At 47.0% G+C, this 240,666-nt stretch overlaps 19 protein-coding genes across 34 annotated transcripts in view; 7 read left to right on the top strand and 12 right to left on the bottom strand.

Moving 5' to 3' along the window:
- CLSTN3 (calsyntenin 3) overlaps positions 1-12,406 on the bottom strand; it is a 26,737-nt gene extending 14,331 nt beyond the window's left edge. Inside the window, 10 exon segments of the mRNA XM_081061216.1 lie at positions 507-563; positions 1,492-1,654; positions 4,823-4,935; positions 5,744-6,025; positions 6,477-6,662; positions 6,901-7,050; positions 7,317-7,525; positions 8,856-9,051; positions 9,501-9,623; positions 12,058-12,406. Coding sequence (XP_080917342.1) covers positions 507-563; positions 1,492-1,654; positions 4,823-4,935; positions 5,744-6,025; positions 6,477-6,662; positions 6,901-7,050; positions 7,317-7,525; positions 8,856-9,051; positions 9,501-9,623; positions 12,058-12,121 — 1,543 coding nt within the window. The 5' untranslated portion in view covers positions 12,122-12,406.
- A 1,488-nt stretch (positions 12,407-13,894) lies between these two features.
- RBP5 (retinol binding protein 5) lies at positions 13,895-18,268 on the top strand. Its single transcript, XM_081059259.1, has 4 exons — positions 13,895-14,193; positions 14,483-14,661; positions 16,782-16,883; positions 17,332-18,268. Exons 1-4 carry the CDS (start codon positions 14,121-14,123, stop codon positions 17,383-17,385), a joined length of 408 nt encoding a protein of 135 aa, XP_080915385.1. The 5' UTR covers positions 13,895-14,120; the 3' UTR covers positions 17,386-18,268.
- Positions 18,269-28,553: 10,285 nt separating this feature from the next.
- On the top strand, positions 28,554-39,140 carry C1RL (complement C1r subcomponent like; the record flags this gene model as incomplete). The annotated part of the gene is given in 7 exon segments (XM_081058092.1): positions 28,554-28,581; positions 28,584-28,635; positions 29,160-29,388; positions 34,218-34,407; positions 35,490-35,615; positions 35,758-35,832; positions 37,213-39,140. Coding segments are annotated over 7 exon segments (1,473 nt in total). The 3' UTR covers positions 37,986-39,140.
- Positions 39,141-42,450: 3,310 nt separating this feature from the next.
- Positions 42,451-57,527, top strand: C1R (complement C1r). Its single transcript, XM_081061077.1, has 11 exons — positions 42,451-42,613; positions 43,313-43,541; positions 44,767-44,959; positions 45,282-45,428; positions 45,529-45,725; positions 46,019-46,166; positions 46,277-46,398; positions 48,077-48,155; positions 48,513-48,668; positions 55,930-56,004; positions 56,449-57,527. Coding segments are annotated over exons 1-11 (2,118 nt in total). The 5' UTR covers positions 42,451-42,611; the 3' UTR covers positions 57,219-57,527.
- An 8,524-nt stretch (positions 57,528-66,051) lies between these two features.
- C1S (complement C1s) lies at positions 66,052-82,366 on the bottom strand. 4 transcript variants are annotated; one of them, XM_081061078.1, is made up of 12 exons: positions 82,170-82,366; positions 81,161-81,289; positions 80,725-80,932; positions 80,355-80,532; positions 79,369-79,494; positions 78,737-78,936; positions 78,380-78,533; positions 77,898-78,013; positions 77,419-77,497; positions 76,811-76,939; positions 68,691-68,765; positions 66,052-67,652 (listed from the first exon to the last, which is right to left on the bottom strand). In XM_081061078.1, exons 2-12 carry the CDS (start codon positions 81,181-81,183, stop codon positions 66,859-66,861), a joined length of 2,082 nt encoding a protein of 693 aa, XP_080917204.1. In that variant the 5' UTR covers positions 81,184-81,289; positions 82,170-82,366; the 3' UTR covers positions 66,052-66,858. The 4 variants fall into 4 exon arrangements, with proteins under 4 accessions (XP_080917204.1, XP_080917207.1, XP_080917205.1 ...); XM_081061081.1 differs by having other exon boundaries at positions 81,161-81,286; positions 82,170-82,347; XM_081061079.1 differs by having other exon boundaries at positions 81,161-81,329; positions 82,170-82,338.
- An 11,395-nt stretch (positions 82,367-93,761) lies between these two features.
- LPCAT3 (lysophosphatidylcholine acyltransferase 3) lies at positions 93,762-127,460 on the top strand. The gene is made up of 13 exons (XM_081061074.1): positions 93,762-94,172; positions 121,415-121,522; positions 122,042-122,148; positions 122,690-122,783; positions 122,947-122,984; positions 123,397-123,575; positions 124,398-124,506; positions 125,254-125,340; positions 125,433-125,599; positions 126,173-126,320; positions 126,399-126,557; positions 126,671-126,799; positions 127,043-127,460. The coding sequence occupies exons 1-12, from the start codon at positions 93,851-93,853 to the stop codon at positions 126,785-126,787; spliced, it is 1,635 nt and encodes a 544-aa protein (XP_080917200.1). The 5' UTR covers positions 93,762-93,850; the 3' UTR covers positions 126,788-126,799; positions 127,043-127,460.
- A 52-nt stretch (positions 127,461-127,512) lies between these two features.
- Positions 127,513-133,270, bottom strand: EMG1 (EMG1 N1-specific pseudouridine methyltransferase). The gene is made up of 6 exons (XM_081061076.1): positions 132,976-133,270; positions 129,319-129,420; positions 129,073-129,214; positions 128,680-128,738; positions 128,449-128,598; positions 127,513-127,931 (listed from the first exon to the last, which is right to left on the bottom strand). The coding sequence occupies exons 1-6, from the start codon at positions 133,141-133,143 to the stop codon at positions 127,818-127,820; spliced, it is 735 nt and encodes a 244-aa protein (XP_080917202.1). The 5' UTR covers positions 133,144-133,270; the 3' UTR covers positions 127,513-127,817.
- PHB2 (prohibitin 2) lies at positions 133,228-138,201 on the top strand. Its single transcript, XM_081061075.1, has 9 exons — positions 133,228-133,657; positions 133,824-133,908; positions 134,215-134,294; positions 135,215-135,399; positions 135,846-135,975; positions 136,073-136,176; positions 136,604-136,681; positions 137,049-137,134; positions 137,870-138,201. Exons 1-8 carry the CDS (start codon positions 133,531-133,533, stop codon positions 137,127-137,129), a joined length of 870 nt encoding a protein of 289 aa, XP_080917201.1. The 5' UTR covers positions 133,228-133,530; the 3' UTR covers positions 137,130-137,134; positions 137,870-138,201.
- Positions 138,202-142,402: 4,201 nt separating this feature from the next.
- PTPN6 (protein tyrosine phosphatase non-receptor type 6) lies at positions 142,403-157,120 on the bottom strand. 4 transcript variants are annotated; one of them, XM_081059024.1, is made up of 16 exons: positions 156,789-157,004; positions 151,971-152,093; positions 151,563-151,757; positions 148,846-149,035; positions 148,569-148,685; positions 148,371-148,484; positions 148,123-148,219; positions 147,657-147,736; positions 147,337-147,486; positions 146,127-146,258; positions 145,853-146,007; positions 143,798-143,865; positions 143,547-143,698; positions 143,359-143,450; positions 142,846-142,959; positions 142,403-142,593 (listed from the first exon to the last, which is right to left on the bottom strand). In XM_081059024.1, the coding sequence occupies exons 1-16, from the start codon at positions 156,800-156,802 to the stop codon at positions 142,560-142,562; spliced, it is 1,827 nt and encodes a 608-aa protein (XP_080915150.1). In that variant the 5' UTR covers positions 156,803-157,004; the 3' UTR covers positions 142,403-142,559. The 4 variants fall into 4 exon arrangements, with proteins under 4 accessions (XP_080915150.1, XP_080915151.1, XP_080915152.1 ...); XM_081059025.1 differs by lacking the exon at positions 156,789-157,004 and adding an exon at positions 152,181-152,357; XM_081059026.1 differs by having other exon boundaries at positions 142,404-142,593; positions 142,815-142,959; positions 156,789-157,120.
- A 373-nt stretch (positions 157,121-157,493) lies between these two features.
- On the bottom strand, positions 157,494-159,286 carry LOC308502434 (protein C10). 2 transcript variants are annotated; one of them, XM_081060261.1, is made up of 3 exons: positions 158,920-159,286; positions 158,467-158,787; positions 157,494-157,717 (listed from the first exon to the last, which is right to left on the bottom strand). In XM_081060261.1, exons 1-3 carry the CDS (start codon positions 158,969-158,971, stop codon positions 157,566-157,568), a joined length of 525 nt encoding a protein of 174 aa, XP_080916387.1. In that variant the 5' UTR covers positions 158,972-159,286; the 3' UTR covers positions 157,494-157,565. The 2 variants fall into 2 exon arrangements, with proteins under 2 accessions (XP_080916387.1, XP_080916388.1); XM_081060262.1 differs by having other exon boundaries at positions 158,467-158,643.
- An 804-nt stretch (positions 159,287-160,090) lies between these two features.
- On the bottom strand, positions 160,091-171,709 carry ATN1 (atrophin 1). Of its 2 annotated transcripts, none has more exons than XM_081060454.1 (10): positions 171,563-171,709; positions 167,177-167,370; positions 166,882-167,019; positions 166,622-166,735; positions 163,910-165,909; positions 163,463-163,685; positions 162,397-163,093; positions 161,362-161,505; positions 160,840-161,020; positions 160,091-160,647 (listed from the first exon to the last, which is right to left on the bottom strand). In XM_081060454.1, the coding sequence occupies exons 2-10, from the start codon at positions 167,201-167,203 to the stop codon at positions 160,614-160,616; spliced, it is 3,558 nt and encodes a 1,185-aa protein (XP_080916580.1). In that variant the 5' UTR covers positions 167,204-167,370; positions 171,563-171,709; the 3' UTR covers positions 160,091-160,613. The 2 variants fall into 2 exon arrangements, with proteins under 2 accessions (XP_080916580.1, XP_080916581.1); XM_081060455.1 differs by having other exon boundaries at positions 163,910-165,906.
- Positions 171,710-175,849: 4,140 nt separating this feature from the next.
- On the bottom strand, positions 175,850-183,759 carry ENO2 (enolase 2). 2 transcript variants are annotated; one of them, XM_081061125.1, is made up of 12 exons: positions 183,347-183,759; positions 182,147-182,245; positions 181,390-181,485; positions 181,177-181,235; positions 180,811-180,880; positions 180,196-180,329; positions 179,753-179,975; positions 178,642-178,839; positions 177,647-177,848; positions 177,267-177,375; positions 177,046-177,104; positions 175,850-176,749 (listed from the first exon to the last, which is right to left on the bottom strand). In XM_081061125.1, exons 2-12 carry the CDS (start codon positions 182,229-182,231, stop codon positions 176,680-176,682), a joined length of 1,305 nt encoding a protein of 434 aa, XP_080917251.1. In that variant the 5' UTR covers positions 182,232-182,245; positions 183,347-183,759; the 3' UTR covers positions 175,850-176,679. The 2 variants fall into 2 exon arrangements, with proteins under 2 accessions (XP_080917251.1, XP_080917252.1); XM_081061126.1 differs by lacking the exon at positions 183,347-183,759 and adding an exon at positions 182,606-182,850.
- Positions 183,751-189,671, bottom strand: LRRC23 (leucine rich repeat containing 23). Of its 2 annotated transcripts, XM_081061128.1 has the most exons (8): positions 189,576-189,671; positions 188,949-189,124; positions 188,754-188,863; positions 188,053-188,306; positions 187,297-187,427; positions 186,495-186,631; positions 184,626-184,923; positions 183,751-184,058 (listed from the first exon to the last, which is right to left on the bottom strand). In XM_081061128.1, exons 2-7 carry the CDS (start codon positions 189,072-189,074, stop codon positions 184,638-184,640), a joined length of 1,044 nt encoding a protein of 347 aa, XP_080917254.1. In that variant the 5' UTR covers positions 189,075-189,124; positions 189,576-189,671; the 3' UTR covers positions 183,751-184,058; positions 184,626-184,637. The 2 variants fall into 2 exon arrangements, with proteins under 2 accessions (XP_080917254.1, XP_080917255.1); XM_081061129.1 differs by lacking the exon at positions 189,576-189,671 and having other exon boundaries at positions 188,949-189,201.
- Positions 189,672-199,228: 9,557 nt separating this feature from the next.
- On the top strand, positions 199,229-201,777 carry SPSB2 (splA/ryanodine receptor domain and SOCS box containing 2). Its single transcript, XM_081061156.1, has 3 exons — positions 199,229-199,361; positions 199,623-200,375; positions 201,333-201,777. Exons 2-3 carry the CDS (start codon positions 199,712-199,714, stop codon positions 201,458-201,460), a joined length of 792 nt encoding a protein of 263 aa, XP_080917282.1. The 5' UTR covers positions 199,229-199,361; positions 199,623-199,711; the 3' UTR covers positions 201,461-201,777.
- On the bottom strand, positions 201,763-205,534 carry TPI1 (triosephosphate isomerase 1). Its single transcript, XM_081061144.1, has 7 exons — positions 204,925-205,534; positions 203,685-203,808; positions 203,489-203,573; positions 203,282-203,414; positions 202,895-202,980; positions 202,503-202,590; positions 201,763-202,374 (listed from the first exon to the last, which is right to left on the bottom strand). The coding sequence occupies exons 1-7, from the start codon at positions 205,148-205,150 to the stop codon at positions 202,259-202,261; spliced, it is 858 nt and encodes a 285-aa protein (XP_080917270.1). The 5' UTR covers positions 205,151-205,534; the 3' UTR covers positions 201,763-202,258.
- A 664-nt stretch (positions 205,535-206,198) lies between these two features.
- USP5 (ubiquitin specific peptidase 5) lies at positions 206,199-219,747 on the bottom strand (the record flags this gene model as incomplete). 2 transcript variants are annotated; one of them, XM_081061104.1, is made up of 20 exons in its annotated part: positions 206,199-206,844; positions 207,443-207,527; positions 207,823-207,976; positions 208,180-208,325; positions 208,402-208,545; positions 209,038-209,229; positions 210,410-210,498; positions 211,178-211,352; positions 211,681-211,834; positions 212,321-212,446; positions 212,574-212,661; positions 212,972-213,043; positions 213,795-213,988; positions 214,704-214,798; positions 215,252-215,436; positions 215,693-215,838; positions 215,992-216,125; positions 216,301-216,367; positions 216,633-216,758; positions 219,538-219,747. In XM_081061104.1, the coding sequence occupies 20 exons, from the start codon at positions 219,745-219,747 to the stop codon at positions 206,751-206,753; spliced, it is 2,676 nt and encodes an 891-aa protein (XP_080917230.1). In that variant the 3' UTR covers positions 206,199-206,750. The 2 variants fall into 2 exon arrangements, with proteins under 2 accessions (XP_080917230.1, XP_080917231.1); XM_081061105.1 differs by having other exon boundaries at positions 206,200-206,844; positions 209,107-209,229.
- Positions 219,748-220,242: 495 nt separating this feature from the next.
- CDCA3 (cell division cycle associated 3) lies at positions 220,243-222,629 on the top strand. Its single transcript, XM_081061155.1, has 5 exons — positions 220,243-220,957; positions 221,220-221,349; positions 221,614-221,910; positions 222,045-222,148; positions 222,274-222,629. Exons 1-5 carry the CDS (start codon positions 220,838-220,840, stop codon positions 222,427-222,429), a joined length of 807 nt encoding a protein of 268 aa, XP_080917281.1. The 5' UTR covers positions 220,243-220,837; the 3' UTR covers positions 222,430-222,629.
- A 1,015-nt stretch (positions 222,630-223,644) lies between these two features.
- Positions 223,645-229,790, bottom strand: GNB3 (G protein subunit beta 3). 2 transcript variants are annotated; one of them, XM_081061130.1, is made up of 10 exons: positions 229,663-229,790; positions 229,326-229,412; positions 229,026-229,064; positions 227,747-227,853; positions 227,605-227,668; positions 227,316-227,478; positions 227,146-227,212; positions 226,868-227,069; positions 225,112-225,328; positions 223,645-224,251 (listed from the first exon to the last, which is right to left on the bottom strand). In XM_081061130.1, exons 2-10 carry the CDS (start codon positions 229,380-229,382, stop codon positions 224,145-224,147), a joined length of 1,023 nt encoding a protein of 340 aa, XP_080917256.1. In that variant the 5' UTR covers positions 229,383-229,412; positions 229,663-229,790; the 3' UTR covers positions 223,645-224,144. The 2 variants fall into 2 exon arrangements, with proteins under 2 accessions (XP_080917256.1, XP_080917257.1); XM_081061131.1 differs by lacking the exons at positions 229,326-229,412; positions 229,663-229,790 and having other exon boundaries at positions 223,649-224,251; positions 226,868-227,087; positions 229,026-229,116.
- A 991-nt stretch (positions 229,791-230,781) lies between these two features.
- Positions 230,782-240,540, bottom strand: LOC308502800 (prolyl 3-hydroxylase 3). 4 transcript variants are annotated; one of them, XM_081061108.1, is made up of 15 exons: positions 239,953-240,538; positions 238,875-239,027; positions 238,316-238,517; positions 238,101-238,232; positions 237,466-237,602; positions 236,666-236,755; positions 236,360-236,412; positions 236,165-236,232; positions 235,936-236,060; positions 233,376-233,477; positions 232,948-233,098; positions 232,591-232,708; positions 232,441-232,516; positions 231,496-231,636; positions 230,782-231,340 (listed from the first exon to the last, which is right to left on the bottom strand). In XM_081061108.1, exons 1-15 carry the CDS (start codon positions 240,448-240,450, stop codon positions 231,173-231,175), a joined length of 2,214 nt encoding a protein of 737 aa, XP_080917234.1. In that variant the 5' UTR covers positions 240,451-240,538; the 3' UTR covers positions 230,782-231,172. The 4 variants fall into 4 exon arrangements, with proteins under 4 accessions (XP_080917234.1, XP_080917236.1, XP_080917233.1 ...); XM_081061110.1 differs by having other exon boundaries at positions 240,217-240,536; XM_081061107.1 differs by having other exon boundaries at positions 230,997-231,384; positions 239,953-240,540.
- Between the last annotated feature and the right edge of the window lie 126 nt (positions 240,541-240,666).

The following is a 240,666-nucleotide window of genomic DNA, read 5'->3' as shown; positions in this document are numbered from 1 at the left end:
GAAAAGAGAGAAGATAGAGATAGAAGAATAAAACCAGGGGGAGAAGAAGGGTGGAAAATGGAAGCAACAGAAATGAGACAAGCTTCCAGGAGAGGTAGAAAGGGAAGAAGGAAAGCAAGACCAAATGTAGGTAAGAGGAGACACAACGAGGAAAAGGGGTCTGCAAGAGAGGGTATCTTCAGTGGCATGCAAGGAGACCAGGATGAATGTGTGTGAGCTTCACAGATGCCCAGATCCTCCCCTGCTGTGTGACTGACTCCTGCCTTCCAGCAAGAGAACACCTTCACTTCATTCTGTAGGCAGGAAGGGACACCCCAAATCCAGCAAGCTCCATCTGGCCTTACCATGCCAAGGAAACCCTGCCTTTCTGTAGTTCTCTCTCTGACCCCTGGCGGTATGGGAAGCAATAAATAACAAAGCTGGATAGGAATTGGTGTGGAAAAGGGAGCACAGAACTGAAAGTTAAGGTGAGAACTCTCTAGTACTCCAGTTCTTACACAGAGTACCTTGTGTGGTGTCCGTACTGTTGTCTCCTGCCTTGTCCTTCTCCTTGTTCTTCTCCTCTGGAGAGAGAAAAACAGTGGCAGTGAGCTTGATGTTGTGGGGATAGACTGACAGAGAGAAAGAGGAGATCTTCCCTGCTCTGACACTGCCCATGGACTTGCAGCCTCTCAGCTGAGTCTCAACCCTCCTTTTATCATGTCTCAATCTCTCAGGCCTCTTGTATAGACATACCCCCAAATATGTTGCTGAGGCAACACAAGGGCACTGGTAACACACACACACACACACACACACACACACACACACACTGAAAGAAATAGCTTAAAAGTTGGAATATTGGTGACTCTCTGAATGGTTACTAGCCTCCAGCAGGGAATGGGCTGTAGAAATCATCATCACTGTAATGGGACAAAGTGGAAAGTGGCTGAAGTTACAGAAAGATTCTGGTGATGCCTGAGAAGGAAATTCCTCCAAGTCAGAGGCAATGACCAACTGAATAAGTGGGAGATACCATGTATCCCCAAAAATAAGATCTAGCTGGACAATCAGCTCTAACGTGTCTTTCTGGAGCAAAAATTAATATAAGACCCGGTCTTATTTTACTATAAGACCGGGTCTTATAATGTAATAACATAATATAATATAATATAATATAATATAATAATATAATATAATATAATATAATATAATATAATATAATACAATATAATACAATATAATACAATATAATGCAATATAATATAAATACAATACCGGGTCTTATATTAATTTTTGCTCCAAAAGACGCATTAGAGCTGATTGTCTGGCTAGGTCTTACTTTCCGGGAAACATGATGAGGGGCTGCAGTCTCCACTGGAGATCTTTCTGACTCACCCTGCCCAACTTCAAGGCGATGCATAAAGTTAGACTGCCCTTGCTCCTTCACCAATCCTAAGCAACTGGAGGTTCCAACTTTTAGTGTCTTCTCTGAGAAGCTCAGGGACTTACCAGTCCAGCAGGCCCCAATCATGAGAGCAGGTTCCCTTCTGGGTGGGTGGATGAGACCATTGTCATGGATGAGGGCAGGGTCAAAGGAGATACCATCAGCATAGAGTGTGACTGTGGGGAACTCGAGGTTCAAAGCATAGTGGTGCCACTCATCATCACAGACCTGAAGGAGTAGGGTAGGGCCAAGACCCCCTCAGTTATTTCATCTTCAGAGAACTGGCACAAGGCACTGCCCCTTCTCCTAGGAGGCAGGGGACAGTTCCTCATATCCCAGTTCTATTAACAGAGCTTATTAGTGAATTGCTGCCTACCCAGTTCAAGAAATAACACCCTTGCTCAAAATCTATCAGGCAACCAACCTAGTACCTAAAATTCCACTCTTCAGGTAAACCATTAAAATGATAAACATTTCTAAGAGGAATAACACACTATTTTGTGAATTAATTTTCCCAAAAAAATTATGTATATATGTATATATGGCACTGGAACCTCTAGAGTAATTTGTGACCAAACAGGAACCACTAAAACAAACCCTTTGCAGTTTCTCCAGGGATCAGTCAAGATGGGGATCAGAGGAATGAGGGATAGAGAGTTCTCTGCCTTATCAACTGCCAAATGTTGGAATTCCTTAAAGCTCAACCTAGATCATCTCCCTTTATTTCTCTTCCTAGGGTTTACCTCATGTGTTCCCATGAGCTCAGATACTGTATTTATGCTGGTAACTCCAGTACCTGCATCTCTAGCCCAGAACTCTCCTTTTTATGCTGGGCCCTCCATTTGGATGTCTCACAAGTATCTCAAGGTTAAAATGTGTAAGATGGAAGTTCACACCCCTTCCCAATCCCCTCCATTTTCCCCGAGCAGTATAAATGCTCCACCATCCATCCAGTTGTTCCAATGTATGGCCTAGGTGACATCCTGGATCCTTCTCTTTCCCTCACCCTACCCACCCAATCCATCAGTAAAAGTGCTGTCGATCCCAGGTCCAAACAGAACTAAAACCTGTGAGTTCCTGTGTAGTTCTCTCCATCTGTATTGCCACACATCAGTCAAGTCCTCAACCATTTTTATGTATACTGTTGTAACAGCCTTGTCTGTGTACTTACACTCTTATGTCTCTTCAATACATTCCTCTCTAGTTGCCATAGAGATTTTCTTAAAATGTAAATCTAATCAAGTTACATCCCGGCTTAAACCCTTCAAAAGGCTTCCCATTTCTCATAGGACAAAAATCTAAACAAACCCCAGCTGACAGTCTATTGTACAACCTGGTCACTGCCTATCTCTCCAATCTCATATGCATTCTTTCCTCCTTGTTCACTGTACTTCAACCTCACTGGCCCTCTTTCCCTGCTTGGAACATGCTGAGCTCTTTCCTACCTCAGGGCCTTTGCATCTGCTCTCTCCTCTATCTGGAACATCCTCTCCTCACAGTTATTTCCCATCCTTTAGGACTAAGCTTACATTTCACCTCAGTCAGGCCTTCCCTAAACATCCAATATAAGGTGAGTTCCCCAACCCTTGCCTTCCTCCATTCTCTACCTCAGTCCCTTACTTGTTTTTCACAGTATTTATCACAATTTATCCTTTTTATGTGTCTACTTTTCAAAAAATCTATCCCCAACTAAAATGTAAGCTTAATGAAGACAAAGATTTTGTTCCATCTTTACTCCATTGCATCCCCAGAACTTAGCAGAAAGATAGAGATTTAACTGATATTTAATAAATATGTGTTGAAAAAATAAGGGTAAATAAAAGAAAATAGAAGGAGTAATGTTACCAATATTAGCAATGTGGGGGAAAGATCAAGAAGTAGCAAATGGCAGATTATCTCTCTAAAAGAGTGCCACAAAAACCAGCAGTTTTTGTAGACAGCCCTCAATTATCCAGTTTGTAGGTTTTCTAGGCCCTTCATTTCCCTTTCTCTGTTTTCCACTTCTTGCCTTTTTTCCTGTCATTTGCTCACTCAGCCACTCCACCAGAGCTTGCAAGAAAAACAGGAGATGGAAACTCAAATTAGTCCCCACTGGTCCTTGTGGTCAGCTTGGAGAATGCAACTGTTGGCTCAAGAAAGGAGTATACTTTTTTTGTCCATTTTTATTTATCCCTCATAATCATGGATATTAATAATGAGAATTAACATATATAGAGTGCTTTTCAGTCTACAGTCATGTACCATATAATGACATTTAGGTCAACAACCTACCATATATACAATGGTGGTCCCATAAGATTATAACGGAGTTGAAAAATACCTATCACCTAGTGACATCATAGCTGCCATAACATCATAGTACAACACATAACTCACATGTTCGTCGTGATTCTGGTATAAACAAACCTACTATACTGCCAGTCCTATAAGAATATAGGACATACAATTACATACAGTACATAATACTTGACAATAAATGACTGTGTTACTGCTTTATGTATTTACTATACAATACCTTTTATTGTTATTTTAGAGTGTACTCTTTCTACTTAAAACAGTCTGCTGTAAAACAAACTAATCACTGCCTGTGTTACACTGGCAGCAGCTTCATACATCTTGTGGTTACCGCATGTCTTGATTGTATCATTTTCTCTTGTGCTTGATTTACTCTAGTGTTGTTTTGCACAGTAACATGTTGTATAGGCTTGAAGCCTGAGAGCAATAGGCTACACCATATAGGTGATACCATCTAGGTTTCTATAAATGCATTCTGTGATGTTTGCATGACAAAATTGCCTTAATGACACATTTTTCAGAACGTATACCTATCGTTAAGTAGGGGTGAATGTATAAAGAGCTGTTATTATGAATGTATAAAGATCTGTTATTATATCAATTATCCTACAACAACCCTGGAATATAGAATTCTTATTATCCCCATTTAATAGGTAAATAAACTGAAGTTTAGGCATATTAACCAAGATCTCATGGCTAGTTAATTCCCCTGGCAGGACTCCGACCAAATCTGTATATGTCAGAATCACTTATTTTCTCGATTACAATATGCTAAGTGCTTCAGAGTCAAGAATATGTATTGTTAAGGTTCTAGATCATAAGAAGATGAAAAAAAACAAGGAAGGAAAAGATTGTTGGTTGGGTTGATGTTAGTGGTAATTTGTTCCCTATTTTCTTTTAATCCAAGAGTGCTTTCTGCAGTATACGAGCCTTGGAAAAAGAAAACAAGAGAACCTGGGCGTATAATGGTCAAGAGCTGAAAGTGGCGAAAGAGGGGGCACAGGACAATTAAGAAAATACCAATCCTTGCCCTAGGACCCTCCTTCCCTGAAAGTAAGTTACATCCACCCATCTTTCCTGGGAGCCTGGCATTGGCCTCACCTGCTCCAGCTTCCAGAGGAACTTGACTGGGCGGGCACTTTCAAGCAGAGGCCAGTAGAGGAAAGCAATTCTGCAGCCATGGACAGTCAGTGAGTAGTGAGAAAAGCCATCCTCTGAGGGAAGAGAATGGGGATGGGGGTCAAACACAGGGCCTGGGGCAAGAACAGGTTCAAAAACCAGGAGGGAGAGGATGCTGGATTCTCTTTATCCTCTCACATGCTCTCTCACTCCTACATTCTCTGGAGTCTTCTCTCCCCCCACCCCTACCACATACACACAGTCCAGTCCAGCTGATAACTAGGAATTCTTGGGGACTCTGAGTGGCTGAGAGGGGACACCAGCCAGCCTGCTCCCACCTAGATCTGTAATGGTCCTTTGGTTAATACAAACTTCATTAATCCTTTTCAGGTCAAGAGAAATGAGCTCAGAGAAGTAGAAGAAATGAAACAGCATATCAAGGCTGAGGACCTCCCTTCATCCCCAGAGGAATGTGTCACTGCGATCGAGGGAGGAGGCATACTTAGGGATAGAGCCAGCTGGCCCTTATGGGGGAAGTGCGGTAGAGGTGAAGAAAGAATGGGGCACACCACTACCCAGGTTCTTCCACCACAATGAAAGGGTTTTCAAGAGAGTAAATTCAGGGGGCAGTCCACTGGTGGGATGCAAGGGGAACTAGGCAACTGCAAGTGAAAATGAAAGTGAGCAGTCCCACTGCACTCTGAGAGCAGTAGGAACCTCAATTTGTCAGACTGGGAGTAAATCACAGACTCTCAGGGAGTATCAAACCTAGCACTGCCATCTTACAAATGAAGAGAGAGGAAGTGACCCATTCAGAGTCACAGACTGAACAATAAGAGAAGCAGTACAGGAAGCCAGTTTCCCAGTTTCCCCACTCAGACCAATGCCCTGAGGAAGGCTCACCATTCTGGACAGTGTTACACACGATGGTTTCCTCTTCCTTCTTGCCCTTGTTGGGAGTCACACCATGCTTCATCCAGAAGGACAGGGTAAAGTGGTCACTGAGGCTGTCCTGGGGTCCAGAGCCCAGACCAGCTGTGCCACCCAGGGGCACCTGCACAGCTTGGGTGCCATTGAACCAGTAGATAAGGCTACTGTCTTGGCTGTAGTGCACTGAGAGTCCTGCCGTCCAGTTGGCATTGGGGCCAGGCATGGGCAACAGATCTACCTCCCCAGTGGCAGCACCTGCAGGAGCCCCAGAAGGCACAAGTGTCAGAGCTGAGTGGCAACAGATAGGGACATGAGAAGCAGGCAGGGAAATAGTGACTGATGGGAAAAGATTTCCTACACCTACTTTCACTGCTTCTTCCAGCCTTTCAAAGACCAGAGAGAAATGGACCTCTCTTTTAGGAATAGCTCGCCAATTAACTTATTCTCCAACTCTTCAACTCTCCCTATCATCGTTCCACAGTGTATCTAGTGACTATCTTGTGCTACAATTATGCGTCGTGGCCAATAACATTTTTATTTGCTCTTTAGGCCACTGCATGCTAACTGCATGCCACAACCCCTGTGGACATATATACCTGTGAATGGGCAGAAGAAGGTATAAGGCAGATTCTTAAGAAAGAGGCAGAGAAGGGTCAGGTAGAGGCTGGGTGGGAAGGGACAGGCCTAGGGGTAAGGGGGCACACACCACAGAGTTTACGCAGCGCCCGCTCTGAGTAGTTGTCTCGGTCGCAGCCCTTGGCCACATGGCTCGTCTGCAACTCTATGGTGGCCTGAATGTTCCATAGAGGTTCATCACAGGTTTCCAGGCGGATACTAGGAAACAAAGCCAAGCTTCCGGCGCCTGGTGCATATTCAATTCTTTTGTTCCAGCCTACATGAGTGAGAGGAAGAGGGCAGTGGAGAGAGAGAAAGATAAAGCAGCCTCTTTATTCTGCTCTTGCCACTTCACTGACAGTCTCAGGCTCCTACAAAAATGGCCATGTGGAGTCCACAGCTATAAGCCAGTCCCCAAGTATCCCACCCGACTCCTAGCCTAGACTCCATGACTGTCAGAAGGAACCAAGGTGAAACATAATTCACAAGATGGGTCACAGAGCAGAGTGCCTCACCTTGCCAGCTGGGTTTACAGGTGGGCTTCACCTGGATCTCCACCTGGGCGTCATCTGCCGCCCTCTTCTTCCCGCAGTCGTAAGCCGTCACCGTAAATTTGTAGAGCCTCTCACCACTGTACTGCAGCTTTTCTGTGTTCTCAATGTTCCCTGGAGTGGGGGTGGGGGAGGACAAAAAAGGTCAGGAGCACTAGAGAAAGCCTAGGGAGATAAGGGGAGGACTTGCAAGCTAACTGGGTACCGGGTGAATTGGGCAGCAAGAAGCTAGGAAGAAGGTATGTGGGAAAAAGCACCAGATCTGGGAAGGAGGGTGCAGAATGAAGATGTGAAGGGCCGGGGAAGTGGAGCGCTCAGTTCTGGGGTGTCCTGAGGGACACGAGGGTTGGGAAGCTGGGGTGGGCAGGGGCTGGACTCACCGTCATTGTCAATGAGGAAGGGAGTGTTGGGCGTGAGGATCTCATAGTAGCAGATCTGGCTGTACTGGGGGGAGCAGTCGCCATCAACGGCTTCCACCCGCAGGATGCGGTCATACAGCTTGCCCTCAGTCACTGCAGCATGGTACAGCCGCTCCACAAACACAGGGGCAAACTCATTGACATCGTTGACCCGCACATGCACGGTCGCCCTGCACGTGCCAGAGCGAGAGGAGGGGAGAGGACAAGTCAGCCAGCCTCATACTTGATATTCAAGAGAGGCACATGTAGGAATCCAGACAGGGAATCAGAGCAGGAGGAAAGCAGTCTGTCCCTCAGCCTGGGGCAGTAAGCATGCCCATCCCTGCTCCTCAGGGCACCAGGCACTGCCAGGAGAGGGCCTGTAAGGAAGCTCACTAAGGACAGGGTATCTGCTATGAGGGGTAAGAACAAGCCCAGGAAACACAACACTGATTTTGATGGCTTCTGTACAGAATGCTATAGGTTGGGGCGCCAAGACGGGGGTTAGACAGGGTTTTGTATCCAGCAGGTCATTTCTTCACGACAGTCAGGTCCAATGGGATAATCAAGGAAGATGCAGAGTAAAAGCCAAGTTAAAACCAACCATGGGAAGGGAAGTGGCATTAGTACAAAAGTCAGAAGTCATCTGACATGAGCATACACAGGAGATGAGTGTCACCTTCTGTGCACGCATGTGCCATGTGCATGTAAGCTGTGACACCTCCTTGCTCAGGTCCCCACAGGGCAAGCAGAGCTGGGGCTAAGCCCTTCATGCTGAGCCCTGCCTCTAGCCAAGATCCAGTTGTCCAGGGTCCAGAGGCTAGGGTCCTATCTCCAAATAGGAAACTGAGTCACAAAGAGCGATTTATCTTTAGTGCCTCTTAGGGGCCCAAGAATCCTGACTGCCAATTTTTCTCCCATTCTCAAATGATAGGTTAGCTGGGAACAGACAAAGGAGTCTCTTTCATGCTGTAGCCCCCTCCTGCCCACCCTCACCCAGAGCTCTGTGTGTGTATGCTATAATCGTGTGACTGTGGCGTACCCTACAGATAGACTGGGGGGCAGTAGGAAGGAATCTGGATGTGTGCTAAATGTGCTCCTCCCCTGCCCCCTTATTCTCCTCATCATTGGAATTCCTATGTATTGAACCCTTTACCATCTGTCAGGCACCGGGGTGCATGCTTTTTACACAAACCATCTCCTTTCATCTTCACAGCAACCTAACAAAGTATGTGTCACCAATATCCCCGTTATACAGATAAGGGAAAGGAGATCCAGAAAGGCTGCGTAAGTACGTTGCCCAAGACCATTAGAGGCAGAGCCGAGATTACATCCCACTGATTTCTACCCTATGTTTCTGTCTCCTTGACTGAAAGCTCCACGAGGACAAGGACCCCGTCCCTATAAACAGAGAGAGGAAAGGGTACATATTCAATCACTGCACTGATAAAAGATGGTTAGGGTCTTGGGAGGAAGAAGGAGGACCCTGAAGCAGGGAGCAGGAAACAAGGGCTTCCTCACTTGTGGGACTTCTTGGTGTTGGCCCCATCAGGGCCCTCTCCGCAGTCATAGGCCTGAATGGTGAAGGTGTGCTCCTTCTGGGCCTCGCAGTCCACTGGCTCCTTGGCCCGGATCAGCCCTTCTCCCGTTGCCTTATCCAGGATCACAGCTTCAAAGGGCACCCCAGACCCATGGAGCCGGAAGCCACAGATCTCTCCTGGCCAAGGAGGGAGGGAAGGGTGAGGCTCCTGCACCACCTCCAGCATCTCCTTCTGGCCTCAGCTCCCCTGCCTCACGTTCCCATTTCACCTCTCCTCCCAAACCTCTGTCCCTTCTTTGTGCATGTGAAAGCAATAATTATCGAACATATAGCTTCAATGCCAGCTTCATGAACAGCAGCCTCTCAGAGCCACCAGGTCTGAGACCTGGCAAAATTTTACCCCTGTCTGTCTGCCCATGTCTTTCTCTCTGGCTCCCCTTTACTCAACCACCAGCTTCAATGTAGCCCATTCCGCTCCTTGAGCCTACTTCTTCCACTTTCCAAGGCCTCTTCCCCACTTCCTCATTGCTCTCCCTCCCAGGACCTCTCCTCTCCTCCACTGCCCTCTGCCCTCCCAACCACTTATCTCCATCTTACTAGCCGTGCCATCCACCAACCCCATTTACCTGCGTAGCGCAGGGGGGCGTCCTTGTCCAAGGCAAAGAGTGGAGGGTTCAGCAGGACTGTGTTGTCATTCTCCATGACGATGCCCTGGTATTCCGCCTCGATCCATGGCTTGTGCTTGTTGGCTGACCCCCAGGAAGAGAATAAGCACCTATGAGCTGGGTCTCCACTCTCACACAACCCTTGTTGACCCAAACAAACACACACTCCAATATCACCACCCTTTCCACACTCTGGAGAAGCCCCTGCAGGAGGAAGCACTGAGGATAAGAAATCAGCTATTAAAGGAATCAGAGGATCTGAGGGAGGTCACAGCCCTCTCCTATGGCAGGGTAGAAAGTTTCCATGGCAACAGCGTGCCCTGGAGGGGGGTGTGCCCAATGTCCCCTGGGAAGCATGGTCAGAGTGTGGAGAATTTTCTTTACAGAAATCGAGTGCTGGAGAATGAAGACTGGGCATTCCGGAAGCAGTGGAGGGCCATCAGAAGGCCCTGGGAAAGGGAAGGGAGAGATTAAGACCAGAGTTGAGATTAAGATAAGAAGATCTAGACGTTTCCTGAATCCTCATTGTTATCCTCTCCAGCACCACTCCATTTCAATCCTGATCCCTTCACTCTGCACTTCTCCCAGCCAAGCCCCAACCTAAGGCCATTCTCCTAGAGTAGAGAGAAGAGGAGAAATGAGAGACAAGAAAATATTTAGGACAGAGGGAGGGGGGCATAGAGGGGCAGGGGTGGAACAGAGGAATCGATGCCAAATAACTGGACCCAGCAGGGCCGACATCCTAAGGGATTATCGAGCTGGCCTAGAAACACGACAAATCCCCTCCCTACTTCTCACTCTGACAGCCAAGAGAACACACTCATAACCAGCACATTTGTATGTCCCCTCATCAAGGCCACCAAGCCCCACACTTTCTGAACCCCACTTTTTATACAGATTCATGACTTAGTTCCGATTCTTGCCTACCCTACCGTACTTCCCTTCAACCACCAGGCAATTCTGGATGGATGTGGGACTCACTCAGCCTCCAGATCTCCTCATCTCTTACCAGACTCAGCTCCACTGCTTCTCCTCCGAGGACCAATCTCTCCCCATCTCTTACCAGATTCAGCTCCACTGTGTCTCCTCCCAGAACTAATGTCCCACCAGCCTGGTAAAAGGCTATGGGGGACGACACAGCATGTTCCCTTCCTCTTCCACATCACCCCTCAGCGCCAACCTCCACTGCCTGCTCTATCTAATCCCATCATGCCAACTCCCAGGTTCCCAAAGCACGTTCACGATGGCCTGTCAGTGGGACATGGGCAGAGGAAGACATCATCTAAAAGAATGTCACAAAAGGCAGTTTGTCCCCAGTATGTCATAGTGAGCAATAAATCCTGATTTCCGTTTTTCCCTCCAACCCCACCCCAAAAAGCCTTCTGGTATCTGAAAGCCTGACTCTTTCTTGCTGATGACCACCACCACCCCCTTCTCTAGTGACAGAGGAGAAAACCACAAGATGGTGCTCAGAAGGCAGCACAGGAAGTGGCAGGAGGCTGAGAAGCCAGGCTGAGGTCAGAGATTGACGATGGAGGGGAGGCGCACATCAAGGCCAACGCTGGCCACCCTCTCCATAGCTTACCCCTGACTCTGCTCCTCTCCTCTTGGCCACTGACCCTCTCCTTATGTCCATCTCCTTTCACTCATTCCTAGACTCCCTGTCTCTTCCTTCCTTGACTCTTCCCCTCCTATTCTTCTCATCTGTTTTTCCTGATTTCCCTTTCATTTCTCTTTTTTGCTGCCTCCACCGTTACCCTTTTCCAACCCCTTCTTATCCCCCACCCTGGCCTCATCTCCCTTCTCTTTCTCAGTTTTCCTCTCACCACTCATTCAGCTCTCCCACACACACCCACTTCTGCCCTTTCCTGTCTTTCTCCACCTACCTGAGTCCTCTTCCCCTACCCCTCCCACACTCCCTCCCTCTTAGTCCCTCTGATGGCCTCACCCAGAGGAATTTATCTGCTGTCTGCCAGAGAGGGCAGCTCTGGTAACCCACAGCCCAGCTGCCTCCAGGCATAAGGGTATGGATGCAGAGGAACACACCAAAACACACGTGCTCTGAATTGCTGAGCTTCAAGGAACAGTTCCTCCCCAGGATGGGATGGAGATGAACCAGATGGATCTGCCGCACGCCCTTAGTGCAGGCACACCCCAGTAAAAATGGAGAACCACCCAGAGATGTATATCACCCCTCAGGGCAAGTCCTTCTGAGACCTAAGATATCTCCAGCAGGGAGAAATTGGGGGAGAAGGAGACAGAGACCCCAGCATGGGAATGAGGACCAAATGGGAGCAAAAGAAGCACATGGGTAGCGATGGACCAGACAGGAGGATGTAGCAAGGGGGATGCGAAGGAGAGAAGGGGCAGATCTGAGAAAACAAATAGGAAGGGGGATGGTGGGAAGAACCAACACCTGTCCTGTGCTAGAGCGCCTCAATGGCTCCTGCCCACTCCTACCCCACATCCCTCTGCCTGGTACCCCTTTTTCAGTGCCCCCACCCCCCACCTCACTCACCTTTGTTACAGGAGCTGGAGGGGAATAAGGAGGCCAGCAAGAGGGGCAACAGCAGGAAGGTCATGGTATGGTGTGGTGCGGGGCAGAGCAGGGCAAGGCCAGGCGATTGCTCTGCCCTGGGAGCCGGCTATCCCACCTTGGGGGAGGGATGCAGAGGCTCTCCAAGGAGGGGAGAGAAGATAGCGGGCAGCAGAGACAGAAAGGAGCCTGCCGCTCACACTAGTCCATAGAGCAGACCTGGGCAGACCCCAACCTGGGTGATTGAGGTGGGGGGCTTGCACTGGCTTTTCGTTCGCTCTCCAGCCCGGCGTCCTCGCTCTCGCTCTCTCATTCCCACCCCATCCCCTCTACTGCAGGATGACGTCAGCACAGCCAAGCGAGGATTGATGGGGCCTCAGGCCAATCAGGTGACTGGGGGGGCCAGGTGCTGCAGGGGGGCAGGGAGCCAATAGGACTGGGGAGCTGGGGCGGGAGTACTGATTAGGGCTTTTTCCCCGGAATGCAATTTGTGGGAGCTAGGGAACTGCGGGGTCTGGGGAGGAAGCTGGAAAGCTGTAGAGGGGGTGGGGACTAAGATCGACATTGGGAGAATCGAGAAGCTAGAAGCCCGGGGGTAAGGAAGGAAGACGTCAACGGAGACCTGAAGGAGGCGAGGAGGGACAGTATGCACGTCACCTCCACCCCCAACTCTGCATTAACCTCTTTACACAGCCCATTCCATCAGCAAATCCCTGCTGCGTGCCTCCTGGGAGCTGTGAAGTAAAACCCACAGCCTGAACCCCGAGAGAATCTAGCATTTCAGTTCCCAGATCTCTCTGAGGAAACCATAGGATGGTCGTAAGACCGGTGGAAAGGGCTCTGGGACTGGAGGAAAAGTGAGAGGTGTGTGTCTGTGTATGTACGCGCGCGGGTGCACACACACAGACACAGACACACACACACACACACACACACACACACACGTCGGGACAGTTCACCAGGTGGAATTTTTCCCACTGTCTAACCTCCCTCCCTCCCTCTCCCGAAATTTCCCACTTTAAGCCATGATTAACCAACCCTGTTGATTCCGAAGCCAGCGAAGTTGATATGTTTGGGAGACCGGGCAGGGGGCGGCGCGGGCGGTAGTTGGGAGATGGACACATGGGAATACTAGTAAACAAGGGCAGTCCAAGGGCTAGGGACTGGGGGTGATGGCATCATCAATGACTCCAGAGAGAGAAGGAAATTCCTGGATCCCAAGCCAAAGAGTGTAAAATTCTCCATAATAGCCAACCACACTCCTCCCTGCCTTCTGCTCTGGACTTTGAACTCAACACCTCATCAGGCTGTGGACAACCCCTTCAGTCCTTGGGAAGAGCAGTTTCTCCACCTCCTTCCTAATGGCTTTATAAGACAAAGAGTGAAATGCCAGCAAAGCTCTTTCCAGGAGCTGCGGGGGACCAGCCCTATAGGATTTTCTTTACTTTGGCTCCTGGCCACCTGACTGTCCCCCTTCTTTCTCCACCTTCTCACCCTCATACCTTTCAGGATCCCTAACTCAGCCCCAGGATTTCACGATATTGTCAGAACTCATCCCTGGGTGAGCATGGGACAGCCCCACTCCACACAGCAGGGCCATCTCCCTCCCAGGACAGACTGCCCCTCAGGGGCTCTGGGATGGTTCCCAAGCTTGCCAGAAATTGGCTGGAAACCAAAACTGACCTTTGGAAAGGCTCAAGTCTTGGATGACGGACAGCCCCAGATCCTGCTCCAGGTTCCTTCCTCAGGAAAAGCCTAGGTCAGGCACAACCTTGCCAAGTCCCTGCCCCTCTCAGGCTGCAAACACCACCCCAAACTCATCATTGGGGGAGGGAGGAAGTCTGGTAGGAGCTCTTATTGCAACAGGGCCCCAGCTCTCTCTATAAAAACCCTTGTGAGCATAGACCTTTACACAAGCCTGTCTCTGTGTGTGTGGAGGCCTGCCTGAGTCTCTCAGCCCCACCTGCTGGACAACACCCCTCCCACCTCACCCGGTCTCCTATATTCTCCTGAAATCTTGATCTCCGTCTTTGCCAGCCTGGACAATGCCTCCCAACCTCACCGGCTACTACCGCTTTGTCTCACAGAAGAACATGGAGGACTACCTGCAAGCCCTAAGTAACGGCCTTACCCCTCCCAGAGCCCTTTTATACCCCTTTTTCTTTCTCCCTTCCTGCCTTTCCATCCCATTGAGAAGGGGGAGTGCTGGGGTTGGAGCATGTGAAAATGCTGAGGAGCTGGTACCTGACTCGGGATCCATCTCAGGCCAGGGGCATTGCTAGGAGGGAGTAAATCCACAGTCTAGACCCAGCTGAGGGCAAGTTCACAGCCCCAAGGTGATGCTTCAGGTGGGGGAGCTCCTGGCTGGCTGGCTAAGAGGACCCATGCTAAGAGTTAACCCCCACAGACATCAGCATGGCTCTACGGAAGATAGCACTGCTGCTCAAACCAGACAAGGAGATTGACCATCAGGACAATCACATGACAGTGAAGACCCTCAGCACCTTCCGCAACTACGTTCTGGAATTCGAAGTGGGAGTTGAGTTTGAGGAGGATCTGCGCATGGTGGATGGACGAAAATGTCAGGTACCTTTCCTCAGGTTTGGGGGAGGAGAGGTGGATGAGCAGGTAGGTGCCTCTTAACAATTTGGGGCAAAACAAAGTGACCTCACCCTGCCAGAACCAGGAGAAATGACCACCACAGCAGGCTGTGGAATCCCAAGGATAACAGCCTCTTGGTGCTATCCCCTTCCCCCTACTCTCTTTCTGCCCCCTCTTATCACCAGACAAAAAGGCAAAAAGAGCAGATCACCCTCAAGCCAACGAGCAAACATTTGCTTACCTCTTGCCTTTGACCCTGTTAGGCACCAGAGTCTCTTCCCTTAGCCTCTGTAACTCCACTGTCCTGCATTTCTTTCTGCTTCTTACATGTTCCTTTTGGTCTCCTTTGCAGGCAGGTCTCCTTTAATCTTTTAAACTGAGGTTTTCCCTAGTATTTTGTTCTTGACTGTCTCTCTTGTCTGTACATCATCCATCGGCCCAATCATATACACCCATGCTTTCCACTACCATCTTTTGGCTGCCCTTGACATGTCTTCTCCAGCCAGAGCTACCTCCTGAGCTCCAGGGTCAAGTTTTCAACTGCCTGCAAACTGTTTATATCTGCATTCCCCAAGGTCAAACCCAAAGTCATCGTTTTTCTATCCTGTCCTGCTTTTGTATTTACTGTCTCCAGTAATGTGAATAACCAGCAGGACTGGAGACCTGGGAGTCGTGGTCATTATCTCATGTCCCCTTATTTCTATACTCCCAACAACAAAGCGCACACACAAGCATGAATATGTACACCACATCTAATTGGTCAAGAGGTCTTAATAACTTTTATGCACTGTCCAATATAGTAGCTACTAACCATATATAGTTATTGAACACTTGAAATGTAACTAGTCCAATATGCGATGTACTATAAGTATAAAACACACACTAGATTTTTAAGACAATACAAAAACAGGATGTAAAACGGCTCGGAAATTTTTATATTGGTTACATGCTGAAATTATATTCTGGATAATTTAGGTTGAATAAAATATATTATTAAAATTAATTTTACTTGTTGCTTTTTACTTTTTTAATGTGGCTACTAGATGTCTTTCAATTATATATGTGGCTTGCATTTAAGACCCATTATATTTTTACTGCACATTGCTGTTCCACATGGCTCTCATCTGTTCCTTCCTAGCCTTTCTCACTATCACCATCTTAACTCAGGCCCTAGTTTCTCACCAGGTGCCAGAAATTAGCTCTCAGTCTTAACCCTTCCCTAATCCACTCTGCGTACCGTAGGTAGCCTAATGATCTACCTAACATGTAAAAGTGACCGTGTCACTTTCTGACTTAAACCCTTTCAGTGACAATCTACTACATTCAGATAAGGTCCACATGCTTCACATGGCACACCAGGGTCTTTCCCACATACACACTAGGTTAGGGCACCTCAGAACTATTTGCTCTTCTCTCTTACCTTTATGTTGTTACTTTCCTTGCTAGAAATTTCCCATTCTCTACAATTTAATTAACTCCTCACTTCCTTGAAGACTGGGCTCTTCCCTTCTCAGTCCCATCCCTCACAATCTTGCCTGGTATCCTAAATATCTATTTACTGCTCTCTATCTGATCAAGATTCCGAGCTCCTTGGTAGCAGGGCCTAGCCTCTGAGAGTCCTCAATAATTGTTGACTGGAATGCCCAGGTCCACCCAGCTCTGATTCAGGGAGCTTTGTCCTTCATTCTCAGGGACACTTCCGCTGTTCTTGAAACTGAGAAACAAGAGGAAAGAGATTGCCTGTTGGGACTCCCAATCAATCTCTCCTTTCCCAAAGGCCCCTGCAGGTCAACCAAAAGTACCCAGAGGATAAACTCTCCATTCTGCATCATCCGCTGCTCAATTTCACCCCATTATCCTGCCCCATCCCTGCTCTGCCCTTGTAGAAAAACCGTGGGCCCCCTCAGTGGCCTTAGGAGTGAGGAAGGGGAGTCCTGCTAAATCAGAGCAGCCCTTCTCACTCAGAATGAAGGGGCTGGAGCAAGACAGTATATCCTGTGGTGTGAACGTGGGCAGCCCAGCCAGAGTGAGTTGAATGTATTTTTGGTGTCCTCCCCATCCCCCCTCACCCCCACAGTCTTCCTTTACTCCTGCCTTCCCTTTAGACCATAGTAACCTGGGAGGAGGAGCAGCTGGTATGCGTGCAGAAAGGGGAGGTGCCCAACCGAGGATGGAGGCACTGGCTGCAGGGAGAGGAGTTATACCTGGTAAGCTGGGTGAGGGCTGTAAATGAGTGTGTCTGGAAGAGGGATCTCCAGCTAGGATTCATCCTTTTGCCCAGATCAGAGCAGTCTACCACTCCACCTCCGCCCCCTCTCCAAGGAAGGAAAACAAGGAAGGAAAACAAAAGCACTGGGGGGAGTGGAGAGAGGAAGAAATAGAGTGGCCAAGGTGAGCCCTGGCTACAAGTCAAATGAATGTCCATAAATCATAGCTGGAGAGATGGAGACTTTGCCATTTCACATTCCCTGACCTGGCTACTTTCCTTCCTCTGGGGTGAAAAGTTGAGGGTCTGGAACAATGATACAATTCCTCATACATCAAATGCCCTAGTTGATGTATCCTGAAGGATTAAATGGAGGTCAAGGACCTTCACAAAGGAGCTCCAGCTGGCAAGAACCTTCTTTTCCCTCATCATTCCTACTCTGTTCCCAGGAACTGACTGCGAGGGATGCAGTGTGTGAGCAGGTCTTCAGGAAGGTCAAGTAGCCGGAGAGGTGCTGAGGGTCCCGCCAGACAGCTCTTGCTTGTATCCCTTCAAATCCAGATTGTCCCAGGTCAGCAGTCCCTTTCTCAGGCCACTTTACCCTCCCTCTGGCTGCCTCCTCACCCCTCCCTATGTTAATCTATAATTGCAGCCCCCAAGGGCAAAGTCCCTTCTTTTTTAGGGACTTTTTTGGGCAGAGGTCACTCCACTGCCCAATAGTGACCTCATATCCAGTTCAAGGACTGGCCTTCAGGATGAAAAAAACAGGCAAAGGGGTAAGGGCTCTTGAGAATAACTGATGTCAACTCTCTTTTGTTCATTTGGCCTCTTATTTTCCATCTAAGAAAGAACTAAGCTCTGAGTATTTGGAGGTTAATAAAAATTCTATCCTGGTGGACCTTTTGGAAAACTGTGACTGGGGTTCAAGAATTTAAACAGGAGGGGCGGACCGGTGGCTCAGATGGTTAGAGCACAAGCTCTGGGCAACAGGGCTGCCGGTTTGTTCCCACATGGGCCAGCAAGCTGCACCCTCCGCAACTAGAATGAAGACAGTGAGCTGCAGCTGAGCTCCTGCTAAGCTCCCCGGCGGATGTCTCAGTTGGTTAGAGCGGGTGCTCTCCGCCACAAGGTTGCCCGTTCGACTCCCTCAAGGGATGGTAGGCTGCGCCCCCTGCAACTAAGATTGGACAACAGCCACTGGACCTGGAGCTGAGCTGCGCCCTTCACAACTAAGATTGAAAGGACAACAACTTGACTTGGAACTGATGGGTCCTAGGAAAAACACACTGTTCCCCAATAAAGTCCTGGAAATATACACTGTTCCCCTATAAAGTCCTGTTTCCCTTCCCCAATAAAAATCTTTTTTTAAAAAAAATTTTAAACAGGAGCTATTGGTACAGTATTTTTGTCCATTTCCTTGTCTTTTTTTTCCTTTCTTCCGCCTCCCCTCCCCACTCCAGTTCAAGCCGTTGTTTCTCAGTCTAGTTGTGTAGGACACAGCTCCCTGGCCCATGCTGGTATTATAAGCCTTGTGCTGCCAGCCAGTGGCCGCTCACTCACGCTGGCTGCGTGAGTAGCCCAGAGTAGCCCAGCGCCAGGGAGAGTTGTTATTCACAATCTTAGCTGTAGAGGGCACAGCTCACTGGCCCATGTGGGAATCGAACCAGCACCCTCGGCATTAGGAACTTAGCTTTCCAACTACCTGAGCCACTGGGCTGGCCCCTACTTGTTCTTTTCTTGGAGAAAGTCTCATATGCTCAACAGAACCAGGCTCAAGGCACGCCTCCCTTCCCCCAGAGCTCAGTTTACCAATATCTGAATGCATCCTGGCTATCTTATACTTTCATTCTGCATGTTGGAGAAGAAGGAATGGACTGGGTGAGACCTTTGTCCAGTGCTGGGGAAGCTAGGAAGCTTCTAAATAGTGACCTGGCCTCCATGTCTGCTGTCTGCTTTGAAAAGGACAGCAAGAAAGCCAAAAAGACTGAAAAGGGAAGCAGATGGAGGATACAATGCCAAGGGCTAGAAAGATGCAGGGCAGGGGGTATGAAGACAACAATAGGAAGAAGACCTGTAGGCCTGGCTATAGCGACCCTCTGCTTAAAGGCCAGCAAGGCTAGGGACAGCGGATAAAGGAGAGAACTGAGGAGAGCAAGGCCCCTCCCTTAGCGTCCTCCAAATTACTGCCCTGGAAAACAAACCAGAAGGATAGGGCCTGTTCAGGGTCAGAGCCAGTTCCAGCCTCTGGCACCTCCCTACCTCCAGCTGCCTTGGTTCTTTCAGAATAAAAGTCCTGTGGGGCAAGTGTCAGAGAAAAGAGGAATCAGAGTAGGGGGAGGACAGAGCCTGGCTAGGATGGGAAGTGAGGATTGCTGGAAAGTCCTTGGCCTGTGCTCATTAGATGAACACTCCTGTCCCTCTTCCTGCAAAGTCTAGGCCCTCTACACATTCAGGACAGTCACTGGAGCTCTGGCCAAGAAGAACTAGGCTGTAACATTGACTCTGCCACGCACCCCGAAATGCATTTGGAAAAGAACAAGAAGAGAACTCAGAGTGGAACTGAATAGCTTATTCCCTGCTCAGCCTCTCTGCAGATGACCCCAGCAGATTGGGGAGTGGAGAGCCCTCCTCTCAGCAAAGCTGCCCAGCAGAAGCTCCGAGGGCTACTGGGTCCTACCTTGTCCCTTTCCAAGGTACAGAGAAGCTGAAGGACAATGCTCTATGTGTATTCACCCATTGCCTAAGTCACCAGGACAACACACTGTCCAGCCACTCTGATGTCCAAGCCTTCCCCCTCTGTGCTCTTCATGTCAGTTCAGCGTCCCTCACTGGAGTCTGCCAGAGGACCTGACTCAGAAGCTTGGAGGCCGCCATGGTGATTGTCAGGCTCAAGTGAAAATGGCCTCAACTCGCCAAAACTCCTGTGACATGAGCATCCAAACCATCCGCAGGTCCACTGCAAGTCCACTTTCTCCACTCGATCCCACCCATCCAGGAACCAGAGTCCAACAAGAGGCCTGAAGACTCCCAAAGGAACACAAGCAACCAGAGGACTGAGCAGCCTCAGAGGCTTCTGCATGGGGCAGGGAATGCGGGCGGGGGGGGGGGGGTGGGGGGTGGGGGGGGTGGGGGGGGGGAAAGCCTGGATCTGCTGAGACTGTGGAGAGCTTAGGAGGCTGTTTGCCCTGTGGGCAGCAGGGGGCGCTGCTCACTGAAGCGGAAGCCAGAGATCTTCAAAGTTCAGTCCTCCCCACTCTGCCACCTTCTAGGATATGCCACTCCCCACTAGACACACACACACACACACACACACACGCACGCACGTACACACTTTCCCACCTGCATACTCACCCTAACAAGACCCCTATCTTCATTTAAATCAGGGTGCTCCATTCATCCTCAGATGAAAAAGATGGTCACCAGGGACACCCATGAAGAAGAGGGGAGGAGACAACAGCCGTAGGAAGATGCGTGGGTCCCACCCCAGCCGTTCCAGGGGGCACACAGAGCTGTGGATCTCAAGAATGACTGATTTTTTTAAACCAGAGTCTTAGACCTTAGAGAGTTGATCAGGAATCCAAGATGTTTTTGGCCTCAGCCTTGCCCTTTTTGTCTTATATTACTCTGGGGAAGGCCAGCTGCCATGTCATGAGGACACTCAAGTATCCTATGAAGAGGGTCATATGTCAAGAAACTGAGGCCTCCTGCCCACAGCCGGGTGAGCGAGCCATCTTGGATGCAGACCCTCCAACCCTAGTCAAACCTTCAGACGATTGAAGCTCTGACCAACACCTTGATTGAAGCCTTGTGAGAGACTCTGAGCCAAAACCATCCCTCTCAGTTGCTTCTAGATTCCCAACACTATGTGAAATAATTCTTTTGTTGTTTTAACCTGCTAAGTGTACAAATGATTTAGTACGTAACAACAGGTAACACGTTCTCAACCTTGAATTTCATCACAGATGACCCTCATCCTAGCACTATAGCCTCAATTTTTGCCACACTGGCAAAGGATGAGAGGTGGGTGACTTCGAGCAGTAAAAACCTGACCAGGGGCGGGAGGTTGGCTCAGTTGGTTAGAGCGCAGTGCTCATAATACCCAGGTTGCCAGCTCGATTCCCACATGGGCCAGTGAGCTGCACCCTCTACAACTAGATTGAAAACAAGGACTTGAGTTGGGGCTGAGCTGCGCCCTCCACAACTAGATTGGGGGGGGAAACAAAACAAACAAACAAACAAACAAAAAACGACTTGACTTGGAGCTGATGGGTACTGGAAAAACACACTGTTCCCCAATAAAAATTTAAATAAATAAAAATACTGTATTAAATAAATAATACAGATGTCACTGTATTAAGCTTAAAAGTGAGGATTACAAAAAAAAAACCTGACCAGCCACAAAATGGTATGGCTCCCAGCCCTAAGCTCAGATACCATCTTGAGCACCCAGCAGCGGGGATCCACATCTCATCATCTACCCCTCTAGAAGTCTAAAGAAAGTGAAGTTCAAAAATAGGCAGGTGTCCCCTTTACTTCCTCCTGTCCTGAGAAAGCTGCAACCAAACTTTCCTGATCTGGACCGACACACCATACCCCACCCCACCCCTGCTATGGGGGATTTTCCCCATGCAAGACAGCAGATGGCAGCACCAACAGGAATTTTCAAAATAAAAGTAAAATAAAAAGCCAAACTCTGAAAATGTGTTTATGGACTTCCTGCACTCACACCCATGTACTTCCTCTACTTTCTCTCCATCCCCACATCAGAACTTTGAAGATTGCCCCCTCTTCCAGCTTCTGCCCTTTGTCCTTTCTCAGTTAATGAGAAATAAAATTCAATGGCCGTAAAAGCAGGCTCAGAAGGTGTAAGTAAGAACTGTAGATGAAGGGGAAAGTTGAGACAGCAGGGCATGAATTTGTCTTCGGACATAAGTTCCCCAAGGTTGAAAGGATCCTGCCTGGCCTAAGCTCACATCCAAGGACAAAAAGTTCTTCCCCATTAATCACACGAGTTAAAGATGCCACTGGAGCCAGGTCCTAGTATCATCTTCAGGATCCACAGCTTCATAATCTTGTCTGGCTTAGAAGGGGCCATCTAGTCACAATTATCATTTTAAATACATTTATTTTATAATTATTAAAATGATTTCATAACATTACAGAAATTTCACTAATCAGAGATATTTTATAAATTTCACATAGCCCTATACTCTAATACAGTCACAGCTATTTTAGTTTGTTCTTGTGTTTTCTATTTTTGCGAACACATTGTGCTTACAATTTTGTAGCTTGTTTCCTTCATTTGCTCCTTTTACCTATATTTGGGGACCCACACATAGAGCAGGTGTAGCCTTGGCTTTTTCGGGGCTCACATTTAGCTAAGGAAAAGGGGAACAAAATAGATGATTGAAGGGCTAGAAATAACTAGCCCTGGGTTTGCCTGGAACTGAACCAGTTTTAGAATTGAAAGCCCCATGTCCCAAGAAACGCCTCAGTCCCAGACAAACCAGGATGATTGCTAATAGGTCAGCCTTTTAGAAACAAGTTCCCCTCTCATACACTGTTGGTGGGAATGCAGATTGGTGCAGCCGCTATGGAAGGCAGTGTGGAGGTTCCTCAAGAAATTATGAATAGAATTACCATACGACCCAGCAATCGCTCTCCTGGGTATCTACCCAAAAAATCTGAAAGCATTTCTCTATAGAGACACGTGTAGTCCAATGTTCATTGCAGCTTTGTTTACGGTGGCCAAGACATGGAAACAACCAAAATGTCCTTCGATAGATGAATGGATAAAGAAGTTGTGGTACATATACACAATGGAATACTATTCGGCGTTAAGGAAAGATGATATAGGAGCATTTGTGACAACATGGATGGATCTTGAGAGTATAATGCTAAGTGAAATAAGTCAGACAGAAAAAGCAGAGAACCCTATGATTTCACTGATATGTGGTATATAAACCAAAAACAACAATAGAAACAAGTTCCCTCAAATTAAACCATTTAGCCTTTAGAATTCCATTTTGATTTACATATTGGCCTTTAGCTATACCTCTTTGTCTTTTAAAAAAACATTTTTTTCAGTGGTCACTCTGGGGCAGCTGTTCTCAAACTTTATACCCTTAAAAATTATTGAGAACCCCAAAGAGCTTTTGTTTATGTATAACTATTCATATTCACTGTATCAAAAATTAAAACTGAGAAAATTTTAAAACACAAGGATTCTGAAGCACACAATTCTGTTAGTTGTCAAGGGATGATGTCACACCTCACATAGCCTTTGGTCACTCCCTGGTACACTCATGAGAGAAACGAAAAGAGCAAATGATATCTTGGTATTGTTATGAAAATAGTTTTTGCCTCATAATCCCCTTGGAAGGATCTCAGGGGCCCCCAGGGCTCCCAAGACCACAAGTAGAAAACCACTGCTCTGGAGAGAACTGTGTCTTTCATTTTTGAGTCTTACATTTACTATTGTAAGAAACCTGGTAACAGTATGAGTCCCCCTCACCCTTCATGTTACAGTTTTCATGTATATTACATCTACATGTCATAAACCCTGTAATACAACGTTATAATTTTTGCTTTAAACAGACATATGTATCTTAAAGACATTAAGATGTAATATATATATTTTTAAAGATTTTATTGGGGAAGGGGAACAGGACTTTATTGGGGGAACAGTGTGTACTTCCAGGACTTTTTTCCAAGTTCTTGTCCTTTCAATCTTAGTTGTGGAGAGTGCCGTTCAGCTTCAAGTTGCTGTCCTTTCAGTCTTAGTTGTGGAGGGCGCAGCTCAGCTCCAGGTCCAGTTGCTGTTGCTAGTTGCAGGGTGCTCAGCCCACCGTCCCTTGCGGGAATCAAACCAGCAACCTTATGGTTGAGAGGATGCACTCCAACCAACTGAGCCATCTAGGAGCTCAGTGGCAGCTCAGCTCAAGGTACCATGTTCAATCTTAGTTGCAGGGGGCGCTGCCCACCACCCCTTGCGGGACTCGAGGAATTGAACTGGCAACCTTGTGGTTCAAAGCCCACTGGCCCATGTGGGAATCAAACTGGTAGCCTTCGGAGTTAGGAGCAAGGAGCTCTAACCGCCTGAGCCACCGGGCCGGCCCCAAGATGTAATATATTTTACATTTACCTTCAAATTGACCATTTCTCTTTATCCATCCTTGGTTCTGTTGTTCCATCTGGATTCCTTTCCCTCAGCCTCAAGAACTTTAGCATCTCTCATAGTGCAGGTCTGCTGACTACAAATTATCTAAGTTTTCTTTTTATCTGAAGATGGTTTTATTTCATGCTCATTCTTGAAGAATATTTTCACTGGAAAAGCAACTCTGAGTTGACAACTTTTCTTTTCTTTCAGGGTTTTAACGATGTTGTTCCATTGCCTTCTGATGTCTATTATTTTTGAGGACAAAGCAGTGATATTGAAAATGTTATTCTGTGTTTGTAGTTTGTTCTTTTTCTCTGGATGCTTTCAACATTTTCTTTTTATCTTTGGTTTTTAGCAGTGTGACTATGGTGTGCCTCGGTGTGCTATTTTGTTTATTTTCAATTCTATTTTGAGTTTACTAAGTTTCTTGAACCTGAAGATAGATGCCTTTCTCAAAAGCTGGGAAACTACCAGCCATTATTTCTTTGAATATTTTTTTTTTTGCCTCATTCTCTCCTTTCTTTCTGGGACTCTGAAAACACGTATATTAGAGTTTTTTATATTGTCCCACAGGTCCCTGAGTTTCTGCTCATTTTTTAAAAAAATTTCCTCTGTATTTCAGATTGGATAATTTTTATGTATCTATCTTCAAGATCATGGACTATTTCCTCTGCCATCTCCATTCTTTTATTAAGCCCCTCCAGTGATTTTTTTTTTAATTTCATATATTACAGCTTTCAGTTCTAGAATTTATTTTTGGTTCTTTTTTTTAAGTTTCTATTTCTCTGCTTATGTTCCCATCTGTTTTCTTTAATATGAGCATTTTTTTCTTTGCATCTTTGTGCTAAAATCCTTGGGTACTGAATCCAACATCTGTGTCATCTTGGGGGATGGGCTCTGTTGTCTTTTCTCTTGAGCATGGTTTGTGTTTTCCCATTTCTTTATATTCAGAGTAATTCTGGATTGTATCCTGGATGTAATGATTGATACATTAGAAAGACGATGGATTCAGTGATATTTCTTCAAAGAGTATTGCCTGTTTTTGTTTTTTTTCAAGTAGGCAGTTAACTTGGCTTACCTCAAACTGCAAACTGTCTTGAAATGAACAATAGCTCAAATTTAGTTTGGCTTCTTTTAGTGTTAGCTATGCTGCCTGGAGTCTGCCCCATGCACTCATTGCTCAGGGGAACAAGGGTAGAAATACCTGAAACACTCAATAGCTTATAACCTAGTTATGATCCAGTCATCACACATTGACAGAACAGCTCACTTGGAGAGGTTGGAGCTCAGGGAGGTGGTGCAGGCTCAATGCTATACCCCTCAAAACCTATCCCAGCATCTACCTGTGCCCCCAGACAGATCAAGCTGAGCAAAAGCCTCTTGTGAAGATAAAATTAAGAAAAGAGTGCTAGCTGTCCCTCAGACCTGCTCCCCTCCCATAGCCCAAGTCATCAACTCATTCTTCCCTCTCCCCACTCCCAGAGACAGTGTGCCATGCCATGCATTTCCAGCCCTGAAGTGCCTGCATCTCTGCCATAATTGCTATGATAGCTACTTCTGCTTTACCTGCCCAGGCTACAAACTGCAAAACAACAGCCACTTCTGTTTTCCTGCCAACCGGGAGAAGATCCCAGTGCGGTGGAGGTGCTCCTGAAAGCAGGACAGGGGCACAGCTGCCCAGCGCCTGCCCCTCATTGGCTGTACACAAACCATCACGCTCTTTCTCCAGTCCCAAGTCCCTGGAGGCCTTCTCCTCTGACCCTAACACTCATTGCAGCTACACCACAGACGCGGGGCCAGGACAGTTCCTCATATCAAAGTGTTAGATTTCCCAAAGCAGAGCCCACATCCAGGCCCTGTACTGTTCCAGGTATCAGCTGCTGGTATGGTCACTGCCTCTTCACCCTCTTGGCTCCTTGCCCTCTTCATACCAGACCACCCCCTGGCACTTTAACCCCTGGCATTTTCGGGGGACCAACTGTCTTGGTTCACCTAGAACTTTCTAGGTTTTAATACAGAGAGCCTCACATCCCAGGAAAGCCCTCAGTCTCATGCAAATCAGAACAGTTGTCACCCTACCTGCCCTGAGTTTTCTTTTAAGGCCTTTTTCCTTTTCTCCACAACATCTCCAAGAAAGATGGTACAGAAAACAAATTGATGGTTGCCAAAAGCTGGGAGAGGGATTGAAGGGATGGGCAAAAAGGTGAAAAAAGTTAAAAAGTATAAATTGCCAGTTATAAAAATAGTTAGGGGGATGTAAAGTACATCATAATGAATATAGTCAATAATATTGTAATCACTACGTCTGGTGTCAGATGGGTACTAGACTTTATTGGGTGATCACGTTGTAAGGTATACAAATATATATAAAGGTCTAATCACTATGTTGTACTCCTGAAACTAATATAATATTGTATGTCAACTACAATTGAAGAAAACTTTTTTTAAAAAACGAAAAAGGAAAGCAAAAAGAGGGAAGCAGTAAAACCCTGAATTCAGTTAATTTGAGAGGATTTGGAATTTGTCTTGGCCTATAGAGCCCCTTTCCTGGGGTGATCATAAGGAAAACAAAGGTTCTGACAATGATATTTGAGGTCCTCACCTCCATTGGGCCCCTGTTACTTGGGAGACAATAAAAATTCCCAAGTCCAATATGAAGCTGCCTTCTCAAGTCAGAGGCTCCCCAAGAAGATGGAGAAATAAGACACTCAGAGAAGTGGAAGCTGTCTGGGCTAAAGGTTGGATCAAGGAGGAAGATAAAAGCAAGGACACAAAGGCCTAGAGAAAGGGAGGAAAATGACGAAGGTGAGGGACAAACAAAGGCAGAGTAATGTGAAGGAGGAGAACGTACTACTAGGGACCTGAGCAGCATGTGTGCACCCTGAGTAGAGATTATTTCATGGAATGAGGGTGAGAGGGATTGCCCCCCAAGCTCACCCTTGGGCTAAAGATGGAAGGAGGAAGCTCTAAGATGGAGAGCAGCCCTGAGAAATGGTGCTTGGGAAGGAGCCTGGTCATTTGGGATGAGGCACAGAGAGCCTGGATTAGCTGCTTATTGCTATTACAGGATTACAAAATATTACAGAAGTATGCCATTTTTAAGTGTATTTTGTATCTTTAGATTTTTTTTACTCTGTTATCAGATATCTGTGTTACAACCATATGTGTTTTATTCCCCTATGTGAGGTTGAAGATGGGGACGGGGAGTATTGTGCAGAAGAAGGGAGAAAGGAAAAAGTCAGGTCTCAAAGAATGGTAGCAGAAAAGTACTTAGCAAAGTGACAGTGGGGCTGGATGAAGGAGGATCAGAGGGTTAGCATAGAGGAGAAGAAGGGAAGAAGCCAGCTAAGAGACTTTCTACCCATATATTCAAGATTCAACCACACGAATTTCATGATCCTATATATGGGTTAGGTGCCACATTAGCCATCAGTGGTGGTGAACCCAGTAGCCATAGTCCCTGCCTTAATGGAGCCTACGAGCTGGCCTAGTGGATTATTTGGGAGTGCCCTTAAGGGTTCCCAGAGAGTCTCTTGAAAGAATTGTGGACCAAGAGCACTGGAGGGTTAAGGAGCCATTCTCAGCATATGACAGACTTTGTGGACCATAGAATGGGGAGAGAAAGGGTAAGTAAAACTATCTGACAAAGTACCATGAGTTATGGCTCTGAGCCCCAGAGTTGTGCAGAACTTCTAGACGGGGCTGGAGTCCACACCCAGGACGTGACCCTGTGACCACCAGTGGTGTAGATTTACCCCACACCTGCCAGCTCTGAGCTGGTTCTATGGGCAGCAGCGCTCCCCACTGAGCAGCCTCCTGGTCAGATGGAGTTTGTGTTCTGGGGAGCAGAGGCCTCCACTTCCTGGTCCCCTACCAAGCCATGGGTGTGTCTCTCCTGGGGGTTCAAGAAAGGTGGCTTCTGCCCCAGCCATGGTATCTACCTAAAGAAGCTTGAGTCAGGGCCTGACCCCAACCCTGTACCAACCTGACACCCCTGGATGAGCAGCTTCCAGGGGTTGTGGGCAGGATTCAAAAAATCCCTAAGTGAGGGCCCCAGCCATGCTTGATGAAGAGGGAGAGGGGTAAGAGAAACTCAAGTTCATGGGTCACAAACTTCAATTTCTACAAGAGATAGGCTGGTAACATAAATGAGTGGAAAGGTCAGGGAGGGTGAGGCATGGCCAATTAAAGGTGGCAGCCATAACTCACAAGGACCCATCCTATTATTTGCTATTTTGTAAATACTACAAAAGAGTCAAGAATCAGTGCCCTCCCACCCCTGCTCTCTGAGGGCCAGACTGGTATTGGAAGATGTTTTTCCTCTTTAGTTATGGTAGGTGGTCTATCCCCGAATTAGACAGCAGGTGGCGCTCAACCCATATAATTAGAAAAAGGGAACATAAGAGAGTTACTTAACTCATTTCCAGTAACTGCTCCCTCCTCCCCCACAGGGCCTTCACCAGCCCCACCTACTGTTCCTCGGCCTCAGCCAAGTCCTCTCCAAGGTCCCAGATGTCCAGTTCCAGATCCCTGGTCTCAGAGCGGGGAACTATCTCTTGGAAAGCCCCCTTTCCTCAAGCTGCCCAGGCAAGATGTGAGTGTGCCCTTGGAGAGGCGTGGAGGAGAGGAAAAGGGTGGGAAGAAGGGAAGGTGGGACCCAGGGGCATATGTACACACACACACACACACACACACACACACACACACACACACTTAAGCAGAGAGGAACTGGAATTTGCGTAGCCTCTAACAGCCTTTCCTGCAGGTGGTCAGGCTCAATGCTCCTCATTTAACTGCCCCTCATTTGTACCACCATTGCTCCCTCAGATCCCAGGATGGGGTTGGGATTTGCTGAAGCAGATAGCAGCCCCCCTTCTTTGGATGAGACCCTCCAGGGAGACAAACAATGGCGGAAAACTCACCATGAAGCTCAGGCTGACTATGAGGCTGAAGGAACTGGGGTGGGAAAGGTCAGTGAAGGAGCAAACAGAGGTGCCAGGCTTCTAATGCCTTTGCCAAGCCTCTCAATCCTTTAGCATTTCCTGCCCCCACTCCTCAAGACCCTACAGGACTCAGGCCACAGCTGTGTGTCCTTATCTTGCCCTCACCCACTCACAGGTGGTGGTTGCTTCTCTGGGGAGTCCTTCAGGCTTGCCCCACGCAGGGCTCTGTGCTCTTGGCCCAGCAGCTACCCCAGCAGCTGACATCACCCCGGTATCCAGAACCGTACCTCAAAGGCCAAGAGACCACCACTGTCATTGAGGCTCCAGAGGGCTTTGCTGTGAAGCTCATCTTCCAGGACTTCGACCTGGAGCCATCCCAGGACTGTGAGCGGGACTCTGTCACAGTGAGCTGGGGTGGGGGTCCTGGAGGGACTCGGGGAGGGAGTCTCCAGGCCTGCAGCCCAGAGGCAGTGGGAGGTGGCCAAGCCCTGAATCTCAGAGAATGGATGAGAAGCCCAAGTCAGGGGAACAGGCCAGCTTACCAGGGAGGAGAAGGTCTGTCCCAGTGCCTCCACCAATGGCCCTGTCCCTGTCCATGCTACCATATTGGCCCCAAAGGGACACACAAATACTGCCAAACCCTAACATAAAGAACAAGGACTTATACATCAGTCATTAAAAAATACATTATCAAACATTTGCTGAGTGCCTGCTCTGTCAGGGCAGGAAACTGGGCATGTATAATAATAACAAGATTCAGTGACTATTCAAGTTTACTTTACAGGAGCTATCACAAAACTTCTTATGACAAGGGCATTATTCAGAATAAGGACACTTTTGATTTAAGTTTTATTTGTATGAAAATAATACATGCATACAGCTTTTTTAAAAAATCAGAGTATTTAAGGCTTATATTAAAAAACAGCACTCTGCAGCCTACTCCTCACCCTCACCCTACTCTCCTGGGGCAATTATTTACAATTCATGTACATTTTATTTTCATATGTATCAATAACATGTTTATTCTGGATTATTTTACATATTATCTATTAACTCCCAACTATAAAAGATAAAGACTAGCTTTATCTCTCTTAGACCTACATCACCAACGTTTCCCCTCCCCCATCTTCCCAGTTTCCTTATACTATGATTTTGAATTAAATCTATAGTCATTATGTACATTATTATGACTTCAAAATAGTCACATCTGAGCACCTGGTGTACAATAATTATAGTTTCTTTCTTCTCCAACTTTTGGATTTCCCAGGAGTCAATAATTACATGGAGTTCTTTGGAGTTTTGTGTTTGTTTTTGTTCTGATCTTTGGTTTGCTTAGTTCTCTCTGTAATTAATCTTCCCAAACTCTTAACCAAGAGAGCAAATCTCTAGACATATTCAAGTACAAATCTCAATCTGTGAGTCCTCCTTTTTATTGGTGACATCCCACCTGAAGGTCTCTTGATGATTTATTTCTTCAATCTGAATTCGGTGCTTTCTAAGCCTCCACACTTCCTAGGAATTCCCTTCTCCCCCATTCTGGGGATTTCCTTTACTTGTCCTGTGTTGGAACTGAATCCCATCATTCTCTTTCCTGGTTTACTCCCTCATTTTGGAGGAAGGAGCAGTTTCTCTTCCAGAAAGGGTGGTGGGAGTAAATTTTAGAGGATCTCAGATAACCCTAAGTGTCTTGGTTCTACCCTCACAGTTAATGGCTGGTTTATCTAGGTTGCATTGTAGGTTGCACGTCATTTTCTCCCAGAATTTTGATGACGTTGATTTCTAGCTCTAGTTGTTAAATCTGACAACATTATGATTCCTGACCCCTAGCTTTTTCTCTCTAGAGCTTCTGGAATATTTTCCTTATTACCAGTATTCTGAATTTTTATCATGATGTGCCTTGAAATGTGTCGTTTTTTACTCATTACACAGGGTTCTTTTAATCTAGGCCTTCATTTCTGGGAATGTTTTTCTACTATTTTTTAAAATAATTTTGAGATGTCTACTCTATTTTCGCTTTCTGGAACTCCGATAATTTAGCTGTTGTGTGTTCTGGACTGATTCTCTAGTTGTGTTACTCATTCTGTTGTGTTTTTCATCTCTTTGTCTTTTAGTTCCACTTTCTGGGAGATTTCCTCATTTTAACTACCAACTTTAATATGTTTTCTGTTAATATATTTTTTTAATGTCTAAAGTCTCATTCTTATTTTCTAAATGTGTCTTTTTATAGAATATTGTTCTTGTTTCATAGAGTATAGCTACTCTTTTCCCTCTAATGGGATTATTTTTAATGTTTCTTCTGTTCCCTATATTTACTTCATCCAAGTTCCTTTTTACTCTTCGTTTGTTTTGGTGTCTGCTTTTCATGTTAGAGACTCTCTTACAGTGTCTGATAGTTCTTGGCTGTCCATTCATATTTAAGAGTGAAGTACCAGAATGGTATTGGACGCTCTGTGTGGATAGCTTAAATTTGTGAAAGGACAGGTTTGAAAATAGGGTTATCAACAAGGTGCCCCAGATGTGCTGTCGGGCGTCCCCCACCCCAAATGTCAGCATGCAGGAGTATATTTTGGGGGACAGCCAACCTCAAAGAGGAATCCTCTGGGTCTCCTGCTCAGAGTTGCCAACATCCTGGTAAACGCACCGCACCGGAATAAAGTATCTCACTGTTTGATATGTAGATTTTCACCTAATCCCTCCGTTTTTAGTTCTGGCCTTCACCTCCTCTGTCAAATGTGCCAGAGGGTCCCAAGTCCAGTGTCACTGGTTCATGCTCAGTTCTCCTGCCATGTTGAGTCCAAGAGAGTTACCGGGATGCACATTGTGGGCAAAGAGACCCATGATGCTGAGGTCTCCCCACATAGGCTTTCTGTCATCCCCATCCTCAGAGGTTCCTGGTTACCCCAATTTCTGAAAGTTTCCAGGATTCTGTGATAAGAACCTGCTAGCTTTATGTTGGCTTCCACCTTTGCAGACTCAGGTTCCCCCTTGTCCATCTCCATTCCACCTTCCAAAATGCTGTTGACATCTCTCATCTACTGTCATCTTCTCTCCCTGATTTGTCCTTGATAGTGTGTACCATTTTATCCCTTTGCTGTCGTATTAGTGGGATTTGAGGCGGGAGAGGAGATAAATGCATGTATTCATTGCTTCAGGTATAACCAGAAGTCAAGACTATACTTTATTCAATTCAGCCTGTGTCTGTTGACCACCTAACGTGAGCCCTGTTCTTAGTCATTGACAATTTTAATCCCAGCCTGACTCTTCCCTTGTCATTGAGGAAGTTCAGGCTCAGGAATAGGATTCTTTCTTCCTCTCTGCAGCCAGAGCAAGTCACAGACACACACACACACACACACACACACACACACACACACACACCTGAATGCAGAATGCAACACGCTGTAGTCTAGTTTATGTTTTACTTGTCAGTATCCTCAGCCAGACTGTGGGCTGCTCAGTAGCAGAAGCATGTCTTGTTCGTGTCTGTCACCAGCACCTAGCATAGTGTCTTACAAATAGAACGTAATAACTGTTGAAGAAACAAATGAGAAAAATGAACAAAATCCAAGCTTGCCATGTGTAGGACACACAACAGAATGAATTTTGAATGCGCAGAAATTTAGCATCATCTTTACCCCTGTTCTTCTATGCACAAACTGTCCTTCATGCTGCCATAGGACGTGATATCCTGACTGCAAGAGGCCTCACAGAGCATTTTACAAGAGAGGAAACTAAGATCCGGGCCGATTAAGCAACTTCTCATGTCACACAGGGAATTAGGAGCAACGTCAGGAATTTAACAGAGGCGTTAGGATACTCGGTCATGTGTTCATTCTACTTTGCTAGTTAGTCTCCTAAATGATTCTATTTAGCCAAAAATTCATGAGAACGGGTAAAAAGAAAACTGGACGGTTTGACAACCACATAGTTCAGTAAAGGACAGTTTCTGAGAGCAAAATGCTTCCATCTCAAGAGGTAGGCCTCTTAAATGTGGGGCTTACATTTGTTGATGTTCTGAGGAAAAGAACATATTGGGACGTGCTCAAGCAAGGCATTTGGGGTGATTGAGAAATTTTCTTCATGCCAGCTTTTACTCAGTTAATGTGATCACCGTGAGATGGGCTGGATGGAGTTTTAAGGGAATTTGAGACTTAGAGAAAATGAGGGAATGAAGAGCTAGCAAGAACCCAGGATGGGGATTAATATGAAAATCAGAAATAAAATGAGCTGAGCAGGGAGCTGTGTACCCAGAATAGAGATTAAGCATGAATTGTGGGCCAGGGGAATTCTTTCCCAGATGTCATTCCTTAGGTCCAGGAACCCACAGGAAGGAATTTGAGCAGGGTGAGACAGTCAGAACGAGCTTGAAACAGAAACAACCTCCTAAAGAACATATAACTTAAGTAACAATAGCCAGCGTATTGAGACTGTGTACATTTGTGTCCTTAGATTCCCACACCTTGTAGGGGCTTCATTTACAGTTCATGGGGAAAGAGGAGGGACATTCCAAAAGGAGGAGAACAGGAAAGGCCCTGAATACCAGGGGTTCCGTCTTTGCAAAGGGTCATTGCTTCACAGATGTTGACCCACAGGAAGTTACTCAAAGAAGTGAAAGGTGATGGGGGTGGAGGAAGACGGATGGAAGGGACTTATGTCTGTATTTTCATTGATTCAAAGCTGTTGTGCTATAGGCACCATGTTGAACATCAGGAGCTCAGTGGTCAGCAAAATAGATGTATTTCCTGCCTTCTCAGAACTTACAATCCAGTGGACTATTGGGGGGAACCCTGGGATTCCCAAGAAACTTCTTTTTTATTACTTTATTTTTAATTACAATTGACATATAGTATTATATTAGTTTCAGGTATACAATATATTGATTCAACATTTTTAGACCTTACAAAGTGATCATCACAATAAGTCTAGTAAGTATCTAGTTATTATGATGTTATTGACTATTTACAAGGAGCTTCTTGAAAAAAGGTAAATATGGTGGGCTTTATGAGATAATTATAGTAGGCTAAAGAAATAAGCTAGGTATTTGGCCACATCTGGAAGAAACTTGGGAGTCAACAATGGAACGGGAAGCTACTTGAGCAACGCTCTACAGGATACGATTTCTTAGCCCCAGACCTACTAGAGGGGCTGGAGTCCATGCCCATGACATGACCCTGTGGCCATCTGTGATGCAGATTCATCCTACACCTGCTTGCCCCTTCCCCTCTCCTTTCAGATCACAGCCAATGGGATGGCTCCACAACGGTTTTGTGGCCAGCAGGGCTCCCCTCTGGGCAGACCCCCAGGTCAAAGGGAATTTGTGTCCTCAGGGAGCAATTTGCAGCTGACCTTCTGTGCAGCCGCCTCCTCTGAGGACAGGACCACCCACCTACACAAGGGCTTCCTGGCCCTCTACCAAGCCGTGAGTAAGTATCCATCCTGGGGGTGCACCCTTTGCCCATAGCCAGGGCCCCAGTATCTTGAAGCGACAAGCAGAAGCTTGAGTGACTGCTGAGGCTGGAGGCTCAGACACCTGGGCCTACCCCATCCCTGCCCCTCCTGGCCCCTGCTGGTGAGCAGCCCGGTTAAAGGGCAACCATTGCCCAGCTCCAGCAGTTGTTTCCATGCCAATTTGCTGGCCCAGTGCTAGCAGATCATCTCATTTTTCAAGAGAAACCAAATATCAAGATTTTAAGTAAAATTCTAGATTTTCAAATGGTTACTCAGAATTTTTGAAAGATAATACATGCACATGATAAAAATTTCCCAAAAAATATATGGTAAAAAGTACGTCTTCCTCTGATCTCTGGCCCTTAGTTCCTGGCTACTTTGTCCAGAAACAATCCTGTTCTCCATTTCCTGTGTATCCTTCCAAAGACATTCTATGCCATTCAAATATAAATTGTATGTGTGTGAGTGTGTGTGTGTGTGTGTGTGTGTGTGTGTATGTTGTGTTGCATAATATTTACAATGTTTTAACCTTGGCATTTTTCACTCAATGATAGATCTTAAACATATATACATATGTTTGGCACTGCCTAATTCTTTTTAATGACCATATAATATTCCTTTGATTGATACATCATAATGTACATATTTAATCAATCCTGGACTGATTGATATTTTGCTGCTTCAAATGGTACTGTTATGTATATCCTTGTATATATATCTTGGAGCATGCATATAAGGGTAAATTCTTAGAAATGGAAATGCCAGGTGAAAAAAACTTTTACAGATTTAATTTGACATTGCTAAATCTCCCTCCGAAGAGGTTTTGCTAATTTACACTCCCACCAATCTACGAAAATACCTGTTTCCCCATACCCTCCTTATCACTATTATTTTCAAACTGTTTTAGCATTGACAATCTGATTAGTGGAAAATAATTCAAATTTTTTTAAAAAAGACTGTGTAGGTCAAACTAGATATGGCCATGGGACAGAATCAGTGCCAGGGTTGCCAGTTTGCAATTCTGTTCTAGGTCCAAGTGACCACTCTTTTCCTATAGGTATGAACCATAGTCAACCCATCAGCCAGGTTAGTGGGGGCTCTGAGACCACACACACACCTGGAGACAACCCCTACAAGATCCAGAACCACTGCCAAGAGCCCTATTATCAGGCAATGCCAGCAGGTGAGTCCCCACGTGCTGGAGAACCACCTTCTACCTACCTTACTCTTACCAAGAGACCTGCGGCCCTTTGGGCTCCTACTCTTTTAACCCCATCTCCCAATTCTGAGCCTATTTCTTTGCCTCCCCTCATTTCACTCCTCAGACACTCTCACCTGCACAGCCCAGGGCCTCTGGAAAGAGACACAGGACAGGAAAGAGGTTCCTCACTGTGCGCCTGGTGAGTAGTGACCTGTCAGTGCTGTGACTATGGCCACTTCCCCAACAAGCCTCAGCTGTACATGGGTCCTGTGGAGCAGGACACAGGGGGTAAAGGAAAGCCTCAGAATAGAAACGGGGAGATAAAGGCAGGAGAGAGGCAGAGGAGGGGAACAAAGAAGCCCAGAAAAGGAGCTGCAGGAAGCTTGTTCCTTATTCTTCCAGGATCAAAGGATAACTGAGAAAGCAAAAGCATGAAGAAAGTTAATCAGATGGGAAAGTGAAGGAAGAAAAGGAGCAGAGTTGAAATAAGAGAAAATTCTCTCTTGGTATGGTATGCCTTAAGGATACACAGACAGGCTCTCTGGCCCTAAAATATCTCCCTACCTAGATGCCACAGAGCCAGAAAGTCCACCAATTTTAAAAAATGTTTTCACTGAGATAAAATTCACATAACATGAAGTTCACCATTTTATGAGTACACTTCAGTAATTTTTAATGTATTCACAATTCTGTGCAACCATTACCACTAATTTCAGAACGTTTCCATTACCCCAAAAAGAAACCCAGTACCTTCAACTCTCCCCCCTCCCCCATCCCCTGGCAATCACTAATGTGCTTTCTGTCGCTATGGATTTGCCTGTTCTGGACATTTCATTACCAATATGTGGCTTTTTGTGTCTGGCTTCTTTCATTTAGGATGTCTTCAAGGTTCATCCACTGTAACACGTATCAGTACTTAATTCATTTCATAGCTGAATTCTATTCAGCTATGAATTCTGGATATACCACATTTTGTTTATTTATTCATCCATTGATGGACATTTTTGTTGTTTCCATTTTTTGCCTTTTATGGATAATGCTGCTGTGAACATTTGTGTACAAGTTTCTGTTTGAACACATTTTGAGTTCTCTTGGGAGTGGAATCACTGGGTCATATCATATGTTTAAATTTTTGAGAAATTGCCAAACTGTTTTCCACAATGGTTGCACCATTTTAAATTCCCATCAGCAGCCTATGAGGGTTCAAGTCTGCCATTTTTAAACACCCCCCCTTTTTTTAGTGAAAACATTGCCTTTAACCCAATCTGAATAAATTTCTCAGGCTTTATTCCTGATCCACAGAATGCTCTAGCGGCAGCCCGACGTAGGCTTTGGAGTGAGTTGGAGGGCATTTTATAATGGGAGATGTTAAAAATGAAGAAATGACACAGAAAACAGAGGCAAGAGGCACTGAAGGCAAATTCTGCTTGCTGCATGATTTTGGATAGGGGTGGTCCCACTAAGAGTCTAAAAAAGTGGCTTAGAATGGCCGAGGTAGGAGGGAGAGCATTTCACAGAAGTAGGTCTTTAATAAACGTGTCTTGATGCCTGCTGATTTCTCACGCTTGCCTTTCCTTAGTCTGTGGACGGCCAGTCACCCCCATCACCCCGAACCAGGAGGCTCAAGGTTCTTCCAAAGCTAAGTTGGGCAACTTCCCCTGGCAAGCCTTCACCAATATTCACGGCCGTGCGGGAGGTGCCTTGCTAGGTGACAGATGGATTCTCACTGCCGCCCACACCATCTATCCCAAGGACAGCATCTTTCTTGGGAAGAACCCAAGTGTGGATGTGTTCCTAGGCCACACAAACATAGATGAGATAATAAAACTGGGAAACCACCCTGTGCGCCGTGTGGTTGTGCACGCCGACTACCATCAGAACGAGTCCCGCAACTTCGACGGGGACATTGCCCTCCTGGAGCTCCAGCACAGTGTCCATCTCGGCCCCAACCTCCTCCCCATCTGTCTGCCTGACAATGAGACTCTCTACCGCAGCGGACTGATGGGCTATGTCAGTGGGTTTGGCATGGAGATGGGCTGGTTAACTACTGAGTTGAAATACTCAAGGCTGCCCGTCGCCCCAAGGGAGGCCTGCGAGGCCTGGCTTCAAGAGAAACAGAGGACTGACGTGTTTTCTGACAACATGTTCTGTGTTGGGAATAAGACATGGCATCAGAGTGTCTGCCAGGGGGACAGTGGTGGCGTCTATGTGGTATGGGATGATGGTGCCCATCACTGGGTGGCCGCGGGCATCGTATCCTGGGGCATCGGGTGTGGCAAAGGGTACGGTTTCTACACCAAAGTGTTCAACTACGTGGACTGGATCAAGGGAGTGATGGATGGGAAGGACTGACCCTGCGGGTGCTGAGCAGTGACACCAGCACTGTGGAGGCCCCAGAGGGGAGAGGGTTGAGAATGAGGACTCAGCCCTGTGAGGAGGGTTGTTGGGCTGGAGAGAACTCCTCCTCTGCTCTAAGCTGACCCCACCCCCAGATGGGAGGAGCATTCCCCAACCTCCTCCTCCTCACCCTTTACCTTCCCTTGAGTTTGAGCAATGTTGGGGGAAGCCCTGTACATCTCAGCAAGTTTCGCTTTGAACTTCATCTCCCGCTGACACAGCTTCTTCTGTCTCTCCTGGGAGACAGCCACCCTCTCATCCCCCTGTTCAAGTGGTATATGGGGCAAGTGGTCTTAATTGCATTTCATTTCTGAAACATTCCAAAGCCCCTTTAGTTGATCTTCAAATATTCAAACTATTGGCTTCACAGCCTACCACAACGTCTAGCTGCAATTACAGTCATAGCTTGATTTTTGTGTTACATCTTTTGTATACCAGGCGCTTCACATACGTTATTTCATTGACTCTTCACACCAAGTTTGCAAAGGATGCATTATAATCCACGTTTTTAAATGAGGAAACTGAAGCTCAGGGACTTAAAGTGACTTGCCTAATCTCACAACTGATGAGGAACTGCAAAGGCTATGTGCTTTCCAGTGCACCTTGATACTTCTCAGGTGTATCGCCCTGCTGTATCGCCCACTTCCGCTTCCCAATTCCCACATCCTTCCAGATCCTTGCTCCCTTTGGTGAGGATGAGGACACCTGGCTCACACTTTCCTGGGCCCCGTCTCCTACAGATCCCCCATCTCCTGAGCCCATCCCAGGGCTGGAAGTATCTGCAGACACCCCCAGTGCTGATAGACACGCTGCGCTGTGCTCCACCTGAGAAGACCAACTCTTTAATTTTTAGTAAGGACCTGGGGTGATTTATAGTAAAAAGCACAAATAAAATGCAGTTGTTCAGCTAGAACTAGAAAATGAATACTATAAGACAGAGAAGAGACTAGTTTTGCTAGTATTGAAATTCAAGTTAGTTGTATGGTTAAAGGTTAAATTTATCTTTGAAAAAATAACAGGATTCAAAGGTGTATGTAAATGTGGTTACTTCTATTTTTTAAACATATACATAGTACAGAAGACTATTAAAAATATTCTAAAATATTCATCAGAGGTTGTTTTAAGTGGTATAATTCTGGCTGTTTTGTTTTCCCCTATTCCTCTCTATTTCCTAAATTGTGTTTAATGAACATGTATTAATTTTATTTTTTTTATTTTTATTGAAAAGATGATATGAATTTCTCCCTGCCAAGGCAAAAAAATATATACCTATTTATATATCTAGATATATATATGGATATATATATATATATATCCATATATATATATATATATATATATATATATATATCCTGAGGTGCCAAAAAAATTGTGCACAAGTGGACAATTTGGTCAATGTTGCTCAAGCAGCAGTTCACCATATCTGAATGCTGATAGTAACCACTTTGAGCCCCTCTTGTAATTGGGCTTGTAAACGTGACTTGTATTCATGTTTTGTTATCAGTACATATTGAGTACTACAATTTTAATAGTTTTCCTTTCTTAAAATGTGTATACATTTTTTGACACCATACACACACACACACACACACACACACACACAAAATAAACACACACACACATGAGGTCGGATAATTAAGTTCTTGAACTCACCCTAGAAAAAGTGCTACATACCTCATTGCTGAATATCACTATGGTCACCTTCGAAGTACTCCCCTTGGGAAGCTATGCACCGATGCCAGCACCTAGTCCAACGCAAAGCAATTTTGGAACTCTTTATCTGGAATGGACATAAAAGCTGTCGTCGTATTACCCTTGATGTCCTGAATGTCATCAAAATGTCTTCCTTTCAATATTTCCTTTATCTTTGGGTAAAAAAAGAAGTCATTGGGGGCCAGATCAGGTGAATAGGGAGGGTGTTCCAATACAGTTATTAGTTTACTGGCTAAAAACTCCCTCACAGAAGGAGTTGTAAAAACCTCACATGTGAGCTTGTGCATTGTAATGATGCAAGAGCCATGAATTGTTGGCGAAAAGTTCAAGTCATTTTTGTCTTTTTCACACAGCCTTTTAGCACTTCCAAATAGTAAACCTGGTTAACTGTTTGTCCAGTTGGTACAAATTCATAAGGAATAATCCCTCTGATATCAAAAAAAGTTTAGCAGCATCATGGCAACAAGGTCGCAAATTTAGTTGTCTGACCTTGTGTGTATGTGTGTATATATATATATATATATATATATATATATATATATATATATATGTATGTGTGTATATATATATATATATATATATATATATATATATATATATCCAGTATTGGAGACATTGTCTGTCACATTGTTCACTCCTCTTAGGATTTGATTCTGGGGGGAAAAGTTTCTCCCTTAAAGTAATGGTAGGTTCCCCTCTGTTAGGTATGTATATTGAACAATATCACAGACAATGTCTCCAATACTGTTTTTAAAACAAGTGTCTGAACAATATTTATATGGCTGTTTCTTCTTTCTATTCTTAGTGTAAGACAAAGGTATAAATAAAGGTTATTTTGAGTGGTTGGGCAGAGTGGAGGTCGGGCTGGGACTGAGCTAATAAGATTCAGATTGTCACTTTCCAGTCATGTTGCATGATACCAGGACAGAACTCAGAATGACAGATGGGAGAACTTCAGCTAAGACTTACTTTCTTGGACCACCTCCTCGTTGCCTGTTACCTGTGCAATCCTTTCCCTGCCATAAACACACACACACACACACACACACACACACACACACACACACACACTGTAGTCAGGATACTAATGTGCAATCTGCTAGACAGGTGTCCCTTCTTTCTTGTATCCTAATCTGGTCCTTATCCTTCTCCACTATCTTTTGACTTTCTTGACCTGACAAGGCCATGGGTCAGGTCATGGGTCATGTCATGGATCAGCCCTGTCATCAGATTCATTCCTCAACTCTGTCATATAAGCCTGCTGGAGAAACCCTCCAGACCTTAGTTGATTTTGCATCTTCTGTGTGCCTCCATTCTAACTATATTCAGTGATGACTTGGTCACTGCCTAATGGGGAACTGCCCCATCCTCATGAGTCCTCACAATCCATGGCCTAGGAAAGTGCCTGGCACATTAAATAGGTCTCCCATTAACGATAAATGAGTAGATGGGTGGGTGCAGGGATGGAGGAATGAATCTAATACGGGAAACAAGCAGGATACACTACAGAGGCCTAAAAACTCAGACGCCTACTCTGCAGCCTTGGCCTCCCTGTGGAACACAGTGCCATAGGGCATTTGAGCCATGGAGAGTTGACAAATACAGGCTCCCACAAAGAGCAAACCTTTAAAACAGGATACTATGACCTGGTGGACAGCAGACACAAGAACTCTCCTCCTCCCAAGGTTCTGGTCTCTTGGTCCATAACCACATTGTTTGCCTAGCCCTAGGCAATTGTGACCCTCAGGGGCTCAAACTCTTTAGCAGATGCTGAGGAAAAGAGAATGTCTCTATCCCCTCCCCAGCTGTCCTTACTTCTCTAAAAGCCAAATTCATTGGCAGGCCTGAGTTCATTGAGGTGAAGAAGAAGGGTCTTAAAAATGACTCACTGCAGCTTTGGGATCACCCTAAATGTCATTCATGAGTGACGTAGGACAGGGCCCCAATGCGACCAAACTTCTCTTTCCACAGCTGCCCTGCCTTCCTCTACCCCGTTATTTATTTATTTTTTTAAGATTTAGGACTTTATTGGGGAACAGTGTGTACTTCCAGGCCTTTTCTCCAAGTCAAGTTGTTGTCCTTTCAGTCTTAGTTGGAGGGCGCAGCTCAGCTCCAGGTCCAGTTGCGGTTTTCTAGTTGCAGGGGGCACAGCCCACCATCCTTTGCGGGACTCGAGGAGTTGAACCGGCAACCTTGTGGTTGAGAGCCCACTGGTCCATGTGGGAATCGAACCAGCAGCCTTCGGAGTTAGGAACATGGAGCTCTAACTGCCTGAGCCACTGGGCCGGCCCTACCCCCTGTTGTTAATACATTATCCTGGACATTGAAACCCTAGTCATTCCTAGATCAGGGCTGCTGGGTGATTAAGGACATAAGGACAAGATGAATCAGGTTAATAATGAAAAGGGCAATCAGAAAAGAGAATCCCCTCAGCTGTGATTTCTGCTGCCCTTTGGGTGGGAATCCTGTAAACATAGCAACAGTCCCTAGGAAGATCCCTGAAGAAATGGAGAATTCAGATCAGATTTAGAAAACGGGAAATCTGGACACCCAACTAAAGGCTTTCCTGTTCCTAAAAACTGACCCATCTTATTAGCCCTTCCCGTGTAAGCCAGAAGGTGGCACCACTATTAGGGAATTCAAAACCAAAACTAAATTAAACTGGAAACAGATTTTTTTTTTTTTTTGGTTTTGTTTATGCAAATAGTTCATTCCCCACAACATTCCTCCGGGAATGGTCCCCTCTTCCTGCTCCACAGTCATTCTTCCCTCCCCCTTGCCTCCTCTGCATGACTGCTCTCTCCCTCCATACAGAGTGGATGAGAGCTATCGGGAGAGTCCAGAATCTGAAAAAGCAGGACTTGAGAAATGTGAGTAAGGCTGATGGGGATCAAGGAGGGAGGGAGAAATCAGAGAAGAGAACCCTTGGCACGGGAGGCAGCCTGCTCCCAAATTTATTCGGGGAGACAGGAACAGCCTTTCCCTCCCCATATCCCTTATCTATTCCAGTGTGTACACGCGTGCACACGCATGCACACACACAAACACATAATCCCCATCCTTTCTCCTAGGACTAAAGGAGACCTCAAACATATGAGGTTATGGACATATCCCCTTCTTCCTCCCAGCTCATAGCAGGGGAGCAGCAAGATGGGGGGCTGTCCTCCGTGCATCTCCCCATAATCCATAGGCGATTTCTCCCAGAGGCCTTTGCTAAGTCTTTGGGAACCCTTTCAGAGAACCGTGACTGAAAACCCTCACCCTCAATTAACTGGTCCCAAGCCAACCTTATTCCGGGAAGGGGAGGGGAATGATGGGACAGGGCAGGGGAGGAGGATGGGGAGAAAGGTGAAGGCAGTGTGATGACCTCTGGACTGGACACTGCCCTGGGGAGGAACACCCAATACAGCAGCTGCAGAGACAGGCCTCCCCACTCTACCCACCCCTATCTAGAGCATCTGTGAGGTCTAGAATGGACAGAGAGGAAAATGCCCATCAGTATAACCATCCCATCCCCCGCCCCAGCCACTGTCCAAACAGCCCTCCAGATCCCTCTTTCTTTTTGGCAGGTGGCTTTTATACATCCTGGTGCCAGTCCTGTTCTGCAGGGTGGGAGGCTCCATCCACATCCCACAGGAGCTCTTTGGGGAGGTGACTTCCCCTCTGTACCCCAAACCTTACCCCAACAACTTTGAGACAACCACTGTGATCACGGTCCCCACAGGATACAGGGTGAAGCTCGTCTTCTGGCATTTTGACCTGGAGCCTTCTGAAGGCTGTTTCTATGACTATGTCAAGGTAGGAGGTCAGGTCGGGAGGGGAAGGGAGAGCTAGGTGTCTCTGGAACCTGAAGACTTGTGCTCTAATCACCCTGGATAGCACTTTCCACCCATGGACACAGCCTCAGCCCTGTAAAAGCTGATGGCTCAGTTGAGTTCTGGGAGTCAGGTGATACCATGGATGGTGTCCACTGGTTTTAGAAGCCCTCACTGAGCACTGGGAAAGAAACACAGAAGAGGGAAGGTACAGTCCCACTCTCAGGAAACGTACTGTCCACAGGAGTCAGAAAAGCCTTTCCCATCTGTTTCCTTGCTGGGAGTCTTTGAGAAACCACTTCCCTGTTTCCATTGAAAATATCACCATGATTGCCGCCTCATCAAAAACACAGCAACATGGGGAAGAGAAATGTGTGCAGTGGTAGCTCAGGCATAGCCTTCAGCAGGGACAATGGGATCAGTCTCTTCACCTCTGTAAAAACCAAGGGTACTATCCCAGTCCCATTTTTCTACATCCAATAAAAATGAAATTCTAGATTCAGGATTCAGGTAGAGCCTACACATGTCTAATAAATACTATTCCTAGAAGACCTCCTGGAGGTTGTGAGAGGATAACATGAAAATGATACATCTCTAGCCCAGAGGACTTGAGAAGTTTGCAGTGTTGAGAGGAAGGGTCTTGGTGGCAAGGATAGTGAGGAATGGGATGGAGGGAAAGAACATCTTCTGCTTGGCAATGCTTGCTGATGCTAAGGCCAGTACCCGTCCCCAGAGGCTCACATTCAGCTGTACATATCAGGAGGCATGGCTGAATGTGAATAGTTTGAATAAGGTGAGGTGGAATAAGAAGATAGAAATTAAAGCAGACCAGTCCAGGCTCTAGGAATGAAGGAATGATAAAGCCTGGGTAGAGACAACCAGGATTCCAATGGAAGACAGGCATGGTGGGGGGGGGGAGGGGAATGAAGAAAGCTCTGAAACATGCTGGGGGAACATAAATAGGGAAGGGGCGATGTAGCAGGCACAAGAGAATGTGCAAAGAGTTAGCCAATGAGAGACTCAGGTGGGCAGGAGAAAGTCACCCGGAGAAGTTTGCAACAGCCAGAGCCCAGCAGGTAGAGTCCAGGCAGAGGCCATTCCAGCGATGGGGCATGATTCACTCGGGCCGAGAAAGAGGACAGTCACTGACCTGCTACATGGGATGTCTCAACAGCCCTTCTTCCTAACCCTTCTCCTTCTTCCACCAGATTTCTGCTGATAAGAAAACCCTGGGGAGGTTCTGTGGGCAACTGGGTTCTCCACTGGGCAACCCCCCAGGAAAGAAGGAATTTATGTCCCAAGGGAACAAGATGCTACTGACCTTCCACACAGACTTCTCCAATGAGGAAAATGGCACCGTCATGTTCTACAAGGGCTTCCTGGCCTACTACCAAGCTGTGGGTGAGTGGTCCCCGGGTGCCCTTTTTACAGGCCTCAGTCATACAGAATGGGGACCAGAGGAAGGGAATCTTGAATCCAAACAAGCAGGAAACCTGGCCTTCCTTGTTTTTTCCTTCAAGAGAGCTTTTTCCAGAAGAGGACTATCAACCTGGGCCCTGTCCCCATTGGGCAGTACCCAGAAAGCATTAGAGAAGCCTGCAGGTCCAGGTGGCCAGGAGCTGACTTGGTCTTTAGGCCTCTGACGAGTGACCTCTCTAAGACCAGGACTACTGCAGAAGTCCCCTGGTAAGAATATAATCTTTCCTTCCGGAATCTCTTCCAGACCTCGATGAATGTGCTTCCCAGCTTAACTCAGTTGAGGAGAATATCCAGCCCAAGTGCCAGCACCTGTGTCACAACTATGTTGGTGGCTACTTCTGTTCCTGCCGTACAGGCTATGAGCTTCAGAAGAATAGGCATTCTTGCCAGGGTGAGGACGGGTGGTGTGGGAGGGAGGCAGAGGCTAAGCAAAGCTTGCTGAGCCAGCCAGAGAGACTCCTGATGACCTTCTCCCTGCTCTGCTCTCACAGTCAAGTGCAGCAATGAGCTGTACACAGAGCCATCAGGCTACGTGTCCAGCCTGGAGTACCCCCAGCCCTACCCACCTGACCTGCGCTGCAACTACAGCATCAGGGTGGAGCGGGGCCATACCATCCACCTCAAGTTTCTGGAGCCTTTTGAAATCGATGACCACCAGCAAGTACACTGCCCCTATGACCAGCTGCAGGTACAGCCATCCTACCCTACCCCCAGAGAGACCCTTCCCTCTCCTTCCTATCCCCACTTGGCTCTTCTCATCCCTACTACCTGCTGGCTCGTCTGGCCAATTGGGACAAGAATGACCAACATCACACATGGGCTGGACAAGCTCCCACACAACTGGAAGTGGGTCCTGTGAACCCCTTTACCCTTTCCGCTAAAAACATACACAAAGCAAGATTCCCACCACCACCACCACCACCTCGGCCCTGTGGGAAAATATCTGCAATGGGGAGATGACCCTCACTCCTCCCTCACCAGATCTATGCCAGTGGGAGGAACATCGGTGAATTCTGTGGGAAGCAAAGGCCTGCTGCCCTTGATTCCAGCAGCAATGCCGTGGATCTGCTGTTCTTCACAGACGACTCAGGGGACAGCCGGGGCTGGAAGCTACACTACACCACTGAAAGTAAGGTTACCTGAGGGCCTCCCTCACTGGCCAGCAATGGGGCAGGATCAGGTGGGGAGAAAGAAGGCAAGTGACTCTGAAACAAATGTACCCTCTGGTCTCCCCCACAGTCATAAAGTGCCCCCAGCCCAAGACTCTAGACGAGTTCACCATCATCCAGGACCTGCAGCCTCAGTACCAGTTCCGTGACTACTTTATTGTCACCTGCAAACAAGGCTACCAGCTCTTGGAGGTAAGAGCCCAGGGCTGAGGGAGAGAGCTGGCCCAGCATTCCAGGAGTAATTCAGATGGATAGGCCCACAGCAGATTTAGGTTCAGCCCCAGGTGGAATCACAGATGTTAGAGTTGGAAGGGCCACCTGGTCTCCCAACTCTCAAACTTGACTGTACATTGGAAACTCTTGGAGTCTAAAAAATACTGATATCTGGGTCCCCTGCTAGAGACTGATTGCACTAGTATGGAGTGCAACCTGGGCATCGGGACTGTTTAAAGCTACCAAGGTGATTCTAATTATAGCCAAGTTCAAGAACTAATGACACAATCTAACAACTCATTGTAGAATTAGGAACTGAAAAGACAGGGGCGGAAGTGGAGCGCCAGGAGTGATTCACTTGATATCACAGTGATTTTGTACAGCGGGAACCTGCACCAAGTCTTCTGCCTCTTGTTTCGGGCTCTTTTATGTACGTTGGTGGTCTGACCATGGACCCACCTGAGTTCTTTGCAAACTCAGGAAAGAATGTGGTTTTATTCATTGGCCCATCTCACAAAAGCTGGTAAATTTAAATGCTATTTTGAAAAACATACAATTGGAATTACCCCTGGCCAAGGACACATGACTGGACAACCTATCTTTGTTAAATAGATCCACTTGGAAGACCTAATCAGAATGAGAGAAGAGACCTTTGGTACGTCCTTAAGTAGTAATCAATTCATTTAACAAACATTTTTAGTGTTTACTGTCAGGCAGTATGTTAGATGCTGGAGGTACAGTAAAAAGAAACGCACATCACACAGCCTTCATGGAATTTATTTACATTTGATGGTTGAGAACTGGGTGTCCTGGGCTCAGAAGACTGCAGACTCACATACTCTTTGCTTGTGTTACAACCCTCCCGTTCTGTGCCACCCCGACCCTTACCTTGGCAGTGGCCATTCACATCATAGAATTTAAAGCAAGTCATACAATGTATCTCACATTATTTATATTTTGCTCAGACATCCTAATTCTCACACACATTCTTTTGCAATCTTTTCCAGGGCTAACTCTTTGGAGTGATTGTTGATCTTAATAAAATTCATATTGTCCAATGACTTTTCGTTTCATAGGGTGCCATTTTCTTGCCTTGTCCCCACTATCTCCTCAGTTACAGCAGCACTTCACACATCAGCATCTCAAGCACCCTAGAGAGTGGCTGGCCTGCACCAGTATTTTGGGAAAGACCCTTTCCCTTAAGAAAACTGCAAATCAGGAGAGATGAAATGATGCAGGCATAGACTGGCAGGGCACTCCACAGGGAGAGCAACATGGCTCTACTTCAGGGAAGAGTCTTTTGTTTCAATGTAGAGAAAACACACAAACAGACTTGTTATTTTTTCAGTTTAAAATTGTGGGGTTCAACTGGACCTCAATGGAAATAGACAAGAGTCTACCTAGAGAGAGGATTATTGGGTCTGACAGTTTTAGCCCTTTCTCTGACTTTCTGCTGTATGACTCAGTGCTCCCATTTGTAACTCTGGTCTGAGAGGAAGGACTGTCTAGGGAGAAGGACAAAAGAGCCACATCCACAGGGGTGCTGAGGTCTGAGAGCTTGAGAACTGTCTTTGCACTTCCTACTGTGTGGGAAAGGGCAGGAAGCGAGCTGTAATGCCACCTTGTACTAATGGCACGTCTACCTCTGCTCAAACAGGGGAACCAGGTACTGCTCTCCTTCACAGCTGTCTGCCAGGATGATGGCACATGGCATCGTGCCATGCCCAGGTGCAAGAGTAAGTCACAACTCAGGATGTGTCTGCCCCTGGGGACTTTCCACCCCCTAGTCTTGGGGACCTAGGCTGAGAAGTGAAGAGTGGGTCTGTATTAAGCCTTTCTCCAAAAGATCCTTGACTTGTCCTTTGAAACCTATGGCCCATCTCAGGAGGCAGCCCTCATCTCAGCTGGATTGATGGTCTCTACCAAGAACTGAATTTCACTCTATCCATTTCCCATCCATCGCAAGTGCCCCTCACTGACCATATTTCCCTGACGTTCTCAGCCTGTTCTGTGGGCAGAGAATTCATATTCCTCCCACTGAAGTTCCAGTACAATCATTGTCAGCTTTCACATGGCCTTCTGTTCTCTCCCAGTCAAGGACTGTGGACAGCCTCGAAACCTGCCTAATGGGGCCTTCAATTATACCACCACAAAGGGGGTAAACACCTACCAGGCTCGTATCCAGTACTATTGCCAGGAACCATATTACAAGATGAAGACCAGAGATGGTAGCAGCGAGTCTGAGAGAGGTAAGGACCCATGCAAATGGCAGTTTTCTCCCTTCCATCTGCTAGAGACATCTGAGATTTCTTCTGATAGAATCCCTAAGGACTGTATATCAAGATCTGCCCAAGACACTGGTTTCAGGGGCCTAAAGTACAGTGCCAAGAGGCATCTAATAAGGTTGAAGAAGGAGGCACCTGAGTGATACAAAGAAAGACTCGAATCTCATAGTCAGCTCCCTCTTACCACCACCACCACGATTGGCACCCCCACCACCATCACCATTATCACAGCCATCATCACCACCACCCCCACTTCCAACATCACCACCACCACCACCACCGCAATCACCATCACCACCACTACAAACGCCATCATACTACCACTACTACCATCACCACCAGCACCACCACTACCAATAACAAAAAGACATCATCACTACCAACAACACCAACACCAGCACAATTACCATCATTACTACCATCACCAACACCCGCACAACAATCCTCACCATTACAGCTATATCAGTGGGACTTCCCCCCACATTCTCCCCACATACCTCTTCAGGCTGCAATGTTGTGGTTTTTTTGCATTTATTTTTACTACATGACTCTCAAATGCATCTATGGGTATCTTTAAGACTTTTTTTAAATAAAAGAAGTCACATGCTTTCTAGATTTAAAACATGCAAGAAAAAATATCTTATTATAGGTTGTGTATATCTTTTTTTTTTTCCCCATTGGTTTCACCTTCTTTTTTTTTTTTCTTTTTTTTTAATTAATTTTATTGGGGTGACAATTGTTAGTAAATTTACATAGATTTCAGGTGTACAATTCTGTATTACATCGTCTATAAATCCCATTGTGTGTTCACCACCCAGAGTCAGTTCTCCTTCCATCACCATATATTTGATCCCCTTTACCCTCATCACCCACCCCCCACCCCCTTACCCTCTGGTAACCACTAAATTATTGTCTGTGTCTATGAGTTTTTGTTTCTCATTTGTTTGTCTTGTTCTTTTTGGTTTATATACCACATATCAGTGAAATCATAGGGTTCTCTGCTTTTTCTGTCTGACTTGTTTCACTTAGCATTATTCTCTCGAGATCCATCCATGTTGTCACAAATGTTCCTATATCATCTTTCCTTAACGCCGAATAGTATTCCATTGTGTATATGTACCACAACTTCTTTATCCATTCATCTATCGAAGGACATTTTGGTTGTTTCCATGTCTTGGCCACCGTAAACAAAGCTGCAATGAACATTGGCGTACACGTGTCTCTATAGAGAAATGCTTTTATATTTTTGGGGTAGATACCCAGGAGAGCGATTGCTGGGTCATATGGTAATTCTATTCGTAATTTCTTGAGGAACCTCCACACTGCCTTCCATAGCGGCTGCACCAGTCTGCATTCCCACCAACAGTGTATGAGAGTTCCTTTTTCTCCACAGCCTCTCCAACACTTGTTACTATTTGTTTTGTTGATGAAAGCCATTCTGACTGGGGTGAGGTGATATCTCATTGTGGTTTTCATTTGCATTTCTCTGATGATTAGCGATGTTGAGCATTTTTTCATATGTCTATTTGCCATTTGTATATCCTCTTTGGAGAAATGTCTCTTCAGGTCCTCTGTCCATTTTTCAATTGGGTTGTTTGTTTTTTTGTTGTTGAGTTTCATGAGTTCCTTGTATATTTTGGATATTAGCCCCTTATCAGAGGAACTGTTTGCGAAAATCTTCTCCCATTCAGTTGGTTGCCTCATTATTTTGTCAATAGTTTCTTTTGCTGTGCAGAAGCTTTTCAATTTCATATAATCCCATTTGTTTATTTTAGTTTTTACTTCCATTGCCTTTGGAGTCAAATTCATAAAATGCTCTTTGAACCCAAGATCCATAAGTTTAGTACCTATGTTTTCTTCAATGCAGTTTATTGTGTCAGGTCTTATGCTTAAGTCTTTGATCCATTTTGAATTAATTTTGGTACATGGTGACAGATAGCAGTCCAGTTTTATTCTTTTGCACGTAGCTATCCAATTCTGCCAGCACCATTTATTGAAGAGGCTGTCTTTTTTCCATTGTATGTTTTTTGTATGTTCTTTGTCAAAAATTATCTGTCCATATTTATATGGTTTTATTTCTGGGTTCTCAATTCTATTCCATTGGTCTATGTGTCTGTTTTTCCGCCAATACCAAGCTGTTTTGATTATTGTAGCCCTGTAGTACAAGGAAAAATCAGGGAGTGTAATACCTCCAGTATTGTTCTTTTTTTTTAATATTGCTTTGGCTATTCGGGGTCTTTTGTGGTTCCAAACAAATCTGATGATTTTTTGTTCTATTTCTTTAAAAAATGCCATTGGGATTTTAATGGGGATTGCATTAAATCTGTATATGGCTTTGGGTAATATGGCCATTTTAACTATGTTGATTCTTCCAATCCATGAGCACGGAATGTCTTTCCATTTCTTTGTGTCTTCTTCAATTTCTTTCAAAAATGTCTTATAGTTTTCAGCATATAAATCCTTCACATCCTTGGTTAAGTTTATTCCTAGGTATTTTATTCTTTTTGCTGCAATTGCAAAAGGAATTGTTTTTTCTATCTCTTTTTCTGAGATTTCATTGTTGGTATATAGGAAAGCAATGGACTTTTGTACGTTGATTTTGTAGCCAGCAACTTTACTATATTCATTGATTGTTTCTAATAGCTTTTTGGTGGAGTCTTTAGGGTTTTCTATGTATAGCATCATGTCATCTGCAAAGAGTGACAATTTAACTTCTTCATTCCCAATTTGGATGCCTTTTATTTCTTTCTCTTGCCTGATAGCTCTGGCGAGGACTTCCAACACTATGTTGAAAAGCAGAGGTGATAGGGGACAACCTTGTCGTGTTCCTGAACGTAGAGCAAAGGGCTTCAGCTTTTCACCATTAATTATGAGGTTAGCTGAGGGCTTGTCGTATATGGCCTTTATTATGTTGAGGTATTTTCCTTCTATACCAATTTTAGTAAGTGTTTTAATCATAAATGGATGTTGTATCTTATCAAATGCTTTTTCTGCATCAATTGATAGAATCATATGATTTTTGTCCTTTATTTTGTTTATGTGATGTATCACATTGATGGATTTGCGAATGTTGAACCATCCTTGTGCCCCGGGGATGAACCCCACTTGGTCGTGATGAATAATCTTTTTAATGCATTGTTGTATTCGATTTGCTAGAATTTTGTTTAGGATTTTAGCATCTGTATTCATCAGAGATATAGGTCTGTAGTTTTCTTTTTTTGTGTTGTCCTTACCAGGTTTTGGTATCAGGGTAATGTTGGCCTCATAAAATGAGTTAGGGAGTACTGACTCTTCTTCAATTTTTTGGAAGAGTTTGAGCAGGATTGATATTAGATCCTCTTTGAAGGTTTGGTAGAATTCACTGGTGAAGCCATCTGGTCCAGGAGTTTTGCTTTTGGGAAGGTTTTTGATGACTGATTCAATTTCGTTACTGGTGATCGGCCTGTTTAGATTTTCCACTTCTTCTTGGTTCAGCCTTGGAAGGCTATATGTTTCTAAGAACTTGTCCATTTCTTCTAAGTTATTAAATTTGGTGGCATATAGTCCTTCATAGTATTCTTGGATAATCCTTTGTATTTCTGTGGTGTCCGTGATAACTTCCCCTTTTTCATTTCTGATTTTGTTAATTAGTGTCTTCTCTCTTTTTATCTTAGTGAGTCTAGCCAAGGGTTTGTCGATTTTGTTAATCTTTTCAAAGAACCAGCTTTTTGTCACATTAATTTTTTCTATTGTCTTTTTGTTCTCTATTTCATTTAGTTCTGCTCTGATTTTTGTTATTTCCTTTCTTCTGCTGACCTTGGGTTTCGCTTGTTCTTCTTTTTCTAGTTTTTTAAGGTGTAACATGAGGTTATTTATTTGGGATTTTTCTTGTTTCTTGAGATAGGCCTGTAATGATATAAATTTCCCTCTTAAAACTGCTTTCGCGGCATCCCAAAAATTTTGGTAGGATGTATTTTCATTGTCATTTGTTTCTATGTATCTTTTGAGCTCTCCTCTAATTTCTTCTTTGACCCAGTCGTTCTTTAAAAGTATGTTGTTTAATCTCCATGTATTTGTGCTTTTTCCTGCTTTCTTTTTGCAGTTGATATCCAATTTCAAAGCTTTGTGATCAGAGAATATGCTTGGTATGATTTCAATCTTCTTAAATTTGCTGAGGCTGATTTTGTGTCCCAATATATGGTCTATCCTTGAGAATGTTCCATGTACACTAGAAAAGAATGTATAGTCTGATGTTTTAGGATGAAGTGCTCTATATATGTCAATTATGTCCAATTCATCTAATGTGTCATTTAGGGCTGCGATTTCGTTATTTATCTTCTGTTTGGATGATCTATCCATAGCTGTCAATGATGTATTTAAGTCCCCTAGTATAATTGTGTTTTGGTCAATTTCTCCCTTTAGTTCTGTTAGTAGTTGCTTGGTATATTTCGGTGCTCCCTGATTGGGGGCATAAATATTGATGACTGTTATGTCTTCTTGTTGTATAGTCCCCTTTACCATTATGAAATGTCCATCTTTGTCTCTTGTTATCTTTTTCACCCTGAAGTCTGTTTCATCGGAAATCATTATGGCTACACCTGATTTTTTCTGGGTACCATTTGCTTGAAGTGTCAATTTCCACCCTTTCACTTTGAGTCTATGCTTGTCCTTGTAGCTGAGATGTGTCTCTTGTAGGCAGCATATGGTTGGGTTTAGTTTTTTGATCCAATCTGCTACTCTGTGTCTCTTTATTGGTGAGTTCAGTCCATTTACATTTAGGGTGATTATTGATATGTGAGGATTTCCTGTCATTCTGTCTTTAGTTTTCTGGTAAGGTTGTGTCTCCATTGTTTCTTTGCCTTTTTGTTGTTGTCTGTTATTTCTGTGTGGTAGTATTCTATGATGTTTCCCTCTGTTTCTTCTTTTACTACAGTATATATTTCAGTTCTGGATTTTTTTTGAGTGGTTACCCTTGAGTTTATGTAAAAGAAAGTTTGATATTTAGAGTATTCCAGTTTCTTCAGTACGCTTACTTTCTCTATTCCCATATTCCAGTTCAGGCCTTTACGCTCCCCCTTTTTATGTTTTGGTTGCCACAAGTTGTCCCTGTTGATGGTGGTCTAATAGCCTCCTTTAGTATTTCTTGTAGTGCAGGTCGTGTATTAGAAAATTCCCTCAGCTTCTGGATGTCTGGAAAGGTCTTTATTCCTCCTTCATATCTAAAGGAGATCTTTGCTGGATATATTATTCTTGGCTCATGATTTCTCTCTTTCAATAGTTTGAATATTTGGTTCCATTCCCTCCTAGCTTGTAGAGTTTCTGCTGAAAAATCTGATGATAATCTAATGGGCTTTCCTTTGTAAGTTACCGTCTTCTTTTCCCTGGCTGCCTTGAGGATTCTTTCTTTATCATTGATTTTAGACAGCTTCAATACAATGTGCCTTGGTGAAGGCCTGTTGGGATTGAGGTAATTAGGTGTTCTATTTGCTTCTTGGATTCGAGGATCCAGTTCTGTCCACAAGTTTGGGAAGTTCTCATCGACGATTTGTTTGAATATATTCTCTGTTCCCTTCCCTCTTTCTTCTCCTTCTGGTATGCCCATTATTCTTATATTGCTCTTTCTGATGGAGTCAGAAAGTTCTTGTAGAGTTCTTTCATTTCTTTTAAGTCTCAAGTCTCTTTCTTCTTCCCTCTGTGTAAATTCCAGGTTCCTATCTTCGATGTCACTGATTCTTTCCTCCATCTGGTCAACTCTACTACCTAAGCTGGATATTTTATTGTTAATTTCTTCTATTGAGTTCTTAATCTCCAGAAATTCTATTTGGTTCTTTTTCAAGATTTCAATCTCTTTTGTAAAATGCTCATGGTGTTCTTTGATTGTGTTTCTGAGTTCATTAAACTGCCTTTCTGTGTTTTCTTGCATCTCGTTCAGTTTTTTCAGAATTGCGATCTTGAATTCTCTGTCATTTAAATCACAAAGGTCCATATCTCTAAGTTCCTTTTCTGGAGACTTTTCACTTTCTTTCTGAGCTATCTTGTTGCCTTGGTTATTCATGGCAATCACTGATTTACTATTTCTCTTCCTAGACATCTACAGGAGTGTCTTCTGCAACAGGTTGATAGGTATGCGAAGAGCTTTTGGAGTTCCAAAGCTCTTTCTGCACCAGATTCAGAGCCCGTTTGTTTCAGCAGTTCTGTTTACTCCTGCAGGGATCCGCCCAGATAGGTGGGGCCAGGGGCGGGGTGAGTTGTGAGAGGTGGCCCAGAGCAATGGCGGCGACCACCACCACAGCCAGTCCTGCTTCCACAGCTCCCTCCCCTTTGCCGGAACTAGTTGAGCTGCGAATCTGTGTCTGCGGTCCACAGTTCTCAGAGCAGCAAATATTCTGTCCTTTGATCCGACACTGCTACTTTATCGCTTCTAGCACCGGGCAGGTGGGGGCGGGGCGAGCTCTGGGAGGGTAGGGAGGGGGCGGCTAGTCTCCGTGCCTAGGGCTTCCGTTCTCCGCTCGGCAGTGAGGGCTTAAACCACCGATTTCAGCCCTCTTCCCTCAGTCTTTGCTCCGAGGTCTGCCGTGAGCGAGTGTTGGGTTCAGCGGTTTTGTATGCTGCCCCCTCAGCCCTGCGGGCCGTGAGCGGAGCCCTAGCAAGGTTGTGTATATCTTATAGGCATTATTTAAGAGCTGGGCTTTGAAGTCAGGCAAACCTCACTTCGCATCTTGGTTCTAGAACTTAGAAGTTATATGACCTTGTATAAATTATTTAAGCTCAGTTTCCTTGCCTATGAAATTAGGGTAATAATGCATACCTGCAGGCATCACTGTGACACTTAAATGAGATAATGCAAATAAAATGCTTAGCAACAAGCATGGCACATTGTCAGCAATCAGAAAATGTAGTCACCATTTTTATCTACAATCCCATTACCAAGATACAGTCATTGATAAGATTTTAATATGTTCGTTCTAGGTTTTTGTGTCTATTTTCACAAATAGGGATCACATCAAACATATACAGCTAAGTATTCTGATATTTTCACATAACATTAAAACAAAAAAATATGAATGGAGCCTCTTAACACTTTTGATACTCCATCCTGATATAGTTGAACCTTTCGTTTGATGCTTGTCCATGCTGGTTCCAATTCTCCCCAGCCCTGTCCAACATACACAGTGATCACTGACCTCTGCAACCTGGTTTTCCTGCCATCCACCTCCCAATCTGATCATAGCTCCCTTTCCTTCAGGAATGTATACATGCACAGCACAGGGCATTTGGAAGAATGAACAGGAAGGAGAGAAGATTCCTCGGTGTTTGCCAGGTGAGTGGAAACCCTTTGGGTCCATCTTCAGTGACTTTCCACTTTGCAGGGCCTCAGAAAAAGCATTCACAGAGAATGGAGACAAAGTAAGTGGAGAGACACTCCAGCTTGAAGTCAAAAATAGACTCAAGGAGTAATGGAAAAGGAGGGGAGATGTTCCAGGAGAAAGGGAAAGAGAGACCAAGAGAACTGGGGGCTGTCCTGACATTCCAGCATTTTCACTGAGCAGATGAGAAATTAGGGAATAAAAACAGCAAGAAAAACCCCAGGAAGAAATAAACGAGAACAAGGAGAAGAAGCTGACAATAGGCCAGAGATGGGCTTATGGAATGGGAGGAGAAAGAGCCAGTAAGAGGGGATGAAAGAGGAACTAACTGACTAAAGGAGGGAAAAGGGGGTGACTGGAGCTGACTTGTCCTTGCTTTCGCTGTCTCTCTTCTCCAGTGTGTGGGAAACCGGTCCACCCTGTGGAAGAGAAGCAGCGCATCATTGGAGGGCAACAAGCAAAGATGGGCAACTTCCCCTGGCAGGCATTCACCAACATCCATGGGCGAGGGGGCGGAGCCTTGCTGGGCGATCGCTGGATCCTCACAGCTGCCCACACCCTCTACCCCAAGGAACACAACACCCAAACCAATGCCTCGGTGGATGTGTTCCTGGGCCACGTAAGCGTGGAAGAGATCACAAAACTAGGAAACCACCCTGTCCGCCGAGTCAGCATCCACCCAGACTACCGCCAGGATGAGTCCCACAATTTTGAGGGGGACATCGCCCTTCTGGAACTGGAAAATAGTGTCACCCTAGGCCCCAACCTCCTCCCCATCTGCCTCCCTGACAACGAGACCTTCTATGACAGGGGTCTCATGGGCTATGTCAGTGGTTTTGGGATAATGGAGGAGAGGATTGCAAACGACCTCAGATTTGTCCGTCTGCCGGTAGCTAAGCGAGAGGCATGTGAGAGGTGGCTCCGGGGTAAAAATAGGAACGACGTGTTTTCTCAAAGCATGTTCTGTGCTGGGGACCCGACTCTAAAGCAGGATGCGTGTCAGGGGGATAGTGGGGGGGTCTTTGCAGTGAGGGATAGGAACAATGACCGCTGGGTGGCCACGGGCATTGTATCCTGGGGCATCGGGTGTAGCAAGGGGTATGGTTTCTACACCAAATTACTCAACTACGTGGACTGGATCAAGAAAGAGATGGAGGAGGAAGGCTGAGCCCAGAATTTACTTGGTCAGGATCCAGAGAGCAGTGTTATATAAAAAAATTATCTGACATTGTTTATAACCACTAAGAATCCACATTAAAATCACTGATGCAGAAAGACACTGTGTGAAATAAATTCTCTTTTCTGTAATCCCATCCACATTCTTCACCTGAAACAATCCAAAGATCACCTTTCTTTCCTCCAAGGATTGCAGAAGATGTGTTCTACAATCTCTAGTTATCACTGTCCTATTCTATTTTTATACCATTGGGTAATTGAATAAAATTCTTTCCAAATAAAAGTTTATGAGAAATTCCAGTGTGTAAAATGAGTTAAAAGCAGCATTTGATCAGTATAAAAATATTTAATGTGGCCATATTTAAAATATCTACTTAAGAGGGCAATGAGCACAATTAACTTTATGCAAAAAATACACATTTACAATTAGGGTTGTAGATTATTTATTTCTGTATTTTGTTTTGATCATATAATATGAAGAAAACTCTGATTTTCCCATATACATAGTTGCAAATATAACAGATTTTTTAATAGCTCCAATTTCAAAATATTCCTTAAGATAGGAATGGTGTGAAATTTCTGTTTCCAAAGTGAATCATTAACAATATTCCTAAATAACTTATATTCCTTAAGATACATGTAAAGGTCAGAGAAAGACCCAAAACTGGGATAAGCATAGTAAATATTTATAATAGAACATTATCATGATGTTATTGCACAACTGACTCTTCTTGACTTGTTTGAATAAATTTACGTAAGCCAACACACCCAGGCCTAAATTTAAGAAGACCAGTGCAGCATTAAAACCTCACCAAGTAAAGACGAGTTTTTAAATTCAAATGCAGGTCCACAATCCCTAACCTGGTCCTCAGGGCCAAGTGCCTTTCAATATCCAAGATTTTACAAATTTCAGAAATGTAATATACTATTGGGTAATGTCCCCAACAGGCTAAAGCAGCATCCTGTAAAAGCAAATAATTCTTCTGAAAAACATTTGAAATGTGAGATAAATACTCTAAATTGCAACCCATCAACTCAGGTCAGATTTTTGCCACTAAATAAATTTAGGTGCCAAACTTATTAAAACACTTTCAGTTTTTAAGAGCACTTGAGATGTCAGGATTGTGTATTGCAGGAGTGTGGACTTGTATAGGTAGAAATGACAGGAAGACTTTTCATATAGTCAACACAAAAGCATACACAGTGGTGTACAGTACATTTGAGGGGCATATGTTGATTGTAATTTTCTTAGTGGTTAGAAATGTTTTCAGAAGTGAAGCACCCCCAGGATTCTAATGGAGGTGAGAGTGGAGTGGATGAAGGAGATGGAGGTGGTGAACACAAAAGCTAAAACTGAAAAATTGAATTATATTATGTCTAAGGTTCCAGGCAAATTTAAGATTCTAAGTCATTTGTCTTTATTGTGATCATCAAAGGTGACCCAGGACAGTCCAGTGACTGTTCTGATGTTCCTGGTTTCCATTCCCCTCCCCCATAGTTATGTGTATTTTATCCTTCAAGTGCACTAGAGTAGAAAAATAAGGACAAAACCAATGCCTTAAGAATAGACAATTGACAGAAAAGAAAATACAAATGCTTTTGGGCTTTGAGGCTTAACTTAACTCATTAAGAAAATATTTAAATTAAGACACAACCTCTACCTATAAGACTGGCAAACATAATATACTGTGTAGGTGACAACACAGAGAAAATAGTCACTCATGTGTTGCTTTTTGGAATATAAATTGGTACAAATTTTAAAAAGCAATTTGGCAACATATAATCAAAATTACAAATGCATGTGCCTTTGAGACAGCAATTCCACTTCCAGGAACTTTTCCCACAGATACTCTCACATATGAGATAAATGACATGTAAGAATACATGTCAGAATAGTCACTGCAGCATTGTTTTCAATAGCAAAGTATTCAAATCCTGAATTCTGCAAGGTCTGGTACCAAAGTTTCAAGTAAATTATGAAACATCCAAATAATGGAATACAACGTAGCCAGTCAATTTCCAAGATAAATAAACGAAAAAAGTAAGAAGCAGAACAGTGTATATAAAATACTACCATACCACTTGCATAAAAAATAAGAGTGGATATACAAGGTCTGACAATTAAGTTCGCGAGCTCATCCTAGCAAAATTGCTACATACCTCTTTTCTGAATATCACTATGGTCACCTTTGAAGTATTCCCTTTGGGAAGCTGTGCACCAATACCAGCACCTACTCCACCCTTCAAAGCAATTTTGGAACTCTTTTTCTTGAATGGCCATAAGAGCTTTCATCCTATTACCCTTAAAGTCCTGAATGTCATCAAAATGTCTTCCTTTCAATATTTATCTTTGGGTAAAAAAAGAAGTCTTTGGGGGCCAGATCAGGTGAGTAGGGAAGGTGTTCCAAAACATTTACTTGTTTACTAGCTAAAAACTCCCTCACAAACATTGCTGTGTATTATTGTGATGCAAGAGCCATTAATTGTTGGCAAAAATTTCAGATCATCTACCTTTTTCACACAGCCTTTCAGCACTTCCAAATAGTAAACTTGGTTAACTGTTTGTCCAGTTGGTACAAATTCATAATGAATAATCCCTCTGATATCAAAAAAGGTCAGCAAAGACGCTGCCAGTTAGCTCAGTTGGTTACAGGATGAGCTCTTAACAACAAGGTTGCCGGTTCAATTCCTGCAGGGGATGTGGGCTGTGTCACCACAACTGAAAATTGAAAACAGCATCTGGACTTAGAGTTGAGCTGTGCCCTCCACAACTAGATTGAAGGACAATGACTTGGAGATGATGGGCCCTGGAAAAACACACTGTTCCCCAATATTCCCCAATAAAAATTTTAAAAAAAAGAATATCAATAAGGAAACTTTGGCCTTCAATGACGCATTAGATCAGATGGTCTTAGCAGATGCATACAGAACATTCCATCCAAATGCAAAAGAATGCACATTCTTCCCAAACATATGTGGAACATTCTCCAGAATGGATCATACGTAAGGTCATGAAACAAGTCTTAATAAATGTAAGAAGCTTGAAGTCATATCAAGTATCTTTTCCAACCACAGTGGTATAAAACAAGAAATCAGTTACAAGAAGAAAACTTGAAAATTCACATGTATGAGGAGATTAAACGACATCCTCCTGAAGAACCAATGGTCAAAGAAGAAATTATAAGAGAAATCAAAACATATCTTGAGACAAATGAAAATGGAAATACAACATACCAAAACTTATGGGATGCAGCAAAAGCAGTTCTTCTAAGAGGGAAATTTATAGTGATAAATGCTTACATTAAGAAGCAAGAAAAATCTCAAATAAACAACCTAACTTTACACCTCAGGGAACTAGAATAGGAAGAATAAACTAAGCCCAAAGTTAGTAGAAGGAAGAAAATAAAGATTAGAGTAGAAATATATGAAATAGAGACTAAAAAGATAACAGAAAAGATCACTGAAACTAAGAGCTGATTTTTTTGAAAAAAATAAAATAAACAAAACCTTTAGCTAGATTTACCAATAAAAAAAGAGAGACATGGGCCAGCCGGGTGGCTCAGGTGGTTGGAGCACCGTGCTCCTAACGCCGAGGTCGCTCATGGGCCAGTGAGCTGCGCCCTCTACAGCTAAGATTATGAACAATAGCTCTCCCTGGAGCTGGGCGGCGGGGACCAGCCAGAGGTTGGTGTGGGCTGCTGTGTGTTGCGGCTGGCTGCTGTGTGCTGCCATGGGTTACTGTGTGCCTCTGTGAGTGGCCGGCAGCCATCGTGAGCGGCTGGCAGCCGCCAACTAGCGGCTGACTGCCTCAGCTGCGGGGAGTGTAAGGCTCATAATACCAGCATGGGCCAGGGAGCTGTGTCCTACACAGAACTAGACTGGAAACAACAGCTTCAGCCAGAGTGGGTAGGGGAAAAAAAGAGAGAGGACTCAAATACATAAAATTATAAATGAAAGAGGAGACATTACAATGAATACCACACAAATACAACAGATTATAAAAGACTAGTATGAACAATTATATGCCAATGAACTGGACAACCTAAAAAGAAACAGATAAATTTCTATAAACATACAACATACTAAGACTGAATCATGAAGAAATACACAGTCTAAACAGGACAATTACTAGCAAAGAGATTGAATCAGTAGTCAAAAACCTCCCAACAAACAAAAGCCCAGAAGCAGATGTCTTCACTGCTGAATTCTACCAAACATTTAAAGAAGATTAATGCCAATCCTTTTCAAACTCTTCCAAAAATAGAAGAGGAGGGAATACTTCCAAACTCATTTTACAAGGCCAGAATTATCCTGATATGAAAGCCAGACAAGGACACTACAAGAAAAGAAAATTACAGGTCAATATCCCTGATGGATATAGATGCAAAAACATCCTCAATAAAATATTAGCAAACCAAACTCAACAGTATATTAAAAGGATCATACCCTATGATCAAGTGTGATTTATTCCAGGGCTGCAAGGATGGTTCGATATCCACAAATCAATGTGTACACCACATTAACATAATAAAGGATAAAAGTCATGTGATCATCTCAATAGATGCAGCAAAAGCATTTGACAAAATTCAACATTCTTTCATGATAAAAACTCTCAACAAACTGGATATAGAGGTCACATAACTCAACATAACAAAGGCCATATATGACAAGTCCACAGCTAACATACTAAACAGTGAAAAACTGAAAGCTTTTCCTGTAAGAACAGGAACAAGGCAAATATGCCCACTCTCACCAGTTTTATTCAATATAGTACTAGAGGTCCTAGCCAAAGCAATTAGCTAAGAAAAAGAAATAAAAGGCATCCATATCAAAAAGAAAGAAGTAAAATTGACTCTATTTGTGGATGAAATTGTAATATATATAGAAAACCGTAAAGATGCCACCAAAACAGATTGTTAGAACTAATAAATGAATTCAGTGAAGTTTCAGGATACAAAATCAGCATGCAAATATCAGTTGTGTTTCTATACATTAACAACAAACTATCAGAAAGAAAAATTAAGAAAACAATTCCATTTACAATAGAATCGAAAAGAATAATATGCCTAAGAATAAATTTAACCAAGGAAGTGAAAGATCTATACACTGAAAACTATAAAACATTGATGAAAGAAAATGAAGAATTCACAAATAAATGGAAAGCTATTTCATGCTCATGAATTGGAAGAGTTAATATTGTTAAAATGTCCATGCTGCCTAAAGCTATCTATAGATTCAATGCAGTCCCTATAGAAATTCCAATGGCATTTTTCACAGAAATAGAAAAAACAATCCTAAAATTTGTGTAGAATCACAAAAAACCCTGAATAGCCGAAGCAATCTTGAAAAAGAACAAAGCTAGAGGCATCACACTTCCTGATTTCAAACTATATTACAAAGCTATGGTAATCAAAACAGTATGGTATTGGACTAAAAACAGGCACATAGATCAGTGAAACAGAATAGAGAGCCCAAAAATAAACCTACACATATATGGTAAATGAATTTTTCAGAAAGGAGCCAAAAATATATAATTGGGAAAGGATAATCTATTCAATCGATGTTGCTGGAAAAACTAGATTTGCCACATGTAAAAGAATTAAACTAGATCCCTATCTTAGACCATACAGAAAAATTAACTTTAAAAAAGTTGGTTAATCCTAAAGACTTGAATGTAAGACCTGAAATCATAAAACTAGAATAAAATATAGGGGGTAAGCTCCTTGACATTGGTCTTGGCGGTGACTTAATTTTTATTTGATACCAAAAGCAAAGACAACAAAAACAAGTGAGACTACACCAAACTAAAAAGATTCTGCTCAGCAAAGGAAACCATCAACAAAATTAAAAGACAACCTACCAGATAGGAGAAAATATTTGCAAACCACAAATCTGGTAAGGGATTGATATCCAAAATATACAAGGAATTCACAAAGCTCAATAGCGAAAAAGGAAATAACCGAATTTAAAAATGGGCAAAGTGACATTTTCCCATAGAAGACATACAAATGGCCAACAGGTACATAAAAAGGTGCTCAGCATCACTAATCATCAAAAAGATGCAAATCAAAACGCAATGAAATATTACCTAACATGTGTTAGGATGGCTATTATCAAAAAGACAAGAAATAACAAATGCTGGCAAGGATGTGGAAAAAAGGGAACACTTGTATGGTGTCATTGGGAATGTAAAGTGGCACAGCCACTGTGGAAAGCAGTATGGAGTTTTCTCAAGAAATTGAAAACAGAATTTAACCCATGATCCAGCAATCCCACTTCTGGGTATATATCCAAAGGAAACGAAACTATTATCTCAAAGAGATATCTATACTCCCATGTTCATTGCAGCATTATTCACAATAGCCAAGGTACGGAAACAACCTAAATGTCCGTCAACAGATGAATGGGTCAAGAAAATGCCATATATATATGTATATATATGTGGTGCCCAAAAAATGTATACACATTTTAAGAAAGGAAAATCGTATTAAATTGCAAAACTCAATATATACCGATAACAAAAGATGAATACAAATCACATTTGACTTCTGCAATTACAAGAGGTGCTCAAAGTGGTTACCATCAGAGTCCAGACACTTCTGATTACAGAAAACTACTGCTTGAGCAATGTTGACCAAAGTATCCACTTGTATACATTTTTTTGGCACTTCCAGTATATATATATATGTGTGTGTGTGTGTGTATATATATATATATATATATATATATATATATATATATATATATATATATATTCTCATGTGTGTGTATGTCTGTATAGGTATAGGTATATATATCATATGTTATGATATATGATACAGATACACACAATGAGATATTGTTCAGTCTTTAAAAAGAAGGAAATCCTGTCATTACTAAGAACATAGATGAATCTGGAGGGCATTATGCTAAGTAAAATAAGCCAAACAAGGAAAGGCAAATACTGCATGGTATCACTCATGTGGAGTTTTTTTTTTAAGTCAAATTCATAGAAACAGATAATAGATAAGTGGTTGCCAGGGGTGGAGTGTGGGGGAAATAGCTGGTAAGATCTGAGGATCTAATGTATAATATGATGTCTATAGTTGATAACAATGTACAAGTATTGTATAATTGAAATTTGCTAAGAGAGGACAGCTTAAATATTCTTACCCCCCCCCCAAAAAATTTAAGGGTAAATATGTCAGGTGATGGAGTATTAACTAACTTGATGAAAAGAATCCTTTTACAATATATATGTATACCAAATCATCATATTGTACACTTTAAATATTTTAAAATTTTGTCAATTATACCTCAATAAAGCTGAAAAATAGTTTTGTCATATTTTTAATTTTAAGAAAGAACAGATATGCAGAAAATATAAAGTCCCATTTCTACAGAATATATTTCTGATCCTAGGAATCACAATAAAGGCAGCTTTAGAGAGTCCCAAAATTTCTCTAGCCCCTTCTGGACTAATTCAGTTTCAACTAGGCTCCTTCCCACTAAGTCCTCCTGGCCTCTGGGCACCTTCTTTTCTCCCTGGCATGAGTTACTGATCTACCAGTTCACTTTCTTCTGACCGAAGAAATGTGACATTCAGCTGCTTCAAAAAGTTAAGTCCTCTCCTGAGTTTCAGGTAAAGCAGACATACGTTGTTCCCAAGTGACTTGCAAAGCAGTATGATTGATACCCTTTAATTAAAGCCACAATGAATGAATGAATATCTAGGCCTTGGTGATGAGCCCTTCCCGCTCTGAAGCCTCTGATGATTCATTTAGAACCCCTCCCTGCCATTCATCCAAGGAAATGTTACTGTGGTATAGTTAGTTAACCATGCAAAACCACACCCACGCCACCGTACAAAGCAGCAGTACTGAGGGGGTTTTCTCATCAATATCTCAGCCTATCAACAAGAGCAAAACCCAAATAGACTGAAGATTCTCTCTGGCAGGGCTGAAATTCCTTCTTCTGTTACTTATCAAATTCCAGGTTAATTTTTTTTCTATTACTCCAATTATTATAAATAAGAAGGAACATTTCTACATCACAAGTATGGTTTTCAAAATTTTTCCAACTCTTTTTTCTCTAGAGGAATCTCCCTTCTCCTACCCAAAAGTACTGTGGTTGAGGGTACACTGTCAATTCCGTTGCACATGTAATGACAGGCAGGTGGGGAAATGTGGTTACAAGGTATACAGTTAAGAAATAATGTAAATGGCTTTATGCTACTTGGCTGATTTGACTCAATTCTTCCAGATGTTCCCTATTGTAATACCCTTTGGTTCTTCAGATTTTTCAATTCGAGTTCTGGTTACTTCATCATGTGTTAAGCTCCAGTCTAAGGTCAACTGTTGAATTTAGCCCTTTTGGTCTATGGAAGATCAAAGTCCTTTTTTGATAGGCCCCAAATACATCTCTTTTGGCTTCTGGTAAAAGTGGTGTCCTGAAAGCCACATGTCACATCAAACAAACCAAAGTCCTCCAGAACTTTTATTCTTAATCTACAGCTTTCATTGGACACCCTGTTAGAGCAACTGACACCCTAAAATAGCTATCCTATCCTCTGTTTTAAAAATACTAGTCTCTGTTGTGTGGTTATTTTTTATCACTAGTCATTTTGGGGAGAAGAGAAGCTTTCTGGGGCAGTTTCCATTCCCTTAACAACAAAAAAAAATAGAAGGGAGAGGCTTTGGGTCCATCCTCACTGGGACTTACAGCTATGACATCTTGGTGCAGAGTTCAATCCAGAAAAGACATTGTTACTTAACTGACTGATTAACCAAAACCACCGGGAAAACAGACGAAAGCATGCTGAATTTCTTTTCTTGTTCTTTTTTATTAAGTCATAATTATATTATACAAATGAGTACTAAAGGAAAATTAATTTTCAGGAGACATATTGAAGCAATTTACATCTCAAATTTTTATACTTAAAAAAGATCTTAAACAGCCAATTCTAACTGTTGTGTATGGATTTCTCAGTGAGGTTCAGTCAGGTATGTTTGATGAGTTTCAAAAGCAGAACACAGCACCTTGTGTTACTAATGTTCCTGTTAATCCACAATATGCAGTAAATTTCAATTGGAAGAGAGGAAAAAAGCTGAATTCCCTGTTTTCATGATACTTAAATATTAGCTGCTAGACACATGAATTTCCATGACTCAACAGCCCTCTCCTCACACTCTCATTCCATGGTGCAGAGGTCTTGATGTGGAATAAGGCAAATCAGGCAGAACTGGGTTATAAACATGCTTTATTACAAGTAGATAGTAGACATTGAGAATGATAAAGTAAATGGAACTCTGAATGGGTAAAGGGGAAACAAAAAGTCAAGGATATGCCCAACAGTAAATTTCAGAGTCAGAACTGTAACACCAGGCAGTCATTAGAAAAAGGGATTCCCTGTGGAATACTACAAGATAGCAGTGCCCTTCCCATGTTGTTATCCATAATATATATTCAGGAGAGAGGAACCCACAGATTCAGACCACACTGAATAACCAACACAATGTTATGATAAAACACTACCTCCAGTCATATATCCCATATCTTCACTCAGTCATGGTGAAGTGATGGGAATATTGTGAAGAATGGAAAGCAACAAATTGATTCTACCACCTTGGAAGGGCTGGTGATATATGGATACATTAGTCCATACTGAGGGTACTATTTTCTTGCATAGTCTTCATTATCCAGTCAATGTAGTTCTTCACTCGTGTGTAGATCCCATAGGTCCCACATTCGGGGCCCCAGGACACCAGGCCAGCTACATAGAATTTGGATTCACCAGGAACCTGTATAGCAAGGGCCCCACCACTGTCCCCATCACAGCTATCAACACCCTTCTCTCCTCCAGCACAGATCATGTTATCAGTGAAAACGTAGGCATTTGTAGCAACTTTTGGATTTTTCCCCTTCACTTCCTTGCACTTTGATAAGGGAGCTATGGGTATCTTTGCTCCTCTGAGCACTCTAACGTGATCTACTTTTTCCGTTTTGCCCCAGCCTGAGATCAGTCCCAGGTCTCTCACTGCGGGGTCGTATTTTGAAGAGGAGCCTGGCAGGCAGATAGGGGAGACAGTGGGTCCCATCTTCACTGGGTTTTTCAGCCGCACCAGCGCAATGTCATTGTCAAAATTCTTCCGTGTTTCCCGGTCATCCAGGAATTCCCAACCAGGATGAATAAACACACGCTCAGCAGTGAGCATCTGGGCCTTACTCAGCTCTGAGGTGACCACTGAGGTAGATCCAACATACATGACTGGGTTTTGGTTTGCCTCCACAACATGGGCAGCTGTCAGCACCCAGTACTCATCAATGAGAGCCCCACCAGCCCATGGGTTCAAAAAGAAGATTTGCCAGGGAAAATTTTTAATATCTGCTTTGACTCCTCCAAATATCCTCCCTTTTCCTTTAAAGGTCTCAGTGGGGGTGCCACAGACTAGAAAGGAACAAGAACAAGGTAATAAGCGAGCAAGAAATAATATATCACTGGCCTCCTACAAATCCAAAACCATTCAAAAACCTGCTGAGCTTCAGAGTTCTCTAGCATAATATAGTCAACCCTGTATTTGGTCAACCATTTCAATACCTGACTAATTCTGAACTTACATAAGGAGCAAACATCCCATGTTATCAATGCTACATCAGGCTTGTGAGAGAAACTGAATAAATCAAGGCAATGTGTGAAGTACTAGTGCCTCACACTGTGGACAGCTTGACTCGTGGCCCCTGTAGAGTCACACTTCACCCCAGGCTCAGCACATGGAGCCCAACTGGGGGCCACACTGGGAAACTCTTCATACAGATGGTGGGGGAGACAAGCATCTACCTTCTTCTGAGGCCCAGATCAAACACTTATCATCTTCTTTACTGAAGTCCTAATTATCACTGAGTCCCTCCTAATGATCTATGGAAATAGGGCAGAGAGAGGGTTCTCTTCTTTCATCTTTCATCTCACTCCCCATTGATGGCTCCAGGTTCAATCACATTGCTACCACCAGTATAACTAAAACTGAATTTTATTTCAGATGAAGTTGGCTTACCTAAATCCCTCACTAGTCAGGCTGAATGGACTCTGAGTTGAACAGACCTGGGTTCAAAGCCTTTCCCTGCCCCTTACCAACTCTGTGAACTTGCACTCAATTCACTAATCTGTAAAGTGGGGCTTATAATACCTAACTTGTAAGGTTGTTGCAAGGACTTGAATGAGATAATAAATGCAATTAATTAGCTCTCAGTAACACTGTTGTTACTATCAGGATTATTATCCTTGCTTTGCCTGAGAGCCTTCTTCTACTCAACTCTGAACTGCCTGCAACCCTTCATTTCTTTTATTGTCTCCATCTCACTAAGCTAGACTCTGATAGCCCCAGATTTTTAAGTCCTTCCCCAAGATAATTACAGCTACTTTCAGAAGGTGACCCCACTCACCAGCAACTGTGGCTATGGTCTCTACCCAAAACTGAGCCCTGATTACCTGGAACACATTTTGGAAGCTCTGTTCCCAGCAACTCATTCACCCAGCTCCCATTTCCAGCGCAGTGATACTCCCCTGGAATAACACAAGGGATACAGGACACACTCATCACCACATCTTTTCTCTTCCATTTACCCCTTTCATTCAGAGCCTCTGCTCCTCTGGGACTTGAGGAGGAGATCAGATCAAATCAATTAGAAAAGAATCTTGAAAACATCTTCTAAACCATCTCTCTGACCTCTATCCTTCCTGGGGAGGGAAAGGAACAGTCTTCAAAGCAGAAGGAAGATGGTTATGGTAAACATAGGGAAAGTGCTTCAAGAGGGAAAATAAAATTAATTAATGAAAATAAAATTTTAAAAGTAATGAAGTGGAACCTATTGTGTCTCATCCAATCCTTCATCTAGCACTACCAATGCCTCTCCATTGAGAAAGCCAGTTATACTGAAGAAAGAAATGAAAGAAGATACAAATAGATGGAAACAAATACCATGTTCATGGACAGGAAGAATTAATACAGTTAAAATGTCCATACTGCCTAAGGCAATATACATATTCAACACAATTCCTATCAAACTACCAACGACGTTTTTCACAGAAATAGAACATATAATCCTAAAATTTACATGGGACCATAAAAGACACTGGATAGCCTCAGCAATCTTGAGAAATAATAACAAAGTGGGAGGTATAACAATACCTGACATCAAATTATACTACAAGACTACAGTAATCAAAACAGCATGGTACTGGCATAAAAACAGACACATAGATCAATGGAACAGAATAGAGAGCCCAGAAATAAATCCATGCCTATATGGCCATTTAATCTACAACAATGGTAGCAAGAATGTACGGTGGGGTAAAGACAGTCTATTCAATAAATGGTGCTGGGAAACCTGAACAGACACATGCAAAAAAATGAAGCTGGACCACCTCTTTACACCACATACAGAAATAAATTCAAAATGGCTTAAAGACTTAAATGTAAGATCTGAAACCATAAAATACCTAGAAGAAAATATAGGAAGACACTTCACAGACATTACCCCGAGTAAGATTTTTACTGATATATCCCCTCGCGCGAGGGAAGTAAGAGAAAAAATAAACATGTGGGATTACATCAAACTAAAAAGTTTTTTCACAGCAAAGGAAACCATCAATAAAACAAAAAGGGATCCTACTGAATGGGAAAAAATATTTGCCAAAGATATATCTGATAAGGGGTTAATATCATAAATTTATAAAAAACTCACTCAACTCAACTCCAAAAAAACAACCAACCCAATTAAAAAATAGGCAGAGGATATGAAGAGACATTTTTCTAAAAAGGACATACAGATGGCAAACAGACATATGAAGAAATGCTCAACCTCATTAACCATCAGAGAAATGCAAATAAAAACCACAATGAGATACCACCTCACCCCAGTCAAAATGGCTATCATCAATAAATCAACAAACAACAAGTGCTGGCACGGATGTGGAGAAAAGGGAACCCTTGTGCACTGTTGGTGGATTGTAGATTAGTGCAGCCACTATGGAAAACAGTATGGAGGTATCTCAAAAATCTGAAAATGGAACTATCTTATGATCCAGCAATTCCACTCCTAGGTATCTATCCGGAGAAATCCAAAACTCCAATTCAAAAATCTTTATGCACTCCTATGTTTATTGCAGCACTATACACAATAGCCAAGACATGGAAACAACCGAAATGCCCATCAGTAGATGACTGGATTAAGAAACTGTGGTACATTTATACAATGGAATATTACACAGCCATAAAGAAGAAAGAAATCTTACCATTTGCAACAACATGGATGGACCTAGAGAACATTATGTTAAGTGAAATAAGCCAGACAGAGAAAGATAAATACCATATGATCTCACTTATATGTGGAATATAAAGAAAAGAATAAGTGAATGAACTAATCAGAAACAGTTTTAGAGACAAAGAGGAAAAACTAAGGGTTCCTAGATGGGCGGGGGGATGGGGATAAGGGGGAAGGTGAGGGGATTAGAAAACAGTCGGTAACCACCAGACGGCCACAGGGTTTTGAAAATTAATTTGGGGAACGTAATCAATAATGTAAAGATTTTGTAGGGTATCCGATGGACACGTGTCCCATTTGGGAGACCACCTCAAGGATGATGTAGATGCCTGATCACTGCACTGTACACCTGAAGCTGAACAATAATGAATGCCAACTATAATTTTACATATATATATATATATATATATATATATACATATATATGTATATGTATATACTTACAAGAAGCAGAGTACAGCATTAGGAACAGAAACAGTGGAAATGTAATGGCTCTGTGTGATGTCAGAGGGATAGTGGATGGGGGAGGGGGGTTCACACAGTGTGAGGGATACAAATGATAAACGTCTAAGTGTTACTTTGTCTTGTGCACCTGAGACTAATTAAAAAAAAAAAAAAGAAACCCAGTCATGAGAGAGATCCAAGATGGTGGAGTAGATAAACACTGTGGTGTTTCCTCCTGTAAACAAATTAAAATTGTAACTAAATTATAGAACAATCAACCACGAGAACCATTTGAAGTCTGGCTAAACAGAAGTTTTATAACTAAGGCTATAAAGAAGAAGCCATGTCAAGACTGGTAGGAGGAACAGAGATATGAAATGGGCTGGCCCCAAACCTCCGTGTGAAGGTTTCCCCCAGAGAAGCAAGGGACTCCAACCCCATACCAGGCTCCCCAGCCCAGAGTACTGGTGCCAGGCAGAGGAGCCCCACAACATCTGGCTGTGAAAAACAGTGGGGATTCCAACAATCCCGGTGGGACAGAAGGCTTCAGGAAACCCAGACGTCCTCTTAAATGGCCCACACACAGACTCTCTGCCCAGGCATTCACCCTGGGCTCCGGTGGAGGGACGGTGACTTGGGGGATGTCAGAGGCATACGAGGGGCAGAGTAAGGTGTGTGGTTTCATAGCAAGGGCTGGAGGACAGTCGCCATTTTCCCTGTGTGGGATCATTCCTCCCATGCAACCACCATCTTTCCTGTGTTGAGCCATCTCCCCATGCCCATGACCAAACCTAAATCTGAATTGGTCTGGTGAGCTCCACTAGGACCCTGTGCCACCCAACTCCCCCAATGCTGGAGATACTTTCTTGAGAGCAGCCAGCCCTGCCCACATTGCACTTTTTCTTGGGAAACTATCAGAGTCTGTGGGTCCCAGGCGGGCAGTGGCTGGCCTCAATGTGCTCTGAGACTTTTGCTAAGTAGCTCCAGGCTCAGCACTGGCACCAAACTAGAGTCTACATTAACCTGGTGATCACAACTATTCCATCTCTAGTGACTCCCTGAGACCCTGCCTCACCCAATTCACATACCACACGAGGCTTTATCAGTGGCTAAACCTTAAGGGAACCATCAGGTGGAAGCAGGACTTGGGGTGCCTTGGATTTTTGCAAAGCTACCCCAGGCCTAATACTGGTGGCAATTGTCCTCAGTTCTCAGCATGGACTCTCCCACATGCCTCCAACTTTTAGTTCAGGTAGCGAACAACTGCAGATCACTTTGTATCTCCTACCAGGTAGTCCCTAGCGGGTCACAGACAGTGGGTGACCTGGGCCTGCACCAGAGCCTCTCCCAAGAGGCCCCAGAACCAACATACTTGGAGGTTGGCTTCAGACTACAGCAGAATACCACCTAATTAGCCCCACCAGTGGCACACACAAAGGGCAGTCTCAACAGGCACCAGAGCCTCCTGGAGCAAATCGTACTAAGAGGGGGAAGCCCTCCTGACCGCAGCCCATAAGTTGTGGATGTGGCCACACTCCACAACCAATCAGCCTGAGGCCCAATGCCACCCACTGATGTGCCAATAGCAAGCCAGCCTCAACTATAACAGAAGAGTACATATAACCCAAACAAGGGACACTCCTGGAGCACCTGGAGCAGGTGACAAGGGAGATTGTGCCAGGGCCCCACAGGGCACCTACTACATAAGGCCACCCAGCCAACACTGGGAGACATAGCAGATCTACCTAATACATAGAGACAAATACAGAGAGGTCACCAAAATGAGAAAACAAAGAAATATGTCCCAAATGAAAGAACAGGAGAAAACTCTAAAATGAAAAAAACTCTAAATGAAATGGAGGCAAGCAACCTACCAGAAACAGAGTTCAAAACAATGGTTATAAGGATGCTCAAAAAACTTAGTGAAAACTTCAACAGAAAGATAGAAAGCATAAAAAATAACATGGAAACCATAAAAAGGAACCAGTCAGAAGTGAAGAATACAAAACTGAAATGAAGAATGCATGAGAAGGAATCACCAGCAACTAGATGAAGCAGAGGATAGAATCAACAATTTGGAAGACAAGGTAACAAAGACAATCAGAACAGCAAAAAGAATCCAAAAAAATTAGGATAGCTTAAGAGACTCTGGGACAACATCAAGCATAACAACATACGCATTATAGGGGTACCAGAAGTAGAAGAGAGAAAGGAAGAGATTGGAGAACCTATTTGAAGAAATAATGACTGAAAACTTTCCTAACCTGGTGAAGGAAATAGACATACAAGTCCAGGAAGTGCAGAGACTCTCAAGCAAGATGAACCCAAATAGGTCCACAAGAAGACACATTATAATTAAAATGTCAAAGGTTAAAGGCAAAGAGAGAATCCTAAAAGCAGTATGAGAAAGGCAACTAGTAATTTATAAGGTAGTCTCCCTAAGATTGTCAGCTGATTTCTCAGAAAATTTGCAGGCTAGAAGGGACTGCCACAAAATATTCAATGTGATGAAAAGCAAAGGCCTACAACCAAAGGTACTCTACCCAGCAAGGCTATCATTTAAAATTGAAGAACAGATAAAGAACTTACCAGACAAGAAAAAGATAATGGAATGTTAGAGAGAGCTCTTTAAGATGAAAAAATATCAAAATTATGACTAATAAAATGGCAATAGCTACATACGAGGTTGGACAATTAAGTTCGTGAACGCATCCTAGAAAAAGCGCTACATACCTCATTGCTGAATATCACTATGGTCACCTTTGAAGTACTTCCCTTGGGAAGCTATGCACCCATGCCAGCGCCTAGTCCACCCTGCAAAGCAATTTTGGAACTCTTTTTTTGGAATGGCCATCAGAGCTGTCATCATATTACTCTTGATGTCCTGAATGTCATCAAAATATTTTCCTTTCAATAGTTCCTTTATCTTCAGGTAAAGAAAGACGTCATGGGCTGGCCCAGTGGCTCAGGTAGTTGGAGCACCTGTGCTCCTAATGCCAAGGTCGCCAGTTCAATTGCCACATGGGCCAGTGAGCTTCGCCCTCTCCAGCTAAGATTGTGAACAACGGCTCTCCCTGGAGCTGGGATTCCGTGAGCAGCTGGAGGTCCGTGTGAGCAGCAGTGGGCTGCCCTGGGCTACCGTGTGCTGCCATGAGAGACTGGTGGCCAGTGTGAGTGGCCAGCAGCCAGTGTGTGTGTCCAGTAGCCGGCAAGAGCTGCCATGAGCTGCTGTGAGCGGCCGACCACTAACCAGCAACTGAATGCTTCAGCCAGGGAAGCACAAGGCTCATAATACCAGCATGGGTCAGGGAGCTGTGTACTACACAACTAGACTGAGAAACAATGGCTTGAACCAGAGTAAGGGGGGGGAGCGGAAGAAAGGGGAAAAAGAGAAAAAAAAAGAAAGAAGTCATTAGGGGCTAGATCAGGTGAGTAGGGAGGGTGTTCCAATACAGTTATTTGTTTACTGACTAAAAACTCCCTCACAGACAGTGCCATCTGAGCTGGTGCATTGTCGTGATGCAAGAACCATGAATTGTTGGCAAAATGTTCAGGTCATTTTCATCTAACTATTTCACATAGCCTTTTCAGCACTTCCAAACAATAAATTTGGTTAACTGTTTGTCGAGTTGGTACAAATTCATAATGAATAATCCCTCTGATATCAAAAAAAGGTTAGCAACATCGTTGCAGCAAGTTCACAAACTTAATTGTCAGACCTCGTATCTATCAACAATTACTTTCAATGTAAATAGATTAAATGTTCCAATCAAAAGACATAGGAGATGAGGCAGCCGGTTGGTTCAGTTGGTTAGAGTGCAGAACTCATAACACCAATGTCGCCAGTTCGATTCCCACATGGGCCAGTGAGCTGCACCCTCCACAAGGTGAGTGAAAACAATGGCTTGACTTGGAGCTGAGCTGCACCCTACGCAACTAGATTGAAAAAAAACAATAACTTGGAGCAGATGGGTCCTGGAAAAACACACTGTTTCCCAGTATTCCCCAATAAAAAATTTAAAAAAAGAAAGACATAGGAGGGGTGAGTGGATAAGAAAACAGAACCCTTACTTATGCTGCTTAAGAGACTCACTTCGGATTGAAAGTCACACGCTGATGGAAAGTAAAGGGACGGAATTTCATGAAAATGGAAACAAACAAACATACAAAAATCTGGGATAGCAATACTTATACCAGACAAAATAGCTGTAAAACAAAGGCTGTAACAAGAGACAAGGAAGGACCCAGTCACCCCACTTCTGGGTATTTATCTGAAGAAACTCAAACGCTACTTTGAGGGGACCTGTGCATCCACATGTTCACTGCAGCATTGTTTACAATTGTACACCTGAAACCTATGTAGCTGTACTAATCATTGTCACCCCAATAAATTTTAATTTAAAAAAAAGCAGAAAACAATTTCCAAGATGTGGAGGCAGCTTGGCGATGATGAAAGAATGGATAAAGACAAGGTGGTACATATATACAATGGAATATTGCTCAGCCATGGAAGGGAATGGGTTCTTGCCATCTGTGGAGGCATTGATGGACCTGGAAGGTACTGTGCTGAATGGAGTGTCAGACAGAGAAAGACAGATGCAATGTGATTTTACTTACATGTGGAATCTAAAGAACAAAATAGACAAACAAAAAAAGAACCAAACTCATAGATATAGAAAACATTCTGATGGTTGACAAATGGGAGGGGGGGGTTGATGGTGTGAGTGAAAAAAGGGGAAGAGATTAAGAAATATAAATTGGTTGTTAAAAAGTAGTTATAGAGATGTAGGGTATAGCATAAGGAATATAGTCAATATGATTATTGTAACAATTACGTATGGTATCGGATGGGTACTAGATTTGCTCGGGTGATAGATGGGAGTGGGTTCGGGGACAGGGTAAAAAAGAAGTATAAATTGGTAGTGACAAAATAGTCATCAGGATGTAAAGTAAAGCATAGAGAATATAATCAATGATATGGTAATAACTATGTATAGTTCCAGGTGGGTACTAGACTAGTCAGGGGGATCATGTCTTAAATTATATAAATGTCTAACTACTATACTGTGCACCTGAAATTAATGTAAAATAATATTGAATTTCAATTGTAATTAAAAATTTTAAAAAGCAGGGAAAAGGTGAAGGGAAATAACAGGTCCAAATTTGAGGTATGAACAAGCAACTCATGGGAACATATATACAGCATCAGGAATATAGTCAATAATATTGCGTTAGCATAGTACGGTGTCAGATGGTTGCTGGACTTATGGTGATCACTTCTTTAGGTATATACATGTTGAATAATTATTATGTACCCCTGAAACTAATATAAAATTGTATGTTAGCTAGATTTTTAATAAAAATTTTTAAAAGAAAGGAAGGAAGAAAGGAGAAGAGAAGAGAGTGGAGGGGAGGGGAGGGGAGGGGGAGGACAGGAGAGGAGAGGAGAGGAGAGGAGAGGAGAGGAGAGGAGAGGAGAAGAGAGGAGAGGAGGGAAAGTCATCGTAGTATGGTGACTTGAAGCTGGAAGCATTGCTCTTGTGGATTCTACATTAAATGATTGGTCAAACACTGGATAACCACATTTAAATGGATATTGTTGGGGGAATTCCATAATTGTAAAACTGAGCTAGGTGACCGCTATGATTCACTATCGATGATCCTATAGAACCCACCCTGCCCCCATATGAAAACGATATCTTTAGACTAAGCCAAAAGGATGAACAAAGTCCACCTCATCTCCTTCATTTCTCTCCAAACTCTCTCCAACCCAGAAAGATTGTGCTATTCACCCTTCTAACACTTTCACCCTTTCTTTTTTCTCTAGTCAAAGAAACCTACCACTTTCTTCATCTTGCATGTAGTAATATGGCTCCTCACATGTGTATCGAGTGACAGAACCAAATGAAGTATGTTCTGGTTCTTCGAATTTACCATTCTGAATGGATTCAGGAAAGCCACAGTCCACAGCTATAATAAAAAGGCAGGAGAGAGATGGTCAGGATAACCACTTTCTCCCAGGAAGTCATTAGTCATTAGGCCAGTTACATCTTCCCAGCCATGTCTCTCATTCCTTCCCCATCCCCACATCAATATTCTCCCTGTATCAGCTTCTCTGTGGCCATGCCCCCAACTGATATCACTCAACTTACCAGCCCACCGAGTCTTGCCAATTTAGATATCCCCTTGAAAGCCCTTGCGGAAGCTAGGAATGGACCAATATGGTGCTATTGACTCTACCAATCCCACAGCCCCCTTCTTTGGAAGAAACCTGCTAGGCTGGCCTGGGACCAGATCAAGGCTGGGACTCCATAACTGGCTTCCCTGCAAAAACCCAACCCATTCTCACAAGCCTAAGAGGAAACCATGCATTTGAATCTTGATGCACTGATCTTTCAGTCTCCTTTGGGAGAGAGAAAAAAAGAGTCCCATTTCAAAGAAATACATACGTTGACATTTTAGTTTGGAATTACTCCACTTTCCATTGCTTTGACAAGTTGAATAGAAAGATGTTGAGCCAACACTTCCCTGCAGAAAATAGACATCACCATTAATTTATATGAAGGGATATGGGGAATCAAAATCAAAAAATGGAATCAATCTCTCACCTTGGATCAAGGAAGAATTCTCACCACAAAAAGCTTGACAGCATCTTAACAGAATTACCCACAGCCCCCAGGAGTTGGGGCTAAAAGACAACTTTGCCCCGGCATATCAGCTCCCCTTCCCTAGGGAGACTGTAGGCAGAAACAGAATGCCAAGCTGGCCAAGGAGCCCCATGACTCACAAGGGAGGACTAAAGACCATGAGCTGTTCTGTTAATAGAGAAGGTGTTATATCTTGCTCAAACAAGGACATTTAGTAAACAAGTTTTCAGTATGCTCATCCTGACCTAAGGACTAGGGAGAAGTCCTTAATGGTACTTTACCTGTACAACTTCAAACCCATCCAAACAGTTTATCTTCACCACATCTTTGAACACATATTTTGCCTTCTCAGGCTCCCAAACAGAATTGACACTGTCTTCTTTAGGACAGGGGATTGCTTGGAAAGGATAGGAAAACATTTTTTTACCAACTAGGTAGATAATCTCTGTTCTATGCATATCATTCTCATACTTTGTAAAATCATTCAGTCATCCTCAATCTTGATTCCAAATATTACAATGTGGGGATGTCTAAAATAATATGGCATTGTCAACTAGCCATCTCCAAGTTGCCTGCACTCACAAGTCCAATTGAAGCATTCCTAGACGTTGATGCATTTCTAGTAACTATTGACAGACTTAGATCTTGCTTTAAAGGGGAGTATCTCAAGATGCCTTTCCATAAAGCAATCCACTTGTTTTGATTTTACATTGTCCAGGGACTTTGGTACCACCAACCAAAGAACAATTTTTAGATTACTCACGATCTCCATGATAACGAAGTTTCCAGCCCTTTCTTTGCATTGTTTGGTCAGTTTGGAAGATGATATTAAGAACATTACTCTTGGTTTCAATATTTAGTGGCCCAGGGAATCCATTACCACAATAAGGACCAAATTGCTCATCTTTTGCAACAAACTGAAAGGACACAAAATGATGAAATCAGAAGAAAGAAAGAACTACAAGAGGCAAAATGGAAAGGATAAAAGTAAGCGAGTTAAATAAAAATAATATAAAATAAGACAAGGGCAGGGGAGAAGGGACAGAAGGAGAGAGAATTTGTCTTCAAGGAGAACTCTCTCTGTGTGACTTGGGAGGAAAATTAATCATTCATCACGCACAACTAAACTGTCAGCACAGTTGCCCTCTGAGTCAGCTGGTTCCACATCAAAATCTTCTCTCCGAACAGTCAACACCACCTGGAACCCTTCCTCTAACAGGATCTGATATTCACACCTTGAGTTCTCTGGGTATTCGTTGGGATAATTGGGACTTGTGATCTCCCCAATCAGTGCAGTGAATACATCCCCACTGCAGTTGACTAAGAGAGAAAAAGAGAAAGGGGAATCAAATATTGGCTCAAGCAAAGAAGTTCCTATCCTAGTCTATGACTCCTCTTATGAACTGACTGGAGCCCATACGCAGCAATTACACACTCAATATATATTAGTAGACATACCCTATGTCTATTAGGTTTCCATCACATTGCTTATGGCAGAGCCTTTCATAGTCATGAACAGCCCCAGGTAGACCCCTCACAGGCATCTATCTCTTTTTCCAATTAATTAACTTGACCCTATAACTTTGTCTTCCTCCACTCTTATGGCTCCCTCTCAGTTTAGGGGTAACTAAGAATAGATGACAAATCAAAACTGAGGCTAATCAAAATTGGAAAGGTAGATAAATCCCTTACTGAAACCTTAAGCCATTCCAAATCCCAGGAATTATGCACCCCTCTTGGTGCCAAGCTCACCTCCACAGTTTTTCATATCATCGTGGAGGAAGTATTCTGGGGGGCAGGAGCAGAAGTAACCACCAATGAAGTTGTTGCAGAAGTGGCTACAAGGGACATCGGCAAAGTCTGTGCACTCATTTACATCTACAAAAAGTAAACAAAGATTGAGGTCAAGGACAAAGACCTAGAAGGAAGAATGAGGTTAAACCCAAAACTACAAGGGCAAGAAAAAGTAAGAAAGGCCTCCTGCTTAGACCTTCGATGAATCACATTTCAGGGTGATATTATTCCCTATTACTCTCCTGAAATGTGATGCCAGAGTTGTGCCCTGCCATTGAAAAACTATAAGGGAGCTCTCAATGCCAGAGACCCTTGACATTGCTAACAAACACAGCATTTCAGCTCCAAAGAAAACACTCTGCAAGCTAAACATAATGATATATCTTCTACAGGGAGGCACAATTAGTACATTTATTACTTTATATGACATTGGCACTTCTGTCAAATCTAAATCGTAGTTTGGCTTTATGAGATGTTCTTTATTTTAAGCTGCAGACAGGTATAGAAGCATGCAGAATTAGAAGGTTTCTTTGCTGTATATTGAATGGGTCTGAATACCATACATTCCTTGTGTGAGTCTTGGCAAGTTGTTTAACTTTCCAATCCTCACTTTGCTTATCTTTAAATGGAGATAATAATACCTACCTTGAAGAGTTGAGGAGAAGATTAAGTTAATATAGATAAAATTTCTAATAGAGTGTCCACTTCATACTGGTTTTCAATAAATTACTGTTTATTATCTGTTGTTACCATTATTATCATCACCACTAAGAGATGATCATACGTTTGAATTTCACAAAGACTATTCACGGAGGGAAGCAAGCCAAGTCAACACTTCATAAGAGTTGTAAACAAAATCCTCATTCACTGAATTCCTCAATGTTTGTCCTGCTTCTAATCTTTTAGCTGGACTGATAAATCACATAGAGAAGGGTGAGCCTTACCTATGGCAACATAGTATGCAGCAAACCCAGTGAAACGCTCTTCATTGGAGAAGTCTGACCTAAAGACCACCTGGAGTTTATTGTATGGGACTTGGAACTCTTCCACAATTGGGGAGTTGGGATTCTTACTGGTCCTCTGTCCACAGATTTTCCCTTCTTCAAGGTCTCCTGACATTATCTAAGAGAAGAGTCAAAAAGAAGCTAGGAAAAAGTAATCTTTTGATATGAAGAGCAGAGAAAAAGGGACAGAGAGAATAGAACACATACCACCTTAGGACTATTTTGCTCTAGTTCACTGAATGCCTGTGGCACTATATCCTTCTCATTTGACCACCCCAGCCCTGTCCTGTATGTGTTTATTGAACTATACCTGCACTGAGTCATATGAGCAGTTCTCTGACAGCTCCACGTCCAGGTGGGTGAAGTAGAGGTGGATCCCGTATCCTTCAGGAACTTCTATATCCCAAGATTTCTCTATCTCATTGGGATATGCCTGAGGATAGTTAGGGGACAGGATCTCCCCATACATAGTAGGCTCCGCATAAACCCATGTCAAAAGGGAAAACAGGACAATGCACCTGGGGGAAAAAATGCAAATGGAGAGGTGGGTAACACAAGTACCAGCAAACTAGTGCAGAGCTCCAGCATTTGTCACAGGGAGGAGGGCAACAGCACATAGAAGAGACTCTTAGGTTGGAATAAAGCAAAAAAGGCTGAGATCAAACCAAAACCCAGCCTTCAAAACTGAGCTGTTTTCTTAAGAAGATGAAGAGAATGGAGTCCTCTGTAGACTCATGGTCACTTACCACATCACTGGCAATTTGTCCATCCCTCGTGAGCAGCACGTCTCTTGGTCCTGGCTCTCTGCACCTCTGGACTTTGAAGCTAAAGGGGTGCCAGGCCTGGCTTATTTGTCTAACAAACACAGGCACCTGCTTTGGTGGTAGAGGGCCACCTGAGGGTCAGTGTCACCTTCTTAATAATAATAACACACAGTTTAAACAGTCATATTAATAACCATCTCCATATGACACCTATCCTCTCACACCCTCCCTGGTTCTACTTCAATTAATTTTCTATATTAAAACTAAATCTTATCCCTCTCCCATTGCTTCTCTAGACCTTATCCCCCTTTTTCTCCAAAAAAAATGAGTACTTTCTCCCAGTTTTCTTCCTCCTTCTGTCCTCCCCTCTCACTCTCACCCCCTACCTCCACCTCTACTCTATCAGTCTCTCTCTTGCCCTCACAGAACAATATCCCCATTTCCACTCACGTTTTTCAGGAGTCTTTCTCCATCGTGACCAACCACCTGACATTTCCCCCTCCTCTTTTACTATGTTTCCTATTGCACATATTTTTGTTGATACTCTCAGTGACCACTAATAGAGCAAAGAGCTTCTTTCACTAGGGTAAGGCAAGTTACCTTGGGAGAAGTGGTCTGAGACAGGGTTGGGTGGGGAAGGACAAAAGGGACAGACAGCTGAATGACAAGAACAATAAAAGGAAAGAAAAGGTATTCCCTCAATTTTCTATATTAATTTTCCAGGTTTTCCCCCCCTTTACTAGAAAGACATCTTCCCACAGTTCCTAGAAAAGTCTCACCAAGTGTTTCTACGTCTGAAAACAGTGGTAGGTAGTGGGATGATATGAGGGTGGATGGGGTCAACCTAAGAGAAATAGGTTGTCTATGTTTTGCCTTCTCTTTATTCTACTCTTTCCAGCCCTCCATCTTTGCCTGAAACCTTCACATGTGAAGTTTTATGCCTTTCTTTTTCTCTTCATCAAAGCTCTGCTCTTCATTTTTAAGGTTTTACCTTCAGAAGCTGATGGGAGCAAGTGTGTCAGTCCCCTCTCTCTTGCCAGTGGGCATGTTAGGCGAGCCGGCCGGCTCCCAGGGAGAGAAGTACAGGGCCTGGACGCTCCCTCTTCAGGAACCTCCGCTGGCCTCCCTGTCCTGGTTCTGTTCATATGATTCTCTACCCCAGTGTGCATGTCTGAAATTCCCTGATCTAAACAAGAGGGGGCTGGGAGACCACGACATAGGGAAAAGATAACTCAGCCTTGGAGCTCCCTCTGCTTTTGAAACAAGAACTGCACGCTTCTCTCTGGCCCTGAAATTCCTCTATCTAGGGCTCCAGGGGAGAAAGGAGGAATGGGGAATTTCACCGATTGCCTAATGCTCTTTTTCAGCCAAAGGGTGTGTTACAGAGTTTTCTGGGAAGTCAGGTGATTTGTGGGAAAAGGAGGGGATGAATACTTGGGGAGAGGGGGGAGCCAAACCCAGAAAGTCCAACCCTCCAGTCATGTACGAATTATGAATTAAGGGAGGATAGATAACAGAAACGTAGGTCTTCTCTGTCTTTAAAGCAAATGTAATAGTTGGATAATGACTTATATCTAGACCCAAGCTGGTATGAGATGACGCTTTCCCCTCTTCTTTTCTTTTTTAAGATTTTATTGGGGAAGGGGAACAGGACTTTATTGGGAAACAGTGTGTACTTCCAGGCCTTTTTTTCCAAGTCAAGTTGTTGTCCTTTCAATCTTAGTTGTGGAGGGTGCTGTTCAGCTTCAAGTTGTTGTCCTTTCAGTCTTAGTTGTGGAGGGCGCAGCTCAGCGACAGGTCCAGTTGCCTTTGTTAGTTGGCAGCCTTCGGAGTTAGGAGCACGGAGCTCCAACCGCCTGAGCCACTGAGCCAGCCCCTCCCCTCTTCTTAAAATCCCCTCATATCTCAAAAAATCTAAATTCTATCTATCAATCAAGCCCCAGTTCAGCTACAATCCAGAGTCCCTTATCCATAATCCTTAGGTCCAGATATGTTTCAAAATTCAGAATTTTACAGATCTTAGAAAGACAGTACAGTATATGGACCCAATATTACATAACACCTCCTCCTCTCCCTCCCCTCAAAAGGCTGGGATAACACACCATTATCAAACATTAATATTTCTCAGCTAAACAGATTGACCTTCATAGTAACTGGAATAACTAAAATTGTAATTTAGTTTTAATTATATATTTATAAATTACCTATAATTATAAATTATTTCACATCAGGTCAGGTTTTGGTACCAAATCAATTTTGGTGCCAAATTTGAAAATAAATAAATAAATAAAAGCTTTGTTTCCAGAGCTTTTTGGAATTTAGAGTTGCAGATACGGGACCAAGGAATGGTGGGCCTGTACATTCCTCCACAAAGCCTTCCATGATCTCTCAGCTCTCCTTTATGTCCCTTATCACTTTCTAGCTCTATCTCAGTGACTGCACTCCAATGAATCTACAACTTCATCAATTGAAGATGCTCCCTTATATTACAAACCGCTAGAAATAAAAAAGCTGCCAATTAAACTATAGTACACCATTGATTATAAGATGTATTCTGATTTCAGAAGTGTTAAATGGTGGGGGGAACCAAGAGCCTCAGAATCCATGAAGCACGGTATTTGTGCACATGCATTACTTCTGGTAGACTCAGCAGTAGGCCTGGAGTCAGAGGACAGGTCCAAGTCCTATCCGTGACACCGACCAGCGGAGAGACTCTGGGCTCATTACCTAACTTCTTAGCTTCTTCAACTATAAAAATGAGATAATATCAGTTCTGCCTGCCTCACATGGCAGTGGGAAGGATCTGATGAAACAATGGAAGTGAAAGAGCTTTGCAAACTATGGTACCAAATAAATGTAAACACTAAAAGGAAGAGAATTATAAGTCTATCAGGTCTCTAACGGCACTTTCTGGGCCTGATTCACCTTTGTATTCCCACCATGTCTAGCAGTGTCATTCGCACAGTAGATGGGCAGACGATCATTTGTTGTCCTTTTGGCTGCCCAGTATTTAAATGTCTTTACCACATTTGGAGACTTTCTCATTATATGAGTCTTGGGAATAGAGTTCACCTTCCAGGAGAAACAATGCAAGTGCAGAAAGTGTGTCTATTTATTAGAGGCAACTACATAAGCTTTGAATCCAGAGGTAGTGATGCCAAGAAGCAGAGACTATGGAACCTCTGGAGACAGTGGTGGTTGCAGCCCTGAGGATGGAGGAGGAGTGGTATTTGCAAGCAGCGTCTAGCGTCCAGCCCCAGTGGATGAGAATCGCAAGCTGAAGTGTCTAGGGTACAGCAAAGGCAGTGGCAACAGAGGCACCCATGTTATGACCATTGTTCCTGCTGTGAAGCTTCCACACTGGGCTCTCCAGCTTTCCTGGCATTTCTGAGAGAAATCCAGAATCCTTCAATAAATTCCTCTTCTGTTAAAATCTACCAGAGTTGGTTTCTGTTGCTTACAACTAAGAACAATGGCTGATACAACATGCTCAGTGAGTATCTGAGAAATGATTGATTGATTGAATGAGCCAAGGTGAATTCAAACCATTTACTAGCTGCTTTTAGCTGTATGGCCTAGGAAAAGTTACTTAACCTCTCTAAACTCCAGCTGTATCATGTGTAATGTGGGAATACTATCACCTACCTCAGACACAGCTAGCATTGTCAGGGCCTGTTGTGGCCATGATTAAATGAGATAATGTATGCTAAGCATTTAGCATACTTAGTAAGCCCTTAATAAATAACCAATAACTTCATCTCCTAATACCAACAGCAGCAGTTGCAGCATCATTCTCCTTAAGAATTTCAGATGCTTCAGTATGCAACGAGAAAAAAGAAAGCATCTCACCAAATAGTCCAGGGTTCCTTCTTCTTTTGCTTCTGAATTCAACACTTGCAAGAAAAGTTAGCGATTCTGTTACCCTCGCTTGTGTTTTGTCTTCTCTCCTTCAGATTTGCTATCCATGTTAAATATTTTACTTTTCCCTCTAAATCTTAAGGAGAATATTAATCACATATGTAATGGAATCTCTGGGCCCCACCTCCTTTCCCAGTTCAGCAAGAACTCAAACCAAGAGTGTGTATAGAAAAAAAAAAAAAAAGAAGAAGAAGAAAAAAAAGGGCCGGCCCAGTGGTGGCTCAGGTGGTTAGAGCTCCATGCTCCTAACTCCGAAGGCTGCCGGTTCAACTCCCACCTGGACCAGTGAGCTTTTAACCACAAGGTTGCCAGTTCAATTCCTCGAGTCCCACAAGGGATGGTGGGCAGCGCCCCCTGCAACTAAGATTGAACACGGCACCTTGAGCTGAGCTGCGGCTGAGCTCCCGGATGGTTCAGTTGGTTGGAGCATGTCCTCTCAACCACAAGGTTGCCGGTTTGACTCCCTCAAGGGATGGTGGGCTGCGCCCCCTGCAACTAGCAATGGCAACTGGACCTGGAGCTAAGCTGCACCCTCCACAAGTAAGATTGAAAGGACAACAACTTGACTTGGAAAAAAGTCCTGGAAGTACACACTGTTCCCCAATAAAGTTCTGTTCCCCTTCCCCAATAAAATCTTTTTGAAAAAAAATAATATGGAAGGCCTGTAGTGCAAGCTCTCACGCCTTACAGGAACAACTCTGTTTATAACAACCCTCCTAACTTTCTCTTCCCTTCTATAAAAGAATTTCTTTCCTCTTCTTTGCTATGGCTATATGTTCCTGATTGCAATTCTCTCTTTTTCCTGAATAAACCCTTTTTGTTGAAGGAATAGCTAGCTGACTTTTTGTTTAAGTTCAACAAATAACAGCCTTGAAAGAGCAGGAGCTGCATTACATAATCTGCTCAGTATTGTGGGAATTCATAAAAATGACGGTGCTTATTGTCACCCTCAGGGTTACCTGAACCCACGATAATAGGATAATGCTGATATACAAAGCAGAAATTAGAACCTCACATGCTAATATTAAATGTAACTAACACACATTTACTTAAGCATGAATAGGATATTTTAGAAAATAATCACTAGGGTTCCTCAGAGTCATAACTATCACATTCACAGTGTTAGGGTCTCTGAGGGGGCTGAATAACAGCATCCCTCTTTCCTGTCCAACTTCTAGAGAAACTGAGAAATAAAACAAAAGGAAGTCGAAATATTCTTTTCCTCCTCCCCCTCCCACTCCAGTTCAAGACATTGTTTCTCCATCTAGTTGTGTAGGACACAGTTCCCTGGCCCATTCTGGTATTATGAACCTTGCGCTCCCCCAGGCTGAGGCAGATGGTCGGTAGGCGGCTCACAGCAGCTCACAGCAGCTCTCGCTGGCTGCCGGCCGCTCATGATGGCTGCCGGCCACTCACACTGGACACCAGCGCTTATGGTGCACATGTGCTGCACAAGGCAGCACATAGCAGCCCAGCTCCAGGAAGATCCATTGTTCATAGTCTTAGCTGTAGAGGGCGCAGCTCACTGGCCCATATGGGAAACAAACTGGCACTCCAACCACCTGAGCCACCAGCCAGCCTGAAACCTCCAATATTGCTATGCTAATTTATTCATTCATCCAACAAACATCTTTTGATGTTTGTGCTGGATACCCATATTTCTAGCTTCTTTTGAAGATAACAGAATACCTAGCCTGCAGTTTCACATGAGGCATTCTGTAAGTTTTCCATAGTCTCTACCACTCCCTATTGTCCCTCACTCTGAGGTCAATAACAATTGTAATTTGTCACTGTACTTTTCTTAGAGAAAGAGTTAAGAGAACTATGTTTATAGCCCTGTATCTATCAAAAGTGGGAATCCAAAAACAAAACAAGTTTACAAGATTAAGAAAACTGGGAGAGAACTTATTTCTTTATGGAAATAAAGAATATTCCTGCCAGATTATTACGAAAAAAGTTTCTGTTGAAGACACCATTATGAAAAGAAAAATGAATCCACTTCCCTTTTTCACATTATCTGCCTGGCCTCTGTAGCCTTGAAGTAGAGTGGAGGTCGGACATAAAATGGGGGTTTAGGAGTGTGGGATAATAAGAAACATAAATAGTCTTTGTCCTTAGTTCCAGGTACAAAGCTCCTGAAACCCTTAAAAATAGGCGTGTCTTTTGTCATTCATGAGAAACCTCTTTTGATCTTGGGCTGATGGGTAGAATTCCTAGATAGCCTCAGGATGGGGCGGATCACCAGAAAGATCAATTGATTAGAGAGCTGAAACTTTTAGCTCCTCCCACTGACTTCTGGGAAAGGGGGTGGACCTTGAAATTAAAGTCCTATAAAAAAAATTCTTGAACAGGAGCTTCCAGGTAGGTGAACCTGTGGAGGTGCTGTTAGAGTGTCTTCAGCGAGGGCATGGAAGCTCCACCCCCCTTCCCACATGCCTATGCATCTCTTTCATCTGGCTGTACCTGAGTTATATCTTTTTATAATAAACCAGTAATCTAGTAGGATAAAAAAAACTCTTGAACAATGAGATTTGATGAGCTTTTGGGTTGGTAAACACATCCACATTTGGGGAGGATGGTGCAACCCGGTTCCATGGGGACAGACGCTCCTGTGCTCAGGATTCTTCCAGACCTCCTTCTATATACCTCTTCATCTAGATGTTCATCTATATCTTTTGTAACATCCTTCATAATAAACTGGTAAATGTAAGTAAATGTTTCTCTGCATTCTGTGAGTCTCTCTAGCAAATTAATCGAATCCAAGATAGGGTTGTGGGAGCCTCTGGTTTATAGCCAGTTGGTCAGAAGCACAGATAACAATCTGGACTTACAGTTAGCATCTGTTAAAGAACAAAAATTCAATGAAGTAAAATAAAAAGTGGCTTTTAAATTTAAAAATTAGCTTTACTGAATGAGTCAGGAATTGGGCAGCATCCCACCTATTAAATAGAAAGGTACTCTGAGAAGCTGTACCAAATGGAAGGCTTTTATAGGCAAAAACAGGGAAGAACAAGAAAAAGAGTTGGTTATTTCAGGCAAAGTCCTTCTCCTCTTAGGAAAAGGCAAGTGGTTTTATCAGGCAGATTACCTGACCTGCCTTGGTTTGGTGTAGAAGGGATTCAAAGGATTAGGGAGATGCTATGTAATGCTGTAGGGGATTTGTCCTTTAAGACCTATTCACCCACACTGGGAGGGGCCAGAAGACATCTTTCACCGCTACTGTTAGAAATACATTTGTGCGGGAAACCCAACATCTTTAAAGTGCTCTGTGATGGCTCCTCTCTGTAAGGCCAGGCCTTACAGTGGGAACTGCAGTCACTAAATTGGGAAACCTAAATGCAATGGGAATAATTGGATCCTGAGGTGGCACGGACAAGTGGCAGATTTCAAACACCAAAGGTGAGGTGGGTATGGTTGCCATAATGGACAGCACAGTCAAAGCAGCAATCAGAATATCTAATTCTCGCAGATCTATGGCATTGACTAATTGATCAGGGAATTTCTAGAAGCGAAATAGACAGAAAGCCTACTAAATTCTCATTTGATTTTCATAAGCAGAAAAGTTTTAGGCCAAATGAACAAATGTCTAACCTGAATCATAAAAACAGAATCACAGCCTCTCAGTCAATTCCCAGACTTGAGCCAGTAGCCTTGCATGAAAAAAAAAGCCAGGTCCCCTTGAAGAAGACCCTGGTACACCGTCAAAAACTTACACTATTAATCTTTCTCCCGGCCATCCCCAAAGGGACCTACAGCCCTTTCCCAGGGTAACTCTGTATTGGGGAAAAAACAAATAATCAGATCTGCAGGGACTACTTGACACTGGCTCTGAACTCAAAGCTTCACTGTGGTCCACCAGTCAGAGTAGGGACTTACAGAGGTCAAGTGATCAGTGGAGTTTTAGCTCAGATCGCTCGCACAGTGGGCCCAGCAGGGTCCCCAAACCCATTCTGTGGTTATTTCCTTAGTTCCAAATACATACTTGGAATAAATACATTAAGCAGCTGGTAGAATACCCACATTGGCTCCCTACCCTATGGAATGAGCGCTATTATGATGGGAAGGGCCAGTGGGAGCCACCAAAATTGCCTTTACCTGGCAAAACAGAAAACCAAAAGCAGTCCCAATTCCTGGAGGGATTTCAGAGATTAAGGCCACCCACTATCAAGGACTTGAAAGGTGCAGGAGTGATGATTTCCAGCACATCTGCATTCAACTCACATATTTGGCCTATGCAAAAGACAGATGGATCTTGGAGAATGACAGTGAAATTGTCAGTTATTGTAAGCATAGCCAGGTAGTAACCCCAGTTGCAGCTGCTATACAAGATGTTCTTTCATTGCTTGAGAAAATTAACATATCCACTGTCTGGTGGGAAAACTCAGCTTTTTTAGTTCCATGTAGGGAAAAATCCAGTTCTTCCTTATTGTGTCTTTCTTTCCTGTGAGTCTCCTTTACTACTCACACAAAACACTTCACTTCTGGTCACCAAATGTGTGGAAGTTTTTCCCCACACAAAGCAGTTTTCTGAGACACCAGCTGGGTGTCTTATAATTCAACTCAATTCTGATACTACCTACTCAGAGATAGTGTCACATTCCACAGGTTAATGGTTCAGTTCTACAAGACTGCCCTCACCCCACTTCAGATGCCAGTCACAAGCCCAGGCTGTCACCTATGTAACTTCATCATATAGGCATGATCAATCATTAACTCCATTTTCAGTCCTCTCCCATCTCAAAAGATGAGGAACAGAGCTGAAAATTCCAAGTTTCTAATCATGGTTTGGTCTTTCTGGAGACCAGTCCTCATCCAGGAGCCCACCCAGAGTCACTTCATTAGAATAAAAGACACTCCTAGCCTATAGAATAGAAATTATCAGAGAACACATATATAGTATGGCAGTGTGTAATGTGTGTATGTCTGTGTGAGTAGTATATGTGTTTGTTGTCTAGTGTATGAATACATATGTATACTGGATAGCAATGTACTTCTCACAGTGGATCGTAGTTAATTTTTTTTTTTAAGTTTGGAATCACAATCCTAGAAAAACTCTCGCTGTTGCTTAAAGGAGAATGTCCATTGCGTCAATGTTGTAATAAAATAAATACAAGGCGTGATCAAAAACTATGCTGAATGTTTAAATTTTTTTCTTTTTTTTTTTCACATCAGATGGGTAATGTGCCGATGTCATAACAAGGCTTGTGGGAGGCACAACTCATGCAAGAGCGTGAACACCTAATCATCACACTTAAGAACTACAAAAGGATCGAACGCTTAAATTTTTTAAAAATATTTTTATTGGGGGAGGGGAATAGGACTTTATTGGGGAACAGTGTATATTTCCAGGACTTTTTTTTTTTTCCAAGTCAAGTTGTTGTCCTTTCAATCTTAGTTGTGGAGGGTGCCATTCAGCTTCAAGTTGCTGTCCTTTCAGTCTTAGTTGTGGAGGGTGCAGCTCAGCTTCAGTTGCCGTTGCTAGTTGCAGGGGGCGCAGCCCACCATCCCTTGTGGACGTCGACCGGCAACCTTGTGGTTGAGAGAACGCGCTCCAACCAACTGAGCCATCGGGGCACTCTGTGGCAGCTCAGCTCAAAGTGCCGTGTTCAATCTTAGTTGCAGGGGGCGGACTTGAGGGACTTGAGGAATTGAACTGGCAACCCTGTGGTTGAGAGCCCACTGGGCCATGTGGGAATCGAACCGGCAGCCTTCGGAGTTAGGATCATGGAGCTCTAACGGCCTGAGCCACCGGGCCAGCCCCTAAATTTTTAAAAATTACAATAAAAGACACATTGCCATTAATCCCCCTCAAAATACTCTCCCTCACTTCAAACACACTTATCCCATCGTTCTTGCAGTTTTCTGAAGCAGTTCTGGAAGTCTTCTTTCATGAGTATCTTTAGTTATGCTGTCATGGCTGCCTTTATGTCCTGAATCATTTTGACTTTGGGGAAAAGCTAGAAGTTGCATAGTGCCAGATCCAGTTAATAAGGTGGATGAGGACACACTGTAATATTATTGTTTTTGTTTTTTCCAACTGTGCAACCCACTTCAGTGCCTGCAGCCTATGGGCAGAGGCCAGGCAATGGTTCAGGGCCACAGTTTGCTCTGGTGTGGGGCACTATGAGTGGCCCACGGGGACGGATCTGCCATAAATCCAAACCCATGCATTGTAGGGCCTGTTTTTAAGACTTGATCTAATGTGCCGAAATGTTTTTTTGAGTGTGTGTGACAAATTGCCGTACCAGAAGCAATGTGTGACACTGAGCCTTTGTTGTGATAAAAAATTACAGTGAATACTGCTGCAGAGTGCCATCCAACTAAAAGGCAATACGGGAAGTGGTGCATTGAACCTTAGTAACAGTGTGTGACAAGTTTCAACTTGTTCAGTGCAGTCAGTTGGGTGTGAGCTACAGTTGAGAGAAGGTGTGTTTCAAAGTGTGCCATAAATCATCCTCCATCGTGACAACGTTCCGTGTCACATATCACTTCTGATATACAGCAATTTCTGTCAAATAAAATCATTATGGTGTGTCCTCATTCACCTTATTCACCAGATCTGGCACCATGCAATTTCTGGCTTTTCCCCAAAGTCAAAATGATTCAGGACATTGAGGCAGCCATGATAGTGCAACTAAAGACACCCACAAAAGAGGACTTCCAGAACTGCTTCAGAAAGTGGCAAGAACGATGGGATAAGTGTATTTGAAGCGAGGGGGTGTTTTTTGAGGGGGATTCATGGCAGTGTCTTTTACTGTAATAATTTTTTTAATTTAAATATTCACCGTATTGTTTAATCACACCTCATACGTAAGTGAATAGGAAATGATCCAAGTATCCCTCAACATGATCATGAAAAACTAATTGTGGTATAATCATACAATGGAATGTTACATCACCATGTTAAAATAAATGGATTAGAGCTACATGTAAAAACATGAATACAGTACATCTCAATAAAAACAAGTTGCAAAATGATACACTAATGATACATTAGTGTATCATTATAATAAATGATTATAATAAATGATACATTAATACCATTAATATAAAGTTTAAAAGCATGCAAAACTACACTATATGTTGCTTCTGGATATACACAGTATATAAAGTATAAAAATGGGCAAGGGACTGACAAATACAAAGTCAACAGAGTGGTGATCTTTGAGAAGGGAAGGAGGGAAATGCCATGAAGAAGGATGATACCAGGCTTCTCAATTGTATATGTGATGCTTGTTTCTTAACCTAGGGGAAGTTATTTTATTCTCTACTTTTCTGAATATTTCATATTTTTAAAATTTGTCTGCAAAAGGGGAAGGGAGGTGAACTTTTACGGACTTAGGCTTAAATTCTGTCTCTGCCACTTACTGGGAAAGGAACTTAGGGAGTTCCTTAGTTTCTCCAGGCCTCTGTGTCTGTGAGAGGACATCACAATAGTAAATATCCTGTTTCACAGCCAAGTTAAGTGAAATAATATGGATAAATGCTTTATAAAGTACAAAGTGCTATAGAAGTATAAACTGTAATTATACAAGAATGTCCACAAATTCCAGTTATTACAAAAAATTCTTAGTGTTACATATTCTCAGAGAACCTTGCTCCTTTCCGTCAGAGCACTCACCTTCGCTTACAATTACATACACATGATGCTATTGTATGACTGTGCATCCTCCTCACTTTGTAGCTTTGGACTCATCGTTATATTCCCCAGAGCCCAGGACAGTCCCTGGAATGCACTAAGTGCTTAACACATTTTCCATAGTGTAATCCCAACAGTGGTTACCTGTAGGAAATAAGGATGATGGGGAAGCAGAGTGGGAAGAAAGGACTTTTATTTTCTGTTTTATGTAAGTTTCTCGACTATTTGTACTTTTATCATAAACCTGTTTTACTAAAATAGTGACAAAAGTAGTTTAATTTTAAATGACAATAACAAATCGGCATATCTTAATTTCATAGCCTCTTAGAGGAAGATAACTTTATATATATATATATATATATATATATATATATATATATATATATATATATATATATATATATATATAGTCAGATCTTTATTTAACATTTTCATCTGCCAACTTAGCGTTTTCCACCAACTCGGGTAGCAGTGTCACAGGTTTCACGATCTTTTGCTTAGGTGCTGCCTTTGTGGGAGCCTTAGCAGCAGCCATTGCTGTCTTTTTAGATGCTTGCTTAGCTTTTTGGGGGAGGATAACATTTTAATATAGGAAACTCATGAAAAGGGGAGTGCATGAAATAAAAAGAGCAGGCAAATAGTGCTCTGGGGCGCTGAGCTCTCCCCAGACCCTTTGCGAGTGGAGGCAGCGCGTCTAACGATCTAAGAACCGCCGGAAGATACCGTTAGGAGTCGCTCGCGAAGCCGCAGCAGGATTTCCCGCCCTCTCCGTTACATGCCCCAGTAACCCCGGCGCGCCAGCGTCCGAGAGTAACCTCGAGGTGGGAGGACGGCCCCCCCGCCCCGACTCTCGCCTGCTCCGTCTCAGCCAATGGGAAGGCAGCGCACGAGCTGGCCGGACACTGGCCCTCACTGACTCCTCCCCTAAGCAGTTAGAACCGAGTTGTACAATCACCTTGCCGCGGGCTTTAGACTTTTCCAATCATAACTCTAGTTCCCTATTCCAAGCCCCGCCCCCCCGGGCAGCCCCGCGTTCATTCTCGGCAGGAGTCACCTTTGCCTTACTAACGTTGCGCCCCGCCCTCTGCCTACCTTGCTGCTTTAGGCCACTCCCCATGATCGGACCGACCAATAATCGGGAGCGTCTGGAGCCACTGGGCGGGCCTGCAGCCAATGCGCACAGCGTGGGCGGGCCCGGGGCCGGAATTCGGGGTGAAGCTACAGCGTTGTGCCCACATTCGGGGTTCGCGGAGCTGAGGGGTCCCCGGGGGGCTCCCGGAGCTAAGATGGCGTCCGCAGCTGAGGGGGACTTGGGAACAGTGGCGGAACTGGCGAGGGTGCTGCGCTGGGGTTTCGAGGAGCTGAGCCTTAACAAGTTGGCGGCGTCCCTGGGCGCGTCAGAACAGGCGCTGCGGCTCATCATCTCCATCTTCCTGGGTAAGGACCCTGGTTCCTCCCTCTGCCCCCTTGCAGAATCCCCGGGGAGTGGGGACGTGACCTACCCCTTTTCCTGGAGCCAGCCACAAGGGCTTTGTGGGGTGTAGATGTGAATCCTAAAACACCCTAACCAGCAATGGAGAAAAAGACGAGTCTTGTCTGGAGTCTGGGGGTGCTGTGCCCTCTGAACCTCTTCGCCTTTCTTTTGGACTCCTGCTGTACCCTTCTGACCTCTCATTTGGCGCCACCATCCTCTCACCGTGCCATGATCTACCCCCTGTCCCCACGACCTGTCCGTATTTGTCTCTTTCTTGAGTTCTACTCTCTGTCCATGTGCACTGCTGTCTGTTATTAATATCAGTCCTCACACGCGCGCTTATCGGTAGGAGAGGCCCCCTGACTTGTATTTTAGCCCTGTGGGCCTCCTCAGCCCCATATTCTGAGTCTCTGTTTTGTGCATTACCAGCTTATAGTACACTTTCATTTGTTTTCTGTCCCATTTCTAATATTTTCTTTTTATACCGTATTGCTTTTTCCCCCCTTAACCACCCACCTGTCATTTACCCTAGAATGTTCTTTTAATACTGGGCTTGGGAAACAGGACTGACAACCCCGGTAAAAACTATCCATGCTACCCCAAGCATTCATCATCACCTTTGTGGTTCAAAGGATGTGGTGTATCTGACGGTAATGTCACAACAAGCTGTGTGTTAACTATTATAACTGGTTTATAGGCTTTTTTTTAAGTTTCAGGTGTACAAAACAATGCAATAGACATTTCACCCCTCACAAAGTGATAACCCCTTTCCCCCAATCTGTTGCTCCTCTGCTATTGTATATATTTATTACAATTACATTGACTCTATTCCCTATGCTGTACTTCATATCCTGTGACTATATATGTATGTATATATATATATATATAATTATAATTGACATACAGTATTATTCAGCCTCAGGTGTACAGTGCAGTGGTCAGGCATATAGGTTTTTTTACTACATTCTTCCTCCATGCCTTGTTTTAATATGGAAGCAGCATGCTGCTTACAAACTGTGGGACCCTGGGCAAGCCACTTAACCTCTTTGAACTCCAATTTTCTTACCTATGAGATGAAAACAATAAAAGCCTACCTGATAAGATTGCTGTAAAGTCCTGTAGGAATTCAAAGGTCAGGATTTGATATACAAATATTTGAGTAGTTAGAAGGTTTTATGAAGGTTATGGGACTTTAGCTAGGAGAGTAGAGTTGGGGAAGAATTAAGCAAACAGGACTGGGACAAGAGCAGAGGGTTAGAGATCTGAACAATACAACGAATGAGATACAAATGAGATAAAGTTGGGCAGATGTAGAACACCTTAAATGCCAGAAAGAAGTTTGGAATTTATCCAGTAGTCAGTAGAGACACTGACATATAATATCCCTTAAGAGTGTTAACCCTATCTAGATAATGGGAGAGACATTAATTCATATTTAAACAACCTTGGCTAATATCATTGGCTGTTTGCCTATTAAATATCAAACCAAGATGATCTTCCTTTCTTCCAAATAAAAGTCACCTTTTCTCTCCCTTGTAGAACTGTAAGATGTTAGAAGTGGAAGGGACCTTAGGTTGTGTGTCTTCCTCAGTATCGCCCAAATCTAATCCAAATTTATCAGCACCCCCATCTAGGGTTATTTGCACCACACTAGCTTTGAACTTCCTACTCCTTCAACCTGTTTCTGACCCAGTTATTTGTTGGGATTGTAATTGGCAATTAATAGTGTTTACATTCTTTAGTTAGCAAATTCACTGTTGATTTCTCAACTTTAAATTGAGAATGAAACACAAGTAGCAACAAGGGGCAGCCTGTTAACTGGAGCCAGGGCGAAATTAGGACTTGGAATGTATCCTTTCTATGCTGACAGTCAAATACTGCCTGTGGACTCCTGGTGGGCTACTGCTACAGTATGTTCTCTCAGGGGGCATACAACTGACTAAGAAAGTGTTTTCTCCATATCCTACCCTTCTACGCTCATCCTCTCATTACCACCAATCATCAAAGTAGTAAACACTTGGTATATTTACCACACTCCTGAGCTACCTTGCCCATTCTACCATTTCCCATATCCCGTTCCTATCTCACATGTACCACTGCCTCAGTAACTCATAGTATTTCTCATTTTTAGATCAACTTGGGGCTTCATGTTTCCTCATATCAGGCATAGCTCTTCCACGTAGATATAGAGGATTGTATTTTTTAGGTATAGGTTAAATATATACATGCAAACATAAATTGATAAGCCCGACATATGCATGGAAGAAAGAGTGCATTTTAGATGTAAATATGTTTCCCTTACAAAAGTATTATCACTTCTGTGTGTTGTAACCTAGAAACAAAAAGCCCTTCAAAGCAATGGAGTTCCTGGTTCCTGAACCCAGCTCTCTTGGGGAACTGGGATACTGGAGGAAATCCTTGCTAAAGGTACCAAGAAGGCCTGTAGTCCAAAATGATTTCTGGCTCACTTTTTACTAATTTTGAGGTTAATTTGGGTTAAAAACACCTAAATGCAGATACCCTGAGGGACGAGTTAGGTTCATCAGATATTTCACATTTTAAAGTATGAATAACTTTGAATTAGTCTCATTATTATTTTTTTAGTATCTTACTTTCCCTGTTTGAATTCTGTGTGCTTATCTTGGGGTGAGCTGCAGAGCATTAAAGTACCAACTTTCAAACCTTTCTGACTGGGACCCATGGTGAGAAATATGTTTTACATCCTGACCCAGTATACACATATGTGTAGACATGTATTTTAAAAAAAAGTTTCAGAGAACATTACTTATCCGTTCTATAGGCAGTGTGTTTAGCTATTTTCTATTTTATTTTTTAGTATTGTTTAAGACCCACTAAATTGATTTCATGACCCATTCATTAATGGGTTCCAACAAATATTTTTAAAAATCCTGAGTAAGAGGCTGTAACTTTTAATATTCTGTTCTTCAAGGAAAGGGTAAGCTTATGGGGACTGCTCCATTGGAGGATTGTGAACAGCAATAAGACTCTATTAAAGGGGTATGTGTGTGTTTGTCTTGTGTATGATTGCAGGGGATTTGGTAGAAGATGAATTTTGCTATGAGCCCTAGTGCTGGCAAATGCTACTGGAAAACATCTTCCTTTCAACAACTTGGGTCTCATCACTCCTTAGCATAATAACATGAATTGTTCCAAATAAATACAATAAAATATACAGTGGGTGAAGCACTATGCTTGACCCTGCAAGTGCAAGGGCAATGATGCAGTATGAGTAATAGAGCTATGCACTCAAAGGTATTGCATACAGTCTTAGGGGCTAGGGAATGGGCATGAGATAAGTACTCTAATGACCACAATAAAAGGCAGAAACCTGAGGGCCATAAGAGAATTACAAAGCTTTATGAGATTTAAAAATTGGACCTTTAATGAACTTTGAAAGTTGAATAAGGTTTCAGCAAATTGAGATGATAAGACAAAAGGAATAGCATGAACAAAATGCACTGAGGTAGTAATATGTGGTGACACATTCAAGGAACCGTAAAAAGTCCAGTTTGACTCCAGCAGGACTTAAGTAGAGAAGGGGTAGAAAATAAAACTGGAAAGGTAGGTTGTGGACCCTTGAAAGCCAAGGTAAGGAGTTTGTACTTAATGAAGTAGGTGATGGGGAGCCATTGGAGATATTTGAAAGGGGAATAATGTGACTGGAGCTATATTAGGAAGATAGTAGAGTGTAGAATGATTTGAAGTGGACGTATACAAGAGATAGGGAAATACAAGAGATAGGGAAACTAATGAGAAGGATCAAGATCTAAATAGTTATGATGATTTGGCAAAGTGGCTGAACTAAGAGAAAAGGAGGGGATCTCATGTGAAGTATTTTCGGAATACAAAATCTTTTGAGAGGTAGATTCTGTAAACACTTCTATCTACACAGCTACTCATGACAGAAACCTAAGAGTCAGCCTTGTCACTTCCCTTTCACTCTCTCCCCACATTCCAGTCACCAAGTCCTACCAGTATTACCTCCAAATTGTCTCAAATGCATCCACTTTTCTCCATCACCAAAGCCACTGACCATCTGTCAGCAGAACCACCCACGTAACCTCCTGACGGGTCTCTAATTCTGTTCTTGCCCCCTCCAGTCCATTCTCCAAAAGCAGCCAGAGTGGTCCGATCCTGTGCCTCTCCTGTTCAGAACCCTTCAGGGGCTTCCATACATGGCTGGTAAGCCCCTGTCTGTGTTTCCAGCCTCATCTCAAGCAAGTTCACAACCTATTAGCCACATGGCCTTCTTTCAGTTCCTCAGAAAAGACATTAAGCCCTCTCCTACCTCGGAGCCTTTGTACCTGCTCATCTGGCTGCCAGGAATACTCTTCATTTGTAATTCAGTTGACAGACTCCTTTCATCTTTCAGGTCTCGTTCAAATTTTCACTTCCTCTGGGAGTTCTTTCCTGACTCTTATTTTAAATTATGTCCTTTGTTGTACTTTCTCATACTGACTGAAATTTCCTTCCAAGTATACATTCCAATTTGTAATTATATATTTGTAGATGACAAGAGAAACCATGTAAGTTTTGTTCACCACAGTATACCCAGAGTTTAACACAGTACCTGGCCTATAGAAAAGGCACAATAAATATTTGTTGAATAAGTCAATGTATAAATGAATGACTGGGCAACTGATTAAATGGAGGGTAAACAAGTAGTTTAAAAAAAAAAACTCAGCACTTCTGCCTGGATAGCTGGAAAGATGACAGTATCTTTCACAAATTCAGAAGTCAAGAGGAAGGTTAAAGAGTGCTCTATGCCAGGTAATGATCTAGTTTTGGATTTTCTTTAGGTTCCATGGGCACCTCTAGGTTTCTTGAGAGTTGTGAAGCATGATCTTGAGCTCAGGAAAGAAGTTGCATTAAAGATACAGTTTTAGGAGTCTATGGTGGTATCACAGTTGAATTAGGGAGGGAATAAAATGCCATGGAAAAGCTTATACTGAGAAGAGGGGATCTGATTCATGTTGATTGAATATGTTGTTGATAATAACAATAACTGATATTTCTTAAGGATTTGCTACGTACCAGACATTGTTTAAACTGCTCCACGATACCCCACCTAAAGCTGCTAATTACCCATGAGACATTTACAGTAATGTTATCATCTCCCTTGTGCAGATAGAAAAGTAGCCTACAAAGGTTAAGTAACTTGTCTAAGGTCACAACCATTTCTACCCAACTCTAGAGTACTTGCTCTTTACCTCCCTGAGGATTGGGAGGAGCATGTGGGGCTGAGAAAAATAAATGCCCTTAATATCCTTTTTTCTTTTCACTCTTTTTGGTTAAACCAAGATATAATCAGCATATGCGATACCTCTCTACATCCAAAGCTAGAGCTGGCCAAGTGGAGCAGATGGCCACCCCACTTAGTATAAGTGTTCTCTAGTGTTGGCCATGACTATGGGTTGGCTGTTAGATTGATTAAAAATTGCTCTTGGTGGTCAGGATTCATTCCTCAGAGGTTCAGAATTAGCATCACTAGGGTTTGCAACCTTTAAAATCAAAGGAGGTCCTGCAGTTTTGTTCCCTTTGGACCAAAGTTAGGTCTCATCCTTTAGAACTAAATCCATTATTCAATGCAAAAAGCTTTCTTCAGGTAGCGCTGAAATTACCATATAGAAATCAAAGCTAAGCTAGATAGAAATTAAACACATTAACTAAACAAATTGGACTTCTGACCATTATACAAAGCAGGGTCCAAGAATTCTGTAAACTAAAGGGGTGATCTTAAATGACTTTCAAGGCCTCTTCTAATTCTAAAAGTCTAGGTATACTCTACGTTTTTAGACATTATCTTTATACTAATCCGCAGCCACAAATTACATCATAAGATAAAGATTCCTGTTTGGGGATTTCTTTTAAATACATTTTTCCAACCACTTATCTGCACTCCAGTATCTTACATTGCACAAAACTTCATGTTTTGAATGCCAGTATAACTTGAATGTCAAATAGATTCATTTCTTTGCAGAGGCATGTGTAAATTAGGGCCCATGAGATTATATGCACAAGCTAATCTAACAAAAATAATTACATACTTACTGACATTAAATCTGTCTGGGCAGCCATGGGAAGTCACTGGAGGTGTTGAGTCCAACAGCATTTTAAACATGGGATTTTGTCTTTAAAAAGGAAATAGCATTTCAGCTGGACCTTAAAGGGTATGGAAGATTCTAGTCAGGTAGAGATAAAAGGAGGAGCTTTCCAGCTGCAGAGAATAATGAGCACATATGTGGAGACCAGGAAAAGTAAGACAAGTCTGAGGAATATCAAGTAGGTCAGTTTGGCTAGAACAATAGAAGACTCATAAAGGAATAGTAGAGAAAAACCCAATAGACCTTTTAGGTTTGTGTGGCGGGGGTGGGGGGGGAGCAGAGTAAGGTGGTAGGATGTGCATTGTCTTTAGATACCTGCAGGCCTAGATGCAAATTCTGGATTAAATATCTACTACCTGTTTCACCATAGAGGAATTACTACTAAAACTATAGCGGTCCATTTCCTCATGTTCCCAAAGACCAGTCTTACTAAAGGATTGAGGTTAAGAGGCAGTTTATCTGATAAATAAGTTTTTAATTATATTTAATTCATAACCAGCAATATTTTGAAACCATGCAAAATGTACATGGCTTTTTAAAAATAATATAGTCATCAAAGAAATTTCTTGTTTCTAGAGAACTGCATCCTGTGTGCAGATGTGTTGATTCTCTGCTCTGGAAAAGTTTGAGAAGCGTTTCGTTGGTCATTTAGGATGCTGTGAGCACTAAATGAGACAAACTGTGTAAATAGTTGACCAAGCTTGACCCAAGGTAGTTTTAAATAATTATTCTCTGCCTTTCCTCAATAAATATTCATCTCCTTCCTTTACAAGGAGACTCAAATTGTGGTCTTGGGACCAGCAGCATCAGCATCTTCTAGGAACTTATTAGAAATGCAGATTCTCAGGTCTGCCCCAGACCTACTGAATGAGAAATTCTGAAGATGGGGCCCAGTGATGTATGTTTTAACAAGCCCTTCAGGTTATAGTGACTACCCTGAAGTTTGAGGATCACTGGGTTAGTGTACAGTCATGCACCACGTAACAATGTCTCGGTCGAGATTATCCACTGTCTAATTCCTACTGTCTAATGATGTCATAGCCATCATCAGGTTACTCACATGTTTGTGGTGACAGTTATCAACCTACTGCACTGCCACTTGTACACAAGTATAGCTCATACTGTTCGGTACAGTACATAATACTTGATAATGGTCATAAATGACTGTTACGGGTTTCTGTATTTACTTTACTATTTTTATTATTTTAAAGTGTACACTTCCTACTTACTAAAAAAAAATAAAAGTTTTCTGTAGAACAATGTCGTGTAACGCTGACAGCAGCCTCGTATACCCCATGTTTACCATGTCTGTTGATTGTATCATTTTCTCTTGTGTTTTGATTTAATCATGCGTTTTGTACAGTGACATGCTGGACAGGCTTGTAGCCTAGGAGCAATAGGCTATCTCATATAGCACAGGTGCACGGTAGGTGTGTGCACCATCTAGGTGCACCATCTAGGCTTGTGTAAATGCACTCTGTGATGTCTACATAATGATGAAATCACCTAACAATGCATTTCTCAGAACATAACCCCATTATTAAGCAATACATGACTGTATTCTTCAAGCATCTGTTTTGTAATACTTGATGTCCTGATAGTACCTTAAACTTTTTGAAATGTCATTATACCTGTGATCTTTAGAATAAATAAAATGCTCTTGGATTCTTTACAGTTTAGTTCTTCCTATTTGCTAACATCTCGTTATTCTTCAAATATTATTATTATTATTATTACTACTGTATTATCAATATTATAATAATGTATTATGTCATTATCATTTTTATTATCATAACTATTATCATTACCCACACTGTTTGTTTCACATTTTTGATGAGAAGGTTAAATATAGAGGTATTTTTTTCATAAAGTTGTTGGACTAAAAGTTCCATCTTTCCTTTTCTGTCTTGCATCAACTACCTTCAGCAATATAAAATTCTCGTGATTGCTTCACATTTTAAGGTATGGCTGTGTGTGTGTGTGTGTGTGTGTGTGTGTGTGTGTGTGTGTGTGTGTGTTGATGTTTTCCCAGCACTTGGCTGGGGCCAGGAGATTTAGGGCCCGCTTGGAGTTCTCTTGGTAAAGCAATCATTGCTTCAAAGTCTATCTAACTTGTGTAGCCCAAAAGATACTGTATGCATCTTTATTTCTCCCTATTTTCAAAATGAGAAACGGGCAAGTAAGACACTGAAAAATAAGGATAAATAATTTGAGTGAGAATTTCCTTTTGGCCTAATAAAACAGACTGTTTCTAAGTTCCTCCCTATTCAAGCAGTGGCTGTTAAGGTAAATGAGATTCGTGAAATTCTGGATACTTTGAATGAAGGAGTCTAAGAACTATGTACCATAATTGTTAGCAACAGAGGCTTCTGATAGAAATGTCGCTGCATTGTAACTGTCGGGACAGTCTATCAGAAAGTAAGTAGAAGATTAGGCCGAAAATGAGACCCAGGTTTTATACTTAATTCACATGAGGTCATCAAATAGACTATTTAAATGACCCTCTCTAACCAAAGGCTAAGTTTAATTAAAAATAAAAAGCTTTTGTCAATTAAAGATGCTTTTTAGTATAAGTATTCATGTTGCTATGGCATTTTCATAAGAAAAGCATATATGGTCATATCTTCCTATATAAAATTATTAATATAAAATAGTAATTTTGTAAGCAATTAAGAATCAATGTACACCTGAAACTAATAAAAAATAAAAATAAAATAAATAAAATAAATAAAAATAAAAAAGAATCAATGTGAAAAGAATTGAGGATTCATGTGCATATATTGCATACAGATCTGAGGAGGATATGAGGTCCCAGAAGGTTAAAGTTTTAAACACTGTGTATTTGTATATGTCCTAATGAGAAGTGGCATCCGTATAGACATGGTAAATGGCTCATAGCTCTTGAGGTTTTCAGTTTCTGCTGTGATAGCAATTCTAAACTCAGATGGACTTGGACACCACTCTGGATTATTGTCCATAAATACACAACTTCTGTTTACAAGCCAGCAGGAAGAGGCCAACTGGAATAGTATGCCTTAAGGCTCTTATGGGATATACCTTAGACAAAAGTGGAAAAGATTGATTACAGTTGGAGTACAAATATACTGGGGCCCTAACTAAAAATATTGAATCATAAAGGCTACTAGAAATCCTCATTCTTTAGCTAAAGGGTAATCTGACTCCACTTCTTAATTCTTCATTGGTTCTTCTGAAAGAGTAGGAAACAAAAGCAAAACATAGGAACTCCTAGATAGCATGTGTTTATATTATTTACACTAAGAGCCTAACGGAGCAATTATGGGCACCCAAGTAATCATCTCACCAGTAGCTCCAAATTTTTCCAAGTCTTGCCCTCTTGTTTTATATTTTTAAAGTATATTTTTTACCATATTCTAAAATATCTAATTTTTTAATATTTTTGAAAATTCTTCCCAAATCTTCAAGTAATATGAGATGCTGATACAGAAAGTAGATTGTTTCCAGCTTGGATGGTCAAGGATAAATTGGACTTCATCAAAATTAAAAGCTTTTGATAGAATCAAAAGATACTATTAAGAAAGTGAAAAGAAAACCCACGGAATGAAAAAATATTTGCAAATCACGTATCTGATAAGGGTCTAGTATCCAAAATATGTCAAGAATTCTTATAACTCAACAATAAAAAACACAAATAGCCCAATTAAGAAATGGGCAGAGGATATGAATAGACATTTGTCTACAGAAGACGGACACATGGCCAATAAGCACACGAAAAGATGCTCAAATCACTAGTCATTAGGGAAATGCACATCAAAACCACAATGTCTTGCTACTTCACACCCACTACGATGGCTATAATCAAAAAAACTATGGAATAGACTTGGCGACTGCCACTGAGCAGATCAGACTCCTCTGGTTCACGCACCTCTCCGCTTCCTCTGCAACCATGTCTGACAAACTTGATATAACTGAGATTGAGAATTCACTAAGTCAAAATTGAAGAAGACAGAAACACAGAAGAAAAGTCCACTGCCATTAAAAAAAATGATTGAATAGAAGAAGCAAGCAGGCGAATCGTAATGAGGCAGGCACCGCCATTATGCACTGTACATTCCACAAGCACTGTCTTTTATTTTACTTCTTTTAGTTGTTTAACTTTGTACGATGCAAAGAGGTTGGATCAAGTTTAAATGACTGTGCTGCCCTTTTTCACATCAAAGAACTGACAACGAAGCCTGAACCTGCCTCTCCCATCTGCCTGCCTGTCTGGCAGGGAAGGAAAAGAACTTCCATGTTGGTGAAGGCAGAAGCTGGGTAATAATGGTAAAATCTAGAGTAAAAACCAAGCTGGTCCAAGGTAAAATGCAGTTTAATCAGAGTGCCATTTTTTTGTTGTTTTCCAAATGATTTTAATTATTGGAATGCACAAGTTTTTTAATATGCACACAAAATGTTTTAATAATACCTGGGGGGGAAAGGAATAAACAAGTGTTGGTGAGGATGTAGAGAAACTGGAACCCTCGTGCATTACCAGTAGTAATGTAAAATAGTGCAGCCACTGTGGAAAACAGGTTAGCAGTTTCTCAAAGTTAAACAGTTACAGTATGACCCAGCAATTCCACTCCTAGTTGTATAGTATATGCAAAAGAATTGACAGCATATGCTCACCACAAAAACTTGTACATAAATGTTCATAGCATTATATTAGCTGAAAAGTGGAAATAACTCAGTTGTACCCCAACTAATGAATGATTAAATAAAATGTTATATTCATACAATGGAATATTATTTGACCATAAAAATGAATGAAGTACCTTACAAGATACCTGCTACACATGGATGAACTTTGAAAATGTGAAAGAAAAAAAAAACACAAATGGCCGTATTATATGGTTCCATTTATATGAAATGCCCAGAATAAGCAAATCCATAAAGACTGAAAGTAGATTGCCAGGGGACGAGAAGAGGGTTGAATTGGGAGTGACAGCTAAGAGGTATGGGGTTTCTTATTAGGGTAGCGGAAATGTCCTGGCATTAGACAGTGGGGATGGTTGCACAGCATTGTGAATATACTAAAATTCACTGAATTGTACATGTTAAAAAGAATAAAGAGGAACTATGTATGATCACAGAGGTAGAGAACCCAACAATTACAACCTATTAAAATTCATAAAGACAGAGGGTGTGATGTTATCTTTTCTCCTGTTAGAATCTTAGCTAAGTAAAAGTTTATTATTTCATTTGCTGAAATACCTGATGAGAAAAAGAAGTCTCACCTAACCTGTTTGTATTTACAAAGATTAGATTTGGCAACTCTAACCATGAGAGAAATTATCTGAACGAGTACTCTGGAGGGTTGGAGAAAGAGCAGCTAATTAGCCACTTGGCAGTGTAACAGGGCAACCCTCGGGCAACCCTAGGCCAGATCAAGTCACAATAGGAATAGAAGAACCTTTTCTCCACTGGGAATTCTGGGAGTAGCAGAATTTTCTGGCATTTACCTAATTTTGTTGTGGTGTTGATTATTTTTTTTTAAATAATCCAAGATTTGCAGGACCTGAAGTACATATAGTTTTGGATACCTTAAGAAAAAAAAAATACCTTACAAGTTTTATAGAAATATGTTGCTAGCTCCCGCCTCCACTCCCACCTTACCCTCTAGGGCCTTAAAAGGGGTCTATGTAAATGAAAGGCCTGGAAACTGAAGCTTCAGTAGCTTCTTGGCAAATCAGCTCCCTAGAAGTGCTGGTTGCAACTCGGACCTTTACTTTTGAAAGTTGCCATAGGCTTGATTTAGTTCCATTAGATCGAGGTGGGCAAAGGTCAAAATTTTCCACTGCTAGATTATAGGCTTGAGCCTGACATTTTGTATTTTAAAATCAGTTGAAAGAATACTTATATTTTAAGAAATCAGGTATGCTTGTATAAAATATGCTTGTATAAAATACCTGCCCATACATAGAATAAATATTTTTAGAGTGGCCTAAAGGAAGTACATGCATGATGCTTTTATAAATATTGTCTCTTTTAATCTGCAAAACAGCCAGTGAGATGGCTAGTATTTCCCATGTTTCACAGATGACGAAATTGAGGTACAAAGAATCTAAGTAATTGGTCCAAGCCGCAGAACTGAATTTCTAAACTAGGTTAGTCTTGATGCCTAAGTCCAGGGATATTCTGCAGACATACTCTGGAGATATTGCAGGTTCAGTTCCAGACCACCACAATAATGTGAGTATTGGAATAAAGCAAGTCATAATCTTTTTGCTGGTAGAGGGTCTTCCCTTCAGTTTGTAAAAAAACGCAACACCTGTGAAGTGCAATAAAGCAAAGTGCAATAAAATGAGGTATGCCTGTACTTGACAATCTGGCTAGAAGTTGCCACTTTGTGGTTTACTAATTTAAAAATTAAAATGTGATGAAATGCACTGATTACAGGCATTAGGGGTGTCATTTTATGCCTAGTAAAGGCATTTAAGTGTCCTAAAGCGCATCGAAAGTCAGTCTGGACATCTGTTTTTGTTCCATTGAAATGAAGAAATGTCAGTAGCCTCATTTGGCTTTAACATTATTTCAGTATATAAACTTTTGTAGAATTGTTTAGGAAAAACATTTACCTAACGTAACAAAATAACTATGACCATTTGAACAAACTCTAGTAATTTAGAAAAATACTGTAACATGAGGGTAATGTTCTTGACATCCCTGTTGCCATCTCATCAGATATGAAATACTCTTGAGGGCTTGCCTCTGATGGGTGACTAAGTTTTTCCTGGGCTAAGAAGCTAGAAAGAACCTGTGAGTGTTTAATTCCTGTGGCATGACAAAAAAAGGGATTGGTGGCATCAAAGTCAGTCTTTTGTTGTATCTTAACTTTTCAGTTTTTGTAGCAGGTTTCACCAGTCAGTCAATGTGTGTGTATATCAGTCATTACCGTAGCACTAAGTTTAAGGCCTTGCTTGCTAAGAGCATTTGGCTTAAATGGAGCAATTAAAGAATTACTTTTGGTAGGACTTTGGGGCAGTTCAGGTTTAGGTTATTTGATTGGGTTAAATGACTAATATTTTTTACCCTTCATAACAACCCTTTTCTTTCTCACAAGTAACAGCCATCCACTAGTTTACCTTTAAAATGTCCCTTCTGTTCTTTCATTCTCAGGTGATTTTGATCACTTGTCCCAGTTTCCCTGAATCTTGTACCACATTTGCCAAAATATTTAAGATACTCAGTTGGAGGTAACCTTCAGAAATGAACCACTGTATTCTTACTGTGCTATAGGAGGATCGGGAGAGGGAGTCCCCAATAATTAGATTAACAAAGAAAGTATGGGAGAGCACATATATTTAGCATTCAAATGAAGTTTTTACATACTTTCAGATAGGAAAATAAGCAAACATAAACGTGGGTGTGTATGTGTCTATAAACAGGTGCTGGAATACAGATGGTTATTGAGAAATCAAAGAAGAATACAGCTGTAGTTTTTGAAGCACACAGCTAGTTATTAGTGATACACTCACAGGTCACTGCCAAGTGCGAAGATATGTGGCAAGAGTATCAGAATGGAAATCAAGTGATGGGGATTTTGAGCTATGCTCTATTAATCTTGGATATACCAGTTATTCCCTTTGGGCCTTAGCTTTTTATCTATCTAATGAAGGGTTTGAAGTCAGTGATTTCTAAGGTTTCTTTAGTTCTAAGAATCTATATCCAATGAATAACCATTCAGCTCTAGCTATAGAGGATTGTCAGAATGTGGAAGGTGTATTGGCCTGCCCTGAACTATCAACAAGCCTTAATCTGCTAAACAGAAACAAAGAACTAGTTCTGAACAAATTCCAAAGGTGAGCTTCATCGCTACCTAGATGTCCATAATCTACAAGTGTCAGCTCCAGCTGACAGCAATCAGTAACTAAGTTCTGAGCATTAAATGCCTAACCAGTTACCTATCATTTAAATACAGTGTCAAGCAGGGCTTACCTCTCTATTTCGATTTGTCTTCCTTTTCTCTGTACAGTTCTTTAGCACAAGGACTTTCCACTTTGGTGAAAGAATAGGGAAAACGTTGAATGGCAGATCTTCGGAGCAGAAATAATAAGGTTAAAATTATCATGTGGAAATATTTGATTTAAAAAAAACTACAAATAAGCCATGTCCAAAAGCAGTTCTGTTTTATATTCTAGTCTGTGATTCTTAGGGAAATTTAACTGAAATTTGATCAAAGGAGCAGATAGATCCTGAATGTGGCCTTCCAATATTGCCCAAAGCAAAATACCCATTATCTATGGTAACATTCCATAGTCTAGAAAAATTACAACATCCACATTATATAAGGACAAACAGTTTTTTCTAACCATCTCTTTTAACTAGAAATTCCATAGAGTGGCCATAATCTTTTCAGTAAACAATCCCTAAGAGCAGTGACAGACATAGCCTTTTTTTTTTTTCCCAGATTCTCTATCCCCCATCCTTTATCTCCAACTATAAGCGTGAATTTTGAATTTGATGAGTTTCAGTGACTTTAAGGAGCCCATTCACCATCTAAACCAGATGTTCTTATAAGAAGGGATGGTGACGTTTAGGAAGGTGGCCTGCACCACATTGCTGAAGGCTAAGAAAGAAATGGGTAGACAAGAAACAGGTGATGAAGTAGGCTAGGATTCTAGGAGATTGACTGCAAAAGCAATAAGTAAAATTGAACAGTAGCTAGAAGCAGTAGCAAAGGGACAAGAATCGAGGGGCAGAGGCTAGAAGGTTAACACTGAGGGCCTGTGCAGGACTGAAGGTAGAGGAGATAATGTGCTAAGTGGCTAAATCGTGGACTTAGAGGTCAGACAATGCATTAGAATCAATTACTTCATCAATTACTAGCTAAGGAGCACAGGTTAGATAACTGTTTTGATTTGGTTACTTATTCATAAAATGAAGACAATATTATTTATTATTTATTGTATATAGTTATGAGGATTAAGAGAATGTGTGTAAAGTGTTTAATGCATGACACTTAGTAAGTGTTCAGTAAAGGTTAGTTGCTGATATTGATGATAATAATTGTTGTTATTGAGAAGAAAAGAATAAGGACACTAGCAAAAAAAAGCATACAGGAAGTTCCCAAATAAGACTGGTACAGGTAAGAGGATTGGGACCAAAGGGAAGTAGGAGATGTTTTAAAAAAAGGGAGGGACATCTTCCTCTGAATCTGGAAGAGAGGATAAAAATACGGATTTCAAGCAGAGCATCCTAAGGGCCACGCTGGAGACAAAATAAATGTGTGCTCTCAGGGCTCCGGGCATTTAGCATAAAGTGGCTGTTAAAAGACAGAAAGTCTTGAAGTCTCATTTTGTATCTTTAAAACAGGGCAACTTTGCATTCCATTTTGTGTAATTTATTTCTTTTAATATAATTAAGTTACCAGTTAAATTACTTAAATTTTCTTTTCTGCAAAACCTCTAGTAAAGTGAATATGCCACATTTGTCTTACAGCTTCTGTCAGTTGCCTCAGTTTGAGCAGCTCATATTTAGACAATGATATACATAAATTGACGGTGATGTTTCAAATTAAAAGTCAGAGCTCTCTGCTGTGTTCCTATATAACACCAAATTCTAAAGAAAGAAGAATGAATCCATAGCTGAGGAATTGCCCACTTCTGTTTTGGATAACCTTTGCAAAGAGAGAGCATCTCCTCTGGTTGATTCTCTGGGGATGGACTGTGTGTTCCCTCCCCCACCCATCCCATGTCACTCTGCTTCTTCCACACTGCCGTTCTTCCAAGAGATGACCTACATCAACCATTTCACTGAGGAGACTGAGGGTCTTCCCATCAACTTCCTCATCTGTCTTCCATGTTTCTAGGCCAGCCTCTTTTTGCCTTGCTCAAAGTCTCAGAGGAAGAGCCAGGATTTTTTCCCCTTTTCTAAGGTAAATCCTTCTTCCTGTGGCACAGATACTGTCCTTTTCCACTCTACTGCTTTTCTTCTTCCATAAAACTTGCATATATGGATAGAACTTCTCTGTCTTAAGAGATTTTTCACTCGCTCAGTGGTCACGCTCTCTGGCCAATAGTTGCTTACTGCCAAACTTCTTGAAGGAATAGTCTTCATATCCAGCCTACAGCTCTTTATTCACTCACTTCTTTCTTAGCTGTCCTTCATCTCCTGGTCTCCATATCCATCGTGCTCCATCGTTTCAGAGTTACTGATAACTTCATTGTGAAATTCAATGATATCATCCCCTTCCTCACCCTCCTTGAGCTCTGTGACATTTGATATAATTGATAAACTTTCCTACTGAAATAGTCTTCTTCCATTCTCACATGTATACTACCCTGATTTAGCTCCTTGTTTTTGTGTTTTATCTGTTTCTTTTGGTTGTACTCCCTTAAATACAGGCATTTTCCAAGACTGAGCCTTGACCTGCCATTCTTTTATGGTCTGTCCCTGTGCGAGCTTATCTCTTCTCCTGGCTTCCGCTATCACCAGCAACACCACCACTAGAGCCATCTCTCTCCTCCAACCTTTGTGTCTCTGTCAGTGGCACCACCTTCTTTCTAATCTTTGAGACATGGAATCTTGAGGTCAGTGGGGTACATGTACCCTAGGGATACACAGAGACTTTCCAGGGCATCATGAGCGTGGATAAGGGAATCCATTTCCAGGTTTTCAATTTCCACTTGTATTCCTTTCTAAAATTGCTATGCTTGAGACTGTCGGATCTGAAGGTTCTTAACAAAATCTCTTACAGTCACCCTTCACCAGCCTTAAAAAAGAAAAAAGGGCACAGTGGGTTGTCCCAGGCAGGGTGTAACAATTCCACAGGACACCACAAAAGTAAAGCAAAGAGAAGCAGCCCCTTATTTTATCCAGCGACAAACTGATGGCTACTCTCTGCCTTGTCTATTCATCTTAAAAGTAGAATTCAGAAATAAGATGGTTGTCATTAGGGAGAAGTATTAACATATTTATTTGAATTTTTAAAATGAAGTCAGACCTCTTTTGATAGAAAGCACATCTGATCAAGCTAATTGGTTTGCCATTTGGATTACACGGCAGACATTTTCCATATGTACTTAAAGCACATCTTCAGTATGCCTTTTTAAAAAAAACACATCACTTACTGTTTAACTTCATAAATGTTAGATGTCAACTTAAAAATGTGAGAGGGCATATATGGTTTTTCAGAATTCTTTCAGGGGCTATTCCAGCAGAAAAGTTTGAAAACCATTGCAGCAGCTTACCCATTTTAATTTGACCTTTTCCATCATCCCTCACTAATTTTTCCCCTGTTACATCAATTTCAGACTCTGCTGTTTTTTAACACCTCCCAGTCCATGTTTGTTACTGTTTTTTCCCTGGGGGGAAATAGTCTTGAAGTGACTATTCCATGCTCTTTCCTACCCCTGTGTCTTTGACTACATTATTTCCCTCCCTTGGAATGCCCTTTCCTTCTCTCTTCTCTGTTTGTCCTGACTGCTCTGCGTTATTGATTTCTGTCTCTCTAACCTCTACAACCTTGGCTATTCCATGCAGTTGGCACTTTTAGAACGTCATTGTTTGATACTTCTTTTATATCTAAAAAGCTCCTCAAGAGTTAAAAGCATCTCTTACAATTTCTACCATATCCCCCTTTTTGCCTAATGCAATGCTGACCACATAATTGTCACCATTAAATAATTCATTGACTGCCTGGAGTACAGAGTATTTGTTTATTCATGCTTTCATTCTTTCATCCATTCAACAAATATTTTTGAGATCTTTTTTTGTAACAAGAATTGTAGTAGACACTAGGGTGTAGCAGGGGGGAAAATAGACAAAAACCCCTGCTTTCAAAGACTAATAAATAAGTAAAATACATAGTATGTGAAAGAGTAATAAGTGCTGAGAGGAAAGGACAGCGGGGGGAGGCTTGGAGGGGGAAAGAGTGTGGTTGGTGCGGGGAGAGGAATGGGTGCAGTTTTAGATAGGATACTCAGGGACGGTCTCTCTGATAGGGTGACTCTTTTAGTAAAGACCTGAAGTGCAGGAGGGACTTGAGCTTATCTTCGGAAAGAGCATTCCAGGTGAAGAACCTATTATGTGAAGGCTACGATGCTGGATCTGCCTGGTGTTCCAGGAAGGAAGAGCTTTGTGGCTGGGGCAGAACGGTGGAGGCAGAGAGTAAGAGATGAGTATGAGAAAAGTGGGGTGAAGGAGGGGTGAACAGATCTCTAAGTTCCGGTTGGACTTTGGCTTTTGCTGAGTGAGAGTGGAGGCCTTCCAAGAGTTTTTGAGTATAGGAAGGAGAGGGTCTGGCTTATGTTGTAATAGAATCCCTCTAGGTGCTGTGTTAAGGATAGACTGAAGGGAGGCGAGAGCAGAGGCAGGGAGATCAGTCAGGAGGCAACTATAACAGCCAGAGATGGGGTCGTCTTGGACCAGGTGAAGAAGTGGTCAGATTCTGGGTTTATTTTGAAGGTAGACTATACAGGATTTGCTTAGTGATTGGGTTGAGAGTGGAGGAAAAGGAGATCAGAATGATTGTGCAAGGTTTCAGTCCTGAGTGAACAGGAGGGTAAGTTGCTGTTTGCTGAAATGGGGAAGGCTATGGGAGGAGCAGGTTTAGTGAGGGCATATGTCAGCGCTTCGTTTTGGGACCTGTTAAATTTGAGATATTCGTTAGGCATTCAAGTTGGTGTCGAGTAGGCAATACAAGTGTGGAGTTCAGGGAAGAAGTCTAAGCCAGAGATAAAAATTTAGGAGACATCAGCAAATAGATGGTATGTATTTAAAGCCATGAGACTGGATGAGATCACTGGGTACTTCACTGTTAAAGCAGAGGTGAAGCAATCTCACATTTATTGAGCATCTAATATGTACCAGTCTTAATATATGAACCCTAAGCTAGATACTCATTTCACTGATGATTTGAGGTCCAAAAATGTTAACTAATGAACCAACCTAATGTGACAGCTAGTAAGTACCATGTTTCCTCGAAAATAAGACCTAGCTGGACAATCAGCTCTAATGCATCTTTTGGAGCAAAAATTAATATAAGACCCTATCTTATTTTACTGTAAGACCATGTCTAATATTATAATATATAATATAAATAATATAATAAATATAATATAATATATAAATATAATAACCAGGTCTTAAAACATTAATTTTTGCTCCAAAATACACATTAGAGCTGATTGTCCAGATAGGTCTTACTTTCACGGAAACACGGTAGCAGAACCGAAGATTCAAACTGAGATCTGTCTTAACTCCAAAGTCCATGTTCTTCTAACATCTAGTGCCTTAATTTAATAGTACATTGCATTTTAGAAAAAGTGCTCTTGGCAAACCATAATCAGTACCCTTGTAAGAAAAAAATGTGCTATGAATCTTCTTTTGAAATGCAGATAAAAGGGAAATCTGTTAGTCAGTTGATTGTCACACAAAATGAAGATTAGATTCAGAAGCTTTGATATCTACTTGCCCCAAAATTTCTCAGATAAGGCCTACTTTATCTCCCTCTAACTTCATGTCAATGTGTGTTTGTATGATTTTTTGACACTTAGACTATTTTAAGAACTATGCTAATTACTTTATATGCATTATCTCCTGTAGTCCTTACAACTCACTGAGGCAGGTACTAGTAATATCCCCACTTCACAGATGAAGAAAACTGACACTCAAGATCAAACAGCTATTAAGTGTCAATTACTGTTGGTCAATCTATCAAAAAAAGGTATACAGCATATCATGTGATGGGAGATCCAAAGACATAGGAGGCCTATAGGAAAACAGATTGTGAACATATGAAAATTTTAATACAACAATGTAAGGAATGACATATTGTAGTTTATAATGATTTGCCAAATGGCACTTAATGAAGTGCCATTCATTTAAGGCATGAGTGAGTCCATGATACACAAGACCATGAGTTCATTGTGGTCTGAGGTAACCTTAGAGAAAGAAAGACATTTGAACTGGGTTTTGAAGAATGGGTAGGATTTCCCTTGGTCGAGGGGTGGTTGGAGAAGTTATTCTATGCAAAGGGATTGGTATAAGCTAAAGTCTAGAGACAAAACACAAGACATGTTTGGGCAAAAACAAGATCAGTTTTAGCTGAAGCAGAGAAATGGAAGCTTTAACTAGAAATGTGGTTTAGAAGATAGACCTTGAATCATAGACTTAGGAATTGGTACTCTGTTGAGTAGTCAGTTGGGAGTCATTGATGGTTTCTGAGCAGAAGTTGAAGGAAGAGTACTCTGGTGTAGGATTGCTGAGAGTAAGACTTCAGGCAGAGATCAAATAGGAGGCCACTGCAAGAGTTTAACGGTCACAGGCTTGAGGGCCTTATACAAATATAGCACAGAAAGAAAGGGGATATGGTGATGGTGGTGGTGAGAGAGACTGGCAAGAAGGAATCAACAGGGTTTGATGACTAGGTAGAGGGAAATAAGAAAAGGAAAGATACAAAGACAACTTCAAGCTTTTGAAGATGGTTGTGTGACCTGGAGAAAGGTAACACTATTAATTTAATAAAAATTAAAAAAAAAAAAAGCAGCAGCAGCCAAGAGAAGGCTGATTTAGCAGGAAAGGCATGTTTTAGTTTTACAGAGTATAAAATAGTATGAGATAGCAAACTGAAAATGTCCAGATAGGAAGTAGGAAATGTGGAACTAAAACTTGAGAAATTAGGATTATAAGATGTAGATTTGTTTTTTGCCTAAATATCGTATTAAGTTACATGAGAGTAGATTCAAGTTTCCAAAGCAGCAGTATAGGGAGAATGATAAAAGACCAAGATTGAATCCTAGAAATCATTCATATTTAGGAGCCAGAAAAAAGTCTTCAGTGAAAGAGACAAAGAAAGGTTGATTGGTGCAATCTATACAAATTGTAGTTGGCCACCATTTATCAGTGAAAGGGCACTCAGAAAGTGAGAGTAAACACTTAGGAATATTCATAGAAGTTTAAGTCTCATCATCCAAGCCCATGACTTTGTATTTTACAAAAGTATTGGTCCACAGCAGTTAAAAACTGTCTGCACTACTGACTAAGAAGTGTTGGGTTAGAGGATAAAAGAACCAAGGACCCACTCCTAGGTATATGGCCAAGGGAACTCAACATATATATATATATATATATATATATATATATATATATATATATATATATATTCATACAAAAACTTGTGCACAAATGTTCATAGCAGCTTTATTCATAATACCCAAAAAGTAGAAACAACCCAAATGTCCATCAACTGATGAGTGACTAAACAAAATGTGGTATGTCCATTTTGGAATATTATTCAGCCATAAAAAAGAACGAAGTAGTGATATATGCTATACATGAATGAACCTTGAAAACATTATGCTAAGTGAAAGACCCAAATACAAAAGGTCCACATATTGTATGACTCCATATATATGAAATACCCAGAACAGGCAAATCTATAGAGACAGAAACTAGATTGATGGTTGCCAGGTTCTAGGAGAGAATGGAGAGTGATTGCTAACAGGTATAGTTTCTTTTGGGGAGATGAAAACATTCTGGAATTAGATAATAGGGATGGTTGCACAACTTTGTGAATATACTAAAAACCACTGAATTCTATACTTTGAAGTGGTGGATTTTATGGTCTGTGAATTGTATCTCAATAGAAAAAGCAAAAGAATAGGGAGACTGTGTGTCTCAAAACCAATGAAAGAAAAGCTTTCAAAAAAAAAGAAAATACAGCATGGCAGTTGAAACTAGGGAGGAAGAAAAGACTTGGATTTCGGCATTATAAGACTGTAGATTAAGATAAAACATCATTCCATAAGTCAGCAATTCTCAAAGTATAGTCCATGCACTCCTAGGGGTCCCTGAGAAGCCCTCAGGGATTTGTAGGATAAAAATTATTTTTATAGTAATACGAAGATGTTATTTGCCTTTTTCAATGTGTTGGCATTTGCACTGATGAAGCAATGGTGTGTAAAACTGCTGGTGCCTTAGCACAAATGAAGGCAAGGATACCAAAGTGCACTAGCAGTCACTGCATTCTTCACTGCAATGTACTCACAGCCAAAAAGCAAGCCAGTTTCACTTAAGAATGTCCTTGATGAAGCAGTAAATATTATGAATTTTACTAAATTTCAACCCTTGAATACACGTCTTTTAATATTCTGTTTGAAGAAAAGAGAAATATGCACAAAGCACTTCTGCATACTGAAGTACAATGGCTGTCCCAATGCAAAGCACTTGTACTGTTGCTTGCCCTGCATGTTGAAATAACAGCTTCTTTTTTCATGGAACACCATTTTTACTTGAAAAAATGACCGGGGGCGGCCAGATGGCTCAGTTGGTTAGAGTGCAAACTCTTAACAACAAGGTTGCCTGTTCAATTCCTGCATGGGATGGTAGACTGCGCTCCCCCACACACACACACAACTAAAGATTGAAAATGGCGAATGGACTTGGAGGTGAGCTGTGTCCTCCACAACTGGATGAAAGGACAACTGCTTGGAGCTGTTGGGCCCTAGAGAAACACACTGTTCCCCAATAAAATTTATTTAAAAAAAAAAAAAAAAGAAAAGAAAAAATGACCAATAAACTGGTTATTTAGACATGAGCATTTGGCAGTTTCTTGAAAATGTACAAAATGAGCCTGTCACTTCAAGGAAAATAACTGACAGTATTTGTAGTCAATGATGAAATTCAAGCTTTCAAGTGAAAATTCGAATTTTGGAAATCTTGTATCCACTACTATGAGCTTGACAATTTCCCAATACATAAAGACTTTTCTGCTGAAAATCAATGGTGGTATTAAGAGATATGGATTTTTTTGGTATTGTATTCTAATGACATGTCAGTATTTGGAAGATCTGCCTGACTCATTGAACCAATATTTTCTGAATGACCAGTGCATGTTACAAAAACCATGTCTGGGTAACAGATCCGTTTAAAGCCCAGGAGAGACCACTGGATTGTAATGTAACAGAGTATGAAAAGTTCATTGACATGGTTGCTGCAGATTCCACATTGCAACTAACCTTTAAGAAACTACCTACCTGTCAAGTTTTGGAATAGTACCAAAGAAGGCAATCCAAACTTACAATCTTACCTGAAAAGGCTATTGATTCTCTTTCCAATAACATATCTCTGTAAAGCCAGATTTTTTATTTTTTTATATATATTTTAACCAAAACAACATATTACAACAGATTAAATGCAGAAGCAAATTTGAGAACCCAGCTATCTTCTATTTAGCTAAAGAAAGGCCAGAAATTTGTAAAAATGTAGAAAAATGCCATTCTTTTAATTAGTTTTATATGTTTTGGAAAATAAAATTGTTTTCATTAAAAGTATGTTATTTATATTAACATATAATAGGTTTTTTAAATGAATTAGTAATTAAATATGTTTTCATTTTCTTAGTTTATTTTCTAATACAGTAGACATTGATAGTATTCATACTAACAAAAGTTGTTTGAGGTCCTTAGTAATTTTTAAGAGTGAAGTGGTCCTGAGACCACAAAGTTTAAAAACCGCTACGATATGCTATGGATAATTATATCAACTCTTTGTATGGTGTTTGAGGTGGTTTTCTTTTTTGTAAAACTGGTACCAATATCTGGCTAAGCCAGCATTCAAGTGTAGCAGTTCTAATTCCATCATCTCCCTTACACTTGCCAAAACATGCTCTATTTTCTTCTTACCAGAGTCTTATGAACCACTGACTGATCAGATGGGGTCATATTCTATTCCTACAGAGCCCCAAAATTGCTTTAAAGGATGAAAGGCAAAGAAATTTACCAGACTTGAATGAAAACAGCCCATTTCTATTTCTTCAAATGAAACCTCAGAACCTCACAACTGTTGTACCTCAGAAACCTCAGAAACCTCAGAACCTCACAACTGTTGTACAGAAAATAAGGAGTTCTTCTAGCAACTAGGTTGTAGTAGATCCGAGACCCTGACTTCAGTAGCAGCCGGACCTGAGTAGATGTCCAGTGACTGACTAGCTAACACGCACAGCTGGACACTCTCCATGTGCTTGACGACCTGAACCCTCGAAAAGGACCAGATTCCATGTATCCCAGCAGTCTGCTTTAAGATCACAGCATTTTGAATGCCCTAGATGTTGCTCTTGGAATGCTCCCATTCTAATAGAAGATCCTTGGGTTTAGAGGGCAGGTTAGGTCATCATCCTTCATCTGCTAAGAAGTTTCTAAAGGCTCTCCTTTAAACAGACAGAAGAAACAGTTACAGTACTGTTCTTAAAAACTTCCAGGACAGGTTTATAAAACAAACCTCTGCTTGTTTGGTGCCATTAAAGGAAGGACAGCAACTCTCAGTAATCAAACTCAGAATTTTATTCTCAGGACCTACTAAGTACTGCTGCCTTGCACGAGGATTTTAGAAAGCAGTGCTTCTTAACCCTGCTGTGCATCAGAGCACTCTGACCTGCTGACTCAGACTGGCAGGTGGGGAGAATGGTCAGGAGGTGCTTTCATTGTTTTTTAAAGATTCTTCAGTTGACTGTAGCCACTATATTAAGCATTGGCTCCCACAAAAAAAAAAAAAGCATTAAGACTCTGAAACTGGGGTAGGACAACCCCTCCCAAAAAACAGCACATCCCTGAAGGGGTGACTGGGCAGCCAGTCTCCAAAACCTTGCTGAGCTGAGCAGCAGCCAAGAACAAGGCTTGGTGTTTACACACTCAAAACCAGCTCTGGGTTGTCACAGCAACTCACCCCAGCACCATTTCTTGTTCCTCTTTGCTGCTTCAATCCAGGCCTTGCTGCTCTCTGTTATGATCTTAATGTTCCTGGTAACCGTAATGGCCTGCTGCATTCCTGTTATTTCTCTGCCAACTGCTCCGTCTTCTTACCATGTGTTTACTAGTGTGCAGTGATACTTCACCTACCCGTGTGGAACTCAACAACCTCCACTCCCCCAAATACAGCAGTAAACAGGAGACAGCACAAAGGGCCTTGAGTGGCCAGAACAGATGTTACCAGGCTGCACACCACCGTCTATCAGGAAAGCACCCAAGACCCTTGCTCTTGTCTTAAATCTTTTTTTTTTAAATGCCTTTAAAACGAAGTTATGGTTTCTACGGTAGGGAAAATAACTGAAAGCTCAAGAAGTGACTACTGATCCCTGCACGGGAAGGAAAAGGGCAAAAATCCCTAAGAAATGGATACAGGCACATAGAATGCAGGACAGTGTAGGCCCTCTAGAGTCAAATAGTTACACACCTCAATAGGTCATAAAGCCATTGTGACGTGACTCTAGAATAATTATGACCCAGATCACCAAGAAACTGTTAAATTATATTCAATTTAAGGAGGCAGAATAAAGTGTGTTGTGTTTTTTAAATTTCAGGCATTCCAAATGGTTCAGGGTTTTGGTGATTCCAATTGGTTAAGGGGCAAAGTGCTTAAAGAGGGGAACTCTATCCAGAACCTATTTATGAGTACTCTAGATAATTAAGCTCTACCCTACTTATTGTTTCTATTCATTTATACCCCTATTCCTAAAACATTAAAAAAGCAAAAGATTTAAGGCAGTCAGATCTTACTCTATATACTTTCTAGTACCTGGCTCTGGTTCTTAGCAATACTTGCTGATAACCTGGTGTTCTGTCCCTGCCAAATTTGGTATGTGATATGTATGAGACTTGATCCTATTTCTTTGTTTATTCATCTGACTGTAAAAGGGTCACAGGTGTCTCCCTCTCCCTTGAGCTAGTAATCCTATATCACTTCATCTCTGCTAGCTAGAAAATAAACCATTACCCATGATAAAAATCCAACTTTTTCTTTAATTAATAAATAAACCATTACATGCCACCCTGTCCCTCCTTATATGTTCTATAAACAATACCTGGCATATAATAGGCATTTAATAAACATTTGTTGGATGAATAGATGAGCCAGTAATCCACAGAATATCTATAAAATTAACACTTGCATGAAGCTGTAAATTTGATAAAGAGCCTCGTCCATTGTAAGACAGCAATCAAAGAACACCAACTAATCCTGGCACCAAGAAGATCAAATAGTGAAAAACTAGGTTACCTAAGTACACAAGCTGTGATCATAAGTTTAAAAAAGTATGGGGAAAAAAGACTAAGACATAAGCCAATTATACAACATGATTATCTGAGGGCTTTGTTTATGGCTCTCAAATTTACAACTATATTGCCAACGATAAGTTGCAGTGATATTGCAACTTAAAATTTAAAAGCAAGAATTGCAGCAACTGTAAACCATGACCAACTCAAGAACACTGTACAATGGTAGGATAGGTAAGTGTCCTTCCAAAATGCAGTAGGGATTCCAGTTCTTCGCACGTGGGCTACTGCAGTGGGAATGTTGTCAAGCACATCAGCCAGACTTCCTCATAGAACACTGATAGCAAGTGTGTAGTAACGCCATGGAACACACCAATTTTAGTTTAGCAATACCAAATCTTACTGACCCTTTTTAATTCACAGGCCATGCATAATCAGTTCATGGCCCGTCAGGAGACCTGCTGTAGTTCAGTCATGGCCCTGGCTCCATACTCGGAATCACAGCTGTAGGAGACATTTCTCCAATATACCTAATGGATTTGTAACTTGGTGGATGTCCAGACCTCAGGCTGTGAGGAGTATCCACATGCATCCTCTAACTGCTAGGTGACGCTATATGCAGTCAGCAATCCTACTTTGTAGCCTGGTGTTCACTTAAATTTATGCTCTTAATAGTCTTAATAATTTGGTCATACTCTGCTAGCAGGATGGAGTAAAATTATAATAGATCATAAAAGTATAAAATAGTGTTTCTGGGCACAGTTGGGTACCCTCAGTTCCTCATATTGTTCAAGAAAAACAAGAGAAAATTCCTAGCAGTATTTAAGAGGCTGTAAATGAAACCTAGCCTTAGGACCCAGTCTTGTATTGCCTCGATATAAAATTACTATCTTCAATTTTAAACGTGTATTTACAAAGAGACTTCTTTGGGATACTGTTAACCATCTTTCTGTTGATATCCACATAATGTATGTTTTTTCCTCTCTGGGCTGAGTTTCATGCCAGATAAATTTCCAAAACAAAATTGGGAGAGCACCAGACACAAGTAACCCTCTTCTGATTTCCCCTCAGGTTACCCCTTGGCTTTGTTTTACCGGCATTACCTTTTCTACAAGGACAGCTACCTCATCCATCTCTTCCACGCCTTTACAGGCCTCTCAATTGCTTATTTTAACTTTGGTGAGTAAACTGAGTTAGCAGTGGTACTGCAGTTGAGGGAACCTAAGAAGGAACAGACTTGAGCAAAATTTCCTGAAGAGAATTTGATGGATAGGGAAGTTATAATGCTCTGCTTGCAAAGAAAGGGTTTGTATGGATAGGAACACAGCTTAAATTCTCCTTTTATGTACAATCCCATCCCAGATAAAACATTTTGAGAGTGGTTATCCTTGCCAGACCCCATCAACAGAGAAGCATCAGTTTCTGTCTGCCGTGGCTGTAACTGGATGACAGATCCAAGCAAGCTCCTCAGGAGCGACCTTGAGCTCAGACATTGAGAAATACAGTAACTGCCTCACAATCCCTTCTATTTATACAATTTCCTTCCTCCCTCCAAAATATGAGGCTATTTTGGAAAAAAAATCCTAATACCAAAGTTTTTTTTTTATATATCCTCGTTGCATTTAGAAGTCTCAGGAAAGGTGATAATGCTCCCCCCCCCAAAAAAAAAGGCTAAAATGTGCTTTATTCTGCTCCCAGGAAACCAGCTCTACCACTCCCTGCTATGTATTGTCCTGCAGTTCCTCATCCTGCGACTCATGGGCCGCACCATCACTGCCGTCATCACTACCTTTATCTTCCAGATGGTAAATGTCTTTCCCTTGATAGCTCAGGTCACAGCTGACAGCAGTTCAGGGGTGGATGGAGGTCGGGGCTGTGGTGTACAAGAAAACAGTGAACTAGGGGATCTCATTTCTAATCCTTCCTCCCAAGGACACTTGGCAGTATGGCTTTGAGTAGGTCACTCTACATGGGCCCAGGTGTTTCATCTGCCTCAAGGAAGGGGTGCCAGCTAACCCTTTGTATAGGACTGTGTGTTAAGGTTCTCTGATTCTGACCAGGATTCGCCCAGCTGTCCAGGAGGGGAGTCAACTGAAGGCAAGGCAGAAAATCAACTTAGAATGAGCTACAGAATCTAAGCATCTAAATTCTCAGTTTAGCCCGCATTTTGCTGAGAAACCTTGAGCAATTCTCTTCCCTTTACAAGTTCAGTTTCTCCATTTATAAGGAATTTCTTAAAGCCTTTAATGATGAGACCAGGAGAAAGGAAAAATGAAAGAATATATGGGATTTCAGAGCAGGAAGAAAATAAATCATAGTAATAATAAATACTTCCCCTTCTCCTAGGCTTACCTTCTTGCTGGATATTATTACACGGCCACTGGCAACTACGATATCAAGTGGACAATGCCACACTGTGTTCTGACCTTGAAGCTGATTGGTGAGTGATGGGTCACTACCTTCCCCCTTTCCACCTAAGGCTCTTCCCCCATCTGACCATAGACTTACTCCGTTCTCTCCCCGGAGACTTCTGGCTACCCCAGTTCACATGCCACATCCCCAGTGTCCTCTCTAGTCTACCCACACCTTCTCTCTCTGCTCAGGTTTGGCTGTTGACTACTTTGACGGAGGGAAAAATCAGGTAAGTAGGATTCCTCCACAGAGGTTAAGGAAGGAGAAAGGCTGTTGTTACCAAAAGACTGAACCCAAATGCCAGGGGCAGAGCATCTCCCTTACCCGCAGCCTGTGATCTCTATATCAGATAGCACTGAGCAAGGAGCAGCAAACCTAAGTTGCCCAGATCCAGCTCTTGCACAAAGTCCAGAGATCAGTGCCAACAAGGCGTTTGGAAAGGCGGCAGCAGCCGACTGTTGCTAAGCTACCCCTACACACACTCGTTTCCACGTGAAGCAACGACTTTTCTCCATATCATCCCCTCAGAGATGACTATTTGAAGAACCAGTTCAGTGGGCCACAGGGTGGGGAACACGCAAGCTGGCTCTTACGGGGAGATTCAAGGCTATCCTGAACCATTCATTCTCTTCCCGGCATAGAATTCCTTGTCCTCTGAGCAACAGAAATATGCCATACGGGGTGTCCCTTCCCTGCTGGAAGTTGCTGGTTTCTCCTACTTCTATGGGGCCTTCTTGGTAGGGCCCCAGTTCTCAATGAACCACTACATGAAGCTGGTGCAGGGACAGCTGACTGACATACCAGGGAAGATACCAAACAGGTAATTGCCCCTTCTGGTCAAGACTTCTGTGTAGGTGTCTAACCCACTATAAAGCCACTTCCGAAGTGACTTTCTTGAAGGCCAGCCCCGGCTGCATTCTCCAGGTTGGCCCTGGCTCCCAGGCCCATGCCACACAGGCCCTGGACTGCTTAACAGGCACTCTGTACCTGCTCACTGCAGGCAGTGGGTGCTTTTCATCTTAGGTCGCTTCCAGACATCCATTCTGACCTGGTAGTACAAACATAAAAATTCACTTTTCTGCCACAGGATTCTGCTTGAACCAATTATGTACCTGCCTTTAAAATCCATTTTCTCAGTTGAAAAAATAGATTGTTAAATAGAAGTTTACATAAATACGTATCACAGTAGAAAATTTAAAAGTTACCTTCATTGAGAACATGTCCAGCCTGTTTGAGCATCAACTCAAACAAGAGAGGAAGAAGGGGATTCAAAATTGGTCATTATTATCTGTTAGGCATTGGGTTTTCAAGTCCCAGTGTAGACTGAGAACACTTGGGATCAGTAGTATTCCTGAGGGGAAGCACCACAGACTCAGACATACGGCTCCCTGCTGCTGCCCTTCATTCCCTGTAACTCACAGGGGTTTGCACTCACCATTCCTCATATCCAACCATAGAGGTCTTTCCCTGAGAATGAGTATAGACTTTGGGCAGCAGAGCTCCTCGTCCCATCCCAGATGGGTCCCATCCCAGATGGATAGCCGCGCCCCGAAACACTCCCCTCCGTGACATAAGGTCAAAGAGTGAAGGGAGTGGCCTCTGCATGTTGTGACACCACCCCCCACCCCTTGTTCCTTTCCAGCACCGTACCTGCTCTCAAGCGCCTGAGTCTGGGCCTTGTCTACCTGGTGGGCTACGTTCTGCTCAGCCCTCACATCACAGAAAACTATCTCCTCTCTGAAGACTATGAAGTGAGTGGCTACTAAAGCAGCAGCAGTGTGACTGCATCCAAGATAGAAAATGGCCAGGCAAGGATCCCTGTAGATAGCCAGGAAGTGGGTAATGCCATCTACAAATGCATGTTGGTTTTGCTCTAGATCTGTGAGTTGATGTCAATGCCAGCCGAGCCAGGACATGTTCATCAGCCAACATTGAACGACCTTCGCGGGCACAGGGCTGTGCCAGGTGCACTTTCAGCACCCCTTACCTTTCCCAGGAGCAGCTCTTAGCTTGCTGTGTTACAGCCCAGTAACTCCTTGGAGCATAGCAGCTTCTGGTCCTCTCCAGCCTGTTTCTTTTCTTGACAGATTGGGGGCTCCTAGGGAATTCCAAATCCAAGGGAGGGGGAAGTGCTGGCTTTTGCTCTTGCCCAGCTGAGAAAGGCTTGCAACAGTTCCATACCCACTCTGGGTAGGTTGTCTCCTTAAATTAACATTGATCATGGAGACGTAAAAGTCCCAGTACTTAAGCGTCCCAGATGCTCAGTGCTTTAGGAGAAGAGTTAAGGACAATGCTGTTTCTGGGACTCCCCAAGGAAAAGGAGGTGAATGGTGTTCACTGGGCTCCCTGCTTATTCCTCTTAGCCTATTATAGAGGCAACTAAGCAGACTGTCAGGCACCCACGAAGTAGTCAGCCACAAGTGTGGGAAGGAGGAGCATTAGGGAGATTGGCCTGGCCTGGGTGGCTTTCTAATACTTGTGTTCTTTCTGCTCTCAAGAACCACTTTTTCTGGTTCCGCTGCATGTACATGCTGGTCTGGGGCAAGTTTGTACTGTACAAATACGTCACCTGTTGGCTGGTCACAGTAAGTAGAAAAGATGAAACAGGATCATATTTAAAGCTGCGGGGGACGTGGGGAGGAGAGTGGCAAGAACCCTGAGTCGGTCCTTCCCGCAGGAAGGAGTGTGCATTTTGACGGGGCTGGGCTTCAATGACTTTGATGAAAATGGAAATGCAAAGTGGGATGCCTGCGCTAACATGAAGGTGTGGCTCTTTGAAACAACCCCCCGCTTCACTGGCACCATCGCCTCTTTCAACATCAACACCAATGCCTGGGTGGCCCGGTAAGCAGCAGGAGGGGAGGTTTGGACCCTACTGGCTTCTGCCTTCCACTTCACTAAATATGAGGGCAGGGGAAGTATTATATCACTTCTGTCCATCTTTTCCCACTTTGGGTACACCCGCCAGTCATTCTTACACACTTGTTTGTGTCTCCACTCCCCAACCCCCCCAAAAAAAATCATTCCCAAAAGCAAGATATACAAGTGCCTTGAGTCCTGGGTTTTAATCCCAGTTCTGCCACTGGTTTATGTTCTCCATTGCCCTATTTATAAACATCTTTATTTGTCCCATGACGAGAACGTAAGCAGCACAAATAGAGATCTGGTCTGTCCTTTTTAGTGCAACTTAGTGTGCACTCGTCATTATCTGTTGTACTAAGTAGCTTGCACAAGTTCACCCAACTAAGCCTCAGGTCTATTTCGTCTCTGAGTCGTCAATATCACTGCCCCCCAGGGGGCCCCAAGTGGGAGCCCGCCACCACTACAGCACTCCACAGGGCACTGAGAACCCAGAGGCAGGATGGGGGATGTACAAGAACTGGTCTGAGACTCATCCTTACCCACCCTTTTCTCTAGTTACTTCTTCAAACGACTCAAGTTCCTTGGAAATAAAGAACTATCCCAGGGCCTCTCATTGCTATTCTTGGCCCTCTGGCACGGCCTACACTCAGGATACCTGGTCTGCTTCCAGATGGAATTCCTCATTGTTGTCGTGGAAAGAAAGGTAGGCCTTAAGGGTGGTGGGTGAAAGGGGAATATGAGAAGGGGCAAGACACTGACTGCCTCTCCCCTTCCTCCCCAGGCTGCCAGCCTAATTCGAGATAGCCCAACCCTGAGCAGCATGGCTTCCATTACTATACTACAACCCTTCTACTATTTGGTGCAGCAGACCATCCATTGGCTCTTCATGGGTTACTCAATGACTGCTTTCTGCCTCTTCACATGGGACAAATGGCTTAAGGTAAGTGAAGGCCTGCTTGCAAGGATAGGAGGGAATCACTGATAACCTCAGGCAGTCAGGGATATTATATCCCATGCCCTCTGTCTACCGTGGTGGCCTGTATCTCTCCACAGGTGTATAAATCCATCTATTTTCTTGGCCACGTCGTCTTCTTGAGCCTACTATTCATATTGCCTTATCTTCACAAAGCAATGGTGCCAAGGAAAGAGAAGTTAAAGAAAATGGAATAATCTATTTCCCTGGTAAGTAAACATTCCTAAAGCTAACCCGAAACCTACAGAATACAGAATAGAGCAATAGATTAAGGGGGAAAAAGATAGCGTTGGAAATTTGGGGTGAATCTCAAGGTACCCTGGCTTATAGAAAACACAGTATGTGGCACTGACCTCTCTAACTTAGCATGCCAGGAAGCAGCTTAGACGGGCTAAGACCAGAGACTAGGAGTAACTCTGACCTGCCTTCCAATCCAATTTCTTCTCTTGCAGGTGGCCTAGAGCAAGACTGGTGCAGAAACAACTTGTCTCCCTTTTTACAGCACTCCTTTGCCCCAGAGCACAGAGAACATAGAAGCCAGGGAGTGGGAAGACATGGCACTGCCAGCTGTGCCTCTGTGGCCAGCCAAGTCTTCATTTGGGCCAAAGGGGAAACTCTTGTGGGAGGAGTAGAGGGACCCATGTCTCCCCTCTGGGCTCCCCCATGCACGTTGCCTTATCTCTCCCCCTCTAGCCAGGAATCTGTTTTTCTTCTGCCAATTTACTATGATTGTATATGTGCCGCTACTATCCCCACTCCCCACGGGAGGGGAGGGGAGAGGAAGGGTACAAGACCTCGCCTGCTCCACTTTTTCTACCTTGAAACTGTACCAGATAAAATCACTTGTTTGTTTGGTTTTTCACTGCTAGCATTCCCGGCTGCTTTCTTTCACAGATTTCCATGCTTGCCGTGGCTCCAGTTATCTGAACTATCTCCTTTAGAGCACAGTAATTGCAGCAGTTTGGAGCTAAAGCCCAGAACCAAACACCTCTTCCTGAAGTCTGAGAACAAACGGTATAAACCATTAAATACTAAGTTTAGGAATCCCAAAGAACAACCAGGTTTACAAGAACACTATTTATAGGATAAACAAATAGCAAATATACAGCCTCAGCATCCGCAAACCCCACAGTCTTGGTGCAGGAAGGTCATCTTCCAACAGTGAGTTGAAAACAAGGTCAAGGGTTACAACATCAACAGTCTCTGTTTCCGAGCAAGGTCCAACTGTCAAATGACCCTCCATACTTCTTCAAAGGCTGTGGTAAGTTTTGCGCAGGTGAGGGCAGCAGAAAGGGGATAGTTACTGATGGACACCATCTTCTCTGTATACTCCACACTGACCTGAAGAGAGAACAGTTCTGTCAGCTGACTGTCACTCTATAACAGGCTCAATCCCTTCTTTGGGGCAGGGAAATTGGGCTGAGCTAGTATTTCTCAGTGCTGTCTAGTATCAAATTTGTACAAGGGATGAAAAAGGTCCTAGCTTTGACTATTACAAATATGCCAGCAGCAATCCCCATCAAAATCCCAATGGCATTTTTTTAAAGAAACAGACCCAAAAAATCATCAGATTTGTATGGAACCATGAAAGACCCCGAATAGCCAAAGCAATCCTAAGAAAAAAGAACAATGCTGGAGATACCACACTCCCTTGACTTCAGCTTGTACTACAGGGAAGCAATAATCAAAACAGCATGGTATTGACAAATATGCCAGCAGTCCTTAAAGGATGTGTCCTGAGACAGGTTAGGGAACCCCCATTTGTCTTCCAGCTGTGTTCTTAGTCTCTATTTTCCAAATTATAAGGACAAGGATCAAAATACTAACTGCTCTCGGACTTGAAGAGCCCAGACCTTACCTTGCCATGGGCAAAGGCCCCCACCACAAAAACAATAGGCTCATTGCTGGGCACCAACTCTCGTACATCACTGACGGCTGGGATGGAAAAAGAAGTGCCAATTTTCATACACCCAACTGGGAAATGATCTGACACTGGATTCTTAATTACCTAAAGAAAAAGAGAAAAATGAGCCCCAGAAACATTCTCAGAACCCTACTTCCAAACAGTAGGTAGTACTTATTACCTCACCTTCAAGAGCTTCTGGGGGCCATCAGCTGCTCGAACACTGAGCTTGTGTAAAAGCTGAACTAGGGCGGGGGGGGAAAAAAAGAGTTCAGAACTAGGTGGAGACCCCACTTCTGCCCAGAATCTAACCAGAAAAACTCGTAGGTAAGGTGGGCTCCATGTGTCGTTTTACATCCACTGTACTCCTAAAATGTTAGAACAAGCAGTTGTCAGCATAAGACTAGTTGTGTACTGATGGGCTCACTCTCTCTCACTCAGCCAGGAACCCATGCAGGCTTTACCCTGCACATGGAAAGTAATGAAGAATCCTTGTTCTGGGATCAATCACGTTCCCTCTTCCTCCTTTCTTCACCTCTGCCAAGTTCACTCTGAACTTTTAAATCCTAAAGATCTCACCCATGAGGCCACAAAAGCGGTCAAAGGTTCTGGGAATCCGAGTCTGGGGGTTCACTTCAATCAGCACGTTCTTCTGTGTGTGGATATAAACCTGCAGCAAGCCAGCTCGGTTCAGGGGACTGTCCATGAGCATCAGTAAACTCTGAGGGAGGTAGACACCAAGGTACAGTCATGAGAAGTAGCATGCAGCTGCTTTACCTTCCATGGAAAGTCTAGCAGGGTGATGAGCTCTGTCCCTGGAGTTACCTGGTGAGCTATGTCTGGTCTCACTTCCCCAGGGTCCCGTCCATTCTTCAACAACATAGACTTGTGCTTGTCACAGTTTAGTAGCTCATATGTCTTCCCTACCTAAAGAAGAGGGAACATGACAGAGAGCAACATAAGTTGCTTTTACCTAGTAGCCCAGCGGTTCTCAAAGTGTGGTCCCAAAACCACCAGCAGTAGCAACATCTGAAAATGTTTTAGTCAAATTCTCAGGCTCACTCTAGATCTACTGAGTCTGAAGCTATGGGGGTGCTTCCCAGCAAGCCCTTCCGGGGATCACTGTGTTGACCCTCCCTCCCAATCCCCACTCACCCCCACCATAACTGATCTGATCTTAAAAGGCAAAGGGGAAATGGCACGGCCTGTGATTGTACGTTTTAAACTGGATTTAATTTTAAAATCTGTGGCTATTAGACAAAGTCAGTGAGGGATTCTGGAATCCGGTAGGAGTAAGGTTAATAAGCAACGCTGAATGCTTGTTTAACACAGGAGCACTGTATATACCGGACAAAATATACATGATGACTTCTCCAGTTTGCTTGTAACAAATTGAAAAGCTGCAAATCTGGGGAAAAGTGAAAATTCTAATGATGCCGGAGGTAGTTTCATCAAGGAATACTCTCAGGAGTAAAACGAAGAGGGGTTGTTCTTAAGGAATGTCAGCAAAGGTACAAATGGAATAAAGAAAAGGCAGAAATGTGAAGAAAATGATGCTGAAAAAGTGGGAACTGATACTGACAGGCAGTGATTATACCGAGGGTGGCAAAAAAATGTATATATATGACTTGTATTCATCTTTTGTTATCTGTATACATTGAGTATTACAATTTTAATAGTTTTTCCCTTTCTTAAAATGTATATACTTTTTTTGGCACCCTCTGTATGTGAAACTGCTTTGTAAACTGCAGAATCCTCAAGTATCCAGCACAAAGCCAGAATAATTCTGGAGTAACAGAGGCATGAGAATGACTGAGGGATATTATCCTGGCAACTCTGTATACTGGAAAATATACCAGGTAAAAACTTGATACTAAATATCTGGCTGGATCCATCTGTAGCAGCTAAAAGAAATTGCAAATTGCAATCTGGAGTCCTAAGAAGCATTAAGGTGGCCAGTAAAAGTCTAGAAACATACCATTAAGTACAAACACAGGTTTTGAAAGGCTAAGTTTTTATGTTTCAATAGAACATTTCTAGATCTGACATTTTAAGGTATATGATTCCAAAAGATTTCGGAGAAGAGGCATGTAGACTTTGAAATTAATTGGATAACTGAAATACTAAGAATGTCACAGAGAGTAAGCACAGAAAAAGAACAAAGGACCAAGAACTAAGTCCATGGGACACTCTTAATTATAGAAGAAAAAGAATCTCTTGAATAAAAGACTCCAGTCTCAACAACCCATTAGTGACTTAATAACCGGGGTTTTAATAAAACTAGAAAACATCTGAGTACTTCACATGTAGTATAATGGTAAGTGATGGTTTCTAAAACTTGGTTTGTGTGTGTATGTGTGTCTGTGTGTGTGTGTGTGTACACACTTGTTCACTGGTGGGTTGTGGTTACTACCGTGTTTCCCCAAAAATAAGATCTAACCAGAAAATAAGACCTAGCATGAATTTCAGGATGACATCTCCCGAACATAAGCCCTAATGCGTCTTTTGGAGCAAAAATTAATATAAGACCCGGTCTTATTTTCAGGGAAACACGGTAAGCTTGAAAACCACTAATTGGAATAATCAGAATGAATACCATGTGTATTCATTTTCTATAATAGGTCTTAGAGACATAAGAATTTTTAAAACCTCATTCTCTGCCCTCATAGAGCCTTCTAGTGGAAGTGACAAACTTCTAGTGGAAACAACCACATGAATACTTAACTCAAATTGTGATAAACATTACGTAGGAAAAGTAAATGGTTCATTTATAACAGAAGGACCTGATTTATAGCAGGAAAGGAATCATTTCTATGAGGAAGTAACATTTAACCTATTAATTGAAGAATGAGCAACATAATAGATTCAATAATTGTTAAATGAACATAATAGACTCAATAATTGTTAAATGAACATTAAGTAGGAATTGATGCAAAGAGCTGAGCAAAGGGAGCTTCCAGTTAGAGAACGTTATTTGCAATGGCCTTAAGGTGTAAGAGAACTCTGCTTTCAAAGAGCTTAAAAAAAGGCCAATGAAGCCAAAACATACATAAAGAGTAAACGGAGAGAGCAGGCCCAGATGAGGCTGGCAGAAGCAAGAGGTAGCAACACAAGGAAGACACAAGGCAACAGAAGATTTCAACCAGCTATGAATTCTATCACCTTGGAGTACCATTAATTACAACTTGGCTTAAATTCTTAAATTCTTCCTGACCACGTTCTAGGAATTTTAATATGGCCATGACCTTTTCAACTTTTTAATAGGTAACATGGAAACAGCAACAATAATAATATCTAATACCTAATTCCGAGTGACAGACATTATTCTAAACCCTTCACACATATTAACTTTTTTAATACTTCCAACAACCGAGTAAGGTAGGTACTACCATCAGCCCCAGGAAACATAGGAAGAAATGAAGTTAAGTGACATTCAGAGTTAATAGGCTGGAAAGACAGCAGGCAATTAAATAAGGGATGGCTATGAGAACCTACAGTAAGGTTAGAAATAATCAATTACAGAAGGAAACCAAAGAGGAAACCTCATTAGCTGGTCTTTTTTTTTTTTTTAAGTTTTCTAGATTGCAAACTTAATAAAATGCTGTAGTGGTTAAAGAAGTAAAGATAGAAAATCACACCGTAGATTACAATGGAAATGTACTATTTTTGAAGCACTTTCATTACAGTCCCCTATAAAGTATTAACCTCCACTTTACAAACTGAGGACAAACTTGTTTTATCAAGATCACACACTTAAAATAAGTATAAGAACGTAGATTAAGATCCAGATCTAACTTCTAAACAGCCCAGTGCTATTTCTTCTGGGCTTACTCATTGAACAAATTTAGTTCTAAACGGTAAGAGAAACAAAAGTCAGAGAATGAGACAGCAAAGTCTTAAGACAGGGAATTGCTGGATTATTCAGGGAAAGAGCCGAATGATAGGTAAAAATAAAGATGTAAAATTATTAAATGATAATCTGATCCAGACAGTGTTTCAAATTGGATAGTAATATGGAGGAAGGAGACAGTAAACACCTTTTAATGAATTAAAACACAAAGTCCTTATGACTTAATGAATTAAATGAATTAAATGAATTCATAAGGACACAAAGTCCTTATGAATAAAAGGATGGGGCAGACTAAGCTACTTTCTCCTTTCCCTGTAAATTATCATGGGATGATGTGGGACACCGCGGTGCACAAAACTCCCTTCCCCTTAGTTTACTCCGTATCACAAAATCCTGGTAAATCAACTGTAACCAAGGACATGAAGGCTGCTATGGGATTCAAAAAGGGTAGTAGAAAATGAGTACTGCCAACCCAGACGTTAAACCAAGAGACAGTCATCTAGGCCACTGTTCCTCCAAAAGCACGTTACACCTCTCTGCTTTCTCCATCCACTGAGGCCCTCACCCTCACTCACTCCACAGGGTCCCATTCTATCAATATACACATTCTTCACTTTCTTGTCCCACATTACCTTGACTGTCTCCAGACTGGCCCCTTCCAGCACCACAATGAGCCTATGGCCTCCCATCTTGCTTCCCGCCCCAAGTCGGGGCCGCTTGGGCGCCACAGCATCCCAGTCCTGTTCCTGGTCCTCACCGCGACGCTCACGAGGCTGGAATCCACCACTGGGCGCAGCCATCTTGCAACCGAACCGGAAATTGTGCTAATATCCTTAAATTAAGACCTAGCGCTCGCCCTAATTGCGAACTTCCTTCCGGCTACCATTCTGAAAATGGGCGCTTGGAAATGGCGATAGCTTCCAGTCTGGCACTACCGAAGCCTCTCCGGGAGGACAGGGTTTCAGAAAGGGGCGGGACTTCCGAATGCGTAATTCCTGTGCGCGAAGTCTGGGTCCGCCGCGGGCTGGGGGAGGGTTTAGAAGGGAGCGCACTTCCGGTGCCCTTTCTCCTGAGAGCACCTGGGGCCCGGACCCTCGTGAGCAGGTTGCGATTTCTAAACTGGAGTGGGGTAGAGGCGGGCCGGCACCCCCTCCTGACCTTCGGTGCCGCCGGCCTCGGGATCAGACATGGCCCAGAACTTGAAGGACTTGGCGGGACGGCTGCCCTCCGGGCCCCGGGGCATGGGCACGGCGCTGAAGCTGTTGCTGGGGGCCGGCGCCGTGGCCTATGGGGTCCGCGAGTCCGTGTTCACCGGTGAGCAGCCTCCGTCCGCACTCTGGACTCCTAGTCCCTCCCCAGACGCCCTACTTTGTCCCGCCGGGTCCCCGCGCTAAGGGATTCGCCCCTCGCCCCGCCCCACCAGGGGCTAGCACGTCCTCTGAGCTGAGACCCGGCCTGATTACCACCCCTGTCCCCACAGTGGAAGGCGGACAAAGAGCCATCTTCTTTAATCGGATTGGTGGCGTGCAGCAGGACACCGTTCTCGCCGAGGGCCTTCACTTCAGGTAATGGCGGGCAAAGCGGACTGACCCTGACCCTTCACCCTTGAACGCCAACCCACCAATGGCTGTCGTAGGACTTTCAACAGGATTCTACTGTTTCCCTTCCTCACCCCATCTCCCAGGACAGTAGGTGCTGCCCGTAACTCCAGCAACGCGTCAACTGTTGTTCTCTAAAGGAAGAATAGAATTCCTCCTTGTCTGTGGTCATTAAGAGGCGGGGCAGGCGAAGAAACACGTGGTGAGGGAAAACTGGGCAAAACTAGCGCAGCTGCAGTCTCCTAATACCTGTCCCTGTTCCCTCCCCTCCAGGATACCCTGGTTCCAGTATCCCATCATCTATGACATTCGGGCCAGACCCAGAAAAATTTCCTCCCCCACAGGCTCCAAAGGTAGGTCTGGACACGTGGAAGCTACCAGCAGATGGGCTACCTGAAGTCAACAGGGAACCTGGCCAGAGCTCCGAGGGGCAGGTGGTCGTGTCAGAGCGCTTGGGCCTTGCTTTCCACATCTGCAAAAGAGCTGGAATAAAAGTACCTGCTGCTGGAGTTAAAGTAGTGCCTCTGGACACACTTTTGTTGGTCCATTTTTGTATATGTTTGCACATTCACATTTTTTATGTGCTTGTACATTCTTATTAACTGCCCCTCTCCTCTAATGTAAACTCGCTGAGAGCAGTGTTTTTCCTTTGTCTTATTCACTGCCGAGATCAAAGCCATTTTGACTTATTAATTATATCCACTAGTACACCCTGTTCTGGGAAACTTCACTGGTGCATCTGTTCCCTCTTAGACCATACCTAGAAGCTGTGCCTTTGAGATTCCCCAGATTCCTTACACACACACACAGGCGTGTACACACTGAGGCAAGTAGCTCACCTATAGTGTACTTTTTTTGTACTATTTTTAGTGCGGGTCACTTAACATTCCCTAAACCATAGGCCCTGGGAATAAAGGATTCATAAAACAAATCCTTGTCTTCAAGCCCTTAAAGTCTAGTAAAGAAAACATGATTGTGATAGAACCTACAGTAGAGGTTGCACACAATAGTGGCCAAAACACAGATCGGCTTTACTGGTGGAGGGATTGTGGGCAGAGATGACGTCACAGGGGACCAGGATGCATTTGGCCTGTGCCAAGTCACATGTTGCTGGCCTGATTTCCCTGCCTCCATGCCCCAGGGGAGTTCCAGCTGCACGACATTGCATGGAGGGAAACACAAAGAGCAGATGGTGCTTGGGGAAGGGTGCTTGGCTAAGAGACCAGATGAGGCCCCGATGGCCTTGACCAGCCACTGCTGACCTCACTCTTAGATCTGCAGATGGTGAACATCTCCCTGCGAGTGCTGTCTCGACCTAATGCCATGGAGCTTCCCAGCATGTACCAGCGCCTAGGGCTAGACTACGAGGAGCGAGTTCTGCCGTCCATTGTCAACGAGGTGCTCAAGAGTGTGGTGGCCAAGTTCAATGCCTCACAACTGATCACACAGCGGGCCCAGGTTGGACTCCAGCTCCGATTACCATCTGCATAGTGGCAGCATTTCCCTCCTAGGCCCAGAGCACTGGGTATTAGGAAAGGCAGCTTATTAGAAAAAGGTTGTGACCCTGGTTCCATTTCTATCTAAAAGCTATACTAATGGCCACTGTGGGCGACAAGGAGAGCCAAGATTGGAACTTGATAGCTAGCAGTCAGTGTTAGAAAGCATGGGAGAAAACAAAGTTTAGAGGTGCTGGAGAGAGTAGATTAGAAGTCAATGTGACCTGCTGAAAAGATTGGACCAAATATGTTCCAACTCAGATGTTTTAGTGAGGAATTAAAAATGGGTTAGTGAATTTTCTGCCATTTTCAGAAGATCTGGTATTCAGATGGTCACAGCAACACTTTTCCTTTCAGTTCAGTCCCCTCAAACCACCTCTCCCTTCCCCTCCTCACCCCAACCCTCAGGTGTCCCTGTTAATCCGACGAGAGCTGACAGAGCGGGCCAAGGACTTCAGCCTCATCCTGGATGACGTAGCCATCACAGAGCTGAGCTTTAGCCGAGAATACACAGCTGCTGTAGAAGCCAAACAAGTGGGTGAGTTACCAGACGAGTAGGACAAGGGTTTCTGAGAATGCAGAAAGGGAGATGGGGTCCCTAACACCTCACATCTGTGACCTGGCTCCCACCACAGCCCAGCAGGAGGCCCAGCGGGCCCAATTCTTGGTGGAAAAAGCAAAGCAGGAACAGCGGCAGAAGATCGTGCAGGCCGAGGGTGAGGCCGAGGCTGCCAAGATGATATCCTTCTGCTGGAGAGATCTCAGCCTGCCTCTGAGGCACCTTGCTTTCTCCGTCCTCCCTCGTGGGCTGGCTGATGAGACTAAGGCGAATGCGACTCTGTGCTCTCTGATCCTTGGCTCCCCCGGGGTCAGAGGTTTCAAATGGGATCTGAAATCTTAGTGGGGTATTTGAGCTTGGCTCCTCACTGTAAGGCAGATCAATAGCACTACTGGCCTTGCCTACGTTCCTGCTGCTGCCTCCAGTTCCTGGCAGCTGCATGCAGGGGGGCCCACAGGTGAGGACCAAAATAAGACTAGGCACGAGCCACCTGAGCGCAACCTTGGATCTGACAACCCAGAGGAGGGCTGGAGCCAGGGGAGTGGTAAAGATGGGGCCAGTGATTGACACCTGGCCATGTGTGAACCCTTAACCCTACTCTGCTCACCTTGGAGAAGCACTGAGCAAGAACCCAGGCTACATCAAGCTGCGCAAGATCCGGGCAGCCCAGAACATCTCCAAGACGGTGAGTATGAGTCCAGTATCCCTCCAGGGCTGCCTGGAGAGTTAGAGTGTTTTTAATTAAAGCACATTGAAGCAAGGGAATTAGAATCGTGCTCATTCAGGTTGCTACTCAAACTGGCTTCTCTGACACTCCTCCGCCCATACGAAAACAATTCCTCTGGGTTCCCTTGACCTTTTGTTCACACCTGTTACAATTCTAACACATCACAGTTGCTCACTGTTCTGGATCCTTGTGTGAGGGCAGGGACTCATCGTTGGATCCCTGTTCCTAACCCACATGTGCCCCATCAGTGGTGATTTAATGCAAGGATAGGAATCCAGGCCTTTTTTGCTTAATACAAGCATCTGTCTCGTTTCCTGCCCTGTAGATTGCCACATCACAGAATCGTGTCTATCTCACTGCTGACAACCTTGGGCTGAACCTACAGGATGCAAGTTTCACACGGTGAGAGATGTGACCTGCGTAGTGGGTGTCAGAACATGGGAGCTGAGTCTAGTCGCTTGGGCTCTAGAGCCTATTACTAGCTTACTCTTGTCACTATTGAAAGACACCACGTGTCTGAACCAAAGATGGAAAAGTGTGGGTGGTTGATGTGCCTAACTTGAATCCCATAGGATTGATTTTATGAGAACAAATAGGATTATTCATGTAAGAAGCACTTTAATTGTAAGGTTTTGTCTAACTGAAAAGTGGTGAAAGATGAAACTCAATATCCTTACTCGGGAACCCTAAAATTGCTGCTGTGGGGGCGTGGAAAGATGCTACGAAAGGAGAAGTGAGAAACGGCAGTGGCAGAGAGAACCAGTCTCTTCCCTTCCAGAACCAGAGAGTCCTAGCTCCCAACCCGATTTGTCTTTCTCTTGGGAGCAAAGGAGAGTTTAGAGCTGGGTGGGGCCTGAACTGTCAAATCACCTCTGCATTTTTCTTCTCTTCCTGTGTTTCCTGTTCATTTGGTGACCTGGTATCTGCAGCGGAAGGTAAGTTGTTGATGCATCGTTTCTTTGGGGTCTTGTAGCTCATCTCCCAGTACCTGCCTCCTCCCCCACCACCTAACCTTTCCCACCTCCCCTCACTAACCTTTTATCTGGAAGGAGGGTAGCTGAGGAGGGAGTGGCCAAGGTGCTGTGCCTCTTACATTTGTCTCCTAATGTTATCAGTCTGTCTCCCTTATCTGTTGCCTTTCCGCAGTGACAGCCTCATCACGACTAAGAAATGAACTTGGTGACCAAGAATTTAACCACCAGAGAAGTGAATCTGTTTCTCCCCTGATGTTTGAGGAGCACACCCCCACCCGGCCCCTGGTATCATGTGATGGTCCCCTCTGGATCTGTCCTACCAACCCTTTTCAGATGAAGACTGACCCGTTTTCAGGGGAATGATTTCCTCCCAGTGTTGACAAGGGTTGTTGGGACAGTGTGTGATTTCTCAGTGATTTCCTACAGAGTTGGTTCCTCCCTCTCGGTTGGGAGGCGATAATCACCATCCCAGGAATTCTCAATAAATTTTTATTACTTAAGCTGAAGTCAAGGTCTCACATGTCTGAGCTGGGTTATGGGAGGCACGCATGCGTTTGCTCACCTAACACTCCTGGGTCTGTCTTCATCTCTGCCAGCAGGAGGAGCACAGACTCTGGCCAGGGCAGTTAAGGAAGTAGGGCCTGGGCTCTGCTGCTCTCACCCTGGAAGCCCAGCAGTAATCCAAAACGAGCCAAGCTAGAAACAGGGCCCTTGGATCCTGAGGCCCAGCTGCACTTTCCACTCCACCCTCTATTTCTACCACATCACACTTGTGTTTACCAACATCTCCTTTTTTAAGGCTGTAGCAGCTGTGGCTTTGCTGAGCTAGACCAAAAATGTGATGACCCCAACATGAGTTGCTTCCTTGGTAACAGGGTTCCATGTAGCTGTGGGGAGACGATTTGTGCCTATTGAGGGACTTACATGTCCAAAGCCCAGTGGGTCATGTTGCCTGCTATGGGTTACCCACACTCCCAATTTTGCAGTCACCAGGTGTGAGGAGCCTGTTTCACAGGTGAAACGGCTCTACTTGTGTGGAGATGGGCTCTTCACTTCCACAGCTTGAGCCCCTAAAAGGTGCCTGTTTTTAGTCCCTATGTAAGCCACCTCATCTCCTTCCCAAGACAGCACTCTGAATCTCAAGTACCAGGGAAATGAAGCCACTGCTCTACTTGACGCCACTACAACCCGTGTCCCATCCCTTGTCCTTAAAGGGAGAGAAAAGACATTTGAAACCATAAACACTGGGTGCAGAAGCATGTACAGGAATTACAAAGTGCTTAGGGGAGGTGAGTCTTATAGGGTGAGAGACTGAGTTCGTCTTCAGCTTCTTAGATTTTTGAAGAAAGATTAATTTTCCCCTTCTCGACAGGTAGATGAAGTAGATGTGGCTGCCCCACTCCTCAGGAGCTGGGAGCCTAAGATGAGATCGACACAGACAATTGGGTCAAGTAACCTTAATCAGTCTACCACAAGTTTCATTCCATTTTATTTCGTTCACATTCCCAAGGTGGGAAGAGAGTAGAGGTGCCTGGAGAGCCAAGTATGTTTCAAATCATACTGCTGCGGCTCTAGAGGCAGCCATTTTGTCTCCTCCCATTGTTCCCCTTTTCCTAGTGACTTACACCCCCATCCAGAGGGATAAAGGTCAGAGATTGTTGGTCAGGAGGCCTCCATGGTCTTCAGGGCTCCCTGAAGGTCACTGCCGAGGAAACCGGCCCGGGGGCCATCTTTACCAGACAGTGTTAGGAGCTTCACAATTAGACCATCCAACACTGTACTGGAAGATGGACCCAGAGCCGGCTGACATGCAACTCTGGGCTAGAGCTGACCAGTTGCTACAGGGACCCTGGCTGCGGGCCAGGTGAAGTCTTTTGAGAGTACATCCCAAGCTCAAGGTCGGCTGTGGGTTCTGGATCCACCAGATGACAAATCACTCTGGGTTGGGGGAGGGGACCGGAACCATTGTGTCCCTTCAGTGGGCAGCCTGCCAACCAAGAGCCACCTCTTTTGCAGCCCCCTCCACACAAGATGAAGGGGATTCCAGGTTGTGTGGAGAGGTTCGGGTGGGGGGCTGCAGTTGGCTGGGGGTTGGGGGCTTGAGGTAAAGGATGTCGGTGACACGGACAGGGGCCTCCATCATTACCCGGCAGTATTAGAGACTCCCAACCAGCACCCAAACACTGCTGGGTAAGACGGGGGCCCCCACCCAGCCTGCCCACCTCCGGGTCAGGCAGTCCTCAACCCAGGCTCCCGGTGGAGAGGCTGCAGAACGCTGGCTCCCATCCCCCCAGAACCCGCGTCCCTGGGGACACTTCCGGGTGAGGCCTGCAACCCGCCACCAGCCCCACCCTGAGCTGCTGAACTACTGAGGCCCAGGCAGGGCTTCAGAAGCCCCCTGCCCACCTGTTCTCTGTCTCTGAACCCCTTCCCCCACCACCTACACAGCCTGTCTCTGCCCCCACATACCAATTCACCGGTCCTCATCTCCCTTCTATAGTCCCCAGCTGAGCCCCAAGACCCCTCTCCGAGTGGCCTTTACCTGTCACCGGGCCGCCTGCCCCCCCAGAGAGTAAGTGCTGAGGAGAGGAAGGGGAGTCAGGCCAGGATTCCACAGCCTGCTGCCTGAGGCCTGTCCTGGCCTCCACTCTTCCTCCTTCCTTCTCCGCAGGCAGGCAGCGCAGGCTCCTCACCTGGGCCCCGCCCGCCGCCCCTGCGTACAGGTGTGTCCTCCTTCCATAGGCTACCCCCCACCACTCCCTTAACCCCTTGCCTCCCAGCACCAGCCGCGGGCACCTATTCTGAGTCCTGGCCACCCCATCAGGCCTTCCACCCTTCCTGGTGGTGTTTTCTGTCCTATCGGCCACCTCCATCCTCCAGGCCTAGACTAGGGAACCTGGTCTCCAGACGGACAAAGCCAAGGGCTATCTTTACGCTGATTTGCCTTCCTCCTTGGTGTCTCCCCACAGCCACTCCTGCACCCAGCTACTTTCTTCCTCTGAGGCCTCTGACCCTACCCATGGCCAGAGATGGAAGACCATAGATCCCTGAAGGCAGCAACAGAGTTAGCTTGGTAGTGTTAGGTTGTGCCCAGGCCAAGTGACCTACCTGTGTTTGAGCATCCCTGCCTGTGGAGGGCAGGCAGGTCCCAGCATGGTGCCTATCTGTCCTGTACCCTAGTGTTGGGGTACCCACCCCTGCCAAAAGGCCCAGGCTGGCCAGGAGCATCAGCACGGACCCAGACAGTTAAACTACTGAGCTGTTCTCCTTCAGCCCTCACAGCCTCAGCCCTCACAGTTGTCCTGCAGGGAGGAGCAGCCAGGGGCTATGCTCTGTTCTCCAGAGGGACCAAAGTTGAGCACAGTTGCTCCTGGACCCTGGGTCCAATGCCCGGTGCTGCCCTGGGTTCAGCCCACAGGCAGTTAGCCCAAGGGCAGTTAGAGGCTGTGGAGCCTGCCTTTCTTTTGTGCAGCTCTAGCTGGGGTGGAAGGGGTCCTGAGACACAGATTATGGCCCCACCCCTTCCAGGGCACTTTTGTTATGGGCAGCTATTGTGTTACCCAATCTGATCTCTCTCTCTCTCTCTCTCTCTCTCTCTCTCTCTCTCTCTCTCTCTCTCTCTCTCTCTCTCTCTGTCCTTTGTCTCTTTCTCCCTTTCTCACCCCCCGCCCCTTTGTTTGCATTCTTCTTAATACCTGTTTGTACTTATTTTATGCTTGTGGACTGTTTCTGCGTCTGTCTGCCCTACTACTCTCCTAAAGTTCCACAAGGACAGGAACTGTCTTGTTCACCATCGCGCCCCCAGCACAACTCCAGTACCTGTGACACAGTGGACACTCACTATAGAAGTATCTGCTGAATGTATGACTGGAGTCAATGTTGTAATGTGAGTGTGTTCTTAGCCTGCCCAGCAGTGGGGAGCCAGTCTGTCCCCATCAGGACTCTCATCGGCTTAACTCCCCAGGAGTTAAGATAAAGCCTTAACACGAAGAAAGAATCCCTGATCCCTGATTGTCCACTCTGGACACAGGTAAGGAAGAGGGGACAAACATAAAATTGACCAGAAACACAAGGGCAGAAACAGCTTCAGCAAAGGGAAGAGCAGGGTGCTCCTGTGAGCAGCAGGAGCCCAGAGAGGGGAGGGAGCACTGGAAGGTCCTTTATACATCTTCTTAGCTCTTAGACCTAGAAGTCAGCACCACCAATGTGTGGTTCTGTCCCCCTCAGGTGACCCCAGCTGCATTTCCAGGCGTGAGGGTTCTGGGGCCTGAGTTAAAATCTTAGCTTCACTGTTCAATAGTCCTGTGATCTTCAGCAAATCATTCAATCTATCTGTGTCTCAGTTTCCCCTACTGTAAAATGGGAATGATACAGGCACCGAGATTGAATAAAAAGGTGTAGTGTTGTAAACAGTGCCTGACACATGGCATGTAATCAATTATTGTTGCCCTTGACATCATCATCCCTTATCTCAATGACCTTCACAACCACCCTGTTAGCATGATCCTCCACTTGAAAGAGACAAGGAACCTGGCCCACGATCACAGACCTGGCGTGTTAAGCAGAGCCCAGAACCAGTCTGTCTGACAGTGAAGACAGAGCTTTCGAGCGCCCCCACATACCACTCCCTGCCCACCGCGCCCTCCATCCCCTTTGGCCCCACCCTCCGGGACCACACAGAGTTAGAGACCCACACACACACACACGCCGTGATCCTAGGGGCTTTATTTACAAGAATGGAAGGGTCTGGCCCCTCCTGGAGTCTTGCTGGGCTATATACAGTAGGGTGAGGGAGGTGGGGACACACATTTAAATTACAATAGAGTTGGGCGGGCAGCTTCCTAGGTTCAGGCTGTTGGCATTCACTGGAGACCTCTACAGAGATCAGCGCTGAGGCTGCAGAGAGAAGGGAGGAAGGGAATAAGGGGTTGGCTGGAACATGAGGAGTGCAGGATAAGAGCAAGTCTGGGGCAGCTGGGAAGGGCAGGGTGAAGCTGCAGCCACCCATCCATCAGAAGAAGCACTGGAGCCAGGGGGTACTGGGGACAGCCCTGAGCAGAGGGGACAGGGGACAGTAGGGACAGGGCAGGGAAGAGCCCTGAGCAGAGGGACCGTACCATGGCCACCTCCAGACGGTGCCCAGCTCACTTCTTTTTGAGGGAGCCCTTGCTCTTGTTGTCCTTGTCCGCTGATCGCTGCTTCTTCACCTTCTCCTCCCTCCTGTTCTTACTCTGCAGGTTCTCGTACACGTCCTCCTTGTGTCTGCAGCGGGGGGGCATGTGTGGGCAGTTGACACAGGTCAGGAGACAGTGCAGAGTTAACCAGCAGCCCCTTCCGGGCCACCCCACATCACAGGTGAGCAAACTGAGGCCAGCAAAGCAAGGAGACCTGGTCACTGTCCTTACACTAGACCAGAAGCTCCTTGGGAGCAGAGGCTCCATCTCAAACGTCAGTCTACTACCAGTTCCTAGCACAGGCCCCACACGGAGCGCACTCAGGAAATACTTGTGAACACAGATAGTAAGAACCGAGCTGGAACTTGAACTCAGCACTCCCACCCCACCCCAAAGGCAACACTGGTCCTCTCTGGAAAGGAAGGGTCGGACTGGGAAGGAAAAAGCGTGGATGATGGGAGGTGGCAGGCAGGGAGGGGTCACTCACTTCGAGGAGGTGCGGGAGGCCTGGGCATGGGCATTCTTCATGGCTGGGGGGTAGGTGATATTCCCGTACTCCGACTCCTGGCCCTTGTGGGACTGTGGGTAGAGGTATGTTGGGAAGGCAGCAGACCCAGCAGGACCAGGTGATGCCCACTGCCTCCCATAGCCCCAGCAGCCCTGCTTAGCACGCACCTGCATGACCTCCAGCTTCTTCTTGGTGGTTTCAATGAACTGAGCGATGGCCACGTAGATGAACTTGTACTGCGCCTCCGTCTGCACCATGCCTGAGCGTTGTGCGCGTACCATCTGGATCGTCTTCTGGATGTCAATGTCACAGTCCAGCCCTGAGCAGGGATGGCAGTTGGACCTCCAGCCCAGGCAGAGGTAGACACCAAGGGGCTGCTCACACCCTCCCTCCTATGTCCCCCACAGGGAACCCTCACCCTTGGTTGAGATGTTTTCCATGAGCATGTCGATGACAATGATGGTGCCTGTGCGGCCAATGCCCGCGCTGCGGAGAGAAAGGGGAGCCATCAGAGGCCAGGTCTACACCTCCCCAGGAAGGAGGTCCCCAGCACCGAGCTCCAGCATGGTCATGGCATAAAGAAACTGAGGCTCCCCCGAGATGAGCAAATGTGCCCAGGTCACCAGGCAAGCAGGCTGGCAAGGGGCAGAAATCTGCCCAACTCTGTACCTGCATTCATCATGTTAGCCAAGGGATTTGCGGGGAAGGGCCTGGCTCTCAAGCGCTATGGCACTGGCTCTCCCCCACACCACCATGGCTCTCCTTTCAGCACAACACTCCTCCACTTCCTGTCTCGACTCCTCATCTCTGGCCCGTGGCTGCTGCCCACCCCAAAGGATCCAGAACCCTCAGAGCCACCACTGTCTTGCCAGCCTCCCCAGCCCTCTCCCACATTGTTGGCCTGAGCAAGACCTTCCCCACCTCCATTCAATCAAAAGTTATATTTGGAGCTTCTTTCTTCAGGGCTTCATTTCCCTTTTTCTTCAGACTATGATGACAGGGAAAGGACAGCCCTGAGACAGTAGGGTGCAGGGGACACTGGGGTCAGGAGACACGGAGGAGCAATGCAGCAGGAAGTCTCCCTTCTTCCCCCACCCTCTGCCACCACCTTTGGGCGAACAGACCCCAGGAACCTCAGGAACCCACATGGACCCTGTCCCGCCCTCTCGCTGGACCTCTCAGGCTGGTACCCTGAGTCGCACTAATTTCAAACCCAGATTGTCAAAAATACTACCCCCCCTCACCCACTTCCTTCCTGTAACGTCTAAATAAAGGCCATGGGGATTTCAAGAAGTGGATGAGAGGGTGGGGGTGGGGGACAGCAGGAGGGTCGTTTCTGGCGATGGCTTGCCTGCCCCTGGAAGCAAAACAGCCCCTCAGGCAGCATATTGGGGTACCTCCAGATTCAAGCCACCCAGCCCTGCCCCAGGAAAAGCAGTTGCTGGTGGGAAGAAGGAAGTCAAGGCCCTCACAGTCTGGGTCACATGGAGGGAGCTGGAAGGGAAGAGCACACAGCAGGTTTCTATTTCCCCCTTCCCTACCAGCTCCCATTTCTTGAGGGTTTACTGTATTCCGGACACAGTGATATGGTCTCATTTAATCCTCACAAGAGCTCTGTGAGATCCTGATTTTACAGATCTGAGGGTCAGAGAAGTGAAGTCATTTGTACAAGGTCGCCCAGCCAGTGAGTGGAGGAGCTAGAACTTAAACCAGCAGCCTCTGTCCTGGACACTGTACTCACTGCCTCTCATCCACTCAGGCCAAGCCAGCCGGGTCAGCTCATCTGCAGGACTCTGCTGTTTCCCTGCTGATTCCCCACCTCCCTGCCTTAGCAGGAATTGGGTACCCTGATCATGAACATGAGGGTCTCCACTGGAGCTAGTGACGCATGTGCCCCTGCTGAATACATTACCCATCCCTACACACCCTGGGGCCAACTGGGGGACCCTGGCTAGGAAGGGGAGACTGGGAGCAGCAATGAAGAAGCACCCCCCAACCAGGGCTACAGATGGAAAAAGATAAGGGATAGGGAGCCACACAGACCCACATGGAGGGTGTTGGGGCTGAGAATTAACAGGCTGAGTGGGCCTGTGCAAGAAAACAGGGGTGACCAGGACAGGACCTAGGGCTATTGTGAGCACCAGTCCAGGCTTTCCCCTGACCAGGTGGTGACCTGGTAAGTGGCTCGGCCTGTTTCTTCATCTGTATTTGGCAGGGTTGGACAAGATGACACATCCAGGGAGATCTCTGAGAAAGCCACCCCCAGGCACAGGATCAGACAGTGGGGTTGGTTCAAGCTAAGTTCCACCCATGGATCTGGAGCCATCAGGAAACCCAGAGGAGGCTGGGGGGAAGGGGGAGGCAGTAAACGAGTTATTATGTAAATTGCATACAATTGCATGGTACTTAGCAGTATTTACTTGCCAGCTACTATATGCATGATTACTGTTAATGTCTTTATCATTATTCTCACCTGCAATGCACAATGATGGGCCCTGCATGAGGCAGACTTTCCTGTCGCTGATTGATCTGGTCTAGGAAGCTGAGGACACCCCCAGGCTCACTGGGGACCCCATGGTCAGGCCAGCTCAGGTACTGGTAGTGCCAGATCTCACGCACCAGGTTCGCCTGGGCCAAGTACGTAGAGTCAATGACCGCTGCTCGCACACATCACCCCATTCCCAACAACCAGACAAGAGGACAGGTCCAAGGAGGGCCCAGGAGGGGGCAGAGGTGGGGACACTCACATTGTCCAGCGGGGAGACCTGTAAGGTGCGGAGTTTGTACTCGGCTGTGTCGTGTTCCCCACAGTTGGTTACAGTGTAGGATCCATACACTCGCTGAGAGCCCACCTCTGGCCAGTAGGGGACACATTTGTTCTGAAAGGCAGGGTAGAGGTAGAGAATGGGCCACAGAGGCAGGCACTGGGCAGGCCGCTGTAGGCCCTGCTCTATGTCCTCAGTCGCTGGTGCTGGCCCAGTCAACATCCGTTGGATGAAGTGGCCAAGTCAGAGTCTCAGGATCTAGTGGTGAGACCTGGCCAGCCAGCCACCTAACCTCACAAGTCACTCAGTGCACACTGTCTGACACACACACTGTCCCCGAAGCTGTGCAAACCAGGCTGGAATTAACAAACACAAACTAGATGCAATCTGCGCCCTTGTGTTTCTAGGAGCTCACAGAGAGATAAGTGAACGGGAAAAACATGGAGCTGCTCAGGAGCACAGTGGAGGGAGAGGCTAATTCTTCCTCTAGGTTATGGAGGAAATCAGAGATGGCTTCACAGAGGAGGGAGCGTTTGAACTGGGTCTTCATAAATGAGGAGTCTGTCAGGCAGAGATAGTGCAGAGAGAGGAAGTCGTTTCCTAGCAGAAAATGAGCTTGTGCAAAGGCATAGAAACCCGAAAAGGCCTGGCCTGTTGGAGGCAGTGAGTGTTGTAGAGAAGCCACCAGACCTGGAGTACCAAGTCTTAGCCTCTGACTTTCTCCTAAAGGCAACTGGGAGCCATTGAAGGGTTTGCAGTGAGAAAGTAACGTGATGCAGTGCATGCTTTGGACAGAATCACTTTGACTCCAGTACATAGGGAACTACAGTGCAGGGGTGAGGGTGAGGGGCCAACTCCAGAGAGATTTATGAGGCAGAGTGGACAAGAGGGGCTCTTGCCTGGATGGGGACAGGTGGAGGAGGGGCAGGAGGAATGTTTGCTTCAGGACATTTTAAGGCAGAAGGCCCATTTAAAAGCTGGGTCTGGAGGTGGTCAGGAGAACCCAAGGTTGGAAGCAGGGATCTGGGAGTCAGGGTGTACCCGAGATTTCATCTCTGTGACTCGGTTTCCTAACAAGGTTTGGGTGCTTTTCTGTCCTGGTGTCCAAAGTTTCTTTTGTTTAATGATGGTGGACAATGAGTACTGGGGAGCGGGTGGGGGGATCAGGGGGCAGCATGGGGCTCAGCCCTACCCGGCCTTTCTCCACCTCTCGGGTGGTCATGACGATGACGCGGGTGTTCTCCTGCCATGTCATCTGCCAGAAGTCATTGACTGTGGCATCCAGGCAGCCCTGGCTGGCAATATAGGTCTTAGAGTTCTCATCAGGGCCTAGCAGCTGGTTCTGGATGGAAGTACAGGAGACACACACCAGGATTGTGAGTTCCTTGGCCGGGGACACGCCCTTTGTCCCCACCAGCCTCATCCCACCCAAGTGATCAGCTTTGGCTTTGCCCACACTTCTCTGGACCCAGTATCCCCCTGAGATGGGAAATTCCCAGGGGCAACACCCACCTTGACATAGTTGGCGTTGATATAGTCAGACCCAGGGATGTTACTGTCACGTCCCTGCAGGATCACTCGGCTGTGGTCGACTGAGAGTGAGCAGAGAGGAGGTGAGAAGGGCCTGGGCCAGCAGGAACTCACCAGCCCCTGGATCAGACCCTTCCTAAGCTCACAGGCCATTCTTGTCTGAGAAGCCGTGAGGTTCTCAGAGCACTGTGGATGGGCAGGGATGGGGATCAGCATTGGTGGGGGTGGAGGTTTCAGAGGAAGGAGAGTGGTAAGGGTGGGTGTGGGAGGCTCTGCTGAGAGGAGGAGAAGAGGTTCTGTTGTGTGGGTACGGAGGTGGACCCTCCCTGAGATGGGGGTAGAGGTACTGTGAGTTGGGGGAGGTTGGCTGAGGGAAGGGGAGTCTCCAGGATGAATGGATGCTGCCTCGGAGTGGGAGGGATGGAGGCTGCTGGGGTGAGGTGCTCACATGGGAGAATGTTCTTATAACGGTTCTTGCTCTTGTTCTCTGGCCGCTGCCCTTCCAGCCGCTGGTGCAGGTTCTTTACCTCCAGCTTCTGCAGATTCTGAGGGGCAAGAGGGGACAATGGACACCCGCAAGAGGGGCACTCATGGGGGTCGTTGATGTGGGGCAGATCAGTATCAGGGATTGGGAGAGAGGGAATGGGTCTGCCTGGGAGCCCACGCCAGTTACCTTGCTGGGTCCCCATAACGCACCTCAAACTCCTCCCAGAAGCCGGCCTTGGCTGTGTCCTCTGACTCCTTCTTCTTGTTCAGTTCCAAGACCCGGTTTTCAATATCAGCCGCATTCACCCGCGTGGCGTAGTATGGCTTGGGTGGGTGAGGGAGAAAAGTCAGCAACTTCCAGATCTCAAAGGTTCATGTGTCTGAGGGACTGCCAGGCCCACCCCTCACCTGCCGCAGGTAGACAAAGGCGCCTGAGGCCTCCTCAATCCCCGTCTTCTTGAAATGCTCCACCAGGTCTGTGAGGCTGTCAAAGGTCTCCGAGCCACCCACCGTGTAATGTCCACCCTGAGGGGTACCAAGTCAGGCAACCCTGCAGAGTTTGCCTCCTCCCTCCCTTGACCCCCCCAGCCTTGGACCAAAGACTGGCTGACCTTCCCCAGCACCCACGCTGCGGGCACAGACAGGTACCCCAGGAGGATGCCTTCCCTACTGCCAGCTGCCTTACCTCACACATGACCTTGATGTGGGTGACTCTGAGGGGGGAGCCTGGGCCAGCCTTGGGCTGGTCACTGAGCACCGACAGCACAAAATCTCCCGGCTGGCTGAGACTCTCACGTACAAGAAATGTCCAGGGCTCACCCTTGGCCTGTAGCAGTGTCTCCGCCTGCCCCCCAGACATGTGGCCATGGTACCACCTAGAAAAGGCAGCAGCAGGGAAGGTGAGTCCTGGGCCAAGGGGCAAGCACTGAGCAAGGAAACAATACTTGCAATGTGCCAGACACTGTGCTAGATGCTTCCAAACCCACCACCATATTTAGGTCCATTAGTCACAAAAACACAAAGAGGCAAGTACCATCCTCATTTTACAGATGAGGAAACTGAGGATGGTGATTGCACACTGGCCCAAGGCCCTAGCTGATAAGAAGCAAGCCTCAGGAATTCTAACCAAGTCCACTTCCGGGAGTTTAAGACAAAGGCAGAAAGGCAGGCCATGGCCAGAATATTTGGAGAGGAGAAACCAGGAAGGGTCTCCATGAAAGACAGGGCTTAACTAGGGAAAGAGGACAGAGACCAAGAGAAATGCAGACAAAGGCCAAACCACAGAGAGCGATGGAGATGGGAGAGACGGAAGTCACCAGGGAGGCATGACAGGGAGAACTCCCCCAGGGAGGCGGAGAAGAAAGATACCCTGCTGAGGAGAGTGGTTTAGGGGGTTCTGGGGGTACCCAGGATGATGTCACTAAAGGGGAGTCTGGGGTTCAGAGAGGCTCAAAGCGACTCAAAGGAGTAGAAAGCAGAACTAGGACCTTTCCCCGAAGCACACCCCCTTCCCAGGAGGAAACTGTAGCCCCACAATGCCCAGCCCCACAGGAAACCACGTGATGGAAAAAACACAAAACTCCTTCTGGGGAGAGAGTGAGAAGTGAGGTTGTGAGGTTTCCTCAGCCCAGGGACCTCTGGAGGGGGGGCATTTTCCAACCGCAGGGATGGGGGAAAGAGGGAGGGGGCCCCTCTGTCTGCCCCATCTCACTCCAGCCCAGAAGAGACTGTAGCTCAGAGACTTCCAGAGCCTCCTGGCCTGTCCAGGAGCCCCCTGGGCCACCCCATCCCACCACTCAGGGACAGGCCGGGGTGCCCAGGCAATGAGGAAGGGGCTAACCCTCTTCCCCCAGGCCCCAGGATGAGGAAGTTTCCATGCAAATGTCAGGCTGACCACAGGCACAGAGCTAGCCAAGGAGGGGACAAATGCAAATTCCTGTGGAGGAGGAGGGCCTGCACACGAGGCTGGGACACACGGAGGTTTGGAGAGAGAGCCTCCCACACACACTCCCAAGGTCAGGGCTGAGCCCAGGCGTCCAGATGCCGATAATCAAAAGGGCTTCTTAGGGTCAGCTTCCCTGGTCTCGATCCCTCTATGAATGCTGCCCTTAGTCCCAGTTCTGCCCTTCTCCTGCTTCTTCCAAGCAATATGAACCCAGGCCAGCCTCCTCACCAGGGGGGTCTGCTTAGCTCCTCCTGCCCTCTCCCAGTTCCCTCTACAACGTATTGCTTCTCTACGGTCTGGGCAATCCATTCTCCCGCAGGTCAGAGTCTGGCTGTGGGCAAGAGGGGCGAGAGGACACGAGGAGTTCAAGAGGGTCTGGGAGCAAAACCGCCATGCGTGTTACAGGTAGGGAGTAGGAATAGGGTGAGAAACTAGTAAGGAGGGCAACCATGAGCAAGGTCATCAATGCTGGGGCTTCACTCCTAGAAGATACAGCTTCAAAGGAAGTAAATCAATGGCTTCATGTTGACTGGAGAGAGGTCTCCAGTGGTGGGGGCCATGGGGCCTTCACCTCACCTCATCCAGTTCTAAGTTTTAACCAGTGACTTTAAAATATTGATGCAAGTTGGGAGGCATGCATTTTAGAAAGACTGAACACTGACAGAGAGTTAAGGTTCAGAATCATTTCAATAAGCAATACACAAATACTGGACAAGGGCAAGTTGACTTGGCCCCAAGAGTGTGGAGGAAAAAAAATAAAACCTAGAGTTTTTCCGCGGCCCTTCACCTTAATAGAAGCTATCATCGAGATGTAGCTACTACAATTAGCCACCTGTAACGCTGAGTGTTCAGGTGTTCCCACCTCCCACCCGGGCTTTACAGAGACCACCTGCGGCGTGGCCAGCCCAGCTCTGGAGCCACACCTTTGGAGCTAAAAGGATGTGAGGGAAATGCCTTGAGTATTATCCTGTGCCCTGGTACTAGGCCCTTACACATGTGACCACATCACACAGTGATGCCCTTAGCAAACCCCAACGGGAAGACCCATCCCTACTGGGTTCCAAGGTAAGGCATTAAGTGTCCTCATAGATTTAGTCCCTGTGCTCCTCCTAAGCACCTATCTCTCACTGGGTTAACCTGGCCTGGGGGAGGGAATAGTTATAGGAAGGCAGATTCAGTTCCATAGGAGGAAGGAAAGCTTTCTAACAACAGAGCTGGCCTGCCAATAAACACAGCCACAAGGAGCAGTCTGTCACCAATAGGGCTTGGGTTGCCAGCTGACAGGGACCCTGAAGAAGGGTGAGCTGACCTTCTCTTGCTTCCTCGGGCATTAATGGAAAGGGGTGTGAGGTGAGTCCCATGAGACACAGCCATGGAGGAAAGAGGCCCACAGAGCCCTGAGAAGGAGCCAGGATGGGGAAGGCACTGCCAGTTAGGGTGGGAGTGAAGGCTCTCACCTCTCACTGGTAGGGTCAGAGCAGTTAAGTGGGTACTTGAGGTGAATGATGGTGCCATCGCGGTCCTGCAGGACACCCTGCTGCTGTGTGTAGTACTCCACCAGCTCCGTCAGCGTCGCAAACTTCTCCCCTCCATACAGGTCGTAGAAATCCCCTGAGTTCTGGATCCGAATATGGGTCACCTGATCCCCCACCCTGCAAGGTGATGAGACCAGGGTGCAGGAGTAGAGGTGGGGATGGGTAGGGGATGGGCTGCGGTCTTGAATATGGGGCACACATAGATAGGGTAGACACAGACAGGGAGAGGGGACATGCTGGGGTTGGGGGCTGGGGAGTTGGCACTGCCATGAGGGAACCGGGAATGAGTTGCCAAAATACTGGCCCTGACTGCATTTGAAGGCCACCTACCTGACTGAGAGGGAGAAGTCGCCCTGGTTCTTGCGACTAGGCCGAGCCAGGAAACTCCCGTGGACACCTCGGCCCTTGAGCAGCGTCTCTGCATCCAGCCCACTGAGGTCTCGGTGAAACCACCTGGGAGGCCCAGGAGGGTGGTGAGGAGAGGTCTCATGGGCTCCAGGGCCCCTTGCCTCCTGATTACCATGGGTCCCAGGCCCTTACCTCACCATCCTGGGGGCTCCCCAAGAGGAAGCGGGTGCAGGGAACGAGGTGGTGGTGGTGCCGGGGAGTCCAGGCAGGCAGAGAATGCTGGGGCTAAGCCTCAAACTCGGCCCTCAGTGCCCAGGCCACCTCACCACCCCTGCAGTCCTAGTTCTGGGGCTGCCACTCCACTGGCCTAGGGTAGCCGGCAGGGCGGGGACAGGAAGGGGCGCGGCCGACCCCTTGGGGGAACTCACTGTACTTCTCATTTTAGAGCAGAGGGAAGAGAAGCAGAGCAGGGTGGCAGTGGGGGTGGGGACGTCGGGCCCACTTCCCACATGTTTGCCATCAAAGGCGTTGGAGGAGCATGGCACTCCACAAATAAGGACACGTGTGCCTTGCACCATCCAGGCAAAGATCATGCTTCATACATGTGAACCCATCTCTTCCTCTTCCACCAGCTGTTTCCACACAACCTTCCCTGGTGCAAGCTATTAATTAATAATAGTCATGGTGACAACTATTATTTAATGGAGTCTTACTATATGCCATGCACTATGTTATAACAGCCTTTACAAGTCTTATCTGATTTACTCCTCACAATAGCCCTCTGAAGCAGGGACTATATCCCCATTTTACAGACAAGGAAGCTGAGGCTCAGGGAGTGCAGGGAACTTGCCCAAGGTCATCCAGTCAGTAAAGTGGCAGTGCCACAATGAAACCCAGACGGTCTGGTTCTAAAGCTTGTGGTTTTAGCTATCATATGCCTGTCCCAGGGCTTCAAAAAACAGTGGTGTGGGGCTAGGGTGAGCCTCCTCTATCATTGGGGCTGCAGGGGTAGGGGGAGTCCCTAATAGCCAAGCCCTGCAGATGCTTACAAAGGGAGGGGTGCCCTTGCCTTCCTGACAGACGTATCTGAAGAGGTGCCATTGGGGCAGACAGATGGACAAAATGACCCCTGTGCAGCCCTATCAAACTTGTACCTTTTCTACTTCTTGTCGCCAGGCCTTTGCCTCCACTCTGCCCTAACCATGTAGTTGGAGCCCGGGAACAGAATGGGGGAAGGGAAGCAGGTAAGCAGAGTCACCAGTTTCCTTGAGTCCATCCACCCCATGCCTGAGTCATAGCTTCTTGCCGAGTGGGTTTGGTCTGAATTGGCCCAAGCTCAGGACTCCAACCAACCCCAGGCCTGTCTCCTAGGGGCTGGGGTCCCTGCCATGGCTGATATTCTCAGGGCTGGTTGATCTTGATAGGCCCTGAACACCGTGTTTCTCCGAAAACAAGACAGCCGGACAATCAGCCCTAATGTGTCTTTTGGAGCAAAAATTAATATAAGACCAGGTCTTATTTTACTATAATTTTTTGGAGCAAAAATTAATATAAGACCCGGTCTTATTTTACTATAATATAAGACCGGGTCTTATATAATATAATACCGGGTCTTGTATCAATTTTTGCTCCAAAAGACACATTAGAGCTGATTGTCTGGCTAGGTCTTATTTTCGGGGAAACAGGGTACTAAAAGCTTATAATGCTGTCTGTGTGTAATTCCAAATACAAACACCGCCCACCCAAAACAAGAGGAAAGAAGCCCCACAAGAGTCAGATTGGTGACTTTTCCTAGGAATGGAGGCTGGGTGGCTGGAGGAGAGGGCTGGGAAGGACGCTGACTTTTCCCTTGTACCTTTTTGATAGTTGTAGCATGGGCTTGTATTACCTTTACAGAAAGAAAGAAACAGACTGGGAGATGGCAATTTCTAGGAAAGTGCTGAGGTGCTAGAGCGCTCTACGTCTAGATCGGGGTGGTGTTTACATGGGTGTGTATGAATGCGAGGTTCATCAGGCTGTATGCTTAATATTCGTGTACATTATGTGTACCATACCTCACTAAAAAAAAATAAGGAAAAATAAATAACAAAGTGTTAAAGCCCAACAAAAGTCTAGTTTTCCTCTGATGACTACTGTATCATTTTTTGAAACATCAAACATCAATTATCTCCCCACCAAAAAAGGGCTTCTTTTCCCCCCTTTCTGGTACCCTGGGGGGCGTGCCTGGTCCATTTATCGCGTGGTCTAACACTGACTACCTCTTCAGTCTTGGACAGTCACACTGAAAGACCACGAATGCCTTCCCATCACAAGGAGCAGGAAGAGCAGCTGCAGAGTCCGCCTCGCCACAGGACGTCCACTGCTGGCCTTGTTGGCCTCTGAATGTTCAAAGCTTAGCACAGTGTCTTGCACAAAGCACATGCCTAATAAACAAGTTCATCAATGCACATACATGGTCAGAAACCCAGCTCCTGGTCTTACACATAAACCCCTGGCCTCTCATATATAGATGCACTTGCACACACACACACACACACACACACACACACGCATCCGCCTACGCACACACAGTCCCATTACGTGCACCTCATCACCCATGTCCATCTACACACATACCTGGTCCAGGGCAAATAGCCACATGGACACACCATCCTGATCACATATGAAGTTGCAGGTCAATGCTTGACGCTGAACACCCACTGCACCACAGCCCCAGGCCATTCTCTTCCCAGGGCTTAAACCCACTTGGTGGGAAGAAACTAGCTAGGTACCCAGACATCCTGACCCATGGAAGAGGCAGGAATTTCTCTGAAGGTTGACAAGCCAGAAGACAGACAGACACTATGATAAGATGTACAATCTCTGCTGTCCTTTAACAGGAAAATAAATAAGAATCACCTCCCTTACCTTGGCACAAGTGCTCTAGCGTTCGCCAAGCACTTGTACACACACAATCCCATCAGGGCCTCAGACATCCCTGTGATGTAGGAGTAATTTTCTCCATTTTTTTAAAGGGAGGAAAACAGGCTCAAGGAGGCTGAGAGTTGCACAAGTAAGTGCCTAATAATTCAGAAGAGAAAATTATTCACTTGGGAAGCCGGGAGATAAAGGTAGAGATGGAGATCAACAGAAAGACAGGGAGTCTAGAAGAGCAAACCAAGCAAAATAATCTCTAGAAAGTTATTGAGCTTCCCCGAGCCTCAACATCTGTACCTGATAAATAAGCTTAACAATGTTTCCCAAATACTGATACAAAAAGCTGGTATGTAGTAGGGTTTTAGTGCCAACAGGTTTTACATTACAAATTTAATCCACATGCCAATCCTATTTAGTAGGTCTTATTAGCCCAAGTTTACACACAAAAGCTAAGGCTCAGAGAAGTTAAATAACTTGCCCAAGGTCACAAGCTAGTGACTGGGAAGGTGGACAAACCAAGGTTGTCTGATGCCAGAGCTTGTTGCCCCTTCCCGTACACCAACCCCACTGCTGGAGCAGGCTTCAGTGAGGGGAGTGGGCAGGCACTGGCATGGCCTGCAGGGTGAAAGCCAGAGGGCTGGTGCTTCCGCGAGGCAGCACTGAGATAGCAGGATCTGCTTGAGCAGTGCTGGGTGTGAGCAGAGCTGTGTGGCTGCAGCAAAGCTGCTTTGAGATACTGCGACCTGTTGCAGAGGATCTTACAAGTCCAGGATTGGGAACCAAGGAAGGATTCTGCACCAGAAGAGGCCTTGCTAACCACCTGGTAGGAAAACGATCATGGCAGGAGTATGTAAGGGACCAGGGACCATAAGATAAGTACCCTGGATAAGAACCCTGTCAGCGGGGCTGACAGTGAAAACGTGCACTGGGGAGGCAGTGCAAATGGAAAAGAAGGGAAGATATGAGAAGGAAGAACCTGCAGGACTGACGGGCCATCAACCAACCAAGTCACCAACACTCCAAGCAGGTCTTTATTATAAGATCCAAAGTCCAAGTCCTGCCTGGCCCTGTCTCTCCACCAGTACACCCTGCTTCAGGCACAGTCCTTGGGTGGTTGTTCCCACAGCAGGGCCTCTGCACTCACCATTGCCTCTGCCTAGGAGCACTAGGCTGGCTCTTCTTCACCATCCAGGCCTCAGCTCACTCGTCCACTCCTCAGGAAAGCCCTCCATGCTAGTGATGCCATTGGCACCCCTAGTCACTTGCTAGCACATGAAGCTGTTTCATTTTCTGCATTAACACTTCTGAGAATCTGAAATTATCCTATTTATTGGGCTCTTTGTATAGTCTGTCACCTCCCACTGAAATAATGCTCCATGAGAGAAGGGACCATGTCCTCCCTGTCCAATATAGTATTGCCGGCATCTTTAAAAGTACCTGGCACATAATAGATGCTCACCATTTATCTGTTGTATGAATGATGCGGGGTCGGGGGGAGTGAAGGAGAACTGAAAGAAAGTGGAATGAAGGCAAGCTTTCTCAGGTTTGTCTTTCAGACACATTATGTTTCAGGTGATATGGGCTACCCAGGGGGGCAGGTTCTAAGCAGACAGCAGAACCAGAGGGTGGAGAAATGCAATGGTGAGAATAAATACACATCTGTCAAAGGGAAAATGCTAGAGAAGGAGGGAGCCCCCTACAAGGAGCATGCATGAGACTGGAGTTCCTCAAAATTTAAGGGTAGGGACAGGAAGCAAACCCAGAGCTGGGGCCAGCGACAGATTGCAGTCATGGTCACACACCTGTCAGGAGTGAGCATGAGACATGCCCCTCCCTCCCAAACTAACAAGAGACTATAGCACCCAGGTGGAGCAGGGGACTTACCCACGGGACAGCATCTCCCCAGAGAGATGGGGGAGTCACAGGCGGAGGGCCACAAGAGGCGGGGCTGAGCCAGAAGCACAGCTGTGCAGTGGCCCAAACCAGGTGAGGAAGAATGCTCGGAACTCAGCCACTTTTTCCAGTGTTGCCTGCCAGGTCAATGGAACAGCAGGGACAAGCCTCTGGATTAAGGATCCCAGGAAAAAGGACAGGTGGGGCGGGGCTGGCCTCAGACCGCCCACAGCCGCCTGCTTCTCTCTCCAGCCCTACTCCTCCATTGGGAGGGAGTGCAGGGCCCGCCTGTCCGTCCAGGGCCTCCTTCCCTTGAAAGGGGAGGAGCCACCTGGAGCTCCACCTGGAGCTCAGGCTGGCAGGGTGCAGGAGGGCGGGTGAGGCAAAGACCAGGAAGTAACCCTGGCCAAGTGAACACCAACCAATGGGGAAGCCTCTTAGTCCACAGCCACCCAGGGGCCTCAGGAAAAGCCCAGGAAGCCCCACTCCTCGGTAAAGATGCCATCTGTACAGGATCACCCACCTAGGGTGTTGAAGGGCTGCCCACCCTCCCATCCTGCCTTAGAGGAGGGCTGGGCCCAGCAGGATCACAGGAAGGATCTGGACCAGGAGATATGCAGCTGGAATGGCAGAGGGAAACTGGGGTCAGGTGGTGGGGTTGTGAGAATCACAAAAGACTGACGCTGAGACTAAATCATAGACATGTTTATTATCCTCTGGGACACCAAGGTCTTCCTTTCCTGGGCAGTGACACGGGGAGGCCAACCCTCAGGAGGCGGCCACACTGCCACCTGAAGCAGGCCCATGGGGTGGCAGTGTCATGGGAGGCAGGAACAGCGCCTTCAGCTTGCCCGACAGGCTGGCAATCTCGGGATCCTGGGCTTCGTAAGACTTGACCAAGCGGGCAAACTTAAGGACACCTGTAAGGGGGAGTGGAGGTCAACCAACACCCCTAGGGGACTGGGGTGCCCAAGACAGCAGAAGGGGACAGCTTGCACATGAGTCACTGGCTGCTCCCCTTCTGGCCAGGTAGTTTTCTGCAAAACAAGACATGCAGGCTTCTGCCCTGTGGGGTTCGGATCAACCACTTCCTAGTCTACACTGGGCACAACTAACTGGGATGCAGTAAATGGAAATATCCTAAAGCTGTGTGCTTCTCACTATCAGGTGAACCATTTTACCAATTTAGTCACAGAAACCCAAAGTATGAGCACCCATGAGATCCCACATCTATAACCAGGACACAGGAGGGCCATGGGCCAACTGACCTGAATCAGTAAACACCCTTGGGGATACCATGATCTCATCAAGGAAACTAAATGCCAGCCCTCAAACAGAGGTTAGCTGAAACACCTTAGAGGGGCTGCAGAAGCGTACTGCCATGCATTGCAGACGTCTCGCTAACAGCTATCAGAACAGGGTTCAGGTCCAGCTGTGCTGTGACCTCGGGGACTTAATTTCCTCATCATAAAATGAAACAATAGTATAATTAATGCTAAGTACAAAATGCACTTAGGATTTCACCTGGCGCAAGTTTAAAGTAGACCCTGGGCTCTAAGTGCCAATACTGTTAGATTGTTGTGGCTGCCGCCGTGTGGTGAGAAGGGGGACGACGGCTCAGGGACCCAAAGGATTCAGCACCCTCTCTCCTCGACCCTGTCCGACCCACCTTCCCCGTCGCAGCTGAAGCCATAGGCTTTTATAACCTCCTGCTGAATCTGCGTGGCCACGGGCAGCACGAACTGCAGCATCTTGCCCATGTCGTTGCACGCGTTGTCCCGAGCCTCGTCCATGCGCACGGCGTTCTCCGGAGCTGAGAACGCCTGGATCACCTCGGCCAGGACCACTGTGCGGCAGATGCAACCCAGGGTGAGACGTCCCGGGTGAGGCATCAGAGCATGGCCGGCGGTCCCAGTGCGGAGAAGAGGGCAGGGAATTAGTGGACTGAAGTCGTAGTAATCCGATAAACACGGCCCGAATACCTTGCTCTCTTAGGAGAGAGAGAAAGATGGTTGCCCCCGCGCCCCGTTTCCCGGCGATGCCAGCGTATCTCGCGCTCGGTATCTTCCGCCCACACCCTCCTCCAGCAGGCAGCCCACCCAGTAACTGGGAAGCTTCTCACCCTTGGCTTGTTCGGCGCTCAGGGCCGCAGGTTGGGCCGAGGAGGACGCCATAAGGCAACAAAAGTTGCACGTGCAGCAAAACCAAGAACACACTCAACAAGGGGAACCTCTGAAAAAACAGCTCTCTAAGCCGATGGGGGCAAAACAACAGCCGTAACCGGAAGCTTTTCGACGCAACCTTAAACCTAGCACTGCAAGATCTCAGAATTCTACGACGCTCAATGTCTATACCACTCAAGTAAATAAAAATGAAAACGCCTGCACGTCATTTATACTCTATTGTTAAAAACAGACTGGTGAAAGGGGGGGCCTTCCGGTAGATACCGGAAGACCTACTAGACAAATTCAAAAAGAGCTGTAAGCACTGCAGAAAGTAACCTGGAGAGAATATGGAATAGCCATGAACTCCACTATTAGTGAGGGTGAGCTCAGTGTTTTCTTTTTTGTTGTTGTTGTTGTTTTGTTTCTAATTCCTATAGATGTAACAACGAGGCACACTCTAACTTTCACAAGAAGAAAGTTTTCTAAGGAACTCATATCGTTCATTTCTAGTTTGTCAACGTTTGATACGAGTCTATGCAAATGAGACCGATGCTCATTGGCTGAAAGAAGCCAGTCACACCGTTGTTTTAAAGAACGGAGACAGTGATTCACAGCAAAAGCCTGGAGCTGAAGGCACTCTTCGCTTTCCCAAAAGGGCTTTGTATAATGGTGTGTGCTGCAGCGTAACGCTTCCTAATTTCTCTTCTAGGCATTTGAAATTGTCACCTAGCTCTTCAAACCGTTAGGGTAGGTAAGACTCCTGGGTTCTAATCGCTTTAATCTGTTGAAACCACCACGGCCCCTCCACCTCCGCTTCATAACCGTCTCAAACTGTTCTAGGGAAAGGATTCAGGGCTGGAGGCTCCTAGCTGTGGTACCAGTAGAAAGAAAGACCTCAAAAGTCTGAGTAGTTTCCTAGACCTGACCTTGTCAGAGGCGTGCCTGTCCCAGACCTCCAGCATCCTGACTTCCCAGCCTTGGAAGAAGGGGACTAGCTCCAGTGGTACCTTCTCCAACACTCCAGGGTCCCTCCACCCAGTTCCTTCAGAAGGCCCATCCTGCTGGTTTCTCTCAAGGCCCCACGCAGATTCCGCCCCCATAGCCCGCAAATAACGAGTCACAGCCATCTTCTTGGGGAATCATGAGGATGTTTTTGTTTGGTTGGTTTTGTTTGGGATGTTTTTTAAAGAGCATCATATAGATATTTATATATATAAATTATTAATGTGGGGCAGGGGCAAGGGGCATACATCGCAGAAGGGGCGCGCACACGGGGACTGGGGAGGGGCTGGGGCGGCACACAATGCTACGCAAAAACAGCCACATCTAACAGATGAAATAATCACACCAACGGGGTGGGGGAGGGGCGGTGGCCATGGGAGTTGGGCATGGGTGAGGAAGAAAGCAGGGGGACAAGGAAAAGGGACCTGGTCCAAGATTCTGTGCGCTTTCTGCCCCCACCCCTGCCACCTCTCCACCTCCACACACCACAGGAGCCTTGGCCTTCCATCTGTCCCTTCTTTCCTCTCTTTGCCCAGCTGCCAAGGCCCTGCAACTGAGCAGCACCCCTTCTTGTTCTGGGTAGCAGGCTGGGAAGGAGGCCTACAAGGTCCAGATGCAGGGGCCATAGGTGCTCTCTTGATTGCAGGTTCTACAGCGGCTTGTCACTTTCCTTCTTCAGGTGACTGGGGGGAGATGGGGTGCAGAACAGAAATGAGAGACAGGTCGAGCCTGACCTAGCCCCTCTCACAGAGGATAGTGGAGGAGGGGCTCCCTCCCCCAGAAGCCAAGCGCCCAGTTGTACCAGGCCCATACCCCATCCCAGCCAAGCAGAGCTCACAGCCCCTCACTCCCAGCCTAGGGGAGCCCGGTAATACCTGTAGTAGTCCTCCTGGGCAGGTAGCGGCACACTGTGCAATGGGTGATGGGCGTGCAGCCACTGCTGCTGCTCCAGTGCCAAGCGCTGCAGCTCAGCGGACTGCGCGTGCATGGCCTGCAGCTGGTGAGCTGCTGACATCGGGGCAGAGAGGGAAGCTGGCAGGTCCCGGTAAGGAGCAGCTATGGGCAGGAAGGGCAGGGAGCATATGACTGACAGGGTACAATACCTACTCTGGGCGAGGAGAGAGTCACTTTACATACAAAGGAAACTGAGACTAAAATCGTTAGGTAACCGCTAATCTTGCAAGTAGCTAGCGGTGGTGTTAGGATTCAAACCTCAGCCTGATATTAAAACCTGTGCCTCTCTTGGGCAGGGCCTCAGCCCTTCTACTCCCATTCCCAGCTCCTTTGGGCAGCATTTCACCCCGACCCAAACCCAACTAGGCCAATGCCACTACACAAATTCCTCTTTTCTGCCCTTCTCTCATTAGACTTCCCCCACCCCCAACCTCCATCCTTACCAAAGAGCTGGTGACGAAGAACTTCGTTCTCGTGCAGAGGGTGAGGAAGAAGGGGGTTGGGGAGGGTCCCAGCTGGGTAGGGAATCCGGGTAAGGTGAGACCCTGAGGCCAGGGGGTCAATGAGAGGGTGCACCGAGGCAGAGGCTGGAGGGTAGAGAAGAGGAAGGTGTCACCAGAAGGGAGGTTTGGGGAAAACCATGCATGTGGGTGAAGGGATCCAAGCCTAGGAAGAGAGATGGAAAATCAAACAGAGTGGAACGAGGAGGCACCTGGAAGAACTAGGGGCTGGGCACAGCATAAGAACCTACTGGAGCAGGGACACATGGATGGCGGAGGCCAGATCATAGTTGTCAGAGGGGTCTGACGAAAAGCAAAGAGAGAAATGGATTGCTTAGAGATGGAAGAGGATAGAAAGTTTAGGAAATGAGACAGGAAGAGATCAGACACTAAGATAGAGAAAGCACAAAGGAGACTGGAATGAATATGGTTATAAGTCTAGATTGGGCAATAAGAAATATAGTGAAGGGATAGTAAGTAAAGCTCATTATCACCTACAATGCCCACAACCAAAGCTACAAGGCTGTTTCTGAAAAGACACAGGATCTAGAGATGGGGAGGAACATGAAAGAACCTCCAGCTAGGAGAAGAGAAGATGGCAAGAAGCCACAGCAGAGTAGAATCCAAAAGAGCAAGAAAACAGGTATGTGATGGGCTGCCAGAAAGGGGCTGTAAGCGTAGAAAGATGGTGCTCTTTCAAAGGTTTACCGCTTGAGCACATCTACCACCTTGAGAGGGGGCAAGGGACTGCAGACCAGGTGAATGCTACTCTGACAGGGATGGGGGTATGGAGAATAGTCTCTGTGGCAAGGCTAGGGCCTTAGGAGACAGGCTGGGGGATGACAGGGAGGCAAAGATCCGCGAAGTACTCAGGAGAGAGGCTCATGCCAGACTAGAAAAGTCCTGGCTTGAGGAGAGCCTAATCCCTTGCTGGGGGACAAGGTGGCCTCAAGGGGTCAAGGAAGGTAGTCATCTCACCTGCATGGATGGCATCCTGCTGGTGGAGGTGCAGGTGAGAGTGGATGTGGGAGTGCTGGTGGTGATGGGGAGTCACATTGAGCATCTGCAGCCGGGCCAGTGGGTCATTGCCCAGGGCTGCCACCCTTTCTGCGTGCTGCCTCTCAGCTGCTAGACGCTCCGCGTAGGACATGTCAGGACGCAGGGCTGGCCCAGCGGCCAGCGCCAGACGTTCTCTCTCCAGGGGCCCCAGGCTCGGATGAAAAGGGAAAGGATGCAGGCCAGGTGGGCCAGGCTGCAGAGCCAGGCCACCATGTCGGGGGAAGGGATCCAGGCCTGGCCCAGGAACCCCGTGTAGGGGTTCCAGCTCACTGGGCTTCACCTCAAAGCCAGGCTTGAGGCGGTCACGCAGGTCTCGTTCACGGGCTTCCCGCTCCCTCTCCCGGGCTGCTGGGTCACTGCTGTACAGGGCCGGGACATTGTAACCCAGGAGCCCTGGGTCCACTGCCCCCAGGGGCACGTAAAACGGATGGTTGCGATTGCCAGGAGACATGACGTGGGGCCGGGCATATTCACTGAGAGTGCGCAAGGCTGGAGTGTCAGGACCCAGGTAGGGCGGCACTGTAGCCACAGCACTGCCTGGTTCAAACGGAGGACGATGGGGCACTGGGCCAAGAGATGGGCACTCCACTGGAGCACGGCCCTCCTGTGCCAATTTCTGTGAGGTACAGGAAGAAAAGTGGAGTCAGAAGGGCAGTTCTGTAAAGAGGTGACCAACCGGTCTCGAGCTGCTCTTTTGTCTCAGCAGCTGAGTGGCAAAATGCCACAACTTATTGGAACTCAGCCCACCAGGAACTCCCAAACCCCATTCTCCTGATTAGTGGTTCTCCCTGCAATCCACAGGTAGTCTGACCTGAGCAGGCCTTTCCCCCAACCCAGGCATGCAATGGTGTCCTTCGGTCTCCATTTCCTGGGCTGCAGTGCTTCCTCCTCTCCGATAGGTGGTGCAATGACTGCCCGCCCCTCGGGCCTCCCTGCGCGGCGCAGAGGATCAGAAGACGGGCGGCGCACCTGGTGACGTACTTACCACGCTCCGTTCCAGCTCGCGCTCCTTCTCGCGCTCGCGCTCCTTCTCGCGTTCCCGCTCGCGCTCCCGCTCCTTTTCTTCGCGCGCGCGCTGCTCCGCCTCGCGCCGCACTTTCTCCACCAGGTCGGCCCGCTTCTTGGCCAGCTTGGAACCCTCCAGCGGCACGAAGTACAGGTCGCTGCGCGCGCACGAGTTAAAACCGCGGTCCAGGTGTTTGTTGAACCTTCCGGGCACGGAAGCAGTGCGCGCTCAGCCCCTGCGAGCTGCCCATACGGCCCCGCGGTGACTCCGGCCCAAAGCCGGCCTCCGCAGGCTTAGAGGACTAGGCCAGGGTCTGCAGGACTTTACAAAGTGTCGCACGAACACAAGCCCCACCCCTGAGCCTACTCCCTCTTTCCGTCAACCGTGCATTGTTCCCCCTCTGAGGTCTGGCCCTGCCCCACTCACCTGGCCGACTGACTGGCGTGGCTGGGCACGTCTACCACCTTGGGAGGGGGCGAGGGGCTGCGGGCCGGGGGCACTGGGCTCTCGGGGGCTTCATACTCCTCTGCCGGCTCCTGTTTTATCTGCGTGGCGCTCAGGGGCGGCCCCGAAGTGGGGGCCGCAGGCGGTGGTGGCAGCGATGACAGGCCTGAGGGCCCCGCAGGCGGCAGCGGCCCCGGCCCCACGGTGGGCGAGCCTGGCTTGAAGGTCCCTGGGCCTGCGGGCGGCGAGGCGCCTCGGTAGCCTGGTGGGGTCCCCGTTCGGAAGGAGGATGGCGACCCTGGCTTGTATCCGGGTGGGGTGGCTGTCTTGTAGGACCCTGGGGACGGGGCTCTCTTCCCATACGGTGGGGGCCCAGGTGGGGAGGCTGTTTTGTAGCCTGCTGGCGAGGAAGCCACTGTGGCAATGACTGTGGAAAGTGTAGCCGAAGAGGTGGTAACCGGAGGCCCCGGTGGGAAGGGGTAGGGCGCCCCTTGGGGGCCCTGGGAAGGAGAGGGGTGTGAGCATGGGTAGGACCCTTGAGAAGACGAGGAGGAGTTGGAAGAAGAGGAAGAGGCTGGGGGGCCATTGGGGCCTGCTTGACTGTAGGACACCTGGCTGTGAGGTGGGGGCAGGTGTGCTGGCCCTGGTGGGTAGGACCTCAGAGACCCCAGGGAAGGAGACATGGCATAAGGGTGTGCATGGTGGGAACTGCTCTCCAGGGGATGGGGATAAGCTCCAGGTGGAGGGGGCCCAGAGCTCCCATGATGCTGCTGCTGCTGCTGCTGTTGCTGCTGCTGCTGCTGCTGCTGCTGCTGGTGGTGATGGTGATGTGTTGGGGCTGGTGGGTGGGCAGTGGATTGGCCTCCAGTAGAAGGAGGGAAGGGGCCTGGATGGGGATTGCTGTTAGCTAACAGGCGGCCGTAGGGAGGGGGTGGGGGGGGACCCTGGCTCCACACAGCCTGGGATGGGAGAGAAGGCTGAGTATACTTGGGTGGCTGATTGGAGACAGAGAGGCTTGTTGGGGGAGGGAAGGAGTGGGGATAACTGGGCAATGCCTGGGAAGCTGGGTACTGGGAAGCAGAGGAAGACGAAGAACTGGAAGAGGAGGCTACTGCAGAGCTACCACTAGAGGACGAGTAAGGATACCTCATTGGGGGGGCCGGGGCAGAAGAGGAAGCAGGGGGCAGCGGGTGGGGTGAGGGAGCAAGAGTGGGGCCCTTCTCCGGGCCAGGAGGAAGTCCACCCATACCCTGCCCCATGGCATGGGGAGAGGGCAGATGGCCAGGTAGCGGCTGGGCCCCCAGGCCAGGAGGAGAGGCTGATGCATTGTTAAGGGGTCTCAGAGCAGGTGGGGGAGGCAGATTTGGTGTCACATGGGGGAAGGTGGCTGGTGGTGGAGCAGAGGGTAGGTTTCCACCACCCACTGGAGTGTTAGGTGGCTTTGTTGGGGGAGCACCACCAGCCCCAGAGCTTGATATTGAAATGGGGGTGGTGGGTGGGGGGTGCTGCTTACCCCCACTAGGAGCCCCTACTGAAGAGGAAGGCCCTCCCCCCTTGGGACCCATTGCAGGTCCAGATAAAACTCCACCAGCACCCCCAGGGTAGAGCTGTGAATGAGGGGGAGGGGCCCCAGGAGGAGCCTGGAACATACGAGATGTCGGGGGCTCCATGGGAGCGTGATATCCAGTGGGTGTCACGGAAGGATGGGGTTCAAAGCCAGGCTCTGGCTGTCGGGGGTTGCTGTCTGGTGGTGCAGGGGATGGGGGAAAGAGTGGAGGTGGGTGGTAAGGGCGGGCTGGGCCCTGGGACAGGCCAGACGATGAGTCGGAGTCATTCTCCACACTTCCAGGGCTGTAGATGCTGGGGGACGTGCTTCGGTTGTCCTGGTCTATGTCCCTGGGGTCACTGCTGCCATCATCATTGAGGCTCCGCCCATCTAAGCTGTCCAGATCTGAGGGGGACTGTGGCCGAGGGAGCTCCTGCTACAGAAGAGGGAGGGCTGTTTTCCCCTTTGCCTTACCTTTCTTGCTTCCCCTAGATTTGGGGCCTCCCTTGCACAAAATCATTTCCCCCACATGGGACACTATTGTGTCACGATATGACAAATACTCTTGCTGAAGCCCATTCCCCTGCCATCTGGGGGTTCCCCCACTCTCCCCACATTCTCAACTGCTCCCTGTCAGCTAGTCTTATTTCCCTCCTTGTAAAACCCTATTCCTTCCTCAAGTGCCCGTTTCAAGCACCTTCTCCGCATTCCCAGATGAACCCAAATCACTGTCTTCCACCAGCTCATATCCACCCCCCTCTCAACTCCTTTACCCCTTTAACATCCCAGAAACCCTTCATTCTTAAAAATGCCACTTCTGCATTTTCCTTATGATTTATCTGTTCCTTCTACTAAGACTTCTCACCCTTAACCTCCTCCCCAGCCCCTTCGTGAAAATCAAGACCTACAAAAGGAAAGGCTAGAAATCCCCCACACTCTTCCAGTCCCCCTGCCTGGTCATCTAGTGGTCTGGCCAAAGCCCTAAAGATCTGTCTGACATATTACAGACAGGGCTACTTTAATAAGCACTAGGATGTGACTTTTCTCTCATATCCCAGGCAAGATTAAAGTAGGAATCCTGAATGAAAGGAAATGTGGGGGAAAGAATGGTCAGAAGAAGGGTCAGGATGGCTGCAAGGGTCTCTCACCTCAGTTTTGGTCTTTTTTGGTGCGTTGGTCTCCTCACTTTCACTCTCTGAGATCTCCTCACTCCGGCCCTGCTTGCTGACCTTTGGGGTGGAGGCTTCCTCTACTCGGGCCTTCTGTTAGAAAGAGAATTCCTATCTTATACCTTCCAAGCCTCCACCACTACCCTCTGCCAGACAGGAAGTTACCCCCACAGTGCACACACATACATCCTCAGCCCCAGTGCCTGGGTATCCTGTGGGAGGATCTCAGGACAGAATACCTTGGCTGTCTGCCTAGACTTCTCGGCTTTGCCATCACTGCTGGACGTGCTGACCCCTCCAGGGGAGGCCCTGCCCCTTGATCTCAGTTCTTCCCGGGGCCCAGGGGCCTCTTTCTTCCGTCCACTCCTCATTGACATCTGAGGGAAAAGAAAGAGAACAGATAATATAGTTTTTCTTTTTTTACATTGCACCTAACTTTATGACGTGTCTTATTTCTATTTGTTCTCTCTAGGCCTTTCCTCCTAGCTTCCCTGCCCCTAATCTTTCATGTCTCTCATTTAAGCTGTTACTCACTGAGTCTTTATTCTGTCGTGTCTTCATTCTTCAGGCTGTGGAGACCCCATTCTCCTCTGCCTGGGCAGCTGAATACAGAAACTTCTCTGCTTCACCCCAAGTTCCCCACGTCTGTGGCCTGGGAAGCAGGAAGCAGGATCTCCAAGTTTGCAATGTAGGCAGCTGGAACTTGCAGGATCTGTTTTCAGTGAGGCCTATTAGAAAAAGACCATCAGTGTCTCCAAATTGGGGAATAGAGTCTGAGGAGGTTACTACTGTGCTTGTCAAGGGGCTGAGCAAGTGGCCCAGAGGCCTAGGGCCCCATAAGGTACAGGGCCAAGAGGTACAGGCCCCATAAGACATTGCTGGCTTCCCGCCAGGCTACCCAGCTATCTACAAGTGAAGGAGACTCTGCTCACAATGTCACCTCTTTTATTTCTGGGGGAGGCATTTAACTCAGAAGTATCTATGAGCCCCAATTCAGGAGATAGCACTATTTTACCCTTCATGATCCCTAGGAAGTATCTGTACACGCACGAATTCCAGAGAGCCTCACAAAAGAGCATAAAGAAATACAGCTGAAATATTAACTTATTTATTCAGTGCCTTCTTTTTGTCAAGCCCTTACATATGCACAATTTAATATTTACAACCAACCCTGAAAAGTAGGTGTTCTTATTACTCCCATTAAATAGGTAAGGAAACTGAGGCTCAAAGATTGTGATTGTGACTTGCCAACTTCATGTGATGAATATATGAACCAGTGACAGCACGAGAATCGAGCCCATGAAGTCATGAAGTAATTTCCCTGACTTTAGAGTCCATGTTCTTTCTTCTATACTTTGCTATGCTATACTCTCGTCAGAAGTTAGAGACTCCTCAGAAAGCCCAGCTCAGTCTCAGAGATATGAAAAGAATCTTTTTTCCCATCAGAGTAGGTGGGAGAAGAATGTCCCATTCTACAATGCAAAGCACACAATCCTACCAATCCCAAGACCAAATCTAGGTATCCCCAAAGTGCCGAGCTTCATTTTTGAAAGCCTCATAAAGACCCCTTGGGTTCCCAAAGGCTAAAGGAAAAGGCAGGAGTTTCATTTTGCCAATGAAATCAGTGACTATCAGTGAGCACACAATACAAATTTATAAATTTGTGAGCCTATCCTCCCACCTGGCTTAGAGGAGGACATACACCTCCTCACAGCCTATCTATCTATCTATCTGTCTATCTATCTATCTATACCAACTATTTTCATTTGCACTTGTTTGTATTTCTTGCTAAGCATCATGTCTTTCCATACTATTGACCATATGATCTTTTGAGAGCAAACATGTTCTTGTTACTGTTTTCTTCCTTTTTATATGCCCCCACTGATGTCATGTGTATATGGGTGTTCAGTTCTTGTTCTTGTCCTTTAAATCCACTAACTTCTGTAGGTCTTGGATGAAGAGCTTCTGACCATGGTGGGAACAGAGTAAACTTACCCGCCTGTTCTAAGTTAGGAGGCCCTGCTAGGTGAATGGCATTACCACATTTTAGAGTATATTTTCCCTAAGAAATACAAAGTAGTATCTTCTCACTCACGCTTACTGAACCCTACTGAGGCACGCAATGAGGGGTGAGCCTAACCTTTCCAGAAAACTTAGTAAGAATTTACTTACAGTCACAAAATAGGTGGGACAGAGCCCCAGGTCTTCCGAACTTACAACTGATCCTCTGCCCAGTAAACCAGCCATTTTTCTTCAACTACAACTATCACCACATTTTTGAGTTGTTGTGTAGATTGATTTTAAAATACTGTCAACTCAAAAAACCCAAAGAACAAAATCCAAATAACAAAAGGGGAACCGACTGGTGTGTCTTTGCCAGCCCCTCTAAGGGAGGCTGCTCATCTCTTCCTCCCCATCACAGAACCTGCTCACCAAGTCACTTAGAGCTAGGGGATCAAAAAGGTCAGAGAAATGCAGGAATGTACCTGAGCAATCCTAGTGTGCTCCTCCCCCACCCAATTTTTTTAATCAGCTGAAATCTGATAAAATAAGCAATGAGCAGCGTTGAAGGAGAAAATGCAGTCATAAACGGGTAGGTAATCCTGTGGTAAGGAGGGGCAGGGGGAGCAAAGATGTTAGGGTTGTATTTATGTGTCTGAACCAGGGGCATGTTTTAGCACTAGCAAGCTGAGCTACACTCCATCTTGCCCTAGTAGCCAGTCTCTGTAACTAACATTTATAGAGCACCTACTATGTGTCTGACAACACACTAAGCCATTCACCTTCATTGCCTTACTGCAAAAGGAAAATGATAAGACCAGGTTGGGGAAGTGGAAAAGTAAAAAATAGGAAAAGTGTCTCTAAGTAAGAACAGGAAAAGAAATTAAGGGAGAAATATGAGAAGGATGTCAGAGGGAATACAATAGAAGCACAAGGCTTTTCTGGGAAGGGTTTGAAGAGTGAATTTCAGGATCATTGGCCCATCCTTCCTCATCATTCCGGACCTGCCAGACTAACAAACCTGTCCAAAGAGATTCCTAGATAACAGTGCAGCCCAGACCAGCAGGTAACAATGCACTGGCTTAAACCTCCAAGGAATCCAGGATTGTCAGAGGGGCCTCAGAAATCATCTATAACCCCTTCATCTTACAGTGAAGCTGAGGCTCAAAGAAACAGAAGTGAATTGCCCAAGGTCACAGAGGTACAGCCAGGACTAGACCCAGATCTCCAGAGCATTTCCACTGCACCAAGCTGTTCCACAGCCCTCCCCACTGGGCCTCCTTCACCTGGGAAGGGCTTGGAAAGCCCAGCCATTCTACAAGGTCAGGGATATAGGTCAAAGGTCACCTGAGGAAGGGGTCACTCTGGTGAAAGACGAAAAGGTTGACTGGGGAAAGGAGACTCAAGTTTAAGAAAACGGAAGAATATCAGTGCAAAGAAGCAAAAAGACTACATAAAACGTCCCTTAATAATAAGGGTGATAGTGTCAGAACGAACTACCAAAACATGGTATAACTTGAATAGAGCATTTCCATGATCCCACCATGCCTGGGGAAGGAACTTGGAGAAACATGATGACGGGCAAGTAACATATCTATCTATGTCCAACAGACTGTTAGATGGGAAGGGGTGGACCCCCTAGGAAACCTATCCACCAGCAGCACCAGAAACATCCTCCAGAACCCAGACAAGAGTTCCAAGGACATAGCCAAAGGCTGAGGTCCAATCAAGATTCTGAACCTCCACCTATTGGACATCCCACTGGATCATTGCCATGGTAACGAAATGGCAGAACCTGCCCCTCAAGAGTCTATCCCAGGGGTCCATCTGCCAGCCACTCCCCCTCCAGTTGCCAAAGCAACTCCTACCCTCCTTACAGTACCCTCAGGGAAGAGAGCTTAAAAATACCTACCCAAATAGAAATAAGCCCATGGACAAATGGAAATCTTTTTAGCTCAAAACAGCAATGAAGACACCCCTACCCCCAGGAAACCACAGCTAGAGGGTCAGTGGGTGCTCTGCGGATTTGAAGGTGGAGGTGACAACTTGTCTGGAGTGCCTATAAGATTACCCAATTCTCTCCTCTGTTTCCACCCTCCCAGAAACCCTTTCTCCTTAACTCTCCCTTCAGTGTTCCTCCCTCATTAGTTTTAGGAGAACCCACACTACTGGGCCCCAGTGTATTCCTTCTTCTCCGAGAAGTAACTATGTCTGAAATTGGGGGAAAAGAGACCAGAGGTGACCTGGAGTAGAGGAAGGAAAACTGAGTCACAAAAGCATTGCCTTCCCACTTCAACCCAGGAACACCTCGGGGTCTTCTCAAAGGTGGACCTCTCCTTGGCCCTTTCCCAGCCAGTTTCCCCAGGTTCCATTCTCTTCCCTCATCAGCTACAAGCCCTCTCTTCCCATCTACCACACCCCTTCCCCATTTCCCACTTTCCTCCATACCTAGCACTCCCAACCCTGGGCTCTGAAACCCAGGTTCTGGGCCTTTGGGGCTTTTCCTGGAGCCCTCATGCCCCACCTCGTTGCCATCTCTCCATTCCTTTTGGCTTTCGCCCCAAGCTTCCTCGCGGGCATCCCCCGTTTTTCCTCTGCCAATCCTCCCCCTCGGTGTTCCTCTTTGGTCCCAGGATCCTAGCTACCCTCTTGACCCATCAGCCCTCCTCCTGAGACCCTCCCACCTACCCCCACCTGTCCGATCCTCTGGGTGCTCTGGCCCCCACTCCTCCTTGGGGTCCGACCCCACCCCGAGCCCCCAGCCTCAGGCCAGACAGTGCCCGCAGTGGGGGGGACCGGATCGAGAAAATAACAAATGGAGGCGGCGGCGGCGGGAGGGGGAACAGAGAGGAGGTGGGGGTGGGGAGCCGCGGGCCCGAACCCCGGGAAGCCCGAGGCCCGGGCGGCGGCAGATCTTACCTGCTAGTAGCTCCGGACCGCTGGCTGGCTCCGAGCGCGATTCCGGGCTCCGGCGCCTCCGGGGGGCGGCGGCGGCCGCTCCCCGCCCCCCTCTCCTTTTCCCGGCTTTAGTCGCCGCCGCGACGGCGGCGGCGGCGGCCTCGACCCCCTCGGAGGGCAGCCCCCATCCCCCTTCCTCCCCCCACCTGGTCCCGATCGCCCGCCGGCCCCGGAGCAAATCCCGATCCCGGCTCTAGCTCAGCCCCTCCCAAGGCCCGCCACCTCCCCCCGGCCGCCCGGAATGCACGGGCCGCGCCGCCCGCCGGCGCCGCTCCACTCGCCCCCGCGGCTCCGCCGGCCCTCCGCTCGCCTCTGCCCCGCCGCCTCCCGCCCGCTGCCCGCGCCGGCCCCGCGCGGCCCGCACTCGAGCGATTCCCGGCCCCTTAAGCGGCCTCCGCCCGCGGCCCCCGCCCCTTCCCGGGCGGTCGTCTCCCTCGCCCCCTGCTAGCCCCTCCCCGAGGCCAGTGGTCCCCCAGTAATGGGTCCCGGCCCCAGGCCCCGGCCCGACGCGGGGCTGCGGAGGGCTGGGCGGCGCGTCCGGCGACTCGCACAGGAAAGCGGCCGGCGAAGGGAGGGAGCCTGGGAGAGGGGGATGGGAGAAGGGAGGAAGAGGGAGAAGGAGGGAGCGCGGAGGAACGAGGAGAGAGGGGCCTGGAGGGAGACGCGAGGGAGGGAGCGCCAGGCAAGCTGCGAGGGGGGAGAGAGGGGGATTGGAGAGGGGGAGGCGCTGTGCGAGTTGGCCGAGACCAAGGCCGAGGGGGCCCGGGGCGCGGGGAGGGGTTCGCGGAGGCGGAATGTGGGGAGCCCGCTGGCCTGGAGCGGGAGAGGGCTAGGTAGGAGGGGCTGTGGGTTTTAAGGGCAGATATAGGGGAGGCAGGAGAAGTTAGGGGGCAAAAGGGTCCGTGGCAGAGGTGAGGTGGGAGTTTGTGGGTATGTGGCAGAGATTGGGGTAATGGGGTGAGATTGGAAAGATGGCTCTACATGGGGGCTTTAGGGGCAATGAGGTGTGACAAGGAGAGATGAAAGAAGCTTGAGGTGACAGGGTCCTTGGCAGACATGTAGGCGGATAGTTTGGGGAGACAATTATGACAGAAACAGGATGGAAGTTTGGGATCATAGGAGGGGAAGAAATTGAAAAAAATGGAGGATATAAGGAGGATGGGATTTCTGGAAGAGAGTGTGGGGGTGACTGGTACTGGGAAAAGAATAGGAAATACAAGAATTTGGGAGTGATGAAGGTAAGCTGGAGAGAGACAGGTCCAGAGATGTCAGCTTGGAGAGAGACTGGAAAGCACGAGTAACCTTAAAAAGGGATGTTAGAGGTGGGGTCTGATGCATTTTACAGGGGGGCTCGGGTTCTGGATAAGAAAGGAGGGTGGAAGACAGAGATGGCTGTGTTCTGGGGGTGGGGGGATTCCAAGAGAGCAGAGGAGGATGATTTTAGTTGGTAAGACAAGTAGATAGAATGGAGTGGGGGGGGGGTTAAGAAAATTGGAAGGAAATGTAAAATAAACAAGGCCTTTGGTGGCAATATGGAAGGGGAAGGTCAGTGATTTGGAAGGCAGAGTGGAAGGCAAAGCAGTAGAAGAGAATAATAGAAATGGGGGATGGCAAGCCCCCTGTAGGTAAGGGATTAATTTATAGGCGTGGGACACCATCCTCAGGCCCCCTCTCTGGTGGTGTCTCCATTTTCCTTCTCAAATCTATTTGAAGTCATCACTGATGGTACTTTGGGCCCCCAAGCAAGGGGTTGGGTGGGGATTAGGCTCAACGCGGAGCCAAATCCCTAGGTACTCTGGTTCCCCAATCCCAATCATTCTAATGTGGAGACTTTCTCCACCACAGACCCAGGCTCTTCCCTCTCCCCCATTGCCAGTGGCAGCCTGTCTCTGCCAGTCTTCCAGCCATTCCCAGTCTTTGACCTTGAAGCCAGCACCCCCACCAATCCACCACCAGTGTCTTCTTCTGGGCTGGCTCCCTGGCCCCACACCAAGCAGCAACATCTCCCAGGACAAAGGACACCAAGACACTGGGTGATTTTTGGCAGCCGAGATTGGGAAGGCCAGAGAATGGGAAGGAGGCAGGCTGGGAAATAGGAAGAGCTGGAGCTGGAGTCTGGATTGGGAGCCCTCAAAAGCACTCCAGATTTGAGGTAGAGGTAGGGTATATGTGGGGCCAGGCCACCTAGAGGCCAAAAGTGTGCCCTCAATAGCAAGATCCCACCAGCATTCTGGGAAAGATTAGCTCTGTAGCAGCTCGGTAGATTTTGGCTCATTATTTCCTTGGGCCAGGCTCAGCCAAGTTCTAGGAATACCCAAAAGCTCTAAATGGATTCTAAAGCACTGGGGACCCTGAATAAGAAGACTTCCTTAACCTGGGAAGGAATCACCACTCTAGTCCAAGAATTGGCTGGCACTTTACCACCCATGCCCACCTTCCTTATCCTTCAGAACAGGCCAGCTCCCTATCCGTCCCCTCCTCCCTCAGTACCCTTCTCCCAACCCCTAACTTTGTTCCAAGACTCCTCCTCCCCCCTCCTCCCCTCCCTATTGCATTTCCTCTCTTTCTACACTTTTCAGTTCAGTCTCCCACTGGGCCCTGGCCCAGGCCCTTCCCAACTCCCTTCCAGGCTGAATTCTTCTCCCTCATTTTTTTTAACCACTAAGGGGATGAGTTAGGATGGTCACATATCTAAGCCTAAAAGAAACATTTAGGCATAGGGAGGAACAGAAGATGGTGAGAGAGAGAAGAGAAGCCAGGGCCTACCCCCTCCAATTCCTCTCCTACCTTAGGGCCAGGCTCCCAATTCAGCTCAGGGAGCATCAAACACACACACACACACACACACACACACCACCATACCTCACCCCAGCTCCCTTTCTGGCCCCAGCCCCCCACAACCCACTGGTCTCCAGGCAACGGCACAAAGGGAAAGTAGAGAGAGGGGCCTGGAAGCCCAGGCAGAGCTAGCTGTAACCCAATCCATCCAGTACCTGGGGAGGGAGTGAGGAGGGGGAAGGCATGGTTGTCAGAGAAGGTGACTTAGCAAGGAGGAGGGAAAGGGCAGAGGTTAGGAAATGTGGTTCCAACCAGAATCAGCCTGGTCAGTCCAGGAGTTACTGAAGATGGATATAATGGACCCCAGAGAAAACCAAGAGGCACAGAAGAAAATACAGTGTGCCCAAGAGAAACAGAAAGGGCGCCAGGAGACACAGGAGAGAAAGGAAAGATGAGATGCCTGTACTGAAATGAAGAGGCACAGAGGAGAGGGGGCAAGAAGCTCTTTGAACTGAAAATAACTGAGGTGTCAGCAACACAGGAAGGAAAACAGCAGAGACATGGGTGCTGCCCATGCAGAACTCTTCTAGTCCTGGAGCCGGGCAGGATGGCAGAGGGAGCCCAGGACCAGAACTCAGAGTAGAAACAGAGTGGGAGGCCCACAGAGGGAACAAACTTGAAATTCCTCCCACCCCACTTAGCCAGGCTGTTGATGGCCTACAGAACCTGACTCCCTCTAGTGGCCACAGCTCCCCACAATCCCCACAGGTGGGCTGTGCCCTTGAATCCAAAGCACTGAGGGGTTTCCTCCCCCTCCGGTGGTTCCTGGGTTCCCATCTCAATGCTGGGGCTCCACAGGAGCCGAAGAGTTGTAGTGGGTCTCCAGCCACACTTTGGCACCGTGCTCACCAGCTGATCCACCCATGGGTCCTGTTGAGCACTTAACATCCTCAATCTCCAGTTTACTGGAGGACTGTTTCCTCAGGCCCTCCTCTACACCCCCAGTACCATTCTTACGTCCCCAGTTGCCCATTTTGCAGGGGTAATGGCCATGCAATTCTGCCCCATCCCAGAAGCAGCCAGGATTTTGTTTGGAAGAGGCCCAGTATGGGAGCTACTCCTGTCCACAGCTTTGTCCCTTCTTTGGTCAAGGCCCTTTAGGAATATGAAAACTTTGGACTCCTTTTCCCAAAAATGCATGTACACACAAAATTTTGGATAATTTTAGGAATTCTTGGACCCCAGGTTAAAATCCCTAATTCACCTGGGTCATAGGGCCAGGCTTGCGCCTGAAAAAGCAGGAGCAACCTGGACCCCACCTGGCCAGGGTAGGGTGGGCAATGTCATCATCTTGCCCATATTTGTTCCATTTGTCTTCCTCCATTTGTGCCCTCCCCAACTCTGCTAGCCAGTTTCACCAACTTCCTTCTTGGTGCTCCATCTTTTCTCCCCTCATATGGACTACAAGACTTCTCAGACACAATAATGCACTGTGATTTTAATGGTGGTGCTCATTTCAACTCCACAGAGGTGGTGGCAGCTGTGGAACATGGCAAGGGGGAGTGAGATGTTGCTCTGGTGCAGCTGGAGGAAGAACAGGGAAGCTAGGGCTGGGGAGAGTTCTCAGGGAAGAGCCCCCAGGTGCACAGCCCCACTTCTCGGGGGAGCCAGGCTTCAGTGAAGGGTTGGTACACACAAAGGAACTGCCGGCAAGGCCCTTTTTCTGTTACCCTTTGCATTCCAGCAAAACCTCCCACCCCACGCCATCTCGGAATCTACAGCCACTTGAAATACAGACACATAGTCCCCTCCAGCCAGGCCAGTTTTTGGCCCTGAAATTATGGGGAATTAATAACAGGATGAATTACAAATAAATAAATAAAATAAATAGGCCAAGCATGACCACATAGTCAGCATGCCCCTCTACCTCAGCACCATGCAGTGCCTGGCTGATATGCAACACAGAAAACATGGAACCAGCACAAGTGACACATGGCCCCTCTCTAAACACCTCAACACCAAGCCTGATGCTCCCATCACAGGCCCTGATCATTCTTCCATGGACCCCTTTATAATCCTCAGTCCCATGGGCCAGTCTTTGAGGAGAAAGAATAGGAAGGAAGAAGTGGAGAGTGTAGAACCCAGAGAGGGAGAGCAGAGACAGCAGGGGCGGGACAAGCCCAGGAGCAGTGCAGCAGGTCAGCCAGGATGTCTGGGGTGAAATATCACAGATCAGGACAGGAAGGGCCTCCAGGAGGATGGGAGAGGAGGTCCAAGTCTCCCCCAAGCAAGTAGAGGGATCACAGCACACTGGGATTGCGGAAATTGTGTCCGGCGAAGCGAGCTTCATCCCCCAGCTCTTCTTCAATTCTGAGATGGGCCAGAAAGGAAACATCAGAGGAGTAGGAGGATCCCGTTTTTCTCCAGGAGGCCCTCAGGCTCCAAAGCCCTCACTCCATCTGTTCTTGTGTCCTGACCCAAGCATGCATTCCCTGGCTCTCCCACATGACCCATGTGATCCATTCATCAGTGAACCCATTTTAAAAACCAAATATTTTCTGGGTTATCTACTGTTCTCCAGGCCCTTGGCACTGGAGATGGAAGGGTGGGCATACAGAGTTTTTAACTCTCTGAGCCCTGGGCTCCCATTCCCCAGGTTCCCTCACCTCATGAGCTGGTTATACTTAGCCAGACGCTCAGAACGGCAGGGGGCACCAGTCTTGATCTGAAACATCCCGAAAGATAAACAGCTTAGTGGATGCCCCTTCATTCCTTGAAAGGAAACTTATACTCCCTGGAAATTTCCCTGACACCCTCAAACACCTGGAGGGAGAGACTCACCTGAGCTAGAACCCACCAATTCCACAAAGATCTCCCTTGCACTCACCTGGCCTGTGCACAGCCCCACCACCAGGTCTGCGATGAATGTGTCCTCAGTCTCTCCTGAACGATGACTCACCATGACCCCCCAGCCATTCTCCTGGGCCAGCTTGCACCTGTATCCATACACCAGCACTGAACCCCAGCCCCTCACATTGAGTACTCTCTTCCCAGCCCCCACGTTGGTCTATGTTAAGAAACATCTGGAGGGAAGCTGTCTGGGAGGGGAGTAGAGAATCAGGGATGGAGGGAGAAGAACCGAGAACTATGAAGGTGACTTCCGGTTCCCTGCTCTCTTCAGCATTTGTGGGCAAGATCAGGCTTAGAGCCTTTGCAAGAGGGGTCCTGAGAAATGGACTGGGCAGGAGAGAACCAGGGGGCACTCACGCTTGGATGGCTTCGGTGACCGAACCGATCTGGTTGACCTTGAGCAGCAGACAGTTGCAGGCCTTTTCCTCCACTGCCCGCTCAATGCGCTTTGGGTTGGTGACTGTCAGATCATCACCCACAATCTGGATCCCTACATTGGCCGTGAACTTCGACCAGGCAGCCCAATCATCCTGGTCAAAGGGGTCCTCAATGGAGACCACTGCAGGGAGAGCGGTGAGGGCACTGTTGACCCTCCCTGGGGCTCTGCATCAGGTAGGGACAACCCCCTTTGGTTCCTTGAAGTGCCTAGATCCCCTGGCTAACAGAACCAGCTCATCCTTGCTCCCTGCCAAAATAAGCCTGGCCTAACTGATTCTTACCTTGATTCTTTCATAAGACCTTCCAAAAAAGCAAGAGTTCAGAACCTTTCTCACAACCTATCTTTGTATTTTCCTATTTTCACTACCAGGAAGACCTTCCTCATTACTAATCAAAATCCTCTATTTTTCTTCACTGTCTCAGGGAAATGGAAGTCAACTGCCTCCATCCATGGGGTAAAAGCCCTTGGTAGACTTAGGGAAGGGAATTCAGTTCCTCATCAGTCTTCTGTTCTGTTCATATATCACTTCCAGCTCCATTCAGCATCCACGATTTTATCCATCAAAAATACTGAAATTTGCTGGTTCCCTGCTAGGTCTGGTCACCCCCTCACCATTCCTGGTTTCTTCCAAAGCCTTCTCCATGATCCTAGTAGCTTCAGAGCCTGTGACCTTTAATCAGGATCCAAAGCAGATGGAACAAATTCATCACAGGTACTTGCACATTTACACTACACACAAAGCTCAGGCCTGCAGGAGGCTTCTTCACCCCATCCCTGGTTCTCGGGTTCTTCTTAGCACATCTCCACCTGGCACCTGAGCACCCCATAAGGTCCAGAGTTGCCCCAACACATCCCTGCCTGCCCCTTGCCATCTCTCTCTCTCATTCCCCCCCACCCCCTGCCCTGCTCTCACCAGGATAGTCCCTGACAAAGTCCTGGTAGAGGGACCCCAGCTGGTCCCCAGTGATATATCGCGAGGGCTCAGCGGGAGACTTGAAATCCAAGTCATATTTGCCATGACGATAAAACTCCGAGGCAGCGACATCCATGCCAATGACAATCTTTTCCGTGTAGCCAGCCTTGTCAATGGCTTCCTTCACCAGCTCCAAGGCTGGGGATGAAACACAGTGAGATTATTAGCAGGAAGGGTGGGCAAGGAGGAATAAGGAAAAGGAAGAAATTCAGAGCAGAGGTGGACGACTTGCTGGGGAGGAGTCTGGCTAAGGTTCTTGTTAGGGTTATTCCCGGGTCTGGGGAGAGAAGGTCATCTTCCAGGAAGGCAGAGGAATGGAATTCTGTTAATAATGGTGGTTTTTTATTTTTATCATTTTTAATAGTTTTTTAATAGTTGTCATTTATTGAGGAGTAACTATGTCACCAAAGCACTTCACATATATGATTTCATTTAATTCTCACAAGGATGCTATGAGGCAGACACTGTTATTAGTATTCCCATTTTACAGATAAGATGAAGCATGGAGAAGTGAAGTAAGGAAGATCACCAGCCAGTAACTCTTCAAATCAAGCTTCAAATGAAGGCAGTTTGGACTCAAAATCTTAAGTCTTAGCCACTATTGGTATTATTTCTATTTACTATACAGTTTCTCCCAGGCCAGAGAAAAGTTAGGAATCCTCGAGGCCTAAGAAGCTGGGGTGGGAATAGGATAGATTCAAATAGATTCTCTGGAGTTTAGTGTATCTCCTCAAACCGAAAATCCTACAGAGTTAAAGGCTGGGATGGATCCCATAGGTGACCCAGACCGCTTCCCAGCAGTCCCAGGGGCTCCAGTGAGAACTTCCAGTTCCTAACAGATCTGGCTGTGCAGGTAAGGACTGTCTTCCTAAGCCTGCATGTGAACTTGGCAGGCCCTCTGGAACCCACTCCGAGGACTGGCACCTCTTACAGCTAGCAGGAGTTAAGGACCGTCCACCCATACTCCTCAGGACTTGGTAAAGTGTATGACCCTTCTGATGGCCCAGGATGGAGTGAGACTTAGCGGTGGGAGTGGGGCTCCTGGCCTCACCTTCACTGTTCTCCAGGATATTGGGGGCAAAGCCGCCTTCATCTCCCACATTGGTAGCATCCTTGCCATATTTGTCCTTGATGACCCCCTTGAGCGTGTGGTAGACCTCCGCCCCAAGTCGCATGGCATCCCGAAAGCTCTCAGCACCCACTGGGAGGATCATAAACTCTTGCATGGCCAGCTTGTTCCCAGCATGAGAGCCACCATTGATCACATTGAAGGCCTTGGAGCCACGAGACAGAAAAGTGAGCACTTTCCTTCCTGCCCTTGGGAGTGTTCACCCAAAATCCCAAACTTCCCCCAGCTTCCCAGACTCCAAGTCTCATGTCCCCATCCCTTTCTTTAGCTGCCCCAATCCCCTTTCCTCCCCTCAATCTTCACAAGGTTTCACGCTCCCCCTGCCCCCACCCCTGGGAGAGGCCCAGGCATGGCTCAGTGCTCACCGGCACAGGCAGGATGAGGTCTGAGTTCCCCGCCAGCTGAGCAATGTGTCGATATAAGGGCAATTCCCGCTCCGCTGCCCCTGCCTTACACACGGCCAGGGACACACCCAGGATGGCATTGGCCCCAAACTTGGCTGGAAGATCATAGAGGAAGGCACTGAGCACTAATGTTCCCTTCCCCTTCAAGACCTTGCCTCCACCTATACTCCCCAAAGGAACCAGTCCAGGAGACCCCCTTTTCCCTCTCCTCTCCTGCAACATCTCATCCATTCTCTCCTGAAATAGCAGTGGAGGTAGAGGTGGGAAGGAGGTGACTGGAAAAAGCAGAAAACTGCGCTTATTTCTAAACATCCGGAGACCAGACTATCTTGTGCCAATTCCCTCCTCTTTATGCTGCAAAGAGCTTCTTCCTCTAATGTCATGCCCCCCACCCACCCACCCACTGCAGTGAAACTCATCTCCTCCTGCTCTGGCTTTGAGGAGAGTATGGTAAAAGGGCTAGTCCTCTGACAGTCCTTCCTCAGGAAGCCCCCACAGCGCTGGCCCCTTCAGTTCTCTTTATGCTCCAGATGTCCCCACCCTCAGCCTCCCCATTTTCTCCCAGTCCCTGCTTACATTTGTTTTCAGTCCCATCCAACTCCAACATCAGGTTGTCTAGCTTCTCCTGCTCCACTACAGAGAGACCCTGCGGGCACAGCCACCATCACGCAGGGCCAGGATGGAGGCTGGGCCCTAAGGCACAGGGCCCCTCCTTCACACACAGGCTCACATCCAGCCAGGAGGGTCCAAACAGCGGCCTGTCTGGATCAGGGGACCTAACCCCCAGAGGAGCTGTGGCTATAAGACGTCATCTCCCCACCCTTCCCTTGGTAACCACGATTCCCAAGGGGTAGGCCTTTCTCCCCCCTCTTCCTTCTCCCCTAACCCAGGATTCCTTCCAGGACCCTGGTCCTGCCACCCCCAGCAAAGAACAGGCCTCACTGAGCTGATGAGGGCTGGTGCAATGGTGGTGTTGATGTGGTCCACTGCCTTCAGGACACCTGGGGAGAGGCAGAGAGGCTAGACTTGGTCAGGTCAGGAGGGGCCAGAAGGGAAAAGGAAAGGAAGGCATGCAGGAAGAGGCTTGGTAACTGGTGTGAGATAGGAGTATAAAGCTGAGGGGTGGGAGAGCTTGGAAAAGAGAGAAGGCCTCACCTTTGCCTAAGTAACGTTGTTTGTCCCCATCCCTTAGCTCCAGGGCCTCATAGATTCCAGTGGAGGCTCCACTGGGCACCGCAGCCCGGAAAAGACCTGGGAGAGGAACATGGAGTGAAGAGGAAAAAAGAAGGACACTACAGGGAGCAGGGATCCCTTCAGCCTTCCAGCTCTAAACTCCTGCCTGCCACATGCAGCCCTCTCCCCACACTGCCCCCTAGTACACACACAGACACACACACACACTGCTCCCTAATACCTACACGTACACACACACATACACACACATACTGCTCACTAATACACACACACATACTCTTTAATACACACACATACACACTGCTCTTTAATACACACACACACACACACACACTGCTCCCTAATACATACACACACACACACACACACACACACACACGCGCGGGGGCAGATGCACAAAAAGTGGCCTCCTTAACTGCCCAGCTGAGGTCCTATATGCATCAATAGGAACCCAGAGAAATGAAGCTATGCATTCACATACACATACACAAGTGCACACACAAACATTCAGAGGCAGGACATGTGTCACACAGTAAACTAAAACACGGAGACCTGCCTATCCCGTCTACCCTTGACAACAGGATCCAACCCCCACAATCCAGGCTTGTGAGAGCCTGGCCCACCACCCCATCCCTGCTGGGAATCAAGGACGCCTCCCATCACAGGCCAGGGCAAACCCAGCACAGGGGCTATGGGAAGGCCGAGGCCCGCCCAGTACCTTTGGCAGTATAGAGATCCACCTCCACCGTGGGGTTCCCACGGGAGTCCAGGATCTCCCGGGCCCAGATCTTCTCTATCGACATGATGGCTGGGATCTCTTTGGGTAGAAGCGAAGGAAGGAAGAAGGTAAGAAGCTTAGAGGGGTGGAGCCTGAGATCAGTGGGAGGGGCCAGAGGCTAGGAAGGATGGGAAAGAGGTTACTGCAGTGGGTGGGGAGCGGGGAGGAGCAGCCTACAAAAGGGACCCCCCCCCCTTGGGGAGAGGAGAAGGTCAATGCAGTGAGGAAGGGGAGGTCACTGCAGTGAGGGGCGGGGTAAGATCCAACGAAAAGATGGGAGGACACCGCAGTGAGGAGGGGAGAGGCCCAGCAGTGGTTCCCTCGCCCCGAGGCAGCTTCGGCAGCCGGCTAGTGGGGTGCCCCCAGACCTCCTCAGAGAGGAATGGCTGCCAGGCTTGCCTTTCTCCTTGGAGCCAAGAAGATGAGTTGTCTGGGTAGTTGAGGCCCCCTTCCCCAAGCCTCCACGCCAAGGTCTCAATCTCGCTCCCACTCGTATAGCCCACTCTTCCCGAGAGATGCACAGCAAAGTCTAGGGGGAGGGTCCTGGGAAAGGCCCTCATTCTCCGGGGATAGCAACTGGGAGGGAGGAGGAGGAGAGACGGGAGTGGGGGGAGGCGGGGCGGAGCCGGTCCTCCCGCTGCCCCTGGACAAATTCTCCCCTCCTCCCCTTCCAACCTCAGGGCTGCCGAGAGGGGCTCCGTGGGGGCGGAGTGGGAGAAAGGGGAGTCCTGAGGAAGTCCAGGGATGCTGCCGAAGGGTGAGAGAAGACATTTCCCCAGATGGAAAGCCAAGGGGACGTGTCTGAATAAAAATGCACTGCCCGGGGACACCCCAAACTTAACGTCCACAGAACCCGAGGCGGAGAAGGCATGGGGAGAGCGGCAGGCCCGGGTGGAGGAGGGCGCGCGGCTAGAGAGAAACAGGTGCAGCGAGGACTGGCGCCCAAAAGAAGAGGGGGCGACAGCCAGAAACCGAGAGGAGCTGTTCGGGAAGGCGGGGAAGGAGGGTGCCGGAGAGGCGCGGGTGACTGAGCAGGTGCGCAGCGGCCGGGGGAGAGATGCCCGCGGGCCAGGGCAGCCAGCGGGGCGCCATGGCCAGGGGACCGGCCGGAGGAGAGCAGGGACCGGGTCGGGGCTTCACCTCGGGGCTGTCCGTGTCGGTGGCAGAGGCGGCGGCGGCAGCGGCGCAGAGAGCGGGAGTGGCGGTGGCGGCGGCTGCGGCTCCCGGGCGGCGGGCGGCGGGCGGCGGGCGGGGGGCGGCGCCTATAGGGCCGAGCGGGCGCATGTGACCCGGAGCCCCCGATGAGTCAGGAGCCGCGGGCGGAGGTGCACGTAGGAGTGCGGGTGGGGGGCCGATGGGGGCGGGCCTGTGGGTCACCCAGAACCTGCCCCCCCAGCGCCCACGCACGCTCCTGCCCACGTCCCGACCCCCCGGAAAGTAACAAGCACATCCCCAACGGGTAATATGAGTCCTGAGGCCTGCACTGTCAGGAGAGGCCGGGACAGATTCAGTGTCTTCCAAACCCGGTCAGACACAAGAGTATTAAAATTTCTCTTTATTCGAAAACCGAGCTGTTCCCAACACCCCAGACGGCCTCCGTAGCTCTTCCGTAGCCAGTTCGGTCCATCCAGGCCTGGTTCCCACCAGACCTGCCTGAAGGCTGCCCTCGTTGCTAGGCTCCAGGCAGAGCTCAGGCCCCTGGCCATTCTGCCCTGCTGCTCAGGTGCCCACCCACAGCCTGGGAGGTAGGCTGTGATGAATCCCCAGGTCTGGGTCAAGAGAAGGCACCCTCTGACTCTGGATGATCCCTAAAGGAGTCTTCTCAGGTCTTGGAGCCAGTGTCTTTGATCCCCTGGAGGAAAAGGACAGAAGTAAACCCTCTGGGCCTCACTGTTTTCCATTGCTACCTCTGCGCCCATCTGAGGTGCCCAGCTGCTACACTTCCCTGGGTTGATCTCCTCAGTCTCTTTCTGCCGCACCCTGCCCTTCTTTCTCCTCCCATCCTTGAGTCCTGTTATTTTTAGCTTCAGATTTTTAGTGCAGGATCTTCCTCTTCTGCCTCCCCTCTTAGGTCCAGCTGTATTCCTCATAAGCCACCACCAACCTCCCTCCCCCACCACCCTCACCACCGTGCCCCAGACCTGGCCCTTCTAGCTGATCTTCACTCTAGGTCAGGAGTGCCTGCCCACCCCACACCAACATCTCTGCCTATCACCCCAATTCTTTTCATTTTTTTCCTGGCTTCCTGTTGGGTCTCCTAAGCCTTTCTCAGCTCCTCCCAGGTCCTTCTGGTCATTTATCTCCACTCTAAGACACCCCCCTTGTTTCTCTCTCCTTGCCTTATCCCTCCTCCTATAGCAACTTCTCTCTCCCCTCAACCGCCAGGCCCTTGCCCCCCTTGCCCTGCTGGCTTCCTTACTATCCCTGAAGGCTAGAACTGCTGCTCGATTGATGGCTGGTCCACTTCCAAGTCAGGCTCAGGCTCAGCCTCCTGTTCCTGCTCCTCCTTCATCCTCTGACGAATCTCCTGGGCCTCGGCCCGATCCTCATCCTCGTAGAAGTCCTTGTCCAGACGTTCCAGGTGTGCCATCTGCACCAGGGCCTCCTGGCGGTAGTCATGCTCATCTGTACATGGGTTGTCCAGCAGCACCAAGGCTCGAAGCTTGGGCAGGTCCTGAAGCTTGGAGAACTCCCGCAGGTTGGTTATCATGTTGCCCCTGCCGGTGCAGTCATGAGGGGTTCACCGGGGAATAATGGGCTCTGGAGGCCAGCTACCAGGAATGGGACCTCTGGGGGCATTTCCCATGGACTCCGGTTTCCCTAGAAACACTACCTCTGTGGATTGGCCTGCCAAGCATTGCCAGAGGTGTTGTCCAAGTCTACTCCTGTCCTGCTTCTGCCCTTCAAGAAATCCCTAAGTGCCATATTCTGTTATGTAATGTGTCATATTTATCCTTTTGGAGCAGCAAAGCTGGGTCACAACCTTGTCTTGTAGTTGGGAAGCACAGGGAAATCTCCCTTGCAGGGTCAGACTTCTCTGTGTCAGTGAGAATCAGAGGTTAAAAGATAGGATCTGGACCAGTGGAGATGAAAGGGGATCAAAACTCATGATGGTGGGTGCTATGTTGATGCTCCCCACAGGAAGGAACTTAGAGGTAGGGATGGGTTGAGTCCTCTGAGCCGGAAGAACAAGCTTCATCTCCTAATGTGCCTCATTGTATGTACTGTTCTTTGTGTTTGTTTTCATGTTCTTGCCTCAAGCCTTTATGAAATCAGGTTTAAATTTGTCTGTCTTCTCTCAGTGGAGGGGCTAAACCTCATGCAGTGTTTCTTACTGGGAGCACTACATGCAGTATGTGTAAGACTGTCCAGTGCATTGCAGGACGTTTAGCATCTGTGGCCCCTGAGGCACGTCCCAATCATAGAGATAATGTGTCTCCATTACACTTACTTCCAAACATTCCCAGTGAACAGCCACTGAGAAGGGTCCACTATCGCTGTCTAGACCATTAACAAGAAAACAGCACTCCCTCCACCCTAGGAGACCAATGTGGCAGAGCTAATTACCAAGAGGTTGCTCCAGGAATCAGGGCAGGAATTGGGGTTCAAGGTTCAACTACCTCTCCCTACTTAGAGATTCTGTTTCTATTGCCAGCCTTGAAGATTTTGCCTTGTTGACTAAGGAGGCAATTTCCTTATATCTTTGCTTAAAGAAACACACATAAAATCCTCCATCAGACAAGAGGTGCTGAAAGAAAATCCCCCTGATCCCCAGTTCTTTCCTATCTAGAGGTTTCCTTTCAGATACTCTTCTCTCCTCACATCTGAGCACATTTTGTGTTTTATATCAGTAAGGCCGCCATCCCTTACAGGTGGGGCTCAGGAAAAGAGAGGCGGGAAATGGGAAGGGGAATTAGGGCTCAGGAGATGAAGATGGGGAGTAGAAACTTATATAGGATAGGGCCAAGAAAGTTGAAGCCAGACTGAGTCCCTTGAGAACATGGGCCATCACTGATTCCTTTAGATGTTCCTGAAACAGCACAAGGCCTGCACATAGCATGTTCTAAATAACTGAATTGAATGAATAAGGATTCAGAGGTCTCAGCCTATAAAGGTCTTAGTGCTGTAAATAGGACCGAATGTACAAGAAAGTAAGGAAAGGAGGGTTAAGGATCAGGAGGGAGGATGAGTTGAGAATCTGGGCATGGGTTAGGATGGGGGTGTTGGGGCCAGGGAGGAACACAGGGTCAAAAGCTGCTCCTGGTCAGGGGTAGGAGGGGGTGCATACCTCAGGTTGAGGTATTGCAGTGATTGCATTTCCCTGGAGAAGCCACTCAGAGTTTCAATGTGGTTGTCTCGAAGATGCAAGGTAGTGAGATTCCTTAGATTCTCCAAGCCTTCCACCTTCTTCAACATGTTCTGGGCCTAGACCCCAGGATATAATAGGTATATTGGGAGAGGGGAGAGGGACAGAAAAGGAAGTCAGATACAGACGCAGCAAAAGATGAAATCTAAGAGGTAGAGAGGCAGGGGTGCAGGAGGGGAGTAGAGGTGGATAGAGATCGGTATAGAGAGTAAAGAAGTCCAGGAGAAGCTGCCAGCCCAGAGGAAAGTCAGCAGTAACCTCCTACTGACTGCTCATCCCACCAAAGTCACCTCTGATTAAGGAAGCAATGCCTCAACCCACCCCCCATGTCTAAGAGCCCCATTGCTCCACTGAGGAGAAATGACTTCAGCACCATCCTGGAATGAAGAAGCTCAAGAATCTAAACAACTAACCATTTAAGTGGGCTCCTTAGCCCCATGTCTGTACCTCAGTTGTGGCACGTTATTGCTACCTATATCAAAGCCAACTGTCTCTGTATTACCCACACATTATGTATTATCAGCCCTGCTAGGTGGTCAGCACCTTGTCTGTTTTAATTTGGCTTCGCCACAGCTTCTGGCATCAAGTAAGGGCTCAACAAATGACACCAATTATCATTCTGATGATAATGTTAGTAGCTGAGCCTAACTAGAAGCCAGAATATGCTGGCCCTAGGAAAATACCCTCTTCCCTTCACCAACCACCCTCTGACCCAGTGAGCTACCAGGAAGAGGTTCTTCAGCTTAGGAAGGTTGATTCCCAGAGTGTTTTCCAGTTTGTTCCCCCGAAGCTCCAGTGTGTGAAGGCTGATCAGCTTTTGAGGGTCCAGACCTGTCACCATGCGGATCTGGTTCCCTGAGGAGCAGGAGGGTGTCAAGAGCTCAAAGGGCCACTCTGAATGTTCTGCAGTAGAGCCTGGATTTTGGAAGCCTCTGCATCATCCTCTCCCTCTAATGCCAGGTGAATATGAGGAGGGACAAGTCCAAACTTAACTCCTCCAGGCCCTGGGGTAAGTGGTCTCATAGTCCAGGCTCTGAAGGACTTGTCCTCCCAGCAATCCACATGACTAACTGCCTCTCCTCCCTTTGCTCAAATGTCAGTTTCTCAATGATGCTTGTCCTAGCCAACCTGTTTGAAATTGCTGCGTGTCCCCCTCCCATTCCTTTTACCCTAATCTATTTTTCCATAGCACATCTCCTTTTTAACTTACTGTATAAATTTCCTTATTTATTGTGTTTATTGTGTTCATTGTCTGTCTCCCCGATCTAGAATGTAAGCTACATAAGAATAGGGACTTCCTTTGTTCACTTTTATATCAGCAGCACATAGAATGGCCATAACAAATCATAATGAATATCTGAATGAATGAATGAATGAATGACAACTTCTGTGTGGCATAGCTAAGAACCACACTGCCCACTTCTGTTGGCCCCAGGCTAGGAATGAAAAAAATCTTGTGTAGCCCATCCTAAGGACCCACCTTTAAGATTCAGGCTGCCCAGACGAGGATGAGAGATGCCCTCAGTGTCAGTGATCTGGTTATAGGCAAAACTGGCAATCTGCAGGTAGGGTAGTTCATTCAGCTGGGCACTTCGCAGCCGGTTGCCGTCAGCCTTGAGCCAGAGCAGGTGGATGAGGTAATTGAGTGGGGACAAGTCTGTCAGGTGGTTCTCAGACACATCCACATAGCGCAGATGGATGTAGGAACGCAGTAGGTAGATGTCTGTCAGATCTCTAGGAGATGGCAGGGGCCACAGTTAAAGTTAAGAATCCAGCAAGGATGGGCAGAGGTGCTAAAGCAGAGGGTGAAATGGAGATGGCTTGTAATGGGGAGAAGAATGGGCGACAGATGGGATGGGTGACGAGGGAGAAGAGAAGGTAGGTGGGTTCTTAACAGTGGGCAGGGACTTTGTGTCCGTGAAAGGCCAAGCCCTTACACTCTGAAGGACAAGTAAGAGAGTCCAGCAGGAATCCCCCCCACTCACCCTCACAGCCTCTAATCCCCAGGCCAGCTCTGATGCATGCAGGGAGACACAGGGCTCCTAAAAAGTAAATTCTATCTTCCCTCCCCACTGGCCCAGAATAAGAGAAATCCAAATTCTCAGCAGAAATACCCAGGAATGAGAGAAAGGAGATTGGGCCCCACAACCTCAGTCCTCTTCTGGCCCCTTATAAACGCACCTCTCTTTAACCTCCAGCTTGACATAAGCATGGGCCAATCCACTGCCCGTCTTACAGAGCAAAGAAAGCCCTTCCTTCATCATGTCCTCTGTCAGCGGAGTGGGCATCCACTGCAGGAGAAGGTGGTGTCAGGCATCCCTTTCCAGTCCAACCCTATCCCTTAGCGCTAGGACCCCTCCGTTTCCATGCTCTCACTTCTTCAGAGAAGTCTTCCTCCTCTTTCCTGTCATCCTCCCACTCTTCTGTCTCTTTCTCATCATCTTCGCTTTCCAGATCATCCTGGTCTGGCTCAAAATCTTCCAGATCATCTTCATCTGACATCTTTCTTCCCTGCAGAAGGCTTTGGAGTCAGATCAAACTGGGTCCTTGTCCTGAAAAAGAAGGTCTCTTCAGCGTCTGCCAACCCTCAACTCCCTCACCTCCAATGGTGGGGTACTACCCCTCCTGTCACCCCTCCTCTCTTCCCAACTGTGCTCCCTTCCTCATCTCTGTGAACATCTCATTTTGACTTCCAGCCTCCACTTCATATTTCCCATCAAGGACCCCTCTTCCTTCAGGATGCTTTCCCAGACTCCTGAGACCTTTCCTGCCCTTCACAGTGGTTCCGACTCACTAATAGGTCAGTCTCCTCGCTTTCTGAATTCCCCGCTCTCCAGTTCTTCCCACCTCCACCTTAAACTATATTCTCCTCCAATCTCACCTACGGACTCCTTCCTTCCCCTTCCCTCCCCTTTCATCCCTAAACCCTGCTCCACTCATTTCTTTTAACTCTCCAACCTGCTTAGCCCCACTTCCCTGTCCCCTCCGGGACACCAGCCTGACCCATTCTCTAATCCTCCTATACACTCCTCCTTAGCAAAGGGGCACAGACTCTGGTTCTGTTCAACTAGAAGCGATTCTGGAGAGGGTCTTGGCACCGAGAGGGGAAGGATTGTTTTGGAAGAGGGCCCAGGGAAAAGGAGGCGTTGTGTACTGATGTTATGGCAACGGGGGAGGGGCGGGGCACTTGACGTCCGCTGTAGACAACCGTTGAGGGAAGAGGCTCGACGAACTGAAGTGGATCGGTTTACGACAGGTTACAAATCCACTTTCACAATCCCAGAAACCTGGATGAGGGGCTTCTATTGGCCAAGGGCATAAAACAGTGGGAGGGGCTTAGAACTGTGCACAGGGGAGGGGCGGGGGCTATCCATTACATCACCTGAGATCTTAAAGGGAACAACATCCTCAATGCAAAGTATTGTGAATTCAAAAGAAACTAACCCTCTGAAATAAAAGGTGGGAAAAGAGGAACAAAAATACTAAGGTAAGTGGTCTGGTTTTCGCCCCCCATCCTCATCCGGCATAGGTCCCACCCAATCGTTATTTTCAGGTAGATCTTTGGATTGGAGGGAGCTCAGAATAAAAGCCCTAATTTTTAGCATTTGCTTATTTCTCTGGTATAAATATTCCCACCATGGCTGATTTTAAGCTAGCAACACATAATATGGTATTTCCATTATTACCATACAGATACAATAGAGGTAAATAACTTCAAGAAGCAAAGATAATAGTAAAATTATTATGGGCTGAATTGTGTCCTCGCAAAATTCGTATGTTAAAGCCCTAACCCACCAGTACTCAGAACGACTGTGTTTGGAGATAGGGCCTTTAAAAAGATGATTGTGTTAAAATGAGGCCATTAGGATCAGCCCAAATCCTATCTGACTTGTCAATATAAGAAGGGGAAATTTAGGCACATGGGTGCACGTGCACAGAGAAAAAGATCGTGTGAGGACACAAGAAGGCAGCAATCTGCAAACTGAGGGCAGAGGCCTCAGAAGAAACCAAACTTGCTGACACCTTGTTCTTAGACGTCTTGCCTCCACAACTGTGAGAAAATAACTTTCTGTTTTTAAAACTGCCTAGTATTTAGTTATGGCAGCCCTAGAAAATTAATGCAAAAATATAGTAAAATAACGAGAAAGTGATGAATTTTGAGTGCTTTACTTCAATTATATTTATACAATTTAATTTTTTAAAAGATTTTATTGGGGAAGGGGAACAGGACTTTATTGTGTACTTCCAGGACTTTTTTCCAAGTGAAGTTGTCCTTTCAATCTTAGTTGTGGAGGGTGCCGTTCAGCTTCAAGTTGTTGTCCTTTTAGTCTTAGTTGTGGATGGCGCAGCTCAGCTCCAGGTCCAGTTGCTGTTGCTAGTTGCAGGGAGCACAGCCCACCATCCCTTGCTGGAGTCGAAACCGGCAACCTTATGGTTGAGAGGAGGTGCTCCAACCAACTGAGCCATCCCGGAGCTCAGAGGCAGCTCAGCTCAAGGTGCTGTGTTCAATCTTAGTTGCAGGGGGTGCTGCCCACCATCCCTTGCAGGATTCGAGGAATGAAACTGGCAACCTTATGGTTGAGAGCCTACTGGCCCATGTGGGAATCGAACCAGCAGCCTTCGGAGTTAGGAGCTTGGAGCTCTAACCACCTGAGCCACCCGGCTGGCCGTACAATTTAATTTTTTAGTATATGTGCTGCCGAAGCGAGCACACAATTTAATTTTTAATACTGGCTATGCTTAACAACCAGCTAACAGAATTCATGAAAAATTTACAAATCAGCTATCACAAGCCTGTACTAGCCAGCTCCAGCTCACCACTGTGTATTCCACTGAGTCCCAAATTTCTATTTCCCACCAAGAACTCTTCTCAGTCCCAGGCTTATACAGATAACCTCCTACTTCTCTGCCTCTATGACTCACAGACATTTCAGACTTTACATATCTAAAAACAAATTCTGTATCTTTTTCCCTAACTCTGCTTTTCTGCAGTGCTCCCTATATCACCATTCAGATGTTCAAATCAGAAACCCTGTGTCATCCTTGTCATTTTTTCTCCCTTAGTGACACTTTTCCCCACTGGCCCCCATTGAATCTATTACCAAGAGTGTTCTGCCTCCAGATATATCTTGGCTCCATTTACTGCTATCTTCTGAGATACATATCTGGCCCAAACCACTATCATCACTCTCTGGAACTACTACAGTAGCCTCCTAAGTATCTTCCTGATGGCACTCCTTCTCTTATCCAACTGTCTTCCATGAGCAGCCACAGTGAGCTTTTTCAATTGTAAAGAGAACCCCCTATTTATATCCCCTCAGTCTTTCCCATTGCTCTTAGGATAAAATATCTACTCATCAGCATTGCCTATAAGCAAAGCCCAGCAAGGTCTGTCATGACCTTTGCTATTAGGCTCGAGACACACTTGGGCCACATAACCCTCTTTTCAGATCCTACTACCAAGCTCCCTCCCTCTTCAGGGCTTTCACTTATGCTCTTTTCTTCTGTGTGGAACTAATCTTAACTAACTCCTGCTCATCCTCTAGGCCTCAGCTTAAATGAGACCTCCTCAGAAAGGTCTTTCTTGACCTCTAATACAAATTAGAATTCCCTCTTAACAGTTCCCTGCTTTTCTTTGACAGCAATAAATACAATTTGCCTTTATATATGAATTTGTGAATCGTTTGTTCCTTTCTAGATGCCAAGGACTTCTATGTTGGTTTCTTCTAACTCCAATAGACCTTGAGTTTCACTCTGCATTCTACTGCCTGGCATAGTGCATGCCACATAGTAAGTGCTCAATAAATACTTGCTGAATATTAAGTGTGCTTTTTAAAAGTAATCAGAGACACCCTGCCCTGAATTTGGATTTGCCCTTCATAGATAAAATGCCCTTTCCTTCTCCCTCCACTTTGAGAATGATTGATGAGAAATGAACAAAGGACAGGCCAGCGAGATAGTCTCAGGATTCACTAGAAGGAGTAGAAGACCTGAAGGATATAAAGTTGGAAGAAGAATTCAAAAAAGTTGAGTCAGTATTTAAAAAATTACCGAGGATAAACGAAAGGGTATTAGATTTGGCAAGTAAGACTTTGGTTGACTGACCAATGTAGGTGAGGTTGGCACAGTTTAAGAAGGAATGGTTTTTGTAATAGGTGTGCTCCTTAATACTGCACAGTTCCTAACGTAACCTTCTGTCCTCCTTCCTCCAAGGTGAACAAAGATATTCTCTCCTGTGGAGGGTCCCTAGACATAACTATCCTGATAGCAGTAAGCAGGAGTGAGAGGAGAGAAGCAGGGAAAAATTTTTTGAAGGATGGAGAAAGGAGGCCCTTTAAATGTAAAGAAACTCCGGGTGAAAGCCTCGATTAAAAGATTTGCAGAAACACTAGTCCCCTGTACACCTCTCTGGAACCTGGGGATAGAGCTGCCCAACAGCAGCCGGCTAACAGATCCCCCGTTTCCGCTCTGGGGCCTTTGTTCTGGCGCAGAATATTCCAGAAGCGAACGCTGGCGCCGGAAAGAGGTTGGCGGGGTGGGAGCGCAGTCCAGGGGAGGGCCCTAGGTTGAGGGCGCCTCGCTCTGCCACACCCGCGGGCTGTGAAAAGACTCCAGCAACGGGTGGGGCCGCTAGGGGGGGCGCGTGAGCCACCGGGGCCGCCGCCAGAGCGGCCTTGGCGCCCGCCCACGTGACTGCGCCCGCGCTGAATCAGCGGCTCCGCCCGCTGATGCTCGGCCCCGCTTACCTAATAAGCGCCCCAGGTGGCCGGCGGGTCCCGGTGTCTGCTGAGGCTGACGTTTTCTGCAGTCGCCATCTCCTTACCGCCCGTGCGTTTTACAGGATATCTTGTTTTTGAATCCTGACGCTGCCATTTATCAGCAGCTCTGGAGTCTTGGATTAGTTCGTTTAACCCAGGTGTGTCAAAACTGCGGAGCCAAAAATATATTTAGTTTACTTAAATAAACCAGGTGAGACAATACCTGCTTCACCTCCAGTGAGTGGCCCGGCTGTTTGTGTATTTTACCGCATATGGCCCTTGGTAAAAACAATGAAAAAAGTTTGGACACCCCTGGTTTAACTTTTCCTAGCTTCAGTTTACGAATCTGTAAAAATTGGGATATCTTTGTTGTAAGGTTTAAATGAAATATGGTGGCATTTCATCATAGACACTTAACATGAACTCAACAATACTCACATTAAATAGGGCAGAAGGTCGCCAGCCATCATTCCATTCGAATGTGAGATGGGAGACTGGACTGTGTTCTCTTGGCACCAGTTCTGGGCCTTTCAGTGTGTATCTTGTTATTCTAGTGTTTTGTTTGTAAAACTAGATTACAGTGAGTTAAGATGTCTCTTTTCCGTAGAACACGACAGTATAACATCCGGGGGCAAATCATTTCATTTGGCACCCAACCAAAGCAACAGTAATCCCTTAACATGCTGGGGGGAAAATAAACTAGTTTACTTACCGAAAGGTAGTATGTCCATCTTCATTGTGGCACATGAATATGATCTCAAGAAATTCACATATACAATGACGATTCAACAAATTTGTGAATCAAATTTGTTGAATCGTCAAGTTCTCGTATAACTGCTCTTGTGACACAAAGTACATGTGATAAATCTTTACTGAAGACTGAAAGAGCACTAAATTTATGCCTGGAAGAAATGAACCAGAAATCTGTGCCTAAAAATGTCAATACGTAGCAGAAAAGAAAAAAAGAGGAGGAGGAGGAGGAGGAGGAGGAGGAGGAGGAGGAGGAGGAGGAAGAGGAAGAAGAAGAGGAAGAAGAGGAAGAAGAAGAGGAAGAAGAAGGAGAAGAAGGAGAAGAAGGAGAAGAAGGAGAAGAAGGAGAAGAAGGAGAAGAAGGAGAAGAAGGAGAAGAAGAAGAAGGACTCTTGGTCTCAAGTCATAGTTGAAACCTCCTGCCAGTGAAGACAGCCTTCAGATGGAAGGATTTCAAAACCAGCCACAGATGGCGTAAGCGTTTTAGAAACCACTTTAACCTCAAAAACATGCAAACTGTTGGTGAAGCTGTTATCTGTGGAGGAGCAGGCAGTAAAACCCACCCAGAGCTACTGAAGGAATTAATGACCAAAGGGCTATCTTCCAGAATGTAATGAAGCGGGTATCTTCTGGGGTGGGGGAAAGCCCAATTGCTTTTATATTTCCAAACTAGAGACACAGGCCCTGATATGAAAGCAACTAATGACCTTGTGACCATCTCTCCCTCCCTATCTCATGGTGGCAGGGCAGCTCTGTATTTAATAAAGTCAGACATGTTCTGTCTGACAGGGATACAGATTCCAATGCTGCAAAAATGAATGAATGAATGAATGAATGAATGAATGAATGAATAATTAAATCTACTTGTGCTCTAGCAATCAAATGCAAATTCCTGTGGGATTGCAACGTTTTACAGTTCTCCATTCTAGAAGTTGAGTAGGAACTCAAGAAGAAAGTCTTTGACTTCAGTGTTGCTGATCGCAGACAGCAGTACCATGCTAAGGTACCCCACACTTTATGAGTGTCATCATAAAGACATCGAAGTCTTCCCCGCAACATCACCCCTATCTGTCACTCTGCTGATCTAAGCATGATTTGCTGTTTCAAAGCCACATACATGAGGCTGACTCCTCCCTGACTCCCAGAGCCATGAATACTGAGCCTAATATTAATGTGGTAATGAGATGAAAGAGTTGGAATTTCTTCAGTATTGCCAGTTGCATCTTTTATATTAAACAAGCACGAAAACAAGCCTAAAACAGTCTATATGTTGGGAAGAATGTGTTTAAGATTTTTAAGGGTTTTCTATTGATAAAGAACTGAAACATTGTTTAAGTGGCCTAGCAAGTGGATGGTGGTGGCCTTGTGGAAGAAATTGAAGAGCTTCTTGAGAGCAACAGAGAAACCCTAATAAAAAACTTGAAGAAGTTATAAAATCCCCAGAAGACAAAGATATGATGAACAGTAAGAGAGGACCAGTTCAAATCTTTATGTATATGTTGAAGTGTTCCATGTTGCCAAATACCTGAATGATTTAATTCCTAAATAAAAGTGCGCTTATGGAGAGAAACCTGAAAATTACATGTGGTTAAATCTACTCACATACATGGTAAGTTTTTACAACCCAGCAATTTTGCACATAAGTATGCACCCAATAAAATTGAGTGCCTATGTCCACCAAAAGACTTGTATAATACTATACATAGTAGCTTTCTCTATCATAGCTAAAAACTGGAAACAACTCAGAGCCCATCAACAGTAGAATAAACACATTGTGGTATATTCATATGATAGAATACTGTAAAACAATGCAAATAATGAGCTACCATTTCATGCAACAACATAGATGACTCCCACAAACATAATGTTGAGAAAAATAAGTCAGACAAAAGAATACATACTAAATGGTTTCATTTATATGACATAGAAGAAAAGGCATAGGTAATCTATACTGACAGAGGTCAAATGGTAGTTACTTTTAGGGGTGTAGTGTTAGGGAAAGGGCAAGAAGGAGCTTTCTGGGATGCTGGAAATATACCTAATCTTGATGCTGGAAATGATGGTCACACAACATATAAATATGTAAAAATTCATTGAGCAGTTTAAGATTACTGTACTTTATATATGTTACATATCAATAAAAAAGTTTAAAAATTACTTGTAACATTATGGAATACTTGAGCTATTATCAACAAATGTTTGAGCAGTTCAAGATCAAGTGGCAACAATTGGTGAATACCATGTGTGAAACAACCAGTTGCTGAGCAGGAGTGATCAACTTTTCAAGCTGAACTCCAGTCAGCGGGGGCATAGTCTCACTCTCTGTTCCCTAAGCCTTCATCCATTTGGTTATCACACAGGTCCTGCACTAATATTCATCACAGGCCACTATCCACAGTCATGATGTCATTATTTTTGTTGTCACACTAGCAAGAATATCCAGGTTGTGTGGATGACAAGTGTTCAGGTTCACATCTTTCTTTTTAATATGCTTTCTCCTTTTTCTTTAATTAAAATAGTATAAAATTTTATCCTGCATCTCACTGTCTATATACTGTATGTATACTGCCACATATTGTATTTTACTCAAAACTCACATATGCTGTACCTAAGTGACGGAGTAAGCGATTTTCAAGGGTAATTTTGACTATGAGAATAATTGTCACCTCACCTCTCCCAATTCTCTATCCCCCCAAAGTGTGAAGCTTGTAGCACAGTGCCCGACACACAGAAAGTGCCAGTTCAGTCCCTTCAGCCTGATTCCCATCTCCCACTACTCACATGTGTTGTCTCACCAAATTAGCCAATGACCAAAAAAATTTTGTATGTAATCAAACCTGAATTTTCTGCTGCACAGTATCCTCCTTGACCCTCTTCTCACTCTACATACTGTCTCCAAGTCACTTCATTGATTCTCATAGTTCAACTCCTGAATAAAGGCTGACTCACCTCCCAAATTTATATCTCTAGCCCAAGGCCTCTCACTCCCTCTCCAGACCTGCCATTTTCAAGTGTGTTCAAATGGTTCCATATAGTTGTTGTTCAGGTACCTCAAAAACATGTCCTCAACTGAACTCACCATCTCTCTCCCACCCTCCTACTCCTACCCCCAATTGCTACTCTTCCTGTCATCTCCATCTTCATTAGTGGCACCAACTTCCAACAGACTTCCAGACTGGAAACCTCCCTTTCTTTCCTTTCTCTGGCCTCAGCATCTAATCTGTCACCAAACTTTGCAATTCCATCAGCGTTTCTTGAATTCTTTTCATCCTTATTTCTACTGCCCTATTTCACGCTCTTGACACTTGTCACCTGAGCTGCTAGAACCAGCCTTGATGTTTAATGTCCTATTACTCTAAAAGCCTCCTCAACATTGCTGTCAGGGTGGTTTTTCTAAAATAAGTATCTGACCATGTTCCTCTCCTGCTTCTCCCCATTGCTGGCCTGTCCAGAGGCTAACACTTGTGTTCTTTAACTTGGCCTACAAGGCTTCCCTGATCTGGCTCTGACTTCTCTAGGCTTGTCTCTCTACTTCCTTTCTTGCTGCAGCAACCCTGAATGAGGTCTTCAAACTAGCCCAGATCCAACTATCACTCCTGGCTTTTTTTCAAGCTAGCTCTGTCTGGAATACCTTCTACATGCAGCAACTCTAACCTCACCCCATCCTGCAAAAACACCTCTCAGGCCGATTACCAGGCATTCTTTAAGATTCAACCCAGTGTCATCTCCTCCAGGACACTTTCCTCTCCTAACTACTGGATCCATAGTTAGGAGTCCCATCCTTTTTACTCCCATATACTTTGTTTTTTTTTTAACAGGACTTTATTGGGGGAACAGTGTGTACTTCCAGGACTCTTTTTTCCAAGTCAAGTTGTTGTCCTTTCAGTCTTAGTTGTGGAGGGCGCAGCTCAGCTCCAGGTCCAGATGCCAGTTGCTAGTTGCAGGGGGTGCTGCCCACCATCCCTTGCGGGACTCGAGGAATCGAACTGGCAACCTTGTGGTTGAGAGCCCACTGGCCCATGTGAAAATCGAATCAGCAGCCTTCGGAGTTAGGAGAATGGAGCTCTAACTGCCTGAGCCATTGGGCCAGCCCTCCGTATACTTTCTTTATATCTCCATAATTTCATCTACTACATGATAAACTGTTTTTATAAATGTCCCTGTAACCTCCTTGAGGATTCACTGCTTAAACTTCAGTGCTTAGCACAAATGATTACATTTGAACCAGAAGCTGTGCTTTACATATAGAAAACACTCACTGAATCCTCATGACACTGTATGCAGTAGATACCAACGGCATTTCCGTTTTACAGAGGAAGAAACAGCACCAGGGAGGTTAAGAAATTTGCCCAAGGTCATGTGCCTGCTGGCATTCAGGTATTCACATGCAGTCAGCCTGGATCCACAGTAGACATCCTTCACCATTATATTATATTGCCTCTTTATAGAGTGGGCACTTAGTAAACATTAAGTAAACAATAGTAGCTATGCTTAGTGAGTGCGTACAAGTACCTGGCTCCACGTTTAGTGTTTTACCTGGATTACTTCAACTCCATTACAACCCTATGAGTAAGTACCACCATTATTCCCATTTTACACAAGAGAAAACAGGTTTAGAGAAGTTTGGCAACCTCCCCAAGGTCACACAGCTAATTAGTGGCATAGCTTCCCCCACAACCAAGGTTTAACCACTACACTCTCCCAAATGAGATCAATAGCTCAGGAATGGATTTACATCCAGGATGAAGACTAGAACAGCATGGAGACCTATGACACCTGCCGCTCAGAACCGAAACACAAGAGTTGGACCTCAGACCTAGAACCGGGTGACTCAAAACTGGGTCAGAAAGAAATCTGCCCAGAAATAATGATCCAGAATCATAGGACCACGGAAATAGAGGTCAGCACAATGAAACACAATCCCCCCCCCCGACCCTATGCCCCTCATCTTTAGGGGCTCGGGAGTTGATTACCCAGCTACTCAAAAGTCTTGACTGTGGAGAACAGACCTCCAAGGATACTAAAGTGATGTAAGAGAAGGGTTAAACGCCCGCGAGGGCCTCCCAGCGGGGGCGTGGCCTCGGGGCGGGGCGCGACCTGCAGCGGCTGCGAGCGGCCCCCGTGGGGCGGGGCCTCGGGCCTGGGCGCGACCTGGGGGCGGTGCTGTAGACGGAAGCGGCCGGCGTTCTGCGCCTGGTGTTCTGCCCGCCGCTCGCTAAGCGACTCTCGGCCGGATTCCTCCTGAGGCCCGGCGACCTCCCGGCCTGGGGAGCCAAGCGAGGTTCGGGAGCGGTGACGCGGGCACGGGGAGGGCGAGGGGATGGCCCCTAGAGAGGCCCGAAGGGGACGAACTCGCGAGAATCTCGGGAGACCGGGACAGATGGGTGAAGGCAAGGTGATGGGCCGAGGAGCTTTGGGGGCACGAAGAGGGAGGAGCGGGGCAGTGGGCAAACGCGTGGTGAAAGGATGAGGCGCCTGGGTGAGGAGACCCCCCGCCAGGATCGTGCACTTCACACCCTCTTCTCTCCCAATTCCTCTCCAGGTCAATACCGAACAGGAACTCAACTTGCAGAAGGGAGACGAGACGCCCCAGCAAGACTCTTTCGGGGAGTCCCCCAGCTCCTCACCTCCATGGGCCAGACGGCCCTGGCAGGGGGCAGCAACGGCACCCATACCCCACAGGCCCTGTGCCCCGACCTCTCTTGTCCCGAAGGCTTGGAGGAGCTGCTGTCTGCTCCCCCTCCTGACCTGGGGACCCAACGGCGCCACGGGTGGAACCCCAAGGACTGCTCAGAAAACATCGAGGTCAAGGAAGAGGGGTTGTGCTTTGAGCGGCGGCCCGTGGCCCAGAGCACTGATGGGGCCCGGGGTAAGAGGGGCTACTCGAGGGGCCTGCACGCCTGGGAGATCAGCTGGCCCCAGGAGCAGAGGGGCACCCACGCTGTGGTGGGCGTGGCCACGGCCCTCGCCCCTCTGCAGGCTGACCACTACGCGGCGCTGCTGGGCAGCAACAGCGAGTCGTGGGGCTGGGACATTGGGCGGGGGAAGCTGTACCATCAGAGCAAGGGGCCCGGTGCCCCTCAATATCCAGCCGGACCTCAGGGTGAACAGCTGGAAGTGCCGGAGAGGCTGCTGGTGATTTTGGACATGGAGGAGGGAACTCTGGGCTACGCTATTGGGGGAACCTACCTGGGGCCAGCCTTCCGGGGACTGAAGGGCAGGACCCTCTATCCAGCAGTAAGCGCTGTCTGGGGCCAGTGCCAGGTCCGCATCAGCTACCTGGGTGAAAGGAGAGGTGAGGCCTGGGGCAGGTGTGGGGAGTGTTCTGTTACTGGTGGCTGTGGTTTGGGTTGGAAGCTCAACATCTTTGCAAGCGTAGAGGGAACGAGCCTTCATCTGACATTCAGTGCCAGGAATGGCTAAGGGTCTTCACAGTTGTTACCTAATTTAATCCTCCCAACAGCCATAAAGGTAATAAGTGGGTCTTGGGAAATCAACTTGCTAGTAAGTGGTGAGCCCTCAAGAGTGGAGGGAGGTACTCCTGGGATTAGGGGTTTACAGGAGCTATCAGTCCCTGAAACAGAGGTGCAAAGGGTTAAATGGGTACTAGGCTAGGTGTAGAAGTCCAAAAGAAAGAGAACTGGCAGTGCCAGCCACCCTGGGTGTGCACCAGATTTCCTGGGCTCTGACCTGTGACACATACGTACTTCCTCAGTATGTAGACTTCCCAGGAAGGAGACATTGAGGCCCGGGCAGGGAGGAGAGCAGAGGAGGCAGGGTTTGGGTGGTGCTGCAGGGGCAGGGTTTTCTTTGGGAAACTAATGCAGCCAAGGCTTGGAGCTGATTGAAGTTACCTGTTCTCCCAAGTTGTAATCTTCAGCAGAGGATGGATGCTTCTCCCATCACCCATGATGAGCTGTTACAGAATGGAGGGCCTTTCATTCTGATTCATAATCCTTTCAGCTTATCAGCCCCCGCCCCAAGGCCTGTCTGGAATCAAAGCCTGGGTCAGCTCCACCTGTCAGAGCCACCTTGGACAGCTGCTTAAGAGGGCCTTAGCTAGAGCTTCACCCCCAGCTCTGCCTGGGGACGTGATGCCTCCCACCCCAAGAGCAGATGCAGAACTTCAGGGGGCCTTAGATCTCCCTCTCAACCAGACTCCGCACAGAAAAGCAGAAGGGAACCCTGTAGTCTGAGGACGTCTGGCTGGTGGCTGCACCCCTACTTACCTTCGCCTCCTTCTCTCTCCCAGCGGAGCCACACTCCCTTCTGCACCTGAGCCGCGTGTGCGTGCGCCAAGCACTGGGGGCTACTCGGCTGGGCCAGGTATCTGCTCTGCCCTTGCCCCCTGCCATGAAGCGCTATCTGCTCTACCAGTGACCCTGTGATACCCCAGATGCATGGGGCCTTGATGCCACCCCTCCCGGGGGGCCAGGGAGGAGGCATGGCTGGCCTCGACCAACTACTTACAGCCAGTGAGGCTGGGCCCCTATCCCAACCCAAGCTACCCAGAGGGTGAAGGGAGGGAGCTGTTTATTGGTGCCTGGTACACAAGACTTTTTCAAGTAAAAACAGTAAGAGATGTGCTACTGTAAAAACCTGTTCGTGGTATTTTTTTTGCACAAGTCCCATGGCTGTCTCAAAAAAGTGAAAAAGAGATCATGTGGAGAGAAGTACAGGAGTAAAGGACGAATCACAAGACTGTGTCAGGTGTTTATTTCCCCTCCCCTCAGGTGGGACGGATCACATACACAACACACACAGGCACTGGCACTAGGGGCAAGGACAACACCCCTGGCCTCTGATGGGATGACAGGGCTCTCAGCTGTTGGCCCCATGGTGCGAGATGGGAGAGGAGGGTGGCTTCTCTCTCCTGCCTTTACCGGGGACTAAGGGGATCCACAAACAAACTCCACCCCTTCCACCTCTCAGTCAAGGAGAAGCCACCTTGGTGACATGTTTTATTCCAACCATTACAGTTAAGTGAAGGGATTGGCCTGGTCCCAACCATTATGGGGTAAGGTGTAAACAGTAAAGGAAGAGGTACAATTTGGATTAGGCCACAAGAGGGGGTAGATGACACCATCAGAAGCACGTGTGGGAGGGGGGGTGCAGTTACTGGGCTTCTGAGCTACGCCATCCCTGGCATAGCAGGAAGGTAGGAGAGAAGGATGGGGCTTATTTGGCATTGATGATGTCCACAAATTCTGGCTTGAGGGATGCACCTCCCACGAGGAAGCCATCCACATCGGGCTGGCTTGCCAGCTCCTTGCAGGTTGCCCCGGTCACAGAACCTGGAAAGGGAAAAGAAAGGGGGAATGGTCAGGGATGGGACGGGCATACTCCATCCCCACCTCCAGGTCTGAGGGATCAGTCTAGTTCTCAGTCCACCCCACGTCAGGCTAGAGCCAAACCCTCTCACCTCCATAAATGATGCGGGTGCTCTGAGCCACTGCATCAGAGACATGGGACTTAAGCCATCCCCGGAGCTTTTCGTGTACCTCCTGGGCCTAGAACAAGAAGCCAGACTAAATAAGACTCTTTCAGCCTTTCCCTCAAAGGGGAAAACTCCCTGGGCACCCGTAGAGAGGCAGTGTGGTTTCAGGGAACCCCAGAAATCCTGGGATCCAAGCCGTAACACCAGGGCTCCGATCACCCCCAGGCCCTAGAATGGACGTCGTTGGACAAATCACTCTCCTTCTCTGGGCTTGGGGGCTCCTGTCTTTAAATGAGGGGTTGGCCCAGATGGTCTCTGTGGTTATCAGTTCTGCTGAGGCAGGGTAGGAATCAGGTGTGGCCCCTGGGCTGTGTTACCTGTTGGGGTGTTGCAGTCTTGCCAGTACCAATGGCCCACACGGGCTCATAGGCCAGAACAACCTTGTTCCAGTCCTTCACGTTATCTGTGGGACAGAGATCACAGAGGGAAGAAGGGTGAACAGGAAGGAGCTATCCAGCCAGGTAGATAGATACCCATGGACTAACCAACGAGGGTGGCCTTCTGCCCCCTGGTGGCTGTTGAAGGAACTCTAAGAGGCATCAAAGCCATGGAGCAGGAGCAGAGGTGACAGGGAAGGGTTCCCACCTTCCCCTTTCTGTTCCGGTATCAGCATGGGAATCAAGTCAGGCTGCAGGGCATCTGACCTCACCCTCTGTGCCTCAGTGGCCCTGGCTAGGCTTATAGATCCCTTTCTCCAGAGATACCTGCGATGACCTTGGTTTGCTCGAAAACGACCTTCTCAGTGATGCCAGCTTCTCTCTCATCTAGCTTCTCCCCAATGCAGGCGATCACTCCAAGTCCCTCGGCCAGGGCATGGGCCACTTTCTGCCCAATCAGCTGTCGAGGAACAGACTTGGTGAGACACCACTCTTGGAATAAGGCATCTCTTATCTCCTGTCCAGGTCACTAACCTCATCTGACTCCCCGAAGACATGCCTTCTTTCCGAGTGCCCCAGCACGACCCACGTGGCTCCACAGTCTTTGATCATGCCAGGGCTAAAGAAAGAGATGAAGCCACAAGTCCACAGGGAGCCCACCTGTGGCTTTCCACTCGAGAAGGAAGGTGAGGGCAGGGTTCCCACACCCTCCGCCTCACCTACATCTCACCTGATCTCCCCAGTAAAGGCCCCATTAGTCACTTTGTAGCAGTTCTGCGCAGCCACAGCAATCTTGGGATCTAGCTTCTGCCGGGCGAAGTCAATGTAGGCAGTGGGGGGTGCACAAACCACCTCTGAGGGTGAGATCACAGGAAGTCGGCCTTCTCCAAACCCCATCCAGTGCTCTGAAGCCCCCTAGCCTAGCCTTCACCAGCTTTTCTAGTTCTACTTTCCTTCTCACGCCAGCAAGAGGATCTTTGTCCATATTGAGCCCAGATTGGGCCTGTTCCCAAGTCCTAGAGCCTTGCAAGCGGCCCTAGTAGGCCATGGCCCTCACCCTGCCCTCTGCTCTTTTCAAAGCTGTGGCTCCGATTTCCCTGGGCTATTCTGGGTCTGGGTACCTCCTAGACTCAGCATTCTCTGGGGGCCAACCCCGCCTCCCTTCTAAAATAGCCCATCCCCACCTCCCCCAGGCAAGGCAAGGATTTTTAGCAAAAGCACAAGGGACCAATCCCTGGGGTTTATACTGGGGTCTCTAGGGAATAAAAAAGGATGCCTTTTTGATCCAGTCCGTGGTTCTGTGACTTAGGTGATGGAAGGACTGAGGACAGCACCAGCTTACAGAGGCCCTACACTTTCCCGGTTCCAGGTTGGAATGCGTAGGATGATTCCTCATTCCCAACAGCTCGGACCCTTTCTACGAAAGGCAGGAGTCATCCCGGCTGCCCAGGGGCAGGATCAGGGCTGGGAGCTCCGGAGGCCAAAGCAGCGTGGCGGGGGCACTCCGGCGGGCACAGCGCGGGGAGGAGTCTCGGCCTACGTGCGGCAGCGCACGGCGCGGGGCCGAGGGGTAGGGAGCTGGTCGCCCGCACGCCCACTCGGCCGCCTCCCCCTTGGAGGCTGTTGCCAGCTCTCCGGCAGCCGGCTGGGGTAGCCTTCGCTTCCACCCCGGACTCCTCGTGGTGCAGCCCAGTCCGTGCCCCGGGGCCATCTTCCTCCCGATGACCCAAAAAGTCCTTTCCCGCCCCACTCTCCGAAGGCACCAGAAAATGTGGCCCTGCTTTTCCCCCTCGACACACCCCAGGTACGCGGCTGCAGGGCCACGGCGCTGCTGGGTCAATGTCCAGATCCCGAGCAGCCCTCGTCCCCAGCCCTGCATCCACGTCTCCGAGGACATCAGGTGGCCCGGGAGAGGGCGCTGCCACGCCCGCCCTCCCCCACCAGCCAGATCCCTCCCCGGCAAGGCTTACCGGTGTCGGCTGGCAGCTTGGCGGCGTTCAGAGTGCTGATGAGTTCCCCCAGACTCGTCTTTCGCCCATTCATCTTCCAGTTCCCCCCCACGAAAAACTTCCTGGAGGGCGCCATGGCGCTGGAGCCGCTACACTGAAGGTCAGGCTCACCGCGCAGCCGCGGCCACTGCCCGCTTATATAGAGCGCGGTGAGGTGGAAGCCCGCCTCCTCCGCGTCCCGTGCCATGGTTAGCCCGGCCCCTGCCCGCAAGTCCTGCCCCCCGCCGCGCCCGCCGCTCCGGTGGCCGCGTTCTGTTGTTACCCTTCCTCGTAGCAACGTTCTAGGGGCGTGGGGGTTCAGTCACTTCAGCCTGTTGCCGAGCTTTCGGGAGAATGTGAGAACTGTGAGCCCCTGCTCTCGGAGGATCCCCCCGCTTCGCGACTACAGCCCTCCATAGGGCCAGAGGTGGTTCCCAGGGAAGCTAGCTAGCAGCCGGCCCCACCATTCCCAACTGCTTGGCGTAGACCACATAGCTCAGAAGACTGAGGGGGCTCTAAGGGGCATCAATCCAGCTCTGGGGAAAGGAACCCCCTTCCCCCATCCGAGTAGCTACATCCCTAATTGCGGAGCAGGCACCTTTGACCCACACAGGGAAAGTCTAGCCCAGTTACTGGGCAAGTGACAGGGTTCAGAGGGGGAGGGACGGCCCACATTGGCACAGAAACTGTGCAGCTAAGAGACAGTCCAGAACCCTTCCCCCGAGTATCCCACTCTGCTCCAGCTGGTCAAGAGACTGCAGGGCCTGGGGTCCGGTGCCAGGTCCAGGCCCCCCTAGACAATAGGGACATTTGGGAAATACCCACTTGGGCCCCTTGCTGGAAGTATGCGTGTCTGCTGGAAGAGAGGGAGGGAGGGGGGAAGGCAGGAAAGAAGGGCTTTTCACCCCCATCTTTGCTGTCACCCCCACTCCACTAACCCTGATATGACAGCCCCCAGCCCTCACCTCACCCTCAATGTCCCAAGAACTACTGAAAAGTAGAGAACTGCCTACAGAGGGGGCAAGGCTGGGAGTTTCTGGACACGACCTCCTGCTAAGCCCCAAGGAAGGTAAGCAAGGTGTCAAACATGACACAGTTTATGAGGTGGCCAGATGGCTCAGCTGGGTAGAGCGTGAGCTCTTAACAAGGCTGCCAATTCAATTCCCGCATGGGATGGTAGGCTGCGCCTCCTGTAACTAAGATTGAAGGACAATGACTTGGGGTGGGGGGGGAATTTGAAAAAACAAACACCCATGACACAATTTAGCCACTGTACTTTTATTCACATCATGTATTTTGGCATTTTCCAGAGAAGGACAGGGAAGAGACGGGGTGGGGAAAAGACTTAGGCAGGAGGGTAAGGGGGTCCCCATATCCCTCATATCCCTCCTGGCCAGACCACACAGGGAGCAAACACAAAGGGGGAGTGGAGCAGGGACACCCCCTCTTGTGGAACAGGCTGCACAAAGCGACACCCACACACACACAAACAAGCCCCCTCCACACCAGGGGCTGGCAGGATAGAGAAGCAGAGAACTAAGGATTTGGGGGGGTGGGGGTGGGAAGCAACATAGTCTCACAGACAGGCGGCCCCCCTCCAGTCCCATTCCTGCTCTATCCCCAAGGTCTCTTGAGTGCCCCTCCACTTGGCTTGGCCATTCTCCTAGGGCCTCTAGCTTCTTCCCTGCTGCTGGGACAAAAGGAAAAAGGATACAGAGCAGGGGCACTGCAGTCCATTCCCCAGCCCCTCTCCCTTATGCCAGGTGGTCTGTCCCCTGCCCTCTGTGGTAAGGGGCCAGGGCAGGCTCTTAGCTGGCTACTCTCTGGTAGAAGTAGATGTAGCCCAGGTCCTTGGGCGGCTTCTCAGAGGCACACACTTTCTGGTCATTGTAGATCACCCATCTGGGGAGGTTGGAGAGAGGTGGAAAAGGATGAACAAACTGGGCCATCCACACTGCTTCAACTAGGTTTCTCTGACATAGCGCCTGGAGTCGATCCTGCTGATTCCGGGGAAAGGCCCTCAAACCTACAGTCCAGCTGGTACCTGTCTGAATGGAGTGACTCACAAGCATTTCCCCGATTCAGTGTCTTCAGATCGTCCAGTTATCTTTACAGCCACCCCCACCCGTTCCTGTAAGGCAGGGGTCAGCAAACTTTCTGTAAAGGGCCAGACAGTAAATCTTTCAGGTTTGGCAGGTCATCCAGTCTCTGACACAACCACTCAACTTTCCTGTCGCAGTGTCAAAACAGCCACAGATAATATATAACTGAGTAAGTGTGGCTATGCTCATGAAAACTTGACTTACAGTAGCAATGGCCGGATCCAGCCCTCGGGATCCCTGAGGCCAATCCCTGCCGTTAGGAATTCTCTCATCCTTGGTGTATGTGTGGCTGCCATCAGGCATTCCTTCACTTCTCCACATTCTAAGGATTTCCAGGATGGCCCTACTCATTTCCACCACCACTCCCCCATTCCTAATGAACACTGCTGGCCCCTCACCTGCCTTCCTTCTTGATGTGGCAGACGTAGTGACCACACATGGTAGAGGTGCCCATGTGACTAATGAAGGCAAAGAGCTGATACTCTAGGGAAGGAGAGAGGGGGAGAGCAGAAAAGATAATTAGAAGGGATCCTTGAAGAACAGACCAAATATAGTCTAAAAGCTCAAACTCCTGACATGAGTTTCAGGGAATGTGGGCATGTATGGGGTCAAAAGTCTGTCTCCACCACCTAGAATCCCACCTTCAGGAGTACTGTCAGTGGAAGGAAGCTTCCACCGGCTCTGCCCCAGGGGAAGCAGAGCTGCCTTGGAATGAGGATCTGGGGTAGGAGACTGGCTGGATCCCGTCAGGCCTGTCCTATTTCCCTGGGACACTCACTTCCAGGACCATCCCGGACTTTAGGTCCCACTGGCACAGACTCAGAGATGGAGTCGGCAGCTGAGCGGCCCTCGGAGATGTCCATAGCAGCTTCTGCGTCCAAGTCGTCAATGTGACTGAAGATCCAGTCCACAGCCCGTTCTAAACTATTATTCTTGGAGAGGAGGGAAGTACGACATTTTCCAACGTGTTCAGGGGAAAGTCACCAGGGAAAGCCTGAGCTCCTTCGTCACAGGTGGAGGCCACCCTTGGCCATACCACACTGGCTGTCCTTGGTCTTGCTTACGAAGGATGGAACCTCGCTCCCACCCCCTTCGACCCCACAGGCCCCAGTCCTGAGCTGGGGGCAGTCCCTACCGTGGCCCGCAGAGCTTTGAGGGCTTGGTCCCGGGAGAAGCCCATGGAAACAATAGTGGTCACGCAGTCCTCGGGTGGGGGGTCTGCAGTTGCACTTGTAGAGCCAGGCCCACTGGACCCAGGCAGGATGAGGGGGTTTGCAAAATCTGCGGATGTGAAGGAGTTGAAGTGTTTGGGGGAGGGTGGTGGCCCCGCCCCACCCCGCTACCTACCCCTGCATACCTGGATCATCCATGTGCGACATGACCCAGTTCATGGCTGCCTCAGCCCCACTGTTGCCCGTGTAATAGACAGCTTTACGGCAGGCATCCATAGGGAAGCCCATCTCCACCAGCTGGATGATGACAGACTCATCCAACATGGGGGCTGTGGTGGGAGAAGTGAGGGCACAGTGACTAACTGCTGAGGCCACTCTCTGCTCCTCCTCCCTCCCACAGCCCAGCCCCAGCCCTCTCCCAACCATCCATTCCATGCATTTTTCTTATCCCAGAACTAAAACGACAGACAACACAACATAGTGTGGGGCCAGTATCCTAAAAGGACAGGACTAAGGCTAAAGATCCCCCATGAATCCTCTTACTTGCCCACTTTCACAGAATGGACCGTTTTGGAGTATGATACCTAGCCCATGCCCCCAACCAATGAGGTCAAGGGCAGAGAGGCAACTAGCCAGTGCTACCGCCACCACACAGAGAACGTGGCTGGGAGTGTTCCAGTAAGCCCTCATGTCCATCAAGAGAGCACAGGAAATTTGAAAGGGAGGACAGGAGAAACACAAAGGACAGGGTTGGGGTGAGGCAGGCAGAGAAGACCCCCATCAGCAAGGGAGAGAGACAGGCAGGAAGAAGAGTCACTAACATGTCGGAGAGGAGAAGTGAGGGGAGCAGAAGGAGTCTTCGTCTTCGTTGCCATAGAAACCAAGGCTACCTTTGGGCTCATCCGGAGTAACCAGGGGTGGGGCAATGTCAGGCAGCTCCTCCTCTCCAGGCTGCAGCCCTGTACCCCTCAACTGGGAGATGTCTAGCTCCTCTGGCATCTCAATGGACACATCTGTAGTTGGAATGTCAAGTAAAGGCTTACCTCAGAAGCAACCTGAGGCCCTCCCTGAAAAAGAACTTTGGGACTCTCGAGCCCCTCCACCACATCTTGGCCCTGCTCTGTACTAAGGAGCTGTTCAGAGAGTACCAATATTAGTGGTCCCCAGTGTAATAAAAATAATTGTGGGCCTGGGAGTCAGGAGACCTGGATTCTAGTCCTAGATCTACCACAAATGAGCTATGGGCAAGGAAGGGGGCCTCCAACTTGTGCAACAGAATGATTTTATACTTCTGTGTGTCTCATCTAGGAAATGAAGTTAAACCAGCAGTTCTCAAAGCTGTCAGGGGCCTGTAAGACCCATGAGAGCTAATTACTTCAAGATTATCAAAATGAAAACATCTTACCAATTATAAAAAAAAAACTAAGCAACCCAAGTGTCCATCAATGGATGGATGAATGGATAAATAAGAAGTGGTATATATACAATGGAACATTACTCAGCCATAAAAAAGAATTAAATTTTGCTATCTGCAACAACTTGGATGGACCTAGAGGGTATTATGCTAAGTGAAATAAGTCAGACTGTGAAAGACAAATACCATATGATTTCACTTATATGTGTAATCTAAAAAGCAAAATAAATGAACAAACAAAACAGAAATGAACTCACAGATACAGAAAACATTTTGATGGTTGCAAGATGGGAAGGGGATTGGGGGATGGGTGAAAAAGGGGAACGGATTAAGAAGTACAAATTGGTAGTTATAAAATAGTCATGGGGATGTAAAGCATAGCATAGGGAATACAGTCAATAATAGAGTAATAGCTATGTATGGCACCAGGTGGGTAACTAGATTTATAGGGATGATCACTTTGTAAGTTATATAACTGTCTAATCATTACGCTGTACACCTGAAACTAATATGATATTGTATGTCAACTGTAATTGAAAAATAAAAATTAAAAAAAATAAAACTATGAAAATCACTTTTGGTTGTAAATCATAACTATAAAATCAAAGTCTTAATATTTGTAGTCAGTGCTTTTCAAACTAGACATATTTTGAAATATCTAAGGTAATGTTTTCCCCTTTCAGAGGAAAGTTAGAAAAACATTAGTTTACATGTGTTAAGGCCCCTTCTTTTTCTAGCATTTTCTGCTTAACCTCCGTCGCTTGTCCCAGCCACCATACCCAGTTTCTTGGGCACCCAGTCTAAGCCGAAGGTGAACTTCTTGATCTGGATGACCAGGTAGTCAGGGAATGAGGCAAATCGTGTGGTCCTAGGGAAGAGAGAATGTCCTGGTACCCAGACAATCCCAAGGTTCTCTTCTCCTGAAACCCCCTCCCTGGGGTTCAGCCTCTTATGGGCAGAAGATCTAACAGCCCAGAAGATGTTCCATATTCTCATCTTGCCCTGAGCCGGCATCAGAGTGTGTGCGGACAAGGAGCAGCAGAAGCCAGGGGAAAGGCTGTCTTATTGGAAGGAGCAACAAAGGGGAGGATGGCTGAATTTGCTTGAGCCCAAAGCACTCTTACAGATCCAACTCTAATTGATGCCAACAACAGTTAGGCAAAAAGTCAGGCCCCTTGCTGGAAATCCACATTCTGTCCACAACTGCGTGTTGTGGACACATTCTGTCCACAACTATGGACACGCAGAAGATACTGCGTGTCTATGCTGTCAATTGAGTGAGTGAATGGAAAGACACTGCACTAAAAAGTGACCCTGTCCCATGACAAAATGGAGTGGTTGGGGCAGGACAAGGTTAACATGTAGTAATCATTCATGTCTGCTCCTGCTAGGGCCTCTTGATTTCGCCAGGGCCAGACTACCAGCCTCAACTGAAGCAACCCTGAGATTCCACCCTAAAAAAGGGACTAGAGAACTGGAAAGAAGCAGATAGCATCTTTAGGACTATCCTGACACAGGCCCGAAACCTTAAGACCAATTGGACTTACTTGACAGCTACTGATTTGGCCTGCAGGGCGGTGCTCCAGAAGTCATCCACCTGCTCGGGGGCCCCATAGGCCTCCAGGCAGGAGCTGAAGGGCACCTGGGCTCGAACCAGCTCTGGCAGTGGCAGCTTCTCCTCTTCGGCTTGCCGTTTCTTCTCCTCATACTCCAGAAGCTCCTCTGGTGACAGAATTGGTAGGTGGATCCTTCAGAGGATGCTGCCTCTTTCCCTCCTTAGCCTGGGATTACTGGCTCGTGTCCTGGACTACTTCAGCTTCTCCACCCTCTCCAAACCCATGTGCCGCTCATCCACATATGATCTTGCTTCTCTTTCTCAATACAGCTCTGCTGACAAGCTATGAGCAAGGTTAATCCTCTTTCCCTCACTGTCCAGCTTCGGACCTCAGGCTGGGGGAGCAGAGCATACCATGCGCTCTGCTCCTCGAAGGTGCCCAGTGCTCCTCATAGCCGGGCTCCACCCACACCCAGGCCTGGCTGAGCCATCTACCTTTGTTAAGGGCCGCGTCCATGGGCACAGGCAGCTGCATGATGTAGTCCACTCGCTGGGTGTACTTCACCTTCTCTGTGGCCAGGCACTTGATCTTTTCCTCCACCAAGAAGCGAAACACTTCATTTGGATTTTCAGAGCTCCGGCAATTCCTCTATGGGAAAGAGTCGGGGTGGGGAAGTCTGGGCAGCCAGGGAATGGAATGGGGGCCTAAAAGGGTCCTTGGGGGTCAGAGAGGGAGAGGAGGGGGAGGGAGACTGCCGCTGAGAGCAGGCAGATGCAGGGCAGAGTAGAAGCCTTCCCCAATTACCCACACCCTCCCCGACTCTGGCCCGGCACAGCGCCGTGGGACTGTGTTGGAGTTCTCTCAATAAGCAGTAAGTATCCTCACAGCATTTTCTTTGGGTGTATCTTTCATGAGGCAGCAAACCCACTAAGTGTAAGGATCTCTGCTTGGCTCTCCTATTCTCCTCGGGTGCAATGGCTACCACAGGGAAGGTGCAGGGCATGCAGACTGCCCAGTACAGGGGTGGGACTGGGTTGGGCTGACAAGGCAAGAAGGGGCAGAGGGAGAGGGAGTCAAGTACAGGTGGATGGAGGAGTGTGAAGAGCACCCTCCCTTGTCATCTTCAGTCCTTACCTCCACCATGTTGATGAGGTGAAGAAAGAACTCTTGGGCATCCTGCTGCCGGTTGGTGGAGAACTCAGGGTGACCCTTGCCAATGAGGGCTTTGAACATCCGAGGGGCAATGCCGTCTTGAACTTCCTAGGCAGAGCCAGGGCAGCAGCTCAGCTGGTGCTTAAGAGACCACCAAGTGGCCTTTTTATACATCTCCCATACCTTAGTTTCCCCATAATTCCAGAGCCCGAAAGGGACAGAGACCCAGACTCACCTTTGGTTCTGACACCTGCTCCCCATCACCCGACTCCGATACTGGCTTGGAATACTCTCCGGAGACAAGGCCGTGGCCCAGCTTGGCCCTGTGTTCACATCCAAGAGAACCATTTCGCTTTAGTCACCTAATGATAATCTGATGTCGATCTGCACCTCTTCCTCCCCAACTCAACCCCTGCTCATGGCTCTCCTTAGACAACTCTCTAAACTGTGCAAAATCTTATGGTTCCACAGGAACCCATTCCAAGGCAGACAGCATGCCCAGAAGGCAATCGTCTGCAAGCTTCTAACTGGCCGTGGGCTAAACTGCTGCCCACGTCAGGTGGTCATGGAGCAGAGAGGAGGCATACAGGCTGCGAGGCTCTCAGCCCTTGTACACAGGACCTGGCTACATACACCTGGGTGCTGAAGTCCTGGGTCGGGTCCGTTGGGGCATTCTGGAAGATCTTCTCCAGCTTATCCACATACCTAAAAGCCAAGATTAGGAGAGTTGGAGGGGCTTTGGCCTGGGCTCAGAGCAAAAGGGAAGGGAGTAATTATCTACCAGCTCAATTTACAGGCTCCCTGAGTGGGGAGTTATGTGGTTGAACCTTGGAGTCCATTTCTTTCCAGCAACCTGCCCTTCCTCACGTCTCAGCTATGTCATCATGCAGTGCACTGAGGCAGTCTTTCCCAGCCTCCTTCCTAAGACAGAGCCAGAGGGATGGGAGGAGACCGCCTGGGAGAAAGCTGAACACAGTTCATATACTACTGAACAGAACTTACCAATACATTTCAAATTTTCACGTATGCATTAGGTCCGTCCCAAACAGACGATAAAGTCATTTATGGTAAGCATTTGCCTTTCTTCTATCTCAGTGTCCCAAGCCCTCCCCTCTCCCCAAGTGCTACATGTCCACGTTAGGTGCTCGTCTGATGTCACTGGCCTAAAATAAAGACCACCTGCTCACCCTTGAGCCAGTCAGGAGGCCTCAGAGAGCCCTGGGATTTGGTGTTCTGCTCTGTCAGTGGGGTGTGTATGACTGGGTGACAGTGGTGTATTCTACAACTTGCGCCCTGGACGCATAGCACACCAGCCACAGTGTCAGAGGAACAGACTGTGCTGGAACAAAGGTGTTGAGGGCAGCTGAAGGAGTGTACCTACAGGCTGGCGACCAGGAGGGGAGCGGGGATGTTCGGGGTGCAGAGCCAAGGGGCCAGCAGTGGGGGCACCACTCACTTCCTCTGGAAGTCAGGGATGCTGAAGAGCACCTGGACCACCGAGTTGAGGTAGCAGCTGTTACCCAGGTTTCGGATGCCCGTGTAGCCGGGCCCAAACAGGGGCTTCAGTTGCACAGCAGATTCCTGGATCAGCTCCCACTCGCCAATCCGCTGGTTCATATCTATTTCCAACTCGGTCATCGTCTTGTCCGTCTGCAGGGAAGGGACACATCAGACGGGGTGAGAGACTTGGCCCCGGATTTTTTACATTCATCTCTCACAGGGTCTAGGACGATACCCAGCTGGAGCCTAGAATTTGTTGAATTATGGACTCTAACAGGCGAGGCACGCAGAATACAGTCCAGTCCAAATTCCGGAAGGCCACAAGCTATTGTCCCAGAGGCCGGTGAGTCATCAGGCCTCTGGTTGAAGGAGGGAATGAAATGAATGCAATTCCCTCTACCTGAAGTGTTTTTCCCATTCCAAAGTTACCCCGCCTTACACCTCAGGTCTTCAATTCAAGCAACACTGCCTCAGGGAAAATTCCCTGAGGCCCTGGACTAGGCCAGGCCCCCTGCTGTAAACCACTGCACTGCCCTCCACGTCTCTTTCAGCGCCCCTCAGTTTGTGGTTATTCACTTATTTGTTGTGAGTATATGATTAACATCTGCCTTTCCATCTAGAATATAAGTCGATGAAAGCAAGGACCACACCTGACTTATTTACACAGTGACTAGCACATAGTAGGTACCCAGGAGCATTTAATGGATGAATGATTCTAGAAAGTTCTTCAGAGCCCACAGGTCTTGGGGACTGGGATAAACGTGGCAGCTCTCTTCAATACACTACCTCAGCCTTGGGCAAGAAAGAAGGGCCTAACAGGGGCAGGGGCAGGAATGAGAAGGATGTGAAGCTGAAGAGTTCTCACCTTCTGCATCTTCAGCATGTCAATGCCGAAGTGGGACAGGTGCTCAGCCAGGTTGGGGTCCAGGACCATGTCATCCTCATCATATGAGTACACGTCTAGGGCAGCAGGCAGGCGCAGTGTCAGAGGGGGTGGCTCAGGACTGGCCTGGCCACCAATGCCACCCCCTGGCCGGAGGGGCCTTGGGACAGAAGGATGAGCCTGTAGAGAACCCTCTTGGTTCCCCTGAACATCAGTGAGGTCACAAACCCTTCTGGGATTGGCTGTCAGGGAGGATGGGGTAAAACACAGGGTGAGGGTTGGAATTAATTGTGACTCTACCCCATAGGATAAGGTTCTAGGGTCAGATGGGTTGGGAAAGATGCTCAATAATCAGATAATGATGGTAACTTCTAGGAAGGAGACTGGGGTTTGGGGGAATTAATTGAAGATTTAGTCTCTTCTGCAATATTTTCATTGTTTATCAAGAGAAGGTGTTCATGTATTATTCGTGTCATATAAAGGGAGTAACAGAACACATTTCAGTGTGGAGGAGGGGTGAGAGTACCAACCAGCTCCATCAGGTGTGATGGTGCCCAGCTTGACAGCTAATGGGTAGCCAGTCTCCCTGTAGTGCTCCACAGCGTGGTTGTTGCCCCCACTGCCATCAAAGTAGCGTCGGCCACAGAGGATGGAGCCATCTGTCAGGTTGAGCCACAGGTTCTCTCTCATGTCACATTTGGAGCACTTCCAGCCACTAACCCAGGGAGAAGACAATGAGCTGAAATATGGGTCAGGGGTACCTGGGAGTGGTAGAGAAAGGGGGCTCTGTGGGCCCCCCAGCCAGCTCAAGATCTCTCTCTTCTCCTCTCCTCTGCATGGCCCCCTGCTTAGTTCTTCACCCCCAAGTCTCCTCCTTATCCTGCTCCCGACCCTCTCTCTCACCAGAAGAGGATGGCCTCTTTGCCCCTGCTCTGGGGGTTGTGCCCCAAGGTGGAGGGGCTAGGCCTCACCAGGGAGGGATTCGAGCAGGGTTGTCCAGCTGCTTGACGCTGAAGGCATGCTTGGACACCTGCCGTACTTCCCCATCCCAGGCCTGCACCTCCTGCTTGCGGGAGGCTGAGTCGGCAGCCAGTAGGGCCTCCACCGCACTGGTCACCTGGGGGAAGCAGAGGGTCAGAGACAGTAGCCAACCCCCAGCCCCACAGTCCCCTCTAGTCCTTGGTCTTCAGCTTTCTCAGTGCTTGCCCAAGACATCACTGCTCCGGCCCCACTTGCCCTAGAGTCTTTTGTGGGGGGAAGGTATTCATACCCGATCTCTGACAAAGTCAGGCAGTCCCCCCAACCCATCCCGGGCAATCTCCAGGTAATCAGGCAAAATGACAATTTTCACATCCTCATCGTATTCAAACTTCTCGTCGCTGAGGTCAAACCCGCCTTCAACACCTGGAGAGATAGGGAAGAAGGAGAGTAGGACAACGACCACGGCTATAGCACTTCACTTCATCGCTTCTACAGCTGGAGGGCCACTGGTCAGGCCCATGGTTTGGGGCTCTCCTAGTACCTCTGACAGGAGGAAAGCCCCCCTCAGGGAGAAGAATAGGACTGCAGTGGGGCTCACCAATAGCCAGCCTGGTGGGCTTCTTTCGAGGCGGGTCTCCGGTGCCTGTAGTGGTGTCTTCCTCTTTCTGCAATGAGGCAGGAAGGGCAGGATCAGCAAGAAGCGCAAGCAAAGGACAAAGGGTAAGGATGGACAGGATGGAGTAGGTGAATCTCCGAAGAGAATGGAGCTAAAAAACACATGGGCTGGGTTTTAATGACACCAACAGAAATAGGAGAGGGGGGAAACTGAGGCCTACGGGATGTCAGAATGGAACACATATTCAAAATGAGGGATGAGTGGGATGTGCCTGAATGTCCCCAGGCCGTCCCCCAGCCCCTGTCCCTCCCTACCAGGCGCCGGGTCCGCCGGAGGTGCAGGTACACTCGCTGGCCCGTCTTGTTGAAATGTCTCTCCACATACTGTTTCCCAAAGCCCAGGAATGTGTTCATGCAGATGTAGAGGCCTCCCTCAGACTCCTGCAGGACAGGAGGCAGGGGAGGAAACACGGGAAGGATGAAGGCTGGCCAGGTGAGGAAACTAAGACCTGGGCTCAGAAACTGCTGGTTTCCAGAAAAAAGGTTCTGTTGTCTAACACTGTGTAGCCCGTGGCAAGTCAGTTAGCCTTTTAGGACCTAGTTCATGGCTAAGATTCTCCACATCCTCCTATGACTTTGATAATAACAAGGACACCAGGAGCTGAATGACACCTATTATCATTCACCTGTCTTTTTCCTTCTTGCTCCTTCTTTGGGCTGTGGAGCCCTCCAATCAATTGCAGAGAACTTGCTCTACCTCGTCTCTGGAGCCAAGAGATCCACAAAGAAAATGGGGATAAAATACCATGGACTTACAATGCCAGAGACTATATTCAGAGGGGGTAGAGGTCCCTTTCTCAGAGAGGAAAGACCTACATGTTAGATACTGAACCTAAACCAGGGACACCATGACAAATCCTACCTAATCTCCAGGATTCAGAAAACCTACCAGACTGGAGAAACAGAGATTTTAGCACCTGAACAGTACATCTAACCCCAGAGCTTGCCAGCAAGCCCAGACCTTTACCACACTCTATTAGGTACTCAAATCCTGATCCACACTGAGTCTTCTCCCTCTTTCCCTGCTGAAGCCTGGCTCCAGAGGAACAATGATTTGCATGTAGTTCACAGCTAAACTTGGACCCAGTATGGCAGGGACATGAGATCCGGCATTCTCCAGCCACCACCCTGATGCCTCCCCTCTAGCCAATAACTAAATCCCTACTGAAGTCCCTTCAACCTCCAACTTCAAAGCCATCCCCTTTCTAAGACAATCTAACAATACTTGCTGAGACAGCTAGAACACACCTAAGCCAGACAAAAACAGGGAAAGACAAGTGTCTACCCTAATTCGCAGGTGATGGGGGAGGATGGGCTTCCCCCAAACGGAGCAAGTCTACCAGTGCCTTTGTGAATAAAATGATGGAGAACGTGGGGGAGGAAACTAGAGACAACAGAGCCTTCCCTCAAATCCAAGGTTCTGAGAACATCAGGCATCTTCTTTCTGGAATAAATCTCAGTGGCCTTGAAAAACTCTCTGCTGTGATATTAAAAATAGGGTACCATCTAAGGCAGTTCCTGGTCCCATAGATTGTGTACCACTCCCTAGAGCAGTGTGGGTAACAATGTTCATAAACAAATAGAGCATTTCTCATCAGGAAAGTCATATCATTTAAGCTCTCTTTCTACCATGAACACAATTTGAAGATAATCCAATATGTTGGAAGTTGGTTAGCAAAGCAACTCAGCTGCACTGAAGATTTCTTGAGTTGGGGTGAGAGAAGAAAAATGTAATTAAGATTACAAAATCCCTTTTGGATATCCAAAGTAGTTACTAGGAGACAGTAATGTAAAGAGGGATCCACTGATTTGGTTGGCAATTCAGAAAAACCTTTTCCTCCTGAGAAAGATGGTGCTTCACCAGGCCATGTATCTGATAACCTGGGAGGCACCAGGAAGCACTGCAGAGATTAAACTCCTCTGTTGGAAATAAAAGATGCTGCTTTCACCAAGGACTGGAGCCCTGGAACTCTGCTCAGAGCAATCCTCTTTTAGCTCTGCCAAAACCAGACTTCAGAGAAGCAGCAGATTGTCTGAGGCCCAGATCAAAGCCTACAAACCAAGCAAACCACAAATCAGTGATGAGCCTGAACAGGGCCTTAGATCATGCTGCTATACTCAGCACTGGCGATGCATTAATGAAGACTTTCCACTCTGACTTGCAGTTTTCCTGGCCATGAGCTGGTTTGGCTGAACACCCTGGGCAGGGCCCAGCAATGGCTTGAGGGGAGGGGTGGTGAGGGGGGCGGATCCCAACCAAGCTGCTGCCCTCACTTCAGGCTCTGGCCTGGCTGGAGGCTTGTCTCTGCTTGAGGGTGACACAGGAAGGCAGAACTGCAGAAAGGGAGGTACCGGGTGGAGCCTGCAAAACGTGAAGTATGGTGTGGGCGGTGGCTTTGTCTAACTAGTCAAGAGTGGGAGCGGAATGGGAAAGGGGCCTTAGCTTTCTCCAAAAAAGAAACCATCTCTCTGGGAATACTTTAAAGAGTTCCCTCTGCTCTCTGTGATGGACGAAAAGAAGAGAGGGCCGCGGGCGTAGTTCATCTTAAAGAAGAAACGACTAGAGCTTTCCTCTCTTTTCTCCTCTCCCTAAAACCAATGACCCACCTCCCCGCTCCCTTAATGTATATTAACCATGGGTGGAGGCTCTGTAACTCGGCTTTCTTCAGAACTGGTTTTCTTCATGGCCACTTGCAGACTACTGGGCGCCTAGGAGCTGCAGTACCCACTCTCCAACCCAACCCCGGCCCAGAACAGTGGGGGGTCGCCCCATCCCTCCCATACGAGACTACAAAACCCGGATAGCCGTGCGCGGCAGGCAAGGCCAACTCCCAGGCTTCCGCAGGCGTCCATTTGGGGGATGTAGTCCGACAATCGGGTTGTGCCCCTAGCTTAGAACGGCAGCTGGGAATGAACGACTACAATCCCCATAATGCTCCACGAGACGGGGAGCGGATGAAGTGGACGCGGTGTCTTCCGGGGGCGGTAGTCACACAACAGCTCCAGCTAATTAAAAGCAACGGCAGGGAACAGAGTGGAAGACTACAAGTCCCAGTGTGCATCGCAAGGAGGCGGTAGCCCAAGCTTTGCAGGCCCCGGCAGAATGACCAGGGCGATGGAAGGAAGTCGTGTTCGGTGCGGGCATGGGGAATGGGCTTACCGGCGTGTCGAAGGAGAAGGCGCACTCGTCTTTGTGGACCCGGTCTCCAGCCTTAGGGACCCGGATCGTCGGTAATACTGACAGCAGCGCCTCCTCACTCAGCTCCGCCATGACACCGGCAGCAGCTCCACCACACACAGCGGCTCCCACCGTTCCTAGTTCCCCACCCCCTACTCTTGCGGTCCAATGAGCACTACTCGTTAGGTGCATGCGCTACAGAGAAGACGCGCGAGAATGGCAGTTGGACGGAGTCGGCCTACTAGTGCTCCGCCTTCTGCCCTACTCTTGACTAACGCCAATGAAAAGCGCTTCCAATGCAATCGATGGTCTAAAGAACCAATCCCACTCTTCCAGGGTAGAGCGCCTGTAGAGCAGCGAGGTGGACCCCGGAGTTTTCGCTGCTCGTACTCTGGGGCCCTACAGTCCCCTTCGCGTGCCTTCTGTTGAAAAGCAGAAACTGATCTCAGAAACTCCTGGGGACTTGTCCAATCCGAAAATAGAAGGGCAGTTGTATTCTTGGTATTTGAAAAGGGGTTATCCAATGAGGCGGAGTTTGAGAGGGTTAGAGTCGAATGATTGATAATGCCGTCAACCAGTCAGGATTACTGTTTCTCTCGCCTCAGAAAAATCTTCATAATTCCGTCTCCGCCTGCATCTGTACATAGTAGCATAATAATTCATTTTTTTTTTAAATAAAATCAGTTGGTTTTGAAACTGAAGGTCTCAAAAGCGAAGATTAGCACTCCTCAAAATCTCATGATGGACAACTCGCAGCCCAGTACAGAACAAAAGTGCCCTTTTATCGAGGAGGCGTCACCCCTGGGCAAGCCAAACCGCTGCCCATTGGTCCTGTGGTTTCCATGATAGACGTCTCCCAGGCCAATGGCTTTCTTCACTGGAGGCGGGTCTTAATAGCGGGCCTATAGGAGTCTGCGTCGGCTCGGCCAATAGGGTCACGGCAGGGGGCGTGGCGGGAGGTTTGAAACAGCTTCGGTAGTTGAGGCTCGAGCTGCTGTGCACCCGAAGGTGGAGTGGGAGCCTGGTAAGTGGTTGGAATTAACTAGTGAATAAATTCGGCTGGCCCGGAATGAACCGCCTAGTCAGGTGCACCAGTCGTTCCCGCAGAGGCCTCTGGCCCAGCGGCCAAGAGGTTCCTCAGCTGGGAACTGGGAAGATCGGGTGGTCTGGAGTCCGAGGTCGGACTTGGTCGCGATGAGAACTGGGACCTGAGTAACTTCTCACAGGCATCCCCTCCTTGCCCCGGGCCGGGCCCTGCCCCACCCTATTCCTCCTGGTTGAGATGGGCTCAGCCAAGAGCGTCCCAGTCACTCCAGCGCGGCCTCCGCTGCACAACAAGCATCTGGCAAGAGTGGCAGACCCACGTTCACCTACGGCCGGCATCCTGCGCACTCCCATCCAGGTACTCGGGGCCGGGTGGGGGCCAGGCAGAGAAACTGTATGAATTCTTGGGCCTCTGCCTAATGTGATTCTAAGAGAGCCCCCACGCTGCCCCCACGCCCTTCCTTTGAGGCTTTATTTTCCACATTCTCATTTCACTAGGTAGGGTAGGTTGAATGTCTGAAGGCCATGGCAATTCCTGCCTGGAACATCGGCCAAAGGGTGGAGACTTGGGAGGGAAGGAGATTCAGGGCCCAGACTTTTCTAGCCTTTGATCTTGACAGGTGGAGAGCTCTCCACAGCCAAACCTATCAACAGGGGAGCAGCTGGAGGGTCCTAATCAGGCCCAGGGCTCAGATCCCCGCTCTCCTACCCTTGGCATTGCACGGACACCTATGAAGACTAGCAATGGAGGTAAGTGTTGGGCCCGGGGAATTCTGATAAGACTGTCAGCTAGCATCCTTGGGTGGGGCCAGTGAAGCAAGCCTCTCAGGGCTCCTCCTTAAAGGGGCCTCCATCCTCTTGCTTTAAGCACATCTTGCTCTTTTCCCTACACTTTGTTCCGTCACCTTGATTTCCCTCTTCCCAATTCCTCACACATCAGGACATGAATCCTAAGGCTCCTGTATCTTTTCCTCCTTGCTGAAGGATTTGTCTCACTCCACTTCTTCCCTCTAGAGCCTTGCCCAAGCCCATTGGTGAAACAGCTGAGTGAAGTACTTGAGACCGAAGCCCCCAGATCGAGCCTTCCCCCAGAGCCTGTTCTGCACCTAGAGGCACCTTCATCTTCTGAATTGGACTTGGCTCTGGGCATCCAGTTTTCTCTTGAGGACCAGACGCCACCTTGGAGTCAGACTGAGCCCCTCTCCAAGCAGGCGTTTTCTGAGGAGGAAACAGGACAGCCCTCAGAAACCCCTATGGCCAGCCAGGGCTCAGACAAGCCCTTGAGAGACGCCGAGACACCCCGATCTTCAGGTACAGAATCTAAGAGCAAGGTATACGGAAGAGAATTGGGATCATGTTCTGGGATAATGTCCATAGATAGTTTAAGAGGAATAAACTGTAAGCCCCTAATTTTAGCTCTTTGCTTTAACTCCTTACCCCCCTAGGTTCTAAGTGCAATAGACGGAAATCAAACAGCAAGGTACTAGGGAGATCTCCCCTCACCATCCTGCAGGACGACAACTCCCCCGGGTCTCTGACACCACGACAGGTAAAGGGAGAGAGGGTGAAAGCTATTACTAGGAAATCTGATGTAGAGCGTGGGATGCCCTTTTAGCTGATCTTCCATCTCCTGAACAACCTCTCCCCCTCCAACTTCCACTCTGCCTTTTGCAGGGTAAGCGACCTTCTCCCCTGAGTGAAAATGTTAGGGAACTAAAGGATGGGGCCATCCTGGGAACTGGACGACTTCTGAGAACTGGAGGACGAGCATGGGAACAAGGCCAGGACCATGACAAGGAAAACCAGCACTTTGCCTTGGTAGAGAACTAGGCTGTGCGCGGCCCCAGCGCTGAGCTCACCAGGGATCTAGTGATAGTCCGCGTCCTCTCACCCCTTCTTTCCCTGGGAGACTGGAAAGGTGCATTTTCTTTGACTCCACCCTAAACTACCAATTCTGGAACTGAGAGCTTTCTTGGGCTTTCCTTTTGTCTTATGTGTTTTTTGTATATTAAAGGAAGTAGTTTTAAATGATGTTAAGTGTTATACCTAAAGCTTGTACTAGGTCCTCCGTATATAAAAGGCAGCCTGGGGAGCTTATGTGCCCTGGCCTGAGTGCCCCGTACTACTACCTCCAAACCTCTTATATGCATCTTCCTTAAATTCTGGTGTTCCCCAGGGCTCTGTCCTTGGCTCTTTCCTCTCACTCTTCCTAGGTGTTCACTTCTGGGGATTAGCTACTAACTACCTATATTCTGGTAACTTCCAGGTCTCTCTATCTAATGCTGACTTTTATCCAGCTGCCCCACAGGCACTTCAACGTCAGTTTGTCTAAAGTTGAATTTGTGATCTCCCCCCAAAAGTTTATTTCTCATCCCCTTTTCTTTATCCCTGTGAATAACAGCATTATCCACCCAGTTGCCCAAACCCAAACCTTGGCCATCATTTTGAATCCTTCCCTCTTAATATTCCATACCTATGCACTTGGTCACTAAATCCTAGTGATTCTTTATCTTTAATCTCTTCCTCATCCCTCCCCTTTGTCCTATTGCTCTTATAAGTCTTGCCACCTGCCTCCTACCTGTTTCCTTCCATTCCCTTCTGTCTCCCCTCCCTCCATTTCATCAACCTACACTACTGCTAGGGCCGTCTTTCTGAGAAGCATAGCTGATCAAATTACTACTCTGCTCAAACTTTTTAATGGTTCCCATTGCCCTTAGGATCAATTCTAGACTGCAGCCTGGTATTCAAGGCCTTTTATAATCTGATTCCTTTTCAACATGACCCTCTTGTACAAACACACACATACGCACCATAGGCAGGCTGTAGTGAACTGCTGTGCACATGCTCCCAGCCACGTGGTGGATACCTTCTCTCCTGACCCAGCTCAGGTCTTCTCCACAAGGCTTGGGCTTCTGCCTCCACTCTACTTTCTGCCCACAAGCTGTCTGGTACCCAACCTTTATCACTGCGCCTATAATACTTTATTACTAAAGTGGGAAATGAATCCTTTTGGAACAGAAGTAGGATGGAAGCCAAACATCACAGATATACCAGGGATATTTATTTTATTGCAGGTGCTTTAGGAGAGAAAAAGAAGGTAGAAAAAGGAGAAAGCATGAAGGAGAAGGGGGCCAGGACTTTGGTGGTGCCAGAGCCATAGTCACGGGGCTATACCCTGGGCCACCCCAAGTCTGGACAAAGGTAGTAGTTCTAAGGGAGGAATCCTAGGGCCTAGGGCCTTATACTGGAAGACTACTGGGCCTGCCAAGGGCTGGGAGGGTTCAGCTGTCCTTCTCTTTATGGGAGAAGCTGTTAGGACTATGGAGAGGGGAGGCAATGGGAGGAGATGGGGCCATTCTCTGCCCCTATGTCCCTGATGCTGCCTCCCAAAGGCACAACCCCCATGTTCCCCACTGTCCTCAAAGGAGAAAGCTTACTGGGAATGGCAGAGGAGCTAGGGTGTAGAGGAGAAAGCCTTTAAAGGAATTTTAAAGAAATTGGGCATGGGAGGAGGCAGCTGAGTGTCTTCATGGCCTCCAGCCTCCTCAGTTCCAGATTTTGAGGAAGCTGTCCCAGGAACCAGTGGCCACCGCCATCCCATCAGCTGTGACCCCCAGGCAGCTGACCCTGTTGTCATGGCCAGAGAGGATGCCTGAGGAAAAGGGAGAGGAGTCAGCCTGTCTCCTTGTGCTGATTTGGCAGGAAGCGTGTGTGCACACACAGGAATCCTAGGTAAGGTAGCAGGGCTTGACTCTGCAGCCCCTGGTGGAGACTGGAAGACTAAAAGAGGATTAGCCCTAAGCAATGGTGTTCTCTTGAGGCCAATCTCTCTGTCAACAACATGAAGTGGGGAGGGAGGGAAAGGTTGGAAATGTCCGTGTGCTATGAGAACAGCAGGGAGCACCTTGATGAGTGCTGGAAAATGGGGATGGTAACCCCGTCACGTTGTTCCTTTGCTTCCAAATGAAGAGACTGAGCCCAAAAAGAAGTGACTTGCGCAAGGGCACTCAGAAAGGAAGCCACAAAATTAGAATTTGGATCCTGACTCTAGCCTGTGTTAACTTCATTCAGCACCTGGCCTCTCCCAAGAGAAGAGGCCACACTATCTGATTCAACTTCACACCAGGCTGGTCCTAGATAAGCCCCTAGGCTGGGGTCAGGGCCTCAGGTAATTCTGCATGTTGATTCTATTCATTGCCTAGTTCCATGAGCCTGCCCTTTCCTTCAGCAGATGCCCCTGAAAGCCAGACCTGACTGAACATTCAAGGTCCTCAGATCTGGAGATAACCTGCGGGAGCTCCTTTGGCATCGGGTGGGAGAGAAGTACACCTTAGAGCAACTTTTCTTTGAGAGAAGATGGTCCTACACTGAGAACCAAGAGGGACTGGATTCTAGGGGTAGAGCTCAGAGGTATCTAGTAATTAGGGAACGGCAATAAGAGGATCCCCACAAGGGGAGCTGGCCGGAGGGTCCTTTCAGTTGAGGTGACAGTAGAGGGGTGCTGGCCCTTACCCACACGCTCGCCCTTCATGGAGTCCCAGACATTGCAGTTGAAGTCATCATAGCCTGCGAAGAGCAGGCGGCCGCTGAGAGAGAAGGCCACAGACGTGATGCCACAGATGATGCTGTCGTGGGAGTAGGCAGTCAGCTCCTGGTCTGCCCGCAGGTCAAACAGACGGCAGGACGCATCGTCCGAGCCAGTGCAGATGGCCTCTCCATTGGGGAAGAACTGAGGGCACAGGTGGCAAGAGGGTCAGGACTCAGACCTGGGCAGCTGCTGCCTCACCTGCCTTCTGCCTGGCTCTTGCCCTGGTAGCGCCAGGGCAGGCAGTTTTGCTGAGCCCTCCCTGCCTGACCCTTCCCTGGCCTGCAGTGGGAAATGGCTGCAGCATCACTCTGCAGGGCTGACATTTATCATGCATCAGCTGCACACCGGTGGCTCCCCTATACCCTTCGCTTGCTCCTCATGACAGTGTTACCGGCATACATTATTCCCACAAGGCTGAGGGAGGGCAGACAGCTTGCTCAGAGTCACGTGGCCAGAAAGGCGGAGGTTGTCCCAGACTCTTCCAACTACAGTCGGCTGGATCAGAGTGTGTAGGAGCAGGGCCACGTACAAATGCATAACCTGAATCTCATCACGAGGAAATGTCAGATCAACTCAAATACAAAGTCGACAGAAAATTGGTTTGTACTCTTCAAAAATGTCAATGTCATAAAAGACAAAGAATGGTAGGAAAACAGTTCCAGTTTAAAGGAAATCAAGATGTGGCCAAAAAATGCAATACATGTTCCTGGCAGAAAAAAAAACCACACAAAACACACTGCTATTAAGGACACTTTTGAGATAGTTGGTGAGATGTGAATATAAACTGTAGACTATAGTACTGTGTCAATATTAAATTTCCTGGTTTTAAGAATTACACTGTAGGGGCAGCCAGATGGCTCAGTTGGTTACAGCGCGAGCTCTGAACACCAGGATTGCCGGTTCGATTCCCACATGGGCCAGTGAGCTGCACCCTCCACAACTAGATTGAAGATAACAAGCTGCTGCTGAGCTGCCGGAGGGGTGGCCGGGTGGCCGATGACTCATTTGGTTAGAGTGCAAGCTCTCAACAAGGTTGCCAGTTTAATTTCTGCATGGGATGGTGGGCTGTGCCCCCTGCAACTAAAATTGAAAATGGTGACTGGACTTAGAGCTGAACTGTGCCCTCTACAACTAGATTGAAGGACCACTACTTGGAGTTGATGGGCCCTGGAAAACCCCCCTGTTCCCCAATATTCCCCAATAAAAATATTTAAAAAAAAAAAAAACAGAAAACATTGAGATCTTTAAAAAAAATTACACTGTAGCTATGTAAGAGAATAGCCTTATTTTTAGGAAATATACACTTAAGTATTTAAGGGGTAAAGTGTCATGATGTCTGCAATTTACTCTCAAAAGACCCAAGGAAAAAAATATCAACAAAATGTATATCTACATCGAAGTGTATGTGTTTAGCCATCCCTCCATACATCTAGCCATCCCTCCATCCCTCCCTCTACAGAGAAAGAATGATAAAGCAAATGTGATAAAACGTTAATAGTGAATGGGTAAAGGGTAGATGGGAATCTTTTCGTTACTCTAACAACTTTTCTGTTAGGTGAAATTATTTCAAAGTGGAAAGTTAAGAAGAAATGGGTGGAGAGCTCTGGGAGAGGTAAAGGATGTGTGTGTTGGAGGGTGGGGTGAGATGGTCCTGGGAGTTAGAACACAGAGGGGACTCACACAGATAGCATTGATGTCCGACTCATGGCCAGTGAAAGTCTGCCTGCAGGTCCCCTCCCGCACATCCCAGAGCTTGGCGCTGGCATCACAGGCCCCCGAAATGAAGAATTTGAAGTCAGGAGACACAGCCAGGCTCATGCAGTCCCCCGTGTGTCCCACAAACACAGTCTTCTGCTGCCCGGTCTCAATATCCCACAGAGCACTGCCGGATGAGGAGAGGCTGTCACACAGAAAGGCCAGGACAGAACTGCCTCTGGAGCCCAGCACCCAGCACTCACCACGTGGTGTCCCCTGAGCTGGTCACAATGTTGTTGTCGTCTAGGAAGCGGCAGCAGGAGAGATAACCTGGGGGTGGTTAGGACAGTGCCCTCATTGCCGAGGCACAACCGACCAGGCCAGGGGCTTCCCAGGGCCCCTCGGAACAGAATTGGAAGAAAGGGTTTCTCACCTGTGTGAGCAGAGAGCTCCCTGCTGACCTTGACATTGCCCTCACGGGATTTGAGGCTGTAGATGGAACACATGTTGTCCAGCCCCCCACATGCCACAAAGTTCCCTGACGGGGCATAGGCACAGGTCATAACCCAGGAGGAGCGCAGCGGGATGGCATGCACCTGCAGGAGGGCAGGGTGGGCAGAGGAAGGACCTGGGCTGAGCTCCCAAGTGGGGAGGGCAGGTGGACAGGCATAAAGCCCCCAAGGAAGGACGGGATGATGGGGGGATGGAGGCAGGGCTGGTACCTTATTGGTGGAGTAGGTGTCCCACACAATCAGCTTCCCATCTTGCGAGGCACTTACCAGCAGCCTAGGAAGAGGACACCCCATGTCACCCAAGCCTCTCCTTCCTGCTGCCCCTCCCCTCCGGGCACCTCTCAAGCCTCACTTGGAATCAGTGGCCCAGTGCATGGCATAGATCTTGGCCAGGTGTCCCCTTAATGTCCGCCGCGTCCGCATCTGGACTCGTCCCACGACCTCTAGGCCAGATACCAGCTGCCAAAAAGGGGGCATTAGAAATCAGGTGAGCATGGTACATGCCCAGAGGTCAGTGTCCCAGCCACCAATCTGTACAAGTTTCAGTTCCATGCCAGGCTGAAAGGCCCCAGCCTTAGAGAAATAAGTCCCTGCCCTGGAGTGGCTTAGGTTGATGTGGGAGACAGCCACATGCATGGCCAGTGGCACGTTGTTAAGTGTTTAACAACCACCTCTCCAATGGGGAATGAGGGAGAATGGAGAGAGGAGGGAGGGTGATTTCTATGCTGTAATTCTCCCACCATAACCAATTTCAAGATGCCAACGTAGTCAGCGAACACGAACTTGGGAAGAGATTCATTCAATCATTCCAACACCCTAGGAGCCTGCAATTTACTCTCTGCCGCATGGCCAATTCTTTAACTTGGTACCTAAGGTATCACCATGACCTTGAAGTCCTGAAATTTGTGATCCTATGTGCCTTAAACTCTATCCAGCTTCTAGACTTAGGCTGAGGCTCCAGGACCAATAGACTTCACTTGCCATTTCCCTGCTTTGTTATATTGGACAAGTTACAAATTATTCTCTGAGCCTATTTTCTCATCTATCAAATGTTTATAGCACCTACCTTATAGGGTTGTCATTAAAATTAAATGGAATTATGTATTTAAGCAACTTAGCCCCAATGTCTAGCTCATGGTGTTAGGAAATGCTTACTCTTATTACTAGATATTTAATGCCATCTAAGATGCCACCAACACTAAGAAGCACCATTCTTCTATGTATCACTAAGAAAAATGCTGCCAATTTTCATTGTAAGACATCATCTAGTGTTTGATGCATCTTGATTTCAGAAATGTCAAAATATGAAAAAATGTGCATCTCAGAATTAATGAAGTACAGCATTAGACAAGTAGTAACTGTAGGGTCTCTAGGGCTTAGTGATTTACACCCTGCGAGGTGAGAGGGTGTAATCACTCTTGTTTTACAGACAAGGATAAAGACAGCATCTTGTCCTTAACTGCCAGTATGGTGCCTCCAATATGGTGCCTGGTCCAGAAAAGGTCTCACTGTTTGTTGAAATAATGCCATTCCTCATTCTAAGGACATGCTGTACTAAAGCTTGGGCTGGTCAGGGAGCTCCCCTCCCCTCCTCTCCCCTCAGACCCTGCCTCGGGGCACAGGAGTCTCACCTCTGCCAGAGTAATGTCAGCACAGGCTTTCCTGGCATCCTGGGGGAAAAGCAGACATCAGGATAGGGAAGGAAGGTGGCGGGTTCATGGGCCTCTGAGGCAGGTGGGCTTGGGGCTGTGCAATTTGGGGACATCTCAAATATGAGATCCAATTTCAGAAAGTCTCTGGTCACTTCCAGGTCAGGGGTCTCTAAGGTGTCACTCAAGAGCAAACCCAGCCTCCTTCCCCCCAGGCCACACTTCCTCATGTCCCCAGTTCCAAGTTTTCTGGGGTCCCCAGAGGAAAGGTTCTGGGGTTACTGCAATCTGCTTCTTGAGCTGCTCCGCTTCCTGCCGCAGCTGCTCCATCTCCCCCATGGCTGACAGGTTGAGGGGTAGTTCCAGCTCCTGCCAGGAACATGAGATAGATGTAGGGGGCTCCCCAGCAGGCCATGCTTCTGTCCTTCACACCCCGCATCACACTTGCCATGAGGGCTGGAGCTCACTCCAAGCAACAGGGAAATGACTAGGTGGACTGCACCGCCCCCCCCACTAGCCCCTCCAAGTTTGGTGTCCTGTGCAGCCAGCCCCAGCGCTGCCCGAGCCCTCCCTGCAGACCCCAACCCCAGAACACGGAACCAGGCCAGCTCCCTCTTACTTGGACTTTGACTGGACCTCTCACAGGTTTCCAGCTCTGATTCCCAGGCGTCTCCTCACTCCCTCAGCTGCGAGGCCAGCCTGTCACCTGCCCCGGCTCTGCTGCCAGAGGAGCTGGCCTGGCCTGGCCCCACTCTGGGGAGGGCGGGGGAGAGGGCACTGACAGGGAAGGGTAGGACCAATGAAATCAGCTGGCAGGGGAGGGGGAAGGGGACAGGGAGAGAGGTGTGTGGCTTCCAGAGACTTGGGCCCAGCCTGGGGGAGGGGAAGGAGCAGGAGTGTGGGGCTATAGAGAAGCAGCCCCCAACAAGCCCTAGGAGAAGGAGGGGTAGAAGGGGTGCTTCCCTGCTAGGTCTCTCTGCAGGCAGAGAAGAGCCTCAGGCCCCATGGGATTAGAACAAAGCTGTGAGGATTAAGGGTTGGGGTTTGGGAGCCATAGCCACTATAGCTGCAGCACCCCCTCAGGCCCCGGCCCCCACCAATGGCGATGATCTTGGCGGTCAGGGCTTACCTAGCAACCGGTCCAATAGCCAGAATAGGAGGGTGAGAGACGGCCCATAGTCAATACCCAAAACTGTCCCTTAGCTCAGGATGGTGGGGGAAGAGGGTTCTGGTGAATACAGGGAGATTAGAAGAGACTGATCTGGATAATCCTTCTTCCCAACAAACCCCAACCAGCTGCCCCCGGGTCTGATCCTGGGAGAGGGGGGAACGGAGGGAGGGGAGGTACGGGCCTGCCCCTACCCTGGATGGAGAAAGCACTGTAAGTGGCGGGCAACCCAATCTCCCGCTCCCATCTGGGCTTTGGCCCACTTCTTGCCCCCATGACTCACGGAGTCCTGCTGGAGCTGTGAAGGCAGGAATCAGAAGGCTCAGGCTGCCCTAAGTCTTGGCCAAGCTCAGAGGGAAGATAGGGCTTAGAGTTGGAGGCCCAAGGAGCAGCTGTCAGGGGTTTGGGTTCATTTGCATGAGGGGAGCAGGTGGCTGAGATTTCCCTGACAAATCACAGGCTCCAGTGGCCCTGCCTCTGGGAGGCCAGAAGACACCTGTCTCCTCCCAGGCCAGCCATAGCCACTCCCACCTCCAACCGCCACAGAAACGGACACACTTGACAGGCCCTGGCTGAGGGATCTTCTCATCCTTTATTGACAGGCTGGGAGAAGGCAGTGGGGTTATTATTCTTCCCTCATCCTCCTCATTTGAAGCAGTCAGATCCTACCCCCTGCCATTTCTTTCCAGGGAGGCATCATGTCTTCTGTCAGTCCTAGGGCCAGAGGTCCATCAGCTGGGGCCAAGCCTGGCTCCCCAGACCTGGTGAGCTCTAGGCTGGTCTGTGCAGTGTCCTCTGAGACCAGGTTTGGATGGCCCTTGTGATCCCCAAAATAGTAGGGATACAGGGACAGAGAGCTCACTGTTCTGCTTCTGTCACATGGGAGCTTCTTGTGGGCCCTGGCATCAAGGCAGCCCTTTATAAGTCAAGTGGCCACATCCCCAAGGAGCTGGCTAGCCCCTCACAGCTCCTCTCGGACCCGAGGCGGTTTCTCAGATTTGTCCTGGACCCGCTGAAGTCTGTGGCTGGGAGGCTCTGGGGAAGGGTCTCTGCTGGGCATTTCTTTCTCCTCTTCCTCGTCCTCCTTTTCCTCTGGCTCCTGCAGCAGCTCTTTGGCTTCTGTCCACTCCTGGGAGGTGGGAGGTCGGTCTGGCCCAATACCCTGCATCCACCCTGCCCCAAGGACCCTCCCTGAGTCATCTCAGCTCCTGCCCCTCACCCATCAGCCTGCCCACGCTTCACACACTAGGAGAGACATCACTTCCTATTCCTGCTCCTCCTCACCTGCTCCTTGTGCTCAGATGCCCATGTGTGCCACAATGCCAGGGCACAGCGCCGGCCCCGCGTCACGGCCCACACACCATGGGGATTCTCCCCACCAGAGCTGAAGGCCACAAGGCGCCCGCAGCGAGGACGAACCTGAGCCTAAGGGATGAGGGCAGGTTCAGCTCTAAGGACAGACCCTCAGAGAACTTGGCCCTGACTGTCAGAACAGGATGGGGCAGGGGGCACTGAAAGGTCAGCTCTCTTGTCCATCATTTCCCACTCCTTAATTCAGGGACCATCTTGGGGGAAATAGGAAATTGGCCTCCATTTGGGAAACACAAATGCCAGACTGAAGACAGAAGATTTAGAGCCAAAGGGAGAAGGTGCCTCCATCAAGGGTTTTCTGTTGGTTCCACTCCCCACCCCAACCCCATGCCTTGACTTTTCCTGTCTATCCTTTGAACTGGGTGTAAAGCAATCTAAGGAAATGAGCTCAGGACCAGACTCTCGATACTGGGGATAAGGATCTTGGGCACAGTTTTCTACCCCAAGTAGGGCTTGGGTTATAGGTAGCTGATGGTGATAAGCAGAGAAGGAGGAGTTGGTTAAGACAGAGCAATAGACAATGAGAAATCACTGCTCCTCTCCTCCTACCCAATTCTAACCCCTAATTTCTACCTGGAATAGGGACTTTGGGTCCTGTGCTCACCCACCCTTTTTTAGGAGATGAGGCAAACACTGAAGGCAGGGTCTGGAGGGGCCACTTTGAGATCTCCTAGTCAACCTCTGCTAGGAGAGCCCCTGAACAAGCGATGGAGAGGGCTGGGGAGGCCAGGAAAGGAAAGGGTTAAGGTGGCCCCAGCCATTTCCCTGCATTTGCCTCTGGGAACCTTCTGTTTTGAATCCTGAGCCTACAGCTGGACTCCTTGTCCCAACCCCTACCCCACCCCACCCCCCACTTACCCTGACAGTAAGGGCGTTGGGCTCTGTGAAGAACAAGTCTCCACCCTGGAAGTCATCGTTGAGGTAGAGGAGTCCACTGGGAGAAGAAGACAGGAGGCAGTAAGATCCCAACCCAGGCCCACCTACCTGACCTCTGGAGGGGCTGCCCACCTATAATCTCGATAGGTATAGGCTGGGGGCTCCCGCCAGCACTCTCCGGTGTCAGGGTCCAGGATGCAATTGTCGGCATGCACTGGATGACTCAGGTCCATGCGCTGCTCTTGCTCCCCTAGGAAGCAAAGCGTCCTGGTGAATGCCTCTGTGCCCCCATGCCCACCCACCACCATCCACACCCACGCTGCAGCTCGGGAGTCACAGCTGGGCAGAGAGGCCAGGCCTCCACCTGGGAAAGGGAGTCAGAGTCTCTCAGGAGTGAGGATGACTCCACACAGTTTGGGGATGCTGAGGGTGTGCAGTACCCCATAGGGGCCCGAGGTTGGGGAGGAGCAGTAGGGGCTTGACGGCTACCTTCGATGGCACTTCGGCACACCAGGTGGGTGAAAGAGAGATGCAGGGGCCTTTCCGGGGAGAAGTAGGCCTGAGTCAAGGTCCGCACACGTTCGCTCACCTCCAGAAGCAGCTTAGCGCCCTGAGCGCCCACAGCCCCAGCCCGGGCCAACTGTAGGCAGTGGAATGAAGGGCAAGAGAGGAGGGAGGCAATGGAAGGGTGAGTTTGGAGTCTCTCAGCAGCCAGTTCTGTCCATCAGTCCCAACTGGCTCCATGACAATATCCCAGGCCCTCAGGTCTCAGAACAACCCCCTCCTCAACCCTGGGCAGAGCACTCAAGGACTCTCAATCCTAGGAGAGCCCCTCCACAGAAGCCCAAGCCCAGGTATCCAGCCTCCTGCGTGCCCTCTTCTTCATCAGACCAGGCCATGGGTGCCTCCTCTCTCACCTGTGCAGCCTTGAGCACCGTGAGCCCATCGAAGTGTTCGTGGGGGGTGTGAGGGGAGCGGCGGCCCCGATAGCCAGACCTGGCTCCAGCCTCAGCTGCATCCTAAATAGGGAGGGAGTTGACTGTAGCCTTTGGCCCTGGGCTGTCTCCCACCTCACTGCCCACAGGGTTACAAGACCTTCCCTCCAACCCTCCCATTTCCTGGAACAGAGTTCTCTGGTGGCTCCTTTTCATGAGCTACTGCCCTTCCTCAGAGAATGACTATCTTCATGTCTATATTGTCACTCTCTGGTAAAGATATGGAATCCCACTTGCTGAGGGGCCTGTGTACAGAACTCTGGAGAATGTTCTACAGTGGGGAAAGAACCTCTGAGGGTATAAGGACAGCAGGAAAAGGGGTGCAGGAAGGGCTTGATCATTCATCACTGATGAGCCAAGAATAGAGGAGTCCTTCTGGAAACAGGACCCCAGCAGGAAGTTTGATAGGCCAGGTCCAACTGAGGTAGGTATCTCTCTCTGACATCTTCCCACTTGACACACTCTTGGAGAATGTGAGAACCCTTGATGCATTGTCCTAATAACACAACCACCTACACGACCGTTATCACCCGGGGCTCTCCTGGTATTTGGATGTGCCTGTCCTGACACCTATTCTTCTGTCTGCTTTTTGAAACTCAGTTAAAGTATCACTACTTAGTTACCCCATATATAAACCTCATCTGTGAGAGGCCACCATGTGACCCAAGCCATCTAAACTTCTATTCTTGTATTAATTCATTCAATAAATTTGTACTGAGCACCTACTATGTTCCAGGCACTGTTCTAGGCACTAGGGACAAAACTGTGAACATGAAAAGGTCCCTGCTTTGATGGGGTTTATATTTTCAGATAATACATAAACAAACCGTGAGCCCATCGAAGTGTTCATCGAACCAGATCAATTCAGATAAGTGTCATGAAAAAAATAAAAACAGGGCTACAACCTTGAGAACGCCCAGGCAAGGGCTAGAGGACAGCTAATTGACGAGGTGACAATCTGAGTTGAAATCAAATGATATAAAAGAGCCACTTAAATATCTGAGAGAAAAAAATGTTCCAGCCAGTAGAAACAGCACGTGCAAAGGTCCTGAGGCCAGAATGAGTTTAATAAAGGTCTGATACTTGGGAGTTACCCTTGATGCAATTCTTTCATAATCTTCCACACAGATTTAGTTCTTAACTTCTCCACCTTTGATTTTCTAAATATTTCTCACCTGTCCCCCTCTCTTCACTTCCTTGAAATAAGGACACTTTTGCATCACCCCAGGGTCTCCCCCTTACTTTCCTCTCTCATTGTATTCTCCACATTACCACTAGAGGGATCTACCAGTCGTACAGTATGCTGTACAGTATGCTGGTGACTCCAGACTCTACACTTGGAGGTTCTACAGGAACACGAAAGTCAACCCCTCCTAAATCCTTCAATAAGCCGTCCACCATCTACAAATAAAGTCCAAACTCCTTGGTAGGGTACAGAAGGCCCTTCACCATCTCTCCTGTGCCTCTACTTCTGGGTCTCTGTCCTATATCACCTCTGGATAACATACAGCCTGATGATAATAGTGACAGCTAATACTGAGCACTTTCTATACTCTTCTAAGACCTAATTATGCTCTAATTCATTTAATCCTCACAATGACCCTATGACAAAACCACTGTATTTAGCCCATTTTATAGATGAGGAAACTAGGCTCAGAGATGTCAAAAAACATTGCCCAAGGTCACACAGGTAGTCATTGGTAGGGCTGACCCATGCTCTTAACCCCTGTGCTCCACTACAATTCCCAGAATATCCTCATAGCCTGCCTCTCCTCCCCTTCTCTGCCTGGTTAACTCATCCTTAAGATTGACCTCAAATGCTACCCCCCACCCAAAACTTCGAGGACTTTGCATTTTGGAGCTTCTATTTGGAGGAGGACATACTTCTTTTATCAAACTTACTACCCACTCTAATAATGTGTCTCCACATCTGATTCCTTCTTTCTACAGTGAGTTCCCAAATGCAGGATCTGTGTTCATCTACCTCTCCCTGAAATCTAGACGCTTCGAGTATACAGCAGGTACTCAAACAGTGTGTGTTCAAGGAACACTAGCCTAGAATGAGGACTGAAGCTTCATAAAATGGCAGACTCAACCTGGTGAATATGGATCATTCAACCCCAAACTAGGATGGGACGTAATGGATGGGAAAAGAAGCCTGTGTGTCCGCTGAGCCATCCACCAGCCAATAATGAAACTCCAAAGAATCCTCACCTGCATACTCACACTTCTTTTTATGTCTTTATGATTTTTTTTGTTTTGTCCTTCCTGTAAATTTCTAGCAAAATTCCTTTGTGAAGAATGTCCACCCCACACCCTCTAAGTTGAGAGAAAAAGGAATTTGCCCACAGCAGTAAGGCAGTGGTAAGTCCCCTCTGGAGAATCAGAGAGGGCAGTCCAGGCCAAGAGCAAGGGAGCAGGCAGCTGTGCCTAAGGGTCCCTTACTAGCCAACTATGCCACTTAACTCATCGGTCTTCTTACCTTGGCTAGCTGCAGCAGCACCCCACACTCAGCTGGGGTGAGCAGACCATCCAGCACTGCTCGCTCAGACCCATTCAGCTGTCTCGCATCCTGGGTCAGGGTTACTCCCTCCAGGAGGAGGACATCTGCAGGGGAAGGGGCAAGTCCGAGGGGATTGAGGGCCCCTAAATGAAGGCCCAGCAGTAGCCCCAGCTATCAGGCCCTGTCTCCTGCTCTCCCAGGAACTTACCCTTCCAGTCAGTCAAGGGCTTCGGCTGTGGAGGCTCCTGGTCCCAAGGCCGCTGCTCTTGATCCTCTCTCAGGGGTGAGAGAAATGCTCAGTGGATGCACTGACCAGTCCAGATTCATCTTCCCCAGCCCAGCCTCCCAGGACCCTGTCTGTCACCTTCCAGCTCAGGCCCTTCCCACCACAGGCATCTCCTACCTGAGCTTTTCTCTAAGCCTCTCCGGGATGAAAGCTGTTGGGGTCCAGGGATCCTGAACAGTCAAGAAAAGCACCATCACCCACTAAGTCCAGCCCTAAACCCTGACGTTAGACTAAACTACCACATTAAGGTTCTCCTATTTCCACAGGGCAAGGTAGAGGTGGCAAAACCCCTGGGAGCTGGACCAAACTCTGTAATAATATAACAACAACAAAACAAAAACAACTCACGGAGCACTATTTGACAGGTGCTATTCTTAGCACTTTATGCATAGAAGTGGGATGGAAAGAAGTGGAGTTACTCACAGGATCCTTGAAGCTGGTCCCCAGGTGCTCCATGGCATAGTAGAGTTGTCTCTTCTCCCCCAGGGATCGAAGGACATATTGCCGGATGTCCTGAGGTGGGGTGGACAGCAGGTGGTAAGACAAGGAGAAGTTAAGTGGGGCAGGGAAGTAAAGGCTGAAGGACAGCAGGGTAGCCCCAGATTCTGGAGAACAGTCTACACGCCGCTGAAACACTTCACTGCGCCTCCCTCTCCATTCAACTTTCCTCCCTCAGCAGCTTCAAGTAATCTGGGCTCAAAGTGGAGGAGGAGTGTGTGCACAGGGTAGAAGCAGGTAGGGGTGAGTTTCAGGGAACAGGGATAGACTGGTGCGTGAACTAAGAAGTCCAGTCTGAAGTGGGGAGCAGGGGGTGGAGACAAGTCAATACTGGACTTGGGGTTGCCTCTGGTGACCACCGTGTTCCCCCGAAAATAAAACCTAGCCAGACAATCAGCTCTAATGAGTCTTTTGGAGCAAAAATTAATATAAGACCCGGTATTATCATATCATATATCATATCATATCATATCATATCATATCATATCATATCATAGACCTGCTCTTATTTTATAGTAATATATTAATATATTATATTAAATTTAAAAATCTTATATTAATTTTTGTTCCTAAAGATGCATTAGAGTTCATTGTCCAGCTAGGTCTTATTTTTGGGGAAACACAGTAGAGTGTTTAAGCCAGAATGGGGGGCAGGATCCAGGTTACTGCAGATATATTTTTTTATTTAGGGCTACCTCACAGGCTAAGTGTGTGGGGGGGTTTACCTCTCTTGGCCCAATGCCAGGTCTTGGCTCCCCCAGCTGGGCCTGGTACTGGTTCAGAGCTTCTTTGGCTGCCTCATCCTCCGGGTAGAACAACAGGACACTCAGGACATTTTCCATAGCCTGGGACAAATTCCCCACTGGAGATAGAGCAATAGGGTAGGATGGGGCACACAGACCGAGAACAGCCATGTTCCCTGGGCAGAGGCAGTGATGACAGGTAGGACAGAGGCAGAGCCAGAAAAGGTTTTCTCCCAATGGCAACCAACTCCAAAGACCCCATCCTCCTGGCAAACGTGCTCCTCCAGTGTTTCTTTCTACAGCTTCCTCAAACATACATGAGCTGAATGGGCAGAGTTCAAAGAGGAGGTAGAGGAGAGAAAACAAAGGAAAGTGAGAAGCAGCAAAGACAGAGGAGCCCTGTGACCCATCTCCTGAGCTTTCCACAATGATGCCACAGGAAAGCAAGTTAGAGTCCTCTGGAAGTGATGGTCCCCTTGAAGCCCTAACCAACAATAGATCCGGAGACAGATGGGAGGGATGGAGAGACAGGGCTCAAGATACCATTAGAAACAAAACTTCACTTTCCATGTTTCCAACCCATCACCCCCCCCAGATCTGACCCTTCCCCAACTGACCCTGAGCATGGGCCTCATGCAGCCGCCTCAGCTGGCTGGGAAGGAAGTCAGGGACAGGGAAGCTGCGTCCAGGCCTTGTAGCTGTGTCTCCTACACAGCGCTGCCGGCACTGCAGGACCCGAATCCAGTGCCCTGCAGAGGACACACATGAGCCATTCAGCTTGTCATGCTCCTCCCCCTGGCACCAGGAACCAGCCAACCTCCCAGCTCCTTACCTGCAATGGCCTCATAGAGGCCCCCCTGGTTCCCAGTTCCTTCCTCCTCCTCTTCGTCTCTTTGCTGCTCCTCAGGCCCCTCACAGCCAGCCCGGCAGCTCTCCATCTGGGCCAGGCTCTCCTTCAGGGCTTCCTCGAGCCTGGGCAGTGCCAGTCCTGCCTCCTGGCGCCCCAGTAGTTCCAGACCCGAGTCATAGGCTGCCTGTTGGAGAGGAGAGTGGTCAGTCACCTGAGATCCTGGGGGAGGGGTTGCCAAACAAGACTGGGAGATGAAAAGAGGAGGAAGGGTGTTAGCCTTATTTGGGGCATGGACTCCAGGTCCCACTTCACTTTGGGGAAGACAGGAGCGGGCCTCAGAATCAGAATGGTAGAGCATGGGAATTCAGTGCTCCTCAGGAAGAAAACTAAGTCCCAGAGAAGGACTCTCCATCCAGGGTCACTGAGGACAGTAACCATATCTCCTGATGCCCAAGATACACAGGGCCACAGTCCAGGAAGTCCTGTGTATCCTGCTAGTGAATGGCTGGGGGTGGGGCAGGGGTCGTGCTGAGGGTCTCACCCAGTGTGGGGGTGTCTCCAGGTCCCGGAAGCTCTGCTGCCGAATCCCAGACATCCGTCTATACTTAGCCATGTCCTCCCGCATCTGCAGGTGCTTGGGGTTTGCTATAAAGAAGGTGTGAGCTGCAGCTGCTGCCAGGTCCAACTTCTTCAGCTGAGAAGCAGGAAAGAAGAGGAAGTCAATGCCCTGAGGTGATGGCACTGACTTCCTCTGTCAGACTTCTGCCCCTCCCCAGCCTCCCCACCTGAGACACACACCTGGGACTGCCCCAGGGCCTTCTGGAAGACTTGTCAGTCTGAACTGCCCACCTCCCAACCTCCAGAGCCCCTAGACACCACTATATTGGGACTCTCAGGAGTCTGGCAGCTAAGGAAAGGGGGTCTGAAGACTTTGCAGTCAGTGGGATATGGGCAGAGGAGCCTCAGTTTGAGAGACAAGGTGGAAGTGATAACTAAGTGAGGTGGTATGTGGGGGAGACCTGAGTGACCAGCAAAACCCGCAGGTCTCTAGGACCCTGAGCTTAGGTGAGCGACCAGCACCCACCGCACACACACAGCCACGTAGACAACAGCTACCGTCCTAGTAGCTGCGCAGTGTCCACTGTCCTCCCACCCCACTCCCTGACACCCGGCTCTCCGCCTGACCCCACTGCTCTTAACTTCCCTAAGCTCGGTGCTGCCCCAAGCAAAGGTTCACTGAACTCCTTCTCCACACTTCCCGTCTAGCAGTGGGCTTCACGTCTACCCCCTCCGCTTCATCCCAAGGAAGTCACAGTAAGACCGACTAAGATTTCAGGCCCCTTCCCTCCATTTTCGATCTACTTCCACCCCGCTTCACGACCCACCTCCGCCCCATTCCAACTTTGCTCGAACTCTCCCTTAGGCTGTCCTTCTGCGACTTCAGTGGATACTGGATGCAATTTTGGAAGGACCTACTCATAAGGAGAGGTCCGTTGACCGCCCCTCCACAGCCCTACCCGAGCCCGGGCGCTGGCATCCCGCCCTCTCCTGGGGAGCGCAAGTAGGACAGCGACGTGGGTCGGAGCAAACCCCGCAATCGGCCCCGGCGGCTGGCGCACCTGGTAGTAGGCCCTCTGCAGGTAGTTGTAGGGCTCCCGGCCGCGGAAGGCGTCCCGCAGCGCGCTCCCCACGCGGAGCCGCGCCGCGCCCCCGGGGCCCAGCCTCCGCGCCGCGCAGTGGCTCAAACATTCCGCGCGGCGCAGCGCTGCGCGGAGTAACAGCGGCTCCCAGGCCCCGGGCGCCAGGCGGGGCCGGGAATCAGGCCCTGGAACGTCGAGGGGCGCGGCGGGGAGAGCGGCCCCCGGCTCCGCGGTACAACGCACCCCGCAGTCCCGCCGCATGCGGCCCAGCTCAGCCTGGCTCCGCAGCGCCTCCCGCAGCAGCGCCACCGCCGACGCCCAGGCCCCCGCCGCGTAGGCGCGCAGTCCGTCAGCGTAGAGCAAGTCGGGGGCCTGGGGGTATGCTCCCGGGGAGAGCGCGGCCAGGCCAGGGGGCTCCGGAGTGCCGGGGGGAGGCAACAGCAGCAGGAGCAGCAGCAAGTGCAGGAGCCGGAGCATTGTGCCCGAACCGCCGGCGGCTGCCGAAGGGAAATGAGGGAGCAGAGAGGGAGAGAGGAAAGGGGGCAGGGAGAGGGAGGAGAAAGGAAGGAGAGATGAAGAGGAGGAAGGACAGGAAGGGAGAAGGAATGAATGAGCGGGGCCAAAGAGAGCTGATGGGGCCGAGACCCAACCCTACGAGAGGCCAATATGAGAGAAAAGTCGGGAGCCTGGCAG

Source organism: Rhinolophus hipposideros (assembly GCF_964194185.1).
Source record: "Rhinolophus hipposideros genome assembly, chromosome: 9".
Taxonomy (NCBI): domain Eukaryota; kingdom Metazoa; phylum Chordata; class Mammalia; order Chiroptera; family Rhinolophidae; genus Rhinolophus; species Rhinolophus hipposideros.
Note: the sequence above shows the minus strand (reverse complement) of the source record. Positions and strands in the feature narration are given on the sequence as shown.

Bases quoted from the DNA above. Each gene is read 5' to 3' on its own strand.
- TPI1 (XM_081061144.1), bottom strand. From the start codon at position 205,150: ATGGCACGGGACGCGGAGGAGGCGGGCTTCCACCTCACCGCGCTCTAT. The intron at 203,574-203,684 runs GTGAGATGTAGG...CTCTTTCTTTAG, and splicing joins GCCTTTACTGGGGAGATCAG to CCCTGGCATGATCAAAGACT. The intron at 202,981-203,281 runs GTATCTCTGGAG...TCTGTCCCACAG, and splicing joins GCAAACCAAGGTCATCGCAG to ATAACGTGAAGGACTGGAAC.
- RBP5 (XM_081059259.1), top strand. From the start codon at position 14,121: ATGCCTCCCAACCTCACCGGCTACTACCGCTTTGTCTCACAGAAGAAC. The intron at 14,662-16,781 runs GTACCTTTCCTC...CCTTCCCTTTAG, and splicing joins TGGATGGACGAAAATGTCAG to ACCATAGTAACCTGGGAGGA. The intron at 16,884-17,331 runs GTAAGCTGGGTG...CTCTGTTCCCAG, and splicing joins AGGGAGAGGAGTTATACCTG to GAACTGACTGCGAGGGATGC.
- LPCAT3 (XM_081061074.1), top strand. From the start codon at position 93,851: ATGATCGGACCGACCAATAATCGGGAGCGTCTGGAGCCACTGGGCGGG. The intron at 125,341-125,432 runs GTAAGTAGAAAA...TCCTTCCCGCAG, and splicing joins TCACCTGTTGGCTGGTCACA to GAAGGAGTGTGCATTTTGAC. The intron at 126,558-126,670 runs GTAAGTGAAGGC...ATCTCTCCACAG, and splicing joins CATGGGACAAATGGCTTAAG to GTGTATAAATCCATCTATTT.
- CDCA3 (XM_081061155.1), top strand. From the start codon at position 220,838: ATGGGCTCAGCCAAGAGCGTCCCAGTCACTCCAGCGCGGCCTCCGCTG. The intron at 220,958-221,219 runs GTACTCGGGGCC...TGATCTTGACAG, and splicing joins TCCTGCGCACTCCCATCCAG to GTGGAGAGCTCTCCACAGCC. The intron at 221,350-221,613 runs GTAAGTGTTGGG...TCTTCCCTCTAG, and splicing joins TATGAAGACTAGCAATGGAG to AGCCTTGCCCAAGCCCATTG.
- ATN1 (XM_081060454.1), bottom strand. From the start codon at position 167,203: ATGAAGACACGACAGAATAAAGACTCA. The intron at 163,686-163,909 runs GTGAGTGGGGCA...CGTGCCCGGAAG, and splicing joins CACGCCAGTCAGTCGGCCAG to GTTCAACAAACACCTGGACC. The intron at 161,021-161,361 runs GTAAGGATGGAG...TCCTGCCCATAG, and splicing joins TCTTCGTCACCAGCTCTTTG to CTGCTCCTTACCGGGACCTG.
- LOC308502434 (XM_081060261.1), bottom strand. From the start codon at position 158,971: ATGGCGTCCTCCTCGGCCCAACCTGCGGCCCTGAGCGCCGAACAAGCC. The intron at 158,788-158,919 runs GTGAGAAGCTTC...CTCTCTCCTAAG, and splicing joins GAGCGCCGAACAAGCCAAGG to AGAGCAAGGTATTCGGGCCG. The intron at 157,718-158,466 runs GTGGGTCGGACA...TCCCCCTTACAG, and splicing joins CTTCAGCTGCGACGGGGAAG to GTGTCCTTAAGTTTGCCCGC.
- SPSB2 (XM_081061156.1), top strand. From the start codon at position 199,712: ATGGGCCAGACGGCCCTGGCAGGGGGCAGCAACGGCACCCATACCCCA. The intron at 200,376-201,332 runs GTGAGGCCTGGG...TCTCTCTCCCAG, and splicing joins CTACCTGGGTGAAAGGAGAG to CGGAGCCACACTCCCTTCTG.
- ENO2 (XM_081061125.1), bottom strand. From the start codon at position 182,231: ATGTCGATAGAGAAGATCTGGGCCCGGGAGATCCTGGACTCCCGTGGG. The intron at 178,840-179,752 runs GTGAGGCCAGGA...TTTCATCCCCAG, and splicing joins TATCCTGGAGAACAGTGAAG to CCTTGGAGCTGGTGAAGGAA. The intron at 177,105-177,266 runs GTGAGTGCAAGG...GGGATGTTTCAG, and splicing joins TGGGGCTGTGCACAGGCCAG to ATCAAGACTGGTGCCCCCTG.
- LOC308502800 (XM_081061107.1), bottom strand. From the start codon at position 240,450: ATGCTCCGGCTCCTGCACTTGCTGCTGCTCCTGCTGCTGTTGCCTCCC. The intron at 238,233-238,315 runs GTAAGGAGCTGG...TGTCCTCTGCAG, and splicing joins CCTCTATGAGGCCATTGCAG to GGCACTGGATTCGGGTCCTG. The intron at 232,517-232,590 runs GTGGGCAGCCCC...TTCTTCTCCCAG, and splicing joins TATACCTATCGAGATTATAG to TGGACTCCTCTACCTCAACG.
- LRRC23 (XM_081061128.1), bottom strand. From the start codon at position 189,074: ATGTCAGATGAAGATGATCTGGAAGATTTTGAGCCAGACCAGGATGAT. The intron at 188,864-188,948 runs GTGAGAGCATGG...CTTCTCCTGCAG, and splicing joins AGGAAGACTTCTCTGAAGAA to TGGATGCCCACTCCGCTGAC. The intron at 184,924-186,494 runs GTATGCACCCCC...CTGCACCGGCAG, and splicing joins CTGCAATACCTCAACCTGAG to GGGCAACATGATAACCAACC.
- EMG1 (XM_081061076.1), bottom strand. From the start codon at position 133,143: ATGGCTGCGCCCAGTGGTGGATTCCAGCCTCGTGAGCGTCGCGGTGAG. The intron at 129,215-129,318 runs GTAACTCCAGGG...TACCTCCCTCAG, and splicing joins GACCAGACATAGCTCACCAG to AGTTTACTGATGCTCATGGA. The intron at 127,932-128,448 runs GTAAGGTCTGGG...TTCTCTCTTCAG, and splicing joins GGGCCTTTGCCCATGGCAAG to GTCAGTGTGGAGTATACAGA.
- PHB2 (XM_081061075.1), top strand. From the start codon at position 133,531: ATGGCCCAGAACTTGAAGGACTTGGCGGGACGGCTGCCCTCCGGGCCC. The intron at 133,909-134,214 runs GTAATGGCGGGC...CCTCCCCTCCAG, and splicing joins GCCGAGGGCCTTCACTTCAG to GATACCCTGGTTCCAGTATC. The intron at 136,682-137,048 runs GTGAGTATGAGT...CCTGCCCTGTAG, and splicing joins CCCAGAACATCTCCAAGACG to ATTGCCACATCACAGAATCG.
- PTPN6 (XM_081059024.1), bottom strand. The intron at 146,259-147,336 runs GTAGGGCTGAGC...CCTGCCTTTCAG, and splicing joins GAGAGGTGGAGAAAGGCCGG to AACAAATGTGTCCCCTACTG. The intron at 142,594-142,845 runs GTGAGCTGGGCA...TTCTCTCTGCAG, and splicing joins AAGGGCTCCCTCAAAAAGAA to CCTCAGCGCTGATCTCTGTA.
- GNB3 (XM_081061130.1), bottom strand. From the start codon at position 229,382: ATGGGGGAGATGGAGCAGCTGCGGCAGGAAGCGGAGCAGCTCAAGAAG. The intron at 227,669-227,746 runs GTGAGGCTTGAG...TCCTCTTCCTAG, and splicing joins CACTGGGCCACTGATTCCAA to GCTGCTGGTAAGTGCCTCGC. The intron at 227,479-227,604 runs GTACCAGCCCTG...GCCCTCCTGCAG, and splicing joins ACACCTACTCCACCAATAAG to GTGCATGCCATCCCGCTGCG.
- C1S (XM_081061078.1), bottom strand. From the start codon at position 81,183: ATGGACAAATTGCCAGTGATGTG. The intron at 79,495-80,354 runs GTAAGGCTCACC...TACTTTTTGTAG, and splicing joins TGCATACTATGTTGCCATAG to ATGTAAATGAGTGCACAGAC. The intron at 67,653-68,690 runs GTAATCAGGGCT...GTTCCTTTCTAG, and splicing joins GCTTCCAAAATGTGTTCCAG to TCTGTGGCACCCCCACTGAG.
- C1R (XM_081061077.1), top strand. The intron at 43,542-44,766 runs GTAGGAGGTCAG...TTCTTCCACCAG, and splicing joins GTTTCTATGACTATGTCAAG to ATTTCTGCTGATAAGAAAAC. The intron at 48,156-48,512 runs GTAAGTCACAAC...GTTCTCTCCCAG, and splicing joins TGCCATGCCCAGGTGCAAGA to TCAAGGACTGTGGACAGCCT.